The sequence below is a fragment of the Hemiscyllium ocellatum genome, chromosome 26, assembly GCF_020745735.1.
Source record: "Hemiscyllium ocellatum isolate sHemOce1 chromosome 26, sHemOce1.pat.X.cur, whole genome shotgun sequence".
NCBI lineage: Eukaryota > Metazoa > Chordata > Chondrichthyes > Orectolobiformes > Hemiscylliidae > Hemiscyllium > Hemiscyllium ocellatum.
Genome location: NC_083426.1, coordinates 10285139 through 10528650, shown reverse-complemented (window position 1 = coordinate 10528650; position 243512 = coordinate 10285139). Strand labels below are relative to the sequence as shown.

Sequence of the window (243512 nt, the reverse complement as noted above, 5' to 3'; positions counted from 1 at the left end):
TTTAATCTCATCTCTACAGTGAAATTATAGAATCTACAATAATACAGCCCACCACAGTCACAAAATGAAATACTGAATCGAGATGCTGCACACTAATATTTTATTTGAGAGATCAGCACTATTGGGTTATTCAGTGCTTCAGGCACATGTTTCGATTTACAATGACTTGCATAACAAACATTTCATGGGGGATTACAAATTACAAACTTTAAAACATTGATCCTAATTAGTAAATCTGATGTAAATTAATATAATTTTCTTTACACTGTTTACAAACCTGCAAAATTATACAAAAATACAATTAGTTCCTTGATAAATAAAAACATCTATAGAAGGAAAATGGTCCAAAATTAATTCCCAACAGTTGGACAACTAGCCTCAAGGTCATATAATCAATTACTGCACACAAAGTGGAAACTCAAGATTGAATTGAAGTGTGTGTGGGGAAAAAAAAAGACTAAAATGAATTTCAAACCAAATAATGTTTGCAATAATCTGACTTGTAATTCCCACTTCTGTTATGATTTACTATAGGCATTTACTTCCACCCTTTTCTTCCCGTGACCCAAAGGGGGAAGGCACCAAACAACTCCAGTGATAAATCAACACTGTACACATTACATACAAAGATCAGGGTCAGCTTCTGTCAATCTCCCAACTCTATGGTTGATTTGGAGCACTTACACGATAGCTGCTACCCAAGCATGTTTTCTCGTAAGAGGTGCACTGTTATAGGGTAGCATAGGACTGGCAAGACCATCGGCATTTGAGACAAAACTAGGCATTGTTCTTCCAAAATTCTTTTAAAGTTTAATTAGCTAAATTCAACCTGCAAGTGTCACCTAGTTCATCAGATATAACTAGATTAAAATTCAGCGTTATTAATAGGTAATCCAATATCATATTTAGGAGAACCTAGTGCTCCCTTTGTACAAATTTGCCCATGACACTTAGACAGGAGCTCAAAGATGAACCTCAGAAATTTCAAACAATTAACTGCTGAAAAAGGTAGCTCACAAAGAAATATTAAACACTATATTCAGCAACCTGGAATCAAGGACTGTTGATCAGCAACTGATTTACCTTCCAATTTGGGGATTGCATCAAGTTGCCCAAAGCCCAATGCAGAGGCTAAAGTGCAGTAAGATTTCAAACGAGATTAGTATCAAATGCTTTTGAAATAAGATAATTCTTAAAGCTTTGTACCTAAGCAAGAATACTAATCTCAAGTCAAACCACTGAAGTCTGATGCCTGAGCAATCTCTAAAGACCAAAACAGCCAAATGGAAAGAGAAATCCTATCGATAACCCTACCACAACCTTCTGCCAATTATATATTCAACCCTATTTCCAAGAAAATGGAACAACTTTGAGTGACATAGCTATGCACCACCTCAAAAACACAAATTCAGCTGAACTTTTCTCAGATAATCAGGAACTTAATTAAAGATCAAACTAAAATACAACAGAAAAACTGACAATATAAATCCAATCTCATAGGTTTAGAAATGATTCTTGATGGATTCTTGCTGTGACTTGCACCAAACTTTCAAAACAAATTTACTGCAAAAGATGTCAATTCCAAGAAGGTAAAATGTTATGATCTACATGTACAATAAAGTGTGCAGAATGGCAATCAAACACAATATTAATTTCATGGCATCTTCCAATATGATCACCAGGCCAACTAGATTAGGAAGACAAACTGTGGAAAGTCAATCTTTCTTTTTAATGATTGTTATAAATTTTGAACCAAGTTTAACATTATTGTTTGCCCATCTCATGCTGAGAAATAGTTCAGCTGATGAGCAGTTTCTGGCGGTCAAGTGAAAGGTCCGACTCAGTCCACAAACCATATATCCCCTGAACCCAGTGCTGGTTTGGCTAGAACTAACATTGCCTTTATACACCATTAAGGACAGGCTTCACTAAAACATCAAATCTATGTTTAAAAATTGGTCACTCTCATTTTTAATCTCAAAAGTCCTATTTGGAATGAACTGCCTGGCAGGCTGAAGCAGATTTGAGGGGAATTTGTCAACAGGGAAAAGCTTTCAAAGAGCAGAGAAGTGGGACTAATTGAATCGTTCTTACAAAGAGCTAATACAGGCATAACAGGCCAAATGGCCATCACCTGTTCTGTTTACATTTAACTTTGGAAAGTGGAAATTTCTGTTATCAAGTATGCAAAAATCCTACTGTAATGGATTAAAAATGTATTGAACAGGAACAGACTCCTGTGTTAAGAAAATCTAACCAAGGAACTGAGCTTCAAAGCAACAACTTCAAAGCACAAATATCCTCTTCACCAAAGAAGCTAAAGCTCCCCATTCTCCCAACATTTATAAATGCTAAACTTAAGATCAAAGAGCTAACCAATAGCCCCCATATAGAACATATGGTTTTAAAAAGTAACCCATTAGTGCAAGCAATGATTTCCTTCACACGGACAATTCTGAAATTAAGCTGCACCAACTCAAAATTAGTTAATTAAATACAGGAGTTTTGTTATCATCTGACTTGACAAAATATGGCATTTTACTGTATTTCAGGTTTGATTGTAAGAAAAACGTGCTGGAAACAGGGAGCGAAACTCAGCAGGAACCTAAATGTAAACTCCAGGTAATGAGCTACTCTGGGATAAACCCACTTACTGCATTCATAATACATGAACTTTATTTGGGAATACGTTTCATTTGCTAGCAGTTAGGTGTTGCATTACCCAAACGTCACTCAAGTGGGGTAAAACAGATATACCTTGGTAAAACACAAGTCCATCTCTAAGTAATTCACAGAATTTGGATTGAATAGTGCCTTGTGATAGAGAAACCACTGGTGTACATCATCAATGTCACAACAAAAGCAAAATTTTGTGATCGTCAGATCAAATGACACTTGCAGATATGTCAACCCAGCGAGCAGGTTTTTGCACTATTTTAATTCCCTGGATGTGTCATTGTAACAACAAATAGTGATTATTTTTTCACATGTTCCTTCATGTTGCAAACTGGCTGCGCAGTAGCTGCATTACAAATTTCCCACCATTTAACAGTAGGCAATAATGTGAGTGTGCACAAACGTTCAACAAAAATTAGGGTTAATTTGCAAATAAACTATTAAAAAGATGAATATTTTCAAAGCCTTTTGCTCTGAGTGATCATTAGCTGCTCAGCTGCAAATTTTTCAGCACAGTCCGCCGGTGTTTAAGGGTGAAACAATAGCCAATACACTCTTCTATTTCTTGAATTCGCTTCTGGAATCTGCAGCGATCCCGGGCAAACTCTTCCCAGGGTCCTTTACGGATTTCTTCACTACTGACATAATGGACAGTGACGTGCTCATCAAAGGCAACCTAAATTCAAGGAAAGAAAAGGGTGATTTTAACAATCATAAAACGTTGAATATCAAAATACTGGCTCTAGAAGAAACATTAGGAACTATCTTCAACATAACCATCTTCTGTAGTACATCAACTCACATCAAGAACAGTACCCATCGAAACAAATCAATTCATTAAAACAGAATGCAACTTGAACACCGATTAAGAATGCACCTCTCTCTATCAGAGTACCTGAAAAGTGGCGACCTAGAGGACTTCAAAGCATCAAGTAACCAAACAAAAAAAGGATTTAAACTGGTTAAACTTCAATAAATTTTTTGCATTGAGGAAGAGATGGTTAAAATAAAACAAGTTTTGGAAACTTGTTTCCAATTGTCAAGGATGAAGAGTCTTGAATAATCTCTAATTTAAAAAGTGAAAGCAAGAATAAAGGCAGTCCTGTATTGGGATCTGTCAACTTGTTAGGAATGTTTAATTGCAATCTCTCACTCGTGAGGTGGCCAACATTGAACAGTGTTGTCAGTGCCCTGCTGCTTATGAAATTCTTATCTTTGCACAACATCTTATTTGCTATGAAATTTCCTCCCTTTACACGAGTCAGTTCAAGAAAAAGCTCCATGATATTATAAACAGCCAGTAAAATAGTGCTTTCAGTATTGATTATAACAAATGAAATTACTTACTTCGGTATTACAGTTAGTTGATAAAACATTATTAATTGGATTTAATTCTACTTTGCTTTATCAGGCTTTAACATAACAGTATAATACACAAGGGGAACACAAAAATGTGGCTTGTATCTCAGATGAAATCTTAGTAACAGTTGCACATTTAACTTATATCAGTACTGATTGTAGACAGCAGATACCTCACAAATCAATAGATTTCTAAACATTAAGAGGAGGTAAAAGTATAAAGCTTTGTGGTTGCATACACCTGACTATTAATCCTTTCATTCTTGCTCAAATACAGAAATCACGCCAACACCTATCACAGGTAACTCAGTGCACGTTTTGTGATGGTCTGTGAAAATAACACCACAATGCTGAGTGCCTGTCATGTTCGGATGTGCAGATATATGGTACATGCAACAATGTCACCAAACTAAACAAAACTAATGGAATGAAATGCAAATCAACAGTCATACAAATATGAAAATAAGGAAGGGTAGTTCAATCCAACAGGTTAGATAAAACTTACATTAAGCAGGTGATCAATGACGGATGACGTTTTACATGCAAAATGCAAAAACCTAGATATGGAAAATGGTAAACATTCCACACATAGCAACCAAATCTGAAGAGATCTTTTGAATTTTAAGCAATTTCATTGAATTTGCTAATTTTATTTAGAAGTACAGTCAATGAAAGCATAGACCCCAAGCAAAAATCTGAAAACACTTGGAAAGACCCGCAAGACAATGAAACTCAATGCAGAGATGCAAAGTACTTCACAGTGGAAAAAAAACAAGCCAAGAAAAATAAGATTGTGAAAACTAAGGCTCAAACATGAATGAGAACCGTAACTGACACCAAATGAAGCTGTCACAACAATGCAGTGGCAGTGAGTGAAGCAAAACAGGTGTCTAAAACTTGAGCCAAAAGAGGAATTGCTACCTTTGGTGTGCTTAAATGTGGTATACTCCAGACAGTAGCATGGAGGCATTGGCTTAGTGGTATTACTGATAGACTATTAATCCAGAGATCCAGGTAATGTTCTGGGGACCTGGGTTTGAATCCCACCATGAGAAATGGTGAAGTTTGAATTCAAAACAAAAACAAAATGCTGGAAGTAAATGGTCGTGCTCCTATGCCCTAGACCAGGAGGCCTGGTTTCAAGACCCACGTGTTCCAGAGGTGTGTAATAATATCTCTAAACAGGTCATTTAGGAAACTAAGTGAATAAAAAAGACAGCTTCCACAAAGTCCTTGGTCTACGCACAGCCAGTTGATGTCAGTTTACTGGAGCAGCATGATACTATTATTTCTTACTAACTGGGGTAGGGAGGAAATTGTTTTCTGATTACTATTAAACCACTCTTCCCCAAGCTAAGAGAAGGCTTCACCGAGACAGACAATTGCATACAGTCTTAGAAAATTGCTCAGATAAACTAGTGAATAGGTTGCTCCCATCCACTGAACTAGATTCCAGTATGTGCTGTCAATGTCTAAACTGTCATACAAAGTGGGGGAACAACTCAAAACATTTTGCTGGCTGCCAACAGAAGCTAGGGAGCAAACAAAAGTAAAGATGGATGAACGGTTCCTTACACTGTCCCAAATTACTCACTGCATAGTAATCAAATGCATTACTGCAAATTCTATATACTCACATTCTCCTAAATAAGTCACACTATTTTAACAAATGACATCTTGCTATGGTCACATATCAAATATAATAATGCCAGTTTTGTATACAATTAGAAGAATACTTCAATGAAATAGAGTCGTGTCTTTTCACCCTCTATTAACTGTCTGGCCATGAAGACTTGGTCCTTTACAGCAAGTACTTGAACTCTCCAGCATCTCAGCACATAGCAAAACTAAATAAAGAATACGATTGTTTAAGTGTAGGTACAGTTATAATATACTCTTAAAACCGGGAAGTAGTTGAAAAGAAAAATCATTATTCTGGTGTAGCCAGAAGTCAACATCGTCCTTCAAACATGCAGTCAGCGGTGCCTTCAATCTCTAATCAATCTAGACTGTCCAGTTTTAGACACTTAAATTGTTACATTTGGGAGGTTCGCAGCTTTAAGAACAGTGTTAACCAAGCTAACGAGTAACATAGTACACAGAAAGGTACAGCACAGAACAGAACAGACCAGATCATTTGGCCCACAATGTTGTGCTGAGATTTAATCCTAATGTAAAACATAATAACCTACGCACCCCTTAACACACTGCTATCTTTGTGCATGTCCAGCAGTCACTTAAATGTCCCCAATGACTCTGCTTCCACCACCACAGCTGGCAACGCATTCCATGCATTCACTATTCTCTGCGTAAAGAACCTACCTCTGACGTATCCTTTATACCTTTCTTCTAATATCTTCAAACTATGACTTCTCGTACCAATCCATCCTGCCCTGGAGAAAAGTCTCTGGCTATTGACTATCTATTCCTTTCATTATTTTGTACACCTCGATCAAGTCTCCTCTCTTCCCTCTTCTCGCCAGAGAGAAAAGTCCGAGCTTATTCAACCTTTCTTCATAAGGCAAGCCCTCCAGTCCAGACAGCATCCTGGTAAACCTTCTTTGCACCCTCTCCAAAGCTTCTGCATCTTTCCTATAGCAGGGCGACCAGAACCGTGCACAATATTCCGATTGTGGTCTCACCAGGGACTTGTAGAGCTACAAATGTGTTGCTGGTCAAAGCACAGCAGGTTAGGCAGCATCTCAGGAATAGAGAATTCGACGTTTCGAGCATAAGCCCTTCATCAGGAATATTCCTGAGATACTGCCTAACCTGCTGTGCTTTGACCAGCAACACATTTGCAGCTGTGATCTCCAGCATCTGCAGACCTCATTTTTTACTTGTAGAGCTACAGCAAAACCTCACTGTTCTGAAACTCGATCCCCCTGTTAATGAAAGCCAAAACACCATATGCTCTCTTAATAACCTGATCCACTTAGGTGGCAACTTTGAGGGATCTACGTACTTGCACATCCAGATCCCTCTGTTCCTCCACGCTGCAACATGCTGCAATATCCAATGTAAGCCACAATCAACTGAATAGTATCATGGAAAACATAAGCCATCAATGTGCTCACCCAGGGCTATCAGTATTATGGGAAGTCATGCAAGAGAAAATAAATCCAAACTTGTAGATAAACATAAGTTTTGATGCTGTGTAAGCATTTTTTGGAAGGGTGTTATTTTGTAAAATGAACAAACCAATCATTAGAACTCGTTATTTTTGTCCAAATGAATACAAATGTAACAAACTGAGCCACAGGGTTTGGGGTCTGGGCAAACTGTTCTTTCAATTTCATTTAAGGGAATCAAAGTCCAGTCAGGACCAATAGAAAACAAAATCTCGCCATCTAATTAAGTCAGGATACACAATTTGGGTTTTAAAAATTGCATGGTTAGTGCCAAAACATGCATTTGAGGAGATCTTATTTTCAAGTTAGACTGAAATCTCCTGGTTAGTCATACTTCATTGCATTCCTATGAGTAACCATCTTGCTGCTAGGAATACTTAGAAAATGAAGGCACCCCACCCTTGAGAATACAAGAGCCAGGCACTTTTCAATGCAGTTGGTCTACTTTTGTCCTGCATTCTGTAATCATGACAAAATTAAATCAAGAATCTTTGAAATACACTGCCTATAATCTTAACATTCTTAGAATATGGCGTGCAGGAAGAATCACAACCAATTATGCTGAGTTTCCAAATTAGCAAGAGAATCATTAAAAAACAAGCTAACCAAGAAGCGAGACCCTTTCCCAGAATCATTGCTGTTCTTTCAGTTTCATTATGTAGTCACTATTCAACTGATTGCCAGATGTAGTTTCACAAGTCACTATATGAGAGGAAATTACTTAGGTGATACTGAGTTCTCTCATGATCATAGAATAAGTCAAGAAATTTCACAAATACATTATATTTGAAAACAATGTGAATCAAATTCTCAAATGAGATCAATTGCTCCCATTTTCTCGATTTGTTTGGGGTGGGAGCTAGAGGAACTAAAGACAAAATCCAACTTTATTTTTGCAATAACTGTGAAACTTGAGTCCATGTCATTTCCTTCTTAAAAATATTGTTATCGCAAGGAGATGCAGACACTTATGCCTTGAGACAACAGCCTGTTCAAAACCTCCAAATAAAAAAACTGCACCAACACCTTACAATGACTGATGTCTACAATACCTTCCAGCAACATTTTCCAACATTAGACAAAGCAGTGGTAACTAAACTTACACCCTAAATACTGAAAAATGAGCAAAGAGATATTTCAGAATCTGAACAAAATAAACCTATTAAGCTAAAAACGTGGTATGAAGTGGGTGCATTGAAATAAATCTTATGTACAGAAATAGTGACAGCCACGTTAAAGCCAACTTAATTCTGCCTATGCAAGTGACATGAACCAGAAAAATCAAACCCAGATTGGTCAAGAAGTTCAAGCACTGAAACCTGGAGGTCAAAGGCAACGCTTATACATGTATCTACTTAATGATTCAGTAAACCTATCTAAAGTTGAGGGCAATGATCGAATTTGAAGTGTCAAGCATTTTGCTGGGCAAGTGACTGAATTTACTACTTTATAACCTAGATATGCTTATTCTTGTCAACATTTTTTGAAATTTACAAAATAACGAATGAGTCTTTTGCTCATGACTAATTCCAACCAGAAAACACCAAACTGGATAAAAGCCTCAAACAGACTACTTCCAACAGCAAAGTTCACTTCTCAACATCAATGTACAAATAACCTAATAAGAATGCTTCCTTCTGTAATCACACCAAGATTCCACCACAGTTCAATCAGCATTTACTCACTCCATGTACATGCTTAACATCTGATTCATGGTATTGATGAAATAGTTCTGCAAGTGACTCCTGAACATGAGTCAAATTGCATAAGGTAACACATGCACATAAGAGTCACAGAGATGTACTCCATGGAAACGGACCCTTCTGTCCAACCTGCCCATGCCGACCTGATGTCCCAACCAGATTCAGGTGCAATACAACCAGAATAATGAAATGCCAACATTCTGAGAGCAAGTCAAAAAAAAGGGTGACTGACTAAACTCAAGGCAATTACCAGGATTTAGAGAAAAGTACTTGGTAATCCAGCATAGCAGGCAAAGTGCTTATCTACTTTATTATTTTGTAGTTGTTCAAGTACTATCTAGCTGTCTCTCATCTAATGAAGGGCAAAAAAAGCAAATTTTACTTTCTCTCACTCTCCAGAGATACCATAAAAGACAAGTTCAATCTGTGCAACTACCAGCCCAAAGACTGAATGTCTGTGATATTTGATGGCATTCCCATCACAGAATCTCCCACACCACAAGTATTTGAGCACCCCCTAATATGGATATTCTGTTGTACATAGCTCACTTCAACTCTCCGGAACAAGTCCACTTCTCTTGGAGAGTGGCTATAATGGTACCCAAGTAGCGAGACATAATCCAGGACAAAAAGCCAGCTTGATCAGTATCCTGAAGCTACCCTGAGCACCAGCAGTGGTGATAGAATTTGCTATCTACAGGATGTTGCTAAGCAAACAATGGTGAATTCTTCGAGTAAAAAATGAGGTCTGCAGATGCTGGAGATCACAGCTGCAAATGTGTTGCTGGTCAAAGCACAGCAGGTTAGGCAGCATCTCAGGAATAGAGAATTCGACGTTTCGAGCATAAGCCCTTCATCTCTTATTCCTGATGAAGGGCTTATGCTCGAAACGTCGAATTCTCTATTCCTGAGATGCTGCCTAACCTGCTGTGCTTTGACCAGCAACACATTTGCAGCAATGGTGAATTCTACACAGCTCCCGCTCTAAACCAGTGATCCCGAAGTTGGGAAATCCAGAATGACACACCAGATAAGGCAGCCATTTAGCCCATCAGGTCCACACTAGCTTTCAAAGAACAATTCAGTTAGTTCCAGGTCCCTGGCACTGTGGCAGCAGTGCTAACAACTGAGCCACTATGCTGTCTAATACTGGACACAAATTACTTTTAAAAGACCAAACGACTACTAAGAAGGGTATGCAAAAAAGGAAAAGGCAGTCTCAAGATATGTCGCACAATCACTTTTTTCAATGTTTTAAGAGGATTACTATCTCTGCAGAAGACAGTTTAGGTCCACCTAGCACTCTCAGATAAGTGCGCCAAACGAGCAGATAGCATGGTATCGTGGAACTGTACAAAAGCAGACTAACATTATCTACAAAACCAAGGTTATAACCCAACTGCTTCTATGTTTACCAGCAATAACCCTGGTAAATGTTTTGCTCTCACCAGTGATGGAGTTGCCAACTGTCATCTTTCACCAAACATCTGAAAGGGTTCAGAAAACATTTACAAGGATGCTGCCAGGATTGGAGGATTTGAGCTACGGGGAGAGGCTTGGGCTATTTTCCAGAGGGGTGACCTTAGAGAGATTTGACAACACGGTGGCACACTGGTTAGCACTGATGCCTCATGGCGCCAGGGACCCGGGTTCAATTCCCACCTCGGGCGACTGTCTGTGTGGAGTTTGCACATTCTTCCTGTGTCTTGCATGGGTTTCCACTAGGTACTCTGGTTTCCTCCCACAATCCAAAGATGTGCACTTCAAGTGAACTAGCCATGCTAAATTGCCCAGTGTTAAGGGATGTGTAGGTTAGGTGCATTAGTCAGGGATAAATGTAAAGTAATAAGGTAGGGGAATGGATCTAGGCTGGTTACTCTTTGGAGAGTCAGTGTGGACTTGTTGGGCCTAATGGCCTGTTTCCACACTATAGGGATTCCATTTATAAATGGGCACGGATAGGCTAAGTAGACAAGGCCCTTTTCCCTGGGGTGGGGGAGTGCAGAACCAGAGGGCATAGGTTTACAGCGAGAAGGGAAAGATTTAAAAGGAATCTAATGGGCAACCTTTTCATGCAAAGGGTGGTACGTGTATGGAATGAGCTACCAGAGAAAATGGTGGAGAACGGTACAGTTACATGATTTAAAAGGCACCTGGGTGTGTAGTTGAATAGGAAGGGTTTAGCAGGATAAGGCCCAAGTGCTGGCATTTGGGACTAGATTAATAAGGATATGTGGTCAACATGGATGAGTTGGAGTAAAGGGTCTGTTTCCGTGCTGCACATCTGACTCCAAACCCAATGTCAAGCTTGTGACTCAACTAATTGATACGTGTTTAGCTTGCTCATCAAACGCTGGGTATAGATTGGAGTGTCTTCCTTTCATATTTTAATTAAGATGCACATTACCACATGCAGCAATTCTGTGCAAAATATTTTCACAAGGCATTTCTGAAGAATATACTAACAACTTGAAGCATATTACTCTGAATTTTCCATAAATGATAACCAAGTCAACCTTGTACATTAAGGATTTTGGCATCCGTTATCTTGAAGCCAGTTTATCTGCTACTTTCAGACTAATGTGTTACAGATTCAGTGTAGTCAATACAAAAATTCCAGAAAACAAATACAGAACTGGATGCTATTACCCAAAATCTGTTAGTCCCCATAATATTCTCAATTCTCAAATTACATCATTGTCTGACACATATATATCAAAATTTAGTTACCTTTTTGGAGCACTTTTTTTCACAAGCCATCTGGGTAAATGTTTTCTGTACTTCACTCTGTATTTCATCAGTAAACCCACTGTCCACTCTGCCTGAATCATCTTCCAGCTCAATGGTACACATTTCAGATTGCTGAGTGCAACTAGATTGGAATACAGTTCTGGTGTCCACTTTGTGCCGTGTTTTAATGCAGGCTTGAAAATTCATAAGGTTGTAAGGATCAGAGGTACCAGCTAAAAAGTTCAACAGCTCTTCATCTGTATCTGAGAGTTCAGAGCTGCTACCATCGCTGTCAAATCCATCGTCATCTGAGTCGCTGTCCTCATCTTCCTCGCTGTCATCACTATCACTAATGGAGTCGCTTCCTAAAATATAAGCTATTGTTTTATTGGAACACTGAGGTCTGGATAAGGGATAGCAGTCATCCTCTTCCTCAGCATCATCGTCCAGTTCTTCACTGCTACTCTCATCGCTATCCCACTCATCGTCTCTCATGGACACGTTCCTATTCTCAATATCCAAATACTGAAGGTTGGGCACGGTTGAGTCAACTGAAAGTGGCAGCGGAACTGTCTTTCCATTATCCATGCAAGCTACCCTGTTAGCCTTCAGGTCACTACCTTTGGAGCAGCTGTCTACACTGGGGGCAGGTTCAGGAGGCACCCCCTTGCCTGAATACCTCAGGTCTTGGCACTGGGAGCCGGCGTGCTCTTCTTCCAAGCTGGAATAGCCGTAGTCCTGGTCGGATGGGGTGGCGATGCCCACCCCGCTGTGGCAGGGGAACAATTCCAGGGGTTTCTCCATCTGCTGGGTGCTGTGGAAGCCGGGCTCTGCTGGGGCCAGTACCTGCTGCATAGAAGCTGCGGGATAGCCAGAGCTCCACTGGGGCAGCCCCAAATTGGCGAGTTCCAGGGGCTGAGGCAGGCCTGGGCGGAGGGGGTGGCTGATGCTGGAGGTCTCCGGGGGGGAGATACGCCCCATCACTTTGGAGAAGAGGCCGGGGCAGCCCGGGGCTGGGGGCTCGGGGATCTTCAGCGGTGGCGGCGCCTCCACGATGACCTCCAGCCGCTCCTCCAGCGGCGGAGCAGGAGGGAGGGGCTCGGTGGCCCCGACCCAGTGCCAGGCGGCGGCCCAGAGACCCCCCAGCGGGGACACCGACTCCCTCTCCCCGCCGCCACCGAATCCCCGCATTTTGTCCAGGACCGGCCTCAGGAGGCCCGAGCCCCAGCTCAGGGGGGAATCCGCTTCCGGGCGGTGGAAGCGGGCAAAGCTGGGCCTGTAAAACACGGAGATCAGCTTCATCAACGGGCTCTGGTAGAGGCCAGGCCCGCCAGGGTGTCCCCCAAGGCCGCCGTCACTGCAGGAGGCGGCCGCGGGGGCTGGACCCGGCGGCTCCCAATTCATTTTTTTTTTCGTTTTTATGAGAAACAGGAAAAGATTCACGACGACAGCAACAAGAAAATCGAGTCTGGAAAGGCGAAGGAGAAAGAAATTCACGACCGACCGACCGAGTTTTCGCCGCCCGACCGTTTCCCCCCCTAACGGCTCAGGGCGCAGCCGCCATTTTGTGAGCCAACGAACTTCGGCGCCAAAACCTTGAAATTAGAAGCGGCCCAGCCGCAACAGCCCGTCCGGTGAGGCGCTGCGACCAGCAGGAGATGGTGGAGGTGAAGGTGGTGCCGTTGCTGCCGGCTCTCGCCCTCCATCCCGCAACACGCAACCGACCGTCCACACTCCGCCATCTCCTGAGGCGGACTGAAGGGCGCTGGGCCGGGTGCCCGCGATTTCATCAGAAACCGGGCAGCGTGGCGCCTTCCTCCCCCTCTGCTGCCACCTAGGCAGGAGGCCGGCCGCCGTGGGAACTGCAAAAGGCAAACACCTTGCCCAGTGTTGGAAATCACGCAACATCAGGTTATTGTCCAACAGGTTTATTAGGTACAAGCTATGGGAGCGCTGCTCCTACATTAGGCAGCTATTGGGGCAGGACCATAATATACAGAATTTATACTAAAAGATCAAGGTGTCATACAGCTGATGCAATGTATTGAACAAACCTAGATTGCTGTTAAGTCTTAATCACTTGGAACGGGCTACAGGTTCATTAATATGTAAATCCCAGAACTTCTTTCAAGTCACATTCCTCAGATAACTTAAGGTTTTATGAAATGCATTAAAGGTGTGAGGTTAGGGGCTGTCTTAATTCCAACTTGAGTCAGGTTGGTTCTATTTCCAAAGTAGGAATTTATAAAATGTCCCATGGACTGACTGTCTACAGATTGTGCATTTTGAACAAAATACAATGTATCTGCAAATGCAGATTCACACCATAGACTTATGGGTGTGTGTATGTGCATGTGCATGTGAGGGGTGATAGTGTGTGTTTGGGGGGGAAAAGAGGTGAAAAGTGAGAGAGTTTGAGAATGTGCATGTTACATCGTTGGAGTCATAGAGATGTTAAGGATGGAAACAGACCCTTCAGTCCAACTCATCCATGCTGGCCAGATATCCTAACCTAATCTAGTCCCATTTGCCAGCAATTGGTCCATGTCCCTCTAAACCAGACCTGTGCATTTTACAGCCCACGGGCCATATCTGGCCCTTTGGTCGTTCCTGCCCGGCCGCATGAGGTCAATCTTAAATTAGAACATAAATGAAAAAGTATTTACGCCATGCACACAATACAACTGTGCTGCTTTTCTTTTGAAATGGATGCTTTTTTAACTTGCGTATGGATGCACATGCGTGTGTATGTGCGTGAACAGCTAAAAGTGATGCTTGCTGACTAGCCCTCAAAATGTCAGCTCACGTCAATGTCATATCCCACAAAAGCACCAGAAACAGTAGACCGTTTTCTGATGGAGAGTTTATTAAGGGATGCTTGTTGGACTCTGCAGAACTAATATGCCCTGAGAAAAAGGAGGCATTTGAGAATGTGCCCCTCTCCCAATGCACTGTAACAAGGAGGATTAGGGACATTGCGAGAAATCTGGAACTTCAGGCTGCAGCACAGAGCGGTCAAATTTGACTTTTTTCCCTTGGCTTTGGATGAGAGCTGCGATGTACGTGGCACAGCCCAGCCACTCATCTTCGTACATGGGATAACTACAGACTTTAAATTCACGAAGAGTTGGCAGCCATGCAGTCAATGAAAGGAACAACAACTGGTAATGATTTGTTCACGGAGGTAAATGCATGTTTGGACACGTTGGCACTAAAATGGGACAAGCTGGCGGGTGTGACAACAGATGGTTGTCCAAGTCTAACGGGAAAAAATGTTGGATTCTTAAAGAGAATGCAGGATAAAGTAACAGAAATTGACCCTGAACAGAAATTGGTATTTTTGCATTGTATTATACATCAGGAAGTGTTGTGTAAGTCAGTGTTAAAAAATGTTTGATGTCGTAACTAAAATAGTTAACTTTATCAGGGCAAGAGCTTTGAATCACAGGCAGTTTGTTGCACTTTTGGAGGAAAATGAGACTGAACATCGTGACATAGGCTGTCAGGTGGCTCAGCCTGGGCAAAGTGCTGAAAAGTGTGTGGGACCTGAGAGAAGAGATTCAAGATTTCTGTGTGAAGATAGGGAATGGCATTCCACAGCTTTCAGATGCAGACTGGATTGCAGACCTTGGTTTAACTGTTGATGTGACTGCACTTATGAATGAACTAAATGAGAAACTGCAGTGTAAGGGCCTTTTTTTGCATGAAATGTACAACTTGGTGAAGGCTTTTATGAGAAATCAAGCCAAATGGAGGACAACATTCTCACCCACTTGCCAACACTGAAGGAAACCACACCTTCAGCTGATCACCTCCACAGGTACTCATCTATGTTAGAAGCACTGCAGGGTGAATTTTCAAGGTTATTTCAAGACTTTAAAACCTATGCCCTCTAGTTCTGGGCTCTCCCAATCCAGGGAAAAGACTTTGTCGATTTACCCTATCCATGCCCCTCGTGATTTTATAAACCTCTATAAGGTCACCCTTCAGCCTCCGATGCTTCAGGGAAAACAGCCCCAGCCTGTTCAGTCTCTCCCCCTATAGCTCAAATCCTCCAACACTGGTAACATTCTTGTACATCTTCTCTGAATCCTTTCAAGTTTCACAACATCTTTCTGATAGGAAGGAGACCAGAATTGCACGCAATATTCCAACAGTGGCCTAACCAACATCCTGTACAGCTGCAACATGACCTCCTAATTCCTATACTCAATACTCTGATCAATAAATGAAAGCATATCAAACACCTTCTCTCACTATCCCATCTACCTGCAATTCTACTTTGAAGGAACTGTGAACCTGCACGCCGAGTTCTCTTTGTTCAGCAACACTCCCTAGGACTTTACCATTAAGTGTATAGGTCTTGCTCTGATTTGCTTTTCCAAAATGCAGCAACTCGCATTTATGTAATTAAACTCCATCTACCACTCCTCAACCCATTGGCCCATTTGATCAAGATCACGTTGTAATCGGAGGTAACCCTCTTTGCTGTCCACTACAGCTCCAATTTTGGTATCAACTGCAAAATTACTAACTATACCTCTTATGTATATAAATGATTTGGATGTGAGCATAACAATAAGTAGTGGACCTCGCACCAATCCTTGTGGCACTCCACTGCTCACAGGCCTCCAATCTGAAAAACAACCCTCCACCACCACCCTCTGTCTTCTACCTTTGAGCCAGTTCTTAATCCAAATGGTTAGTTCTCCCTGTATTCCATGAGATCTAACCTTGCTAACCAGTCTCCCATGGGGAACCCGTTACTGAAGTCCATGTAGATCACATCTACCACTCTGCCCTCATCAATCCTCTTTGTTACTTCTTGATAGTGTGCCCAGTCTTCAGTGTATGTGTAGTCAAGGAAGGGGAATGTTAAATAGTCAAATCAATTTAGATTTGATCTTATTGTCACATACATCGTGGAGTGCTTTGTTGCAGCCATGAAACGACATTTAAGTTACAAAATAAAAGTTAAAAGAAATAACAGAATTCATCTTCTATGCAAGGCCTATTCCAAAATTCTGCAAATCTGAAATTAAAACAAATTGCTGGAGAAACTCAGCAGGGACTAAGTTGCAGCACGTTCTATCTTCATTCATGCAAAATAGTTCTTTGTATCGAACTTGAGAAATGCTGTAAAAAGACCCATTTTGTCAAAACTTTCTATTTTGCATTCATCAGATTGATTCACAAGAATATCAATTTAAGGGGGAAACCAACATGAATACTGTTCAAGAGAATGCTGATTGGTAGAAGTATTGACATGGGGATTGCAACAGCTAATGGTGGTTGACAGTTAACTGTCAGGGTTTGATTTTAATGTCGAGGTGCTGGGTCGGACAAAGTCAGAAGTCACACAACACTAGGTTATGGTCCAACAGGCTTAACAGAAATCACAAGCCACTTCACCTGAAGAAGAAGCAGTGCATCAAAAGCTGGTGATTTTGAATAAACCTGTTGGATTACAACCTGGTGTCGTGTGACATCGGGATTTGATTAAATTTTTTTGACTAAATTTTAAATCAGACAAATTTAAAATCTGATTGGCCAAGGCATTACCTTCAGAACCAAATCTGCAAATTGCTGCCACGTACTTTGCTGAGTTGTGGACTGGCTATGCTAAATTGCAGTAGAGGGTTTTTTCCACACGAATACCTAATGGCTCAATTACTTAGGAGGAAAGGTTTGATAGGCTAGATTTGTGGCTGCTGGAGTTTAGAAAAACAGGAGGTGACTTAATTGAAACACTTAAGATGCTGAGGGTCCTCCTAAGGATGTGGAAAAAGTCTTTTGTCTTATCGGAAATTCTAGAATTGGAGAGGTCATTGTTTAAACTTAAAGAGAATTCTTTTTCCCACAATTGATTATGAATCTTTGGAAGTCTTCCTCAAAAGTCAGTGGAAGTAGAGACTTGGAATATTTTCAAGATAGAGATAGATAGATAGATTCTTGATAATATGCTGGAATACGGAGCAATCAGATCAGTAATGATTATATTGAGTGGTGGAGCAGGCTCAAGGTGCCAAGTGACCTACTCCTCCTCTGAAATTATTCATATTTCATGCCATTTTGCAGTGGTTTCATGCTTGTGATTAACAAATACATGGAAGAATGGAGGAGGGATCAAAATGAGGACAGAGGGTGGGTGTCATGGGCTCAGTCAGTCAATTTAAGGCATTGAGTGACCTACAGGGTGGGATAATTACTGTCCACAAGTGCTCATCTCATGTTCCTGGCTTTTATAGTCTTTACAGGGATTGGAGCGGACTTGTAACAATATGATTACTGTTGATTGAGTAATCTTGGAGAATCTCCCTTACAATGCAAAGAACCGAGTCTGCTAAAAACTGTAAGTTCAGTTATGTCCCACAAAGCAGCAAGTACAGCATCAGACATGAACATTCTATAAAGAATGAAGAAACAAACATACCATAGAAGAAACAATGGTTGAAGAAATGGCCCTACAACTCCCTCTTAATCATCAACACTTGCCAAGCATATGGTGTGTCAGTATACCTAGCTCTCTTCAGAAGCTAGTCTCAACAGATCATGATGATGCATACATGAATAAAGCAAAACCAATGAAATGTGAAATGCTTACAAATGAAATTTGCATCTGAAGAGCTACTTTGTCACTTCTGTGAGAGCGAGGGTGGAGCTGGGCAGGAATGTTATAGCCTCTTTTTTTCCCACTCACAGAATAAGGGTGAGACTGACTTGATTAGCATTTGCTGCCCATGTTATGACATGGGGGAAGCAGTCCTGCTTCATTTAAAACAGCAACACAGAAAAGATTTATCCCGTGCTGTAATCTGTAAAATCAGAGGCCAAGCACACTTTAAAGTAAAAAACTTAACAACATTATTTCTTATAATATAACAGAGAATAATTAACTAATAGCTATTTATAACTCTTCTTGTGGTTAGCACTGCTGCCTCACAGCGCCAGAGACCTGGGTTCAATTCCTGCCTCAGGCGACAGACTGTGTGGAGTTTGCACATTCTCCCTGTGTCTGCGTGGGTTTCCTCCGGGTGCTCCAGTTTCCTCCCAGTCCAAAAATGTGCAGGTTAGGTGAATTGGCCATGCTAAATTGCTCGTAGTGTTAGGTGCAGGGATAAATGTAGGGGAATGGGTCTGGGCGGGTCGGTGTGGACTTGTTTCCAAAGGGCCTGTTTCCACGCTGTAAGTAATCTAATTCTCTAACCTATCTTTTACCTTCTCTTCTATAATTTTTGATTTATAAAACAAAACTTCTTATCTCAAAACCAGGCAGCTTTCAGTTCTCTCTGTATTCCGGTCGTCTTTTCTTCTTGAGGATTCTGCTTCTCAGCTTCCTGATCAATAAAGGTACCTTGTAAGAGAGCTATTTTTCAGACAGTCTTTACATGTGGTAGCTTGGCAGTTTTCCTCCCAACTGTTCACTTTTCCCCGATCTTATACCTCCCAAACCATCAGATTGTGTCATTGCATTTAGTATATTGACAATCTCAAAAGCCAAACTGGATTGGAGTTTGGGGTTTTTGGCATATAATTTAAACTGATTGGCCTAATTCAAATCTGTTTTGTCATTTCCAGTAGCTGGAGCATGTAACAGTATATCCTTTTTTTCAGAACACTTGGTGCTGTCAGGTAGTTTTTACGAGCATCTAACTCTCTTAAAAGGTATGGTACACCCACATCTTCATAACACCTCCATCCTTAAGAAAAAAATGAACCATCATAATGAAAAAAGTCTTTTTTTGGTCTTTTTAAAAAGACATTACCCTAACATTCAGATAACTTAAAATAAGTTCACCTTAACCATACACATAGTTATGGGAAGAAGTTGTGTATAACAGTTAAATCAGCAATAATGCATCTGCAATTATATTCTTACAACCTACAACATGTATGAATTTTAAATTCAAAGTCTGTAACATAAGACTCCAACAAAATAGTCTCACATTCTTGTCTTTACAATCCACTTACAATTTTAGAATGCTTTAATCTGTGTACAAAACTGTCTCTGACATGTTTTAATGTGTCTGTAGTTCCTTTTTGAATGTGGAGTATTTCCTCTGGTGGATGTTGATCTTGTTTGAAAAGTAACCAACTTGCAGTTCTGTCCCATCCTCATCTTCCTGTAGGAGTACAGCTCCAACTCCAATGTCACAAGCATTGATGGCAACTTTAAAAGGCTTTTAAAAGTTTGGTGTAGCTAAAACTGATTTGGTGGTTAATATTGATTTCAAATATCAAATGTCTCCAGGCATTGTTTTGACCGCCAAAACTTTGTTTTCCTCTTCAGCAAATCAGTTAACAGTGCCACTACACGGCTGAAGTTTGGAACATACTTCCAATAGAATCTGCTGAGTCCTAAGAATTGAAGCATCTCTTTCCTCGAGATTGATTGTGGAAATTCCTCAATGGCCTTCATTTTTGCGTTCCGTGGGGTCAACCTTTTATGACTGATGTTATGTCCCAAGAATGTCACCTCTGCTTTCGGGAATTCTGTTTTATTAAAGTTTATCATCCGTTTTGCTTCTCATAATTGTTCAAAGAGCCCTGTACCATGTGATCTTTCCAGGTCTTACTAAAGACCACTACACCATCCAAAAAGACTGCATAGTTTGTGAACCCAGCCACAACTCTGTTCCTGGGTCTTTGGAATGTGGCGGATGCGTTCTTCATTCCAAAGGGCATCACTTCAAACTGATATAGCCATTTGGGTTTACAAATACAGAAATGTCTTTCACCCTCTCTGATAAAGGTATATACCACACATTAAGTCCAACTTAGTGATGTAACTGGCCTGTCCAACTCTCTCAATACAGTCCTCCAATCTAGAAATTGGTATGTGTCTAATTTTGTAATGGCGTTGACCTTCTGATAATCCATGCAGAATTGTTGAGTCCCATCCAGTTTGGGAACTAAGACGATCAGTGAACTCCACTCTCTCTGGCTTGGTTTGATGATGTCTTTGTCCAGATGGAGGTGGAGGCCATGCTCAACCTGCCTAGCTTTAAAAAGATTGAGTCGATAGGGTTGTTGTTTTATCGGAGCAGTATTCCTACGTCTACTTCACATACAATGGCGTTAGTCCTCCACATCTGATTTTTAAATTTGTCCTTACACTGCAGTAACAAAACTTTTAACTGCATTCTATGCACCTGAGACAGACAGCTTACTAACCTATCCCACTCCTCAAGGACTTCTTCGTTGTTTAATCTATTTTGAGGCACATCAAAATCCATATTATCTGGATATGATTCCTCACTCTGCAGGGCAGTAGCTAACACCTGTATCTCTAGTTCTTTCTCTCTAGTGTGATTTCTCTCTAGTTTCAACATGTTCACATGACATACTTGATACCTTTCTTTTCCTATCTAGCAGCTTTACTAAGTAGCTCACCTGACTCAACTTTTTTTCAATTTGATAGGGACCACTAAACCTGGCTTTGAAGGGAACTCCAATCACTGGTCATCCCCTCGGGAAAACGTCCAAATCTCAGAGCTCTCATCTGCCAACTGCTTTACTCTACACTATGCCCTCTTTAGATGCTGTTTAGCTAACTCAACTATTCAATTTAATCTCTCCCTCACCTCCAATACATAATCTAAGTGTGAGATCTCAGACTTTGGTCCTGTCATTTTTTTCTTTAATTAATTTCAAAGGACCTTTCACTTCATGACCGAATATTAACTCTAAGGGAGTTAACTGTGTAGATTCATTTGGGGCATCTCTAATGGCAAACAATATGAATGGGATACCTTTGTACCAATCATTCAGGTAATCCTGACTGAATGCTCTCAACAAAGTCGGATGCCACCTTTCTAAAGCTCACTGGGATTCAGGATGATACGTACTGGATTTAAAGTGCAGTATACCCAAGTTATCCATAACCTTCTTAAACAGCCTAGCAGTCCCTTGGTCCAACTGAATCTCTCTGGGTAGCCCATACCGTGTCAAGAAAGCTACTAACTCCTCTATTATCCTTTTTGCCTGATACTTCGTAATGGAATTGCCTCTGGGAATCTGGTGTAGACATCAGTTATGGTCAACAAATACTGGTTCCTACTTTTAGTTCTCAGGAAGGGACCTACACAATCAATTATAACCCGTGTGAAAGGTTCTTCGAATGCGGGAATTAGCAACAAAGGTGCTGGTTTATTACAGCCTGCGGCTTACCTACCATTTGGCATTTATGACATGTACGGCAAAAGTTAACCACATCCATGTGTATTCCAGGCCAATAAAAACATTTTTGGACCTTAGCCTGAGTCTTTTATCCCCCTAGGTGACATCCTATAGGTAGTACATGGGCTACTCATAACCCCTCCTGTCTGTATGCTACTGGCAACACAATCTGGTGCACTTCAGCCCATTTCTCCTCTGCACTAACCTGCTGTGGTCTCCATTTGCATCTTAGGATTCTATCTTTCAGATAATAACTGTCCAGAATATTCACTGCTTCCTTTTCAGAGTACGCATCCACATATATACCTTTTATTGTCTCGTCTTGCAAGTCTCTTCGTCTTTCATGAGTAAACGCTTTTTTTTTTAAGATTAGATTCCCTACAGTGTGGAAACAGGCCTTTTGGCCCAACCAGTCCACACCAACCCTCCGAAGAGTAACCCACCCAGACCCATTTCCCTCTGACTAATGCACCTAAAACTATGGGCAATTTAGCATGACCAATTCACCTGACCTGCACATCTTTGGACTGGGGGAGGAAACGAGCACCCGGAGGAAACCCACACAGACATGTGAAGAGTATGCAAACTTCACACAGTGACCCAAGGCTGGAATTGAACCTAGGACCCTGGTGCTGTGAGGCAGCAGTGCTAACCACTGAGCCACCGTGCCACCCAGTCTGTCTAGCCCTCTGCCTGTTCAGGTTTTTCCTGCACCATTACGTCAAACATGGCATCCGCTAGCTGAACCGCAACTCCTTTACCGCTCTCTTTACTTTTCACTTCGTTATGTGACTTATAATAGTGGGATCTAGTTACGACAGAGTCTGGGAAAATACCAGAATATTTCTGTTTAAACTCCTCAGTTTTTTGTCTTCCTTGGGCATCTCCACAAGGGGTGTCACTCCCACTTGGATCCTGCCAAATCATTCCCAAGAACAAATCGAATTCCTGGAACTAACACACTGTCAATCAATCCCAGTGTAACTTCCCCAGTCGAGTTGGCACTCCAACCTGATCTTACATAAGGAAACGATAAATTTCTGTCCATCTATCCCACAAAATACCATACTCTCGGGTAACATCTCAAAGTGTGTACATTCGCTTATCCTTTACAATCAGTGACCAGTTAGATTCTATCTCTCTCAAAATTATAACTTCTTGTCCTTCTCCCCCGTTCTGAGTAAACTTTACCCATAGAGGCAAATTCTTTGTAGATATCAAGTACTAAGTCCATACTCCAGGAGACTAGGCAGCAGCGCACAGTGCATAAGCCACCCAACACCACCACCCCCCCACAACCCTGTCTAACCTTACCCCCCCCATCCACACCCCTACTCCCGACTGCCCCAAACCCTGTGCAACCCCGCCCCCTGTCCAACCTCACCCACATTCCACTCCCCAGACCGTATCCACCTGGGTCAGCAGACTGGGCACCAACAGCAAGACTTCTGCTGCCTTTAGTGGTGGTGGTGGTGGAGGGGGGGGGGGGGGGGGTGGGGGGGTGGTGGTGAGTCTCCAAATAGCACTTGCACGCACACACGACAGTTTACTGCGACTTTTAGAAAAGTTCCACCATTACCCTGTACAGGACAATGCTGGCAAGATTATCTGGGGAAGGGGGGTTTAGGGTACACCACTGTGTACAACTCCAGGGAAAGTGCGGGGAAAGAGAGAGGGCGGGCATTAAGTCATTTGGAGATGGTGACTGGAATCCAGTAAGCAGAGTTCATTTTTAATCATTGTAAACAAAAGACATGATCAGTGTTGGAAACACTTCTTTAATGTAAAGTTTCTATCGGGACCTCGAGATCTCCTTTGGATAATTTACATTCAGATAATCAAGGTTCCTCTGTATTTATATATACCGCTACCTTCACCACCTTTTAACTTGCCTTTGCTGACTAAGTCGCAACTTCTCAAGTTCAAATTCTCTTTTTCTCTCCCTTTCTTCTCTCTCTTTTTCTTCTCTGTCTCCCTTTGTTTATCTTCTAACTCCATTTTCCTCAATTGTAATTGAAGTTTTTCTACCTCTACTGCACTTGTCGGTTTTTCTGATACACCTAAGTTTTGAGTAATTCCTTTACAATTTCAGGTTTACTTTGGTCTTTGGTTAAAACCAAATCTAATTTATTTGCCAATTCCAAAAGTATGGCCTATTTCTTTACTTCTAAAATTCTCTCAGCAAATTTGAGAATCATCTTTAGCAATTTTAAGAGCCATTTCTCTCACTTTTAATTTACTCAACCACAAGTCACTAAAAGTAAACAAATTGCCTAGTTTTATTTAAAGATCTAGGACACTAATCTACCATTGTTTAAATCTGTTGGGAATTTTTTGTAACCCGTCTGTCTAAAACAGTTCAAATTCCAGACGAGCCCCCAAACTGTTAGTACACAGGGTAAACACTCCTGCTTAAGTTAAAACAGCAACACAGAAAAGATTTATCCCATGCAGTAATCTGTGAAAATTCGAGAGGCCAAGAACTATTTAAAGTAAAAAATTAACAACTTTATTTCTTTAACTACAACAGAGAATAATTAACTCACAACTATTTACAACACCTCTTTAACCTGTCTTTTACTTTCCTTTCTATAACACTGGTCCAGTAAAACTCCCGATTTTGATTTACAAAACAAAACGCATCTCAAAACCAGGCAGCTTTCAGTTTTCTCTGTATTCATGTCATCTTTTCATTTTCTTGGAGATTCTGCTTCTCTGGTTACTGATTGATAGATACCTTTTAAGAGAGCTATTTTTCAGACTGTCTTTACATGCTGGTAGCTTGACAGTTCTCCCAATTATTCAACTTTCCCCAGTCTCATAGCCCCAAAGCATCGGATTGTGTCATTGGCTTTTAAGATTGTCAATATACTAAATACAAACTGGAAATGCAAATTGGAGTTTGGTATTTTTCAGGGTATAATTTAAACTGATTGGCCTAATCCGAATCTATTTTGTCGTTTCCAGGCCACCTTAGCTACCCTAGTAGCTGGAGCACATGTTACATTGTACCTTTTTTCAGAACATTTGATGCTGTCAGGTAGTTTTTGCTAGCTTTTAACTCTCTTAAAGGTACAGTATACCCACATCTTCATAACACCCATGACAGTCAAGTCACCCACATTGCTGTGCATTTGGATCACATGTAGGCCAGACCAGGTAAGAATGGCAGTTTCCTTCCCTGAAGAACATGAGTGAACCAGATAGGTTTTTCTGACAATCGGTAATGGTTTCCTGGCCATTAGAGTCCCAATTCCAGATTTTTATTGTATTCAAATTCATGGTAGGAGTTGAACCTGATTCCTAGAACATTACCCGACTCTCTGGAGTTCAGTGACGAATTCAGTGATAATACTACAAGGTCATCACCTTCCCTGCTGAATTACCTTGATGAAAATCAGGGAGGATGGTCTAGAAGGATCTTTTGAAGCCCATCTATAATTGCTGCCTTGTCAGTGAACAGCTTCCCCCACGATGTGATCACACTTTAAATTTTAATGGTAAGTTAATAGTTCCTTGTACCCACTTCCACTGAAGATATGCAGTGCTGTGAGGGCAGAGAGGTGCTGGGGCAGCACTGGAGAACATGGTTGAGAGGGGATTCAAAAGCGAGGAATAGGAATGTGGCCAATAATCCTTGGGATAACTCACTCGGAGGATGGCTGTTACCCTGTCCTCCTTTCGCTCTTGTCAAAGTGCTCCAGAAAGTCTCCCAATGCTCTTTAGAAGAGTGGTTGATGGATCAGGCTGTTTTCCCTGCAGCATTGGAGGCAGAAGGGTGACCTTAGAGAAATTTGGCAGCACGGTGGCTCAGTGGTTAGCACTGTTACCTCACAGCGCCAGGGACCCAGGTTTGATTCCAGCCTCAGGCAACTGTCTGTGTGGAGTTTGCACATTCTCCCAGCGTCTGTGTGGGTTTCCTCTGGTTTCCTCCCTCAGTCCAAATATGTGCAGGTCAGGTGATTTGGCCATTCTAAATTGCCCGTAGTGTTAGGTGCAACAGTCAGAGGGAAATGAGTTTGGGTGGGTTAATCTTTGGAGGGTTGGTTTGGACTTGTTGGGCCAAAGGGCCTGTTTCCATACTGTAGGGAATCTAATCAACATGAAATGGTGTGAATCATTTTAAAAGTACTTAAAATCTACATCAGTACTGTGTTGACACCCAGTCAATTGGTTGTAGTTAGGAGAGTCAAGTAACAAAGCAGGCTCTTTATTAAGCACCATTGACAAGATGATTTATACCTGAAACGTCAACTTCTCCACCTCCTGATGCTGCCTAGCTTGCTGTGGTCTTCCAGCCTCTTGCTCGTCTACCTTGGCTTCCAGCATCTGCAGTTTTTTTTTGTTTCTTTAATAAGCACCAGCATGAATTTGAAGTGATGGTCTGTTCCTTAGTGAACTTCTAGCAGTTTCTAATGCAGGCTGCAACTCCTGGAACTAGGTGAAGTCTAACAGTAAAACATGGACTAACCATTTTTTGTAACTGAACATGCTGCAAAAAATGAGTGTACCCCCCCAATATGCTCACTGTCTTGCTTAGATCCTGAACTAGGCATAAACTCTTTGCTCTGTCCTCATACTGTCACCAATTCCTTCAATATCTCCTGTTTCTCAGTGACAAGTGACAGTCGCACACCATGGAAACAGTGCCTTCGGCCCAACTCGTCTGATCCTAAACTGATCAAATCCTATTGCCTCATTTGGCTCATATCCCTCTAAACTTTTCCTATCCATATATCTGTCCAAATATGAAATGTCACACAACACCAGGTTATAGTCCAACAGGTTGATTTAGAAGTACTAGCTTTCAGAGTGCCGCTCCTTCATCGGGTAGTTGTGGAGTATAAGATCGTAAGACACATAATTTATAGCAATTTGCACAACCACCTGATGAAGGCATAGCACTCCAAAAGCTAGTGCTTCCAAATAAACCTGTTGGACTATAACCTGGTGTTGTGTGATTTTTAACTTTGTGCACCCTAGTACAACACCAGCTCCTCCACATCATGTCCAAATGTTGTAAATGTTCCCTAAAGTGAACTTGACTGGAACACTGTATGGTGTTTCAAACTCATCTCTGACTTATAATCTACTGTTGGCTGTCATGTAGAATTAAATTCCTGTTTGTGGTCTTCTACACAACTGCAAAACCTCATTCATATTTAAAGAAACAGTATCTTATGCGGCACATTGCAACTCCGACTTTAACATTGATATTAATAACTTGACACCTTAAATATATCTTCCAGGACTGCAGAATCTCTGGGGATGGGAGTTAGAAGGATCAGGGCAGAGGGGAATCCATCAAAGAACATTGTATTGGTATCTTCCTGACTGGCATAAAGTTATCCATCTCTTTGCCCGAGTTTCTGAATCACCTTTTTGCATTTGAGACATCTGGAAAGCATGAAATGCTAAGTTCAGGAGGAAGAATAGAAGACTAGTATATTATATAACTAAAGACAGACTGCCATAAATTGCAGCACAAGGGGATTTGCATGAATTGCAAAAAACTAGCACACACATTCAGCAGGTAATAGGGAAGACAAACAGACTTTTGGCCTTTATTTCAAAGGGAATATAATGTGAAAATAGAAATGTCTCAGTACAAGTCAGACCACACCTGAAAATACTGTAAATGGTTTTGGTCCCTTTTTAAGGAAAGATGTTAATGGCATTGGAAGCAATCCCAAGATGGTCACGAGACTGATCCTGGATACAGAGGGATTTTGTAATGAGGTTGGGCTGGTAGGCATTGGAGTTGAGAAAAATGAGAGACCTTATTGAAACACATTGATTCTTAGGGGCTTGATGGATTTGATGTGAAGAGGTTGTTCTCCTTGTGCAAGAAACTAGAGTAGAAGACATAATCTTAAAGTAAGGAGTCACCCTTTATGACAGGGAAGTGCTAGCATTTTCTTCTCTCAGTGGTGATGAATCTGTTGAATTCTTTTTCACAGAGGGCTGTCGAGGCTGATTTGTTAAGTACACTCAAGGCTGCAACAGACAGACTTTTAACCAATAAGGGAACCAAGGGTTATGGAGAAAAGACAGGAAACTGGAGGTGAGGATTATCAAAGCAACTATGATCTTGATGAACAGCAGAGCAGACTTAATGGGTTGAATAGTCTACTTCTGATTGTACGTCTTATGATCTTATAATATCTTCTTTTTGATCACCTTTTCGCTGTTTTTAGACCTGAAGTGTGCAGTGTAGAGCAGGTCTGATCTTCATACATTTCATTGTATCATCAGGCTATCTTTTGGGAGAGATAAAATGCCCTCTTTGGATCTGGCCAGAGACAACTTTGATGTAGGCAAGATGCCTTCTGGATGTCCGAAGTAGGCATAAATCTACATTAAAAAGTGCACAAGCTTATTCATACTAAGCACAATCAAACAGTCAACAGACCTGATAAGATCAACAGTCAAAGTTTCAAATTCCTGTCACAGGGACCAAAGTGCCAAGGGGACCTGTCAAAAACACCTGTCAAGGCCTTCAAATGCTTCTGCTTTACATCTTGAGAAAAAAAAAGTGCTTCAAAATTGCTTGCTATTTCAGTATTTACTTAAGTCTCAGAATTTCCATTACTGGTTTCGTGCTGTATGATGGATTTCATAAGCACCCATTAACACAGCAGGGTGCTTTCCATTTCACAGGTTCATTGACAGCCAATGGTTATAGATTCTCTGCTACGGACTATAAACTTAATTCAAATGCACAATTCCTTGTAGAAACAGGCATTAAGTCTTTGTTGCTATAAGGCCTATTTAGTTAAATGAAATATAAATGGGATTTCATGGCATTTTTACAGGTTTTTTTATTGGCACGAGATGTGGGATCACTGGCTAGGCCAGCAAAGACCGTGATTTTTTACATTTAGAAATTTACTTTATAGAACTTTATTTTATCTCAGATCTGGGACCTGTGAACTGCTCATTGTGGATACGAGGTAATTTGGCACGGTAGATTTAAACTTGGAGTAAGTGAGGATTGCAGATGCAGGAGGGCATTCCTGATGATGGGTTTATGCCCAAAACATCGATTCTCCTGCCCCTCAGATGCTGCCTGACCTGCTGTGCTTTTCCAGTACCACACTTTCGATGGTAGATTTAAACACAAGCAATGCGTCAGGGGCAAGGATTGGCACTGACAACATAGGAGTTATAAAAGACCTTAGGCTGGGGAGCAGGGAATAGCAGGGGACCGTGGAGATTGTTTGGAAGACAGAAGAATTTCTGATGTGGGGAGGAATTAGGGGCTTTTGAGGGATGTACAGATGTTGCTTGGGTTTTAAAAGGGTAGTTTAGGAAGACGAGTGGCATCAATGGGATTTGGGGAGTGTATATATGGGGGCTAAAAGGATGTTCCATGCTTTAATGTATATTTTTAAACTTCTCCATAAAACTGGATATCTTTAGTGGGTCTTTCACTCAGCCTACCTTCATAACTGGCAGCCTCCTTTTGTTCTTCAAGGATCCCTAACCCTGACTTCTATCCAACCAGCTTATCCACCAGGACTAAAGATCTAATATCTAGGTATCAGTTGTTTAAATGAACAAAAGAGCCTTGGAAAAAGTTGATGGGCAGAGAGATCTGGGAGTGTAGGTCCATTGTAGCCTGAAGGTTGCCGCACAGGTGGATAGAGTGGTCAAGAAGGCATATGGTATGCTTGCCTTCATTGGACAGGGTATTAAATATAAGAGATGACAGGTCATGTTAAAATTATACAAGACATTGGTTTGTCTGCATTTAGAATACTGTGTACAGTTCTGGTCGCCACATTACTAAAAGGATGTGGACGCTTTGGAGATGGTGCAGACAAGGTTTACAAGGATGTTGCCTGGTATGGAAGGTGCTAACTATGAAGACAGCTGGAGTAGGTTATGTTTGTTTTCATTAGAAAAAAGGAGATTGAGGGGGGACCTGACTGAGGTTTACAAAATCACGAAGGGTATAGACAAGGTGGATAGAGACAAGCTTTTTCCCAGGGTGAAGGATTCAATAATGAGAGGTCACACTTTCAAGGTGAGAGGAGAACAGTTTAAGGGGGATACATGTGGCAAGTACTTCACACAGAGGGTGGTTGGTGTCTGTTGCCAGCAGAGGCAGGCACGGTAGATTCATTTAAGATGTGTCTGAACAGATGCATGAGTAGGTGGAGAGCAGAGGGATACAGATGCTTAGGAATTGGGCGATGGATTTAGACAGTAGATTTGGATCAGCTTAGGCTTGAGGGCCGAAGGGCCTGTTCCTGGGCTGTAAATTTTCTTTGTTCTTTGTAAACATCAGGTTCACAAAAAAAAGTATTCTCCTGTCTCTGCACATCCGTCCCTTGAGTGAAATCCTGACATCAGTCCTTGGTGTAGTTGGATCTCAAGTTACATTAACCTTGATCAAATTTGTACCTAGTGTTGGTCCTGAAATGTCTCAACTTTAAAATTGTCCTCCTTGTTTAAAGTTTTATCTCAATCTTTTCCCTTCTTCAGTATTGCACCCACTGGGAACTCTGTGTTTCTCCAACACTGGATCGCTCCATGAACATCTCCTATTCCATCAAAGGTGGAAGTCATTTGGACTATAAGCTCTGGAACTACCTTCTCAAATCTATCCCCACTTTGTCTCAGCCTGCAAAATATTCCTTAACATCTCTTTTGGACAGGTGATTAACCATCTTGTCTTAATATCTGCTCCTTCAGATCAGCATCAAATTTTATTTGACAATTGAACATTTTATGTTATAAAAGTGGTCTGTAAATACAACTTTGTCGCCATATAAATGCGAGCTTTTGTTGTTAAATATTTTCTTTTGCAAACTTGGTGGGTCCTGAGGGACATTGTTGTCTTTTAAGTACAGAATATTCCAGTGTGTAACTTTAGTGAAATGAAGATAAACATTTCTTAGGATAGTTGGGGGAGGAGAAAACAAGATTAGACATTCAAATGTTTCAACTTTTTAAAAATATTCAATAACAGTATTGTGTATCAATAAAAAAAAGTAAATTACTTACAGGCAAAGATTTGCAAACAAATCTTACAATATACCTTCCACCAGAATTAATTAAAAAGAACATTTCAGTTGGACACTGTGGTGCTTTTCCTTTATGTATAAAGGTAAACTGAAACAATGCATGGCAATTTCACAAAGCTTCTTTTGAAGCTGTGAAACAGAAAAAGCAGTGGGAGGTGAAGTGGAAGTGAGGAGAGCAGCTGTTTAACAGAAACAAAGCCAAACTCAACATCTCGGACCATCCTGTGTGCAATGAAAGGGTACATGAATAGTCTCAGTTGTGTTCAATTGGGAATTAAATCCTTTATGAAGAATCAGACCAAACAAGTGTTACTTTGTCTGTATATCAAAGATTCATGTATTGTGTCTAACAGTAGATCTAGCTCACTCAGTATATTCTACAATATAGGAAGGGGCCACGCCTACTCTAGTTATGGCACTGTCACAAATATAGCATTGTTCTAATCAAGGAAACAATTTACCTACCCTTTACCATCCAATGGGAGATGGTGTCAGAGACTGTTAGCTGCTCTGAAAGAGAAAGTTCATACGTTGATGGCACTTGTCCGATATACTTCTCCGTATTACGAAAGGTGAAGAAAAATTGTTAAGATGACCAGAGAAATGATAACATCATCTTAAATAAAACTAAACATAACAACTGCTGTCAAAACGTGAAAACCAGACCAGTTTGCCCTATACACAATATAGCATCGAGCTCAGCAGTTACTTTTGCACTGTTACATATTCGATATTAGGTACATTAAGGGTAATGAAAACAGTGCTATTGAGGCTGGCCATAGAAAGGAAGTTTCAAACAGAGCTAGATTTTTGTTTGATTAAAGCATGAAGGTTTACGGAACCAACAGAGGTACTGGATACAGATCAACCGTGAGACAAATGGCAAGATGGAACAGGCACAAAGGGCGAAATGTTTCCTTCCACACCTACTTTTCCAACCATTTCTCAGTTTATTTCACATGTACCACAACTTGTGTGTGCCTCCAATGAGGTGAAAACATCCCTTTAAGGTAGTGGCCCCTATACAGCACAGAGCTAGCGAAGGGAAGCTCAAGGCACGTGGAACAGTATCACTCCTGACAACATACTTTAGGAAGGAAGGCATTCCAGATCATTTTAAAACAGAGTGTCCTCGTGATACAGAATTCAATGCTCGGGTGGTGTAAATCACGATTACATGCTGCAATTGCGACTACACTCAGTCTCCCAGGATCTAATGAAGTGTGGTAGTCTAGATGTCAAAGCAATAATGTCAACATAAGTGTGTACTCATTCCACTGTGATAACAATAAAATCCATTTTAATTTTTCAATCGTGACAGTGACCTGATATAATCCAAAAAAAAATCTATTAGTGATCAGAGAGAAAGAGTGCATGGTTGCTCAGTTTTCAGTGCTTCACCTCTGCGAATTATACAAATCTGGACAATGAATGTGGGCACTCATATACAAGTAGTGAGCATTGGCAGGGTTTTGATCATGGGTGTAGCAGTAAAAACCAACCTTACTTTCTCCAGTGTTCACATGACTTTCCTTTGCCGAAAGATCATTGACTCAAGATCAGTTAGACTTTAAACCATGTTGAACGCCCATCCCTCCCCATGTCGAGCCCAGGGCTGCCCAAGTCATTATGCAGCCTCAGTTGTTGCCCCAGCTGAAACCAACAAACTCAACATTGAGCATAGATTGAACTTGGGACCTTTTCGATCTTTCTGGTGCCTCAGCTGTTTGACGATCTGACAAATCAGGTGACACAGCATCAACATTTTAATGCAAGAAACATACTGACTTCCTGAGCTGGATTATTTGCAGCACAAACTGTACAAGCTCTTGCAAATAATCTGATGGTTGTTAAGATAATGACAGTTTCAGCATTAACAAGATTAGTGCTGGACCCAACATGACCGTGCCCTGATGGAAGGTTGCTTCTTCCACTTCCAACCCTTACCCCAGTACAAAGATCAGAGAAACTGTGGTAAAAATGCATTTTGCATGACATCACCCAGGTTGCTCATTATACAGCCCACCTGATGGTCCATTCCATTGCCTTAAATGGAGCTTAATATCAGACAGTAGTCTACAAAACTATTTAACACTCAGCATCAAAGACCAATTGTTACCCTAATAAGCTGCGTGTGGCTGGAAATCATTTAGGTGGAACAAGATTTGAGAGGCTAAACGGTCTACTCTGCTCATATGTTCCTAAACAATTTGAGAAGTTTTGCTACACATCACTTCTCTAGCATCACATGGCTTCATTCACACCCAAAAGCCACCAAGGTATGAATGACATACTTCCCAGATGGGAACATGAGGCACACGTGGGGTACTGAGAATACTTGAATGAGAGCTCATTGTGGTCTGGATGCTGACACTCCTCACCGTTGTGCTACAGTCCTACTTGTGGACTTTGATAAATTCCTGGAGCATTCCTCGTTCCTCTTGTTGCTTGCGTTTAGTGCAAAAAAAAACTTGGGAGTCAGTCCTTCATTACGACATGGTCGCCCACACCACAGTTTAAAAAGCATATAAACAGTTCAAATATTTACCTTCATTTTCATCGTGTAATAATACACAACTTAGGAGCAAATTGTTTGCAGCTCATGACACATGCAACATCATGCCCAGTAATCCTCGAGTTTGAGGGTAATGTCTTTTCAACACATTCCAGAATGAAGAGGCTCAAAAACAATGTTTGAATAGCTTAACCTCCTCATCAAGTCAGTTCTCAAATAAACACAAAACAAAGGAAACACAATTGGTTATTCCTTGTTATTTGTTCTTGCCCTAACCCTCCCACACCCAAACCCGCACCTCACTTGAGGTCCAACAGAGCGCCTTTAGTGACATCACTAAATACTTAGAACAAAGTGCCTTGCGGAGTTGTTGATCCCAGGTGATACCAGCCAACTATTTTCTGGTTCAGGTTGAAGTCCTTGAGGTTAATGTACACCTCGCCGAGCATAATGTTTTCCCGGAACGCTTCCTCACTCAGCACACGCAAGTGAATAACACGCTGCTGAACATCTCCTTTGGGAATACCATCATACACCAACTGGAAGACAAATAGGAATTTTTTCAATGTTCAAACTGTAATTTACAAACTCAGCAACATTATCTTTCAGCAAGATATCTTCTTGTCACATCTCTCTGAGACACATGGATACAATGCCCTATATCCAATTCCCCAATCCCAAACCTCACTCCCACAATGGCAATCCTTGCTCTACTATGTTCCCACTGAACTTCCTCAGTTACAGTTTCTGTGAGGAAATGCTCTACTTTTAGAAACTTAACTAGACTCACTACATAAATGCAGTTGCTTCAAGAGTATGTCAGAAGCTAGGAATACTGTGGCAAGTAAATCATCTCCTAACTTCTCAAAGCTTGTCCACCATCTACACGGCAAAAGTGATGGAATACTCTCCACTTGCCTGTACTTCCAGCCTATATGAATGCCTATCATTAGAATGAGTGTAAGAGGGGGAGGCATGGTGGCTAGCACTGCTGCCTCACAGCGCCAGGCACCCAGGTTTGATTCCAGCCTTGGGTGACTGTCTATGTGGAGTTTGCACATTCGCCTAGTGTCTGCATAGGTTTCCTCCCATAACCCAAAGATGTGCATGTTAGGCGAACTGGCCATGCTAATTGGCCCCTGGTGTTCAGGGATGTCTAGGTTAGGCGCATTAATCAGGGGTAAATATAGGATAATAGGCTAGAGGAACACAGCTGGGTGGGTGACTTTTCGGAGGGTCAGTGTGGCCTTGTTGGGCCGAAGGGCCTGTTTCCACACTGTAGGGACTCTATGAGATAAAGTTTGAGTTGTCTAGTGACATTTATTTTTCATCTTTAAACTTTGGTTGTCAAGGGAGAATAAAATTACTTTTATGAAGCAACTGGGTTGCCAGTTTGGTCAATAGAGTGCAGTTATATGCAGTTAATCTGGATACATCTGGGAAAAGATGGTAACAAACCAAACGGTGGGAGACACAGATGCAACCTTGTGGTGTTCCATGTTACAGACATGCAATAACACATGTACTATCGGTATCTTGGTAAAAGTATTCACACCTTTTAGAAATAAAGGATTAATTACATTCCTTCAGTTCTAATTTCAATTCAATTGTTGGTCACAAAATTAATGCATAGATAAATCAACAAAACTGACATTTCACTCAGTTGATTGTACCATGGAATTTAAAACCTGGAAACTTGTCTCAACTTGGTGACAGCATTTTAATTGCATGAGTGTAAAGATCTGCAACAAACTAGCTGTTTAACATCTGCTTTTAGCTTCCTCACAGAAACACTAACTGATCGCCTCCACCCCATGTGCACTTGGAATGTCCAGCACACCTACCATTTCATTGTATGTTGGGTTACAAGTCTTTCGAGCGACTTTAGTCTTTCGCTTGCTTGTTTTCTGAGGATCAGGCAGTAAATAAATTTTGACATAAGGATCTGGATCAGTCCCATCCTGCAAAACCTGAGAGATTAAAGAAGATTCAGTTAGTTTCATTAAAGTCAGGTAAAACTTATTTAATTGAGATGCAGACATTGGGAAACACTAATCTGGACCAGTATGAGATCCATGTTAAATCCACAAAGATCCTTCAATTATAAGTAGTGAAGAGGCATTTGATTCCCAAAGAGCATCAACATGTTGCTCTAAGCAACAATGTGAAAAGCCTTAGAGAGAAGGATTAGCCTTGGGAAGAATTTTACAATGCTGATATGAGAGCCAGTTTGTTCCTGTTCACCTGGGGAGGCTGGAGTACACAAACACAAGTTCATTCACTTGGTGGTAAATCAGATCCAAGTCAGAATATGTCAGATCTTCAGCAACTTGGAATGACTGTAAATACTGATCAGTTCAGTACATTTTGGTAAAATGCCAAACTTCACAGTAATCAAAGAATTTTCATTCTACTTTTTTTTTACATTTTTAACTGTCCGTGTTTTTAATTCAGACAATGCCCTAGATTGTCCCTTTTCCTGACCAATAATTTATAGTCACTGAGTTGCTTACCAAGCCTCGAATGTGCATCACCATGATAAAAAGCTTATCATTCTTGTAAGAGATGGACAGCTTCACTTCACCACCAACCTTCCCCATTGGTGGTGTTGGAGGGACATCTTTGGAGAAAGAAAAATTAAGAATAGAAGGATGAGAGTATGCGTATGGAATGAATTGTGCCCAAACAGCTAGTTCTATGAACACTGCAATGACTGTCCAATCCCCAATGAACAAGGAGCAACTTAAATCTGATCAGAATCTATCTTTCCATGCATTTCTAACCTAAATATTATTTAGCAGGAACTCAGCAGGTCTGGCAGCATCTGTGGAGAGAAAGCAGAGTTAATGTTTCGAGTCCACTGATTCTGCTTCAGAACTTGGTTAGAGACAAAAAAAAAACCGCTGATGCTGGAATCCAAAGTAGACAGGCAGGAGGCTGGAAAAACAGCAAGCCAGGCAGCAGCAGGTGGTGGAGAGGTCGACTTTAACACTGCCTCTGCAATGACTTGTTAATGCACTACCCATGGTTATTACTCAATGCTATTCTTCTACTTTGTTCAATCTCACCAAATCAAAAACTGAAACTTTAGCCAGGTGTTCCTGTAATATCACATAAGAAAAAGACTGTTGCTTATTTCTCCAGTCCCGAAGAAGGGTTACACTCGAAATGTCAACTTCTCCACCTCCTGACGCTGCCTGGCTTGCTGTGCATCCCCATGCCTGTCTACATCATCTTCAGAACTGCCAGACTTGGTAAGTATCTCAGTAGCCATAAGCTCTGACGAAGGACCACTGGATTCAAAATGTTAATTTTGCTTTCTGGTCATAGATGCTGCCAGACTTGCTGAGTTTCTCCAGCAATTTCTGTTTCAGATTTCCACCATCCACAGTTCTTTGTTTTATATTATTTAGCAGGCTCAGGGACATCAGAACAAGACTGGCACTGAAGTGACCAAGGGGTTATTTATTAACTATAGGCATCAGTGCGCCAGAAATAGCATGAACTGAGGTCAGCAACTGTAAGGGACTACACCTCAAAATTAGCATATACAGAATTGCCAATGAATGAAAAAGCAAGCTCATGCCTTATGGCCTACTTTTGGCTCCTCTTTCTTTTAATTGTTATTGGGATTTTATATTGGGATCATTAGCAGAGGCACTGGACTGCAACCTGTGTTTGCAGATGAAAACAAAACCATTTCCTTGAAATCTTTAAGCACTTACCAACTGATCAATATTTCGTAAATAAGCAACTGTCTTTTTTAGTGAGGCAGTGCATTAGGAAATAACAGTGATTTAATGTGGCTAAGAATGGCTCTGTGCCTCTCATACCTCCTGCATAGCTCTGAGGATTTATCCATGGGTGGGGAACAACCTTTCCAGCTTTAACATCTCCTCATTCAATCTTCCTCCATTTCTTACTTCCCTATCTCTCCATCCTCCTATAGCCCACAATCCTGACAGATGTCTACATCTCTAATTCTAATCTCTCTCGCACTGGTGGTTGTTCCATCATCCTCCTATGTCCTAATCTATGTCATGTTCCAATTTCCACTGAAGAAATTTAGAAACAGGATACCAGCCAGGTCAAGATTCTACTTCATCCACCAGAAGACATTGTCAGTGTATTGACCCAATACACTCATAGTCCATGAGTAGGAAGCCTTCTGGGAAAAGCTGGAATTGCTGAGAATGTCACATTAAAGATAACAGGAATTCCTAGCCTTTGCTGTGATTGATGTTGCTAAAGAATCAAATGAATAGATCTGCACGAAGACTTAATATCATAATTGCACCATTTAAGAAGATGGCACTCTGATCCACACTTGAGTGCAACTGTAACGACCTTGCTATTCTCAGGATTGATACTTTAGCAGGCTAGAAATGGCATACACAGGTGTGACGGCGTTGCTCCTTTGACAAGGTATTCTGTCCTTGATTTTTTTTGTTTCTTGATGGGTTGTAAATGCAGAGGTTTCGCTGTGTCTGGTTTGTTTGGGTTTTAGGACCAATTTGATTATGGCTAACAGATACTGCCTCAGGAAAAAGGCTTTCATGCTTTTTTTTTTTAAGAAAAAGCTCTTGTACAATGCAAGGGGAGTGGTCAGTTCTACCAGCTCAACTTTTCTCTGGTTTGTTTTGGTTTTAGCAGTCTGACTGCTTTGCAGCTGCTGGTCAGTTTAAGGTGTACCCAAAGAACAGCTCCATTCTGATCCTCTCTCTCATGTAAGAATCGGTGTTTGAATTTACCTTTTTGCCAAGGGTTGTTTCTGGGATGTTGCAGACATTTGGAACATTGTTAAGTTACGTTTTCGTGTTGGTTGAGTTTTCAAATAGATATGTTACTCTAAATTCTGTTCTCTTTTGCTCCTGTATAAATAAATTCTGTTTTCTTTAAAACTGAGCAGTTGGGCCAGCTGCATCACTCCTGGAATATCCACTCTATACCTGCTTAAAACAACTAGAAACGTTATGATCCAGAAATGTTTTGACGAGGGCCTGGCCTGGTCCATAACAACAGGGATAAACTGCATAGTGCTGCTTTAGAATGCCAGCTTGCTATGTCACAACGCAACGGATATCCTGTGGCTTAGTTTCACTATTCACTAGAAAGGAAGATTAAAGCCTCCAAAAGTCATGTAATGAGTTTGTGGGGTATGGAAATGGTAACACACCTGTTGGTTTTGGAGCTGTATTTCCAGCCAAGGACTTGTCATCCTTCGGAAGTGGATGGAAGAAAGTGTAGACCAGGTCACACTGGGGAGAAAGAAAAAACTAATTATTTCCATTCAAATGATGTGTAACCAGTTGGTTCAAGAGTAGTTTGACCTACTGAAATAATGTGAGAAAAGTTGGGAATGCAGGGGGAGTTGATAACTAGCTTCAGAATCTGCCTCTCCTCTTCTATCACCATCTCTCTATCTTGATTTTTAAAATACTCTCATGTTCTACTGTTGGCTACTACTCCTTATATCTAACTGTATCTGCTCTGACAATCCCAGTGTTCTGGGGAGGTGATTTCCTCTACTTTTGTTTAAATGTTTTCCTGAATGGCCAGGTTTTAACGTTAAGATGATATCTTCCCTGCAACGTCCGGTGATGGGAACATGTGACAGTGCTGCACTCTAGTTAACTGATAACCCAGAAGTAATAGATGACATTATTTCACACTGCGATGGACAATGGAATGGATTGGAAGATTACTAAGATATCTGAACAATCATTTATTGCCATACAAACTGTACTTGGAATAAGAGACTAAGAATGGAATAACTTGACTGAAGCCATTGGCAAAAACGCAGATGCAATGTGACAAGTCTTCATTTCCCCAAATAACTAGTCGTGTAAAGCTTCAGATAAATTAGATTAGATTCCCTACACTGTGGAAGCAGGCCCATTGGCCCGACAAGTCCACACCAACCCTCCGAAGAGTAACCTACCCAGACCCAATTCTTTTCAGAAATATCTCTGCTACCCATCTCTGGTTTTGAGTATGATCTTCACAAATGAAAAATCTGACATGGTAATCTCTTTGCTGAAGCAAAAAAAATCACATAATCCTGCAGATTTAGTTCTAACAATAAAACAGAAGCTTATTCTGCAAGAACAAAAAAAAGGATCAAACCAAGCTATTGGCACATAACAATCTAAATGTATTCAAACATCTGACAAAACAATTCACAAGGGTTAATCAAAATCCAGAGAAATTTTCCTTACCAATCTGAAGTAATGATTTGGACGTTTTTTTTAAACCACTCCCCTCAACTCTGCGGGTGGCACGGGGGCTCAATGGTTAACGTTGTTACCTCATAGCACCAGGGACCTGGGTTTGATTCCCACCTTGGGCAACTGTGTGGAGTTTGCACATTCTTCCCAGGTCTGCATGGGCTTCCTCTGGGTGTTCCAGTTTCCTCCCACAATCCAAAGATGTGTGGGTCAGGTGAATTGGCCATGCTAAATAGCCCATAGTGTCAGGTATATTAGGCAGAGGTAAAGGTAGGGGAATGGGTCTGGGTGGATTACTCTTTGGAGGGTTGGTGTGGACTTGTTGGGCTGAAGAGCCTGTTTCCATATTGTAGGTAATCTAATCTAATCACTTTAAGTTCCTGTTCTATGAATTGTAAAGCCTTTTCCTTGGACTCACACAATTGAGTTCCTTAGGAGGTAACTTATTCACTCAACTGCTCTGTACAAATGCATTTTTCGAAGAGTTACTAAACAATCATTTTGTGTCAGTGTTTACTGTGGCAAAGGCCTTGGAAGTTGGGAAAATAAATAGTGATGTCTTGAAAAGAGTTCATATTACTGAAGAGGTGGTGCTGGAGATCTTAAATCACATAAAAAGTTGATACATCTCAAGGACCAGATCAGGTATGCCCAGAACGTTGTGGAAAACTAGGGAACAGATTGCTGGGCCCCTTGCTAAGATATTTGTATCATCGATAGCCACGGGTAATTTGCTGGAAGACTGGAGCTTGGCTGATGTGGTGCCATTATTTAAGAAAGAATGTAAGGAAAAGCCAGGGAACTATAGACATGTGAGCCTGATGTCAGTGTTGGTAGGTAGTTGGAAAGAATTCTGATGGGTAGGCTTTACATGCACTTGGAAAGACAAGGGCTGATTATAGATTGTCAACGTGGCTGTGAGAGTGGGAAATCGTGTCTTACTAACTTGATTGAGATGTTTGAAGAGGTGATAAAGAAAATTGAAGATGACAGTGTGGTAGACATTGTGTATTTGAACTTCAGCAAAGCATTTAACAATGCTCCGCATGGCAGACTGGTTAGTCAGGTTAGATCACATGGGATCCAGGGGGAGCTAGCAAATTGGTTGCAAAATTGGCTTTAGGAGACAGAGGATAGTGGGAGAGGGTTGTTGTTCAGACCGAAGGCCTGTGACCAGTGTGCCATGAGTATCAGTGTTGGGACCACTTTTCGTCAATTATATAAATGATTTGGATGTGAATACACGAGATATGGTTAGTGAGTTTGCAGATGATACCAAAGTTGTTGGTATAGTGGACAATGAAGAGGGTTATTACATAATAACCCCTGGAGCATCAGAGGATGAGGGGTGATCTCATAGAGGTTTATAAAGTCATGAAGGGTATGGATCATGTGAATAGAAAAGGTCTTTTTTCTAGGGTGGAGGAGTCCAAAACTAAAGGCTATAGGTTTAAGGTGAGAGGGGAAGGAGTTAAAAAAAAGGGACCCAAGAGATAACTTTTTCACACAGAGGGTGGTATATGTATGGAATGATCTGCCAGAGGAATTGGTGGAGGTGGGTACAATTACAAAATTTAAAAGATACTTGGAAGGGTATAGGAATATAAAGGGTTTAGAGGGATATGGGCCAAATGCTGCTAAATGGTACTAGCTCAAATTGGGCTGTTTGATGGGAGGGGGTGAGTTGGACTGAAGGATCTGTTTCTGAGCTGTAATGACTGTATGACTTCAGTCAGGTCTTTTTCTAAACAAAAGCCAGAAGCCTTTAACACATATTTTTTTTTAAAAAACTTGCTTACTCTGATTCCACTAATCTAATTGATATTTCTTTTTCTTCTCTTGTAAAACCCATGATATAAATACACTTGCATTAACTCTCCAGGAGACCTTCAACCACCTGACTCTGACAAATACTGGTTTAAAATCATGGCTTTGAAAACACTGACCTGTTTTCAGTGATTATTAAACTTTTTTTCTCAACATAGAATAGATCAATACCCATATGCCACTAGTCTGTAATTTCAAGTCACAAAAATTATATGAATAAATATAAATTACACACTTTTTAATCACAAAAGCAGGTTTCAAAATTATATCAGGAATAGACAATAGTGGGTAGGGAGAATCTACTCCCATGAGTGAAAGGATTAGCAAGGTGAGGACAAAGCTATAGTAATTGGTGAAATCATTCGGATTAGGGGAGGCGGGGTCAGATGAAGAAAATTGGTTTTATGCAGCAAGTCGGAAAGCACTGCCCAAAACAGTGGCTGAATATTCAATTATAGTTTTCAACACAAAACATTCACTACATACTTTCACTTTAATTCGTGTATGTGTTGGGGCATGGGACTAACTGGATAACTGATACAGAGTCAATAGAGGCTGAGCATCCTTCTCCCATGCCATATCATTTTATAATTCTATTATGAGAAAAGGTGGTCAGGGAGGTGGTTATGATGAGTGGTTATAGGATCCGATGGGAATATGTGGTTAGCCAGGAGTTATGTTAGGTTTTAATCTAACATTTCAGAGGTACATATTCTGCTAAACTTATTGAATTCATCCCATGTCTCCAAATCTAACTCACAGCCAGAGAAGTTGATGGAAAGTAGTGGGGAACAGAGGATTTGTCCTTTTGAAGCTGAAGTTTTCTGGGCAATACCCTGGTGTTCTGCATCTCGGGACTTCCACAGTATTTCAAGACTAGAAAGTTTGGTCCAATGTCTCTATGGTAGTGTTGTCACTACGTTGAGTTAGTGTACTTACTGGATATCTAGAGGTATTATTTGCATAAGTATAAATTGAAGGTGTTAAGAGGGAGCTGTCCTTTTAAAGCCATTGTTTGCGTACGATGTGTATAATAGCCCGAATAAGCCACATCCTTCAAATTAATCTTGGAGAAAAATGCTGCAGACAGCTTAGGTCATTAAACTAATTTTAACATCAAAAAATGCCTTTGTTTTGAACACATCTGACACCCTGACTGATGCCTCAACTTTGACTGAAGCATACCAGACATATTTGAGTAGACTCCCAATGGCATTACTTACAATAAACCTGTACTTCCAAGCAAACCTGTTGGACTATAACCTGGCGTTGTAAGATTTTTAACTTTGTCCGCTCCAGTCCAACACCAGCACCTCCACGTCACACAATAAACTGAACACTGTACAGTTCTGTAAGGTCAGCACTGCTAAAGCAGAGAGTGAACATCTAATTCTGCTCAAGTGGAATTGCTCCACTTAGGTGCCATTAATTAAACAGAAGCTTGGGTCAGCCAGAATACTAGTGTTTCCAGAGTTAAGGGAACTGTGTTCTGAAAAATAATAGTTAGTTTTAGCCTATAATTGAGCAATACTCAACATTTTTAGAATGTTTTAATTTATGTTATTATAATTTGGTCATGGGAGAGAACCGTTTGCTAGGTCAGAACTTATTGCCCATCCTAAACTGCACTGCAGAAGATGCTGGTGAGCTGCTTGTTGAACTGTTGCAGTCTAAATGGTGTGGGGTCATCAAGGGTGCTGTTAGGGAGGAAGCTCGAGGATTTTGACCCAGCAAAAATAAAGAAACAGTGACATAGTTCCAAATCAGTATGGTGAGTGTCTTGAATGGGATCTTGCAGATGCTGGTGTTCCCATGGATCTGCTGACTTTGTTTTTCTGGGCGGGAGAGGTTATGGCTTGGAAAGTGAACTTGGAGGAGCTTCTGAGAGTTACTGCCATGTATTGTGTAGCTAGTATGCACTGCTACCACTTATGATGCTTGGGATGTGGCATACCATTTCTAATATCATACTGAATAACAAAAGTAGAAATAAACCTATAATTATGTATATTTTACAGACTGGTCTTGCCTCTAGATGGCATACTGACAGTATTTCCCGTTAAGGTGAGCAGCTACTCACGTTCAGGTGCAGTTTGCCACAAGATGGAGTTATCAAAAGGTTCCAGTTGCACCGAATGAAGCAAACACAACCTCCAGGGCCTTTGCAATGCCTGGTAACAACAAACACTAGCGCATCACACCTCCCCATCGTTTTAACCACACCCCTCTCTGGGCCTTCACAGCATAACAAAGAACAATACAGCACAGGAACAGGTCTTTTTTTTTAAGATTAGATTACATACAGTGTGGAAACAGGCCCTTCGGCCCAACAAGTCCACACCGACCCGCCGAAGCGCAACCCACCCATACCCCAACATATACCCCTTACCCTCCAAGCTTGCGCCAACTCATTTTGCCCTTCCATACTAAAACTATCTTCACTGTCAGGATCTGTATGCCTCTATTCTCTGAGTAAAAAGTGAGGTCTGCAGATGCTGGAGATCAGAGCTGAAAATGTGTTGCTGGTTAAAGCACAGCAGGTCAGGCAGCATCCAAGGAACAGGAAATTCGATGTTTCGGGCAAAAGCCTCCTGATGAAGGGCTTTTGCCCAAAACGTCGAATTTCCTGTTCCTTGGATGCTGCCTGACCTGCTGTGCTTTAACCAGCAACACATTTTCAGCTCTGCCTCTATTCTCTTCCTATTTATGTATTTGTCCAGGTGTTTCTTGAATGCTGCAATTGTGTCTGCTTCCACAACGTCCTCTGGTAATGAGTTTCAGACACTCACCGCCCTGTGTGTGAAAGATTTGCCTCGCACATGACTAGGTGGCTTTCAGTTTTCATTATTATATTTCTTTGTACTTTCTTCAGTTATTCTTCCTTTCCATGATAAAATTCTTGCATTTCTTTTTCTGTCCATGCACTTTAAAAATTAATTGACACTAATGTCATCCAGATTGAGTACAGTCCTGTAAATGATTATCACTTCTTGCAAGTGATTTTAAACATAGGCCCAGTCTGCCCCTAACTAGGGTGCTAAGGATACTATGACACTATTCTAAAGGAGGGGGAGTGGAGTTCTCATTCATATCTTGGCCAATAGGTGATGACACCGCCATAGGCGGTTGAATCTCATGTGGTGACGAAACACCCTACGGACAGGAGGTGATGAGAACAACCTGACTTTCAATGCCAGCAAATCCAAGAAACTCATTATTGACTTTGGCGGAATGTTGCTCATGTCCCCCGGCATGTTAACAGCACAGAGGTGGAACGAATGGAGAGTGTCAAGCTCCTGGGAGTGGTCATCCACAACAAGCTTTCTTGGACCCTTCATGTGGACGCACTGGTTACAAAGGCCCAGCAACATCTCTTCTTCCTCAGGCTGCTGAGGAAATTTAACATGACAGCGAATACCCTTGCCAACCTTTTAGGTGCACCATCAAGAGCATTCTGTCTGGATGTATCACTACCCGGTATGGCAACTGTACCATTCAAGATCGGAGACAGTTATAGAGAGTGGTGAACTCGGCCTGGACAATCACAAATGCCAATCTCCCACCTATAGAATCCATCTACCAGGTCCACTGTCAAGGAAAGGCCACCATCCCACCCTGGCAATGCTTTTCTACAACCTCTACCATTGGGGAGAAGGTACGGAAGCCTGAACACACGCACCAGCCGGTTTCGAAACAGTTTCTTCCTTACTGTTGTTAGAATACTGAATGGACTCTCAAACTCTTAACATTCACCTATATCTGTGCTTTTGCTTTTGCTGCTGTTTACCTATTATTTACTGATCTATGCTACTTAATGATGTGATCTGCCTATATTGCTCGCAAGCCAAAGCTTTTCACTGTGCCTCGGGGCAGGTGACAATAAATTCAATTCAATGCAGTTCAATAATTATCCTGCAACCAATGTTATTAAAATAGATTATCTTGCTATTTGCACACTCCTGTTTTTGGGAGCTTGCCGTACACAAAATAACTGTTGCAATTCCTGCGATTACATTTTAACCATACTTCGGCTGCAACTGGCTTTGGAATGTGCTGAGGTTACAAAAGGCTCAAGATAAACAAGTCTTTCTTTGGTCATCTTATCTCTCAGAATCCAATATCAGGTATCTGTACATTAGGTATTACATGGAGTATTGAAAACAGACACATTTTGTCAATGCTTTTCATCTTGCAATCAAAATACCAACGTAGATCAGCACTTTCTTCTCATACATCATAAAGTGTTGTTTGCCTTCATACTGAAATTCTTGCAAGATGAAAATTTCTGCCAAAATGTATTTCTTATACAGCAATAATCAAGTTCTGTACTATCCAATGAGTATCTACCACATTGAATCATTTTTCAGTTTCTTTCTTCTAAGGGAGACGTTTTCTAATGTTTTCCCCCATCCCACCAGTCCTGTTATTGTGGGGAGAAATGGAGTGTAATCTGAAGCAAAAGGTCAAGGGAACCTCAAATTTATCATTTAGAAATGCAAACATTGAAACATGCTGACATAAGAGATAAATAAGCTAAGTCAGAAGATTTCTGAGAAGTGAACTGATGAATGTTATCTGATGCTGCTTTGGAGATGACACTGCAGAAACTACATCGCTAAATTTTTTTAGAGCAAACGTGACAAGTGAATAATAAGTATTCACAAGGCCTGAAAGCAATATAAAAGCTGAAACAACTAATGCCTCTCCTTGACTTAGAGTCATAGAGACGTACAGCATGGAAACAGATCCTTTGGTCCAAGTTCCACCTGCCAGCACCCTTCCATAACCCTTCCTATTTATATACGCATCCAAATGCCTTTTAAATGTTGCAATTGTAGTAGCCTCCAGCACTTCCTCTGGCAGCTCATTCCATACACGTACCACCCTCTGCGTGAAAGAGTTGCCCCTTATGTCTCTTTTATATCTTTCCCCTCTCATCCCAAATCTATGCCCTCTTGTTCTGGACTCCCCGACCCCAGGGAAAAGTCTATTCCTATTTAGCCTATCCATGTCCCTCATGATTTTGTAAACCTCTATAAAGTCACCCCTCAGCCTTCAACTCTCCAGGGAAAAACAGCTCCAGCCTATTCAGCCTCTCCCTATAGCTCAAATCCTCCAACTCTGGCAACATCCTTGTAAATCTTTGCTGCACACTTTCACATTTCACAACATCTTTCCGATAGGAAGGAGACCAGAATTGCACACAATATTCTAACAGTGGCCTAATCAAATGTCCTGTACATTGCAACATGACCTCCCAACTCATGTACTCAATACTCTGACCAATAAAGGAAAGCATACCAAAAGCCTTTTTCACTATCCTATCTACCTGCAACTCCGGACTTCTTTTATTTAAAGTTTTGATGAAAGGGCATAAATTTTACTATCTAGCAAATCTTTCCTTGATTATACCTAAATAACTTTACTAGCTCATTACTCTGTTGACTCAAGCTCCTATTGTTTATTAAATCCATAAACTATCTTTACTTAAAATGAACCATTATCAAATTATGCAGTGTGATTATTTTTATGATCGCCTTCCTAACCCCTGCATATACTTCCTCTTTCCTCCTTGCTTTCCACTGTTATATCACTCACATCCGTGTATTTAACAGTGTAACCCATTTCTTTGATTTTTCAGCCTTGCCCTAATGATCTCCTAAAACTTGAATCCTCTCTCCCACACACAGAATCATAGAATCCTCAGAGTGCGCAAAGAGGCCATTCAGTCTATCGGGTGCACACTGTCCCTCTGAAGAGCATCCCACCCAGATTCTCCCCCTATCCCACCCTGTAACCCTGCATTTTCCATGGCTAATCCATATAGTCCGCACATTCCTGGACACTATGGGCAACTCAGCATGGCCAACCCACCTAATGTGCAGATCTTTGCACTGTGGGAGGAAACCAGAGAATCTGGAGGAAATCCATGGGGGAATTTGCAAACTCCACACAGACAGTTGCCGAGACTGGAATCAAACCTGGGTCCCTGCCACTATGAAGCAGCAGTGCTCACCACAAAAGCTCCCTCAAATTATTTCCAATCTCTTAGATTAGATTAGATTACTTAGTGTGGAAACAGGCCCTTCGGCCCAACAAGTCCACACCGACCCACCGAAGCGTAACCCACCCAGACCCATTCCCCTACCATTTACCCCTTCACCTAACACTACGGGCAATTTAGCATGGCCAATTCACCTAACCTGCACCTTTTTGGATTGTGGGAGGAAACCGGAGCACCTGGAGGAAACCCTCTTACCAAAGTTCAACTTCCCAACCCCGCATCCAGTAATCTCCTAACCCTCTTGAACCTGCTCATTATCCATCCATCTGTTCCTTCTTTACCTTCCTCCTTGTCCTCTCCCCATCCAGGTTGATGCCCTATCTTCCCTACGTAGCCTGCTTGAACATCCTGTAGCTCAGTTCTCCTTTGGTTTTGTAACAATAACTGCTTCCCTCAATCCATCATCCACCACCTTCACTCTCCAACATATCAGATACCACTATGTACACATAAATATTTACAGTCGCAAACATAAGTTAATAGCCACGTTTGTTCCTGCCATTTGCTGATTGGAAGACACAATCTCACCTCAGCCACCTCAGGAGGGGAATGGATTAAGTGCCAGATATAGCTATCTAGCTCCTCTTTGCGCCTCTCAGCCATCGCCTCTCCTCGGCCAAGCACAAATCTGCTTGGGAAGCTACAGGCAGAAACAAATTTGGTGAGTCAATGTCCTGGTTTCACAAGGGTAAAGAGAAAAAATAACACTTATCCTTTCATAAGAAGCATACTAATTCCAAAATTGCATTTGTTAAAAAACAAAAAATTTGTTTTTTTTTGTAGGTGTTATATATTCCTCGTACTTCCTATCCATTAAACATTATTCTGTTCTGGATCTCAGGAGATAACAATTACTGCACTTCAAAACAAAACCTGCTTTTTCACAAACGTTTTCAGACCTTATTAAAGTGTGATACAACTGAAGATGTTGTGAGATTTTTAATTCCCGTGCATGCAAACAACAACATTTTTATCCAAACTAATGTAAGCTCTAATATTTAATTCTACCTTTTTCACTTCTCCGAGAAGGACTTTGAACAGCGAAATGTCCAGAAGTGAATGGCAGACATTTTTCACAACACCCCTAAGGATCCTTCGAATGTCCTACCTTGGCAATTTGGATGAGGGGAAAAGTAGCCGGAGCTTATTGTGCAGCTCATTAAATTCTTCAAAGGTCCTCAGTATGAACGCAGCATCATGCTGTCCCTCCCGTTCAACTTTCACAACATAAGCCTGTGGATTATGGAATATGGACAAAGTTATCAGCTTTTCCTCCAACACTTTGAAACCGTTGAGACATAAAAGCAGCATTCTAAAGGAGACTCAGCTCTCGTTATAAAGAAGGGTCAGTAGACCTGAAACATCAACTCTGATTTCTCTCTACAGATGCTGAGAGATTTGCTGAGATTTTCCAGGAATTTCTGTTTTTGTTGTCACAGCCTTATGCCTATGCTGAATTGATAGGGCAAACAATTAGTTTTTAGTCATAGCAAAATGCATTAAGAGAACATGTGGATGTGGAAGCTTTAGAACGAGTGCAGAGGAGGTTTACCAGGATGTTGCCTGGAATGGTAGGAAAATCTTATGAGGAAAGGCTGAGGCACTTGGGGCTGTTCTCATTGGAGAAGAGAAGGTTTAGGGGAGATCTGATAGAAGTGTATAAGATGATTAGGGGTTTAGATAGGGTAGATACTAAGAACCTTTTACCGCTAATGGAGTCAGGGGTTACTAGGGGACATAGCTTTAAATTAAGGGGTGGTAGGTATAGGACAGATGTTAGGGGTAGATTCTTCACACAGCGGGTTGTGAGTTCATGGAATGCCCTGCCCGTATCAGTGGTGAACTCTCCTTCTTTATGGTCATTTAAGCGGGCATTGGATAGGCATTTGGAAGTTATTGGGCTAGTATAGGTTAGGTAGGATTCGGTCGGCGCAACATCGAGGGCCGAAGGGCCTGTACTGCGCTGTATCCTTCTATGTTCTATGTTCTATGTGAAATATTCGCAACTTCTCCTGTCAGCACAATGTCAAATTTTTTTGCAAGTGAAGAAAAATGCTCAGGAGCAACGAAGAACAGATGGTATAAATACTTGCCAAACAAAAACATGTAAATCAATCCACATGGGAACTAAGAAATATCCTTACAGTCTGAAAATCAAAACTTTGGAAAGAAGAGTCATTCGTATACTTTCCGATGGAAAATTGCGATGAATGAGAATTAATTCCTAGATAGATGCCAAGTCCAAATTCCAAGTCTAGAGGTTAAAATATAGTTGAAAACTGAACAAGTGGTAGTAGCAACAAAAGAATAATTGTGTTAACAGAAGCCTTTTCTGTTGCAGTTATTAATTTTGATATTTTAAGTAGATTTTAAGGTATTCAGAATGGATTCAGTCATATCATTTCCCATGTTCAACGAGTTTGCAAAAATCAGCCCTTCAACAATTTATGTAGCCTTCATAACAAGAATGCTGACAATCTCACCAAGGCAAACTGATGCCAGTGATTCAGACTGTAGACAGAAAAAGGTTGTTTGCGAGTTCTGCTCACACATCTTATATAAGTGTAAAAGGATTCTCATTGACTGGACATAAGGCAGTGAGGTGGGATAGTACAATCTACTACAAGTGGTAGGTTTTCATTTGTGGTGTTCCCAGGGAAAAATACTTAGACATTTCATATTATTTCAAAATTAAGCAGAAGGAGGGAATGGAGTATAAACATAAGGAAATCTTTTTATATTTTTCAGTATATTGGTGAAACCTTGTTTTAGATTAGATTTACAGCGTGGAAACAGGCCCTTCGGCCCAACAAGTCCACACCGACCCACCGAAGCGAAACCCACCCGTACCCCTACATTTACCCCTTACCTAACACTATGGGCAATTTAGCATGGCCAATTCACCTGACCCGCACATCTTTGGACTGTGGGAGGAAACCGGAGCACCCGGAGGAAACCCACGCTGACACGGGGAGAACGTGCAAACTCCACACAGCCAGTCGCCTGAGTCGGGAATTGAACCCAGGTCTCAGGCGCTGTGAGGCAGCAGTGCTAACCACTGTGCCACCGTGCCGCCCACGTCTCAAGTACTGAGTGGAGTTTTGGTTATAGTGTAGTTTTGGTCACCTTACTAAAGAAGGTTGAAGTTCACAGAAGGTTCACTAAGTTGATAAATGAGATAAAGGGCTTACTCTATGAGGAAAATATGAATAGTTTGGACCTTTATCCACTAGAGTTTAGAAAAATAAGATGTGATCTTATCAAGAATTATGAGATTCTCAGGGGATTTGACAAGGTAGATGCAGAGGATGCAACCCACCAGATTAGGAAATCTGGAACAGGGGTCACAGTTTCAAGGGGTGTCCTACTTAACTTTCTCTTAGAAGGTTGTTAGTGTTTCAAATTCTGTCCCTTAGCAAGGGGAGGAGGCTGGGTTGTTGAATATATTGACAGATCGACAAGTGGGGGTCAAGGGTTCTGTTCATGGTATTGTGAGTTTCATCCAAACCAGGTCAGACACAAATTTGTTTGGTGAAGCATGTGTGAAGGATTGAATGGCCAACAGAAACTTCGTTCCATACATTTAGTTGTTAAGAAGCAGTCAAATACTAAACCTGTTGCTAACTGCAAGTTCGGTGCTAAATAACTAGTGTAAATGGGAGCAAAAGTTTCAAAAGGAATATGAGTGAACACATCATGGCAGATGGAGTTCAAAGAGAAGTCATTTACCATGGACTGAAGGAAGATAGTTCTGAGTATTTTCCAAACGGTGAGAAGGTGGAAAGCGTGGGTTTACAAAGATTTAGGGAACCAAGCATAGAAATCTCTGAAGAGCAAGGAACATTTAAAAGCAAGTATAACAGAATGTTGCTGTTGATCTCAAAAGGTTCCAAAGTACTAAATAAGGTCACGGTTAGAAAAAAGCTTGATAAGACATCATTTAGAGTACTACAGTCACTTCTGGGTTCTGCACATCAGTAACAATATTTTATATAGCACAGATTTACCAAAATGATACCAGGGCATAAAAGCATTAAAAACACAAACACAGGGTGTATACAGTGTTAAACCTTGTATTCCCTTGAATACTAAGTCTAAAGAATGATCTCAGAGTTATAGCGATGTACAGCATGGAAACAGACCCTTCGGTCCAACCCGTCCATGCCAACCAGATGTCCAAATCCAATCTAGTCTCACCTGCCAGCACCTGGCCCATATCCCTCCAAACCCTTCCTATTCATATACCCATCCAAATGCCTCTTAAATGTTGCAATTGTACCAACTGTACTAACCTCCACCACTTCCTTTAGCAGCTCATTCCATACACGTACCACCCTCTGTTTGAAAAAGTTGCCCCTCAAGGTCTCTTTTATATCTTTCTTCGCTCACCCTAAACCTATGGCCTCTAGTTCTGGATGTCCCCATTCTAGGGAAGAGACTTTGTTTATTTATCGTATCCATGCCACTCATAATTTTGCAAACCTCTATAAAGGTCACCCCTCAGCCTCTGATGCTCCAGGGAAAACAGCCCCAGCCTTTTCAACCTCTCCTAGCTCAAATCCTCCAACCCTGGCAAGATCCTAGTAAATCTTTTTTGAACCCTTTCAAGTTTCACAACATCCTTCCGATAGGAAGGAGACCAGAATTGCAAGCAATATTCCAACAGTGGCCTAACCAATGTCCTCTACAGCCGCTACATGACCTCCCAACTCCTGTACTCAATACACTGGCCAATACAGGAAAACATACCAAACGCCTTCTTCACTATCCTATCTACCTGCGACTCCAGTTTCAAGGAGCTATGAACCTGCACTCCAAGGTCTCTTTGTTCAGCAACAATCCCTAGGACCTACCATTAAGTGTACAAGTCCTGCTAAGATTTGCTTTCCCAAAATGCAGCACCTCGCATTTAGCGAAATTAAACTCCAACTGCCACCCCTCAGCCCATTGGCCCACCTGATCAAGATCCTGTTGCAATCGGAGGTAATCTTCTTCGCTGTCCACTACACGTCTAATTTTGGTGCCATCTACAAACTTACTAACTGTACCTCTTTTCTCACATCCAAATCATTTATATAAATGATGAAAAGTAGTGGACCCAGCACCGATCATTTTGGCACTCCACTGGTCACAGGCCTCCAGTCTGAAAAGACAACTCTCCACCACCCACCTTTGTCTTCTACCTTTCAGCCAGTTCTAGTTCTTCCTGTATTCTTTGAGATCTAACCTTGCTAACCAGTCTCCCATGGGGAACCTTTCCAAATGCCTTGCTGAAATCCATATAGATCACATCTACCACTCTGCCCTCATCAATCCTCTTTGTTACTTCTTCAAAAAACTCAAGTTTGAGAGACATGATTTCGCATGTACAAAGTCACGTTGGCTATCCTGAATCAGTCCTTACCTTTCCAAACACACGTACACCCTGTCCCTTAGGATTCGCTCCAACAACTTGCCTATCACCGACATCAGGCTCACTTTCACTGGTCTATAGTTCCCTGGCTTGTCCTTACCACCCTTCTTAAACAGTGGCACCATGTTAGCCAACTTCCAGTCTTCCTGCACTTCACCTGTGACTATCAATGATATAAATATCTCAGCAAGGGGCCCAGCAATCACTTCCCTAGCTTCCCACAGAGTTCTAGGGTACACCTGATCAGGTCTGGTCAAAGCACAGCAGGCCAGGCAGCATCTCAGGAATAGAGAATTCGACGTTTCGAGCATAAGCCCTTCATCAGGAATGAGAGAGAGTAGCCAAGCAGGCTAAGATAAAAGGTAGGGAGGAGGGACTTGGGGGAGGGGCGATGGAGGTGGGATAGGTGGAAGGAGGTCAAGGTGAGGGTGATAGGCCGGAGTGGGGTGGGAGCGGAGAGGTCAGGAAGAAGGTTGCGGGTTAGGAGGGCGGTGCTGAGTTGAGGGAACCGACTGAGACAAGGTGGGGGGAGGGGAAATGAGGAAACTGGAGAAATCTGAATTCATACCTTGTGGTTGGAGGGTTCCCAGGCGGAAGATGAGGCGCTCCTTCTCCAGCCGTCGTGTTGTTGTGTTCTGCCGGTGGAGGAGTCCAAGGACCTGCATGTCCTCGGTGGAGTGGGAGGGAGAGTTAAAGTGTTGAGCCACGGGGTGGTCCACCGAGGACATGCAGGTCCTTGGACTCCTCCACCGGCAGAACATAACAACACGACGGCTGGAGGAGGAGCGCCTCATCTTCCGCCTGGGAACCCTCCAACCACAAGGTTGGAATTCAGATTTCTCCAGTTTCCTCATTTCCCCTCCCCCCACCTTGTCTCAGTCGGTTCCCTCAACTCAGCACCGCCCTCCTAACCTGCAATCTTCTTCCTGACCTCTCCGCCCCCACCCCACTCCGGCCTATCACCCTCACCTTGACCTCCTTCCACCTATCCCACCTCCATCGCCCCTCCCCCAAGTCCCTCCTCCCTACCTTTTATCTTAGCCTGCTTGGCTACTCTCTCTCATTCCTGATGAAGGGCTTATGCTCGAAACGTCGAATTCTCTATTCCTGAGATGCTGCCTGGCCTGCTGTGCTTTGACCAGCAACACATTTTCAGCTGTGATCTCCAGCATCTGCAGACCTCATTTTTTACACCTGATCAGGTCCTGGGGATTTATCCACTTTTATGTGTTTAAAGACATCCAGCACTTCCTTCTCTGTAATATGAACATTTCTCTATTGTGCTGGTCAAGATGATTAAAGGATTTGATATGGTAGATGGCAAGGACTACTTTTTCTGCTGGGAGAACCCATAGCAAAACACAGGAACTTAAACATCAATGATGGCGGTGCTGGCATGGTTGATAGTCTTCAGGCTACTGAGCCTGCTCACTCCAAGGCAGCTACATCCTTTACACTCTCTCTCCTTGTTACTTCTCTTCATTTTCCTGACATTGCAGTACCTGCAACAGGACTCCTGGCTGCAGTAGGCCTGGAGCCTGCACACGTGACAGCGAGTGTCAGCTGCAGTGGTAGCAGTGCCTGGAGCAGGGACCCTTGGCTTCAGTAGGCCTGGAGTAGGGAATTTTGGAGGCATCGATTGCAGTGGTGACGATGTGGGGACATCTGACTTTGGTAGGCCTCGAGTGGGGACTCTCGGCAATGTCAGAGAGACAGCAGCAACATGAGGAGCCAGGATCTCCTGCAGTATTGGCGATGTCGTTGCTGTACCTGAAGCGGAGGCTCCTTGAGGCCAACCTTGTACAGACATTTCAGAAACTCAGAAACATTGTTTGGGACACTATGTGTGATGAACATGAACTCTTATTTCATTTTATTCTTTTGGCAACAAAACTCTGTTCATCGTATCTCCCTAGATATATGCGACAATAAAGTCATTCATTCAATTAGAACTGGAAATTCTAGAGTGATGTCACTCTTCACACCAAGAGTGCGGGAAATCTGCAGATCTCTCCCTCAATAAAGCTGTTGAATTTGGGGTGGGAAGTCAACAAAAAGTGGCAAAATTTAGATTAATATCCTTGCCTAACAAAAGGCTGTCAAAGAGTTAAGCTACAATTGGTCACAATCTACTTGAATGGTGGGACTGGCTTGAGGAACAGAGTAAATTACTCACGTTCTTACCACTTAACACATGTTGTAATGTTTAATTGAAGCAACAGTTTGGCCTTTCTCAATATGAGGTCTCCACATATTGTTCATAATATTTGCAATCACTGAGTGGCAGATCAAAGCTAATTCCATGTACATAATGTTGCATAAAAGAGTGGGTAAAACAGAAACAGGTACAGAAAATTCACTTACATATCCTTTATTAGGGTTGAATATTTTCTGATGACGACACACAAACACTTCCTTGATTTTCCCATCAGTCTTTATTGTGTATGTTTTAGGAGCATACGAGAGTGTTGGATGGTCATCGATACCAGAAAACTTCATTTGGGCCAAATTGTGAAGGAAGAAGTTGAGTTTGGTTGCCACACTGCCCAGACTGGATTCAATTAGCCTGTAAATGAGGCAAAATTTCAATTGAGTTGCATAAAATTCACAGCACGGAATCAAACCATTTGGTCTAACTTGTCGATGTTGGTGTCCATACTCCACATAAGCCTCATCTAATCAATACAACTTCATACTTTTTCCCACTCATGCGTTTATTTAGCTCTCCTCGAACACATCAGTTTTTGCCAAAAGCATCATGGACACTAGACAGCAATTTTAGCAATGGCCACATATGTGGTCTCTGCATCCATTATTGGTTCCATGTATCAATAACACTCTTAAAATAAATTGTCTTAATCCTTCCCCTTATCATTCTGGTAATCACGTTTACACCATATCTTTTATTTACTAAGTCATAATGACTGCAACAGTTTTATTCCTTCTATTTAGGTCATTTCTCAATTTTCTTTGCTCCAATGAAGAGTCATCCATTGTCTTTTCACACATGAAGCAACTCATCCTTGGTATTAGCTTAGAACCTCTGTTATCCATGGCTTTTATATATTCCCTAAAGTCAGTTGCTCAACATCGTTCAGGCCACATCCTACCAATACCAACAGCAGAGAAGTTGGCAGTGATGACAGAATATACTCCTCAGTAACATCATGACCACTACACCAAGAGTCTAAAATACCTTCCCTGTTATATGCAATGGCATTACCATCGTCAATCTCCCCACAGCCAATATCAATTTGGGGAGGGGGAGCACCATTGACTTTAAAACTTAACTGGGCCAGCCACATGAAAATTAACTACAAGAGCAGGATACAGGCTACATATTCTGTAATGAGTGATTCACCTATTGACTCCCCTAAGCTTTTCCATGATCTACAAGGACTAAGTAAGGGTATGATAGAATATTCCACAGTTGCCTGAATGAGTGCAACTCCTAGAAAACACAGGTGATGCCATGCAGACAAGAAAGCTTGCTTGAGTAGCTTCCCACCACGAGCAACACCTCTTCAGAACTGAAGCGATATGGTTGCTCTGTGCTTCAATAACAAAATGCAATGCCACAACTTGTCAACACAACTTCCCAAAATCTACAACCACTACCAACCATGCAAGATAGAGGCAGGCAGATGGGGAAGATCACCTCAAAGTTCTACTCCAAGTCTCACTATCCTGATTTGCAAATATACTGTCACTCTTTGCGGCGGCACGGTGGCACAGTGGTTAGCACTGCTGCCTCACAGCGCCAGAGACCCGGGTTCAATTCCAGACTCAGGCGACTGACTGTGTGGAGTTTGCACGTTCTCCCCGTGTCTGCGTGGGTTTCTTCCGGGTGCTCCGGTTTCCTCCCACAGTCCAAAGATGTGCGGGTCAGGTGAATTGGCCATGCTAAATTGCCCGTAGTATTAGGTAAATGTATGGGTGGGTTGCGCTTCGGCAGGTCGGTGTGGACTTGTTGGGCCGAAGGGCCTGTTTCCACACTGTAAGTAATCTAATCTAATCTTTCACTGTTGCTGGGTCAAAACCTGTGTTACCTTCAGCAAATGGAATGCTAGCAGTTCAAGACTGTGGTTCCCCACCACCATCTCAAGAGTAATTTGGAACAATAATGTTGGCCTTCCCAGAGATGTCCACACCTTCTTAAAACAAATACATTTTCAAAAACCACAACTGCCCGTCACAGTTTTGTTGTTTTAGAAATCAGACCTTGTGAAGTAAGTGGTAGCGTGGGTATCTGTCTCCTGAGGTCGAAGAGCATCATAAACATATCTCAAGTCTTGGACATCAGACAGCTCTGGAATTCCACAGGATAGCATCTGCAGGAAGAAGAGGGATCCAATGATTAGGCCAAAGGGGGCTAAGAGATATTAAAGCTATTGAGTTGACTTGAAGTTGAATGCAGTAGTTTCCCAAATAAAGTCAATGCATTAGTGATGCACATTAGCTTACCAGTCCCAGAAGATTGAGGAAAAGATCTGTGTGCTTGCGAATGAGATTGTAAGCTTGACAGCACAGGTCGACGAAGTCATGGAACCTGCTGGAGGGTTTGTCACCTCCGTTAATAACATATGCCATGTCAGAAGTAAAGACAAATGGAGCTCGATCTCTGCAGAAGTAAAAGACGAAAACATTAAAATGCAATTCCCAATTTCCTATCAAGCATTAAATGATGCATTCAGTCTTAAAGTTTGCACTGGAAATCTAAACTGTTAATGTCCATGACTATGGTTTGTATCAATGCAGGAAATTATTCATGTGCTCACCTCTTAAAATTGCCTAGCATTTGAGCATGACCAAGGAATTTTCCAAAATCAATATGGAACATATGGCCACTGGTCTTCAGCATAATATTGTCATTATGTCTGTCACATATGCCCAGGACATAGGTAGCAACACAGCAGCCTGCACAAGAATAAATGAAATTTTCCACAGCCTAGAATACAGAAGGAAAATGTAAGTGAGCTATCATTGAAAAATCTCTCAGGTAGAACTTTAAGTCTTTTTTGTTCCAATCCTTGCAGCTTACAATCTGTGACATGTCTAGAGCAAATGATGGTCCTGTACTTGCAACCAAAAGTCACATAGTGGGTCCTCCCACCCTCCTCTCCGACCTATCACCTTCACCTCCATCTACCAATTGCATTCCCAGCTATTGTCTCCGCAGGCCCACCCCTCTCCCATTTATCTCTCAGCCCCCTTCGATCACCCTTTCATTCCTGATGAGAAGCTTAGGCTCGAAACATTGACTGTCCTGCTCCTCAGATGCTGCCTGACTGGCTGTGCTTTTCCAGCACCACACTCTACAATTCTGATCTCCGGCAACTGCAGTCCTCACTTTCACCTATCACACCGAGTGGATGCCAATAATCGAACATCCTTTCAGCAGACTGATCAATTGTTTCCTCTATGAGAGCATCTGATGATCTCTTCAAGTTTCTCAATAGTTTTCTTTTAAATTTATTTGGGGCAGCTGTATTTGGGAGGTGGGCGGGGGAAGAGAACAGCCTGGAGAAAAATGAAGCTGTAGCAGTTTCACTATCAACAGGATGAAAGGACGAGAAGAAATACATCACCCAAGAAAATAAGAATGGACATGGGAGAACACTGACAAGCCAGCTCCAGAGTATGCCAGTTAACACTAACACAAATTCCACAATACCTTTTCCAGTACCTTTAACTTGGCATTGTCTAAAGCCAGAGACAGTTAACTGATATTGCTACAATGCATGCTATCATACAAGCTAGAAAGAGGACATTTGACTTATTATGCTGGTCGTAACTAACTGTATTATGGACAATATTAAGAGTTAAAAATGTACAGTCTGGTTCTCAGTTTAAGGTGAACGGAAAACAGTTTATTAAAAAACAGAAATTGCTGGAAAAGTTCAGCAGGTCTGACAGACCTGTGGAGAGAAATCAGAGTTAATGCTTTGGGTTGAGTGACCCTTCATCAGAAGGAATTTGTTTTTGTTGATTTACTGTATCCACAGTTCTTTCAGTTTTTATGTTGGAAAAAAAAATTGACTTGTTTATTATGCCTTTGTGTGCTTTCAAACTAAGCTTGGCCCATCCTTGAGACTTATAGAAGCAAGAAATCCCGGAGGTTGCTATGGAGAAAATTTGAGGTGGGCCTATGCTGTAAACAGTACTAGTGGTTTTTGATTTGAAAATCATAACTAGTTGATAAATGAAAGGAAAGCTGTCCTGGAAGCTGCCATCAGCTTGCTGTGTTTAATGAAACCCCTATATTTTTTGAGAAAGATAAAGGGCTTGCCAACAAGGACTACACTTTGACAAGCAAGTTGTTTTCCTAAGGGTTGCACACAATATTCCCTCTAATGTATTCTCCCCCACTGTGCGGACCTCCAAGGTCCATGTATGGCATCCACTTCTGCAGGCAGAAGTCAATGCATCAGCTCATCTATCGGTTGATTAGTTATACCGTAGACGAAAGCTGTGACCTATCTGGTCAATCTGGAATACAGAGGAACTACCTTGATTTTATGAGATGTGCGCATCTCTGGGTAGGCTAGCATTCACTGCCCATCTCTAATTTCCCAGAGGGCAGTTACAAGTCAACCACATTGTTGTGGGTATGAAGTCACATGTAGGTCAGACCAGATGAGGGTGGCAGATTTCCTTCAAGGGTCATAAATAAACTAGATGGCTTTTACAACAATCAACAGTGGTTACATGGCCACCAGTGGTTTAGCTTTTAATTCCAGTTTTTAATAAATTAATTCATTCACAGGATGAGGGGGGGTCACTGGCTTGGCCAACATTTATTACCCATTCCTAATTGCCCCCCAGAGGGCAGTTGAGAGTCAACCACATTGCTGTGCGTCTGGGAGTCACATGTAGGCCAGATGAGGTAAGGATGGCAGTTTGCTTCCTTAAAGGACATTAGTGAACCAGATGGGGTTTTCCAACAATCAACAATGGATTCATCAATTCCAGATTTCTTTAAAAATTGAATTCAAATTCCATCATTTGCCATTGCAGGATTCAAACCCAGATTCACAGAATATTATCTTGACGTCTGGATTAATAGCCCAGTGATAATAACATTAGGGCATTGCCTATCCCATTGCCATGGCAGGATTTGAACCCATGCCTCCAGAACATTAGCCTGAGGTTTTTCTCCTTTTGTTTTAAACCCTTGTTTTTATTTCCAAGCAATACAATCTTTAAATGACAATAGTCTATGAAACCAGCTCCTAATAAATTTCTGGCTTGTCTAGTATTCTCATAACTAGGACTGTGATGCTATACTAAAACAGAACCAAGACAGGACATCATATAATCTGGTTGCAGATGCATTGCTTCCACACCAAAAAAGCACCTAGTTTGCATAGTCCCACAGTTATGGGATGTCTGGATCTGTCCAGTTTAGGAACAACAGAGGTGGCCAATGGTATATTTGACATTGCCAGATTGGAAATGGAATTCTAGGGATACCGGCAATTCTTTATCTACTCTTAATGTAGCAGTGCGTAAAATGCTTTTCCACAGGAATGGAGTGAAAATTGGAGAGAGAGTTATAAGCTCTTTTCTTATGATCAATATGCAGCATTAAGGAGAATAGGACTTTGTTCATTTCACAACAGTGTCTTAATGATCAAGTACTGCAAAGCTAGTTATAGAATAGTTGGCTAGTTGCAGAGTAGAATTTCCTTTATGCTTCAATAATGTAGATGTATCCCAGAAGAGTTTCATCAATGTGGATTTTTCATTTCATTTCTGTGACAGAGTAGCAATGCTAAATAAGGACTGTTTTATGTTGAGGAACTGAGTTGAGAATCACTTGTTTCAAGTACTCTAGAGGCAGTAGAAAAAGGAGATTTCTATTCTATTTAAATTGGGTTGAATTTAGCTACTTAGAGCTCAAAGGTCTGTGTCTAACCCTTTGTATTACACAGTTCTCCCCCTTACAGTTGCTTATGAGGTCACACACAGCAGTTCACTTCTTCACCATATTCCAAAAGGGAATGGGGTAGGATCCAAAGGAAGAACATGAAACTGTCTGCTTTTCTTCACCTTTTCATATTCGTCCTCATTTGGGTTATGCTTCTGTAACCATTCTGCGAGTGGATGGTCTTTGAAAGACCCTGTTACCCCGTGCTCCACTTGGATTTTCCTCAAGGTCTCTGCATTCGGAATCATCTCTACCATTCCTGTAAAGTATCAAGCAGTGGTTGAGTGGATGAGGTACCACACACAAGTTACCATAAACCATTGAAACAACAGCTGAGACAATTAATCATTAACTAGCTAAAAACCAAAAATAATGGATTTAAGTCAGTATATTGCAACACTTTCATGGATCATGCTTCAGTTATATTTTTATTCCACGACAGCCTTCCTGCTTGGCCTGCGTCCATGTCTATATCCAGCTATTCCTCATCCCAAAAAAATATGGAGGATGGACCCATGCCCAATGAGTTATACAGACCAACTGTTTCCAGGTTTAATTATAGTTCTGTGCTGACTTAGATGCCCATTTGGAGGAACAGCAGAGTTAGAAAAACTGAAAGAAGAAAATAGATTTGCATTTAAATGGTTCCTTCCGCAAAAGCATGATGTATATATTGCTTTTCAGCACATGGAGAACTTTTAGTATAATCATTGCTGCAATGTGTCAAACTAAATCATATGCACAAGGACCCAGAAACAGCAAAGAGATAATAACGAGTGTATGTACATTATTTGTATTGATGTTGGTTGATGCATATTTCCCAGGTCACTAGGGAGATTGCACCTGCTTTTCCCCAAAGATCATAGATCATGGGATCATTTGTTTTGCTTCCAACTTAACCATCCTAAATTATTTGAAAGATGGCACCTCCAAAACTCCCTCAACACTCTGCTGAAGTGACAGTGCAAACTATGTGCTCAAAGCCCTGGAGTGGGGTTTGAACCAATACATTTCTGACTCACAGCAATATCAATTGATCCAAGCAACCTTAAACCAGAGGTGAGGGCTGCCCATGCGATTGAGGATCTGACTCTATATCACTATTCGATGGACACTCCAGGAATGGTATAGCGACAGAGGGAGAAATGACTGTGGTTGCCTCTGGTGTTGCCCACCTTCGGATCAAAATCAAACAATTGCTGACAAACCCTGTCCATGCGGAGCCTTATGTATGGTCACTTTGGCGCATGGGTGTGTGTGCATGGGCACATGAGTGAATGCAAGAGAGCGAGTGGGGAGGAGGGGGTGGAGAGAAGACTATTGCTTGCACCCCAAGCCTTGTTACAAACATCAGTAACAAAAAAACTGATTTTAATAAAATAAGCTGCAATAATAATACACTGCTATCAACATAAATGAGCAAACAGTGCAACCTATGCCACTCAATGGGAAGAATCAGAGTGCCCAGCAACTCCAGAAGTCTCAGCAACATCACAGCTGTAGCACTGCTGGGACTGCAAGGAGTCCCCTCGGTGAAGAGGATGTAGCAACAGGACTGAGGCTACATCACGGGCTTTAGATGGGAAGGGACCGGTAAAACGGGTTTTGAAGACCAGGTGGGAGATATAAAAACTTAATGGGAGGGGATGTTTGGTGGGGATGAGGAGGGTAATATTTAGTGTGAAGATGTTACCTATGTGCACAAAATATTTTAATTAAAGGAGAAAGAATCAGCCTTTTCCACTCCTACCTGCCTATCTACACCAACCACATGACAGTGTGTGCAGCTTTATAAAGGGGCAAGTAGTCTCTTGTGGTGTAGTGCTAGTGTCTCTACCTCTGAGCCTGGAGGCCTGGGATCAAGTACCAGCTGTTCCAGAGATATGGCATAACATCTCTGAACAAACTGATTTGGAAATATTTATAAATGGGTTAATTAACTTGTTAATAAACTCAGTTAATGAGTTTTGTCCTTAGTGAGCTGGTAATTTGGCAATTAGAAGAGCAGAAACGAGATGGGTTCACCACCATCTGCTGTGCTCCCCGCTGAAAAGAGTCTGGCTGGTGGTGACAAAATCTAGCTCTTTATTGAGGTAGTGGACTGCCGATGGTCCAACTTTAACGTGATTTCCTTCACCTGGGAAACATACTTCCAGGAGGAGCTTAACATGACACATGACTGAAATGGGGATCAGGACAACAAGTTCAGCCTAAGCTGCTGTGCTGGTGAAATACTGATTTTACACCCACACAATATTAACTTTCTCTGACTCACAGGTGGTCAAAATCAGAGTGGATGCAAAACCAGCATTGCACCGAAGTCCATCAGTTTCCACACAGGTCAGATTAAAATTCTCTCCAAAGAACTAATATTTTTCTATACTTTCTATTCAGTAAATTATGTATTTCAGTTTCGGTTCAGTTTCTTTTTAACGGTGCTAGTATCTATAAGAAGCAATAAACATCAAAATCCATTTGATGGAGGAAAGTCACAAGAAGTCCGGTAAACTTCCTCAACATTCACGATTATTTCAGAACACGAGTATATTCTCATACATATTGCTATTCAAGGAGTGACTCTAAATTTTACAGGTACCTCGCCCCCATCCTGTTGAGGTGCACTTGAAGAATATCATACGCATGTCCAGACCTTCCTGAATCCAAATCTTGTTCATGATGCGTATCATTTGAAGAGTTAACATGTCTTGACGCAAGTCATCGCCAGTCTAGTCAATAGCAATACACAAAGATTAATTCAGACTACTCAACACAACTTTCTCCCTCCTTTCCTGAAGGCACAGATTCATGTTGTAATACAATTTGATTCATGATATCAGGTTTATTTGCAATCTAGTTAAAAGATCATTTGTTGCTACCGAGTCCCAACAGGGGGTGTAGGAAATCTCACGGTGTAACGGGTGATGTCTCTGCCATTCTCTGGGTTTGAATCATAACCTAGGACTGCATGATGATAGAAAGTGTGGTCATCACATGGACTGCAGCAATTCAAAAAGGCAGCTCACCAATACCTTCTAAACTGCACCCAGTTGGCAGTAAATGTTGGCCCATCCAGATATGCCCATGTTTGATGACTAAATAAAAAGGCAAATAGGTTGATTAGCCATTCTGACATATTTATAACAGGAGGGAAGATTAGGCAAGTATCCTGATTAGCCAGAACCATGTGCCAGCTGCAGCACATCAGCCTCCCTACATTAAAAGACTTCATGCACTGGTTGGTGCTTAAGGTTGCAAGGTGCAGGGTTGGGGTGTGCGCTGGAATCAGGGTGTAACCACATGATGCTCAACACAAAGCCCAATCCACACACACCTTTATATTTTTCCTGATACTGGGAGAAGTCTACACAAGTTTTTGAAGTCAATATTAATTCATTATTTTAACAGATTTCTACCTCTAGAGGAAGAACGTTGGCCAAGCTGTCCATCTGCAGAGCCCTGAAAACTAAAAGCAATCCTATCTTCAGCATAGTATTGTGCACTGTAAAGCAATATCATAAAACCTTTGATTTTATTTCTGTCCAAGAAAGCAGGGCCATTTTCAACATTTCCAACAGAGAGCAGACATCCTACTTTGGGATCGTTTAGTATCATCTGAAACTACACTCAGTTCTGCTCCAACATGGCAGTTCTGTTCTCGGTCAACCACGTGTTATAAGAAAATCGTGTAATAGCAGCACCACTTAAAGTAATGGGGCCGGAATCACATTATAACTAATACATGTTTTAAAACTTTGCACTTGAGAAACAATGTCCCCAGTTCGTTAATCGTGTTGTAGCCAAATTGCATTAAAACAAAAACATGCGTTATAGCGGACGACCTGTGTATATCAAGAGAACTCTTCTACAGTCACAAGTAAAGAGAGACACATTTCTTACATGAACCATTATTATATAAGGTATATTAGTCAGGTGCCGACAGTCCTGATTACATTTGGGACCTTGCCAATTCTCTGTAAAAGACCATTACTGTATGGAGTACGGGACAATGGACAAATGAAAGCGGACCCACTGAAATTCCAATGCAGCAGTGATCAAATGTGAAGCAATCCAATCCCATTTATGCCCTATCCCTGCCTAAGTTACGGATTACACTCAGGTGGAGTAAGGTGGATCGTTCTGGGCATTACACTAAGGAAGATGACAAATACATTGGGAGGCTTACAAGAATGGTTGCAGAGATGACAAACTTCAAAGAGATTAGGAAGTTTCAAACTGTTCTCCTTGGACAGAAGGCTAAGAGGAGATTGATGTTTTCAAAATCATGACTGGGCTGGAGTGAGTAGATAGCAAACTCTTCATCCAAGGCACAACCAGGTTCGACAGACATCCCTGTGAGAAATTGACAGTACAAACTCATGCCATGTAACTACCTGTAAATGAAGGTATTCAGTGCCAAAGATATGATTGCCTCTAGAACAACGAACTGCTTTAAGTACAACTGGTGCACATTCTGTCTCAATATATTCTAAAGCAGACCAACATACTTTAACAATCACGTTGATGTTTTCCCCCAAGGGGTCTGCGTTGATGAAGGAGATCTTCAAAGGAACAGCATTGGAATTGAAGAAAGAGCAAGCCTGTGGGTCCAGATCAAAAGAAAATTAACATTTGCTTTATTTTTGCACCCACTTTTCTCCCCACTCTCAAAATTTTGCCAAACATCTCTGTGCTATTCTCCTGGGTTGGGAAGACAGATTTTCAAAGTCAAGGCTGTTTCAACTGATAAGGTTGAAAATCACACAACACCATGTTATAGTCCAACAGGTTTAACTGGAAGCACACTAGCTTTCGGAGCATCGCTCCTTCATCAGGTGACATCAGGTGTTGGACTATAACCTGGTGTTGTTTGATTTTCAACTTTGTACACCCCAGTCCAACACCGGCATCTCCAAATCAATTGACAAGGTCAATGAAATTTAATAATCAGTACCCTCTCAAAGTTAAGGCAAAGCATTGTACGTCCGGAATGCATAAAGGAAGACCCTTTCAATCAACTTCCTTTCCAATTCACATAACATCCTTTCCTGGGTACACATGGTATTCCTTCATTATCACTAAGCTAAAATTCTGAATCTCCCTTTCTTACAGCACTGTGGGTAGGCCTGCAGCCATTCATAAAGGTGGCTTTCCAGCACCTTAAAGGTATTTCAAGATGGGCAATGAATACTGGCCTTTCCATACAACCAAATAAAATAAAAAAATCTGCTTCCAAGCGAGCTTACGAAACAAGTAGAAGAAATAAAATTAAAGAGATCTTAAAATATGATGCAAACTTAAAATAAATTTACATAATGTAACATACTCTTGGATTGACTCCATTGGCTAAAAGACTTGGGTTCAAAGGCAAGCGACAGTGATCCTGAACACTGAAGAATTGTTGCACTTCCTCCATGTTTTCCCGAAGTACAGTCTGTAACAGAAGGGAAGATCAACCAATGGTCTTCAGAATTTGTGTGTGTCAAGTCTCAGTTAATGCACAGTACTTTACACCAGTCAGAACATAAACTAAATCATTATCCCCAAGGGGCTCCCGGCCTCTTGATTACTGATCATGTCAATGGAAACATTTCACAATATTCCAACAAACCAGCAGAAGCATGTTGCTCCACTGAGCCAAGGGAACTGTGAATGACACGAGTCTTAAATGGAGAACCTGAATACAATTCCCAGTGATTTGCGGTGTTGGCCCCCACATTTCTAGATAATTAAAACTTGTGTCAGCTGAGATTAAGCTCACTGAAGCACCACAGAAATGAGCACATTTGAGGACCTAATTCATACACTGCTAATAGCAACATCTCAGGATAATAACGAGGCAATACTGCAACATTGGCAAAATTTCACTAGAGGAAATCAGCACCTGATGATCTGGTGTGAAGACAGTACTACATAAATCCATCATGTATTCACCTGATAGGAAGTTGGCGTTAGACAAATCCTTTGCTTACTGACCTGTCGTGAAGATGGAGCAATGTCTCTGACTTTTTGTGCTATTTTAGCCAGGATATGAGTTAGCTTGGTCTGTTTGTCAAACTCCTCCCTCATGCCCTTTCCAACACAGCACAGCAAAGCCCCAAGAAGGTGCTGGTATCGGGCACTGAAGTGAGAGTCATTTAACGCATCCTTCAATAACCTGAGAATCAAGAAGAAATAAAGCTTAAAACTACTCAAGCAGACAGCCGGCAACACTGCAGTTTTTTGCTATTACTTGAAGACTGAGGACAACCCAAGAGAGAGGTTTCTTTAGGACGATGAAGGACATAACAGAGTAGAAGAGCAGATATTTCCACTTGCAGCAAAGAACAGCAACATAAAGAGCAAAAATAGAAGACAGTCACTATTGAATCCAGTTGCAAATTCAGAGGAACCTCTTTTACCAGAGAAATGGTAGAATGCGCAACTCCTCACCACTGATATTGATATATTAAGGGGAAGCTAGGGAGAAAGGAATGAGAGGGTTGATGAGTTAAAGTATAGTCAGGTATGAGGTGGCTCTGTGGAGTACAAACGTTTGCAAGAACCTGTCGAGCAGAGAGTACAGTAAATACTTTGTACCCGAGTAACAATTCTGAATTAATAAATATTCCTTCCAGGGTGTCATCAAGGAGATTTCTTAATTACATTGTATCCAATTCCCTCCTTGTTCCTACCCATTCTGATTCCAACCCACAAAGTTATCAGGCATTCACGCCTTGCTCCAGTAGTTGTGGATCTGACTGGACCTCAAAAGGGGGAAAATGTAAACAAATTTTACACCACCAACTTATTTCTTCCAGCCTCCACTGAGAAAGGAACAATTTACAGCAGCTATTCTGTCCCCAGTTTAACTGCTCCATTTATAGTCTTTATTTAAATAAGAAAGTAAACTGCTAAGTGGAGGGAATATGGCCATCTTCACTGGATACCCTATCTGGATGAGAGGCCAATACCTCACTGTTAGGAAATGGAGGTACATGAAGTCGTTCCATCTAATACTGGCACACCACCTAATTTTTCTTTTATTTTCCTGTACATTGCATGTCCTGTCTTGTTTGGAGTTTGTGCTGTGATTTACCAAGCATTAGTCACTATTGAGAATTGCAACTTGTGGGATGACAGAGGGTTGGGAAAGAGAAAACAAGTGTAATTTATGGCTTGACAGCTCTTGATCCTGATAGTAACTTACAGCATCTCCAACTTTTTAGTGTCATTAGTTCTTCAGACCACTCTACACCAACGTGACCTCTCTGTTTACTCTGAGGGTGTATACTCCATAATGTCACCACAGAGATTAACAGAAGGGTGGGAACTGCCTGATAATGCATTCAATAGACATGACGGCAAGCCTAGACTGTTAGTCACACGCTATTTGCAACAGTCAGCACTGGAAGTTCAGTTTTCCCAGGGTGGCTGTTGTATTTAAGCAAGCTACTGTTACTTTGCAACATCATCAATTTTACATCAGCAATCTACACTGACAGACCTAAGTATAGATTTACTAAAACATCCAAATGTGCTTCATAGTCGTGTTGGCAAACAAATTTGACACCAAAATACACAAGGAAAGATGACAGAAAGCTTGGTCAAAGAGGTAGCTTTTAAGAGCATCTTAAAGCTGGAAAGAGAAGTGAAGAGATTCTGGCACACCTAGAGCTGAGAGTCTCAGCAGCTGAAGGTACGGTGACCATTGGTGGAGCAATTAACATCAGGGCTAGAGATGGAGAAGTGCAGGTAATGAGCAGCGCTGAGGTTACAAAGATATGGAGCGGCAATGTCATAGAAGGATTTGAAAATATGCACACAGATCCTAAAGACTTAACTTGAAGCCAGTGTAGGACAGTGATGGGAAACCAGAACTTATTTAGGACACAGGCTGCAGATTTTGGATGATCTCAACTTTACCGGCAGACCACGGTGGCACAGTGGTTAGCACTGCTGCCTCACAGCGCCAGAGACCCGGGTTCAATTCCCGACTCAGGCGACTGACTGTGTGGAGTTTGCACGTTCTCCCCGTGTCTGCGTGGGTTTCCTCCGGGTGCTCCGGTTTCCTCCCACAGTCCAAAGATGTGCGGGTCAGGTGAATTGGCCATGCTAAATTGCCCGTAGTGTTAGGTAAGGGGTAAATGTAGGGGTATGGGTGGGTTTCGCTTCGGCGGGTCGGTGTGGACTTGTTGGGCCGAAGGGCCTGTTTCCACACTGTAAGTCTAATCTAATCTAAGAACCACTAAGGTTAGTTATGCTCTCTGTTAGGTAGCTTGTAGAAGTAACTCTAATTTATAAGCAATGGGCCACTGAAAGAGCATTTCCTTTCAAGACCTTTTCTGAATGTTCTGAATGTTCCAATGCTACGACTAACAACAGCAGAGAATTCTCTTCGGCAAATAGGAGTAAGAAATAAAGTAACTAGTTATCCGGCAGAATGGCTGCCTGTTTACATTCAAAGGGAGACATGGCACATCACACAGTAAATAATACATTTTGACATACCTCATTTATACTTCATTTATACAAGAACATAACAACCAGGAATAAGAGGCGGCAATTCAGCCTCTCGAGCCTGCTCCACTATTTGATACAATAATGGCTGTTCTCACCTCAACCTCAGCTGCACTTTGCTGTCTGGTCTCCATAATCTTCCAACCAATTATTAATTAGAAATCAGTCTACCTCCTTATTAAACAATGTCCCAACACCTCCTGAGACTGGTCGTAGATTCACAACCCTTTGAGATAAGTAATTTCTCATCTCTGCTTTGATTCTGCTACTCCTCATCCAGAAACTACAAACTCTCATTCTAGACCACACCATGAGAGAAAATATCCTTTCCACATTTGCTTTGTCAATCCCTTTCAACATCTTATTTTCGTCATTTTCATCACCTCACCTCTGTTTAGTGAGCCTCCTCTGAACTGCCTCCAATACAACTGTATCGTCCTCAAGTATGGGGACCAGAATAGTATGCAATGCTCCAGAGGCGATTTCACCATACATTGTGCCCTTAATGACCTCAGAAAAATCCTAAAACACTTAAAATCCAATGAAGTGTTTTAAAATTGTAGCTACTGTTTGAAGATAGAAATGTAACAACTAATTTCAACATAACAAGCTCCCAGAAGCAATGAGATAATGAGCAACCTACCTCACTCATGCCGTTTGAGGGACTAATATTGACTAGATTATTAAACAGAAAGCTTCTAGTCTCTTTCAAGCAGTGCTGCGGTATTGTATACATCCACTTAGTCATGGAGCATAGAGTCGCAGAGATGTGCAGCACAGAAACAGACCCTTCGGTTCAACTCGTCCATGCCAACCAGATATCCTAAAATTATCTAGTCCCATTTGCCAACACTTGGCCCAAATGCCTCTAAGCCATTCCTGTTCATATACCCATCCAGGTGCCTTTTAAATGTTGTAGTTGCACTAAACTGCACCACTTCCTCTGGTGGCTCATTCCATACATATTCCACCCTTTGCGTGAAAAAATGAGGATAGTTGGAGTGTTGGTTTCAGATGTGACACCATATAAATCTAATAGTTATTTTAAACTTCACAAGGACTCAGTATACCACATAAACATGAGGCAATCTGTCACTACAATCTGCATGCAGTGGAATAACATGAATAGCACTTTGCACTGAACTCTGCACACAGTAATACATTAGATTACACTGGAATTTGATTTTATTTAGGGTTCCTTCCGAGGTTCAAGACCTGCTTTAAATGCAGGAACTCAGCAATCTAATCATGATACTTAAAATAATAAAGAATCCCAACTGGCTTCATTTCTATGACTGTCAACGGACACATTGTCAATATTCCCAGTCTATCAATCTGGATGCAAAAGAAAACCCAGCAAAGGATGTTTAAACTCTGGAACACTGACAAAGCCCATTAATTCAGTGCTCTTAAAAATCTGTCATAAAAAAGCAATTGATCAACTCCTCTTGTTCTAACTTATGAAAAATAGATTATTTCTACTTTTGGTTTCCATTATTTGTAGAATATTCTTCATGCACGAGTTGAGTGTGTAGTGCTGGAAAAGCAGTGGGGGTCAGGCAGCATCTGAGGAGCAAGAGAATTGACGTTTCGGGCATAAGCCCTTCATCAGGATTCTCCAGCTCCTTGGATGCTGCCTGACCTGCTGTGTTTTTCCAGCACCACACTCCCGATTCTGTCCAGCATCTGCAGTTCTGACGCTTGAGTCAGGATGAAACCTGGTGAAACAAATATGTCAACCTGTAGTCTCTTAACAAGCTCTGAAATGAAGACTCAACACAAATCAAATGAGGGGGTCGTGCCTTTAAGGGAATGATGTTCAAGTATTTGTCTTTAGTGGCCACATAAACTAAAGGTTGGAAGCCTCAACAGCACTGCTCAAGTTTGAATCTTGATATTTTAAACAGTTGCTGCTAACAAATCTTGTATTTATCCTTTCAACGAAGCAACGGCATTAAGATTATTAGCCTTAATAAATTTGTGTTTTTTAAAGGAGTAAAGTAGCACATTAATTAAAGTACTGGAAAAATAGGTCAAAAGATGGATTAATGATCCAGAGACAGGAACTCAAATCCCATCTGGCCAGCTGGGGGAATTTAATTTAAGTTATTTAAATAAATCTTTAGTCTTTGTAATCATGAAATGGTTCGATGGCTGTGACAATCCATCTGGCTCAGAGACATGCCTGGCTGACATATGACTCCAGCCATATCGTTGACTCTTAACTGAAGTGGCCTAGCAAGCCACTCAGTTGCTGGGGTCAGCCAACAAACATGAGCATTTCCAGCAAATTCCTAATTTCCCATAAATGGGAGAAAAAACAAAATCACCAAGACCACAAAATTCCAATGGAACAAAACACCAAATAGATTAGATTAGATTCCCTACGGTATGGAAACAAGCCCTTCGGCCCAACAAGTTCACACTGACCCTCCGAAGAGCAATCCACCCAGACCCATTCCCCTGCATTCAACCCTGACTAATGCACCTAACACTATGGGCAATTTCCCATGGCCAATTCACCCAACCTGCACATCTTTGGACTGAGAGAGGAAAGCGGAGCACATGGAGGAAACCCACGCAGACACGGGGAGAATATGCAAACTCCACACAGACAGTCACCAAGGCTGGATTCGAGCCTGGGTCCCTGGCACCGTGAAGCAGCAGAGCTAACCACTGAACCACTTTGCCGCCCAAATAATATGAACACAGTTAGAATAGAGTTTGCTAAGTTTTCACATGCTAGGTTTTCAAGGTTTGGTGGTCAGGTGCAATCTACACATATCCTTCAGACATATCATCTTTAAAAAGCCTGATCCTGGAATATACTTATAACATTCAACACTTAACCACGTCTTAACTTTCCAAATTATGATTCAGATTGTGGCCAAAAGTGGTTTCATTCTTCCTAGAAAGCTCTTGGTATTCCAGTGTACTTCATTTCAGTGTTTCAGAAATGCTTCAATTATCTGCATTTCTTATTGTCAGACACGTGTTGTGTTGATGTTCTCTAAAGTACATAATTAATACACAGTTCCACTTTATGTGCAGTGTCTTGAACAAAAACTGAAAATACATAGCAAGAACAGGTAGCTCTAACAACCTTTTGCCTTACTGTGATACATTAAGACATTTCTTGCAAGAAGGGAACTGGACACAATACTCCAGCAAAACTGACGTGGCCTGGGTTTGGTCTTAATGTTTCCATCTCATTGTCCAAGCTTCCTGCTGACTTACGAGAGTCCAAACCATTCTGAATATTTACAAGCTGCTGATTTTCTTCTTGCTGACAGCTTGGCAATCGACAGCTCACAGCCGTGGGGTAATCATGGTCATTAACACCTGGCACACAGATGGTAGTGCCAGCTGCTCAAGGAATCCAAAGAGGAAGTACATAGCAAAGGGGGCAAAACGTTCCGGCTGCACCCCAGCCAAACAAATAACATAATGCCAATCAGGGACAAAAATAATGTGACATTCCATTTGGTTCATTCGGAGTGTGGTTACATGGTGATCACTGGAAATTCAAGGATAGGTTGCCTCATTAAACCTACAGCTACAATATTAACATTTAGCACATCAAAGGAATCCTACTTTGAACACAGCCAAACTCCAGACTGGCTCAGAATGCATTCACGTGTTCAATCCAATCTGACACACTGAGCAGAGCTGTAAGAGTTGTAATTTTTCAGTCTCACATGCTGAGCAACGTCTTCCTTGTCCTCTGGTGCAGATTTAAAGGAGTACTGGGAGGAATTTCTGGGGTTTATACCTCAGAAAACTGCCCTGATGTGTTTCCACCTCCAGCCAACCTGCTTAACTGAGTGCCTATTTTTAGGCTGATTGGGCTTGGCACTACCCGCTGAGATGAGGGGCCTGGAAGAGACTTGCTGGTACTGTTCTGAGGGGAACCTGCAAAGCCCTCCAACATTAACCGCACATGAGCTGCACTGCAGTGGGCCAAAGATGTTGGCCATACTGTAGAAACATTTCCCCTCCATAACGGTGATGCCACAGCTTTGGTCATTGTTCATCTTCTTAAAATTAGCATATCTTCAAAGGGCTTAAGCCTTCCTTTATTCCTCGTTCAGTGGGGCTGTCCATCTTCTAAGGCGTAGGATCACTGATTTTGCGTGCAATCTCAGGGAGCCAATCATCATCCATTAAGTGGACCCAGTGCACTTTCTTAATCAATCGACTCCAGAATGACCTTGTGAGTAGCCTCCACTGACAGGCAGACCAAGGTCAAGGCCAAGAAATAATTCAGACTTGCAATCATAAACATAATGCAGAAGGTTCCACCTACAGGGACCAAGACATGTGAAGCATATATTGTGGGCAGGCGGTGGCCCAATGGTATTATCGCTTTACTGTTAATACAGAGACCCCGATAACATTCTGGGTACTAGGTTCAAACCCTGCCACTGCAGATGGTGGAATTTGAATTCAACGAGTATCTGGAATTAAGAATCTAATATTCACCATAAATCCACTGTCAGGAAAAACCCATTTGGGTCAGTAACGTCCTTTAAGGAAGGAAACTGCATCCTTTTCTAGTCTGGGCATCATGCAACTCCAGACCCACGGAACTGTGGTTGACTCTTAACTGCCCTCTAAGCAGTTAGGGATGGGCAATAAATGCTGCCTAGCCAGTGGTGCCCTCATCCCATGAATAAATGAAGAAAGAAATGTAGCTCACATGGCAAATCAGTTATCACTATAATCAAGGAAGACCAGTTTCTGAAGCCACAGCTGCCTCACATCAATCATCCCGGGCATTTATGCTGGGCTTTGGCAAGATACCACATTCGATTCACAGTTGCTTGTGAGCACAGAGCAATGCTTTCAAGATTTACTGCATGTGAACAGAGACTGGTGCATTAATTCCAAAATCACCCCTTTCTCCATCTATCACATTACAAATGCTATATAAAGAAAATACGCCTTTTAATGTTTTAGTTTAAAATAGAACATGGAATAAAAGCATTCAATTTAATATTTTTACAATTTAATCACTGACTGGGACAATATCGTCCTCAAAATGGTATATTTGTAATTAGTGAATGAAGCAGCAAAAGAACTGGGCAGCGCGGTGGCACAGTGGTTAGCACTGCAGCCTTACAGCTCCAGAGACCCGGGTTCAATTCCCGCCTCATTCTCCCCATGTTTCCTCCGGGTGCTCTGGTTTCCTCCCACTGTCCAAAGATGTGCAGGTTAGGTGAATTGGCCATGCTAAATTGCCCATTGTGTTAGGTGAAGGGGTAAATGTACGGAAATGAGTCTGGGTGGGTTGTTCTTTGGAGGGTCGGTGTGGACTTGTTGGGACAAAGGGTCTGCTGCAGATGCTGTAAATCGGAGACAAAAGCAGAAATTGCTGGAAAGCTCACCAAGTCTGTGGAAAGAAATCAGAGTAAAGTTTTTGGATCGAGTTGTCACTCAACCCTAAAGGTTAACTCTGATCTCTCACCACAGATGCCGCCAGACCTGCTGCATCTTTAAATATTGAAGCAGTTCAAGTTAATATATACAGCAAGCTCCAGATAATATCCAGTATTGTGTTGAGAAGTAGTCAGTAACAGCCACACCATACAAATGCTAGGCAATGACAATCTTCAACAAGAGAGATCTGAACATCTCTTTGTGATATACAATAACATTAGTATCAATAAATCCTACATCAATAACATTCTGGCAATTAGCATCAATCAGATATTACTGAACCATCCATTTAAATACTGCGGCTTCAAGAGCAGATCAGCTGCCAGGAATTCTGAAGCAATTAACTCCCCAACGCATTCCCAGCATCCACAAAGCAGTGTCACTTTCCTGAACCAAGGAGCTCAAAATGTTCAGAATGAAACAGTCTCATCTAATCAGCATCCCGTCTACTAACTTAAACATTCAGTCCCTCCATCATCAATGCACAGTGGTAGCACGGTCTATCATCTGCAAGATGTAGTAAATCCAGTCACAAATGCTCCTTTGATACCGCCTTCTAAACCTACGATCTCTAGCACTTAGACTGACAAGGGCAGCAGATGCCTGGGAACATCAACACCTCAAGTTCCCTTCCCAAAAATAAAAAGACCCTGGCTTGGAGCTCTATGACTATTTTTTCATTGCCATTGGATCAAATTCCTCAAACTCTCTTATTAATAAAACTGGGTCTTCCACACAATGCAATGATTCAAGAAAGCAGGTCAAGGGCAATTATAGATGGACAACAAATGTTGGCCACGCTAATGATGTTCGGGAAGAGATTAGCAATATGCACCAGCTGTTTTCAGCAGACAGCATCAGGTTCTTTGCATCTTTTAGCTTTACAGACATTAGTGCCCCCTACAATGCCTCAAAACAGATTATCAACTCTTCAATTGCCAGCCCATGAGAATTAACTTTGCAATCTTCATCTGATGTCTATTCATTAAGACCTTTCTGCTGATTATATTGGAGAGGAGGTGGAACAATGTGAATAAGGCTCTTATTAATGGGATCAGTCCTTTTCACACCCTTTTACCTGTTGAGTTTCCTTCCCATGGTCAGGGCAACGCCAGTTGACTACAGTTGAAAACAGAATAATTACAATGCAGGCAGATAGCCTCCTTAAAAGGTTTCAATGCAAAATTTATCTCCTGCGAGTGGAATGGTTGACTGATTCCATTAAAACCAGAACTGGGCAGTTTAGTTCCTGTCTCAAATGTTTCGTCTTTAACCTCTAAACAAATCAAATCCAATCACTTTTGCAGGTTAAAATTACTACGGGGCTCGATATTTTCATTAATGCTCCAAAGTGGCATAGCTTGACAGAACAGTTTGCTTTATGTACCAGTAAAAATAATGGGCGATTTTCACATCGCAGATTGCTCTCCGCATCAGAAACCTCACCAGGGGGCTGTCCAAGTAACATTCAAACTTCAAGGCCTGCAAGATAAAAACAAAAGCATAGGTCACATCAATGTAAATCACTCAATCTAGGGCACTGCCTCTCTGAAGCTAGATCATCCTGACTGCAATGAAGGCCCATCTAGAGTCAGAGATGTACAGCACGGAAACAGACCCTTCGGCCCAACCCTTCCATGCCGACCAGATATCCTACATTAATCTAGTCCCATTTGCCAGCATTTATCCCATTTCCCTCTAAATACTTCCTAATCATATACCCATCCAGATGCTTTTTAAATGTTATAATTGTACCAGCCACCATCACTTCCTCTGGCAGCTCATTCTATACATGCACCACCTTCTACTTGAAAAGGTTGCCCCTTAGGTCCCTTTTTAATCTTTCCCCTCTCACTTTAAAGCTGTGCCTTCTAGTTCTGAACTCCCCCACACTGGGGAAAATACCTCATCTATTTAAACTACCCATGCTGCTCATGATTTTATAACCCTCTATAAGGTCACCCTTCAGCCTCTGACATTCTAGGGAAAATAGCCTCAGCCTGTTCAGCCTCTCCCTATGGCTCAAACCCTCCAACCCTGGCAACATTCTTATAAATCTTTTCTGAACACTTCCTCATTGTCTTAAATGTAGACTGAAGAAACATTCAGCTCTTATGTGGCCAGTTGTGGTTGGGCAGACAAGCCAAAGTCTGCTTACCATATGAAATTTATCTGTGTTCCTTTTTTTCAAAGAATGACTGATTTTCTTTGTTTGCTATAATTCTTGCAGTCAGGTCTGATTTTGGTGTCTCAATGTGACAAGGAAGTGTTTAAACTAAAGGTACAAACCTAACTGCAGCAAGCTATTATCCAGCTGGAAATTTCCATAATAGCATCTTTCAGGTAAACAGGAACATTAGGTGATGAAGATGAAGAATCACAAAATGAATTTGATTAGTGATTAATTAATATTAAAATGGTGCACTTTGGTAAGAGAGTGTAACTACAATGTGCCAGTTTACAAAGGCACCCCCATTTCCAATGTGAATACAGGAATTTATAATGGAAGTAAAATGAAAGATCAGAAGATGGCATTTTCTGCAAACACTGGGCCAACAGTGCTGCTTCACCTGAAGATTCCACTTGGTCTTAATTCATCATTTGCTATTCAAGCCCCTCAATCCTGCAGTGCCACAGAACATTGATCAAATAGACAAAAAGTTAATTTCAGGTTGTGAGGTCATACAATACTCACTTGTACTAATTGAGGTAGGAAGTCCACCAGTTCTGATGTGGACATTGTTTCCATCCAATGCACTGCAGTGCGGCGCAGCTCCTGATCAGGAAATCTGAATAAAAACAAAGAGCTAGTATTATGAGTAGGAAAAATCATCATCATGTACATATGACATTGGCTTAGCCATCAGTACTTGTTATACAAATGTGGCCTGAATCCTTTTGACATACATGATTAAAAGGGTGATCTCACTAGAGTGTTTCAAATGATTTAAAGTTTTCAAAGACAAACCGGGGGTGATAGCAAGAAATATACTTTCTCACACAAAGAGTTGTGTAAATCTGGAAGCCTACACCCCCCCCAACACCAGGAGAAGTGGAAAGGTTAATTGAAAGTAGGTAAGTAGAGATTCATAGATTTGTCTTTTGCCAATGGTAATAAGGAAATTGGAATCAAAACAGCGAGATAAATTTAAATTATAGATCAGCCATGACCTACTTAAAAAGCAGAACAGGCTCAGGGAGTAGAATGGCTTCACCCTATTTCTAACTCTTATTTCAAAGACTGCCAGTACCTGAACACCACCTGCTAATATTAAAAATCTCTCTCTCTCTTTATTACTACTGCTGAATGTGCAGAAGGATTGCTGCTTTATCCTTATGTTTATCTGCTCACCTATTATCTCCCGTATGTTTTTCATGGCATCCTTCATTGGGAGCTGAAAATGTGTTGCTGGAAAAGCGCAGCAGGTCAGGCAACATCCAAGGAACAGGAGATTCGACGTTTCGGGCATAAGCCCTTCTTCAGGAACGTCGAATGCCCGAAACGTCGAATCTCCTGTTCCTTGAATGCTGCCTGACCTGCTGTGCCTTTCCAGCAACACATTTTCAGCTCTGATCTCCAGCATCTGCAGACCTCACTTTATCCTTCATTGGGACAATTCCATAGGAATTTTCTTGTTCCTTGAACAAGGCCCTTTATTCTGTGTGGGAGTTGGCAAGCCTTTGACAATTGTACAGTTCTCAGTCTTGCTTGATGTGGTCATTATCCAAAAATCATACAAAAGTTCATTTTCACCGGAAGTGACTGGACACTGGAATCCCAGGTTCATTTTTCTCTTCCTTGTTATTGCCTCTTGTTTTGACAACCAGCTAACAGCACAAATGGAGTGTCAAATCTGACACTTTATGCAGTTGCACATTTCTGTCAGACAAAAATTGACAATGAACCACAGCAGGAGATGTTAGAGACCCAGATAGACACCTGGTGACTATGGCAAGGACTGAATGGCATCACAGGTTCTAAAAAGAGGCAAGATAGCAGATGGTGAGACATCCCTCCCAATGCCTTCTCTACTCATTTCGAGCAGAATTTTAGCGGAGAGGTAACACCAATTCAGAGAAGTCCTTACGAACCTATCCCACAGTCACTGCATTGGACTCATATGAATCCAAGAAAAGCGATAGGACTAGACAGAGTGCCAGGCCATGCACGCAGAGATGCGCAAATCAACTGGCAGAGGTTTTCTTGGACATCTTCAACCTCTCCCTGGAGTAGGCCACTGCCCCTGCCTGTTTTAAGAGGGCCAGCATCATCCTGTGCCTAAGGTGGCTATGCAGCATGTCTCAATGACGACTGCCCAGTGGCCCTAACTTCAGTGGTCATGAAGTGCTTTGGAAGGCTGGTCATAGAATTGATCAACTCCAGCATACCCACTACTCTCGACCCACCCTAATTTGCCTATCGGACCAACAGATCCACGTCAGATGCCTTATCGCTTGCCCTTCACTCCTCCCTAAAACATCTTGACACCAAGAACAGCTACGTAAGAATCCTACTCATTGACTACAGTTCAGCCTTCAACACTATTATCCCCACGAGACTGATTACTAAACTTAGTGACTTCGCACTAAGTCCCACTCTCTGCAACTGGATCCTCAGTTTCCTGATCCACAGGCCACTATCAGTGAAGATTGTGGACAATATTTTATCCTCACTAACACTCAACGCTGGACCCCCCCAGGGGTGCGTTCTCAGCCCTCTATTGTACTCACTGCGTCATCAAATACCAGGCTAATGCCATTTACAAGTTTACTGATGACACCACCATAGTCGGTCGAATCTCAGATGGCGATGAAACAGACTAAAGATGGGAGGTGGAAGACCTGGAAAAATGGTGCTCTGAAAAGAACCTAGCTCTCAATGCCAGCAAAACCAAGGACTTATTATTGACTTTCGGTGAGACGTTACTCATGTCCCCCTACACATTAATAGCACAGAGGTGGAACGAGTGGAGAGTGTCAAGTTCCTGGGAGTGGTCATCCACAACAAGCTTTCTTGGACTCTTCATGTGGACGCACTGGTTACAAAGGCCCAACAACGTCTCTTCTTCCTCAGGCAGCTGAGGAAATTTGGCATAACGGTGAATTTGGCCAACTTCTATAGGTGCGCCATCGAGAACATTCTGTCTGGATGTATCAGTCCCTGGTATGGCAACTGTACCATTCAAGATTGGAGACTGTTACAGAGAGTGGTGAATTCAGCCCGGACAATCACAAAGGCCAACCTCACATCTCTATGATTCATCTACCAGGCCCGCTGTCAAGGAAAGGCCTCCAGCATTCTCAAAGATCCATCCCACCCTGGCAATGTTTTTCTACAGCCTCTATCATTGGGAACAAGGTACAGAAGTCTGAACACGCACCAGCCGGTTTTGCAACAGTTTCTACCCTACTGCTGTTAGAATACTAAATGGACTCACCAACTCTTAACATTCACCTGTACCTGTTTTTTTGTTTTTGCCGCTGTTTATCTATGCTACTTAACTCTGATCTGCTTGTATTGCTCACAAGACAAAGTTTTTCACTATGCCTCAGTACACGTGACAATATATTAAATTCAACTCAATTCAGAACAGGTGACTTAAAGGCTTGCTCAAGGACATAGGTTTTAAGAATCATGAAGAGGTGGGGAGATTCAGGGAAGGAATTCCAGAGCTCAGGAACCTCTGTAGACACCATACTTTGAAGGAAATAGGACACAAACAAGGCCACAACTGGACAGGGGTTCTGAGGAAGGAGGTAAAAAACAATGACTGCAGATGCTGGAAACCAGATTCTGGATTAGTGGCATTGGAAGAGCACAGCAGTTCAGGCAGCATCCAAAGGGCAGCAAAATCAATGTTTTGGGCAAAAGCCCTTCATCAGGAATGAAGGGTTTTTGCCCGAAACGTCGATTTTGCTGCACTTTGGATGCTGCCTGAACTGCTGTGCTCTTCCAGCACCACTAATCCAGGGGTTCTGAGGAAGTCACTGAACCCAAATATCAACTCTGATTTCTCTCCACCTATCTGCCAGACCCACTGAGGCTTTCCAGCAATTTTGGTTTTTGGTTCAGAATTGGAGAAATGGAATGTACTCAAAGGATTTGAATACCAAAGGAGATTCCACAGATAGAAGGGCCGAAATTATGCGTCCCCCACTCATTAGACAACATGATAGTAGGTGTTCCTCTTCAAAAGATTAAAAATTGCTTATGTCCATTTATTGCTGGTTAGTTATTTCATTAGCATTCGTTGTTGTGGAGTTTATCAATGTACTCTGTTATTCACAACATCTGTGGTGAATGTTAAATGTGAAGTACACAAGCATGTACACATAAATGGTTGTTGAAATAAACCATTAAATGGGTCAGTTTAATGTATTACGTGTGGCTTAAATATCAGTAGACTTGCCTTTGAATTGCAAGATACTGAGTTCAAGATCCACTCCTGCATTTGAGCACCATCAATAATGAAACTAAGTGCAAAACTGAGGGAGGGCTGCACTGCCAAAGAGGCAGGCTTTCAGATGTGACATTAAATAGAGGCCCTAAATCCCCTCACAGGTGGATGCAACAACATTTAGAACTGTAGTGGTGTTATTTCAAGTGCTGTGGCCATAATTCATTCCTCAATCACATGGACAGATTATCTGGTTGTTATCACATGGCTGCATGTGGGAGCATGCTGCGCACAACCACCAGCCACAAGTGTTACATCACAAAAAGAATGACTCATCAGAAATGCTTCACTGGATATGAAGTAGCAGAAAGTGAGGACTGCAGATGCTGGAGATCAGAGTCAAAAAATGTCATTCTGGAAAAGCACAGCTGGTCAGGGAGCATCCGCAGAGCAGGAGAGTTGACGTTTCAAGTATAAGCTCTTCATCAGGATTCCTGATGCTTATGCTCAAAACGTCGACTCTCCTGCTCTGTGGATGCTGCCTGATCGGCTGTGTTTATCCAGCACCATACTTTTTGACTTGGATATGAAGTAGTCTGGGATATCTGACGATTCTGACTTTGCTTTACAAATGAAAGTCTTTTTCCTTCCCTCCACCTCCCCAGTTTCGGAATAACAGAGGTAGATGGTCCAAATGGTCACTGCCAGATTACTTTTTAAATACAGTTAACTGGCCATGAAGCTGTGGGGCACAAACTGTCATCTGTTCAAATTTATGCTGCTGTAACACTTACGTAGCATGAAGAAGACCCAAAGCATCCAGATGGCTGAGACAATTCCATTGCTTGAGGAGGGTGTAGATATCAGGCAGGCAGGCCCACTCCCAGCTGGGGGCGCTGGCAAGCACCAGAGGCAGGCAGCTGCATTCTGTGTGACAGTAATATCGCTTCTCCCACAGCAACTTTTTGTCTACTTCTGTCAGCCTGCAATGGGTGGAGGAGGATGGGGCCAAGAGAAATGGAGGGTGGTAATCTGTCAGCAGCAGACACCAAAGACATAACAATATCACTGCACATAACCATCTGGCTGCAGATGTCCTTAGAGTAACCAGAGAATGGAAGCAACACCGGAGACCTTTCAGCTGTATATCCTTAATGAAGGTCAGACTTGTTGCTGGAAAGTTCAAAAACAGGAAACTGTAGGGCACTAATCTGAATCCATGTGGAAGGTTACACCAAAGGACAGATTACCAGCAATCAAAGCAAGGGCTTACACCAGCACTGGGAATATTAATGGACCCAAATCTAATTATAGCAAATGGTTTCCTAGAAGTCAGCATGAAGTCCATTTGAATTGAACAAGTTCCATTCTATATAAAGGAAATGAACTCATCTTTCCTTCGTTATAAAGTTAAATGAATTTATTCTTGCAACCCACCTCTCTATTAATGTTAACTCCTCACCCGGAGATACAATACGCCAGGGGCCTACTTGTACCATACAACTGCAGTAACTCTTCCTGCCTCAGGTCTGCGTAGTAAGGCAGCACTATGACCAAAGCAATCTGCAAAGGACAGAGAGTCAAGGTATACAGCACAGAAACAGACCCTTCGGTCCAACATGTCCATGACGCCCAGATATTCTAACCTAATCTATTGCCATTTGCCAGCACCTAGCCCATATCCCTTCGAATCCTTCCTATTCATGTACCCAGCCAGATGCCTTTTAAATGCTGCAGTGGTACCAGCCTCCACCACTATCTCTGGCAGCTCATTCCATACACGCACCACCCTCTGCATGAAAACATTGACACTTAGGTCCCTTTTACATCTTTTCCCCTCACCCTAAACCTATTCCTCCTCATTCTGGAGGCCCCCCACCCCAGGAAAAGACCTTGTCTGTTTATCCTATCCCTGCCCTTCATGATTTTATAAATCTCTATAAGGTCACCCCTCAGCCTCCGATGTTCCAGGGAAAACAGCTCCAGCCTATTCAATCTCTCCCTATAGCTCAAATCCTCCAAACTTCTTGTTCAAGAGAATTGAAGAAACAGGTCTTTAACTCAGAATGTTACACCATGGTACATTACCCTTGGTATGATAAAATATATTTTTAATGGAAAAGACTTAAGTTGGCTCTACAAATCTTCACATAAATTTGGACCATGGTAATTTTGACAAAAGTAATTTTCAGTTGTCTATTGCAAGCCAGCTGTTCCATGTCTCTGGTTTCACTAGCCCTTCCAATTGCAACTGCAACTTTCAAGCTGTGCTAAATACTTTCCTTTCATAATCATCATAACTGTGGCATCATTGCAGCTTCTCATCATTGCTAGACAAGAGGCGCTGAACTACAGGAACTATTTGAGCATTGTCAACCCAATTGACAATTGGGCGGCACGGTGGCACAGTGGTTAGCACTGCTGCCTCACAGCGCCTGTAGACCCGGGTTCAATTCCCGACTCAGGCGACTGTGTGGAGTTTGCACGTTCTCCCCGTGTCTGCGTGGGTTTCCTCCGGGTGCTCCGGTTTCCTCCCACAGTCCAAAGATGTGCGGGTCAGGTGAATTGGCCAAGCTAAATTGCCCGTAGTGTTAGGTAAGGGGTAAATGTAGGGGTATGGGTGGGTTGCGCTTCGGCGGGTCGGTGTGGACTTGTTGGGCCGGAGGGCCTGTTTCCACACTGCAAGTCTAATCTAATCAAAAAAAGTGATCAATTACCACTACATTAATCCCAGTGTTGCAAAGGAATATGGAAAACAAAAGCACAATTTCTCCAGTCTTGGACATGCCCCTTCCTTTACCTCATGGCATTACCTTTCACCATATGCTGTCCACCAGCAGTTGATCATTGCCATTTGCAGAATTATGCCTGGGGAGGGGAACTTAGGGTGACTGCAATCAGAAGTCAGATTGGGGGAATCCAAACAACTTTCAACTGGTGTCAGAGACAATGATCAAAAGCACCTACCCTGACTGATTTAATCAAAATCTCCTCATCTTCACTCTGATCTGGGGGTGGATGCTGGGAGCAGTATTAAGGTCCTTGCTTTCACTCTGTCTGAGATAACCCAATTCTGAGGATCAAACCCCAAGGCGTCCCCATTATTTATAGATCAGCATGAGCATTTTTAAATTGGATTTATTAAGGCTCCTTAGTTGTTGCTTAAACTACAACATGTTCTTCTGTAATGTACTTTGGGAGTGCAAAATGCTTCATAATAGTATAGAAAAAACAGAAACAACAAGCAGCGAAAGGACACATTAAGGCAGGTGACCAAAAACCTGGTCAACGAAGTGGGTTTAAGGAGAATCTTAAAAACAGGAGAGGTAGAAAGACAGCGAGGTTTATGGGTGGAGTTCCAGAGTTTAGGGCCTTAGCAGATGAAAGCACAGGAAGGAACACTGGAAACAACAAAAATCAAAAATGCGGAGCAGATCTGAATGAGGAGCACATAGAGACGTATGGCTGTGCATGTTAAAAGTGATATAACAAGAACAAAGAGCAATTCGGCCCTTTGAGGCCCACTCCACCATTAAATATGATCATGGCCTCAACTCCACTTACCTGCCTGTTCTCTATAACCCTTCAACCATGAAAAATCTGCCTCCCCACTACTTAAATTTACTTAATGAGCGAGCATTCACTGTACTTTTGAATAACGAGAGGAGCACAGGGGAATAGCTTCAAATGATGGAAAACCAATAATTTACAGAAGACAGTATTCTTTCACCTCATGGCTTTTCCGTGGTTGAATTTCTCTGTCATTCTCGCTTTGATAATTCACATTCGTTTCCTTGAATTTAGCAATCACAAATCATACTATTTTGCTGAGTTTCCCTAAAGGCTTTTTCCACTAACCCTTAGGAGGATGTTTCAGTTAATACAGGATTAGCATTACATGAAACATGAACTTATATAGCTTACAGCACCTTGCAGCAGCTAACACATCAGAAGCACCACAACAAGAAACACCGTGCCCAGTGCCCACACTCTCAACCCGACTAGAAGAGAGAATTGAGGGACTGAAGTGGGGAATAGCCACCTGTGAAATCTAAGGAGGGAATTTTATTTTTGTTAAATTTTAAGGTAGTATTGTGTTTACAGATACTAAGTACCCAAAGGTTGAAAGTTCAAATCTCAGAATAGCAAGTTGCAAATTTGAATGAAATGAATTCTAGAGAGTAGAAAACAAAACAAAATTGCTATATTGCCATTAAAATCTACACCTCAAAAGGAAGAGTACTTGACAGTCCAGCTCTCTGATATGCCCATAGCTCCAATTGTAATTATTCGCATCTTAATGCCCTCAGATGTGGTCAGGACAACTTGAAATGGTTAACAAAATGCAGCTTAGCTAAAATCACGCACATCCCAAGGACACATTTAAACAAAAATTATTTTTATTTTCAACTTCAAAAAGATGAAATAAATCAAGTTGTTTGTGATGCTCTCAGGAGACGGAAGGACTTTTCTGTCCTTCAGGATGAAAGGAAAGAGAAATGTGGCCACTAGAGTTAAAGCAAAATTCACAGGCACTTGTCAATTAAGCTGTCTCTCCCCGAGTCCAGTTAAATGGCTGTATTGATGCTGGCCTGAGTGATTGCGAGGAGGTACGGGAGGGTGGGGGGGTGATGGGGTTGCAGCTGGCCTACCAGTGAAGCTGCATAAACAGGAGGGGTCAGGGATGATAGAGAAAGCAAAAAATATACAGGATTTTAATTAACCAATTACGTGCACATGCATCATAAACTAACGGCACAGATATAAACTAAAATGCCACATGTAGATGGTTATGACACTACGTCTCTTGCTCTAATCACTATCATCGTTGCGGTCAACTCTGCTTTTTTCCTTTTTAAAATCTCACATTCTTCTTTGTTGAAAGGAAGCTTCTCTGTCAGGTCCCTGCAATGCTGCAGCTGAGACCAAAATCACCCACACTAGGTGGCAGCCTATTCCACAAATAAGTCAACAACTCTTCAGTATCAAGACAATATATCTTCATTTACCCTGCATTTACGTCAGGTACAGTCCTCTGCTTTGTTACAGTTGTGTATTTTGAAATCCTGGTCTTCCTAATATCAGTTGCAAAGATACCTACAGTAAAATTGTTTGAAAGCACTGCAAAAAAGATTATTTCCAGCAATCCCCACCCCTTCTACTTTCTTCATACCAAGCATATGCATTGGCTAGAATGGAGCTCCAGTAAATACTGCTATTTTACGCAAAGTCACCATAAGGTATGTATTACCTGCCTGGGGCATTGTGAGAAAATTATACCAATTGGCACCTATGAACATTTGATATGACTCTAACGTTGCTAAGTGACCTATGCTTTTCCCCATTTTCCCGCATTACAACAGGGAATACCCTTCAAACGTACAGCTGTAAAGTGCTATATAATGTTATCGACGATGCTATCAAAATGCAAGTTTTTCAATCCTTCACAGGTTCACTTTACAATTTGGCGTTTAATGTATGAAGAGAACCAGGTGGGGACCATGGAGAGGAACCCAGCTGGTGAGCAGTGAGCTGGACAACTCAAAGGCTCACGTGTCTGTTTCTTCATTGTGAGCCCTTGGCCCTGTTTGTCAGCAGTTATTGGATTACACTCTTTTCCTGGCATATTATAGGCTGATCTAATTACAGCCCACAGGGTGAGTGCACAGACATCTGATCCCATCTCCTGTTTTAGTGACTTCCCTTAGCCATTTGATCTCTACAAAATGATGAAGGATTTAGTGCATAATTGCAGACTGTTGCCAACTAAGATTTTTACAGCTACCTAATGGTTAACAATTGCAGAAACCTATTCCACCAATTCACACACTAAAGCCATTTACCCCAGGTTTCGTGATTCTTAGGAAATCTGGACAACGCCAAAAGTAATTTACATCAGTAACCTAGTGTGTGCCGTCATCAGCCCCTCATTCATGCAGAATATTTAATAAGTAGAGATGCCAATGACTCTCCTATGACTGCTCAGTAATGTAATTCCCACACAAAAACAGAAGGGAGAAGGACATGAATTAGCTAACCATGCTATTAACAGAAATGTACGGAGGTTACAACATGGAAATAGGCCATCTGACCCAACTATCCCATATCAGCCTTTAAATTCTGTCTGTAAGTTAGCTCACTGAGCTGGAAGGTTTGTTTTCAGACATTTCATTTCCATGACTGGGAAATATCATCAGTGAGAGTCTCTGGTGAAGTGCTGGTAGTATGTCCCACCTCTCTATTTATAGGTCTTGGTTTCTTAAGGTAGGTGATGTCATTACCAGTTTTTTTTTTAAGAAAAAGGGACGATAGATAGGATCCAAGTCGATGGGTTTATTGATGGAGTTCTGGTTAGAATGCCATGACCCTAAGAATTCTCATGCATGTCTCTGTTTTGCCTGTCCTAGATGTGTGTGATGTCCCAATCAAAGTGGTGTCCTTCTTTGTACATATGGAAACTAGAGAGAGTGGGTCGTATCTTTTGGTGACCTGTTGGTGTTTATGTATCGTGGTGGAAAATTTCCTGCTAGTTTGTCCGATGTAGTTTTTTTTTTAAAAACAGTTCTTGCATGGTATCTTGTAAATGATGTTAGTTTTGCTGGTGGTATAATGGATCCTTTAGGTTCATTAGTCACTGTTTAAGTGTGTTGGTAGGTTTGTGGGCTACCATGATACAAAGTGGTCTGAGTTGTCTGGAAGTCATTTCTGATATGTCTTTGATGTAAGGTAATGTGGCTACAGTTTTTGGTTGTGTTTGGGTTTGTTTCTGAGGAATCGGGGGATTATGTCTATTGGGTACCCGTTTTTCTTGAAAATGTTGTATAGGTTTTTTTTCTGCTTTTTGTAGTTCTTGGGTGCTGCAGTGTGATGTAGCTCATTGAAATGCAGCTCTGTTTGTGTGTGTTGGGGTGATTGCAAAATAAATTCATGAACAATCAGTGTTCCCAAGGTTCCTCAGCAAGTATGGGTGCAGTCAGTAACTATAAAGATAAGGAATCTTTATTCCTTTGAATGAGAAGTTGAAAAAATTCAGAATCCAACTTAGTTGGGATAAGGCATGAAGGGATATCTAATGAAGCACTGAAATCAAGAATGGAATCTTCAGAACAATTTCAGATATTAGCTGACCTGTGCATTTATAAAATTTTCTATGTCCATCCAAAGTTTGGATGATATGAATAGATCACAAACGAACAAGGCAAGGGGAGGAACTGAAAACATCTGTACTACAGAGAGGAATTGGACACCAATATGAAGGAAGGGGAGAAGAGGGGATAACAATTTTCAGGAAAGGGAATATGTATTAAACATAAGGGTGGCACAGTGGCTCAGTGGTTAGCACTGCAGCCTCACAACACCAGGGTCCCAGGTTCAATTCTAGCCTCAGGTGATTGTGCAAACTCCACACAGACATTCGCCCAGTGTCTGCTTGGGTTTCCACCGGGTGCTCCGGTTTCCTCCCACAGTCCAAAGATGTGCAGACTAGGTGAATTAGCTAAGCTAAATTACCCCACGGTGTTAGGTGCATTAGTCAGAGGGAAATGGGTCTGGGTGGGTTACTCTTCAGAGGGCCGATGTGGACTGGTTGGGCCGAAGGGCCCGTTTCCATGCTGTAGGGAATCTAATATCCATAACGATTTTTCTGAACAGTCAGGAAGTGAAACAAAGAAGAAAAATAAAAAAGACCAAATTTCAGTGTCAGCAAAGAGTTAAAACTTGACCTCAACTGTTTAAACCTGACAATTCCTGCTTTTCTGGAAGGCATACATTAGGCTCTGTGCAGAAGTCCTTTCATGTCATTTTTAATAGATTCATTCATCCATAGAATGACTGAGTGGGTCTGTTCTCATTCAGATGAAGCAAATTTGAAAACAATTTTTTGTATGGTTCTTCAGGCTGGGTCATGCCATGTCTGCAAGAGAGAAGTGACCAGCTTTTGACTAGGGCAGAGAATTTCTTCTAGACTTTGATCTTAGGATGTGAACACTTCACATATGGATAGCATTTATTGCCTATCCCAAATTGTCCTCAAGAAGGTGGTGGTGAGCTATCTTGTTGAACCATTGCAGTCCATGGGGTGTGTAGTTACATGCATAATGACTCCTATTGCTGTTTATACAACTGAGTAGATTGCTGTGTTATTTCAGACAGCAATCGAGTTCAATATTATTGTGGGTCTGGAGTCACACATAGATGAGGATGGCTAATTTCGCCCGTCACATTAGGGAACCAGATTTTTTTTTTGCAGAAATCTGGTAATGTCATTCAATTATTATAGAGATTAGAAATTTATTCCAGATTAATTAATTAAACGTATATGTCCCCATCTGTGATGGTAGGATTTGAACTCATGCCTTCAGAGATTAATGCAGGCTGTGGGACCAGAAATGTTACCTCAATGCTACAGTTGTTTATTGCTGTAAAGAAGGCAAGTGTCTTTATGGACATGCCTTTGTCCATGTGATCTCACAGACAGGTTTTGACCTTCTGAGACAAGGGGAGCTGTGAGCAATTTGTTTTGTGCCCCTAGATCTTATATTGCTGTAGGAAGGTTGAGTGTCAGAAAGTGTTTAATGATCAATAGCTAGATTGACTAACTAGCTTTTCCTTGCCTAATAGCTGCCTACTTCAGCCTTTACAGTTCCTCAGAGAAGTCACCAAACTGATGCAACACAAGGAAGAGCCATGTGGCTCACTGTATTCATGCTGGCTCTAGGAACTACTCAGTTAGCCCTACACCCTTTTATCCATAGCCAGTTGATATTGTCCCTTTTTTCAGGGCAGAGGCATTATTACTTTTTTTTCAGGTTTGTATTGGAATCCTTCAGGAAGTTGCTGCAGAATCTTGTCTCTGCTACCTTTCAAACAGTGTGCTCCAGAACATCGCAACTTGCTGAACAAAATCGTATTCTTCTGTTGACAATCTTAAATCTGTGCCCTCTGTTTTTGACTTTCTTGCTAATGAAATTGATTCCCTTTATTTACCCCATTAAAAATCCCTCAGTTCCTGTTTTGCACTAATTTACCCATAGCGCAATGCATCTATTCACTGTAAATCGTACCACACTTACCAATAACAACAATCTGCATGTGTAAGACTCGTTTAAAGTAGCAAAATGTCCTAAAGCACTTTACAGCAACATTAGCAAACAAAACCTAAAATTTAAAGACACTGGTGATCAAAAGCTTGGTCTAAAAGTTGATTTTGAAGGAACATCTTAAAGGATGAGTATGAGAATGAGGATGGGAGGGTGGGGTGGGGGAGTTGGGAAGAATAGGACAGCTAAGGCGCACCCAGGGGTAGTACAGTGACAGGCTGCACTATGCTCAACACACTGCATCCACTGCAAGAGGATTCGCAGTAGGGTTAAAATCAACAAGGTAAAAATAATGACTGCAGATGCTGGAGACCAGATTCTGGATTAGTGGTGCTGGAAGAGCACAGCAGTTCAGGCAGCATCCAAATTGTACCGAAATCGACGTTTCAGGCAAAAGGCTTTTGCCTGAAACGTTGATTTCGCTGCACTTTGGATGCTGCCTGAACTGCTGTGCTCTTCCAGCACCACTAATCCAGACACTGCATCTACTAACTATTGCAATTCATCAGATCAATACCTGTGCAAATTAGGTTGCAATACACCAAATGACTAATTGAGAGAGAATGTCATTGAGGAATTAATGTCATTTAGGATTGCTTTCTTTAAAGAAAGAAAAACTGACTAAATATTTGCATGATAAGCCTGGTTTATTTAGGACATGTATACTTAACAACTAATACAGCTCTGTGCAAAAAGGAATTTAAACGTACAACTGTAGATCAAACAAGAAATACCACAGGTGGCACTTTGGGTATGGTGGACAATGCTTCTATGGGTTATGGAGCCTGTAACTATGGTATCATGGTTAACGAAGCCTGTGATTATGGAGACTCCAATAAATGAAGCTGCCCACAATTTAAGTCAAGTTGGATGATGTGGACAATGTACCTTTAATTAATTAGAAATTACACCCAGATGTTTAGAATTGAAGTGCGGAATGTATTGTGTTGGAAACTAATCATATTGCAAAAATCTGATTAATTATGCATGGTAAAGGTATTTTCCAATGCATGCCCCATTTGTGGATGGGGTTTGAATTTGGTTGATATGGAGCAGAGGCAGTGAGTTAAAGGAGGCAGGGCGGTGGAAAAGGAAGGTGGCTGGAGCATGAAATTGACTTGGTCTATACTCGAGTACTTCAGTCAGCTATAGTTATAGTCATTGTTACGATATTCCACTAACAAGAGCTTGGGTATAAATACAACATTGTACATCACTGAAACATCAGACCATATAAAACTTAGGAGGACGGTCAGATCGTTCAACGCTTCGAAAGTGCTCCATCATTTAATAGGATTACTGACGATTTTGTTGTGGTCTCAACCCCACTTTCATAATTGCCCCCATTATCCTTGACTTTTATCAATCAAAGATGCAGTTAACTCTGTCTTGTATAAATTCAATGACATGACCTTCATTACATAGAACATAGAAAAGTACAGCACAGAACAGGTCCTTTGGCCTATGATGCTGTGCCAAGAGGTACTCCTAATGTAAAACAAAATAACAACCTACGCACCCCTCAACACACTGCTATCCATGTGTACGTCCAGCAGTCTCTTAAATGTCCCTAATGACTCTGCTTCCACCACCACCATTGGCAACACACTCCATGCATTCACAACTCTCTGCGTAAAGAACCTTCCTCTGACGTCCCCTCTATACCTTTGTCCTAATATCTTAAAACTATGACCCCTCGTACCAGTCAATCCTGTCCTGGGGAAAAGTCTCTGGCTATTGATTCTATCCATTCCTCTCATTATCTTGTTTACCTCGATCAGGTCACCTCTCTTCCTCCTTCTCTCCAGAGAGAAAAGTCCAAGCTTAGTCAACCTTTCTTCATAAGACAAGCTCTCCAGTCCAGGCAGCATCCTGGTAAACCTTCTTTGCACCCTCTCCAAAGCCTCTGTATCTTTCCTATAGTAGGGTGACCAGAACTGGATACAATATTCCAAGTGTGGTCTCACCAGGGACAGGTAGGCTCTGAAACTCGATCCCCGTTAATGAAAGCCGAAACAACATATTTTTTTCTAAATAACCCTATCCACTTGGGTGGCAACTTTGAGGGATCAATGTACTTGCACACCAAGATCCCTCTGTTCCTCCACACTGCCAAGAATCCTGTCTTTAATCCTATATTCAGCATTTGAGTTCATTGAGGAAGATAATTACTTTGAGGAAGTTAATTTCACAGATGAACAGCCCTCAGACAAGAAAAAACATTTCCATCTTAAACTGCATCTCATACTTCTGATCTCCCCCACAAGAAAAGTCATCCTCCAATATCCATCCTGTCAAGTCTCCTCAGAATTTTGTATGTGTTTCAGTAACAAATAGCAGTAGGTCCAGGTTCAGCCTATCCAACGTCTCCTTATTGAATAATCACTTCACCCCATGGATGAATGGAGTCATCTACTAGCTGTTTGCAATGAACCAATCCAATCCAGGACCAGAAAATGATACAGACATTGAAATGGTTATGAGCAAGGAAATGAAACTGAACTCATAAGCTAAACTAATGCTCTGGAAACACCAACTCAAATCCCACAATGGCAGCTGGCAGAATTTTTCTTTTCTTAAAAAAAAAAGGAGCTGTAAAGGTGCAGTGGTACTGTTCCTACCTCTGACCAAGGGGTCTGGGTTCAAGTCTCACCTGTCCTGGAGGCGTAGTATAACATGTCCAAAGAGGTTGATTAAAAATAATTAAAAGCGTTTTAAGGACAGTTTACACAGGCATATTTAATTTCTCCCAAAATATAGAGGTTTAATACTGATCTAATAGAGAATGTTAGGGTGACTAAAAGGATTGATAGAAGAACAGATGGACACGATGTTAAAATGAGAGTTGGGCCATTCAGCAGTAATACCAGGAAGCACTTCTTCAAAGAAAGGGTTTTGGAAGTTTAGAACCGGCTCTCCCAAAACTTGTTGACGTTGGGGTTTATGTGCAACCACCAAAACTGAGCATGAAAGATCGTTTTTGAGGAAGGGTCACTCAATCCGAAATGTTAACTCTAATTTCTCTCCATAGATGTTGCCAGACCTGCTGAGCTTTTCCAGCAATCTCTTTTTGTTTCTGATTTACAGCGTTCACAGTTCTTTCGATTTTTATGAAAGAGTGTTATTAGGCAAGAGTTTGAGGGTTACTGATACACTCATCAGCCACAATCTTACTGAAATAGCAGAAGAGGTTCAAGGGGCTGACTGGATCAAATCACCTTCCTTTTTCCGCAGTAGAAACCATCAAGAATAAAAGGACTGAGCGGGAGAAGGAACAAAGCAAATCAGCCAGGATTCTGACTCCTAATCAGTAACCAGTATTCTCTAATGTAGGAGACACTTATTAAAATACACTGGAGAGCTTGGCTGATGAAGTGACCGAAAATGATTTGATGTTGGACACTGCACACACAAGATGGTTAAAGGTGGGCTTTCCGCGTGCCCATGACATATGCACAGACAAAACAAGAACTGCACGACCTCTTTACGGGATGCCTTCCGTTGTGAGCATGTGACGGAATGAGCAAAATAAGATATCCCGAGGAAAAAGGTCATTTTCCTGTCATTTCCTTTGCTGCTCACAGCTGTGATTGTTTTCTATTCAAAAACCTTTTTAGTGAGTGGGGAGGGATAGATGGTGTAGCTGTGGCTGGCGTATCAGATAAAAGTAGTGTGGTGGACTTTAAATATCTCATGGGGCTATTTGATGAAAAACAGTGTTTTTCCACTGTTTCATCAATACTCAACTCTCAAACCAAAACAACCATTACAGATTATTTAGTCATTTATCTCACTTGCTGCTCACAAACTGGTTGTTCTGTGCCTACGAAATAATAGTGACTACATTTAAAAAGGTATTTATTGACAGTGAAACAGTTTGGGATCCTCTCAGTACTTGAAAGATGTTGTCATATAATAGCAAGATGGCTGTCTTTCAAATTGTTAGTTCCGAGTTTTAATACTTCCAATGTCCTTCTTTTGAGCTATATTGATGAGAGTAGTAGCTATGATCCGCTTAACTATGCTAGTTTCAGACTCAGTGGAGTTTAACATGAGTTGTTCTACTTATCAATTTTCTCCTCTTGTCCCTTCTCGTGAAAATGGTGACCCCATTTTGGGGCATGTATCCTGTTCTTGTGCCTCATCTACGTAGCTATAATTCATATTCAAGCTGTCTGCTGTTCAATATTGCTGCCTTGCACATTCACATTCTCACCCAAAGCAATGCAGAAACTGACGAACACACAAACAAGATTTTGCTGTTTAATCCTATAACCTTGAGCTTTCAGTTGTTTGTGGTGTTAATTCTTATCCCACTCCCAAGACAACCTGTTCTTAGTCTTCTACACTGTGCTAAAGCAGCCTATGACAAACTGTGAGAATAGTATAGATTGGGCCCTTTATATCCTCCAGCTTCAACATGGAGTTCTAGTTTATATTGTTAGCACTGCTTCCACGTTCTCAGATTGATAATGTGATAATGGTTCTACTGTAAACACTTAAACCATTGCTAACCCTCATCTTTTGTTTCATTATTTTCCCCCTCTGCCTTGCACAACAATCCTTTTCGCTTTTTTTAATGTAGGTGTCCTCCACATTATCCCAGAATTCTCCCTTTAATCTTTCTACTAGTCCTTTTCAAACCCAACCTCTGTCCCCAGCTCTGAAATTGTTCAAAAATCCATATTAAATCTCTCATGTTTTCCAACTCTGATGAATGATTATCTGCCTGAAATTTTGTTTTATTTGCTCCACAGCTGTTGCCTGACCTGTTGAATGATTCCAAAAGTTTGAGCTAAAATGAGGGAGTCATGGTGAAATAAAACACTTATGCGCATTAGCCGGTTTCAGATCACCCCAAAAAATAAAAGGATGAATCTGATTTGAACAAAACTAAATTGCTAGATTGCTCTCTCACAACAGCATGATAATGACTGAAAGCAAGTGGAAGTATTAGAAGAGGATTATAGTTATTAACTGGAAACATTTTGAGACCAAGGGATGTATAATTGGGAATGTCCTAACATTTGAAATGTGTTGGATCTTATACTCTTGGAAGTTCCAAGTATGACTTTGGCGTGGGCCAACCACCGACATCTGCTCTTCCATTTCCTCACACTATACCAATAGTCAGCAGTATTATCATAACAAAGCTCTTACCAGAAGAGAGACTTCTTCTGCATCACTTCCTTCAGTCGCTTCCGTGATGTATCATCCAGGCTACTGAAGTCGTACTTGGGACTGAATTCCGCTGGGGGAGGAGTTATAAACTTGACATCAAATGCAGAAGAAGGAAAGTCAATCTGAAGATAAAGAGAGGAAACGTCATACCCGGTTTAGAAGATTACAAAACATTTCTTTTCCTTATATTAAACAAGTGGTGAAGCAATGAATCTACCTCATTAGTTCAGTTCGACTCAGAGTCAAATTCCTGTGAAATACAGAAATTTATGAGCTGGAAACAACCAAATAAATACCTCCATTCTTATACAGCACTCATGATAGGAATGGAGCCTTAATATAAAAGCATCTGTTCAGAGGCCTTATGTGAGGTGGATAATGGTCCAACATGATTTGACATACAGCTGGCGGCAAAACAAGGCTTCAATTATCACTCTCCTCACCATACTGACTGCTGTATTTGCCTGCACAACAACAATGACTGCACTTTAAAAGTCACTCATTAGCTGCGAGGTGTGTTGGGATGCCTCGAGAAAAAATAACAAAATGCTCCTTAAATACAAGCTTGTAAAAATATTACTCAGTATCCATTATTCCAAGATTTTGAACAGAAAATACAAAAAAAATTTATGAAACACCTTACTAAATTTTTTGTAAATATCTAGAATTCAAAATGATCAAGGATTTTGATCACACTTCTCCCATCCATTCTTTCAACATTAGCAGGTGGGGCGGTAACTAGAGGGCATGGATTTGAGATAATTAGTTATAGAACCAGATGGGATATGAGGAAATAATTCATTATGTAGCAAGCAGTTAAGACCTAAAATGCACAGCCTGAAAGAGTAGCAAAGTGCATTTAATAGTAACTTTGTAAAGGGAACTAAACGTGTATTTGAAAAGAAAAAAAAATTGAAGAAAGGGTGCAGGGGTATGGCACTCAATAAAAGGCTCCTTAACAGATACAATGAGCCAAATGTCCAGCATACACTCCACAACCTTTTTACATGCAAGGTGCTACACTTAATCACATTACTTTATGTGGATAATTATTGTGAAATTGGAAAGGGTCATCAAATCTGATGCTCACTGGACCATAATTACAGGGAATAAATCAGTGTCAGTGTGCAATAGCCAAAAGTGTTCTCAAACTCTTGTCCATCAATACTGGCATTTCCTCCCAGGCTAATCAATTTGATGATTTCCAGGCTTGCACATCTGGGCTTGAATATTTCCAATATTTTTTCATTCAATGTCCATTTTGGCCAAAATTACATTGTCCCATATTTCCTTAAAGGACTTAATATAAAACACAACACTGGCCTCGGATTTGTTAGTTGGGATAATGCATGGAATACTCGTTTTCCTTCAGCAGATGCCAATCATTACATAATTTAGGCTGGAATTTTTTTTTGTTTTCACTTCAAATCTGAAAATGGGAAAATTTTGCGGAGACGAACCTGCTGCCTACCTTTTCAGAAAACCCAGCAGATTGTACGTTGATTCAACATCCGACTGACTGCGAGCAGGTTCTCTGCCAGAATTATGAAACGAGAGCAGGAATTCCCGATTGACACCAGAGACTAAGATCTCTAGAACTTAGCAGCACTAGATCAGAGGCCATACCTGCAGCCGGGACACTACCCATTGACCACATGAATGAGGATCAGAAATTAAAAAAGAACGTAGGAATGGCTTGTAGGAATAAGACAAGCTTGTAGGGAAGGCCTCTGGAGGTCTGGAGTCATGGGGAGGGAGGGAGCGGGGGAAAGAGGTCAGAAGTTAGGGTAAGTAGTGACTCTTGGAGGCAACTCCACTTAGGTCGAGTCCTTCACTTTTGCACAAGTTAATGTGTACTATATGGGATACCTAGGCACACATATCCTAAAGGCAATCCTACTGTATATCTTTGCGATGGCATTTCAAGAGTGTGCAAATCACCACGCACGTAAGATTAATTTTAATAATAAGTTGCATTTATACAGCACCTTTAACATAAAAAGAAACAAGGTGTTTCCATTAGAGTTTTAAAAAGCAAAATTTAATACCAAACCATAAGGAGCAGATGTCTAAAATCTTGGTTGAAGTAGTAGGTTTTAAGGAAGAAAATATATTGGATGGGTGGCGAAGTTTTAAAGTTTAAGGAGGAAACATAAAGCTAAGGATCTAGGCAGCTGAAGATAAATCATGAACATTCCCAATTCATGTTTGTAAGAGTAAACACAGCTATCGTAAAGGAGGTTAATTGCTAGATGCAAGAAAACTATTACTGATCTCCAGTGCTAGGAACTCTACTGGTTTAAATTGTTCTCTGCTCAGTTTGCCAGAATGCCACATAACAGGTCTCTGTAATTTGCCCAAGATTGTGTATCAGGTTCCTGATTGTAATCTAACGAATAAAGCATGTGTGTCTGTAGACTGAGGTTGAAAACAGGGTTTGGCTCAGCCCTGGTTATCTCCCAAAGCCTGCCAATGCATATGCACATTTAGGTGGAATGGCTTCCAGAGTGAATCCTGAAAATACAGTATCACATCTCCCATGGGGCTACATACTGTACAATCTCACTTGTTAATTTGAGAGAGAGAGAGAGAGAGAGAGAGAGAGAGAGAGAGAGAGAGAGAGAGAGAGAGAGAGAGAGAGAAGAGAAAAAAAAGAGAGAGAAGGGCAGAAATTGAACAATAAAACGATGAACCCGCTGAGCTATATATCCTAACAATTAGTAATCACTAACTAAATATATCACAGCATACTGGACAAATTATTTAGATAATTTCACTATCGATTAGATTCCCTACAGTGTGGAAATAGGCCATTCGGTCCACCAAATCCACACCAACCCTCCGAAGTGTAATTCACCCAGACTCATTTCCCTGTATTTACCCTGACTAATGCACCTAACATTATAGGCAATTTAGCCTGGCCAATTCATCTGACCTACACATCTTTTGCAATGTGGGAGGAAGCCCATGCAGACACGGGGAGAATGTGCAAACTCCACACAGACAAAGGCTGGAGTTGAACAAGGGTCCCAGGTGCAGTGAGGCAGCAGTGCTAACCACTGAGCCACCGTGCCACCCTAATTTTAATGGCTTGGGCATGCCCAAACAAAACTGTATTTTTCATTATTTCTTCAACATGCATGAAATGCACACACTAAACAGAAATATGTGGAAAGTGGGATTAGCTTTGCATGCCGGTCTTTGTCACATTCCAGGCCATCTGCAGGAAATGTACTGCATAGAACAGGCAAAGCTCCATCACTGCACACACTGAACTTCACTTGCAGGAATTTCAATCATTGTCTCTTTATAGATTCCAGACTGAGTCTTCTTGGGTGTTGGGCAGCTGCACTGCTCTCTTCAAGCCAATCTTGCTAGACTACTACTGCTCAGGTTCCCTTTTGTCATTATCTTATCCTTAACGCAGAGTAATTGCCCCTCACTCCCAGTAATATCGTAAACTCTTTATTTACACTGCATTATATTGAATACAGCTCTCTGGGACAGCTTCTTCAGTCCGTGCCTCTTCAACTGCTCACCACATGTTTCATTCCGCTCTGCTAATATCAGAGGACCAGCATTTATATCATTATCATTAACATATTCATATCCCACAGGGTGGATCTCTTTCTGCATTTTGCTCACAGTGAGAACTCTTTCAATACAGCTGCTTCAGGTTATTACACTACAGGTTCTTGAGTTGCCAACCAAGTTCCTTTTGTTCCAGCCCTTAATTTGATCAAGTTTAGCACGAGGCATTCAATCTCATAATTAAACATACATAAAAATAACATGGACAGAGGAGATGCAGCACTGCTTGCAAGAATTCTTTTAAAAAAATCAGATCATTTAATCACACCATTTGCAGCAGCTCAGCCTGACAGATTAAAGAGAGTAAATAAGTGAAAGGACTTCAGTTCCAATGCAATCAGAGTCAGAATGCAGAGTGTCACAAGAACTGACGGGAATTGCCAAAGAAATAAAGGCCTTTCTTCAAATAAAGTTATCACCCTTCTATTTGACCCTTCCTCATGTTAGCTCTGTCCACTCCCTTCACACTGCATTGAATTGCCAGGCTGGATTATATGTATGTGCTTTATATGCTGCAGTGGGATGTAAACCCATAATTTTCTGACTGAGAGACAGCATTGCAAAACCTGAGCCGTCACTATACTATTGCAAAGATAATAAGGAAGAAGCCAACCCGCGACACTCTTTCACAAGCAAAGCCCAACCAACCACTTGGCTGGGAAATTCTGGCAAAGTAAAAAATGTAAAACTTGCGCCCACACCTCCACACTCACTTCCCTCCAAGGCCCCAAGGGATCCTTCCATATCCGCCACAAGTTCACCTGTACCTCCACACACATCATCTATTGCATCCGCTGCACCCGATGTGGCCTCCTCTATATTGGTGAGACAGGCCGCTTACTTGCGGAACGCTTCAGAGAACACCTCTGGGCCGCCCGAACCAACCAACCCAATCACCCCGTGGCTCAACACTTTAACTCCCCCTCCCACTCCACCGAGGACATGCAGGTCCTTGGACTCCTCCACCGGCAGAACACAACTACACGACGGCTGGAGGAGGAGCGCCTCATCTTCCGCCTGGGAACCCTCCAACCACAAGGTATGAATTCAGATTTCTCCAGCTTCCTCATTTCCCCTCCCCCCACCTTGTCTCAGTCGGTTCCCTCAACTCAGCACCGCCCTCCTAACTTGCAATCCTCTTCCTGACCTCTCCGCCCCCACCCCACTCCGGCCTATCACCCTCACCTTGACCTCCTTCCACCTATCCCACCTCCATCGCCCCTCCCCCTAGTCCCTCCTCCCTACCTTTTATCTCAGCCGGCTTGGCTCTCTCTCTCTTATTCCTGATGAAGGGCTTATGCTCGAAACGTCGAATTCTCTATTCCTGAGATGCTGCCTAACCTGCTGTGCTTTGACCAGCAACACATTTGCAGCTGGGAAATTCTGGCACTGCAGAGTGTGCCATTGCTGTTTTTAAAAAGGTGGAAAGTGTGCATTTTCAAAAAAATTAAATGTTCACATCAGTATATTTAAGGCTGCAAGAAACTGTAGATTGATTTGGAATTATCTTACTGCTTTTAAACAAAAAAGTAAATGAAGAGTTAAAAGGAAAGGTCCCCTGAAGGGAGGAATTGTTGCTGACCCTACTCACTGACTGACTGCCACATCAGCACACAAGGCAGGGAAAGCCAGCAGAAGCAACACAGAACTCTTACTGCAAGCAGACTACTTTATCAGACCCATATGGAAATGTTACACAGTACTTTCAGATTTCAAATATTTTCTCAACAAATCCAACCAAAACTTGCATTATTCTTTGAAGCTTAGCGAGAGCTCGAAAAGATTCAGCTGGCACCCTCACACCTCACTGCTGCTTTCTACTTTTATTCCCCTTCACAGGTTGGCACACATTATACCTTGGAGTAAAGTGTATGCGTGGGGTCTGGCCAGAACCTAGTTAAATGTTGGTTTAAAATCGACAGATGGAAACTGAGTGCTTATAAGAGCTGCTCACCCTCTGATTTCACTTATCTCTATCATATCTGAACCCGCGTGCTCAATTACGAGAAGGAAATTAAAGGACTGACTTCAAGATGTCACAAAGCATTTTACGAGCAATGAGGCACTTTTGGAATATAGTCACTGTGGTTATGCTGGAAACACAGTCGCCAATTTACCCAGCAAGCTCCGACGAACAGTAATGGGATAATGACCAGATCATCTGTTACAGTGATGTTGACTTACAAGTGAAATAGCATTATTCCAAAAACTGCTCTGTGCTGGACTTTTTTTTTAAACATCTGCAAAAGTTGTGGATTCAAATGCCACTTCAGGATTCGAGCAAGATTATCAAAGCCTGAGACTGCAGCTTACCACTGAGTCGACAAGATGTTAATCCAAAGAACACCTTCGCTCTCCTGAACGTACTTTAAGACGAAAACCTGTCTACTATCCTGGTCAATATTTCTATCTCAAAAGAAAAGTTTAAAACATCACAAGCTTGACCATTATGAAATTAAAATACAGTGACTATAATTCTAAAAGTGACTACATTTCCAATTCATCACCTGTACAGCACTTTGGCACAAGCAAGTGGTCACGAAAGGCACTATATAAATGCACAGCTGTCTCAATATTTGATAACAATGGAGAATAAACAACAAGAATGGATGAAAAGCTGCATAAACCATTAACACCTGCATTAAAACAGCACAGGCAGTGCTTTATTCTGATTGTGATCTAATGGTAATTAACAGTTCAAAGTTTGTGAGAAGATTTGTAGCTCAGGTGCTCGTTGTTGTGGTTCTGTTTGCCGAGCTGGGAATTTGTGTTGCAGACGTTTCGTCCCCTGTCTAGGTGACATCCTCAATGCTTGGGAGCCTCCTGTGAAGCGCTTCTGTGATCTTTCCTCCGGCATTTATAGTGGTTTGAATCGCTGCTTCCGGTTGTCAGTTCCAGCTGTCCGCTGCAGTGGCCGGTATATTGGGTCCAGGTCGATGTGCTTATTGATTGAATCTGCAGATGAGTGTCATGCCTCTAGGAATTCCCTAGAGAACAGACAGGGAATTCCTAGAGGCTTGGCACTCATCCACAGATTCAATCAATAAGCATATTGACCTGGATCCAATATACCGGCCACTGCAGCGGACAGCTGGAACTGGCAACCGGAAGCGGCAGAGACAAACCACTATAAATGCCGGAAGAAACATCACAGAAGCGCTTCACAGGAGGCTCCCAAGCACTGAGGATGTCACCTAGACAGGGAACGAAACGTCTGCAACACAAATTCCCAGCTCGGTGAACTGAACCATGGTAATTAATACTGCTTGCCTCAGAGTCAAAAGAGAGAGAATTCAAGTTCCACTCCAGATTCATGAGCACACAATCCTGGCTGATACTTGCACCTTCAACAGCACAGTGCAGCACCTTTTGGGTGAGATACTAAATCAAAGTCATTTCCGTCCTCTCAGGTAAAAATAAGAGTTAGGCGAAAGTGAGGACTACAGATACTGGAGATTAGAGTCGAGAGGGTGGTGCTGAAAAAGCACAGCCAGTCAGGCAGCATCCGAGGAGCAGGAGAATCAATGTTTCGGGCAAAAGCCCTTCATCAGGAATGAGGCTGTGAGCCGAGGGGGTGGTGAGATAAATGGGAGGGGGTGAGGCTGGGGGGGGAATGTAGCTGACAGTGCGGTAAGTAGATGGAGGAAGGGGTAATGGTGATAGGTCGGAGAGGAGGGTGGAGCGGATAGGTGGGATGGAAGATGGGTAGGTAGGACAAGTTGCCATGAGGGTGGTGTATAGTTGGAAAGTTGGAACTGGGATAAAGTGGAGGGAGGGGAAATGAGAAAACTGGTGAAATCCACATTGGTGACGGCATTTATCTTGATCCTCTTGCTCCTCGGATGCTGCCTGACCTGCTGTGCTTTTCCAGTGCCATACTCTCGACTGAAAATAAGAGTTCCATGGCATTTATCCAAGATGATTCTGGTAAATCTCCATTTAACAATGCTGCTGAATCATTATCTCACTACACTTTATATATTGACAAATGCATTTTGCTTCATCCCAAAACCTGCAAAATATATTGCACTGTCCCAACATCGTGAAAAGTTTCTCCTTATTAATGCAGGAGTTAAATGCAAACAGACAAACTTCAGTCAGACCAATAAAACCGGTCTTAATATTAAATTAATATTTAAATCAATTTCTATAATTTTAGTAAATAGCTACATTACTTCACAACACAATTTCAAATATTCAGGAACAGTAATCTGATCATTGTGTGCAGTCTAAGATCAAAAAGGCACAGAGATAAGGTAACAATATGCAGCTGAATGAAGAACACAGCAAAGAAAGTCTATGGGCAGGGGTGATGGAGAGAAGACTCTCCCCTTGTGAAACCTAGATTTTGAGACCTTCAATGATCAAAATTTCAAGCAAGCTGGATTATTCTGGAGGAGACAGCAAAGAAATATAGGTTATCTGATCGTAACACAGCACTCAAGAATATCAGGACACACCATACAGTGGAGATACGATGAAGGTATTCAAAATCATGAGTTGTCTGGACATAGCAGAGAGGAGGAATCTGTTCCCATTGCTGGAAGGTTCAAGAACCAGAGGGCACAGTTTTAAGGTAATTGGCAAAAGAAGCAACAGCAGCACAAGGAAAAATGTGTTCGTGCAGCAAGAATCTGCAATGATCACGATGGAGGCAAATTCAGTTGGAGGTATTCAAAAGGATATTGGGTCATTATCCAACAGGAAAAAGTTTGGGGCTACAGGGTAAAGGTGGGAAAATGGCATTAGGTGGATCGCTTTCGCAGACAGCAAACGTAAATAAGACTGGCTGAACAGCTTCCCCCTGCTGTAACTATTCTATATTTCGTTGTTATGGTTCTGTTCGCCGAGCTGGAAGTTTTTGCTGCAAATGTTTCGTTCCCTGGCTAGGGAACATCACCAGTGCTGTTGGAGCCTCGTGTGAAGCGCTGCTTTGATGTTTCTTCCGGTATTTATATTGGTTTGTTCTTGCCGCTTCCGGGTGTCAGTTTCAGCTGTAGTGGTTTGAATATGGTGTCCAGGTCAATGTGTCTGTTAATGGAGTTTGTGGATGAATGCCATGCTTCTAGGAATTCTCTGGCTGTTCTCTGTCTGGCTTGTCCTATGATAGTGGTGTTTTCCCAGTCAAATTCATGTTGCTGGTTGTCTGAGTGTATGGCTACTAGAGATAGCTGGTCGTGTCGTTTTGTGGCTAGCTGATGTTCATGGATGCGGATTGTTAGCTGTCTTCCTGTTTGTCCTGTATAGTGTTTTGTAAACTACAAAATACCATGCAAGGACTGCACAAAACACTATATAGGACAAACAGGAAGACAGCTAACAATCCGCATCCATGAACATCAGCTAGCCACAAAACGACACGACCAGCTATCTCTAGTAGCCATACACTCAGACAACCAGCAACATGAATTTGACTGGGAAAACACCACTATCATAGGACAAGCCAGACAGAGAACAGCCAGAGAATTCCTAGAAGCATGGCATTCATCCCCAAACTCCATCAACAGACACATTGACCTGGACCCCACATACAAATCACTGCAGCTGAAACTGACACCCGGAAGCGGCAAGAACAAACCAATATAAATACCGGAAGAAACATCAAAGCAGCGCTTCACACGAGGCTCCAACAGCACTGGTGATGTTCCCTAGCCAGGGAACGAAACGTTTGCAGCAAAAACTTCCAGCTCGGCGAACAGAACCACAACAACGGATACCCGAGCTACAAATCTTCAATCAGATTTTATTCTATATTTCCAAATCTAGTTTTTAGGTAACAGTTCCAAAGTTGCAACTCATTTCAAGATGTTAAAAAAAAATCTTGCTGTTAAATGGCATCAACCTGCAATTGTTTTATGACACAGAGATTTTAGTTTGGGGCATTTAGATTACAGGAGAAAGTGAGGACTGGAGATCAGAGCTGAAAAATGTGTTGCTGGAAAAGCGCAGCAGGTCAGGTGCCTGAAACGCCGATTCTCCTGCTCTTTGGATGCTGCCTGACCTGCTGCGCTTTTCCAGCAACACATTTTTCAGCATTTAGATTACACTATAGTAACCAAAAGGTTCCTATACTAATCTGAGCCACCTAGACTGCGAGAGAAGCAGACATCAAAACTTCCCTGTCGAGAAATTAAAAAAAAGGAGGGAAGTTCATTCAGGTTTTTTCTGGAGGATACATCTGCAGTCAGGTCTAAACTATTTTCAGGAAATATCTAAGTGGATCAGTTACCTACTTTCTTGCTCCAGCAATGCAACATGTGCTGGGACAAACAATCCATTTTTGGATATATTAAAATAATGCTTCTGTGTAAATTTCTGGTCTACTCAGCCATACCTTCTGCTACCATGTCTAACGTCATACTTTGATATGAACATTTTTCATGATAAAATTTCTCTGTCAACATTTCGAATGAGCAGTGCCTATGCAAACCCATCACACTGTAATTACATCTCCTACCAGTAGTGGCATATTATTGCCTTTTCTGTATCTACCAGCTCTAAACCTGTATTGCAAGGTTTGACTAGGTTTACTCCTTTGCTTCACTTCATCAAATTTGAACTACCTCAAAGAAACAAGGCTGGAAGGCAAGGCGGGGGTGGGGGTGGGGATTGAATTCCAACTGCATACTCGGTCTTTGGATTTTACTTTATCAGGAGACTACGTTTTATTTTAAATCTCAGGGTGCAAGGCATCAGGAAATCAAATCAATCCTTTATTAAAATAAGAACAAGTTTGGATAAGTAGTATGCGGTTAACACTTCTGCCCCTTACAAAAAATCTGACATTGTTCGAAACAGAAAACAGTTGTTTGGTAAAAAGCCAACAAAGATTTCAGTATCTTCAAGCACAGGCCAGAAAATTTCTAAGGCCTTGCTCCCACTAGAAATTCTCAGCGTTTTTATGACAAATCATTATATCATACACTTCATTTTACTTCACAATTGAAATCTTTTCAACTAAATGTTTTCATTATTTTTTTGGAGGGGGAGGGAGGGAAAGAGAATGTTGGAAGAATGCACTGATCATTGGCCTGCGCACTGACTGGATGTATGAAACAAAGCCTTTGTGTGGCATGCATCCTCTAGCTGTGCAACACCCTGTTAATTTTCCAAAGAATTACACCCATAAATAAAAAGTACTTTTTTTGGGTGCCAGAATTTTGCTGTAAAAAGGTTTTATGAGCACAGTGGAAGAACGCTAGCTTGGGACAGCAATGTAACTCTAAACATGATATTAATGGAAGCAATAATGCTCTCCCAGTAGAAATAAAATTATATGCAGCCAGGTGAAGTTTTTCTGCACAGCTATCGGTTGCAGTATAACACAATCCCATAGAGCACGACTTCCATTCCATCAGTTTAACTATCCTACTTCCAACAGCACAAAGTTCTGTTTAATGGGTGGTAGGTAATTTTTTTTCAAGAGAATAAAATGTCATAAATAGCAGAAAAGTTGCTGATTCAGAAGACTGCGTCTTCAAGTTCCATTCCACTTAACCACACAACAAACACTATCAATTATCTTTCCTTTAATGCCTCGCCATTTCCTTGCTGACCTTTCGACCTCAGACCATCTTCATTATAAAAATCACCTCTAACATTTCCATGGCTTAGCACACTATATTATCAAATGATTCTTCAAACACCGCACCCTGTTCTCTACCCTCATTTGTAATAAAAATGCTCATCTTGATATCCATAAACTTCATAATTCTGTCAGAATGTACTATCATACTCCAAATCATGATACTCCATTATCCTCATGTTTAGATACCTCCATGCCCTTGTCTCTCCTTATCTTTGAAGTGCACCCCAGTTCTACAACATCTCTGCTCTATTCTGCTGACCTCTGCCTCGTCAGCATTAACCATTTGTTCCACAACTGGTGGCCAGGCCTTCATTGACTTAAGATCCCACTCTTTGGAATTTTCTTCCTAAAATAGATTACATTGTGTATACAGCACAGAAACATGCCTCACAGTCCAACTATTCCATGATAGTGTTGGTATACTAAAATATTTGAATTGTTTGAAGTAAAGGTGAAGTCACCAAAATCCATTGGTTTGCTCTTGCAAAGAGCACAAGCGTGAGAGAGACCATGCGAGAGAGGGATATGACCAGTGATGGTTTAATCTGAGCGCCATCATACTTCAGACGTGGGCCATCAGGTTAACTTCAGCTGGAGTGGGCATGTATTCCTGCACTAAAATGAAATCATTGTCACGCATGAACAATAAATGCATATATTTGTAAAAACATAAAATGTTGAACAAGGAGGAATGTTAAGACACTTAGCAAGCATGGTCACTCAGTTCTTGACTGAGTTTGATGTGGTTTGCCCTACCTGTAAGATGACACTGTCTGGCTGGATGAAATTGCAGGCAGTCAGTGTGGTGAGGATAGTTCGTTGGCAGGATGGCCATAGACCAAGCAGCTTTCTACCACATGACAACACACTGGGGAACAAAGCAAGAAAGCATAATTACTATTGTGAAAACCATGCAGTCTTCTGTTTAGCAATAAAAGTTTGCTTTTATATCAGGTCTCGCACAACCCCTCTGGGGCAGCATGGTAGCTCAATGGCTAGCACTGCTGCCTCATAGCACCAGGCACCTGGGTTCCATTCCACACTTGAGCGACTGTCTGTGTGGAGCTTGCACATTCTCCCAGTGTCTAGCAGGTTTCCTCCAGGTACTCTGGTTTCCTCCCACAGTCCAAAGATGTGCAGGTTAAGTGGATTGGTCATGCTAAATTACCCGTGGTGTACAGGGATGTGCAGGCTAGGTGGATTAGCCACGGGAATTACAGGTTGCAGAGACTGGGTGGGAAGCTTTTCAGAGGGTTGTTGTGGACCTGATGGGCTGAATGCTCTGCTTCCACACACTGTAAGGATTCTATGAAAGCCAATTAAATGCTCTTCTAAAAACAAAATGTGGTCTCTGTTATAATGAGGCACCAGTCAAGGCTTAGTGGCTTTCACTCTTTGTCCTGTCATATTTAAAGCACATTTCAGGTACTAGAGCACAAAATCTAGATTGATACGGTTACTGCAACATCCAGGGAACGATCAACTTTAATGGGAGGCTCATGTGCTCTCAAAGGCAAACGTAAAAGGTCAAGGAATCATTTGACAAGGACAGGTGAGTTCTTAGATTAGGTTAGATTCCCTGAAGTGTGGAAACAGGCCCTTCGGCCCAACTAGTCTACACCGACTTTCCAAAGAGTTACCCACCCCCCTCTAATGCTCCTAACAACTATGGAAAATTTAGCATGGCCAATTCACCTGACCAGCACATCTTTGGAGTACCTGGAAGAAAACCACACAGACACGGGGAGAATGGGCAAACTCCACACAAACAGTCGCCCAAGGCTGGAATCGAACCTGGTGTCTTGGTGTTGAGGTCAATCATTCACCCCTGGCCTACTAAAACAAATTATCTCATCATTCTCATCTTGTTGGTTGTGGTATCTTGCGATGTGCAAACTGGCTACTGAATTTTCAACAGTACAGGCTTCATAAGAAGTCACTGGCTGAAAATCAGCTTGTTCTAAGGTTGTGTAGGTGCTCTATAAATGCAAGCTTGTATTTCTAGCAAAAGCTAGATTTTTCTTTCCTCTATCCTATCATGGTCCTACCTCCATTCCCATCATAATCTCTTCAAAATCCCCATGCTCTAACAAGAGGGGGATGATAAGCTTTCTCTGGAGTACGCACACCCTGCTCTTCAACTGCCTCAACTCAGGAGTTAGGGGAGGAGGAAACTGAAAGAAGGCAACACCTTCAAATTATTCTTTGTGAACAGAATGAAATTTTGCAATTCAGGTGCCCAACATTCTTTTTTGAATATTAAAAATCTTTATTTCTGAACAATGCTTTTATATTCCATACCTTATCTATACTGCATTAAAAAATCAATTCTCTCTATTGAGGTGCTCAAGGGTGTAAAGAACTGTGTGGATACTTAACAGACCAGAACACTGATGGCACATCAATAAAATGTGGAGAATTAATTAAAAACGAACCAGAACCAAAACAAAGTCAGGAGTTAATTTGAAGGAACTTAAACAACTGAGCCCCTGATTAAATGATGTAGGTTCAGCACAGCAAGCAGCAGCATCAGTGTAGTCATTATAAACTGAGCTGCAAAAATAAAGGTGGTGCACTGAAAACAAACAGCCAGTCAGTCCACGTTTAAAAGAACGATTGGTCCCATCTTTCAAATCAAAGTCTGTCCTTTAAAATCAAAGTCAGTGAAGGTTGCCAATGGAAATATTGTCCTTTTTGTTCTTTCATACGTAGGGTAGTATCCTGCAAGAATCTGATTGTGTTTCATATTTTTAGCATTTCTTCTCAACTCTCAGTGCTGCCCAATAGCCAGACCACATCATTATGCAGTAAAGGAACGAGCAAAGGACAGGCTGCTGTAACATGCCCTCAATCAAACCTATTTGTGGTCAGTTTCTCTGTCGAGTCAGACTGTCAAGTTGCAATCACAGGTGTGTTGATTTCCAGAAAACTACTGCGTGGGTTGTTCAGGTGTTACTGGCTTGGAAACGACCTGAGAACCCAGCTGTGTTCCTCCAACTACCCACCCAACACAGGTCAAAAAGCTTAAAAATCAAGAACGTAGCTCACTCCATAACGATCAAATGAACAGAGTCTCAAGAGTACTGGCTTCATTCCAACAGAAGAGGGCACCTTTACACAAATCAAGTGCGAGAACAGAGACAGAGTGTGGAGTAAACATTTTGAAGGTACGATTCAGTCCTAACAGGTCGGATTAAATTCCCCTTTTGCCCACTCTTGTATTCTATTACCAACAGCTGTTAGTTCAATGCACGAAAAAGGAAACAGCCCAAAGTTTCAAGCAAAAGAAGCATGTGTTTCAAAGAACAGATTGAGATACAGTGATGGGACAAAGCAGCGACCTTTGCTCTATATTTAATCTTTGTTATCAATAAGTGTTCCGGTTGGGTGCAAAGCTGGAAAACATTTCACCTGCAGTTCCACCTCAACATTAATGCTGGCATGCAAATAAATATTTTTCTCAAAACATTGCATTGATTGCAATTCCAGACATCTCCCAGAGACAATAAGAATTCCTTTCATCTCTCTCAGAGTCACACAGCATGGCAACAGACCCTTTGGTCTAACTCGTCCATATCAACCATATTCCCAAACTAAACTAGCTCTACTTTCCTGCATTTGGCCCATATCCCTCCAAACCTTTGCTATTTATGTACTTATCCAAATGTCTTTTAAATGTTGGAACTGGACCTGCATCCACCACTTTCTCTGGAAGTTCATTCTACACACTAATCACTGTGTAAAAAGATCGCCCCGGAGGACTTTTTAAAAATCTTTCTTCCCTCACCTTAAATATATGCCAGCTAGTTTGGAACTTCCCCACCTTGGGGAGAAGACCTTTACTATTAATCTTATCTCATAATTTAAAAACCTCTAAGGTTACCCCTCAACCTCCTCTGCTCCAGTGAAAGAAATCTCAGCCTATCTTTATACCTCAAACTCTCCATTCCCAGCAACATCCTAGTAAATTCATTCTGAACCCTCTCCAATTTAATAATATCCTTCCTAAAACAGGGCAACCAGAATAGTGTACAGTACTCCAGAAGTAGCCTTACCAACATCCTGTACAACCTCAATATGACAACCCAACTCCTATACACAAAAGGTCTGAGCAATGAAGGCAAGTGTGCTAAACACCTTCTTAATCACCCTGTCTGAATGTGATGTAAATTTCAAAGAATTATGTACCCAAACCCCTAGGTCTCTTGGTTTTCCGACAAAACCCAGGGCCGTAGCATTAACTGTACAAGCCCTGCCCTTGTTTGTTTTACCAAAATGCAACACCTCAATTTATCCAAATTAAACTCCACGTACCACTCAGCCCACTGACCCAGTTAATCAGGATTCTTTGTCATCTTTGATACCCACCTTCACTGTCCACTATAGCATCAATTTTGGCGTCATCAGCAAACCTACTGACCATGTTTCCTTTATTCTCATTCAAATCATTTATACAAAATGACAAACAAAAGTGGATTCAGTACTGATCCCTGTGGAACACCACTGGTGACACTTATAGTTCTATAGTTCCCAGACTTCTCTTAAATAAAGTCACAACATTAGCCCATCCTCTGGCACCTGACCAGTGGTTAACGATGAAACAATATTTCTCCTAGGACCCAGCAATCTCCTTGCTAACTTCTCAGAATGACCTGGGATATATTTGATCAGGTCCCAGAGATTTATCCATCTTTATGTTTTCGAAGGCATCCAGAACTTCCTCTTCTGTATTGTGAACGGTTTTCAAAGCACCAATATTTATTTCCCTGAGGTCTGTATCTTCTATTTCTTTCTCCACAGTAAAAACCAACATGAAGTATTCATTTAAAATCGAGTTTCAACACAAAGACAACCTTGCTGATCTTTAAGGGACCATTTTCTCTCTGATTGCTCTGAATGTACCTGTTGAATCTCTTTGGATTATCTTTAGCTTTATCTATCAAGGCTACTCCATATTCCCTCTTTACCTTCCTAATTTCCCTCTTAAGAATACCCCTACACTCTTTATACTCGAGAGATTAATTTGATCTCACTTGTCTATCTCTAATAGATTATTCTTTTTTATTCTTGACAAGAACCTCAATATCTTTATTCATCTTTTGTTCTCTATTCTTACCAGTTTTACCTTTAACTCTCATGTTTACTAAGGCTTTGTCCAATATTTGTGTAACCCTCCAGCAACCACTCAACTCACATTTCTTTCTCAGCAGCTTAATGTAACAGCTGCTTTATTGGTCTCGGACTATGAACTGAGGTGTGGCTTGTCTGTGTAGTAAACAGTTATAGAGTCACAGAGATGTACAGCACAGAAACAGACCCTTCGATCCAACCTGTCTACTGGCAGGGAGATTTGCTAGACTGTTCGGGAGGATTTAAAATAGTGAGTTTGGGGGGGGGGGGGAGGTGGCAGTAGGATCCAGGGAGATAGTGAGGAAAGAGATCAATCTGAGACTGATACAGTTGAGAACAGAAGCGAGTCAAACAGTCAGGGCAGACAGGACTAATAAATTAAACTGCATTTATTTCAATGCAAGGGGCCTAACAGGGAAAGCAGATGAACTCAGGGCATGGTTGGGAACATGGGATTGGGACATGATAGCAAGTAGGGGAAACATGGCCCAGGGATGGGCAGGACTGGCAGCTTAATGTTCCAAGATACAGATGCTACAGGAAGGATAGAAAGGAATGCAAGAGAGGAGGGGGAGCAGCGTTTTTTGATAAGGGATAGCATTACAGCTGTGCTGAGGGAGGATATTCCCAGAAATACATCTAGGGAAGTTATCTGGGTGGAACTGAGAAATAAGAAAGGGATGATCACCTTATAGGGATTGTATTATAGACTCCCTAATAGTCAGAGGGAAATTGAGAAACAAACTTGTATGGAGAGCTCAGCTATCTGTAATAATAATATGGTGGTTATGGTAGGGGATTTTAACTTTCAAATATAGACTAGGAGTGCCATAGTTTTAAGGGTTTAGATGGAGAGGAATTTGTTAAGTGCATACAAGACAATTTTCTGATTCAGTATGTGGATGTACCTACTAGAGAAGATGCAAAACTTGACTACTCTTGGGAAATAAGGCAGGGCAGGTGACTGAGGTGTCAGTGAGCGAGCACTTTGGGGCCAGCGACTATAATTCTATTAGTTTTGGAACGGTGATAGAAAAGAATAGACCAAATCTAAAAGTTGGAGTTCTAAACTGGAGAAAGGCCAATTTTGACGGTATTAGGCAAGAACTTTCAAAGGCTGATTGGAGGGGCAGATTTTTGCAGGTAAAGGGATGGCTGGAAAATGGGAAGCCTTCAGTAATGAGATAACGAGAATCCGGAGAAAGTATATTCCTGTCAGGGTGAAAGGAAAGGCTGGTAGATATAGGGAATGCTGGAGAAATTGAAGGTTTGGTTAAGAAAAAGAAGGAAACATATGTAAGGTATAGACAGGATAGATCAACTGAATCCTTAGAAGAGTACAAAGGCAGTAGGAGTATACTTAAGTTGGAAATCAGGAGGGCAAAAAGGGGACATGAGATAGCTTTGGTAAATAGAATTAAGGAGAATTGAAAGGGTTTTTACAAATAGATTAAGGACAAAAGGAGAGAATAGGGCCCCTCAAAGATCAACAAGGCGGCCTTTGTGTGGAGCTGCAGAAAATGGGGGAGATACTAAACGAGAATATTGCATCAGTATTTACTGTGGAAAAGGACATAAAAGATATAGAATGTAGGGAAATAGATGGCGACATCTTGAAAAATGTCCGTATTACAGAGGAGGAAGTGCTGGATGCCTCGAAACGCATAAGGCAGATAAATCCCCTGGACCTGATCAGGTGTACCCGAGAACTCTGTGGGAAGCTAGGGAAGTGATTGCTGGGCCTCTTGCTGAGATACTTGTATCATCGATAGTCACAAGTGAGGTGCCGGAAGACTGGAGGTTGGCTAACGTGGTGCCACTGTTTAGGAAGGGTGGTAAGGACAAACCAGGGAACTATAGACCAATGAGCCTGACGCCGGTGGGCAAGTTGTTGGAGGGAATCCTGAAGGACAGGATATACAAAGACAAGGACTGATTCAGGATAGTCAACATGGCTTTGTGCGTGGGAAGTCATGTCTCACAAACTTGATTGAGTTTTTTGAAGAAGTAACAAAGAGGATTGATGAGGGCAGAGCGGTAGATGTGATCTATATGGATTTCAGCAAGGCGTTTGACAAGGATCCCCATGGGAGACTGGTAGGCAAGGTTAGACCTCACAGAATACAGGAAGAACTAGCCATTTGGATACAGAACTGGCTCAGAGGTAGAAGACAGAGGATGGTGGTGGAGGGTTGTTTTTCAGAGTGGAGGCCTGTGACCAGTGGAGTGCCACAAGGGTTCAGTACTTTTTGTCATTTATATAAATGATTTGGATGTGAGCATAAGTATAGTTAGTAAGTTTTGCAGATGACACCAAAATTGGAGGCGTAGTGGATAGCAAAGAAGGTTACCTCAGATTACAACGTGATCTTGATCAGATGGGCCAATGGGCTGAGAAGTGGCAGATGGAGTTTAATTAAGATAAATGTGAGGTGCTGTATTTTGGGAAAACAAATCTTAGCAGGACTTATACACTTAATGGTAAGGTCCTAGGGAGCATTGCTGAACAAATAGACCTTGGAGTGGAGGTTCATAGCTCTTTGAAAGTGGAGTCACAGGTAGATAGGATAGTGAAGAAAGCATTTGGTATGCTTTCCTTTATTGGTCAGAGTATTGATTACAGGAGTTGGGAGCTCATGTTGCGGGTGTACAGGGCATTAGTTCGGCCACGGTTGGAATATTGCGTGCAATTCTGATCTCCTTCCTATCAGAAAGATGTTGCGAAACTTGAAAGGGTTCAGAAAGTATTTACAAGGATGTTGCCAGAGTTGGAGGATTTGAGCTATGGGGTGAGGTTGAATAGGCTGGGGCTGTTTTCCCTGGAACATTGGAGGCTGAGGGATCACCTTATAGTGGTTTATAAAATTATGAGGGGCATGGATAGGATAAATAGACAAAGTATTTTTGCTGGGGTGGGGGAGTCCAAAACTACAGGACAGAGGTTTAGGGTGAGAGGGGAAAGATAAAAAAGGGATCTAAAAGGGCATTTTTTTCATGCAGAGGGTGGGGGTAGGTGTATGGAATGAGGTGCCAGAGGAAGTGGTGGAGGCTGGTACAATTGCAACATTTAAAAGGCATTCGGATGGGTATACGAATAGGAAGGGTTTGGAGGGATATGGGTCAGGAGATGGCAGGTGGGACTAGATTGGGATGGGATATTTGGTTAGCACAAGAAATACTCCTGGAATGAGTGACTGAGTGTCTGTGTGTAGGATTTAATATGCCCTGTTCTACAGCATCCAAGATACCAGTCTAAGGTCAATCCAACCAGAGACTGAAACATCTGGTTTCAGTGACTTGGTTACCAGAAATACTTCCAAATTACAAGTTCAGCCATATCAGCTTCTATTGAAAAATGTTAAATTGGAATATTTCCAATAAAAGATGGAGATATGAACTCAAGTATAGATTACATTTAGTCTTACTGTCCTCCTGAAGTAAACAATCAACTCATTTCCTGCTCCTGATTACAAATCAGATTCTTACTGCAAAATTATTTGTTCAGGCAGCAGTGAATATTGTCTGGGGTTCACTAGTTCAAACTTGAAACTCTATTAATTACACTTTCCAGGATTTAAAAAGCTCTTGTTTCCTGACTGTACATGCAGAAAATTCTTCAAACACCATTCTTCAAGTTCCTGGGATCTTTCAATGTGTGAAGAGCAATAAATCAAAGCATAGGATCTGCCTCAGCCATGGTGTCCTCTACAGCTAAACAGTTGGACACTCATCCACTCATGACTGCTCATAGATAAAACTACTTGGAGAGCTGTCAGTTCCTACAGCAGGAGAGAATTGGGAAAACTAGCAGGGGTAGAAACTGATGATCGTTACCTTAGCATCACCATAATGGCCCAGTGTATTTTTTAAATTCATTCATGGGATGTGAGCATCACTGGCTAGGCCAGCATTTATTGCCTATCCCTCATTGCCCAGTGGACAGTTAAGGCTCAGCCACATTGCTGTGGGTCTAGAGACACACATCGTCCAAACCAGGCATGAATGGCACTTTCCTTCCCTATAGGGCATTGTGAACCAGATGACTTATTATGACAATTAGCATTGGTTAATGTGGTTAGCCTTTCCTTGCAGATTTTTAAAATGGAGTTCAAATTTCACCATCTGCCACAATAGGATTCAAACCCATATCCTGAGTATGTTAGCCTGGGTTTTTGATTACTAATCCAGTGACAGGACCACTACACACTGCCTAATTTGTGAGATGCAGAGCAGTGATACATTACCAAAACATAAATGCCAAAAGTTAGAAAATCCCCTTTAATGAAAAATCTTATGCTATCATGTCCGTTCAATTACCAAGACTATTTTTGTTGCTGTCATCTTATATAATGTTTTAAATCTACAGCTACAATGGACACAGAAAGAAGCTACAAACTGTGGCTTCTGGTGGCATTTATTGTCCCAGTTCTGTATTTACCAGCTCTTCAAGCCCATTAAAAGCCTCTTTACAGTGCTCTGGCACTATTATCTCTTATCTTCTAAATTTGTTTCACCAATGGCTCCAACTGACCTGGACACCCATATACAATGCCACAATAAATCAAACAATGAACTACTCATCATTTTGCTTTTTGCCAAGAGTCACTTCCAAACCTGTGCATGTAAAAACAGCTGGAGCATACCCTCAAAACAATATCTTCAATAAAGGAAGTGGTTCTTTTTCAAAAAAAGTGTATTTCCTTTGTTGTATCTGATCATACACTACTGTGTAAAATAGCAGCATTAAATGCAGTCCTTGAGGATTATAAATCCAACACCATTGGACACGATATAAGTCATCTTATATTGAAGCAGTCAGTGTTTCAGTGCAACCTCTGCCCAGCACAAGATACATCTGGACAATCTGTCATTTGTCAATAGTCTGCACTCTCTTGGAGGTAAACCAATCACAGGGCGACTCGTCAATGCACTGCTAAGGTTGAGAAGTTGCTCAATTTAATGAGTATAATCTCAAGTCTCCTGACACATCGTGAGAGATAACAGATCTCTTATGCTAAGCCGCATGTAGTGCAGCCAACGACACACCTGTTGCCACACAGGTTACAAACAATATAAAAGACCTGTGATCCTTCCACAATAACCAATATGCTCCACCACTGGCAAGTTCTGCAGGACTGGTCATAGGCCAGAACTTCTGCAAGGTCTGTTGCACAAGCACAAGACAGCAGAGTGTCATAATCAGTCCAGCAATATTGCAGCCTTGGTAAATCAGTCAACAATGCCACATACCAGCACTTTAGCAGGTTATTTGCTGGATTTTTTTCATAAATGCGCAAGGGAAGTGGTTGAATGCTGTCAGTGAAAATATAAATTATGGCCACAATTATGGCCTCAAAATAAAAATTCATCTCAAGCCCTGAATCCCAACATCAAATTGCCACTTATTTATCCATGCTAACTGGACTGTGCTGAAGCCTTTAGGTAGAGCATTGTCTGTTATTTGACACCGAAAACTTACTGTCTGAAGTTAAAAAGTGGCATAGTGACCCATCCCATTGTTTCTGCTGTCCGTCGCTGTTTGTTGCCTTCAGATGAGGTCCCAGGAGGGGGAACGGGAAATGCATACAGCGTCAGTGTCAAGAGGGTCTCTTGTGGCAGCTGATTAATATTAATTGGAAAACAGATGCTGAAAGAGGCAAAGGAATACAGGATTAAAACACAGCTCAACTCATCATTTTGAAATCTTTTGGATTGTTTGGCTGGAGAACAGAGAGTTGTGTAGAGTAACAATGCTGAGGGAACAGCTAAGAGCAGAGTAACCTTTTGAAGTTGAGGGAGGCGGGGAAAATAGGATGAACAGTGACTACATACTAATTATGAACGGTTTTTATTTGGTTTAAATGCCACTGGATTCTTGCTACACAGCTGTCAGTAGTTCCAAAGTGAGCACTGCCAGATTTACTAAAGGGTCACACATGAAAGGACATTCACTTTGGAATGAGGTGCTTTTCATGTTGCTGGGCCACAACATGCATCAGGAAAGGATGACATAATAAAACTAAAGCTAGAAATCTGAATTGGCCAAAATAAGCGAACGACACAAGAATGTACAACACAGAAACATGCCATTTAGCCCAACTGCTTCTGGGAGGTGTTTACTCTCGGCAGAAAGCATATTAGGAAAAAAAACTTACTTCTATATGTGCAGAACAAAGTCTCTTTTACTCACTTTTGGTCCCATATAAGAAGATGGAACAGGTACTTGTAGACATGAGCTTTCTTGGTCTGCAGCTGACCACACAACTCTTTCCCACCATGACTGAGGCCACATGACAAATAAAAATCTTCATAACTAATGAGGCCGGGAAGGAAACAAGAATAAAGTTAATGTTAAACCCACTGTTAATGTCACTCTTGATCGCTATTCAGTTCCAAACTTCTTGCGTACTCAATTTTGATCGAACACACTGGTTATCTTCTGTCTCAGTGGCCTGCATCCCAATCTACTCAAAAACTAGAAGATGGTTTCAAGATGCACTTGGCTGTGAGAAATTCTCATTATTCAGTAACCTTTGCTTTGCACCTCTTTTAGTTTTGGAATACAATAAAAAAAATTAAAGAGAAGGTTTACAATAATGTTGCCAGTGCTTGAAAATTGCATGATGAAAAATTGGATAGGCAAAGGTGGTTTTCCTTGGAAGAGACAAGGCTGAAAGATAACTTAATTGAAATGTCCAAAATAACAAGAAGGTTGGATAGAGTGGACGGAAAAGAGCTGCTTCCCCAAGTAGAAAGGCAAATTAACAAGGGCACAGAATTAAAGTGATTGGTAGAAGAATTAAAGGGAAATGAGAAGTATCTTTTTCATTCAGAAAATGGTGGGCGTCTGGAATTCGATGCTTAGTTTGATGTTGATATTGAAACTTTCAACTCATTTAAAAGGAACCTGGATTTGCACCTGAGGTTCTGTAAATTGCAAGGTGCTGAAAAATGGGATTTATTCAGGGGAGGTGGTAGCAATAGTGGAGTTATATAATTGGACCAGAACTAACAAAACTCAGGCCCCTGTTTTGGGACATGGGCTCAAATCCCATTACAGCTGACAGTGAATTTTTATTTTTATTAATGCATGCAATAGGAGTGTCACTGGTTGGACGACCATTTATTGCCCATTTCTAGTTGCTCTTGAAAAGGTGGTGGTGAGCTGCCTTCTTGAACTGTAGTCCATGTGCTGTAGGTAGACCCACAATGCTGTTAGGCAGCAAATTCTAGGATTTTGACCAAGCAACACTGAAAAAACAGCATTATATTTCCAAGTCAAAATGGCGTGTGACTTGGAGGGGAACTTACAGGTGGCAGTGTTATCATGTATCTGCTGTCTTTTTCCTTCAAGATGGTAATAGTTATGAGTTTTGAAGGTGCTTTTTCAGGAGGCTTGGTGAATTTCTGCAGTGCATCTGGTCGATAGCGCATGCTACTCTATTGAGCATCAATGGTGGAGGGAGTGGAGGTTTGTAGATGTGGTGCAACCAAACAGGTTATTTTGTCCTGGATGCTGTCAAGCTTCTTGTGTGTTGTTAGGGCTGCACTCATTCAGGCAAATGGGGATTGTTCCATCACACTCCCGAATTATGCCTTGCAGAAAGTGGACAGGCTTTGAATTCAATGAAAAGCTAGCCTAGTAGTGATCATATAACCATTGAGTCTTAGAAATATATAGCACAGAAACAAACCCTTCGTTCCAACTCATCCATGATATCTTAATTAACCTAGTCCCATTTGCCAGCACCTCGCCCATATCCCTCTAAACCATTCCTATTCACGTACCCATCCAGATGCCTTTTAAATGTTGTAATTGTACCAGCCTCTACCACTTCCTCTGGCAGCTCACTCCTTACACACACTACCCTTTGCATGAAAAACGTTGCCCTTACGTCTCTAGTTTTGGACTTCACCATTCTGGGGAAAAGACCTTATCTATTTACCCTATCCATGCTGCTCATGATCTTATAAACCTCTAAAAAGATCATCCCGTGGCTTTTGATGCTCCAGGGAAAATAGCTCTTAGCCTATTCAATCTCTCCCTATAGCTCAAGCCCTACAACCCTGGCAAAATCCTTTTAAAACTTTTCTGAACCCTTTCAAGTTTCACAACATTCTTCTTTTAGCAGGGAAATTGAAATTGCATGCATTATTCCAAAAGTGGCCGAAACAATTTCCTGCATGGTTACATGATATCCCAACTCCTGTTCTCAATCATTGACCAATAAAGGCAAGCATACCGAATGTTTTCTTCACTACTCTAGCTACATGCGACTCTACTTTCGAGGAACTATGAACCTGCACTCCAAGGTTTCTTTGTTCAGCAACACTCCTGAGGACCTTACCATTAAGTGTCTAAGTCCTTCAATAGGTTAACTTGCTACTGAAAGTTTTAATTCACAAAAATTTCTAGTGTTAATTTGAATTCATGTTTCTTCCACAGGGGTGAAAGCGTAAATTATTTAATTATACATAGTTGCTGGATATACAGGAAAGTTTTGCTCACTGTGTTTACTTACTCTGCAAACACTACAGTTATTTATTCAGCAAAGAACAGGCTACTTATTGCATAAGTGTAAGGTTATGCATGTAAGTGTCATACAGCATGGACATAGACCCTTCGGACCAACTCATCCATATTGTGCCTAAACTCTACTTCTGTGAAAACACTCAGGAAAAATTTGTGCCATCTAGCAGCAATGTTAACCAAAAAGTACAACAGTTTTAATTATGTACCATCCAATTTGAACCAAGCAATGTGGTAGAGCGGATGAAAATATATTTTATATTGGTCTTCATAGTAGAAGACGCTAATATCTTTCCAAACCAAAACAAAATAATCAAGGGAAAAAAGAAATAAACACAATAACTATCACTATAGAAAAAGTTACTAGAGAAACTAATGGGGCTAAAAGCTGATAAGTCTCCTGGACTTGATGGGTTTCATCCAAAGATATGAAAGAAAGTAACAATGATAGATGCCTTGGTAGTAATCTTCCAAGAATTCTTGGATACAGGAAGAGTCTCACATGACTTCAAAACTGTCGAAGTATGACCTTTACCAAAGAGGGAAGGAAACAAACAAAAAAAATTATCGGTTAGTTCGCTTAACACCTACCATTCGGAAAAGACAAGAATCTATTAAAAAGGGTGTAATAGCAACGAATTTAGGAATGCATAATATAATAAAACAGAGTCAGCGTGGCTTCACAAAGGGAAAGTCACACCTGACAAATTTATTAAAATTCTTTGAGGACAAGCATGAGATATAAAGGGGAATGAATAGATGTAATATATTTGGATTTCCGAAAGGCTTTTGATAAAATGCTGCACATTAAACAATTTAGTAAGAGCCCATGGTATTGTGAGTAGCACTGATAGATGATTGGCTAATAGATGACAGAGTTGGGACAAGAGGGCTATTTTCAGGGCGACAGCCTATAACTACTGGTGTCACATGGATCAGTGCTGTGGCCAAATTTATTTGCAAAGTATATTAATGTCTTGGATGGCGTGAAGTGAATGTTCCATCGATACTTTAGTGAATGACACAAAAACCAGTGGAAAGGAACGTCGTGAGAATGAGAAAAAAGGGAGAGAGACAGAGACAGACAGAGACAGACAGACAGACAGAGAGACAGACAGACAGAGAGACAGACAGACAGAGAGACAGACAGACAGAGAGACAGACAGACAGAGAGACAGACAGACAGAGAGACAGACAGACAGAGAGACAGACAGACAGAGAGACAGAGACATTAACTGAGTGGGCAAAAACCGAGATGGAAGGTAAAATATTAGGTTATGCACTGTGGCTGAAAGTGTAGAAAAGCTGAATATATTTAAGGAAAAGCTGCAGCACAGCAGCGTCTGGGAGTCCTTGGGCATGAATCACAAAAGTGCTTGCACCCAAGTTCAGCAAATAGTTGGGAAAACAAATGTAATGTTGGCCTTTGTTACAAAGGGAATGGAATATAAAAGTAGGGAGATCTCGTTAAAACTATGTAAGGCACTAGTGAGATCACACCTTACTGAAGGAAAGCTATACTGGCATTGGAGGAAGTTCAGAGAAGTTTCAGTAGGCTGACACTGGTTGTGGTAGGGTTTCCTTATGAGGAGAGATACATTAGATTAGGCCTGCACTCATTAAAGTTTAAAAGAATGAGAGATGGCCTTACTGAAATTGGCAAGATTCCTAGGGGCTTGACCTGGTAGGTGTGGAGAGGAATATTTCCCCTTATGGGAGTGTCTAGGACGAGAAAATATAATCTCAGAATAAGCATTTACACATTTAAAGCCAAGATGAGGAGGAATTTCTTCTCTTAAAAGGTCTTGGAATCTTTGAATTGTTTAATACAGTGAGCTGTTGAGAGTGGGTCATCAAGAATATTCAAGACAGAATTAATCAGATTTTTAATCAATAAACAAATCAAGGATTATGGGGGAAAAAGGAGGAAAGTGAAATGAAGATTATCGATCAGCCATGTTCCTATTAAAAGGAGACTCAAAGGGCTGAATGGCCTAATCCTCCTCCAAATCAGATGGTCTTATAATTTTGAATCAGGGAAGAGACTGTAGGGGGGGAGAGGGAGAGAGAGCAGGAATTCATGTTGCAGAATTGCTTACAGTGTAACTCTACATTGCAGCTAATTATTTTGCATATATGGATTAATCTTAAATGAAGAAGAATTCCTGTCTTTGTCATGTCAAGGTTATTCACTGGGTAAATGAATGAAAACCGACCAATTCAGACAGAGGTGGAGGATGAACAAAGATAATTGGCAATCATTTTCTGGTGCAGAACAGAAAAGTTCCTCGATTAGTTTAATGTTTGGGTTGGAAAAGGGGCTTTCATTCCAAGTCAGTACATTCTTTCCTACAAGGACTTCATTTAAACAGTGCCATTAGCCCAGTAAAACATCACAAGGTGCTTCACAGGAGCGTTACCAAACAATCAAAATTTGACAGCTCGAAAGCAGTTTCCAAAACATTTAACGTGCAGCAAGTGTGAGTTGCAAAGATTCTTGAAACAGTTTCAGTTTAAAACTTGGAATGCTAATCCAAGAGGGAGTTGGTAAAACGCCTTAAATAAAGATATGTAATTTTGCTTTGGAAGCAATCAAACTGTGATCATACCTCTGCTCTCAGTGAGTTAAAACACTTCAGAGTGACAAAGAACAGTCTCTGCCCTTCCCCCTCCCTTGAATCTATACCTTGAGGTTAGTGTGGGAGCCAGCGAGGGGCAGAAGGACATCTGTCCATTGAAGATGCCTGCACAGAAAATGCTTCTCAGCACAGACCAAGCATGTGACAGGTGCCTGGCGACAAGTAGGGGGCGGATTACATCTGGGGACAAAGGCCAAAGGGCAAACAGAGTTTCCCAGGGTACATCATTTATCAGAGCCAATCGTCAATCAGCATACATTAGAGGAACACAATAGCAGAGGTCCCAAGGGGCACCACAGTTTCTATCAGCCTTTTCTATGACACGGGGCCTTGGGAAGAGAGAGAGAAAAAAAGACACTGTGGGAAGTTTCCCAAGATTCGAATAAACCCCCTCGGCTACTCCAAAGCAAAAAGCAGGTCAACAGGCATTGGCTGATACCTTTACCCTTCATACTGAGGCATGCTGTCTGCTGTTTGTTAAGAGGCAAGAAAGAAACAGCAGAAAGGCTATTGTCCCTGTCACAGCTCCAGCCACAGGCCAGTGCAAAGGATTAACCCTTTCACTGGCCAATTGTGATTACACAGATGCTCTAGGGATCACACAGACTTCTATTTCGGACACTTAATTCACCTTGTGTCTATGATCCAAACTCTTTTCTTTTTTTAAAAAAAGCACATCTATTTGATGGTGTCGCTAAGCACCTACTGGGCACCATCTGTTCTCTCAGCATTTCATTCCCAGGATATTGTGTGGATAGCACTAACTGCATTTATGTCATTATAAACTTCTTCCTTCCTCACCATAAGATGCTGAATTTGCAATAGCCTGGAGTCAACTAACATCACGTCCATGTTACAATGTGCAAGTCCCATCGGCGTTAACTTGATGAAGAATAAAAGCTGCCACAAACAACTTTGCAGAAGCACTTGCGAGAAACTTTGTTGAATAAGGCAGCAAAGACCTGGCTAATTCCCCCACTCTACTCCAAGGTTGCAATGACCAACTTAAGCACGCAAACCACCACTTTGTTGCAAATTTCAAGCCAGTGTCTTTAGCTTCCCGCTATGTGCTGTTTACTGTACAGAAGATAGTACATTCAATTCTCACACTGATCACTAGTTCCAAGTTAGAGATTTAAGCACAGAACCCAGGGCATTCCTTTCTTTTCAAATAGTTTTGTATACTGGCAAGTCCCGTCTTTCTGATGCTTTAAAATCTAGGTACTACCAGATACCTCAGAGCAAGGTGATGTATTTCACTCACCTATCTTGAAGTAGTAGATGTGGCATCCACTCGATGTTTATCCCTCAACTAATGCTTAAAATAAATTAGCTAATTCTGTGTCACATTGTAAGCAAATTGGGTGCTGCAATTTCTACATTACTACATGCACTATACTTCAAAGGTATTTCATGGCTGTAATATGCTTTGGTACATTCCGACTTGAAAAGCACTACTGAAATGCAAGACCACTCTTCCCTTAGTTTGGTCATAATCATCCTCACCTTTCCAAAGTATCAGGCTCAAGGGCTCAAGCTTTACTGCAGATGTTTGAATATAAATCTAAGCTGACTCCTAGTGTGATCCAGAGGGGATTCTACACAGTTGAAAATGTCATTTCGAACAGCAGAGAAGAAAACATTACTCCCCTCAGCCTAGTCTGAACAGAAATCCAGCTCTGAGGTGAACGGACAACAATGTATTCAGATTGCATCAGTCAACTGGAACACAATCTCTGCACGGAACTTCACCTCTTTGCCCCTAACTAGCAATTAATGCTTTCATATTTAAACAGGAAAAATATCCATTGTTTATGCATAATTCTTTGTCAGGAAAACTACATTCATTGATGTAGGCTTTTTCTGATAACAAAACCACAGAATGTTAATTTATGGCTAATTACTGAACATTGAGAAATAGTAAGGAGATTTTAAAAATAAATTTACATTTCTTGAATATTCAGTGTGATTATGCGACAGTATTTCACTGCTGTACTTTTTATCTCATCTCCCAGTCTCCTTTCACTTCTAACAAATGAAAAAGCAATTGGAAGACTCAGGTTCTGCTGATAGAGTCCCAGATTTGTACAGCATTGAAGATGTCTCTTCAGTCTATCGTGCCTATGCTGGGCATCCAAACCAGCTATCCACCTGACTCATTGTTTTGCTCTATCTCAATGGCCTTTTCAATATTGCTTTTTCAAAATGTAACTTTCAAAACCTTACACAGATTCTGGTAGGCACATCAACAATCAGTCATGTGTTAAGATTCTTCCCATGAAACAAACTTGGTCCAAATATCTTGAAAGAACCTTTTATTTATATCCTTTGCTCCCCAACTGATCTGTCATGATTAGACTAGACTAGACTAGACTTACAGTGTGGAAACAGGCCCTTCGGCCCAACAAGTCCACACCGACCCGCCGAAGCGAAACCCACCCATACCCCTACATTACCCCTTACCTAACACTACGGGCAATTTAGCATGGCCAATTCACCTGACCCGCACATCTTTGGACTGTGGGAGGAAACTGGAGCACCCGGAGGAAACCCACGCAGACACGGGGAGAACGTGCAAACTCCACACAGTCAGTCGCCTGAGTCGGGAATTGAACCCGGGTCTCTGGCGCTGTGAGGCAGCAGTGCTAACCACTGTGCCACCGTGCCGCCCACCGTGCCGTCAGTGGAATTTCTTTTTCCTGTATATTTCCAATAAATCTCCTCTCAAACTTCTTTTATCTAATGAGTAGAATCCCAGTTTCTCTAACTACAGCTGCAGCCAAGATCCATCTATTCTGCACCAACTCAGACAATTTCTTCTGTTCCTCTCCATGCTCTTGACATTCTCTTTAATTGGTCACAAACATCTTGATTACCTAAATCAATGGTCTGCAGGAGTTCAGCATTATTTATTCAGTACTGTATTCAGTCCTCCGACTAATGAAGAAATCTATGCCAGAATAGCACTTTGGTGAGCTTCTGGATAAGGCACTGTACTAAATGTAAGTACTGTTCTTTGCTTCTTCACTTTCATTTAATTTCATTGAGGACTAGCCCAAACTTCCATGTTTTAAAAAAAACTTTTTTTTAAAAAATAAAATCGGCCCTTATCAACTGCTACTCTTAATAAACCTGGCAAAAAATTATACACCTCAAATATCATGATCTACCACAATGTCAGAGCATTTATGCTGTAAATAAAGCATAACAGTGATGTGTATACCGCATGTATTACATTTCTATTAATTACTGCGAGTTTCTACATTGATTTTAGGAAGTGTGTTGATGTGTTTACATAGACATTTTTGAGGGATGTTGATTTCTCAAAGCTTTACTTGGTCAGAGTTTACTGTGATTTTGAGGACCTCTTGGTTAGCCAGAATAGTTAATCAACTGGCACACCCCTTGTCCCATAAGTGTTGGCTAATAAAAGGTTTGCTGTATTAGAGTCATAGAGATGTACAGCACGGAAACAGACCCTTCAATCCAACTTGTCTGTGCCGACCAGATATCCCAACCCAATCTTGTCCTACTTGCCAGCACCCACTCCATATCCCTCCAAACCCTTCCGATTCACATACCCATCCAGATGCCTTTTAAATGTTGCAGTTATACTAGCCTCCACCATTCCTCTAGCAGCTCTTTCCATACATGTGCGGCCCTCTGTGTGAAAACGTTGCCCCTTAGGTCTCATTTATATCTTTCTCCTCTCACTCTAAACTTATGCCCTCTAGTCCTGGACAACTCCACCCCAGGGGAAAGACTTTGTAGATTTACCCTATCCATGCCCCTCATGATTTTATAAACTTCTATAAGGTGACCCCTCAGCCTCCGACACTGCAGGGAAAACAGCCCCAGCCTATTCAAACTCTTCCTATAGCTCAAATCCTCCAACCCTGGCAACATCCTTATAAATCTTTTCTGAACTCTTTCAAGTTTTACAATATCTTTCCGATAAGAAGGAGACCAGAATTGCAAGCAATATTCCAACAGTGGCCTAACCAATGTCCTCTACAGCCGCTACATGACCTCCCAACTCCTGTACTCAATACACTGGCCAATATAGGAAAACATACCAAACGCCTTCTTCACTATCCTATCTACCTGCGGCTCCACTTTCAAGGAGCTATGAACCTGCACTCCAAGGTCTCTTTGTTCAGCAACAATCCCTAGGACCTTACCATAAGTGTATAAGTCATGCTAAGATTTGCTTTTCCAAAATGCAGCACCTCACATTTACCTAAATTAAACTCCATCTGCCATTTCTCAGCCCAATGGCCCATCTGATCAAGATCACATGGTAATCTGAGGTAACCTTCTTTGCTGTCTACTACACCTCCAATTTTGGTGTCATCTGTAAACTTACTAACTATACTTCCTATGCTCACATCCAAATCATTTATAGAAGTGATGAAAAGTAGTGAACCCAGCACCGATCCTTGTGGCACTCCACTGGTTACAGACTCCAATCTGAAAAACAACCCTCCACCACCACCCTCTGTCTTCGACCTTTAAGTAAAATATTCCACTTATCATCTTGCAAAAGCTAAAGCACCAGTTTCCACCACAAACTGAGAGACCGACCCTTTCCAGGCTCCTTCAGACTTGTACAAATATTCAAACAAAAGTGTGATCCAGAGGGGATTTTACACAATTTGGAAATGTCGATTTCAACAAGAGATTTTTATTTGACAGGCTAAACATAATTCCCTTACCTTGTTGCCCATGAGATGGGAATCCGGTGAGCTGCATAGATGGTAAAACAGAGGGGACTATCAACAAGGGAGGCACTTTGTGTTTGAGCATCCCTCCGGCATGGAACCACCGTGTGGAAATCTGCATTGAAACTGTTGCAGTAGAGTTCCACCAGATCCAGGATGGCAGCTGTTAAAGCTTCCCCTATTTTGGCTGTCATACAAAGATAATAAAAAATAATAAATAATCCAGCCCCCTTTTCAATGCATTGCTTTCTCTTTTGGCATTGAGCATCAAGATCATCTAGTGATGAGACTAAGGAACTTCTGTTAATGTCTCAGCTGATGGAGGTACCTGAACCAAAGAGGTTTTAGCTTGGACCCCGGTCTGTGGTTTGAGTTGTTCTCAGTCAGTAACAACTTCCTGCTATGGAAGGGGAAAAGTCAGTCAAGAGTTAATTTTACTGATTAGTCATCAATGATTCTTGCCAGAAACATTTATATAACACTGCCAGATATGGAAAATATAGCTTGCAGCCACTCAGCATCTAGTCTCAAGCACACATAGAATTGTAATTTGATGAAGTACTTCATGGCAGTCATAGAAATTCAAATAATAGCATTTACAGTTTTTAGGAAAAGCAAGTAAAGGATCTGATAAAACCTCAAAATGAGTTCATTTCATTGGAAAACAAAAAGGATCTCAAGGTTGTGTACTGTAGAAAGTGACCATCTACACTCCATCTTTTCTCTACGCTTAAAGGATTTTTTCCCTGAAGGCTATTTTTTAAAGACTCTGGTGAAATAGCTGAAGAAATCATCCCATGCGTTTTCCATTATGGAAAATTTCTAGGAACAAAATGCAATCAAATTTTGAACTGCAAATAGAAAACTCCTCATGAAGGCAGAGAAAAGGTTATCTTTCATAGGATATGTTAATCAGAGGATGGCAGAAAACAACATGAATGCAAGTCAAACCTAAAAAGCACTCTGTTTGATATAAAATGGAATGCTCACCACAGACTAAGGTTTTTACAAGGGGAGTTGTTCTCAAATCAAAATAATTACAATAATGCATATGGATTAAACAATCTACACTTTTCAGCTACCTGCTCCCTGCAATCATCTCCCACTGCTTTCAAAATAATAAAAAGAAGAACTGTGGATGCTGGAGATCTGAAACAAACAAAAACAAATTACTGGAGAAACTTAGCAGATCTGGCAGCATCTTTCTCTCCACAGAGTATTTCCAGCAATTTCTGTTTTTGTGTTCTCCAGTGGCATCAATAGAAGCCTGGTTCCACAGATGAGGAATTGAGTTACAAAGACAGATTGGAGAAGCTAAGACAGAGTTCCTTGGAGAAAAGAAGGCTGAGAGGAGATTTTCTGGAATGTAACACACTTTCTGAGTGTGTAGTGTAGGCAGCTTTAATCAAAGCATGCAAGAAAGATCTAGGCTCTTATCTGAAAAGTAAGAATGTGCACAGCCAAAGGGAGAGAGCCATCAGAATGACACTAAGTGACATGCTCATATGGAAAGCTGGTTCATATTGAATGGGCTGAATGGTCTCCTTCAGTACAATACCAATTTTGTGAATCTGAACAGACATCTGGTGCCTCATAATAGCACCCATTCTTAATCTGAAGGCAGCATCCAGGAGGGTCACTGCAACAAAGGTTGGTCTGTTCATCGCCTGTCATTTACTGTGAGCCAGGGTGGGAAAAGATAACATTCAGTGACAATTCAGCGTCAGTAACTCTGGTTGATGCTCCTCACATAAAATCACTAAGATACCACAACTGAAATCAGGTAGCCCAGCAAGGGTCAACAACTGAATGTGATACCTTGGTGTACGTTCATCAGTATTTTCACTGACTGCTGCCTTTAACTCAGGAAGAAATGTTGTATTTTTAAAAATCCAACATTGTAGTCAGTAAAACGAATGAATAGGAAAGCAGCATCGCAACATCCAGTGGTGGATGACCATATTTTTGTACACTGTGTAGAACAGGCACTTATCCAAATGACAAAGAGCTGATCTAGAAAATGCATAGGACAACTTTCAGGGCAAACAAGTAAGTATTTGAAAGAGAAGGGAAGGGAAGGGGAGAGTTATACTGATTGGAGTTAGACAAGAAAGGATGGATGAAGGATCAAGTGGAGCATAAATATGACTTGAGCTAGTTTCAAAGCTCCATCATTGGTAGCCCTGCTTTCAGTTACCTGGATCCAAGATAAGAAATTTATTCTCTAACTCTCTCGACCTCTCTTTTCTTCAAGGTGCTCCTTAAACCTACCTCTTTGACCAAGCGCTTGGCCATCTACCTTCTGTAATTCCGTGACTAGTTTTCTGGTAATAATACGCCTATGAAGTACCCTGTGTGTCATAATACACTAAAGGCACTATACAAGTTATTGTGGTCGTTGGATCAACATCATGTTGCCTAACTTTTCTGGTATGAATTTCAAAAAATAAAGCAGTTAATTATTTAATCCTTTCCTGATTTCAATCATTTCCTTCCAGCAATTATAACAGGAAGCTTTGTACACAAAAGGCATTTACTCAGCTCAGTTTCTATTGTTAAACATATAGGGATCTTTAATACACTGGCCTTGTTAATGGCATTCACCTATCACACAAACCAGATCATCCCATCTTTAATTCTCACTCTATGTTGGTCATGTCATTGATGTGGAAACTACAATAGAGTTCAGCATCCCTAGGTAACAGCAAGGGCTGGAGGAAGAATGCAATCACATTACCACCGATTGCTATCGAGTGATTTCCTGATGTACTTTCATCTATGTGCCCACTTCACATGGAGACCAAAACTGGACCCCACCTCCATCTCCTTCCCCAATCCCCACTTTATCCCTCCCCATTGTTTTCATTCAGTCATATAGAGATAAACAGCATAAAACAGGCCCTTCGACCCAACTCATTCATGCTGACAAGGTTTCCTAAACTGAACTAGTCCCACTTCCTAGCGTTTGGTCCATATCCCTCTAAACCTTTCCAATCCATCTACCTGTCCAAATGTCTTTTAAAAACTGTTATTGCATCTGCCATCACCACTTTCTCTAGTGACTCGTTCCATATATTCATCACTCTGTAAAAACGTTAGCACTCAGAACTCCCTCAAATCTTCAAGTGGCACAATATTTGTTGGATGGAATACTTGGATGCTCTATGTTGTAACACACAAAGTAATTTTTGCATTTCAGATCACTTAAGTGTTCCTTTGGGAAATAGCGGAGGCCATTATAGAGTTAGGTGCTGTATGACCTATTCAGTGACTCTGTTGCTCCTTTTACCCAAAGGGCGACATTCAGACTCAATTAGTAACAAAGAAATATGGAAAAATATCAATTCCATACCTCGATTCTCTCTCACTGTCAGCAAGCAGGGATCCTGGAAAGATATATAAGAGGACAAATTAGCCAGCCTGTTATTCACTGGGAAGATTACAGTTTGTGCTTAAAACGCTCTTTGTCCAATCTATTCTCTCAACTTCAACATCAATGTTGTTACTTTGATGCAAAACACAGCTGGTATTTAATCATTAAATGTAAATAACTAATATATTATGTGCGTGTATCCTGCTCTGATTTGCTTTCCCAAAATGCAGCACCTTGCAAGATAGAAGCAGTCAAAGTTTCAGGCCAAGGACTTTTCTCCAAAACATCATTGATCTAAAACATTGAAGTTTGTTTCACTCTTCACAGATGCTGCCAAATCTGTTGAGAATTTTGCAGCATCCACAGTCACAGTACTTACTTTCCTACAATTGTCTTCTACATGAATAGATTTGTTTCACCAGCTTACGGAAGCCAGGAATACCATGCTTCTTAGGAGCAGAGGTTCAAACAGAAGTCACAAGGCTGACGTAAGGTGTCAGATTCTGAATTCTAAAGGAGGCAGCAGAACAAAGTAGACAAATGGGCCGAGGAGTGGCAGATGGAGTTTAATTTAGATAAAGGTGAGATGCTGCATTTTGGAAAAGCAGATCTTAGCAGGACTTATACACTTAATGGTAACACCTAGGGAGTGTTGCTGAACAAAGAGACCTTGGAGTACAGGTTCAAAGCTCTTTGAAAGTAGAGTCACAGGTAGTTAGGATAGTGAGGATGACGTTTGGCATGCTTTCCTTTATTGGTCAGAGAATTGAGTACAGGAATTTGGAGGTCACATTGCAGCTGTACAGGATATTGGTTTGGCCACTTTTAGAATATGTCACGCAATTCTGGTCTCCTTCCTATCTGAAGGATGTTGTGAAATTTGAAAGGGTTCAGAAAAGATTTATAAGGATGTTGCCAGGGTTGAAGGATGTGAGCTATAGGGAGAGGCTGAATAAGCTAGAGCTGTTTTCCCTAGCGCATCGGAGGCTGAGGGGTGACCTTATAGAGATTTATAAAATCATGATGGGCATAGATAGGGTAAATAGACAAAATCCTTTTGCTGGGGTGGGGGAGTCTAGAACTAGAGGGCATAGGTTTAGGGTGAGAGGGGAAAGATATGAGAGAGACCTAAGGGGCGACCTTTCACACAAGGGTTGTGCTTGCATGGAATGGGCTGCCAGAGGAAGTGGTGGAGGCTGGTATAATTACAACATTTATAAGGCATCTAGATGGATATATGGATAGAAAGGGTTTAGAGGATGTGTGTCAAATGCTGGTAATTGGGTCTAGATTAGGTTGGGATACCTAGTCGACATAGACGAGTTGGATCGAAGGATCTGTTTCCATGCTGTACATCTCAATGACTCTAGAAATGAAAACCCTGGGCAGGCAAGGTTGGAGTGAATGTTTTGTTTTGAATTAATATACTAATTATGAGTCAGATAAATTCTTCATTGGTATTTTTCACACAATTACATGACCTTTTTTGAAAATGAGAGCATATAGCAAAAGTTCCAAGGTGCGTACAGACCACAGAGACAGGCAAGGGCCACAGATGAAGGGGAATTGGGCTATGAAAGGCCTCTACGCCATAGTGCAAGTACCACTGTTGGACAAAACACTATTTTTAAACAGGAGATTCTTGATGGGGCAGGGGCAGACAACAGCTATTTCTATAAATGTCAAAAAGCATACTCATCATCAACTGTACAGCAGGTAGGCCTTTGACAGGAGCCCAACTTCTTTTTAAGTCTTGTAAGTCTTGAAAATGCAATGGATGAGTGGAAATGGATTTCACACCAATTCCTTCCCTCCACTAATAGCACTGACCATGAACTTGGTAATTATTTGAAATATGAACAGACTTCAAAATACAGCAGCTAAAAGCAACAGCTTCTTTCAGTCTGAATCTTGCAATGTAAAGAGAGAAGAGTTCTTAAGTTATTCACAAACACCTGCCTTAATGTTGCTTATTCTGAGTGCAAAACATCCACTCTGTTTTTAAAATTAGCAGTTGGGTGGCACAGCGAGTTAAGCAGCTTCACTTTTCACCACAGAGTTCAACTTTGACTCAAAGGATGAAAGTCCAAGCTGCTCGCTAGCTGTAAAGATCCTAGGTAAAATGTGTGTTATGTTGTTGTTCAGAGAGATTACAGAGGCTCACACTTCTCAACTTCTGAGGGATAGTCACTAATAAGATACGAGAATGATTTGTGAACTCTTATCCAAATATAAGCCTTCATCTTTGAAGATTACAAAATTATTAGAATACCAATTAAATGACTGGACAAATCTAACCCACTGCAGCACAGGCCAGTGTGTGGCTCATGAGCAATGTGTTTGCCATTGTATCAAAAGTCACGGATTCAAGGTCCACAGCAGACATGAGAACTTAATGAATCCAGGCGGACCCTTCAACGCAGGACAGAGGGAGTACAGCAACATCAGAGATGACACATTCAGATGAGACACTAAGTCTTCATAGTACCATTCCAAAATAAAACAAAAGGAAGCTCTCCTTGTTTTTCTTTTGGCTAATATTTAACCATCACTATAATAAATTGTAATATCTGGCGCTTTCTCCTATTGCCAGAGTAAAATGACAATTGTGTTTTCTATAGTTCAACACTGACTACACTTCACAAAGTACTTCACTAACTCTGGAGCATTTTGGATGTGCTGAGGTTTTGTAAGATGCTATGTCAATGCAATTTTATTCTTTATTTCTTGCACTATGTAGAAAACGTTTCAAATGTTTTCCTACCAACAGCCAGGAAGGACATGACAGAGACTACGATGTGAGCCAGTGACAGGGCAAAAATAAAAGTCATCCTAAGGTAGCATATTGACACAGAACTTAACACTAAGAAACAGCATCATGTACAAAAATAGCCAACAGGAAAATAAAAAGTTTACAATCAGAAACATTTGGATTTCGTTAAATAATGCTATGCAAAACACAATGAGAACATTTGATAAAAGCATCAGCTGCACTCAGGAGATGAAAAGTAGCTAGAAGTGGGTTTCTGCACCTTCTGTATCCTGGGATGTAGCCGTGAGGGACAGGGTGGCAACTGATTCAAGGCATTGGTTATCTCCTGTGTCTCGACCAAGGCAAGTGCATTGCAAATGGCCATCACAGACTGAACCACCCTCTCGGCCTTTTGTGAATGATCGACCTGCAAGCAACAAAATGTATCTAATAAACAAGAAAGAAACATGAGCGCACCACAAGACCTCCCTTGCTCAGTAAATGTATACAGTGAACACAATGGTTTCTTCACTTGATGAATTGAATTTGCTATGGGGAGACCTAATATCCTAGTGATAATAATCGTTGCACTCTTTAATGCCAAATGGCAAGGTCAGAGATTATGAGCGCATTAACCCCAAAACAGGAACTGAACAAATATTTGTGGTAGAGTGCTACATTGTTAGGAGTACTTTTTTTCATACAAGATTTCAAACAGAGGTCACAGTCATTCACTACATACATAAGGAAACTATGCTTCTTCTGATTCTTTTAACAGAATCAAATGCATGGTGATTTACAGAAGTAGTATCAATACAACTTGAATTTAAATAAAAGTAAGAAAACTTTTTACAGTCATGTATTTTGAAATGTTTAAGCTAGTCTAAAAGACATTCAGGTAAGTACATGAACAAGAACTGTCTGGATGGATAGGAGATGAGCACAGGCAAGTGGGACTAGTTTAGTTTGGGATTATGGTTGGCATGTACTGGTTGGACCAAAGGGTCTGTTTTTGTGCTGTATGACTCATTTAGTTGGGTTCAATTTAGTTGGGTTCACCTGAAGCACAAAACTGACCACCCCAATATCATGTTGCTCTCACTCCTCTGGATGGAATTGCAAGAATCCTCCAGAATGCACTTATTTGGGAAGGATTTTCAAATTGCACTTTTCCAGATGCAAAGGCATTAGTCAGTACATTTTAAAAGATCTTTCATGTCAAAAATTATTTGCATTAATAAGAATCTGACTGGTGTCCTTCAGTAAGACTAAATAACACTCCATCTTTTCATAAAAAACCTTCAGCGATTTTAGGCCAGATTACTGTCAGATTATGGAGAGGTATTTATCAAAAAGGTGCAGTTCTGGTGATAAACTCATTTAGTCCATTACGAGATTCATAAAACTGCACAGGTTAATATTCTTGAGTACAGCAAGAAATATTTTTCAATGAAAAGAAAAGAAAGGTTCTATTTTACTTCCTGATTTAAAACAGTTCATTGAAGAATTCATATTTTAATTGTGGAAATTAAATTTTATTGGAAATCTGAACTGTAACCTAAGATTCACAATTGGCAACTACCTGATGCAGGAGCAGCACTCCGAAAGCTAGTGCTTCCAATTCAACCTGTTGGACTATCACCTGGTGTTGTGAGATTTTTAAACTTTGTACACCCCCAGTCCAAACACCAACATCTGCAAATCTTCACAATTTTGGCTACTGCTCTACTGCATCCAAAATGAAAAAGTCTGCTCTCAGAAAACTGGGTATAGCTTAGCGAGCCCAATGATCGCTGTAAAAGATGCTGGTTACATAGGTCTTGGGCACGAGGAAGAGCAAGTTAAGACTTACAATCGCTGATCCCTGTTCCTTACAACACTCACTGTCAAAGCCAAAAACATACAAAAGGGGTATTGAAGCTTTGAATACCTAGAAAAGAAGTCAGCTGCCTCAGGAGAAAATAAGTAAAATAAAGGAAAATTTCAGGGAACAAAGATAATTCTGTTAGCTGAGATGAAAGTGAACCATTTTACTGACTTAATAGAGATGCTCAAGTTGTTCTGCATGTAATGCTGAATAAACATAGGTTTGCCCAGGTTACTGAACAAAAGATTCTCAACACATTGTCTTGTTGCTATGCAACCTACCTCAGCCAACAGAAAGTTATCCACTTCATTTTGATAGGTGTCAAAGAGGAGGGTCAGAGCTTGCCTGCAATGAAATTACAAACACAGCTATCAGTAAAATAATTTCTTGCTGCTAAACCGAGGCAGGCAGAACAGATGTCATTTGTTACATCCGTTATACAGCCCCTGTCACGTACACATACCATAGGCAGAGATAAGATATTCTGGAAATGACAACATCCAATTTTAAATAACCCAACGGAAGGTAAATCATACTTAGGATGAGACACATACACACTAAGACTTGTACAGGAGTTATACATAAATGTAAGTGAAGTTTCAAGCCTTATCGCTGTTAGCAACAGAATATGAAATGCACACAGACTGACCACTGTTGACTGCACAACTCTCTCACCTCGTTATGGTCTGTTTTAAGGGTCTTTCTTGCAGATGTATGAAATGGTTAAGAGTTGATTGACTCTGATCATCACTGACCTGTGAAAACAGTGTCAATTGCAATAAATGAGTCAGTCTATCCATTCCTATCATTTAGCAGTCAGGAGTTAAAAAGAGAGAAGTGTAGCTGCACCAAAACAAATGGACAAGATGCAATTCACAAAAATGAAACCATATCATAAACAATGAGAGTAGTTAACTCCTTTATGATGATCATGATGCACCTCATTCACAGATTAGGAGTCATCAGCACCTTGCCCCTATCCTTAGGTATAAGCCAGTCACATCCCAGCCAAATGTAGTACCATAGCAAGAAAATCAGCTTGCCTCCAGAGTATTTGCTGTCCTGATTAAATTTCACCTCACATGGCAGGCCCCTTGCTTTCACAATTACATGAATTTGATGATGCAAATAAATTATGCACTCCTGGAGTTCAGTTCCCTCCTCCTCTCAAAAGCACTTCTTACACAATGTGACACTGGACCCAAATTGTTAACTCTGCTTTGTATCTGCAGATGCTATCTAACCTGCTGAGATTTCCCAGCAAATTCTATTTCTGCTTCTAGTTTCCAGCATCTGCAGTCCTTTGGTTACTTGTATAAACCCACTTTCGGGCAGCCAATTTCTAAATTCCATAGGCAGGCATACCATGTTCAATTGACTAACACTTTTCCAATTGAGACAGTTTGAACTGTTCACCTTTAACAAAAGGTAAATTTGAAAGCTTTCACTTGCTTTGCAAATATTTAACTTGAGATCATTATTGGGAGATGGGTGGTTCAGTTAAACTTCTGTCTCCTCAATCTAACCAATAACTTGGTGCTAAAGGTAAACAAAATTGAATTCTCCAACACTTTAAACTTAGATCTTAATAAAACTTCCAGACTGAATCAGTATTCGGAACTTTAGAATTGCTTACCGTACGCATCAAGTCCTTGCGAACTGCCTTGAGTTCCATCAAGTAGAGTTTAATATCCACATCAAACTTACGGCAAAACTGAACATATTTGTGACTCCCAATTGTGTGTTTACTGGAAAAGAATGGATTCAGTCACAATCATAAGTAAATTGATTTCCTTTCACCACAGAAATTTCTAAAGCTAGTTCAGTAAAGAGCCACAAAATTGTCATTCATAACTATTTCAACCATTCATAACTGTTGACTGGTAAAAGAAAACAGTCAAAAGAAAGGCAGTTTTGGTAAATTGCATGCTTTCCCTTCAACATATAAAGTCTCGCCAATTGATAAATGTCTCATTAGCAGCATGCTTAGAAAGCATAGTTTCTCAGTAGTATTATACAGTGAAAAAAAAGAACATTTGGCCAACCATGCCGGTGCTAACACTATAAAGATATACCAATTAGTCCCACTCTTCTGTTCTTTCCCAGAGGCCCGGTGTCATTTCATTTCTCAATATACATCCAATTCCCTTTAGGAAGCTAATACTGAATGTGCTTTTGGGCAATGCAGTAAAAGTAACTTGTACCTATATCAGAAGATCTGTATATATTTGATGGAATAAAATATTCCAAAGTATTTCAGGGGACATGTGTGAAACAATATATTTTTCAATCACATAAGTAGATATGGTTAGCACTGTTGCCTCACAGCACCAGGGACCCAGGTTTAAGTCCAACCTCAGGCAACTGTCTGTGTAAGTTTGCACATTCTCCCAGTGTCTCTGTGGGCTTCCTCCGGGTGCTCCAGTTTCCTCCCACAGTCCAAAGATATGCACATTAGGTGAATTGGCCATGGCTAAATTGCCCATAGTGTTCAGGAATATGTAGGTTAAATGCATTAGTCAGGGATAAATATACAATGGGAGTGGTTCTGGGTGAATTGCTCCTCAGAGGGTCAGTGTGGACTTGTTGGGCCAAAGGGCCTGTTTCCATACTGTAGGGTTTCTATAATTCTATATTAGGTTAGTTGATCAAAAACTTGATCATAGAGGTAGGTTTTAAGAAGCATCTTAAAGAAGCCGAGAGAGCTGGTGAGGTGTAAAAGCAGAGGAGAGATGGTGAAATTCCAGAGCTCAGAGTCCAGGCAGCTGAAGGCATGGCTGCCAATTGTCGAGAGATTAGGCCAGATTTATAGGAGGAATAATATTTTAGAATTGTAAGGATGGAAGAGATTAGAGAGATAGGGAAGAACACAGTCATGTCAGGTTCATAACAATTTCATGGAGTAAATGGAGACAGACTGCTCTTGGACAATTAGTACCCAAACAACTTTGTGGGTCTACCAAAGCACTGTAGTGGCTCAAGAAGCCAGCTCAACACTACCTTCTCAAGGGCAACTAGAGATGGACAATAAATGTTGACATAGCAAATGCTGTTCAAAACTCATGAATGAATTTTGAAAAACTTGGCATTACGCAAGGTTTTTAATTGTGATTATGAAAGTGGTTATAACACTTTTTGCATATAAAGCCATCAATGTCCAGTGCCATAACTGGAGTGGAAATTATTTTGCAGAGGGTCAGCTGCATTTTGGATAGCCCAATGATGCAAAAGGGGGGCTAAAACAGGTGTTACGTGCTTGCATATCATAAAGCATGACATCTAGCACAAACTTAAACCCTGGTTGTCTCTACTGTGACTGTAGATGGCACACATCTGGCATTATTTTACACTTGGATCATTCTAGTTGAAATTTAGAGCTGAAAATGCTCATCAACTGTTTGGATATACAGAAGGTTGAGGTAATAGATTTTTTTGGGGTTCTAAAGACATGAAGGGATATGGGTACTGGGGTTGGAAACTGAAGTTTAGGTCAAAGATCGTAAGATCTCGTTCAATGGTAAGGTAGGTTTGGTGGAGCTTATGACCTACTCCAGCTCTGTTTCTTATGCTGTCACATCCTTTACTGTGTAAAACTGACAGTACCATCAGATTTCTTGGTTACTGTTTCTCCCAATCCACACGAGCTGGTTATTTTTGTCATTTTATTTTGACAGAATAAAACATCCCTTAAACAAAGGGGCAATTTGTAAGTTAGTTATCCTATAAAAATCACCTTATCACCCACTTCTAAGTCCACTCTCACCATCCTGTACACTGAAAGACAACATCAACAATAATTCTTCGAAATTTGCATCACATGTAGACAGGGTGGTTAAGGCGGCATTTAGAATGCTTGCCTTCTTTGCTCAGACCTTTTGAGTACAGGAGTTGGAACATTATGAAGTAGTTTTTAGGACATGGTGAAGCTTCTTCTGGACTACTGTGCACAGTCCTGGTCATCCTGTTATAGAAAGGATACTATTAAACTGGAGAGGGTTCAGAAAAGATTACAATGACATTGCCGAGATTAGAAAATTTGAGCTATTGGGAGAGGCTGAATTGACTGGAGCTATTTCCCCTGGAGCATCAGAGGTTGAGGGGTGACCTTACAGGGGTTTATAAAATCGTGAGGGGCAGGAATAGGGTAAACAGCCAAGGTCTTTTTCCCAGAGTGGGGGAGTCCAAAACTAGAGGGCATAGGTTTAAGGTGAGAGGAGAAAGATTTAAAAGGTAGCTTAGGGGCAACATTTTCACAGAGAGGGTGGTGCTCGAACAGAATGAGCTGCCAGAGGAAGTGGAGGAGGCTGGTACAATTATAATATTTAAAAGGTATCTGGGTGGGTGTGCGAATGAGAAGCATTGAGAGAGATGCTGGAAATGCTGGAAAATGGAACTAGACTTATTTAGGATATCTGGTGGGCATGGTTGAGTTGGACTGAAGAGTCTATTTCCATGTTCTACGTCTCTATGACTCTATAACTCTATAACAACCACAACCACCTCTTAATAACTTGCTTAATGATATAGATGGTGGGCAGCTACTTTCAAGGTTGTCAGCTAGCCAGGAGCCCGAGTGGAGCCACACGCTGTGTAGCAACATCTAGAGATTTATTGACTAAAGCATCATCCTATCAACTAGTTAACTCTTCAAAAAAAAAATAAATGAAAGGAACTAACACGCTCACACCACAACCAAATTTCCTCTTACAATTAAATGTAATGGGAAGATCTACAGCTATGAGTCATAAGCATATTAAAACAGTACAGCAAGATGGAGGGACTGGGTAAGTGTCACAAAGCAGGTGCACTCTTCCAATTATCAGATATTTTAATGGCTTCACGTCAGTGTGCCAGCTGAGCCTGGGCAAGGCAAATCTGAGAAGCCCTTGAATACAGGGTCAAAGGCTGAGCCAAAACGGTAGTTATCAAACTCAGAACAATGGCTTACTGCCTGAGTACTGCGTAGGCTGAGATATTGCGTCACAATACCTACTTTACAGGAAATTGAAAGCAAAAGAACATCATCAGCCCCACCCATAGCTGAATAGATTTACTTTTAACAAGTACACACTCTTTCACGCAACAGTTTTTTTAAAAAAAGTAAGTTGGAAATCCAGAATTTTAATTAGAATTAACTTAAAGCCAAAGGAACAAAATAATAATCCCTGTGAATTTTGAAATATGCAGACTACAGATATCCTAATAAACAACTCTTTCACTCGTAGCTCCTCAATCAACTTACACAATTTCCTGAACATTAGACAAATGGGGAGGCATGTTAAAAAGCTTACACCTGAGTTCACATATAAATTGAAGTCTGTTCAATTAAGAAACACAGTAGTCTCTGGTTCTAATGCATCTATAAAAAGTACAATATGTCAAGAATCAAGTGTTATTTAACAAGAGCAAGATCAGTATTGTGAAATTTGTTTCTGACATAAAACAATCTCTCAATTACAATAATTTGTATTTACAAGGTGCCCATGATGTGGAAATGGCAAGCAAGTGGATTGAGAAGACAGAAGTGGAAAGGTGTTTCAGATATTCAGACTACAATTCTTGGTACCACATTGAAGTATATTACTTCAATTACATATTCTTGCACCAGTTTTGATGCATTCTGAATCTGTATAGATTATTGTGTCAATTCCAAGCAGAATAATAAGTGTGATCCAAGATATTTTATAGAATATGGCACTAAATTTCAAAATTATATCTGGAAATGGAGGCAGATTACAGAGCTTTAGTGAATTTTACTGCAATTTAGCACTTGTTCACTATTCAGGAAGTGTTCAGAACAGAAGAGGGAAGAGATGTGAATGCATCAACTAGTAATTTTCCAAAAGGTCTTTTGCAGATTGGCAGATACAGCAAGCTTTTAGAAATGGACAAGGGATAATAGTGCTGAGTCTTACTCTGATTGCCAGTCACCCTCAGATCATTAGGGATGATATTAGTCACCTTTAGAAACAGAAGATAGTCAAGAACAGAGGAGACTGACATGTATAAAATGATGAGGGGCATAGGTTGGGGAGACAGAGAGAGACTTTTCTCCTTGGTGAAGTGATCAATGACCAATGGGCATAGATTTAAGGTCAGGGGCAGATGGCTTATAGGAGATGTGAGGTAAAAAACCTTTCCCCCAAGACAATAGTGGGAATCTGGAACTCTCAGTTCTGCACTCGTGATGACACATCCCACAAAATTAAGGCGAAGTGTTACAAAGTGGGATTAGAGTAGTTAAGTAGTTGTTTTTGACCAGCATGAATGTAATTGTAGGGGGGCCGCGATGGGCCATTTTCTGTAATGTAGATCTCTACAACTCCATAGCAACTAGCATGGATGCTTTAACGGTACATCATGCTTTTAATTGAATTTTACAAGGAAATTACAGGGTGCATTATCAAATTGTGGCAGATATTATAAATATGGATTGTTAGATAGTGGTTTGATAAGATGCCACATGAAAGGCTTGTGGCAAAAATGAAACCATACAGTACTATAGGGAACAAAGCTTTCTTGAGGATGCTAAGGGATGCAAATGGTGAGAAATGCAATTTTTGTTAGGTTGGCAGCTCCAGCAATATGCGCAGAGATCTCCTTTCTTACAAATCATATATGGCACATGGGTGCCACTGGCTTTGCCTGCGTGTATTGCCCTTCCCTAGTTTTCCTCAAGATGATTGTGGTGAGCTGCCATCTTGAATAGCTGCAGCTCTGTAGTTTGTAAAGGTGCACATTCAGGTAGAAAGCAATACAAAAATCATTAAATATGATTCTGTCTCTATACACAGAATACAAAAGCACAGTGGAAATCTTGAAGATGTTACATTCACAGGATAATCCTGGAGTTCAGCCAGACTATTAGGGCCACAAAATGGGAGCCATGACTACTCTTTACAAAAATAAAAGGTCTGATAGACGAAAAAGAACTTAAAAAGTTCAGTCTTTCCTGCTTGAACAGAGAATATAATAAGATCTGAGATAATTAATAGCTTTGACCAGATAGCTTCCATTAGCTAATAAAGCAGTAATAATTAGCTCAGGACCTTTTCTTCATACAGGAGTTTATTGGAACTTGGACTGCTTCACCACAAATAATTATCGAGGCATAATTAACACAAAGGGACAAGAGTTTGAAAAGGAAAAATGATACCATGGAAAGGCAGAAAAAAGCAATTGGAGTACTTAACTCTGGTTGACTAATTAGCATCAACACCAGGGGATACTCTCCCTTCATAGTGTAAATCGTATAACAATGCTGTTGGATCCGAATACAACACGTTACTTAGAGAAACAGAGACACATCTGAATTACAGTATTGTGCTATGTGCCAATCAAAGAACAGAAAGCAATTGATTGGCGCATGAAGTAAGAGGTGGCAGCATTCCAACACGGAGGTTGAATCAGGCTGATGAACACACCCACTGTACTTCTGAGCTCTCTTACTCTGAGGTGCAAGGGCTTTATCCATGAGCTACAGGTGACAAAATCCTTTAAAAAGATGAAGAATCCGGTTGTCAATCTATTTGTGATTCCTGGAGTGGTCAGACCACATTATTTTCATTACAAAGTTTGCCCAGGGCACAACAAGGGTGTTCTTGGCAATGTGAGCAATGCAGAAAAATACTTCCTTTTGTAATGCTGAGCATTTGCAACAAACCAGCCACCAACTGAAAAGGGAACCAGTGGCATTGTTACCATCAGTTTCCAGCTTCTCCCCAAAATACCATGCAAAATCAGATCACAATGCTGTGCTCCTCCTCCCATCTTACAAACAGAAATTGAACTTGAGGACTCAGTACAGAAAGTAGTGCAGTGTTGGTCTGTGACAATGGAAGATATTCTATGGAACTACTTAGAATCGATGGAATAGTCCACATTCAGAACTTAGCTGCCAACCTAAACAAGTATGCCACTAACATCACAGAATTCAATAGCAACTGATTAGAAGACTAGGTGCTGGAGAAATTAATCTGAATGCTCCCCAAACAGAAACTATTGATGAAGCAGGAGATCCACTCCCTAATGAAGTCTAGGTCTGAGGCATATAAGTCAGGCAATCCAGACCTATACAAGAAATCCAGACCTGACCTTCGCAAGGTTATCAGGGATGTCAGAAGACAACACCAAACTCAACTCAAGAGCGAGATTAACCACACGGACACCTGTCATTTGTGACGAGGCTTACACTACATTATGGGTTTCAAAGAGAAGTCGAACAGAATTGCAGGCAACAATTGGGGCAGCACGGTGGCTCAGTGGTTAGCACTGCTGCCTCACAGCACCAGGGACCCAGGATCGATTCCAGCCTCGGGTGACTATCTGTGTGGAGTTTGCACATTCTCCCCGTGTCTGCGTGGGTTTCCTCCGGGTGCTCCAGTTTCCTCCCACAATCCAAAGATGTGCAGGTTAGGTGAATTGGCCATGCTAAATTGCCCATAGTGATAGGTGCATTAGTCAGGGATTAATGTAGGGGAATGGGTTACTCTTCGAAGTGTCAGTATGGACTTGTTAGGCCAAAGGGCCTTTTTCCATACTGTAGGGAATGTAATCTAGTCTATTTAAATACAGCCCTACCCGATGAGCTCCATGCATTCTATGCTCACATTGAACAGAAGGTCAGTGAAATGATACCTACTTGTCCACATAGCCTCTGATCCACCTGTACCCTGGTCACTGCCACAGATGTTAAATTAGCCTTCTTGAGTGTGAACCCACAGAAAGCAAATGGCCTGAGTGGAATGCCCGACTGTGCACTCCGATCCTGTGCAGACCAAATGATGGAAGTTTTCGCTGACATCTTTAAGCTCTCCTTATTTCGATCTGAAGTCCCTAACTGCTTCAAGACGACCACCATCATCTCAGTGCCAAAGAAAAATCATGCAGTGTGCCTCCATGACTGTCGCCTGGTGGCTCTAACCTCTAGAATTATGAAGCACTTCAAGGAGGTTAGTCATGGCTCACATCAACTCAAACCTACCAGATTGCCTTGATCCTTTGCAATTTGCCTACTGATGCCTCGGGTTCAAGGCAGATGCCATCTCTCTGGCCCTACATTCATTCTGGAACATCTGGATAACCAGGATACCCACAACAGGCTCCTACTTAGTGACTACAGTTCCACCTTCAAACACCACAATTCCAAAGGAAAGCTCATCTCCAATCTCTGAGATCTATATCCCCGCTTCCCCCATCTGTAACTGGATCCTTGACTTCCTAACCCACAGACTGCAGACAGTAAGAATATGTGACAACACTTCCTCCGTGATAATCCCAACACAGTGCCTCACAAGGCTATGTACTCAGCCCTCTATCATACATCTTACACACTCAACTGCATGGCCAAACTTTGCCCCAAATCCATTTACAAGTATGCTGATGACACCACCGCTGTAGGTCAGATTTCAACAACGACAAGGCAGAGCACAGGTAAGAGACTGAGTCCTTAGCAGAGTGGTGTAAAGACAACAGTCACTCCATCAATGTCAGCAAAACAAAGGAACTGGTCACGGACTTCAGGAAGTGGAGTGAAGGGCATGACCCTGTCTGCAACAACAGTGCTGAAGTGGAGATGGTTAAGAACATCAGGGAGTGATGATCACCAACAATCTGTCCTGGTCCACCCACGTGAACATGATGGTCAAGAATGCACAGCAACACCTCCAATTCCTCAGAGGGCCAGTGAAATTTGGCATGGCCACAAAGACTCTTACCAATTTGTTATAAATGCACCGTAGAATCATCCTATTTGGGTGCACCACAGTGTGGTACAGTAAGTGCTCTTTCCAAGACTGCAAGAAACTGTCAACACAGGCCAGCTCATCACACAATCTAGCCTTCCATCCACTCACATGATCTATACTTGCCACTGCCTCAGGAAAGCAACCAACATAATCACGATGCATCTCACCCCCCCCCCCCCCCCCCCCGCACCCTACACACACACCAGTTATATTCTTTTTCACCATCTTCCATCGGATAGAAGATATAAAATACTGAATACACATTCGAACAAATTCAAGAACAACTTCTTCTCTGCTCTTATCAGACTTTTGAATGACCTCTCAAGTATTAACAGGCAAAAGTGAGGACTGCAGATGCTGGAAATCAGAGTCAAGATTAGAGTGGTGCTGGATAAGCACAGCAGGTCAGGCAGCATCCAAGGAGCAGGAAAATCGATGTTTCAGGCATGAATGGCTTTTATCCAAAACGTCGATTTTCCTGTTCCTCAGATGCTCCTGACCTGCTGTGCTTATCCAGCACCACTCCAATCTAGACTCTCAAATGTTAATGTTGATCTCTTTTTCTGCAATTGTACTCTGTATTCTGTTTTGCTACTTGATCCACTTTGTAAGGTACAATTTGCCTGTACAGCATGCAAAACACCACTTTTCGCAATCTCAATACGTGTGACAACAATAAATCAAATCAAACAGAATAGAATCAGTTATTACCCTCATTGAAACTAACTCTAAAGGCCTATGTGTTAATTAAAAGATTATAGATTTCAATGATTTAAGGCATGGATTAGCTGGTATTCATTAAACTTTCTGAAATCAACCACAATCACTGCCTAATCTGCAACTTCCTAGCCAAGTGCAATGTTATTCAGAAAGTGTTTCCCATAATCATTCCAAGTGCCCTACAACCCTTTCCATCCTCTTTTCTCCCATCGGTATGCTAAAGTAAGAGTAGACAGTAACTGCAAAATCAATGTTGGATTCAGCTTGATAACACACACACACACACACACAATTGAAGGATAATGAACAACTAACCCTTATATTCAAGACAAACATTCATTCATGGATTACTCAAAAGCTACAAACCATGGCAATCTTAGCAGCAGATATTTTCTGAGATTGGTTTCCTTCTCTTTTGTTTGATTCTCTTTCCCTATGACCAGTTTCTCCCTCCTTCAACATCTTCACTTCTGAATGATGATGCCAAGTATATTCGTGGGAGGATGGAAAGGAGGACAGAAGGGAGGACGAGAGAAAGGGAAAAAGTGAGAACAAGACAAAACTGATAGAAAAAGAGGAAAGAATGAGTGAAAATGCAGGACAGAGATGGGAGGAGAGAGAAGAGACAGAAAAGTAGTTAAGAGAGTGAGAAAAGAGAAGGGATAAGAAGGAGGAAAAAAGAGAAGGGAGAAGTGAAAGGGTAAAGAAAATGGAAGAGAGAGGAGAGATGAAGAGAGTGAGAAAATGCAGAGAAGGGAGATGAGTACTGCTGAAGAAGGGGCAAATGTCAGACATCTGCACTCCTCTCAGAGCCAGTGCTTCTCTGTTTGCTTGTTTGTTTTATTCTCCAATGGTTCATCAGCAGTTTCCGCTTCAGGGGTTTTCCAGAAGTAACTTTGATACATGAATAACTTTAATTAGTGATTGTAACTTGAAGCAGTAAAGGTGCCAGATTGAATCTGGGTGGACTTGTGGCTTTTACATCCCCATCCGTCCAGGTAACCTTACACAAAAGTGACCAATTCTGGTTCTTAGGCTGAAGGCTTGGCGCACAAAATGGTGGCAGGTGTAGGTAACCTTCAGGGCAGGTGCTTCAGTACTTCAGTGTGACCTTCTCAGAAAATGTTTGTTTGAATCTGTGCTTCTTTGTTAGAAAAAAAAGGGAAAAAACACAAAATCACGGTTTGAAATTGGAAATTTGAAGTTTGAAATCATCTATTTTTGCAGCTGCTACACAGTCAGAATTCAGGCTTAATTAGTCACAGGATTTTGAGGAAGGATCACTGAACCCGAAACGTTAACTTCGATTCTGTTTACAGATGCTGCCGGATCTGCTGAGCTTTTTCAAAACTTCTGTTATTGCTTTTAAATTAGTCACAGAATGGCCTCCTGAATATCTGCTACTTAACACATCATTTACCACCCTACAGTTTACCTACCATCATGTGACTACAGAATCAATAATGGCCAATTTTGATACAGCTTGGAAATTTAAGGAAGTAGCTTTATATCCAATAGGAAAAGCAGAGTGCCAGGACAAGGAAAGGAACGTAAGAAATCTAGTGAAAATAGTTATTGGCCTGAATTTGTAGGAAGTGGTGTCTTTGTAAATAGCAAGCATGTCTGTTAATGGACATAGGAGAAAGTGAGGTCTGCAGATGCTGGAGTATCAGAGCTGAAAATGTGTTGCTGGAAAAGCGCAGCAGGTCAGGCAGCATCCAAGGAACAGGAAATTCGACGTTTCGGGCATAAGCTCTTCATCCTGATGAAGGGCTTATGCCCGAAACGTCGAATTTCCTGTTCCTTGGATGTTGCCTGACCTGCTGCGCTTTTCCAGCAACACATTTTCAGCTCTGTTAATGGACATAGTAAATTATTATCTCAATTTGCGAGTAGGCAGTTGCCTTTGAAAGCAGTGGCACTGCTTCTCATCTGTATGCAATCTCTCATCCTGTGAAAGCACGCATTAATTTTCATATGTTGACAATTCTCAACTCGACCTGAACACCACCTCTCTCAATGCCCCAACTGTTGATTAATTATTTGACATCCAACACTGGACGAGAAGTTTCCTCTAAGTATTGGGAAGACTGAAGTCACCATAAACCGATTCCTAGCTACCAATTCCATCTTTAAGAATGGATGAAAACACTTCGGTAGCAGTTTGGAGAAGATTTACTTGTCGAATACCTGGTATGGGTGCCATGTGTTATGAGGAAAAGTCAGATAGGCTCAGCCGAAGTGTAGATAAGCAAGAGACAACTTGATTGAAACATATAGGCTCTTAAGTGTTTTGACAATGGGCATGTGGAAAGGATAGTTCTTCATGTGGGAGAATCCAGAACTAAGTGTGACTCTCAAAATAGGAGGCTGCCCATTTAAGACTGAGATGAGAATTTTCTTTTTCCCCTCATAGTACGTACAAAGTTTTTTGAACTCTCTTCCTCATAAGGCATTGGAAGCAGAATATTTTTAAGGTAAAGACTGATAGGTTCTTGACAAGCAAGGGGTTGAAAAGTTATCAGGATAGGCCAGATGTGGTGTAATCAGTCAGCCATATTACTGAATGGCATAGCAAGCTCAAAGGGCTGAGTAGCCAATTCTTTCTCCTAATTTGCATGTTCGTATCCCTCCCTGGCAGACATTGGAGACAAAAATCAGAGCGCCGGCAACCTTGGTTGAGGAGTTCAATCACTAAGACACTTATTCCACCTCCATTACCCAACATTAGTCCTGCACCATTCGTCTGCTGCCGAAATCCTCATTGATGTCTGTCCTACCTGCTGTGCTTTTCCAGTGCTACACTTCTCAACTCTGACTCTGCGGATCTGCAGTCCTCACTTTCTCCTACTTCTATACTTGCCTATGCCAATATGTACCTGGTTGCAACTTCCCACAATATTCTAAACTCTGAAAACCTGGAATCATCCAAAATACTGCTACCTGTGTTGTCACTAAAACCAAGTCTCATTCATCTGTCAGCTCTGTGCTCACTGATCAATATTGGTTATGTCAAGCACCAACTCAAACTTAACATTTTCATCCTGATTTTCAATGGTGCCTCCATCCTTCATCTCCTCCTACCTTACCTGCACCCTGCGCGCACGCACACACACACACACACACACACACACACACACACACAGACCCTGCACACCTCTCCCTTCCCACTGAGATGTTTGCACTTATCTAATTCTAGCCCTTTGTGCCTCTCCAATTTCATCTGCTCCACCATTTTTGGCTGTGCCTTCAGCAGTCTGAGCTCCAAGCACTGAAATCCATCTCCAAACCTTCATTACTGATGCAAGTGACTCTGTGACAGAGAAATTGCTCTTGAAGTTGGCCACAAGTTGATCTTAAAAAAATATTTATTGAAGGGAGGTCTGAAGGGTTGAGATCTACCACCTTTCCCTGCGGGAATGCTGACTAAACACAGGATGTTGCAGCCCCTGTCCTTGTATGATTTACAGTCCAATTCACACTTATCTTTCAGTTGCACATATCCTGTCCTGAGGTGGCAGCTTACTCTCACTGCTGGAACTGACTGCACACTTTGCTCAAAGTGCCAGTATTTTGGGTCACGTGTCACCTGATCTCTCGACACAGCAGCATAAGGCCTCAGTTACACATTTCACGCTCCTCCAGTGGGTGTCCAGAATACCACCAGTTGAATCAAACAGGGTGGGAATAACAATGTACAGCTAGAGAATGCCAGAAAATCTTCATGCACTTCACAGAGGCATCAGCCTAGATTACGATTATATTGACAAACATTTTTCGTGCAAATGGCTAAATGTGTAGAATGTATATAAAGTATCAAGATACAAGCTCAATTAATAATTTTGAGATTTATGGGTGGAATCCTAGAAGTCTGAGCAATTTTGGCTTTGGCTGAGTATATGTCAGAATCAAGCAACAGGTGTGGCAAGGCCCAACTCAATATTGGGAGTAATTCACCGTAACTTTTCACAAGCATTCAAACGTCAATGACAAGGATTAGTACTTATTAAGGGGCTTGTTAATGGCATAACATGCCACATTAACGTAATACCTCCCATTTTACCAAACTCGCCAAACACATTCAACAACATGGTGGATACAGCTCATGACTTGTTCCAAACTACCTCCATGTTGGACACCAAACTCAAACATCCTAGGATACACTGCATGTGTACAGCCACATTCGTGGACATTGGCATCTGACATGTCCCACTCCTAAGAACCCACTTGCTGAATGCTTCTGCACTTCAAATATGGACCTAAGGTTCTATCAGTAATATTACTGCAAGGACACACATCCAACTCTCAGAATGAAACAAACTACATCTTTGGACTCTCTGCTAACTATCACTGTATTTATTCAATTTGACCATACCTGGGCGCTCACAGCATCCATGCCTTGCATTGTTTTGTTTTCAGTTATCCACCTCAGCCAAACATAGCAGGCTCAAAACACTGCTGTGTCACTGTATCATTTAGGACAGACACAAAGCCTGAAAACTTGCCATTTAAAGCTTGCCAATCATTTCCAGCAGGCCTCAGTTAAGAAAAGGGGACAGCTTTCACTCAAATTTTTGGCACAGTAACTCAAGGGAAGTCTGCAATACCCCGTCTGGCTCTGTTTGGGCAGCTGGAGACACTACTCTCTCCTCAAAAGGGCTGAGGAACTGAATGATGGGCAATATGCCACTCAGCTTGAGTCTTTCTGTCTGAGTGTGGGCAGTTTTCCTCATGGAATCAGAAAGGGAGGTATTAAAGAAGGGAAAGGTCAGTACAGCAGCAGAGAACAAGCACGAATGTGAGGCAGTGGAGAGAGGATGATGGAACTTGCAATAGCAGAGGGAAAAATGACATTAACCTTGCTTCTCCAAATGGCTGAGACCACTATAACCTGGGTGACAATGTTAATGCACTGCGCCGGAGAGAAATATCAGAAATGGTGCAGGGCAGCTCTGGACTGGAGGTGCTTATGGGGTGTGCAATGGATGTTAGTGAATTCCAGAAAACCTGGTGAGTTCTTCCAGGAACAGCAAGAGGGAAGGTGGGATGGAAACCAGACGTATAATATACCATAGGGGTGGGTTAGATAACTAATGAGATCAGTTTGGAAAGATAGAGCAAGAAAACCTGCTAGAGCTCACAGTGAGAAACCCTCCAAAAAGCTACACAGTTTTGATACAGACATTAAAAAAAGGTAAGCTTCAGATTGTTCCAAGACAATGATACATAACGATGTTGAGCCAAGGCAGATAGACGGAGTCCAAGAGTAGGTCTCGCTGAATATGCCCAAGTTGAAATACTTACTTCAATTTACAGAATCATAGAAACCTGAAACATAGGAGGTGGTCTTTCTACCTCGACCTCTCTCTTAATTCTTAGAAAGAGGAGTTCTCTGCTTAATCCCTTGCATTTACTGTTCCTCTATAAAAATTCCTCATTAGCAAACATCTGTCCAACTGCCTTTTAAAACTATGATTATCTTCCATCTGGGTTGTGAAGTGAGGGAATTGAACTGACAATCGTAACCCATTTAATAATTTTTTAAAAACATGACAATTAACCAGCATCTCCCGAGCTAGACACTTTGATGCATGAATCATTCATGCTAGGAGCTGGCTGAAAAAATGCAAACAAGGCCAATTCAGGGACCTTTGCTGGAGTCAGAGTTGGATCAGCTGAGTGGGTGGAAATCTCCTTCTGGTCTCATGTATGACAGCAGCTCCTGCATAAGATCGATCATCACATCCATGTATGAACAAACTTTGAGGGAGGGCCACACCGTGATTATGAAAAAAGCTGAGTTCTTTTGTGTTCTCTTCCTTTAGTCTTAGAACAGGGAGAGCAGAGGCTGTTTGAATCATATTACCTTGACAATACTTTGGGGAGAGGTTGAAGAGAATGGCCTGGTATTTTCTGGAGTTTAGATGAGTGAAAGGAGATCTCAGAACCAAAAATTCATAAAAGGGATCAACAGAATAGACACAAACTCATTAAAAAGAGCAAGCCATTTAAGACTGAGATGAGAAAGAAATTCTTCAGTTCAGTGGGCAGTGAACCTTTTGAATTCTGAAACCGAGAGGATTGAGGAAGCTCAGTCATTGAGTAAATTCAAGACAATGATGGACACATTTCTAGACACTAATGACATCAAGGGATGTGGAAGTAGTGTGCAAAAATGGCACTGAAGCAGATGATGATCAGCCACGATCTAGAATGGAGGAGCAGACTTGTGGGACTGAACGGTCTACTACAGCTTGTACTTTTCTATAACACAAATAGCTGAATTGGCCCAAGGTCGCTATGCAGGTGTATACGCCCTAATTGAGCTTCATATCATCCTATTTCATCTCATTCCACCCTTTACTTCACTTCTCCTCCAAATATTTATCTAATTTCCTCATACAGGTCTACGCTAGTCACCTCAACAAGTAACTATACTAGCCATCTGGAGATTAGCTCACTCAGCAAAAGCTACTGCTTATGCCTGGAATATAAGCTGGCTCGTTTAGCTCAGTGCTTCTCTGGATTCCAGCAAATAACAGGAAAGAGAGACACAAAACTCACGCTTCCATTGAATGTTGTACTTTCAGAGATCTGCTTGATTGGGTAAGAGGCTAGTGTTTGTAGGAAAGTTTCTGCAGAGTTTTCCAATGCCCAGGACACACAAGTAGATTTAAATAAAACTTCCTGCTCTCCTTCTGCGGTGCGTGACACACATGCATAGACACATATAGGATCTTCCTATTTCATACTCTACAAGTAGGAGAACACACCATCTACTAAGGTAAGAAAAACTACTGAATCTTCCAGGGATCAAACAACATTCCAATTAATTAAGTTCACTTCCAATCAGTAGGCCCGGAAAATTGTGGCCCACAGGTGCAAACACATACAGTCACAAAAGCCAACTGCACGAATATTTATACACACACACCCACACCAGCAAAGAGCACATACACCCACACACACAGTGGTGTGGATACAATTGTACATACAGGTGCAACACAGACAAGCAGCCTGTTTAAAAATACAAGATTGCAGCTGCATTTGAGAGACAGTCACACTGAATAAACTGGGGAAAATTAAAAACTGAAAATAGAATCTAACATTTAAATATTTTACATGTTTAAAAAAGTAAAAAAGAGAAGTTGTTAACCAAGCTTCATTCAATGATCCTGTTTACACTGAACACACTCAGACTGAAAGTAACACACGCGATGTATAAGTCTGCAAATCTCTGCAAGCCTTCTGCATATTGCGGTTGGTACCTGTGCCCTTTGGAACAAAAGTTTTTTTTTCCCCTCACTAAGGAGCCTAGATGTTCTTAAAGTGAAGACCAAATAGATAGTTTCTAATATAATGATCAATTTGGAGGAAAACTGAAATTGCTAGAGAAACATAGCAGGTTTGGCAGCAACACCTGGTAGCAGATTTGGACAGAAAGTAAAGTTAACATTTTAAGTCTAGTGACCCTTTTTCAGAACTCAGAGTTTAGAGTGTTTACTTTAAAGTAATTCTACCACTACAAGCCCCACACTATTCCCAACTTAATTCTGCGACAAATTGAACATGAATGACTTTCAGTCATCTGTGAGGAAAACGTTGGAAATCATTTCACATCTATAGCCTTCTGAACTGTGTTCCGCTGAAACATGTTGAGATGTTTTATTTTGATAAAGCTGCTGGGTAACTATAAGTTCTTGTTGTACTAGATCAATTCCCAATGGACTGAAATTGAATTGGGGAATTTAAAAAAAGGTAGCCACATGTGCAATAGGCTGGACAAGTCATTGTGTCATCTAATCTGCAAATCATATCCATGTAGTAGAAGAACTGGTGTTCTGAAACTCCACTGTGTACCTTTATCAAGATCTTTAAAAGGTGCTTTCATCATAGGAAGCTTGACATTCTTGTTACCAATGAAGTCAGCCTCCAAGGATCCTGCAACAGCCAACCTTATTGAGTTTTATCTGGCAAAAATCAGGAGTGAAAAATTTTATCAGTCTATGGTCGACATTGCACCTGTCACTTGATGCTACCGATATCACCAGGGTCTTCTCCCTCTACACTTGCCTGGGCAGGTGTAGCTGCAAGAATAGCCAAAAAACTTGAGGCTATCCAAGACAAATCTATTTTCTTAATCGGTGTTTTTGTGGCTGAACTCAACCTATCTTCCCGATGCCACTGTCACAAACTGACTGCAGAAATGTACCAAACACACTTCAACCGTGCATGTGAATCACATGGCTTCTACTTCCAACATTGTAGAAGCATTCCAACAGCTGCAAAAATCTGTTAGAGTCATAGAGCATCCTGAGTAATGTTTTTCCAAGGCTGCTGAGGTACCATCATCATAAGAATAAAGGAAGTTCAAAGAAAAACCCCAATAATACCTTCCAGAGGGAGGACAGGGAGAGATAGGTAATGAATGTGACCTTGTCATCCACAGCCAAATAACACATTTGAAAAAAAAATTCTCCTCCTCAAAATAGGCCCAGTTATTATTTGTCATCTAAATAACTACAGCCACTGTCCACAAGGCAAAAATCAAATGTGTGATGGAAACTTTGCAAATGCCTGGACGAGTGCAGCTCCTAACACACAAGAACCTTGGCACCCGAAAAAAAAAGCAGTCCACCCGACTGACACCACATCCACAAACATTCATTCCCTCCACTACGGATGCTCAGTGGCAGTGTACTATTGACAAGATAAACTTTAGAAATTCACCAAAACTCCTGAGACAGCTCCTTCCAAAGCCATGACCACTTTCATCTAGAAGGAAATGGCAATACCACCATTTGCAAGTTAGCCACCAAGCCACTCACCATCTTGGTGACTTGGAAATATATTGCCATTCCTTCAATATCATGGAGTCAAAATCCTCGAATTCCCTCCCAATCTGAAAAACATGGACTGCAGCGATTCAAGGCAGCAACTCATCATGACGTTCTCAAAGGGCAAATAGGGACAAGTCACAAATGCTGGCCCTGTCAGCAATGCCTACACCCCAGTGAATTCTTAAAAAGCCACAGTTCAAATGGTGTCCAAAAAACATTGTCAAAAGGAAAGAAATGACAGGCATGATTCTTTGAGACTGTTCTCTGGGTCAGGGCATAAGGGTAAATAGAGAACAGGCAAACAGTGTGCAATACTCCATTAAAAGTCTCAGGCTTCCTTTTGCTCATCAGTCCCTCTTACTACTTGAACAAACATGATGGCTCCCAACATAATCTTCACCTGACAGATCACTTTATTCCCACTTTAATGCATCATAAAGGTGATCAAGTTTTCCCTTTATTCAAGAGACTGTGATCTCTGTGAACCTCTAGTTGGCTAGTTTCCCAGCAACAGCAGTATGAAAAATGGGTAGGGAGTGATACAGTGGTAATGTCACTGGACTAGTAACCCAGAACTTCAGGTGAACATTTTGCAGTGATGGGTTCAAATCCCACCATGGCAGATGGTGAAATTTGAACTCAATTTAAAATAAATCTGGAAAATCCATGCAACCAGTATCAATGGGCATCCTTTGGGGAAGGCAATCTGTCATCTTTGTCTGGCCTACGTGTCAAATTTTTAACTCCCCTCTCGGCAAATGCTGGCACATTCTACATATCATGAATGAATCAATAACAAAATACACCAAGTCAACTACCAGGACCTGACAACTTTTGAAGTTAGAGTCACCCATTCATACACTGAAATGGGTAGATGGTTAAACAGTGGCCAGTTTGAACATTTAGCCACGTTCATAACTTTGTGATAACAATGTGGTACTGACAGAGTTAACCAAGTGTCGGAGTTACTGTACCAGTGTATGACTTCAAAAGGCAGCTGATCAAAACCCAAGATTCTGTCCACTACCATAGAACAGGAAAGTCTGCAGTTGGAACTGCGGTGTGTGGTAAGTGACAGATCTCAGCAACTGCAGCTTTCATGGGACTGGAACGTTCTGTAAGCAGGGAGGTACAATGTGCCATGTTCCATCTCCTGATTTCAATCTGGTTACTAGCATGAGCGTGAAATGATGCATTTTGGAAGTGTAAATAAAATGGCACAATTTTGATAATGTATAATTGTGCAAGAAACAGAAATCTCACAGTGGTTACATATATAAACCATCGAAGGTCACAAGAAAAAGTTATAAAGCTGATAAAAAGCATGGCTTTATAACAGAAGCACAATGCAGAACTGCAAGAAAGTAATGTTAAACCTTCATCTATCATTGTTTAAACCTGCCCTGGAAAACACTGATCAATGCTGGGCATCAGAGTTTGGGAAGGGGGGGAAGGAATTGGGTGCTGTCAAGACCTTGTAGAGAATCAGATTTAGTAGAATGGTACCTTAGGGAGAAAAGGTTCAAAATGCACAATATTAGCCAGTCACTTTAATCATTTTCCAGTATGTTCTCTTTTTAAGTACTACCGTACATTTACTATTTTTTAAAAATGCTTTTGTTAAATGCCGATTTCCACAGCAAGCTATTTGTACATGCATTAAAATTTCAGCAAGTAACTTACTTCTGTAGAAATTCTTCCAGACCACATATCTTCAAGACAAAGTTGTCAACGTTTATGCCACGGAGGTTGTCATAGATGTAACAGAGAGTCTGATAAATAACTAGATCTACTGTGGAGCCCCCTGGAAAACAATGCAATGCCACAACCAGTGAACAATTTGGATTCATATTTAACCATTAACTCAGTTTAAGATGTCTCAAATTAATATTTTCAAATAAAACTTGACATTGAGCCAAAAAGAATATGATAGGACAAGTTTTAAAAAAAGCTTCTTCATGGAAATAGATTTTATTGAGGACTTTAAAATGTGAGGAAATGGAGAAATAAAGAATTTTAGGGAGTAAAATCCTGAACTTAGAATTTGATCAGTTGAAATAGCAAAGTTGAAGGCACGACTGCCCATGGAAGAACAATAAAAATAGAGCCAGGGCACAAGGTCAGATTTGGAGGAGCACAGAATTCTAAGATGATTGTAGGTCAAGATGAGGTTACAAAATTAAGAAGGGGCAAAGCCACAGAGGAATATGAAAGTGAAAGACAGAATTTCAAATACAAGGATGACATGTGATGTGACAGCAGACTTTTGTGAAGTTTTACAGATGGTACAACATAGAAGCTCACCAGCAGAGTTTAGACATAAATAAAGGTCAGAGTTGTAGCAGCAACAGATGATAGGAGGCCAGGGCAGAGACAGGTGATGCTACAGAAACAGAGCTAGGAGGCTTTTGAACACCAGCAGCTTTACAAATGCTACAACAGTAAACTGAGGAAAATCTTGAGATAAGGGCCCTGGAACCTACATCACGTGTGCCATTGCTCGGGCAGACACACCCATCTGCCCTAAGATCTCTAAAGAGCAGGTTTGTTTTTAATCTAAGATGCAATGAAAAAAATAATTAGTCCCTTCAGCATTCGATATTATCTTTCATTCATTTATCAGCTCTGAGTGCATAGTTTGCTCCACATGATATGAGCAGAAACTGGGATTAAAGACATAAATAGCAGTATACCAGATATCAGTGATTTGCGAGGCTTTAAGTAACATGTACTCTCCATTTGTTAATGCACATTAGAATGCACAGGCAGGGAAAACCCACAATTTGGTCACACTGATAGATTAGCCGGGCAGCATATTATGTCACTGCTGATGAATCAATTTAGGTAAGTGGAGATAATAAAATTCTAAAAATGCATACAAATCTCCCCTCTAATAGGGCAATTCTCCTGAATATCATTAAGCAGACAATAGATACATGTAGAATAAAATGACTGGTCTACTGAAGTATTGCAGTTTTTTTGTTTATTTTTTGGTGTTAATTTATTTCAGTTACACTAAACTGCTTCAGTAACCACCTGATGAAGGAGTGGCGCTCCAAAGGCTAGTGTGCTTCCAATTAAACCTGTTGGACTATAACCTGGTGTTGTGTGATTTTTTAACTTTGTACACCCCAGTCCAACACCGGCATCTCCAAGTCCCTTTTTCATGCCAATTGCCTGAGGCGGTCATCACCTTTTCCTATTTGAAACAAATGAAAATGCTAATTTCTTGTAACAGATTGATTGAAAGGGAACATTTATTGTATAAGAAATTCCCTCTCCAGTATTCGAGTCATGGAGTCATACAGTACAGAAAGACTCTTCAGTCCAACCAGTCCATGTTGAACATAATTCCAAACTAAACTAGTCTCATCTGCCTGCCTTGGCCGTACACTTTCAAACCTTTTCTATTCAAGAGTAGCTTTATTTCTCAATTCTACCATATACAACTGATACAGTAAAAACGAGACGGCATTCTTCCAGGACCAAGGTGCTACACGGACAACATGAATTACACGAAGAGTACAGTCATACAAGGGCAGCATAAAGTGCATAAGAAAAGTGCAAAACATGCACAGCACACTAATTCCTGACAAGACAAGACAATAGGCATATTGGTGAACAAGTTACAGTGTAATAATGAATGATCATTAATAAAGCATTATTTTAGCAACAATTCAAAAAGTCATGCAAAGAATTGCAGATGGAATGGAGTGTGATCATCCGTGTTAAGGAGCCTGATGGTTTAGGGGAAGAAACCATTGCACAGTCTGGCACGAGAGACCGAATGCTCTGGTATCTTCTGCCAGATGGCAGTAGGGAGAAGAATTTGAATGAAGGATATGTGGGGTTACCCACAATGCTGCTAGCCTTGCGGATGCAGTATGTGGTGTAAATGTCTGTAATGAAGGCAAGAGAGACCCCGACGATCTTCTCAGCTGTCCTCACTATCCATGGTAGGGTCTAATGATCTGAGATGATGCAATTCCTGAATAGGCAGTGATGCATCTGCTCAGCGTACTCTCCATGAACCCTCTGTAGAATGTGGTGAGGATGGGGGGGGGGGGGGGGGGTGGGAGGTGGGCTTTCCCCAGCCTGTGCAGAAAGTAGAAACACTGCTGAGCTTTCTTGGCTATGGAGCTGGTGTTGAGGAACCAGATGGACGCCAAGATATCTGGTGCTCTTCACGATCTCCACGGGGGAGCAGTTTACATCTAGTGGAGAGTGGTCGCTCTGTGCCCTCCTGAAGTCAACAACCATCTCTTTTGTTTTGTCCACATTCAGAGGCAGGTTATTGGCTCTGCACCAGTCCATTCGCCGCTGCACCTCCTCTCTGCATGCTGACTCATTGTTCCTTTCAAAGGGATGCAAAACAGTTGTGTTATCAGTAAACTTAATAATATGATTCAAGCTGTGCATCACTGCATGGACATAAGTCAGCAGGTGAATAGCAGTGGACTGAGCATACATGCTCAGTGTGATGGTGTTGGAGATGCTGTTCCCAATCCAGATTGACTGAGGTCTCCCAGCCAGGAAGTCCAGGATCCAGTTACAGAGGGAGGTATTCAGGCCCAGCAGACTCAACTTTCCAACCAGGTGCTGAGGAATGATGGTGTTGAATGCAGAACTGAAGTCTATGAACAGTAATCTGACATAGGTATTCTTCCTGTCCAGGTGGGTGAGAGCCAGATGGAGGGTGGTGGAAATGGCATTACCTGTTGAGAGGTTGGGATGATATGCAAACTGCAGGGTGCCCAGTGAGGGGGGGCAGCAGGGTCTTAATATGCCTCATCACAAGCCTCTCAAAACACTTTAATGATAAAGAGTATTAGTGCAACGGGGTGGTGGTAATTGAGGCAGGATACTGAAGACCTCTTTGGCTTGGGGACGATGGTAGCGGTCTTGCAGTGCGTTGGAACTATGGCGCAGCTCAGGGAAATGTTAAAGATGTCCATGAGAACATCTGCCATTACATCAGAACATCCTCTGTGTACTCTGGTAGGGACGTTACCTGGTCCAGCAGCCCTACATGGGTTGACTCTGCATAGGGCTTTCATGTACTTTACATACCTATCCAAATGTTTTTTCAATGTTGTACCCACATCCTCAGGATTTTCATTCCACATGCAAACCACCCCTGTGTAAAATATTTGCCTCCATGTCTTTTTTAAATCTCTCACCTCTCATCTTAAAATTGCACCCCCTAGTCTTGAAATCCTCCATACTTAGGAAAAGACAACTACTATTCATTCTATACATACCCCTCATTATTTAATAAACTTCTTTAAGGTCACCTCTCAACCTCCTACCTCCAGTATAAAATTCCCAGCCTTTCCAGTCTTTCATTATAACTCAATATATATATGAGTGTCAGGGTATCAGGAACAGGTAACATTCTGTCCCAATCTGATAGACATCCTTAGTCACTTCTGATCAGTAATCAAGACAGGAAACCCTTGCAGATGAGCCCAGATATAAGATTTGTCTGTCTATTAGCCACGTCCCTGGCTCAGATTCAAACCTCGGAACTTTTCAATAATATAACACTGTCATTGAATGGGTTTATTTACTGTGGCACTGAAATCAGCGCCTGGAAGAGGATTGGGCCATTCTTTAAGGTCGCCGCTGTGGCTAGATTATGGGGTAATGTTTGTAAAGATGCAATAATAGAGAAATCATGTTGTAATTGGCAGTTAGTCCATGCCAGCAGTGGTTTGGGATCATTGCCAATCTAAACAGATAAACAGCAAAATGCTGTTTTGTTCTGGCCTTGGAGCTGTCTGCATCAAATTCATCTGGGGTACGATTTTAACTGCTCAGCGGGAAATGTTAAGCAAAAACCAGACACCTCCAAAAGTGCGAATGATAGATTTATGTGCATCATTGGCTTATACCCAATTATAGATACTGATGCCTGGGTCATGAACAGAAATGACAGTAATCCAAAAGTCAAGTCAGTAAGAGAGGTCAGATGAAAATCCCAGTAATATTTGAATGCTGGGACTCAAAAAAACTTCATATATATGCACATACAAACTAGCAGAATAGGTCATTCAGACCCTGCTCTGCCAATCAATCAGATCACAGCTGATCGGTTTGTTTTTCAAATTCCACATTCCCATCTATCCTGATAACCTTTCATTCCTTTGCTAAACAAGAATCTATCCATTTGTTGCCTTAAAAATATTCAATAATTCCTATTCCATCATCTTCTGCAGCAGAGTTCCAAAATTGCCTCACCCTCAAAAGGAAAAATAAAGCCTCCTTATCTCTGGCCTAAAAGGGATAATAAATGAGCAACGTAATTAAATAAATAACATATTTCACAGAAGGAAAAAAGAAAGTCAAACTCATAACTATAAGTTGGAGACAAATTAATTTCAGGAAACCTGTTGATGCCATTGATTTACAGTCTTATGTGAATCACAGGCTAAATACAAGCATTATGAGTCCAAATACAGTTGTAACTACAGAAAACACAATGTTGAAATAATCCAAGGTGCTTCCTGTTAATAAGCTCAGTGATTCAAAGAACAAATAGATTTTCAAGATGTACATATTTAACTGGACAAAAATCATTCAACATTGAGCTCCTTTAATTTGGTTTCTCATTACTATAACAGAGAAAGCTTCTGTTAAAAACATACACACACACAAACCACCACACTCTGTTGAAATAAATAACCCTTGTTATCCTGGCTACAATTAGATGTTTCGATTGAACAACAGGAATAGCTCTGGATCAAATTCAAAACTCACCATCACACGTGAATGTAAGCGGCTCGGACAGACTGCTGGCAGACACAGTAACTTTCACACTGATGCCATCTCCATGTTGGTCATTTCGGATGACCACTGGACTCCAGATTAATCCCATGTTTTCTGCACCATCACAGGTGTAGCGGCTTCGAAGCCTAAAGATAGAAAGAATAATTATCACAGGTGATTTGGTGGTGGGAAAAGCCATTCAGTTGTATATGATAACATTTCTGTATATAGAAAGAGCAAAATTGTTGTGCAGATTGTCCTTCTTTCTCTGAGCTAGGAGGCCTGGATTCAAGTCCCGCCTGTTCTCGTGACATGTCAGAATATACCTGCACAGGTTGATTATAAAATACCTAGAAAGAACAATTAGAGATTTTGAATCTTTCTCCATTACCTTTCACAACAGGACTTCACTTAGAATTCCTGACAGAACTCCTAACTATAATCTACATGGACTCAGTCAGGGGTACAATCGACATGGAACACTTTCCACTTGCTTGAATGCGTGCAGCTCCAACACCACCAAAAGCTTGACACCATTCAGGACAAAGCAGTGCCTTTGACTGGCACCACAACAAACACCTTCAACATTCACTCCCTCTATCACCAATGCACAGTGACATTGACAAGACACAATGCAAAACTCACGAGGTTCTTTAGGCAGCACCTTCCAAACCTCTAGATTCTACCATCTAGAAGGTCAAAGGTAGCAGAATTAAAAATCACAGAACACCACGATATAGTCCGACAGGTTTATTTGGAAACACTAGCTTTCAGACCGTTGTTCCTTCATCAGGTGGTTGTGGAATATAAGATTGTAAGACAGAATTTATAGCAAAGGTTTACAGTGCGATGCAACTGACATCATACCAACTGTAAACTTTTGTTATAAATTCTGTGTCTTACAATCTTCTATTCCACAACCACCTGATGAAGGAGCAGCACTCTGAAAGCTAGTACTTCCAAATATGCCTGTCAGATTATAACCTGGTGATGTGTGATTTTTAATTTTGTATACCCCAGTCCAACACTGGCACCTCCAAATCAAAGATAGCAGGGACATGGGAACACTACCAACTGCAAGTTCCCCTCGAAGTCTCACACCATTCTGACTTGGAATTATATCACCACTTCTTAATGTTGGGTCAAAATCCTGGAACTCCCCTGCCAACAGCTTCATGTATGTACCTACACCTCAAGGAGGGGCATTCCACCACCTTCTCAGGGGCAGTTAGGATGGACAATAAATGCTAGCCTAACAAGTATTATCTACATCTCATAAACAGATTTTAAAATACTGGATTAGTTAAATCGTGAATGTCACAGAATGTACAGATTATGTTATAAAACAATTTTAGTCTTTTAGACTCCGTTTTTAAATTAAGGCATGAGCAATGTGGTTCTCTCAGATTGAGGAATTCCTTGGCACTGTTTTCAGGGTACTCAGTTCCTCTTCAATACTTTACAGTAAAGATCATTCTTCATGTGTGGCCCAAGACAATTGAGTGTCACCTGGCATGATGCATCACAACTAAGTATGATTATGGCCCTTATTACATATCCTTACAGAAGAGTCAGGAAACAGTGACTGTGACACAGATTCTCTCATATTCTCCACCCAGAGTAATAAGGAACTGAGGTTAAATGCCATATCCTCATTCTTAACCAGCTGAGATCAGATAATTCAATACAGACCAGAAATCAAACCTGAAACCCAGAGTATGACGCTAGTTTGACGTTGCTTTAGCAAGCTCATTTAATAAGGAAACTTTCCTTAAATTCTTGACAGAAATAAAATGGGACCACCAGCATGGGCCAGATAATAATAGAAACTATCCAATATTTGCTCATCTGTTGTTGATTTAATAAAATTAATTTATAAAAAGTAATATAGTTAAATCAAATCTACTTTGCTATCAAATTTCCAAATATATCTGATAAGATTAAATAAAACAGTGTTGAAGAAACCTTCTATGGAGTATAAACACCAACATAAACTGGATTGAATAGTCCATCTATATGAAACTCAACATAGAGATTGCAAATTTGACTTTGTTGAGAACAGTTATTCCAGTTTCCATTTGAACTCCCTTCCAGCTCCAAAAATATGATTTCTCTTCAGCTAAACAATGAAGGCATGCAATGTAAACAGATGTTTTCTAGAGTTGGATAATGGTAAAAATGCATGTACTATTGATATACAACATCTGTAGTTGTGGTTCTGTTCGCCGAGCTGGAAGTTTTTGCTGCAAACGTTTCGTTCCCTGGCTAGGGAACATCATCAGTGCTATTGGAGCCTCCTGTGAAGCGCTGCTTTGATGTTTCTTCCGGTATTTATAGTGGTTTGTTCTTGCCGCTTCCGGGTGTCAGTTTCAGCTGTAGTAGTTTGTATGTGGGGTCCAGGTCGATGTGTCTGTTGATGGATGTTCTTGCCGCTTCCGGGTGTCAGTTTCAGCTGTAGTGGTTTGTATATGGGGTCCAGGTCCATGTGTCTGTTAATGGAGTTTGTGGATGAATGCCATGCCTCTAGGAATTCCCTGGCTGTTCTCTGTCTGGCTTGTCCTATGATGGTAATGTTTTCCCAGTCAAATTCATGTTCCTGGTTGTCTGAGTGTATGGCTACTAGAGATAGCTGGTCGTGTCGTTTTGTGGCTAGCTGATGTTCATGGATGCAGATTGTTAGCTGTCTTCCTGTTTGTCCTATATAGTGTTTTGTGCAGTCCTTGCATGGTATTTTGTAAACTACGTTAGTTTGGCTCGTGCTCACCACAAGGGTACACAGGAAACCAACACACACAGACCAAGTCCTAAACTATGAAAGTAACCACCCCAACACACACAAACGAAGCTGCATCAGGACACTATTCAAAAGAGCCACAACACACTGCAGTACACCAGAACTGCGAAAAGAGGAAGAGGAACACCTATACAAGGTATTCGCCAAAAACGGATACCCACGCAACTTTATCACCAGATGCCTAAGAGATAGACCACGGAACGAGGACATGCCACAACCAAAAGGACTAGCCACACTACCATACGTCAGGAGCGTCTCAGAACTGACAGCCAGACTACTGCGACCCTTAGGACTCATAACAGCACACAAGCCAACTTCCACACTCAGACAACAACTCACTAGAACAAAGGACCCAATAGCCAGCACGAGCCAAACTAACGTAGTTTACAAAATACCATGCAAGGACTGCACAAAACACTATATAGGACAAACAGGAAGACAGGTAACAGTCCGCATCCATGAACATCAGCTAGCCACAAAAGGACACGACCAGCTATCCCTAGTAGCCATACACTCAGACAACCAGGAACATGAATTTGACTGGGAAAACACTACCATCATAGGACAAGCCAGACAGAGAACAGCCAGGGAATTCCTAGAGGCATGGCATTCATCCACAAACTCCATTAACAGACACATCGACCTGGACCCCACATACAAACTACTACAGCTGAAGCTGACACCCGGAAGTGGCAAGAACAAACCACTATAAATACCGGAAGAAACATCAAAGCAGCGCTTCACAGGAGGCTCCAATAGCACTGATGATGTTCCCTAGCCAGGGAACGAAATGTTTGCAGCAAAAGCTTCCAGCTCGGCGAACAGAACCACAACAACGGACACCCGAGCTACAAATCTTCAACCAGACTTTAAACAACATCCGTAACCTAAGTTTAATACTCAAGATCTTCAAGGGAAAAAAGTGTGACTTTTTAAAAGAGAATAAATACTAAATTAAAATGGCTGCTGTGATCACCTGACTACAGATTCAGGCAAGTCATAGAGTCATAAAGAAGTACAGCATGGAAACAGACCCTTCGGTCCAACTCGTCCATGCCGATCAGATATCCCAACTCAATCTAGTCCCACCTGCCAGCACCCAGCCCATATTCTTCCAAACCGTTCTTATTCATATACCCATCCAGATGCTTTTTAAATGTTGCAATTGTACTGGCCTCCACCACTTCCACACATGCACCATCCTCTGCATGAAAAAGGTAGTGGGCGTTTGGAACGTGTTGCCAGCAGAGGTGGTACAGGCAGGCACGGTAGAATCATTTAAGAGGAGTCTGGATAAATGCATGAGTAGGTGGGGAGTAGAGGGATACAGATGCTTAGGAATTGACCGACAGGTTTAGACAGTACATTTGGATCGGCTCAGGCTTGGAGGGCCGAAGGGCCTATTCCTGGGCTGTAAATTTTCTTTGTTCTTTTATACATTTCCTTTCTCACCCTAAAACTATGCCCTCTAGTTCTGGACTCTCCCACCCCAGGGAAAAGACCTTGTCTATTTACCCTATCCATGCTCATGATTTAATAAACCTCTATAAAGTCACCCCTCAGCCTCTGACGGTCCAGGGAAAACAGCCCGAGCCTATTCAACCTCTTCCTATAGCTCAAATCCTCCAATAATATACTAAAGTGGCTGCACTAAAATTGTTATCTCTGTGTATTTTCCACAAGGAATCGCTGGTCAGGAAAGAATCAGTACTCATGACGGTCGGTGAAGGGACTGGGGAATCTTCTATTCTCAGCACTGCTGCCTAATGGCTTGAGCTCAACCATTGAAAATAAATCAGGGAACAACATGGAGGGGGAATGTGGAACAAACACATGTAAGCAGAGCTGGAATTCCACTGAGCTTGTTTTCTTCCCATGTACAACCAGGGCGATTGATCTCCCCTCTTCAAAACACCTTGGGTTGGTTGCGGTGAATATTTTTATTTCTTTTCTTAGCAAGCATTGAAACCAGATAACTAAGTTAATATCAAGAAATTTACTTCTCTTGTTTAGTTCCCACGTGGAAAATGATTTCAAATATTTGGAGATGAAAAGCTCACCTGCGAGTCAGCCAGTGGAAAAACTCCAGAGTGAGACTCCGGAATACACAATGAACTATATTTCAACAGCTGCTTTTGAGAAGCAAAGCAGAAAACAGGAAAAATGCATTAGTAACAATGGAGTTTGGAATGTTTTCTCTTTTTCGCCTGATGCTTCATCGTCTTTCAAAAGAAGTGTCGAGTGAAAACACAACTTTGAAAACAACCATTCACCGAGCTCACCAGTATTCTACAAATTTCAATATCGCTGAGGTAACAGGTAAAATCCCATCGACTCAGGTTTCACAACAACAGCTCCTGGAATTTAAAGCTGTATCTGCTTTTATTGCCTCTTTATAGTGGACACCTCTCCTGTAGTTTTAAGCATATTAACTGTTTAAGCCTATGTTTGATGTGGTTTACTTTCAGCGTTAGTGAGTAATAAAATTCCTTATCACTTTAAAAAAACCTTGAAATTGGCTGTTTCATTTCGATCTAGTTGACGAGGTTTTATAACTGCTTGCTAAGAAGAGAAATAAAAATATTCATCACAACCAACCCAAGGGGTTTTGAAGAGGGGAGATCATGTAACAGAGTTTACATGGGAAGAAAACAAGCTCAGTGGAATTCCAGCTCTGCTTATATGTGTTTGTTCCACATTCCCCCTCCACGTTGCTCCCCGATTTATTTTCAACAACATCTTGAGCTCAAACCCTTAGGCAGCAGTGCTGAGAATAGAAGATTCCCCTGTCCCTTCACCGACCGTCATGAGCACTGATACTTTCCTGACCAGTGATCCTTATGGAAAATACACAGATAACAAATTGCTCTGATGGTGGATAAATTTCTCTGGGTCAGGACAACTTAGCTGCTAGGAATTTCTCACATTTCATAAAATATTATCTTAACTGCCAGAAAAAAAAAGACTCCAACCCAAGAAATCAAGGCTAGATTCCAATTTGGACCTTATTGAAAAAGCTTACTGTGCTTACCCATGAGCTCCAGCAGCTCATAGCTAAATGTCTTATCATAGAATATCAACAACAGCTGCATCAACGGATTTGGAATAAGGTAATTCCACACAAACTTTCAGAATCAAACAAGGCACACTATTAGATTAGATTACTTACAGTGTGGAAACAGGCCCTTCGGCCCAACAAGTCCACACCGACCTGCCGAAGCGCAACCCACCCATACCCCTACATTTACCCCTTACCTAACACTATGGGCAATTTAGCATGGCCAATTCACCTGATCCGCACATCTTTGGACTGTGGGAGGAAACCGGAGCACCCGGAGGAAACCCACGCAGACACGGGGAGAACGTGCAAACTCCACACAGTCAGTCGCCTGAGTCGGGAATTGAACCCGGGTCTCAGGCGCTGTGAGGTAGCAGTGCTAACCATTGTGCCACCGTGCCACCCACAAATTCTCATGCATAACACCATTACATTGAAATCCAAATCCAATTTATTGGCCTCTGGTATTTCGGAATTATGAAACTTGATACCTTTCTCAATTTTTTTCTTTCTTTATCCAGCAAGCTACATGCTTCTGAAAGCAAATTATGATTTCATTTCACAATTAGTTATGTTGCCCTTCTTTACTTGGCTTCCCAATAAATGAGAACAAATCCTCACATGGAGTTAAATTCAGTCTTCTCTAATCATTGTTTATGCTTGATTTCCCAATTTGGTGTCTCATTTCTCAGCATGATCTGAATTGTGCACCAATTCAACTTTTTGTTTTAAAAAGTGCAAGCGAGTTATTACAATATTGGTACACCAGTAAGACAATTTTACTTAAAAAAGGACAAATATACACACGAGGACAAATACTGCCCTGCTATCTAAGGTCAATAAAGCAAGAGTCTCATAAAAGATAATTACACATCCAGCATGTGACAGAACGCTGCAACTTCTTCATTCCTCTCTTCGGAAACCTCCAGTAGCTCATAGTTCCAGGACTCATAATTCTGCTGCAAGGTGCTCTGTTGGTAGGAAAGAAAACAACAGAACTGCAACTGACAGAGATATGAAACCAATTGTAATGAGCATTAACTTTGAACTTAATTTATAAATTCAATTGCAAAGTATAACTAGATTAATGTTAATGAACTCAATTAAAAAAAAAGCTGCCTTTAATTGTACGTGGGCCAAACTGCAGCTAGCTGCCCCAGTGAGGGGTCTAATATAAATGAAAAAACTTCATGTGCACCACTATCAATTAAAGCAAATTTCAGAAAGAATCAAATGGCTAAAGAAAGGCTTAACAATAAAATTACAATGTTGCCCTGTTTCCACTTTTGTATCATAATAAAAGCCATTTTGCTCAGGCCAATGTCCAAGAAATGTTATTTCTTTTCTTATTTTGCACAAAGATGCCATTTTGTATTAAGCCACAAGACACTTTGGTAGTAGTCTACCATTAAGTATACTCAACTATTCCTTCAGCAAGCTATACCACAGTTAGAACTTGAATTTTTGAGAGCTGTTTGATCAATTAAAGGCTAAAAGCTAGATGTAAGCCTTGGCACATTGTTTTAACATGTTTAATATAATTGACGTCTCCTTGTTTTAGAGCAGTTTCAGAAGCGTTTTATCCCATACTTCTTAATTGTACCACACAGGATGGTAAAGAGCAAGGTCCATAGAATTATGGTGAAAGAAATGGTTATAGGAGATGGGAAAACAAACGCATGATACATTAAGTACATTCAAGACATGCCACATCAAAATGTGTTCACACGCAGATCAGAAGCAATGGGGTGCACAAAACATTATAGTCACAGTCGATAAAATGCTCCATTGAATCAGCGATCTAATGTGTTTTGTCACACTAGCCAAATACGATTCATTGGAATCTACGAGCATCGAGGCTTCACACAGTTTTCCATTAAATAGTGAAGTGGAGTTAATACTCCCATTATATACCAGATGATTAGATTCCCTACAGTGTGGAAACAGGCCCTTCGGCCCAACAAGTCCACACCAACCGTCCAAAGAGCAACCCATCCAGAGCCATTTTCCAATAGGCTTATTTGAAGTAGCTTTCAAAGCACTGCTTCTTCATCAGGTGGTTGATGAAGAAGTGGCACTTCGGAAGCTAGTACCTCCAAATAAACCTGCTGGATTGTAACCTGGTGTTATGTGATTTTTAAACTTAGAATTAAAATGTGTAACTAAAGAAAAAGCTAGATTATAAGTCATATGGAGATGTATTTATTTTCAAGTGATATAATCAGCAGCCATCCTATTTCTCCATTGAATTGAGGAAGTTGATAGGCTGTTCAACAGTAGAGACATCACAACCAAGCAAGAGTTTGTTATCCAGTGACTTCAACAAAAGGGTGAATTGGTGGCTGAATTGCCTTCTCCCCACCCAAACATCATTAAATTGCATTTCCTAATAGATTTGCAACTTGTGTCTGACTAATCAAATCTGGGACAATGAAGGTCTATATTTATTGTTAATAAATAAGTATTTTTTAACACTTTGCTGAACAGATCTTTCTGCTTAAGGTTAAAACTCAAACAAGTTGATAGAGTGCATCATAATTTTAAATTTTCTGCAATTGCCTAAATGTAAGTAGCAATTCTGAATTTAGGGGATTACCATAACATTGCTTCTACAAATATGCGAATAGAGAGAAATGAATTTCATGTGTATACATTTAAACCCGGAGGGTCGGTGTGGACTAGTTGGGTCGAAAGGCCCGTTTCCACACTGTAGGGAATCTAATCATCTGGTATATAATGGAAGTATTAACGCCACTTCACTATTTCATGGAAAACTGTGAGAGGTATTTTAATAAGAGATAAGGCTGAGTGCAAATGTCAAGCATATGATAAAGATAAGGTAGACATAAAGAATAGATCATCACTTCTGTACGGAGAAATCTAGGGGCCAAAACAGTCACTATGAAAATTCAGGATAAGCTTCTTCAGCTAAAAAATGATTACAATGTGAAGGTCACCAATGGGTAGGGTGGTTATGCTGAAATTGTAAGTACTGTGTACAGTTCTAGGCACAGCCCTCTAGATGTGAGCAAGTTTGAGAGTGAAGACATTTACAAAAATTGTTTCAGGGGTTAAAAACCTTCAATGGAGGATGGGACTGCTTACCTTGGACAAAGGGCAGAGGAGAAATTTGATAGAAGTTTCAAAATGATAAGGAGTCTGAACAGGGTAGGGAGAAACTGTTCCTGCTCATAAAAGAATCAAGAACCAGAGGGCAGTTTTAAAGTGCTTTACAAAATAAACTCTTTCACATAGTGAGTGGTTCTGGGCACATTCAACTGAGGCATTCGAGAAGACATTGGAATGATCATTTAAAAATAGAAATAATGTTCAGGGCTGTGTGGTGGGGATAAAAAAGCAGAAGCATAGCACCAAGCTAAAATGTTCAGAGCTGGTGCAAACCGTGATGGATATAACAACCTCCTTCTACACCATATCAATTCTGTTGTTACGGCAAGTAGCAGTTGAGATAACAAATGATACGTAGGTGCATTAAGGGGAATCTGAATACATACAAAGGAAGAATATTATTAAATTGGAAACGGTAGAGAAAAGACTTTAAAAAGGATATTACAGGAACCAGAGGGTTTCAGTTATAAGGAGCTGTTGGATAGACAGGGACTTTTTTTCCCTGAAGCATAAGAGTTACGGTGTGACCTTATAGAGGTTAATAAAGTTACGAAGCATTGAGGTGGTAAATAGCAAAGGTATTTTCCCTAGGTTAGGGGAGTTCTAAACTAGAGAGCATACAGTCAGAGTCATATAGGACAGAATCAGACCTTTTGGTCCAACCGTAATGCCAAACATAATCCCAAACTAAACTAATCCCACTTACCTGCGCTTGGCCCATATTCCTCCGAACATTTATTAGGTACTTACCTAAATGTCTTTCAAAATGTTGTAACTGTACCCACACCCACCACTTCCTCTGGAAGTTCATTCCACATACGAACCAGTGTAAAAACAAAATTGCTCACGTCTTTTTTAAAATCTTTCTCTTCTCACCTTAAAAATATATTCCCAAATCTTGAAATCCCCACCCGATGGAAGAGGCACCTGTTCACGTTGCCTATCCCCGTGATTTTATAAACCTCTACGGTCACTCTCAACCTCCTACACTCCAGTGAAAAGATTTACAGTCTATCTAGCCTTTCCTTATAACTCAAACCCTCTATTTCTGGTAATATCCTGGGTCAATCTCTTCTGAACCCTCTCCAGTTTAATAATATTCCTCCTATAACAGGGCAACCAGAACTGGATATGTTGAGGGGGGAAAAGATTTAAAAGGAACCTAACAGGCAACTTTTTCACACAGATGGTGGTTTTTAGAATGAACTACCAGAGGAACTGGTGGGGGCAGGTAGTTACATTTAAAAGACTTTTGGAATGGTACAGTAAAAGGAAAGTCTTAGAAGAATATATGGGCCAAACATAGGCAAATGGGACTATTTAGTTTGGAAAACTAGTGTCGACGTGAACAAGCTGAACTGAATGTTCTTTTTCCGTGTTGTATGAATCTATAAAAGGAGATGGTACATAAAGTAAAATGAGACTGGTGCGGAATAAAAACACCAGCATGGACCAGATGAATGAAATGACATTGAAATTTTGTGCATTGACATATAAAATCTTGTATGACATTTGCATTGAAATCAAATTACCAATTAAGGTAACACCATTACAGTAAAACACTACATTTTTTTTCTGTAGTTATCATCTCGTAATTAGCAAATCTGCATTAAGATGAGCTGCAAACAGCTTAAAGTTGTTTGCAAATGCAAAGGGAAACCTATTTCAGACATCAATGATTAAATTTCTGTTAATTACAAGTGCAGAGATGAACTAATCTGAGTGCCTGGCTGGCTCAGGCGGAGCAAGTTTCTTCAGGACAGTTTGTATTATTGATTTGGTTTTAGTCCCAGGCCCCTCCCCCCGGGGGGAAAGGAAGGGGGGAGGGGGGGAAAGGAAGGGGGGGAAGGAAGGGGGAGGGGGGAAAAGGAAGGGGGGGAGGGGAAAGGAAGGGGGGAGGGGGAGGGGAAGGAAGAGGGAGGGAGGGGAAAGGAAGGGGGGAGGAGGGGAAAGGAAGGGGGGGGGAGGGGGGGGAAAGGGGGGGGGGAGGGGGGGGAAAGGGGGGGGGGGGGGGGGGAAAGGGGGGGGGAAGGAAGGGGGGGAAGGAAGGGGGGAGGGGGGGAAGGAAGGGGGGAGGGGGGGGGAAGGAAGGGGGGAGGGGGGGGAAAGGAAGGGGGGAGGGGGGGAAAGGAAGGGGGGAGGGGGGGAAAGGAAGGGGGGAGGGGGGGGAAAGGAAGGGGGGGAGGGGGGAAAGGAAGGGGGGAGGGGGGGGAAAGGAAGGGGGGAGGGGGGGGAAAAGGAAGGGGGGGAAAGGAAGGGGGGGAAAGGAAGGGGGGAGGGGGGAAAGGAAGGGGGGAAGGGGGGAGGGGGGGAAAGGAAGGGGGGGAAGGGAGGGGGGAAAGGAAGGGGGGAGGGGGGGGAAAGGAAGGGGGGAGGGGGGGGAAAGGAAGGGGGGGAAAGGAAGGGGGGGAAGGGAGGGGGAAAGGAAGGGGGGGAAGGGAGGGGGGAAAGGAAGGGGGGAGGGGGGGAAGGAAGGGGGGAGGGGGGGAAGGAAGGGGGGAGGGGGGGAAAGGAAGGGGGAGGGGGGGAAAGGAAGGGGGGAGGGGGGGAAGGAAGGGGGGAGGGGGAGAGAAGTAAGGGGGGAGGGGGAGAGAAGGAAGGGGGGAGGGGGGAAGGAAGGGGAGAGGGGGGAAGGAAGGGGGGAGGGGGGGAGGGGGGGGAAAGGAAGGGGGGAGGGGGGGAAGGGAGGGGGGAAGGAAGGGGGGGAAAGGAAGGGGGGGGAAGGAAGGGGGGAGGGGGGGAGGAAGGGGGGGAGGGGGGGGGGGGGGGAAGGAAGGGGGGAGGGGGGGAAGGAAGGGGGGAGGGGGGAAAAGGAAGGGGGGAGGGGGGGAAGGAAGGGGGAGGGGGGAAGGAAGGGGGAGGGGGGAAGGAAGGGGGAGGGGGGAAGGAAGGGGGGAGGGGGGGAGGGGGGGGAAGGAGGGGGGGAGGGGGGGGAAGGAAGGGGGGAGGGGGAAAGGGAGGGGGGGGAAAGGGAGGGGGGGGAAGGGAGGGGGGGGAAGGGAGGGGGGGAAGGGAGGGGGGGGAAGGGAGGGGGGGAAGGAAGGGGGGGAAAGGAAGGGGGGAAAGGAAGGGGGGGAAAGGAAGGGGGGGGAAGGAAGGGGGGGAAGGAAGGGGGGGGAAAGGAAGGGGGGGAGGGGGGGGGGGGGGAGGGGAGGGGGGGGAAGGAAGGGGGGGGAGGGGAGGGGGGGGAAGGAAGGGGGGGGAGGGGAGGGGGGGAAGGAAGGGGGGAGGGGAGGGGGGGAAGGAAGGGGGGAGGGGGGGGAAGGAAGGGGGGAGGGGGGGGAAAGGAAGGGGGAGGGGGGGAAGGAAGGGGGGGAAAGGAAGGGGGGAGGGGGGGAAAGGAAGGGGGGGAAGGAAGGGGGAGGGGGGAAAAGGAAGGGGGGGAGGGGAAAGGAAGGGGGGAGGGGGAGGGGAAGGAAGAGGGAGGGAGGGGAAAGGAAGGGGGGAGGAGGGGAAAGGAAGGGGGAGGGAGGGGAAAGGAAGGGGGAGGGAGGGGAAAGGAAGGGGGAGGGGGGGAAGGGAAGGGGGAGGGGGGAAGGGCAGGGGGGAGGGGGGGAAAGGAAGGGGGGAGGGGGGAAAGGAAGGGGGGGAGGGGGGGGAAAGGAAGGGGGGGAAGGAAGGGGAAAGGAAGGGGGGGAAGGAAGGGGGGGAGGGGGAAGGAAGGGGGGGAGGGGGGAAAGGAAGGGGGGGAGGGGGAAGGAAGGGGGGGAGGGGGGAAAGGAAGGGGGGGAGGGGGGAAAGGAAGGGGGGAGGGGGGGAAAGGAAGGGGGGAGGGGGAAGGAAGGGGGGGGAGGGGAAAGGAAGGGGGGAGGGGGAAGGAAGGGGGGAGGGGGAAGGAAGGGGGAGGGGGAAAGGGAGGGGGGAAGAGAGAGGGAGGGGGGAAGAGAGAGGGAGGGGGGGAAGAGAGAGGGAGGGGGGGGGAAGAGAGTAGGTGGGGAGAGGATGGGGGAAGAGGGGAGGGGGGAAAGGAAGGGGGGAGGGGGAAAGGAGGGGGGAGGGGGAAAGGAGGGGGGAGGGGGAAAGGGAGGGGGGAGGGGGAAAGGGAGGGGGGGAAGAGAGAGGGAGGGGGGGAAGAGAGAGGGGAGGGGGGGAAGAGAGAGGGAGGGGGGGAAGAGAGTAGGTGGGGAGAGGATGGGGGGAAGAGGGGAGGGGGGAAAGGAAGGGGGGGGGGGGGAGGGGGAAAGGGAGGGGGGGAAGAGAGAGGGAGGGGGGGAAGAGAGTGGGAGGGGGGGAAGAGAGTGGGAGGGGGGGAAGAGAGTGGGAGGGGGGGGAAGAGAGAGGGAGGGGGGAAGAGAGTAGGTGGGGAGAGGATGGGGGGGAAGAGGGGAGGGGAGGATGGGAAGGGGGAGGGGGAGAGCGAGGGAGGGAGGTGGGGGAGAGGGAGGGGGAGAGAGGGAGAGGATGGGGGGAGGGAGAGGAGGGGGGAAGGGGGGAGGGGGGAGAGGAGGGGGGAAGAGGGGAAAGGGGAGGGGAAGGGGGAGAGAGAGGGAGGGGGGAAGGAGGGAAAGGAAGGGGAGGAAAGGAAGGGGGTGGAGGGGGGAAGGGATGGGGTGGAGGGGGGAAGGGGGGTGGAGGGGGGAAGGGGTAGAGGGAAAGGAAGGGGGGAGGGGGAAAGGAAGGGGGTAGAGGGAAAGGGGAAGGGGGAGGGGGGAGGGAAGGGGGAGAGGGAAAGGAAGGGGGGAGGGAAGGGGGTGGAGGGGGGAAAGGAAAGGGGTGGAGGGGGGAAGGAAGGGGGTGGAGGGGGGAAAGGAAGGGGGTGGAGGGGGGAAGGAAGGGTGTAGAGGGAAAGGAAGGGGGAGGGAAGGGGAGAGGGAAAGGAAGGGGGAGGGAAGGGGAGAGGGAAAGGAAGGGGGAGGGAAGGGGGTGGAGGGGGGAAAGGAAGGGGGTGGAGGGGGGAAAGGAAGGGGGGAGAGAGGAAGGGGGGAGAGAGGAAGGGGGGAGAGGGAGGGAGGCGGGGAGGAAGGGAGGGGGAGAGGAGGAGAGGAAGAGTGGGGGGAATGGGGGAGGAGGAGGGAGGAAGAGTGGGGGAGGGAGGGAGGAAGAGTGGAGGGGGAGGGAGGGAGGAAGAGTGGGGGGAGAGGGAGGGAGGAAGAGTGGGGGGAGGTAGGGGGCGATAGTAGAAGGGGATGGAGTAGGCAGGGATGGGATAGAGTCAGGGGCAGAGGCTGGTTGGTGGTGAGGGGGCAGGTACGGGTTGGGGTGAGAGGCCAGGTTGGGGCCTGGGGACAGGAACAGGGACGTGTTGGGGCAAGGGGCAGGGACAGGATGGAGAGAAATCGGATAGAGTGGGGGCGGTTGGGTTGGGGGGAGGGGAGATGACAGGGATATTGGGAGGTGGACATGGGTGATTTGGAGGAGGGAGTAGATGTGGAGGAAGTTAGGTGGGAAGTGAGGTGGTGGAAAGCAAGGGAACGGGTGTTGGGGTGGTGATAAGGTATGGGGAAGTTGGAGTGGAAAGCGAGGGGTTGGGAGTGAGGTGGAAATGAGTGGGTGGATGGGAGGGGGGTCGAAGGAATGGGGGGGAAAGAGGAGTGGGGGAGAGGGATGGGCGGGAGAGAGGAAGGTGTGGAGTGAAGGGGAGTGGAGAGGAGAGGAGTGGAGAGTGGAGCGGGAGGGATTGGTATAGGGAAGTAGGGAGTTAAGGAAGGGAGATGGGTGGTGTATGAGATGGGAAGTGTGTATAGTGAGCAACAGGACTGGGGAGATGCTTAATGAGATTGTGGGGATAACAGAAGGCAGGTGAATGAATTGGGGGAGAATGAAAGTGAGGAGGATAGATTGAGAATACAGCTGCAAATGTGTTGCTGGTCAAAGCACAGCAGGTTAGGCAGCATCTCAGGAATAGAGAATTCGACGTTTCGAGCATAAGCCCTTCATCAGGAATAAGAGAGAGAGCCAAGCAGGCTGAGATAAAAGGTAGGGAGGAGGGACTAGGGGGAGGGGCGATGGAGGTGGGATAGGTGGAAGGAGGTCAAGGTGAGGGTGATAGGCCGGAGTGGGGTGGGGGCGGAGAGGTCAGGAAGAGGATTGCAGGTTAGGAGGGCGGTGCTGAGTTGAGGGAACCGACTGAGACAAGGTGGGGGGAGGGGAAATGAGGAAGCTGGAGAAATCTGAATTCATACCTTGTGGTTGGAGGGTTCCCAATACAGCAATGATAGTCAGTGATGGGTAATCAAAGTGGTGAAGAGGAGCAAGGAAGGGAGAGGGAATAGGGCAAAAAAAGGAATACAATAGGAGAGGAGGGGCAAGAAAGGGAGTTGTAATGGTAGGGAGGAGATGAAAAGATTAAAGGGAGTGCGGAACAGGTGACTTGGGGGAAGAGAGTTAGGTAAGGGGGGTTAATGAAGTGGGGGTAACTAGTGGTTACAGATAAAAGGGTGGGTTGTGGGGGGATGAGGATGTGGAAGGGAGGGAATTTAAGGAATCAATGAATTGCAGGTGTATTCTAATCATGAGTAGAGTTGTGGCAAATGGGAGCTGGCAAAAGTTATGTGCAAGTAGTGGGATAGTATAATGTGGTATGCTTGGGTTGGTGAGAAGCAATTAATTATGAGTAGTGATACGGCCCAGCCCTGCAATTTCGTGAAGGTGGGAAGCAATCACGGACCTGATCAAATATGAAAGTTTGAGCAATAGTAGTATATAACAATAAACAGGATTAATAATTGTGGAATGAGACATAGCACACTGGTACAACTCTGGGCATTTGGCATGGTGTAACACTCAAAATGTGCATCTCTGATGTACTGAACAAAGTGCTTCACACAGGAACATAAACACAAGCAGGTTGAAAGCACAGCTGACTGAGCCCACAGTTGTGCATTACAGTCACGGTCTATAAAATGCTACACTGGACTACAGATCTAATACGGTTTGTCACGCTGGCCAAATATGATTCATTGGAGTCAACAAGCATACAGAGGCTTCCCATGGTTTTCCATTAAACAGCAAAGAGGCACTAACACTCCTGCTGCAGCCCAAGAATGCACTGGATGAAGTGACCTGTTCAATTATCAAAATCTAAGTGAGAAGCAAGATCTATCAACAAAAGGGATACAAATTTTAAAAATGAGATGCACAATTTAAATAGCTGCCCATCATTATTCCTGGCAGAATTTGGTGGAGGCAGTCCTGTTGTGACAATTCAAAATCAAATTGTGTTTCTTTTGTGCATTGCAACAGAATTAATTTTTGTCTCCAAGGGATTAATTGCACTGTTATTACCAGTCTAAAATTTGGGGATTTTTACTATTCCCTCAATCTCCATTGCTGTGAATGTGTGATATTGGCACTGTACATCAGACAGACTAAACTAAACTAAATCTTTAAACAGAAAGGACTCGTTCTTGGCAAGTCTGGCTGGGTATTCATTTTTTGCCAGTGGAAGGAATTCAGTAGCACAAAGCTCTTTATAAGCTTGATGAATAGGCCGTTCTCCCCTCACAAAGTTGGAGATCACAATGCCATACATACTGATGATTGTGATGATGATTGTGGTTTCCTGGTCTGGGTGACTTTTTCCTGCACACAAATGGCATGAACATAAGAACAACATTTAAAGAATAGTCTGCAATATGTGCAGGAAAGCATCCAATTCAAGATTGTAATTTTTACAACTACAATCATTTCCAGAACTTGGACTATTTTTTTGATGATTTAGTTTCTCCTCCTCCTGTAATCTGCTATCTCGAACTCCAAACCTTTTATTATGCAGTGTGTGGGTAAGACAGAACCAAGACTATAAGAAGCAACTAAGGATGGATAAGAATGGGCAACTAGGGATGGGCAATAAATGTTGGCACAGACACTGATGTGCAGATCCCGAGAGAGAACTTTTTAAAAATCATGCTCTTAGTCCTTTCGACAAAAATCTCTCTTTCCACAGATGCTGTCTGACCCATTGAGTATTTTCTGCTTTTATTTCAAAGTTGTACTATTTACCATATTTTTTTGCTCCACAATGTTCAACTTATGCTGCTTGTGTCAAGCTGAATTGTGATATTTCAATAGCTGCAAAGGCCTCCATGTAGATTTGGAGGAGACTTTGACTACAAATTCACAGACTTGTTATGCCACAGGAGGCGGCCCATCAGTTCTACTACCAAGTGTCGATCATTTTGCTTTCTCTCCCCTATTCCTGCACACTATTTTTATTCAATACCTTCTTGAATGAAAATTGTAATTACCAGAGAAATTCAGCAGGTTTAGCAACATCTGTGGAGAGAAAGCAAAGTTAATGTTGAGTCCAGTGACACTTCTTCAATATTCTTGAATGTTGAACCTGCCCCAATCACGTTTCCAGGTGGTGCATTCCATAACCTAATTGCTGTGTGTAAAAGTTTTTTCTCTCCTTGCTTCATTTACACATCACTTTAAATCTATGCCCTCACGTTTCTTTTTATCTTACAAGCATGAGCAGCTACTCCTTGTCTACTGTGTCCAGCTAATATAATAACTCAAACTATAAACTATTTCAGAACCTCTCTCTCTGTTGAGAGCCGAGAGGTGCTGAAGATGTTGTTATGAGTGCATTTAACTTGTGCATTCCCTACTTTACAAATGCCCATGTGTCAGCTGTGACTCGGTTGCCCTGGAGTCAGAAGGTAGCAGGACTCCATAGACTGATCTAAGCTGACACGCTGGTGCATTATTGAAACAGTGCTGCTTTTTGGAGGAGATACTGAAACCAACATCTTATCTGCTTGCTCAAGCAAGTGATCTCAAGGCACTTTAGTTCTTTGCAGTGTCCTGGTTAATAGCTACACCTCAATCCATGTGACTGAAACCGTTTTCCTGTTTATTATGTCTTGGTGAGAGTTTTCCGTACGATAAATTAGTTACTACATTTCCTTTAATTCCTTCGTAAGGGGTGGGCATCACTGGCTGGTCCAGCATTTATTGGACACCTTAGTTGCACTTGAATGGAGTGGCTTGCTAGGTGATTTCAGAGAGCTGTTAAAGTGAAAAACACATTACTGTGGTTCCAGGGTCACATGTAGACCAGACTGGGTAAAAACAGTAGCTATCCTGAATTAGTGAGCCAGATATCATTTGGAAAAAAACTAATCAACAGTTGTTTAACAATCATTTGACGTTTAGCAAATGCACATTCCACTGTACGCTGTGGAGGAATTCAAACCAGTCTCTCTGGGACATTTCCTGGATTTCTGGATTACAGATACATCAACAATACCACCATGTCCTTCCTATATTTAAACAGTATCTAAACTTGCAACAAAGGGCTATGAGGGTTATAAACGTCAGTCTGGGAACACAGGAATAGGAGGAGGCCATTCAGTCAATCAAGCCTGATTCACCATATAACAAAATCATGGTAATGTGTGACCCAATTTCTTCCCATGCCTCAGGCAACTATCTGTGTGGACTTTGCATGTTCTCTCATTGTCTGCGTGGGTTTCCTCCTGGTGCTCCGGTTTCCTCCCACAGTCCAAAAAAATTGTGTAGGTTAGGTGAATTGACCATGCTAAAATGTGCATAGTTTAAGTGAAGGGGTAAATGTAGGGGAATGGGTCTGGGTGGGTTGCTCTTCGGAGGGTCGGTGCGGACCTGTTGGGCTGAAGGGCCTGTTTCCACACTAAGTAATCTAATCTAAAAAGAAACATTTATCTATAAAATATACTAATGTCATTAGGAGGCATTGATAAACCATTATATAACATTGTTTTGACTTCAACTGCACAGTAGTGTGTCCGAATCCTGAGTGCCACAGTTTAGGAAGAATGAGAAGGTACAGAAAAGATCTGCAAGAATGGGGTAAGGAATAAAGGACTTTGGTTAGGTAGATAGATCAGAGATGCTGAGATTGTTTCACTCAGAGAAGGTTGAGAGGAGATTTGACAAAGGTGCTCAAAATCTGAGGGATCCAGATAAACAAATGTCCCCATAGGTGGAAGGCTCCTGAACAAGGGGTCAAGATCTTTTATCTCATGCATAGAAGAATACTGCCTAATGGGGTAGTGGACGAAGATGCAATTAGGTCATCCAAAAGGGAATTGGTTAAGCACCTAAAAGAAAAAAATCCTGAGGGCTGCGCAGCGAGGGCAGGGCATTGGGACTTCGCAATTGCACTTGCAATAGCTGACACATATACAACATGGTAAATGGCCTACTCATTCTACGATTAGTTCAAGAATATGTTGGCCAATACACCAATTTCATTAAATCAATAAGTTATCACTACAACTATTTACAGTGCATCATATATGTTGGCTGCACATAAAACAATGCCCATTTTGTACTGATTCACAGTTGGTTAAGAGTATTTTCCGTTCCGTCAAACAATGCACTTCCAAGGCAGTGTGGTCAGACAGAATGGGAAGAAATTTGTGTAGCTTGGCCCAACTCCAAAAGAGTTGAGCAGGCACAGGAGAACAATCATCCTGGGTCTGTTCAACAATATACTAAAGCACTAACAAAACCCTGGCTTGGTCAAATCTAATTAGAAGCTAGCCTCACGTCAGATAATCCCTGGTCCCTTCCACTAGCACAGTGATGTGTTAGCATCTGTTGCACTGAATAAATTCTGCATCACATGCAATAACACATTAGCATCACGTCAAAGAAAATAATATCTATGAGAGAGGGAGTATGCGAGCTAGTACAGTGCTGTCTTTTCTGTCTTTATGAAATGGGTTGCCGAGGCAATAGCAGCAAGCAGAAGGGGCATGGAGACTTGTAGCTTGGCTCTGTTCCAAAATGGCAAGTCTAGCACAGGAACAGCCAGCAATCTTGGACCATTCAAAAGTTTACTTTAGAAAAAATATGTTTCGAGGCAACCCCCATTCTCTCTCTCTCTCTCTCTCCACCCCCCCCCCCCCCCCCACCCCCTGCTACCTACCCACCTCCTCCCCCCCACCACTTCCAATGCCTCAGATGTAAACATACTGGCGAGTGAGGAAATAAAATTGTGTAGACCATATAAGATTCTACTTTTGGCTTCCAGTCTGCATTGTAAATTGTGCTGCCCAATAGCTTTCTTTACATGCTATACAGAATACCTGGATCCCAGGACCTAAAAGAATCAGTGGGATGTTGTGGCAGGATAAGTGGGACAGAGGAATATTGATGTTAAGTAATAATTAATTGGTACAGGCGATAGGGTAGAAAGTGAAAGAAGAATCAGAATGAATTCGCAGGAAGGCAAAGCAGCTAAGAGTATGAACTACAGTAGTAAAGAAGTGAGAATGTCACTTTAGGGTGAAGGGGGAGGAAGAAAAGATGATCTCCAATTGAAAAAAAAATGTCACTATCACTTTGGCAACAGCATATTTGAAAAAAAATTAAATTGTACTACTGCACACTTACTTACCATCTGTAATCACTCTTATAGAAACGAATGAATCATTCTGAAAACCCTCCTCTAGATAGGTCATGACATTCTGGGTGTACCCACAGCCTCAGTTCTGATGGCTTGCTGCCCTTTCAGTATTAACTCCACATTGTAGGCTTCTTTAAATCAAGGAGATAGAATTTGCAGCATAGAAACAGGCTATTCAGCCTGATCTCTGGTGGTGTTAAACCTCTTCACACCCAAACTTCATTTATTCCTCAGTTTATCCTTCTATTTTGTTCACCCACAATTTAGCTTCCATTTAAAAAAGGTGTCTTAACATTATTTGTCACAATTATTTCTTGTGGTAGTGATTTGCATATTCTAACTACTCACTTGTTAAATAAACTAAAAAAATCATCATAATCCTCAGAAGGTTTTTCTTTTCTGAAGCTTTTGCAAAAAAGCCCTGTATTGGACCATTAAATGTATCAATGTTTACAAGAAATCCAAAATACTCTCTCCAGGCAACCCACTTTTGAGAGGACAGACTCAGAATTACTGAGTGTCAAACTCAACTAGAGACAGGACATAGAAAAGTTTCACTTGCTTTTTACTGACAGAATGTGAAGGGAGAAAAGTCTCCTCTGGGACACACTTAAAACTGAGAAACAAAACAAATTTATTCTCTCAGAGGGTAGTGAATGTTTGGAATTCTTTAATCCAGAGAGTTTGAGAGGTTAAATCACTGAAAGAGGTGGTGGTGGTTAGATTTTTGAAATATCGAGGGGTTAAGGGTTATGTTGAGTGGGCATGAAAGAGGATTTAAGGCTTGGGGTAAATTAGTCATGATCTTATAGAGTGGCAGGTAGACTCGACAGATTGAATGCCCTACTCCTGCTCCTATTTCTTATGATGTTCCAATTACTGTGATTCTAAATCCCATTTCATTCTTGATACAAACTTTTGATTAAAGCTTATCTCAAGGGATTTTAACAAGGATGTACTGGGGCTTATTAGGCATGTTTCCCTGCTTTACAATCACAGAGGATTCTGAGAACCAATATTAGGAAGGGATAGGGAAAAAAGAAATATAGTTTGGTCTGATAATGATCATCCCAAATTTACAGAATTATACAATATAGGAGGACCCCATTCTGACCATCTTGCTGGCTGTGTGACAGAGCTATCTAATTATTACAGCATTTTCCCTGAATGCCCATCAAAGTTTCCCTGCAAAATATTTTGTTGGTCAGCTGCTGTTGACTCAGCTTCCATTGCCCTTTCAATCAATGCATGTGACAGTACACCAAATCAAAACACATATACAGGTGTCGCAAAGCATTTTCCCTAATCACAACTACTGTGACAATTTTCTGGATCTCACCGGATCAATGGAGACCATTTGATTCTTGTCCTGATAGACAGCATTGTTCTGGTTTCCATATTTAGACATATAGGTCCGTGGAGGCACCTGAGGTGGAAGAGTCTTACTTCGACTGACGGGTTTCCCAGAGGTTTCTTCCTTTTTATCTTTTCTTTTACAGATGGAGTTGGGGCCAATGCTGCCAACTCTTATCAGCTTTGTATTTTCTCCATAGGTTGACATTAAATTCAGCTTTGTTATGGCATCATTCAAATCATCATAGTCAATCAACTCAAACTCTTCATCAGAGATCCTTTGGTTGGAGTAAAAACTTGGTGGTTCTACTATTTTACCATTCGAGTCATCACTGTTGGGAGAGAATATATTGATGTCATTGGGTATGGTCAATTTCTCAATGCTCTCACCAGGCTGCCCCTTGGACCAATGATCTGTTAACGTGGCATTTCGACTGGGACCTAGAGGAACTCGTGGTGGAATTGGTGGAGCATAGTCAATGATGGAATAATCTCCACGTTGGCAAGATGTCCCCTCAGTGGTGAAGAGTCCTGTACGGATTGGTTGCTGTATGCAGCCACTGATGGTCGAATTGGTGGTGGTGGCAGTTGTGGCTGTGGTAACATCCTTCCATAATGAATGGTATTCTGAGTCTTCTTGGCACTGGGGGTTTGGTGGCCTGGGAACTGAGGTAGTTGAGGAACACGCGATGCCTCGATTTGACAAAGAAGGGCCTTTGCTATAACTGAGACCGGGGTCTGACCCTGACAGACCATGGGTTCCTTTAAAGGTATTGCAGTCATTCCTCAATTGGCTGTACTCCAACAAAGGGTCCTCAAATGAAATCAGTTGCAGGCTGTTAATATGTTTGGACTTGCTGTCGTCTCTTGTTGTACTACTCTGCCGAAGCCTCGATAGGGCATCATACTCCATCTGAAGAGCTTCTGCCAGTGCCAGTTCCTGACGGCTGATCCCAGAGAACTCCCAGGGTTTCCAGTGTTCCTTGCTGCCTGTGGGTTGAGACATCCTAATGGCTGGTACGGGTGAATCTTACTTCTTCTGGAATAGGTGACTGAGGGACAAAGTCATAATGGATTGCAGCTAAATAGAAAACACAAAACAAAAAAGGTTTAAATTCAATTTGTTCCTCAGCTAAGAGATTGATTTTTATTTTAGGCAGATCTGCTGACAGACTGGGGAGGAGGGGAAGGAGAGAAGATGGTTGCATTGAAAATAAATTTCAAAAATAAAATCTTTGCAATAGGGCTAAAGAAATCTTATTGGAGTAGTTACATTTACCCATATATTTTCATTAAGTATTCAGTTAAGTATTATGAAGACTGGACCCATTGTTTATGGATACCACTGTAAATTCAATTCCTAGTTACTGACTCCATCCTTCCTCCAAGAGAAGGTCTGAGATTAAGCCATTCATTTGCAAAGTTGGTGTCGCATTTGACCTAGAGTTGAACTTCCGACTTACCATATTATCAAGACCACCGATTACTAGCACTGTAACATCTCCCAACTTCATCCTGTCTCAGCTTATCTGCTGCTGGGAGGTTCATTCATGCTATTGCTACTTTAGAATTAGATATCCTAATGCATTCCTGGTCTCTATCTAAATTTGAAATTATCCAAAACTCTGTTTCCCAAAACTGAACCCTTCTGCTTGTATTTGCTCTCCCAAAGAGCTACTGCCTTGATTATTAAACTCAATGTTTTTTAAAATCCTTCCATCATCCCCCATCTCATGTTCTCTCACACTGGGATTTGTAAAGGGACAAAGTCATGTAGCGATTTACAGCATGGGTTCTGTTTATTTGAAGATCTTTTACAGGATTGCTGAACAGGTAGAAAAGCATAGCTACATTGCTACATGCTGTTAGTCAGATGGAGAATGGTTGCGAGACACATGATGGAAGTGGGTACTGCAGATGCTGGAGATTAGAGTGGTGCTGGAAAAGCACAGGTCAGGCAGCATCCAAGGAGCAGGAAAATTGATGTTTCAGGCAAAAGCCCTTCATCAGGAATGTTAGTCACATGTTCTACATCACGAATTAACTTGCTCATTAGCCTGTTCCCTCTCAAAGTGATATAACAATAATCTCTAATCGCATAAACTTTACTTCTTTAATTCTGGCCTTGAGAACCACTAAAGGCTCCCCCATTGTCTAGGTACAAACTCTGAATATGCTCTCTAGATCTCTTCTCCTGATTTTCCCCCTTTAAGATACTCCTTGAAACCTAATTCTTTGACCAATATTTTCAGATCTAATAGTTAATTTAGTTTAGTGGTCTAGTTTGTTTTGTAATGCTCCTGTGAAGCACCTTTAACATAATAAAAGCTTGTCAGCATTCCAATAGTAAAGGAGTTGGCTTGCAGCAAAAAATTAACTAAATGCCAACCTGGTGAACGCGGTCCAGCCCTGTGTGAAATAGGTATACAGACACAAGTGATAGGACACAAAACCCAGTACAGCAATTACAAAGTGCAGTCATCTGTCAATGTCAAAAGGGTTCTATTTAAGAAGGGGTGATAACAGTGAATCAGACAGTAATTGGGGTTCAAATGCCATCAAGACCTGAGGAAACTACCTGCCAGCTCAGATGTCCTACGGCCATCTCAATCAAATTCAGTTCCTGGTAGGGATGGGTGCACAGCACCAAACCGATCATATTTCTAACAGACCTCCGAAAGCTCCTTCCTTTACCTAGCCACATTTCCAGCAGTCTGCGTTCTTAGCTATTCTCAGCAATTTGTTATCACCTGCAAACAACAATTTCATTTGAAAAAAGGAGCAGGAGTAGGCCATTGGGCTCCTCTGCCACTCAAAAGGATTGTGCCTGATTTGATTGTAACCCAACTCCACATTCCTACTTATCCCTGATAACCCTAGGACCCCTTCAACAATCTGTCCACTTCCCTCTTAAAGATATTTGATGGCTTAGTTATCACCACCTTCTCAGGAAGAGAGTTTCAAAGGCTCATTATGCTCAAGGAAAGAAAAATGCTTCACCTGTTTTAAACGGACAACCCCTCAATAAAGTGACCCCTCATTCTTGTTTTTCCAAAACAGGAACCATCCTCTCCACATCTATCCTGTCATGACCTCTCACAATCTTCTAATGTTTCTATCAAACCCACCTGGTTCACTAATGCCCTTTTGGGAAGGAAATATGCCATCCTTACCAGATCTGGCCTACACATGACACCAGTTCAACAGCAAAGTTGCTGACTCTCAGCTGCCTTTTTGTGCAATTAGTGATGGGCAATAAATGATGGCCTAGAATTCTGTGAACGAATCAAAAAAGTTATATCACCTCTCCCCATTCTAAACTCTAATATCTGCAACTACCACGTTCTAATCATTTGCATCGCAATGGGGTCCCCAGATCATCATTGCTCATTATCTGCCAAGCTAAGAAACCTGCCATAGCTCATAACCCACGTTTTCTATTTTATAAGCTATATATTCTGTTACTTGACAGGAGTCCACACGTACGATCTTTATCATGATCCACTGATTAAAGTCATTCTGAAAGAACAAAGTCTAAATGAAAACTATTACTTTCATCAACACAGTCGTCAAGCCAGTGTTTTGCTTCCATTTAGACTCACCTAGTACCGTCCTCAAAAAGTTAGATTTCTTCTTCCCTTGCTCAACTCACATACACTCAAGTGTCAATTTTCCTTCCATCTAACTCATTCTAGCGTCCTTCGTCCATGCAACCTCATCTCTAGAATTGAGGGAACTTAGGATATGATAGGGGTGTTTAAGGGACTTTTAGATAAGCACATGAAAATTTAAGAAATGGAGGGATATGGACCAAGGGCAGTCAGAAGGAATTAGTTTAGTTTGGCGTCATGTTCAACACAACATCATTCTATATTCTACGTGCTATAGTTAGAAGTCACATGACACCAGGTTGTGGACCAACTGGTTTATTTTAAATCACAAACTATCAGAGCACTCCTGATGAAGGAGCAATGCTCCGAAAGCTTGTGCTTTTAAATAAAGCAGTAGGATTATAACCTGGTGTCATGTGACTTCTGACTTTGTCCACCCCATCCCAACACCGGCACCTCCACATATTGTATAGGAGTTAGAAACATGGAACTTGGGAGTAAGAGTAGGCCACTCATCCCTTTGAGAATTGCTTTGCCATTCAATACGATCATGGCTGTTCACAACTCCACATTTCTGCCTCCATTCTCTCTCATTTTTCTTCATCAACTTCAAAGTTCCTTGTGTGGCAACGGCAACAGGAAGTAAGGATCATACAGCGACATGATAATATTCCCAGGACTTCCCAGCAGCTCTGCAGCTTTGAGGGAGTGTTGATTCTTACCTACCCTTGATAACCTTTCAACTATAGAATTTCTGTACATAGGAGAAGCAAAAGGCCATTTGGCCTGTCATGCCTGTGCTTCATATCCATTCTTTCCCCTATCCCAATCATCTTTCTCTTTCTCACTCCCCACATGACACCTCAGTGCAGTTCATCATCTTTTCCAGCACAATTTCTGTTTAATCAACTCAGTCTTACCGGAAACATTGACCTCCCAGTACTGCACAGCTGAGGGACTGATTGTCACCGAATGCTGTGGGTAAGCATTCCTAATCTCAAGATTTCCTGCCCACAATGCAGCAATGTTTAATTACTTACAGGAGCAGGGTATCTCAAGAAGCAGAAATACTGCTAAAGGGAGGAATCCACAGTGCTGTTATCTTTCATCAACAACACATGCACACTTTTGGAAACATTGACGAAATGAAAGTGAGCTAAAATATTTGCCAATGCTCGCCTTGCTTGCATTTAACAAATTATGCTTTACGTGGTTTTCCTTCAGAAAGGAAAACACTAACAGGTTTGACACCCAAGAAGAAAATCCATAAAAATAGCACATACACAAATTTGATGCATTTGACAGATTCACACAAGGAAGTACAGCACTAAATCCTAATCTCAGGGTAAACCAAGCAACAGAAATCTGGCAGGAGAAAAGATTGAGAGATGCCGGTGTTGGACTGGGGTGTACAAAAGTTAAAAATCACACAACACCAGGTTACCTGATGAAGGAGCAGTGCTCTGAAAGCTAGTGCTTCCAAATAAACCTGTTGGGACCACAACCTGGTGTGTGATCTTTAACTTTGACACTAGAAAAGTTGGGATTTAGAGTTTGTACCTGGAAGAAGTCCACAGAGGACATGGGGAGAGAGAAGCAAAATTGAAATCAGACAGATCCTGAAAATTTGAAACAAAAACAGAAAATGCTGTAAACATAAATCAGGTCTGGCAGCCTCTGCGGGGAGAAAAATGGTGCTAATGTTTCAAGGTTGGGATCTTTCATTAGGCTGCGTAACACTGAGCATTTCCAGCATTCTCCACTGTTTGTTTCTGAATTACATAGGAAGTGATTAGTCTCAATCTCAACAGAGATCTAAAGATGTAGAACCGGTTAAGCACAACATGAGGCTCCACCCTCCTTAGGACGAGCTTGAGCAACCATCCAGGAAGGGAAAGGTGATTGAGGGCTAGGGTGTGGAGTTGCTGGCTGGCAGGTAAACAGAACAGCCTTAGGAGGGAAAGTTCAAGACTAGCTAAACCAATACTTGTATTTGTAAACAAAATAAAATCCCAAGAGGTTTCACAGAAGTACTATCGAACAAGACTTTACTCTGAGTCACAGGAGGTGGTACTGGAAAACAACAAATCCTGGAGATCACAGTGGGTCAGACAATATCCATGAACAGAGAGAGCGAGCAAGCTAACATTGAGTCTAAATTTTTCTCTTTCTCCCTCCCACGCGACACCTCAGTGCAGTTCGTCTTCTTTTCCAGCACAGTTCCTGAGCTGACGTCAGGCATCGAGGGGGCAGTATTTATGCTATAGTTGAGGGGATGGGGGAAGAGGTTTGGTGGTGGTAGGGTGTAGAGTACTGGTGGAGAAAGAATGTTGTTAGTTCAGATTAAGTGATTGGAATGTGAAAATGGTAGAACAATAGTGTATCTAACTGCCAAACTGAGGTGGGGGGGGGGGGGGGGAAAGGAAAGAGGGAGAAGAGATGACATGGTTACAGAGAATATAGTAAGGAAAGCTGAAAGAAAGAGAAGAATTAGGAGTTGGTTCACAATTTGAGGTGTTGAGCTCAACATTAGGTCCAGAAGCCTGTAAAGTGCCTAGTCTGAAGATGAGATGTTCTTCCAGTGTGCACTGTGATTCACTAGAACACTGTAAAATGCAGAGGACAGACAAGTGGGTATGTGAGTAGCACGCGGTGTTAAAATGACCAGTTATGGGAAGGTTGGGGTTATGTTTGCATACAGACCAGAGGGGTTGCACAAAGTGGTCACCCAGCCTGCATTTGATTTCTCCAATGTAGACTAGGCCATGTTGGGTGCAGCAAATACAATACACATGGTTGGAGGATGTACAGATGAAATGTTGCTTCACCTGGAAAGTCTGTTTAGGCCCTTGGATGGTGAGCAAGGTGGTGGTGAAGGAGCAAGTGTTGCATCTTCTGTAGTAACATGGGAAGGTGCCGAGGGAAGGGTGGGTGGTGCTGGTGATTGAGGAATGGATTAGGATGTCCCAGAGGGAACAATCCCTGTAAAAAGGGAGGTATTAGAACAGAGTGGAGGCAATGGGTTATTATCGCTAGATTATTAATCAGAAACTCAACTAGTGTTTTGGGGACCAGAGTTTGACTCCCACTATGGCAGATGGTGGAATCTCAATTCAATAACAATAAAACAAATCTTGAAATAAGAATCTAATGACAACCATGAAAACACTGTAGGTTGCCAGAAAAACCCATCTGGTTCACTAATGTCCTTCACGGAAGAAGGACATCTGCCTTCCTTTCCTGAGTCTGGCCAACATATGACTCCAGAGCCACAGTGACGTAGTTGACTCTCACAGGTCCAACACATCAGTGCAAAACAAAAGGCTAAAGCATTCGTAGCAATCTTCAGTCAGGAGTGCCATATGGAAGATCCATTTCAGCCTTCTTCAGTGGTCCCTTGCATTATAGAGGCCAGTCTTCAGCCAACTCTATTCATCAGATAAGATATCAAGAAATGGCTGATACTGCAAAGGTTACAGGCCCTTTCAACATTCCAGCAATAATACAGAAGACAGATCTTGCTGCAGCCCTACTGTTACAATACAGCTGCAACACTGGCATTTACCCAATAACGTGGAAAAACCCCAGGTATGCCCTGTACACAAAAAGCAGGGCAAATCCAAACAGGCCAATTACCGCCCCAATCATCAGTAAACTGATTGTAGGAGTCATCAACAGTACAGTATCTGCTTAGCAATAACCTGCACACCGACACTTAGTTTGGGTTCCACTCGGGTCATCAGCTTCTAACCTTATTACAGCTTTGGTTCAAACATAGACAACAGAGCTGAATTCCAAAAGTGAGGGGAGAGCGACAGCCCTTGAAGTCAAGGCCATGTTTGACCAAGTGTGGCATCAAGGAGCCCTAGCAAAACTGGAATCAATAGAAATCAAGAGGCAAACTCTCCAGTGGTTGGAGACATACCTGGCCCACAAGATGATTGTGGTTAGTGGAGGTCAGTCATCTTGGCTCCAGGATATCTCTGTAGGAGTTCCTCAGGGTAGTGTCCTGTACCCAGTCATCTTCAGTTGTTCCAATGACTCTCCCTCCATCCTAAGTGGTGATGTTTGCACATTATACAACGCTATTCATCACTCCTAAATTAAAAAATCACACAACACCAGGTTATAGTCCAACAGGTTTAATTGGAAGCACATTAGCTTTCGGAGCGACGCTCCTTCATCAGGTGATTGTGGAGGACTTGATCGTAACACAGAATTTATAGCAAAAATTTGCAGTGTGATGTAACTGAAATTATACATTGAAAAATTGATTGTCCAGTAAGCCTTTCATCTGTGAGAATAGAGTGATAGTTTCACTTCTTTCATGTGTAAATCACAAAACCGGGCGGCACGGTGGCACAGTGGTTAGCACTGCTGCCTCACAGCGCTTGAGACCCGGGTTCAATTCCCGACTCAGGCGACTGACTGTGTGTGGAGTTTGCACGTTCTCCCCGTGTCTGCGTGGGTTTCCTCCGGGTGCTCCGGTTTCCTCCCACAGTCCAAAGATGTGCGGGTTAGGTGAATTGGCCATGCTAAATTGCCCGTAGTGTTAGGTGAGGGGTAGATGTAAGGGTTTGGGTGGGTTGCGCTTCGGCGGGTCGGTGTGGACTTGTTGGGCCGAAGGGCCTGTTTCCACACTGTAAGTAATCTAATCTAATCTCTAAAACCCTTTTTTTAAAAGTTGCATTCTCAGGTTAGCGGTTAACAATGGTGATAGTTAGACAATATGTTGAAGGTGTTAGCCCCCTGTATTCTCTGTCTGTGACAGAATGTTTAGATTGATTCTAATCTAAAAAGTGAGATAACAGTTTTATATAAATTCATGCAGTTTTTGAGCTCAGAGTTCTACATGAATGTATGCAGTTTTTAAGCAAAGTGCAATGTAACTCTGCAAGTACAAATTCACTACACAAAATAAAAGTGCGCATGCGGGTCTTTGTCTGTCTGTGTGTCTGTCTGGAGTGGGCATTGTGAATGTGAGAAAGAGTGTGTGTGCGAGTGTGTGGTGAGTCTATGAGGGGGTGCATATGTATGCCTATAAGGGTGTGTGTGGGTGTCTGTGTGTAGCTGTGTCCGTGTTTATGTGAGAGAGTGTGTGTGTGTGTGTGTGTGTGTGTGTGTGTGTGTGTGTGTGTGTGTGTGTGTGTGTGTGTGTGTGTAGTGCAATGGTGATCACCTGTAATGTGACATGAACCCAAGGTCCCGATTGAGGCCCTCCCTATGGGTACTGAACTTAGCTATCAGCCTCTGCTCAGCCACTTTCCTCTGCTGCCTGTCTCGAAGTCCACCTTGGAGGATGGTCACCCGAAGGTCTGAGGCTGAATGTCCTGGACCACTGAAGTGTTCCACAACTGGGAGGGAACCCTCCCGTCTGTTGATTGTTGTGCAGTATACAACCCTGTCACGGTGGACGCTGTAAGATGTATCTATGTCCACAATCTGACACCACTATTACGCGTGGGAACACCTCCCACCTTGTACATGGCAGGTACTCATGTGACTCAGCCAACATTGTCTATCTTATACGTTGCAGGGAAAGGATGCCTGGAGGCATGGTATATTGGGGAAACCGCGCAAAGGCTACGACAACGGATGAATGGGCACCGCACAACAATCAACAGACAGGAGGGTTCCCTCCCAGTTGGGGAACACTTCAGTGGTCCAGGACATTCAGCCTCAGACCTTCGGGTGACCATCCTCCAAGGCGGACTTCGGATCAGGCAGCAGAGGAAAGTGGCCGAGCAGAGGCTGATAGCTAAGTTCAGTACCCATAGGGAGGGCCTCAACGGGGACCTTGGGTTCATGTCACATTACAGGTGATCACCATTGCATTGCGCACACACACACAGACGCGCACACAGACCCTTATAGACACACACACTCCCACACTCTCACATGCACCCCCTCAGAGGCTTAAGATACTCTGCACTCACTACACACACACACACAGACAAAGACCCACATGCACACATATATTGTGTGGGTGAATTTGTACTTGCAGAGTTACATTGCACTTTGCTCAAAAACTGCATACATTCATGTAGAACTCTGAGCTCAAAAACTGCATGAATTTATGTAAAACTCTGATCTTACTTTTTAGATTAGAACATAGAACGTAGAACACTACAGCTCAGAACAGGCCCTTCAGCCCACGATGTTGTGCCGACCACTGATCCTCATGTATGCACACTCAAATTTCTGTGACCATGTGCATGTCCAGGAGTCTCTTAAATGTCCCCAATGACCTTGCTCCCACAACTGCTGCTGGCAACGCATTCCATGGTCTTACAACTCCGTGTAAAGAATCCGCCTTGGACATCCCCTCTATACTTTCCTCCAACCAGCTTAAACTATGACCCCTCGTGTTAGTCATTTCTGTCCTGGGAAATAGTCTCTGGGTATCGACTCCATCTATGCCTCTCATTATCTTGTATATCTCAATTAGGCCCCCTCTTCTCCTCCTTTTCTCCAATGGAAAAAGTCTGAGCTCAGTCAACTTCTCCTCATAAGATAAGCCCTCCAGTCCAGGCAGCATCCTGGTAAACCTCCTCTGAACCCAATCCAAAGCATCCTCATCTTTCTTAGAATAGGGCAACCAGAACTAGACGCAGTATTCCAAGTGTGGTCTAACCAAAGTTGTATAGAGCTGCAACAAGATCTCACGACTCTTAAACTCAATCCCCCTGTTAATGAAAGCCAAAACACCATATGCTTTCTTAACAACCCTGTCCACTTGGGTGGCCATTTTAAGGGATCTATGTACCTGCACCCCAAAATCCCTCTGTTCCTCCACACTGCCAAGAATCCTATCCTTAATCCTGTACTCAGCTTTCAAATTCGACCTTCCAAAATGCATCACCTCGCATTTATCCAGGTCGAACTCCATCTGCCACCTCTCAGCCCATCTCTGCATCCTGTCAATGTCCCGCTGCAGCCTACAACAGCTCTCTATACAGTCATAGACACCTCCAACCTTTGTGTCATCCGCAAACATGCTGACCCATCCTTCAATCCCCTCATCCAAGCCATTAATAAAAATTACAAACAATAGAGGCCCAAGGACAGAGCCCTGTGGAACACCACTCACCAGACTTCCAGGGTGAATGTTTTCCTTCTACTACCACTTGTCTTCTGTTGGCCAGCCAATTCTGTATCCAAACAGCTATGTTCCTCTGAATCCCATTCCTCCTGCCCTTCTGAATGAGCCTACCATGGGGAACCTTATCAAATGCCTTGCTGAAGTCCATATACATCACATCCACAGCTCGACCCTCATCAACGTTTCTAGTCACATCCTCAAAGAACTCGATAAGGTTTGTGAGGCATGACCTGCCTCTCACAAAGCCGTGTTGACTGCATTTAATCAAGCCATGCTCTTCCAGATGGTCATAAATCCTATCCCTCAGAATCCTTTCTAACACCTTGCAGATGACAGACGTGAGACTTACTGGTCTGTAATTGCCGGGGATTTACCTATTTCCTTTCTGGAAGAGAAGAATTACATTTGCCTCTCTCCAGTCCTCAGGTACGACTTCAGTGGAGAGCGAGGATGAAAAGATCTTCGCAAGTGGCAAAGCAATTGCATTTCTCGTTTCCCAAAGCAGCCAAGGACAAATCTGGTCCGGGCCTGGCGACTTATCAATCTTAATGTTTGACAAAATTTTCAGCACATCAGCTTCCTCTATCTCTATCCATTCCAGCATGCACACCTGCTCTTCAAAAGTTTTCATTCATTACAAAGTTCATTTCTTTCGTAAAGACAGAAGCAAAAAACTCATTTAGGGCTTACCCTACCTCCTCAGACTCCACACTCAAATTCCCTATGCTATCCCTAATCGGCCCTCTTCTTTCTTTGACTATTCTCTTATTCCTCACATAAGTGTTAAATGCCTTTGTGTTCTCCCTACTCCATTCTGCCAAGCCTTTCTCGTGCCCCCTCCTTGCTCTCCTCAGACCATTTTTAAGCTCCTTCCTCGCCTGCCTGTAATCCTGTAGAGCTGAGCTTGACCCTAGCTTCCTCCACCTTATGTAAGCTACTTTTTTTCTTTTGACGAGAAGCTCCACCGCTCTCGTCATGCAAAGTTCCTTTATCTTACCACTTCTTGCCTGTCTCAAAGGGACATATTTATTTATCACTTGCAACCTCCACATGTCTATAGTGCCTTTACCATGGAAAAATTGCTCCCAATCCATGCTTCCTAGCTCATGTCTAATCGCATCATAGTTTCCTCTTCCCCAATTAAATATCCTCCCATTTTGCCTAATCCTCTCCTTCTCCATAGCTATGTAGAATGTGAGGCAGTTGTGGTCACTATCACCAAAGTGCTCTCCCACCACAAGATCTGATACCTGCCCCGGCTTGTTAGATTAGAATCAATCTAAACATCAGGTCATAGAGAACACAGGGGGCTAACACCTTCAACATATTGTCTAGCTATCACCATTGTTAACAGTTAACCCGAGAATGCAGCTTTTAAAAAAAGGGTTTTGTGATTTACACATGAAAGAAGTGAAACTATCACTGTATTCTAACAGATGAAAGGCTTAACGGACAATCAATATTTCAATGTATAATTTCAGTTACATCACACTGCAAATTTTTGCTATAAATTCTGTGTTACGATCCAGCCCTCCACAATCACCTGATGAAGGAGCGTTGCTCCGAAAGCTAGTGTGCTTCCAATTAAATCTGTTGGACTATAACCTGGAGTTGTGTGATTTTTAACTTTGTACACCCCAGTCCAACACCGACATCTCCAAATCATCACTCCTAAGATACTGAAGCAGTCCACATAGAAAGGCAATAAGACCTGGACAATATTCAGGCTTGGGCTGACAAGAGGCAAGTAACATTCATGCCACAAAAAAGCCAGGCAACGATCTAACCACCACCCTTTGATATGCAATGGAGTTCCTAAAATAAATCCACAGAGGCTGGTATCCTACCAAGTCACCCTTTATTTACATGCAGAGAGTCCTTGACTCTGATCCAGCTCTCAGAGTGAACCAAACCCCTGACAATCCATGATGAGACTAGATTAACAGCCCCAATCAGGGAACTCTTTCTCCAAATCCCCCACTGACAATATTCTGGGCTTTACCATTGACCAGAAATTCAGCTGGACTTACCATATAAATACAATGGCTACAAGTGCAGGTCAGAGACTCGGAATACTGCAGCATGTGATTCACCTCTTGACTCCCCAAAGCCTGTCCATCAGCTATATAGAGATGTACAGCATGGAAACAGACCCTTCGGTCCAACTCGTTCTATGATTAAAATGGCACAAGTCAGATGTGTAATGGAATGCTCTCCACTTGTCTGAAAAGTGTAGTTCCAACAGCATTCAGGAAGCTTGACACAATCCAGAACAAAGCAGCCACCTGATCAGCACCACATTCACAAATATCCACTCTCTCCATCACCAATGCTTATTAGCAGCAGTCTGTACTGAAGAAATTTGCCAAACAGCCTTAGACATTATCTTCCAAACCCACAACCACTTCCACCTTGAAGAACAAGAGCAGCAGGTAATTTGGAACACTACCATCTGCAATAAACCATCCAAACCATACAACATCCTGAGTCTGAAATATATCACCATTCCTTCACTTGAATCCCCTAACAACATTATGGATCAGTGGTGCTGGAAGAGCACAGCAGTTCAGGCAGCATCCAATGAGCAGCGAAATCGACGTTTCAGGCAAAAGCCCTTCATCAGGAATAAAGGCAGAGAGCCTGAAGCATGGAGAGATAAGCTAGGGGAGAGTGGGGGTGGGAAGAGAGTAGCATAGAGTACAATGGGTGAGTGGGGGAGGAGATGAAGGTGATAGGTCAGGGAGGAGAGGGTGGAGTGGATAGGTGGAAAAGGAGCTAGACAGGTCAGACAAGTCCGGACAAGTCATGGGGACAGTGCTGAGCTGGAAGTTTGAAACTAGGATAAGGTGGGGGAAGGGGAAATGGGGAAGCTGTTGAAGTCCACATTGATGCCCTGGGGTTGAAGTGTTCCGAGGCGGAAGATGAGGCGTTCACCTCGTTGATTTTAACAGCATTATGGGTCTACAGCAATTCAAAGAGGCAGCTCACAACTACCTTCTGAAGGGCAACTAGGGACAGGGAATAAAAATGCTGACCAGCCAGCAACACCCACATCCCTGGAGTTAATAAAGTGGGTTTATAGGAACGACTGAAAAAAGAAGAAAAAAGTGAGTAGCAAATTCTGAGGGAAAGCATCTGGCTTTGAGAGTTGAAGGTATGGTGACAGTAGTGGAGTGGTGATATTGGGAGATGAGCAAAGACCTTAGAAGTGGGAGACCTCAACGGGTTTATAGGGTTAGAAAGAATTACAGAGATATAGAAGGATGAGGCTATGAAGGGATCTGAAAATGAAGATCAGAATTTTAAAACTAAGGTGTTGTCAGATCAGTAGCTAACATACGACAACAAGTATAGTGGCAATGGGCAGCACAGTAGCTCAATGGTTAGCACTGCTGCCTCACACACAAAGGACCTGGGTTCAATTCCAATCTTGGGTGAGTGTCTGTGTGGAGTTTGCATGTTCTCCCCATATCTCCGTGAGTTTCCTTCAGGTGCTCCGGTTTCCCCACACAGTTCAAAGATGTGCAGGCTAGGTGGATTGGCCATGGGAAATGCAGGGATTACAGGGATAGGATGTGATGCTCTTCAGAGGGTCAGTGCAGACTCGATCGGCTGAATGGCCCCTTTCCACACTGAAAGGATTCTAATGACATGACTTAAGATGGGATTGAACTGCAGAGGTATGGATGAATTCATGTTTATGGATGGTAGAAAATGGGAGGTGAGGGTCATCCAGTTTTGTGTGGGAACAATTAAAACCACATGTAACAAAGGCATTCAGGTTTCAGGAACAGATAAAGGTCAGTTGGGCTAAGGTGGTAGGACGTGACAGTCTGGGCAATGGCATAAATGTGTGCTTTGGAAGCACATCTTTGCGGGGGGGGGGGGGTGGCAAATCCAGGACAAAACCAACACACCAATTCAGCCTCACAGTTAATTATTTGTCACCATGAATACAGATATTAAAATATATTGTTACTTATACACGATCATTTTTTAAAAAGTACTCTTTGTTTGCTTCTCCCCGTCTGCCCAGATGAAGTAGTTCTTGCTAGGTTCCAGTTCTACCTCCTCTGGCTCCAACTAACTGGCCAAACTTGGACAGTGGACTATTGGTACCCTCTTCATTCAGAAAAGCAGAAAAAACTAAGCTCAACATGTTTTGAACCAATACACACAGCTTCCAGACAGTGATCAGGAGTGGAAATCTTGTTGTGTGATTTCATTCTTTCTTTGGCCAGAGGTTAAAGGGACTCCCACGTGCACATCTCAGCTGCCTCAACAGTGGACAGGACACAACTGAAGATTCAAACCCAGGATCTTCCTTGGCAAATCAGCTAATCACTGGGTTACCCAGCTAAACCATTATAGAATTACACTAACAATGAGGATCACCTTTTTTCAGGACTGAGTATTCCTGAGCATTACATGGACCATTTTTCCTTATCTTGCATTATCTACAAGATTACCTGCAGCACATATGCTCACTGTTAAGTGTGTAACATGTACAGATAAATAGTACAATTCCATTATTTCTGAGACATTTGCCAGAATGCTTTTGGGGCTAAAGAACTTTACTTATAAATAAAACATTAGACAGGTTCGGATTATCTCCTTTAGTGCATAGGAGGCTAATGGGTTCTTTGTTTTAATTCATTCACAGGGTAAGGACATCACTGGCTAAGCCAGCATTTATTACCCATCTCTAATTGCCCAGAGGGCAGTTAAGAGTCAACCTCATTGATTTGGGTCTGGAGTCACATGTAGGCCAGACCACATAAAGATAGATTTCCTTCCCTGAAGGACATTAATGAATCAGATGGGTCTTTCCAACAATGTTGTATGGTTACCATTAGATTCTTAATTCCAGATATTTATTGAATTCAAATTCCACCATCTTCCATGGCAGGTTTGGAACCCAGGTTTCCACAGCATTACCTGTGTGTCTGGATTAACAATCTAGTGATAATACCACTTGGCCATTGCCTCCTGATATATCTAATTTATGGAGAAGCATAGATATAACAGAGAGTAAGGACCTATTATGTTAAGTGGAGGGGTCAATAGCCAAGTGCAAATTAGTTGGCATAAAGAATAGAGGGGACTTGAAAGTTTTGCTTTACCTCTCGGGGGTCATAGGGGTTTGGAACTCTCTATCCGAAAGGGCAGTAGAGACAGCAATCCTCATCACATTCAGAAACAGCTTTGATATGCACTTAAGGTGCCAAGAATTGTTGCTTTTAAACCAAGCGCTAGAATGTGGGGATTAGGTAGAACTCTCTTAACAGCCAGTACAGACATGTTGGGCAGAAAGGCCTCCTTCAGTGCCATGAATTTTCCATGTTCCTAGGCAGCACAATACATTATGTCTTAGGGGGATATATTATCAAACTCGATCAGAATGTCCAACTTCACATCATTCACAAACAGGCTGTGACTCCACCACAAATTGAACAATGAACAACAATTCAGAAAACCGAATATAAACATGACCTCAACTGAGAATATGAATATTTTCTCTAGCCAGGATGTTCCACACAATTACATGACCTTTTGTACTGTATGAAACCATTAGCAGAAACTATTTTCTTTCTAAATATTGATTTATCAAGCTGAGCAACTGAAGAGAACAGAGAAGTTGGTTTGCTTTCTCAAATGCTGTCTGAAGACTGCTGATACTCATCTCAATCTACCCCTGAAGAATTAGCTTCAGAGAGTATGCAAAGGTTAATGAATATGGCTTTAAGGGGAGAGGTTTCAGTCATGTGAAAGGATTTTCTTCTATTCATTCATGGGATGTGGACATTGATGGCTGGGCCAGCATTTTTCACCCCTCCAAAGATGGTGATGAACTGCTTTCTTGAACCACTGCAGTCCATCTTTGGGCTTTAGATAGACTCACATGTATTGTTTGGGAGTGAGTTCCAGGATTTTGACCCAGTGACACTGAAGAAAAGCGGATGTGCCTTGAAAGGGAACTTGCAGGTGGTGGTGTTTACATGTATCTGCTGCCCTTGTCTTTCTAAATGAAAACTGGTTATGGTTTTGGAAGGTTTCCTACTATCTTGTTAATTCCTACAGGGCATCTTATAGATGGCACACGATGCTGTTATCGGATGTCAGTGGTGGCCAGAGTCAATATTTGTGGATGTGGTGCCAATTAAGCAGACTGCTTTGTCTTGGATAGTGTCAAACTTCTTCAGTGTTGTTGGAGCTGCGCTCATCCAGGCAAATGGGGAGTATTCCATCACACTTCTGACGTACCTTGTAGATGGTGAACAGGCTTTGGGGTCTCAGGAAGTGAGTTACTCACTGCAGAATACCTAGCTTATGACCTGCTCTTGTAGCCATTGCATTTATGTAGCTAGTCCAATTGAGTTTCTGGTCAATGGTAAATTCCAAGATGTTGATTGTGGGGGATTCAGTGATGTAATGTCATTGAATGTCAAGGGACAACGGTTAGATTCTGTCATGTTGGAGATGATCATTGTCTGGTATTTGTGTGTTACAAACGTTACTTTAACTGGAAAAACTAGGACTTTTCTCTTCGAGAAGGTAAAAGAAAGGTTTGAGGTGATCAAAACCAAGTGGGGTCTTCACAGAATAGAGAGAACTGTTTCCATTGGTTCTTGACCCGTTCACCAGGTTGCACAGATGTAACTTGATTAGAAGACTGAGACATGACCTGATTGAAACACACAAGATTCCAGGGGACTTGACAGGGCAAATGCCAAAACATCATTTCCCTTTTTGGGACCAGGAGGGCAAAAATCACAGAATAATGGGTTGCATATCTCAGACAGAGATGAGGAGCAATTCCTTCTCTCAGTGGATAGTGAATCTATAGAATTCTTTACCACAGAATCCTGCAAAAACTAATCAACACTGAGACATACATGTTTAATCTGGTAAGAAAATCCAAAAGGTTGTGGAGAAAGAAAAGAGAGTCGAGTCGAGAATCAGTTCAGCCATGATCTTATTGAATGGTGACACAGACTTGATGGGCTGAACAGTACACTTCTGCTCCTACGTAAACAAAGACACATGAAATTCCTACAGCAGGCCATTCGACCCATCGAGTCCACACTGACCCTCTGAAAAGCATCCCACCCTGACACCCGATCCCAGTAACCACACATTTCCCATGGCTAATCCACATAGCCCGCACATCCCTGGACACCATGGCCAATTCCGCATGGCCAATCCACCTAATCTGCACATTTTTGATCTCTGGGAGGAAACCAGAGCACCCGGAGGGAACCTACATAGACACAGGGAGAATGTGCAAACCCCACATCAACAGTTACCCAAGGGTGGAATTAAACCTAGGTCTCTGGCACTATGAGGCAGCAGTGCTAACCACTGAGCCACCGTGCCATCCTAATGGCCTTGTGTTTTATGGACTGGCAAAACAACTGAAGTTGGCATGTGGGAAAGTGTTGTGATGTAATGAGCAGTCAAGGCACCTGAAGAGAAAATATTAATGAGGACATGGGTAAAGCGTGGAAGAGTGGAAGTACCTAAATTGCGCTGATGTGAACTCAATGGGCCAGAATGTCTCCCCTTCTATAACCATTCCATTCCATGTGGTGATGGAGCATTACCAACAGAAAGACATTGATGCATTTGCCGACCAGAAACTTTTCTGCAAATGGTCTCTATGTATAAACTATGGCTCTGTGCAAAACAGGCGTTAACAAATCAGCAGCACCTCTCCTATTCCTCCCAATATTCTTTCTTGCTTGAAGCTCAATTACAATAACATTTGCAAGTCATAGTTCACTTGCACCAACTACATACCATCGCAGGAAATCACATCAGCTTCACAGCATCAGGTATTTTGAAATAGTTTGATTCTGTGATAATGAGGTTAATCAAAAATAATATACACTTCTTTGTCAAACTGCACATCCTGGTAAGTATGGTTACAGATATGGCCTGTCATATTAAAGTCGAGACATTCCTATCTAATTCATTGTCCCTCAGGATCTCAAAACTGTGCAGCTCCTTAACCTACTGGGGTCTTCTTCACATCTTTTTCTCCACAAATCTGCTTCTCGTCATCACCAGACTTTGGTTTCTACCATTAAATCACTCATTACAACCTTTTCCTGGACAAACTTCCTTGGGAGAGGGTGACTTGCTCCCACTCTGGTTCAAAAGGTTCTGAGCTGACAGATAAATACAATTTATATGGAAGGTGGTGCTTGAAGTGGTTGTGTAGGGTGGGAGGCTGCTTGCAGGTTGTACGGTCCCTCTGGTATCTCAACGTAGCCTCCATGTGTTGACAAAGTGTTTCCTGCTTTTCTGAATGAGTCTGATGTCAGGCTTAGCTGTTTTTGAACAGCAGAGTCAACTAAATTGCTATGGGTCTGGAGTCCCATGTAGGCCAGACCAAGGGCAGCAGATTTCACTCCCTGAAGAACATTAGGGAACCAGGTGAGTTTCATAACAATTGATAGTTTCAGAGATGATCAGTAAACTCATTCAATTTCAGATTTATTTATTCAATTTAAATGCCACCAATTACCTAAATGACATTTGAATCCATGTCCCCAGATTATTATTCTGAGCCTGTGGATTACTAGTTGGAGTTGGTTAGCTTAATTAGCTAAATGGCTGATCCGCAAAGCGGAGCAGAGAGCAAAGCATGGGTTTCCCCTCAGTCCAAAAATGTGCAGGTTAGGTGAATTGGCCACGCTAAATTGCCCATAGTGTTAGGCGAAGGGGTAAGTGTAGGGAAATGGGTCTGGGTGGATTGTTCTTTGGAGGGTCGGTGTAGACTTGTTGGGCCGAAGGGCCTGTTTCCACACTAAGTAATCGAATCTAATCTAATCTAATCTAAATCTATCTAAACAAAAACACTTGGTTCCATTCCCATCTCAACCTCACCGGAGGTGCAGTGACCCACATGTTAAAAGGTTATCCAGTTATCTCTCTCTAGTGAGAGAATGGACTATAGCAACGGTACCTTTTCCTGTGGTGACATTACCACTGCACCACCAGATTTTTGAAGACTTTGCAAAGCTGGTCCTCGGAGGCGGTTGCTTGAATCTTCAAAGCAGTGGGAGCTGCTGCGGAAATGACCCTATTTCTGGACTAGGAGACCTGGATTCATGTCCCACCCATTCCAGAGGTGTGTAATAACATCTCTAAACAGGTTAATTTGGAAACTATATACAGGAGCACAGGTACCCCTGCAATCCAATAAACCTTGACCTTAGTCTCCAGTGCAGTTCATCAGTACTTTGACCGAGCAACTTATTAACTCACTTCTGCCTTCCCCATTTTTCCACAGCCCTGCAACACCCCCTCGTAACCAGACCCTTCCGACTGTGAAATTGACGATCAAATCTGTTTCCACTACTACAAGCGTACAATCCAGGTCACAGCTCACTGCTTAAAACCTCTCATGTTCCCTACCCTTTGCCAATAATCTAAAATTACTTTTTTTCCCCCTCTTTTATTTCAAAAAGAGATGTTGCCATACTCCATGAATAAACAGTCCCTTCCTGCCCACTTCAGTTAAACACAGCGTCCAGTCCCTGAAATTGTCATTGAAACTGACGATTGATAGGGACAGGCTCTCGGTTTTAAGAAAGCAACCCTTTCATGTTCTGTCTCACACGCATATCTCCATCAAAATAAGACTGCAACCTAAATCAGTACACCTTGGGCAAAAAAAGCCTCACCTAATTCAATTACAACCCACCACCCCCACACACAAATACTAAATGCAGTCCCCCCCCCCCCCCGAAAACCGACAATGAGCTAAACTCGCCAACCGAGAGACAGAAAAATCTGCATTATCTCCCTGCCCCCTCGCACTACACAATTAAACAAATGTGTATCAAATCCAGGCAAGCGCCAGTCCACCTGCAGCTCACTGAGATTCCCAGAATGGAAAAGGGAATTCCTCGCAGCTTTCCCCAGTCTTCACCACCCCCACCTTCTCATTCCCACACCTACCCAAGACAGCTCACAAGCCCCGGCAATAACTGCAGGAAAACCGCCCAGAATAATGCAGGAATAATTCACCTCGTTTGCTCTGTCTCGACAGAACGCAGGGACACTGCACACAGTCCCTTCCCGTGCTCCCTGTTCAGGTCCCGATGGGATGAAACAGCCTAAGCATCTCTGGGGTCGTTTGCCCTCTCCATTCCTGCTCCACAATTAACATACAGAGAGAGAAAGAAGCCCTTTTCCGGTCTGAAGAGGGGAGAGATGAATGTCAAATGCGAAGATGGTTGAGGAAAAGCTGTCCCCTGCTGGACATTATCAAGAGCTGCACTAATGACAATGTGTCCCTGTGTGAGATGGTTTCTCTTTAGCTCGTCTGGGAGTGAGAGGCTCCCTCTTAATTGCACAGCCACTGCCTTCAGGACAGCAGACCAGGCCATTAAATGTGCTCCTTCTCGTTAGAGCAGAAAAAGAAGAAAATATTTCCACTTGCGATGGCGCCTGCCAAAGCGATTGACAAAAATATTGTGAAGTTAACTTTTTGCAGTCACATTTGCGGTGTAGGATAGGCTGAAGCCCATTGGCACAGGAAGCTCCCATAAACAACATGAGCGGTGGCTCAGTGGTTAGTACTGCTGCCTCACAGCACTAAGGTCCCAGGTTTGTTTCCAGTCTTGGGTGACTGTCTGTGTGGAGTTTGCACATTCTCCCTGTGTTTGCGCAGGTTTCCTCCGGGTGCTCCAGTTTCCTCCCACAGTCCAAAGATGTGCAGGTCAGGTGAATTGGCCAGGCTAAATTGCCCATAGTGCTAGGTGTGTTAGTCAGAGAGAAATGGGTCTGGGTGGGTTACTCTTTGGATGGTCGGTGTGAACTGGTTGGGCCGAAGGGCCTGTTTCCACACTGTAGGGAATCTAATCTATTGGGACCAAGGGATGGGGGAAGCTCAACTCCACCCATCACAAAGCAGCCCACTCAATTTTCACCATTTTAAAACATTCACTATTGTTCATGCACAGGGACAACAGTATTTGCATTCCCCTCTCACACAAAAGGTGTCACAGATCACCTCCCCCTGCCCCCCCCCCAAAGACATGCAACCACTATCACTTTGTTGAATAAAGGAAGCAGAGACATGACCAGGCCACCACCTGATTTGATTTAATTTGACCTGTGATTGTAACATGTACCTAGGTACATTGAAAAGTTTTAGATTAGGTTTATATTAGATTAGATGAGATTTCCTACAGTGTGGAAGCAGGCCCTTCGGCCCAACAAGTCCACACCGACCCTCCAAAGAGTAACCCATGTCGTAACATGTACCTAGTTACAGTGAAAAGTTTTATCTGTGTTTTATTTACAAGCAGATGGTACCACACAAAGTGCATTAGGGTGATGGAACAAAGCAAAGAATACAAAGTTACAGCTGCAGAGAAAGTGCGCAAAGAGTGAGCTCAACATTTAAAATTCGAGAGATCCATTCATAGGTCTAATAACAGTTGGGAAGAAGCAATTCTTGAATCTTTACGTAAAAGTATTCAAACTGAAGAGTACAATCATGGTGGCAAGGGGTCTTTGATTATGTTGGTTGCTTCCCTGAAGGAGCAGGAAGTATGGCTGGAGTCAATGGATGGAAGGCTGGTTTGTCTGATGGACTGGGCTGTGTTCACAACTGTCTGTAGTTTCATACGCTCTTTGGTAGGAAGATCTGCAAATTTTCCTTCAAGCCACAAGCTGTCAGGACTTGGAAGAGACCCAGAGAATGCTGGAGAAACTTAGCAGGTCTGGCAGCATCTGTGGACAGAGGAGTAGCATTAACATTCTCAGTTTGGTATCACTCTTTTTCAGAAAAGTCCTGAAGAAGGGTTACATCAAATGCGAAACATTAACTCTGTTTCTCTCTTCAAAGATGATGCCAGACCTGCTGGGCTTCTCCAGTGTTACTTGTGTTTGCTCTAGATTTCCAGCATCTGCTGTATTTTGCCTTTATCTGACTTGGTACAGTGTGACCATGCCTTCGCTGTTGCTTGTTAGAATCCTGGAACATCCTTCTCAGTCACAGCACATGGACTGCAGCAACTCAAGAAGACAGCACACCAACACCTTCTTGTAAGCAGTTAGGATTGAGCAGTATATACTGGTGATGCCCACATCCCAAAAACAATTGGCAATAGAAAAATCTAATCAGATTTTTGTGGTAAATATTAGCCAGGACACCATGGGGTGGGCAGTGAGTGTAGGGAGTTCTCCTCAGGGCCTTCGGGGCCTGGAGGGCAGTTGGGTGGTTAGTGGGACAAAATCGAGGTTGGTTTCGTGGGCATGAGTGTGGAGAGAGAGAGAGAGTGAAAGAGGGAGAGAGGGGAGATAGGAGAGAAACTGGGCAATTTCTGAGTCCTGGCCTCAAGGGAGCGGGAAATGTTACAGAAGGGCAACAGGAGAGAAACAGCACCTACAGCTAAACGGATGGTCTCAAACTCAGAGTAGATGCTCCGGTGACATGTTGGCGGTGAAGGAAGTCTATGATTAAAGGTGGAGCAGGAGTAGGCCACTCAGTCTCTCAAGCCTGTCCTGCTATTTTTTCTGATCTGATTCGGTTGTTGATTTAACTTTACTACCATGCCTGCCTGCCCCATAATGCATAAGTCCCTTGGTGATCAAAAATATTTTCCTTCTGAAGAAAGAGGATTTTCTCAGAGCAGGTGGCCTGACCTGCTGAATAGCTTCAGTGATTTCTATTTCTGTTTCAAATTTCCAGCAGTATTTTCTCTTCTCCTCTCCGTGAAACCTCAGTTTAACCACCATTCCTGATTCACCATCTCACTTAGGATTCACAGAATGGTTCCAGCATAGAAGGAGGCCATTCAACCCATCCTGTCTGTGATGGTTCTCTGAAGGACAGGTTTACAGAATATCACTTGCTGCCTTCTCCTTGTAACTTTGCACATTCTCCTTTTCCTTGCACAGAGTCATAGAGATGTACAGCACAGAACAGACCTTTCGGTCCAACCTGTCCATGCTGACCAGGTATCCCATGCCAACCCAATCTAGTCCTACCTGCCATCACCTTGCCCATATCCCTCCAAATCCTTCTGTTCATATAGCCATCCAGATGCCTTTTTAAATGTTGCAGTTGTACCGGCCTCCACCACTTCCTCTGGCAGTTCATTCCAAACACGTACCACTCTCTGTGTGAAAAAAATGCCCCTTAGATCTCTTTTATATCTTTCCCCTCTCGCCCTAAACCTATTCCCTCTGGATTTCCCCACCCCAGGAAAGAGACTTTATCTATTTATCCTATCCATGCCCCTCATGATTTTATAAACCTCGAAAGGACACCCTGAACCTTTGATGCTCCAGAGAAAACAGCCCCAGCCTATTTAACCTCTCCGTATAACTCAAATCCTCCAACCTTGGCAACGTCCTTGGAAATCTTTTCTGAACCTTTCAAGTTTCTCTATATCCTTCTGATAGGAAGGAGATCAGAATTGCATGCAATATTCCAACAGTGGCCTAACCAATTTCCTGTACAGCCGCAACATAACCTTCCAACTCCTGTACTCAATGCTCTGACCAGTAAGGGAAAGCATACCAAACGTCTTCTTCACTATCCTATCTACCTGTGACTCCACTTTCAAGGAACTATGAACCTGCACTCCAAGGTCTCTTTGTTCAGCTCGCTTCCAGGACCTTACCATTAAGTGTTTAAGTTCTGCTAAGATTTGCTTTCCCAAATTGCAGCACCTTGCATTTATCTAACTTAAACTCCATCTGTCATTTCCCAGCCCATTGGCCCATCTAATCGATCCCATTGTAATCTGAGATAATCTTCTTTGCTGTCCACTACATCTCCAATTTTGGTGTTATCTGCAAACTTACTATCTAAATCTCTTATGCACACATCCAAATCATTTATATAAAAGGTAGTGGACTCAGCACCGATCCTTGTGGCACTGCACTGGTCGCAGGCCTCCAGTCTGAAAAACAACCCTCCACCGCCACCCTCTGTCTTCTACCTTTGAGTCAGTTCTGTATCCAAATGGCTAGTTCTCCTTGTATTCCAAGAGATCTAACCTTGCTAACCAGTCTCCCATGGGGAACCTTGGCGAATGCCTTATTGAAATCCATATAGTTCACATCCACCAGTCTGACCTCATCAATCCTCTTTGTTACTTGTTCAAAAAACTTAATCAAATTTGTGAGACATGATCTCCCACGCACAAAGCCATGCTGACTATCCCTAATCAGTCCTTGCCTTTCCAAATACATAGGAGAAAGTGAGGACTGCAGATGCTGGAGGTCAGAGCTGAAAATGTGTTGCTGGAAAAGCGCAGCAGGTCAGGCAGCATCCAAGGAGCAGGAGAGTCGATGTTTCGGGCATGAGTTCTTCTTTGGATTCTCCTTAACTTTATTTGCCAAAGCTATCTCATGTCTCCTTTTTGCCCTCCTGATGTCCCTTTTAAATATATTTCTATGGCCTTTATACTCTTCTAAGGATTCATTCAGGCTATCTTATGTATACCTGACATATGCTTCCTTCTTTTTCTTAACCAAACCTTCAATTTCTTTCGTCATCCAGCATTCCCTATACCTACCAGCCTTTCCTTTCACCCTAACAGGAACATACTGTCTCTGGACTCTTATTATATTATTTCTGAAAACTTTCTATTTTCCAGCTGACCCTTCACCTGCAAACATCTGCCCCAATCAGCTTTTGGAAGTTTTTTTTAGATTAGACTTACAGTGTGGAAACAGGCCCTTCGGCCCAACAAGTCCACACCGACCCGCCGAAGCGCAACCCACCCATACCCCTACATTTACCCCTTACCTAACACTACGGGCAATTTAGCTTGGCCAATTCACCTGACCCGCACATCTTTGTGACTGTGGAAGGAAACCGGAGCACCCGGAGGAAACCCACGCAGACACGGGGAGAACGTGCAAACTCCACACAGTCAGTCGCCTGAGTCGGGAATTGAACCCGGGTCTACAGGCGCTGTGAGGCAGCAGTGCTAACCACTGTGCCACCGTGCCGCCCACTAAGTTCTTGCCTAAAACCATTAAAATTGGCATTCTTCCAATTTAAAACTTCAACTTTTAGATCTGGTCTATCCTTTTCCATCACTATTTTAAAGCTAATAGAATTATGGTCACTGTCCCGCCCCAAAGTGCTCCCCCACTGACACCTCAGTCACCTACCCTGCCTTATTTCCCTCGAGTAGGTCAAGTTTTGCACCTTCTCTAGTAGGTCCATCTACATACTGAATCAGAAAATTTTCTTGTACACACTTAACAAATTCCATCTAAACCCTTAATAAGCAAATGCGAGGTCTTGCTCTTTGGAAAAAAGAATAAAAGCATAGACTACTTTCTAAACGGTGAGAAAATTCGTAAAGCCAAAGTACAAAGGGATCTGGGAGTGCTAGTCGAGGATTCTCTAAAGGTAAACATGCAGGTTGAGTCCATGATTAAGAAAATGAATGCAATGTTGTCATTTATCTCAAGAGGGTTGGAATATAAAAGCACCGTTGTGCTACTGAGACTTTATAAAGCTCTGATTAGGCCTCATTTGGAGTACTGTGTCCAGTTTTGGTCCCCACACCTCAAGAAGGACATACTGGCACCGGAACGTGTCCAGCAGAGATTCACACGGATGATCCCTGGAATGGTTGGTCTAACATATGAGGAACGGCTGAGGATCCTGGGATTGTATTCATTGGAGTTTAGAAGATTAAGGGGAGACTTAATAGAAACTTAAGATAATACATGGCTTGGAAAGGGTGGATGCTAGGAAATTATTTCCATTAGGCGAGGAGACTAGGACCCGTGGACACAGCCTTAGAATTAGAGGGGGTCAATTCAGGACAGAAATGCGGAGACATTTCTTCAGCCAGAGAGTGGTGGGCCTGTGGAATTCATTGCAGCAGAGTGCAGTGGAGACCGGGACGCCAAATGTCTTCAAGGCAGAGATTGATAGATTCTTGATGTCACGAGGAATCAAGGGCTACGGGGAGAATGCTGGTAAGTGGAGTTGAAATGCCCATCAGCCATGATTGAATGGCGGAGTGGACTCGATGGGCTGAATGGCCTTACTTCCACTCCTATGTCTTATGGTCTTACAATGGCAGTCTCGGTCAATGTTTGGAAAGTTAAAATTCCCTACCATAGCCACCCTATTATTCTTGCAGATAACTGAGATTTCCTTACAAATTTGTTTCTCAATTTCCCTCTGTCTATTAAGGCGTCTATAATACAATCCCAATAAGGTGATCATTCCGTTCTTATTTCTCAGTTCAACCCAAAGAACTTCCCTGGACGTATTTCCAGGGATATCCTCCCTCAGTACAGCTGTAAAAAATGCCACTCCTCCACCTCTCTTGCCTCCCTTTCTGTCCTTCCTTTAGCATTTGTATCCAGGAATATTAAGCTGCCAGTCCTGTCCATCCCTGAGCCATGTTTCTGTAATTGCTATGATGTCCCAATCCCATGTTCCTAACCATGCCCTGAGTTCATCTGCTTTCCCTGTTAGGCCCCTTGCATTGAAATAAATGCAGTTTAATTTATTAGTCCTATCTTGTCCCTGCCTGCCCTGACTGTTTGACTTGCTTCTTTTCTTAACTGTACCAGCCTCAGATTGGTCTCTTTCCTCACTGTCTCCCTGGGTCACACCCTCCACCCCCCACCCCCATCTTAATAGTTTAAATCCTCCTGAGCAGCTCTAGCAAATCTCCCTGCCAGTATATTTGTCCCCTTCCAGTTCAGGTGCAATCCGTCCTTCTTGTACAAGTCACATCTCGGAGGGTCAGTTTGGACTTGTTGGGCTGAAGGGCCTGTTTCCACACTGTAGGTAATCTAATCTAATCTAATCTAATCTAATCTACCCCAGAAGAGATTTCAATGATCCAAAAATGTGAATCCTTCTCCCATACATTAGCTCCTCAGCCATGTATTCATCTGCTCTATCCTCCTATTCCTACCCTCACTAGCTCGTAGCACCAGGAGTAATCCAAATATTACTACTCTCGAGGACCTTTTTAAATTCCTGCCTCTCTATATTCTCATTTCAGAATCTCATCCTTTTCTTTTTCTATATCGTTCGTTCCAATGTATAGAATGACTTCCTGCTGATCTCTCTCACCCTTGAGAACATTCTGCGCCCTCTCTGAGACATCCATGATTCTGGCACCAGCGAGGCAACACACCATTCTGATTTTTCTCTGCTGGCCACAGAAATGTCTGTCTGTGCCATGGACTAGAGAGTCCCCTAACACAATTGATCTCTTGGAACCCAATATACCCCTCATTGCATTAGACCCAGTCTCGATACCAGAAATCTGGCTGTTCTTGCTACATTCCCCTGGGAATCGATCACAGCATACTTGTTTGAAATGGGGATAGCCACAGCAGACTCCTACACTACCTACCTACCTCACTTACCTTTCCTGGAGTTAACCCATCTATATGACTGTTTCTGTGATTTTCTCCCTATAACTGCCATCCATCACACCTCCTTACTCTTGTAAATTCCTCATTGCCTCTCACTGTCTCTTCAATCGATCCATTCGATCTGATAGGATTCGCAACCAATGGCATTTATTGCAGATATAATCCTCAGTCACACGTAAACTCTCCCTAAACTCCCACATTCGATAAAAAGAGCGTGTCACTCTACTAAAGGCCGTTTTTGCTTCTTCCAACCTAAAATTCCTTAAAAAAGGAGCAGCCTGTTACAGTCAGAAATTTTTCCTGTCGTCCATCTTGGATTACCCAGAATCCACTTATGCCATGATTGAACTGCCTTTGCCATGTCAGGCCATATATTCTAGATCCCAATCTGTCACTGCATAAGAGCTTTTCTTCCCATGTGGCCATTGTTTCTTTTACCTTACATTCATGCTCTCTTGACCTTGAGCCTCCATTACTGGGAGCAACTTTTCCTTGTCTCCTCCATTCAGATATACAGAATTTTGAATACTTCTGTCAAAACTCCCCATAACCTTCTTTTCTTCAAGGTAAAAAGTCTCCACATCTTTCAAGTAACTGATAGTTATTATCCCTAGAATAATTTTTCAGAGGGTCTTTCCATAGCCTCCCTGAATGTCTCCACATTTTTCATGAAGTGTGATGCCCAGAACTGGATGCAATAGTCCAGCTGAAGCCAAACTATTGTTTTGTACAAGTTTAACTTAATTTCCTTGTGTTTGAACTCTAAGCCCCTTCTAACGCAGCCTAAGATACTGTTTGGTTTATTAGTTATTCTCTCAACATGCCCTGTCATCTTCAATAATTTATGTACCTAGACACAGAAGTATTTTCCAATTTCAGTTCTTAAGCAGAGTTATAATTCTACTTCTCTTCACAGATGTAGTCAGACCAGCTGAGTTTCTCCAATATTTTCTGTATTCATTTCAGATTTCCAACATTCATGGTATTTTGCTTTTATTCACACAAATCTGCTGAATCAACCACTTGAATCTGTCCAGACCTCTCATAGTTTTGAATACCTCTATCAAATCTCGGCAAACAGATCCAACTTGTTCAATCAATTCATAAAACTCAAGTTTCTCATCACTGGAAGTATTGCGAATCTTGACTGCCATCTCTCAAATGACATTGTATCCTTCCTAAAATGTGGCGTAAAGACGTTTTGTGAGGCATTCGGTTTTTAAAAAGTGATTTTGTGAGCGCTTTTCATAAGGCACTTTATTCCTCCTGCTCATTTTGAATCTCCCCCAGTGTCTAACATGAAACTCCACATATGAGATTTGGGTGGACAGCAGTATGCAGCTCCCAATCTGGCCGCTGAGAATGCAGTATTCTAGATGAAGATTTGATAGTGTCAGACGTAATGAGCAGTCAATGGGCCCAATTTCTACTTTGAGATGTACCAAATTAAATGAGGCACTTTTCCACCTCTCTAAGACTTGAGGGACTGGAGTTGTGGACCCAATGCTGCATCAATGGTCAGTGCTGGATCTGCACACTCTGCCGCAAATGGGGCAATTGTGTTTGAAGAGGTGGGTGAATGGGATGCAGGTTTTCTTATGCTCCTTCTATTGGTGATACTTAAAATGGTTGAGCTCCTTTGCGGATGCTTCTTTTCCAGTATGGGTGACCTTGGGCTATACATTGTCATGAATTGCTGGAAGTGTTACATTTTTTTCAGAGAGGTTTAGGGAACATCCTTGAAACACTTCCCTTTGTCCTCCTGACAACTGCTGGCTGCGAAAAACCTAGTATTAGGTAGTGCTTGGTTTGGAAGACTTGTTTAGATTAGATTACTTACTTACAGTATGGAAACAGGCCCTTCGGCCCAACAAGTCCACACCGACCCGCCGAAGCGCAACCCACCCATACTTCCACATTTACCCCTTACCTAACACTACGGGCAATTTAGCATGGCCAATTCACCTGACCCGCACATCTTTGGACTGTGGGAGGAAATCGGAGCACCCGGAGGAAACCCACGCAGACACGGGGAGAACGTGCAAACTCAACACAGTCAGTCGCCTGAGTCGGGAATTGAACCCAGGTCTCAGGCGCTGTGAGGCAGCAGTGCTAACCACTGTGCCACCGTGCCGCCTCACTTGTGTTAAGCAAGTGAGGCAGTCTACCTAGCAACGCAGGGACATGATATGTTTCACCATCTGAGTTGTTAATTTTAATTGTTAGGATATATTCATGACAGCCAAACCAAACACAAAAGATTTCATTTGTAAAGAGCCTTGTCACTTCATTGAAATATCTTAAAATGCGTCACCCATGAATTTTTGAGAGAGTACATGGTCTGTCATTATTTGAGCAAAATGTAGCAATAATATTCCAATATGTTTTGATATGGAAGGGTAAATGGGATAAATGGCCTACTTTGGCTCCAATGTTCCAAGTCCTGAACTCAGAGAAAGATTTTCGGTTATAAAATATGAGTTTATATTGGGAAGACAAAGTTAAAATAACATTAAATCACAGGGATAAAATGCCTCGCTTCTTTCCATTCATTAGAAGCCTGGCATATATCTTGAGTTGGATGTTGGGACTGTTATTATCTTTCATTGTGTGAAATCACTCCAGCAGAGAATGGCTGCCTGCCATTATCCAGCTTGACTTGTTGGACTGATCCGAAGGGTTTCCATTAACAGCAGCACAACGCTTTTTGGAAGAGTTGAGATTTGTTAGCTTTGCCATATGTCACATTAAGGAATTCATTGCTGCAGCTTGATATTGCCAATGTATTTTATTCCTGCACTGTCTCTCCCTGTCTCTCAATAGTCGACAGAAAGTGGATAATACTTGGAGAGATTTGGAGGTAATCATGTCCCTAGGCATATATTATCCCTGTCCATCTATATTATTTTTGGATTTTACATGCAAAGCAAGTTCATACAGTGCAAGTTCTAAACTGTAAGTGTGGCTGCAACGTGCTCAATCTGCAGGATCTACTTCAGCAATTCACCAAGTCTTCTTTGCCAGGACCTCCCTCTATCCAGCCTCAACCACTTGTAAAGTCAAGAACAGCAACAGAATCAGCAGGAAATTAGCACTCCTAGAATTCCCTTCCAATTTACTAATTTGGACATATAGTACCATTCCTTCATGGTTCACTGGATCAGAATCCTGGAACTGCCCATCCAGCTGTATTTCAGAAGCACCTTTGGTACGTAAACTGTCGCACATTATGAAAGCAGTGTCAAGAGCAACTAAGTATGGACAGTAATTTCTGGCCTTACTCGAGGTGCCCATATTTCAAGAATAAGATTTTTGTAATGAATGAATGGTTTTATTGTCACGTCTATTTTACAGTGAAAATACAGTCCTACGTTAAAATCACTACAGAGTGGAAGCAAGCCATTTGGCCCATTGAGTCCACACTGACCCTTGGAGAGCAACCCATCCAAACGCAACGCCACATTTCCCAAAGCTAACCCAGCCATCTCTGGTCACAATTTCCCATAGTTAATCCACCTAACCTGCACCTCTTTGGACTGTGGAAGGAAACCCATGTAGACACGAGGAGAATGTGTGTACTCCATGCAGTCACCCCAGGGTGGAATCAAACCTGGGTTCCAGGTACTGTAAAGCAGTAGTGCTAACTACTGAACCGTTGTGCTACCTGTAGATTAGATTAGATTAGATTACTTACAGTGTGGAAACAGGCCCTTTCGCCCAACAAGTCCACACCAACCTGCCGAAGCGCACCCACCCAGACCCATTCCCCAAATTTACCCCTGCACCTAACACTACGGGCAATTTAGCATGGCCAATTCACCTAACCTGCACATCTTTGGACTGATATGAAGTTCATCAGGAATTCTCACTGAAGTAGACTCCAAAATCAAAATTTTGAATCGCAATTCAAAACAACTAATCACATTTTCAAATAAGCTGACTAATGAAACACCCAAACAGGAGTTGTGTTGACTCTGGAAGGGGAAGAGAATTCAGGATCTTTGGTTGCCCTCTGCTGGTATGTAAAAGGATAAATGACTGCATTTCAAGGTTTTAACTGCACTGAGCAACCAGGATATACCTACTGTCCATTACTTAGGAGGCCTCAGCGACATTAAAAAAATTTAATCAGTAAGATTCACAAGCCCAGTGATATTAACGCATGACATTCTCTTGTAATGCCTTTGCAAAAGGGGGCGCATGTGGCTCAGTTGCTGATGTCTAGTTTTAAGTCCCATTCCAGAGATAAAACTCAGGCCAACACTCCAGTGCAGGACCGACAGAATGCTACAGGGTTGGAAGGGCTGCCTTTTGGAATAGAAGCTTATTGTCTGCTCGCTCGGTGGTTGTGGAAGATTCCACTGCATAATTACAACAAAAAATAGCAGGGGAGTTCTCCCTTAGGGAGGAGAATCATTCTGGGCTCAAAATATTAATACTGTTTCTTTCTCCACAGATGTGTCCAGACCAGCTGAGTTTCTCCAACATTTGTTTGTGTTTGTTTCAGATTTCCAGCATCCACAGTATTTTACTCCTCTTTGAGTTCTCCCTCGGGACTGCACCAATATTTATCCCTCCAGCAACATCACTAAAGCAGGCCGTTTGGTTATTCTCACATTGTTGTTTGTGGGACCTTGCTTTGCACAAAATGGTCATCATACTTCCTACATTATAATAGCGACTAAACTACAAAAATTGTGAAACTTGGCTTTCTTGCTTTTGTCCTTATGAAGTCGAAATCATTCTGCCCTTATTCTGCAATATGCACGTTCTGAATGACCAAAATACTTTTAAAATTCTGAATCAGTGTCAAGTCAAAGGAACATATACTTAGAAAGGAAAGTATTGCAGCTCGATGAGGACGGACAATTGGGAAGTGGAGCTAACCTGATGGCATGGTGGCTCAGTGGTTGGCATGGCTGCCTCACAGTGCCAGGGACCTGGGTTCAATTCCACCCTTGGATGACTGAGTGGAGATGTACATTCTCCTTGTGTCTGTGAGGGTTTCCTTCTACAGTCCAAAGATGTTCAAGTTAGGTGGATTTGCCATGCCATAGTGCCCTTAGCTTCTGGATAGAGGCTAGGTGGATTAGCCGTGGGAAATATAGGGATGGGGGCGTTGGGTCTTGGAGGAGGGGTGGAGATTAGTGTGGATTTGATGAACCCCCTCACGGTAGGGATTCTAAATGAGCCACTTCTATAATGGAATGAATGGCCTCCAGCAGGTGGGGTCTTTACGTAAATGAGATTCATTTGGCTGTGGGAGGTGGGGATAGCCAGTCATTGCATGCTTCATTTTATGGGGGGTTAATTGGAATGAGGTGTGGGGCTTGTCCAAGAGTAACCCTGAACATCGTAGAAACCAGGGAGCAATCTTCACTTTCTTCTTCCCGAGTTCCAGTCTCTCACTAAACGCTCTACACTGACAGTCTCCCACTTGCCAGTCTGCTTCTACAACAGTGAAATCCCCAGAAAAAAAGCGTACAACACTGGGGACTTTAAACTCACCCTCTGCATTGTAAAATTCTGAATCACAGGGATACGTTCCCATGTGGGAATGTCTGGCTCCCTTTGCAATGAAGTGCTCAGATACATCACACCATGACCCCTCACACTTACCAAGCTACAGGTTCATTGGCAATAATTGACTTACATAAGTATGCGGTCTTTGTTCTGAAATATCCCCATAAATAAGAAAACACTCAGATTGGCTCCTGATGAGCAGTTCTCAGTTAATTATTTACCTGTGCTTCATGTCTGCCAGGCCGGGAGTGGCAGAGACTCCTGGAAAAGGGCAAGGCTATGTGAAAATACCTGTAAATCAGGTGTTGGAATATCATAGGTGGATCTTGGCTATCTGTAACATTGTGTGGGACTGCAGCAGATCTTCCCAAGGTTCCAGTCAGTGCAGGCGGTTTCTGAGAATCACAGCAGCGAGGGGAAGCTGGAAATTTGACTCTTGTTATTGAGTGAATGCCATAGATTTTAAAATCATACAACTCTGGACTGGACTGACCAGGTAAAAAGAGATATTTGTTTTCTTGATGAGTATCAAGCTAAACTCGATTTCTTTCATATTGTATCTTAAACACTTTTATGAGTTTACTCGATGGAAAATGGCACCGTGCCTAGTGTACTACTAAGGCAGTTGTTTTGGGAAATAATTGCCAGTATATATTGAGTTAATTGCTTTTTTATGCGTGACATGTCCTGTCAGGAATTAGCCCACTCTTAGTCATGATCCAGGGTCATTCTTTGCAGTATAGGGAGTCCCCCCGATTTACAAATGTCCGATGATTCCGATCTCACACAGTGGTGTCAATTTTTAAAATCTGGCATACTGGAGCATCGGAGGTTGTGGAGCGACCTTGTAGAAGTTTATAAAATAATGAGGGGTATAGATAGAGTTAATGGGAGTTGTCTTTTCCTTACGATGTCTTTTCCTTTCAAGACCAGGGGGTCTTTCTTAAGGTGAGAGGAGAGAGATTTAAAAGACATGAGGGGCAATTTTTTTTACACAGAGAACGGTTCGCATGTGAATTTTAGAATTAGAATTCCTACATTGTGGAAACAGGCCCTTTGGTCCCCACCGACCCTCTGAAGAGTATCCCACCCTGACCCATTACCCTACATTTTTCCCCTGACTAACGCACCTTACCCACACACCCCTGAACAACTTAGCATGACCTAGTCATCCTAATCTGCACATCTTTGGATTGTGGGAGGAAACCCACACAGACACAGGGAGAATGTGCAAACTCCACACAGACAGTCACCTGCGGCTGGAATAGAACCCCACCCTGGCACTGTGAGGCTGCAGTCCCACCCTACACATTTTTTTTTTGTAGCTGCTTATGAAACCCTGAGTGGAATGAAAATCCTGAGGAAGTAGTGGATGTGGATACAATCAAAATGTTTAAAAGACACTCAGATAAGTTCATAAACAGGAAAGATTTGGAAGGGTATGGGCCAGGAGCAGGCAGGTGGGACTACTTTAATTTGGGGTTATGTTTGGCATGGACTGGTTGGACCGAAGTTTCTGCTTCTGTGATATATGACTCTGATTCTATAAGGCTATTTTACATTGTTCTGTATTTTGCTCTGGCTTATGGATGAATTAATTCAAAAATGGAAGTTGTTCACTGCTTCTGGATGTGTATTTTATTTTTTCCAAATTAAGCATCTCTGCTGTAAGTGGGCCTGGGTCTCTAAGGCCAGTGGGAGGGGCACTGCTACTGCAGCACAAGAGCCCTTACATTGCACAAGTCCTTTCTTTAACGTATGTAGGAGCTGCAGTAGGCCACACAGTCCTTTGAGGCCATATAGTCCTTCAAGATCATTGCTGATTTTGCACCTCAGTCACAACACCTCACACTTTTCCCCTACCCCTTTGGTGGCCAAGAATTCAGAATTATTATGTTACAGAAGGAGGCCATTCAGCCCATCGTGTCTGCACCTGCTCTATCTATTATCTAGTGTTAATCCCCTGCCTTTCCCCCACATCATTAGCATCCATAAGAAAATCCAATGCCCACTTGCATGCCTCAATTGAACATGCTTCTACCACATTTCCAGGCAGTGCATTCCAGAAGCTAACTACTCGCTCACTGACCATAATCCTGATGTACTCAATGACTGATCATCCACACTAAAGTAGCGAATTCTAAAAATTCCCTCCAGTCAGACTGAAGAAATTTCTGTTCACCTCAGTCCTAAGTGGCTGTCCCTTATCCTGAAACATTGTCTGCAAGATCAGTGCTTAGAATTATAGAATCCCTACAGTGTAGAAACAGGCCATTTAGCCCATCAGGTAAGCACTGACCTTCTGAAAAGCATCGCACATTGACCGACACTCCCACCCCCATCCTCATAACCCCACATTTACCATGGCTAACCCACCTAGTCTGCACATTCCTGAACACTATGAACAATGTAGCACGGCCAATCGACCTAACCTTCACATCCTTGGACTGTGGGAGGAAACCAGAGCACCTGGAAGAAACCCACATATTTCAAGACTTGAAAACTGTCATGGACACTCAGCGGGAGCTGGGAAAATTGGCCGAGAATGGGAGAATTGAGGTTGGAGAAATCTGAGATTGCTGGGTGGAGATCTGTGAGGGTTGGGAGAGTGGATTGCTGTGAGAGCAGGAGCAAATCAGTCATAACAAAACTGAAGACACATTGTGACCATTGCTGCCTTTGGAAAGCTGTGCCCCAGAGAAACACCCTCCCGGCATCTACACTGTCAAGCAGCTTTAAAAAAATGACCACATTGTGAATGACCTTTTGTAGCTGTATAGTGCTTCATGACAGAACGATAGAAACATGTTGCTGTGAAAGAAATTGTTCAGCCCAAGTGTGCATTTGCCAACATTTTGAAAAAAACTTCCCAATCATTCCATTCCTGGACTATAGGATCATGAAATTGTAAGATGTAGGACCTGAAGTAGGCCATCCAACCCATTGGGTTTGCTCAATGAGATCATGGTTGATCTGATAAACTTTCACTCTCTCTTCAAATGTCTGCAAATATATATGAAATCCAATTTTGAACATCGATATTGAATCTGCTTCCACCACCTTAACAGGCAGGACATGCTCATGGAGATTCTGTGGGAGATTGACAGGGTGGATGTTTCTGGGAGGGACTAGAACTACAGGACACAGTTTAAAAACGAGAGCTGGTCTCATTTAAGACAGAGATGAGGATAACTTGTTTTTTTCTCAGGGATCATTAATTTATGAAGCTCTCTTCCCTGAGGAATGGTAGAGGATAGGTCATTGAACATGTTTAAGGTTGCATTTGATCAATTCTTGATTGACAAGGGATTCAAAGGGAGGGGGGGGAGGGTGGTAGTTGGTAGACTGGAACATGAAGCTGAGGCCACAACCAGATTAACCCTTCAAATGCAGGGCAATCTCAACATGCAGACATGCATGATAATATTCAAGTTAGATAGGCAAGTGAGGGGCTGGAAGAACACAGCGAGCCAGGCAGCATCGGGAGGTGGAGAAGTCAATGTTTCGGGTGTAACCCTTCTTCAGAACTCCTTCTTCAAGAAAGGTTACACCTGAAGCATTGACTTCTCCACCTCCCAATGCTGCCTGGCTCACTGTCTTCTTCCTGCTTGCCTACCTTGAATTCCAGCATCTGCAGTACTTTTGGCTCTAACCAATATTCCAGTTACAAGCAGGAATAGGAGCAAATTATTACAGATACAGGAATCTATTCTGAAAGCAAAAAATGTTGGAGATCACAGCGGGTCAGGCAGCATCCAAGGAGAAAGAGCAAGCTAACATTCCAAATTTATCAGAAAATGTCCTCATGGATGCTGCCTGACCCTCTGTGATCTCCAGAATTTGTTGCTAGTAACAGGTATAAGGCTACTAAACCCCTTGAACCTGCTCAGCCAATCAATAAGATCATGGATGATCTGATCACTCTACATCCCATTTACCCTCAATAAGCTTTCATCCTCCTTTTTGTCAAGAATTTATCTACCTCTGCCTTAAGAATATTCAAAGACTCTGGCTCCACTGTTTTTTAAGAGGTGGGGAATTCCAAAGATTGATAATCTCTGTGAGCAATACATCCTCCGCACCTCTGTCTTAAATGGACAATGATGTGGAGTAGCCGGTGTTGGACTGGGGTGGACAAAGTTAAAAATCACACAACACAGAATTCTGTGTCTAATGGTCCTGCTCCACAGTGGCCTGATGAAGGAGCAGCGCTCTGAAAGCTAGTGCTTCCAAACAAACCTGTTGGACTATAACCTGGTGTTGTGCCTTGTTTTGAAAAGGAAAACCCTAGTTCTAGATTGACCCACAAGAGGAGACATCCTTTCCACATCCACCCGGTCAAGTCCCTGCAGGATCTTATATACAATCATAGAGTCATAAAGATGTGCAGCACGGAAACAGACTCTTCGTTCCAACTTATCCATGCCAACCAGATATGCCAACCCAATCTAGTCCCACCTGCCAGCACCAGACCCATATCCCTCCAAACCCTTCCTATTCATATACACATCCAGATGCCTTTTAAATGTTGCAATTGTACTGGCCTCCAACACTTCCTCGGGCAGCTCATAATGTTTCAATTCAATTGCCTATTACTCTTCCAAATGTCAGCTGGTACAAGCCTAGACTGTCCAACCTTTCTTCATGAGATCATCTGCCCTTTCCAGGTATTAGTCTGGTAATAAAAACAGCAAGTGTTGGAGAAACCCAGCAGGTCTGGCAGCTACTGTGGAGAAGAAAACAGAGTTAACATTTCTGGTATGGTATGACTCTTCTTCTGATTCTGAACGTCAAGCTAAATCAGCTGCATTCAGACTTTTGGCATCTACATACCTAGCTTTTATATTAGCTTGGTAAGCCTTCTACAGACTGCTCCCAAAGTATTTCCACCTTTCTTTAAGTAAAGAGACCAATTCTGTCAGGTTTACTTTCGTGATGGAAAGGGATAGGTGTACTCCACCGGGCAAGAGTTACAGCTGGGGGAAGGGAAATTACAATGCAATTACGAAAGATTTAGGAAGGGTAGAATGGGGAAGGAAACTGCAGGGGATGAGCACGTTAAAAATGTGGAGCTTATTCAAGGAAAAGCTCCTGTGTGTTCTAGATAAATATGTACCTGTCAGGCAGGGAGGAAGATATAAAATTCTTGAGCCGTGGTTTACTAAGAAAGTGGAATCCCTGGTCAAGAAGAAGAAGAAGGCTTATGTTAGGACAAAATGTGAAAACTCGGTTAGGGCGCTTGAGGGTTACAAGGATGTCAGGAAAGATCTAGAAAGAGAGCTCAGAAGAGCCGGGAGGAGACATGAGAAGTTGTTGGCGGATAGGATCAGGGTTAATCCTAAGACTTTCCATAGGTATGTCAGGAATAAAAGAATGATGAGAGTTAAATTAGGGCCAATCAAGGATAATAGTTGGAAGTTGTGTGTGGAGTCAAAGGAGATGGGGAAGCACTAAATAAATATTTTTCGATAGTGTTCACTATAGAAAGTGAAAATGTTGGCGAGGTAGATACAGAGATACTTGCATCCAGACTTAGAAGAGGCTCACAAGGAAGAGGTATTAGAAATACTGCAGAGTGTGAAAATAGACAAGTCCCCTGGGCCAGATGGGATCTATCCTAGGATCCTCTGGGAAGCAAGGGAAGAGATTGCCGAGCCTTTGGCATTGATCTTCAAATCATCATTATCTATAGGAATAGTGCCTGAGGACTGGAGGATAGCAAATGTGGTTCCCTTGTTCAAGACAACCCTGTTAATTACAGACCAGTGAGTCTCACTTCAGTTCTTGGGAAAGTATTGGAAAAGGTTATAAGAGATAGGATTTATAACCATCTGGAAAAGAATAATCTGATCAGGGACAGTTAGCACGGTTTTGTGAATGGTAGGTCGTGCCTAACGAGTCTTATTGACTTTTTTGACATAGTGACCAAACAGGTAGATGAGAGTAAACCAGTTGTTGTGTATATGGATTTCAGCAAGGCGTTCGATAAGGTTCCCCACAGTAGTCTATTATACAAAATGCAGAGGAATGGGATTGTGGGAGACATAGCAGTTTGGATCAGTAATTGGCTTGCTGAAAGAAAACAGAAAGTTGTAGTTGATGGAACATGTTCACCTTGGTGTCCAGTTACTAGCCGCGTACTGCAAGGGTCGGTGTTGGGTCCACTGCTGTTCGTCATTTTTATAAATGACCTGAATGAGGGCTTAGAAGGATGAGTTAGTAAATTTGCGGACGACACTAAGTTTGATGGAGTTATGGATAGTGATGAAGGATGTAGTAGGTTGCACAGAGACATAGATAGGATGCAGAGCTGAGCTGAGAGGTGGCAAATGGAGTTTAATGTGGACAAGTGTTTGGTGATGCACTTTGGACGATGTAATCGGAATGCAAAGTACTGGGCTAATGGTAAGATTCTTGGGTGTGCAGATGAGCAGAGAGATCTCGGTGTCCACGTACACAGATCCCTGAAAGTTGCCACCCAGGTTGACAGGGTTGTTAAGAAGGCATACAGTGTTTTGGCCTTTATTAATAGAGGGATTGAGTTCCGGAACCAGGAGGTTATGCTGCAGCTGTACAAAGCTCTGGTACGGCCACACTTAGAGTATTGTGTACAGTTCTGGTCACCGTATTATAAGAAAGATGTGGAAGCTTTGGAAAGGGTGCAGAGGTGATTTACTAGGATGTTGCCTGGTATGGAAGGAATGTCTTACGAGGAAAGGCTGAGGGCCTTGAGGGCCCTGTTCTCGTTAGAGAGAAGAAGGTTGAGAGGTAACTTATTAGAGACATACAAGATAATCAGAGGGTTATAGTGTAGGTGGGATGGGCTTCAGATTAGTATGACAGGGTGGCGCAACATCGAAGGCCAAAGGGCTGTAATGTTCTATGTTCTATGTTCTAATACTGTACACAGTACTTAGATGTAGTCTCAGGGGACTAAATAGTCAACTTCATATGTTTGCTCATAAGATGCTATATAAATGTAAGTTCTTTTCTTTCTATCTTTGTATGTTTCAACATTGACAACATTTCAGAGGTAAAAACAATGACTGCAGATGCTGGAAACCAGATTCTGGATTAGTGGTGCTGACACAGCAGTTCAGGCAGCATCCAAAGTGCAGTGAAATCGATGTTTCGGGCAAAAGCCCTTCATCAGAAATAAAGGCAGTGAGCCTGAAGCGTGGAGAGACACCCTCCTCTAGCTTATCTCTACACGCTTCAGACGCACTGCCTTTATTCCTGATGAAGGGCTTTTGCCCGAAACGTTGATTTCGCTGCACTTTGGATGCCGCCTGAACTGCTGTGCTCTTCCAGCACCACTAATCCAGAATGCATTTTAGAAGTACCTCATTGACTGCAGACCACATTGTGACATCTTGAAGTTGTGAATATATAAATGCAGGTGTTTCCCTTCTTTATGTCATCCACTCCTCTGCATTATTGGTAACCACAAAGTTCACATTCCCAGAAATAATGGTTCATACCTCCACCATGGCTCTGTTACTAAGCTGGATGTTGTCAGAAGAGAAACAGCCTCACTGATTGTGGCCTTTTCTGTATCAAAAACAAAGCAGAAGCCTCAGCAATTCTGTTTTGAAATGTTGCCACCTGTGCTGAAACACAGCAGCACTATAATTACAGTTGAACATAGAAAGAAAGTAATTCTAATTGAAGTGTTTTGGAGCTGGCCAATAATTAGACCCAAGTAATGCATTAAGTACATAGGTCACCTACCTGGCAGAAATGATAAGTGACGTACTCTGTCATGCGGAAAGGCTGAAGCTCTGTTAACTCTTAGTTGTTCACACACAGATTTTACAGTGTTTCTGACAGGCTTAGAGATTTCAACAGCAAAATGTTAACAGTCCCCTCACTCTCCCTCACTCAAGAGTCTGACTGAGAGCTACTTTGAATATATTAAAAATAGAAAAGAGGAAACTAGGCTGGATCTTGTGATTTCATGGAACGACCATTCAGCCCATCGAGCCTTCTCTGCCATTCAATGTGACCATGGTAGACAGGCAGGAGGCTGGAAGAACACAGCAAGCCAGGCAGCACCAGGAGGTGCAGATGTCAACGTTTTGGATGTAACCCTTTTCTAATTCAATGTGACCATGGCTGATGGAATTCATCAGTGCCCTTTCTTTGTCCCAACTGCATAATCTCAGTCATCAGAAATCTTTCAATCTCCTAAACATTTTCAAAGACTGACGTTGCACTGCCCGCTGTTGCAGACAATTCCAAAGGTTCACAACCCTTTGAATAAAATAGTTTCTCCTCATCTTGGACCTAAGTGGCATCCTCTTTTGTGTGTCCCCTGGTTTTAGGTTCCCCAACCAGGAGGAATATCTTACCTTCAGCTCTAAATAAGTTTATCAAGCCTTGTTTCCCCGTCTGTCCCACTCTCCCTGAAATTATACAGAAGGCCAATTTTAATTTATTAATTATTTTCATGCTGTCTTTTCTTGATGCCTTGATGCTTGCTGGAGTAAAGGTTGCACATAGAGTGACAGCTCTTCAGGATATCTCATCCAAGGACCCATTCCAATGTGTTGACAGTTAACATAATTTGATGCATTATTGTCATGTGTATCTAGGTACAGTGAAAGGCTTTGTTTTGCATCCATGGCAGACCATACCATACAAAGACCATAGGGAGATGGAACAGAGCATGGAACACAAAGTTACAGCTACAAAGAAGGTGCACAAACAGCAAGATCAACATTAGATTTAAACTTAAGAGGTCCATTCATAAGCCTAATAATAGCAGGGAAGAAATTGTTCTTGAACTTGTCAGCACATGTGTTTATGCTTCTGTATCTTCTGCCTGATAGAATAGATTGGAAGAGTTTATAACTGGGGTGCATTAGGTTTTTGTTTATATTAGTTGTCCTTCCAAAGCAGCGAGGATTATGGATTGAATCAATGGATGGAAGGTTGGCTTGCATGATGGACTGGGCTGTGTTCTCTGTAGTTTCTTATAGTCCTGGACAGAGCAGTTGCTGATTTGGAGATAGTGAGAACTACAGATGCTGGAGAGTCAGAGAGGATAAAGAGTGGAGCTGTAAAAAGTACAGCAGGTCAAGCAGCAAGCCATGATAGAATCCATCAAGATATGGATTTCTATGGTGCATTTATAAAAGTTGGAGACAGTCATTATGGACATTCTGAATTTTCTTGCCTCCTGAAGAAGAAGAGGTGTTATTGAGCCTTCTTGACTGTCTTATTAATGTGGTTGGTCCATGTTGTTGGTGATTATCACTCCCAGGAACTTGATGCTCTCGACCATCTCCACCTCAGCTCCAATGATATAGATAGGGGATTCAGATAGTTTGACTACAGGGTATTAGAAACCAGCTGTGGTTGGTAGTGCTACTGCCTTTGAGCTTGGAATCATGGAGACATATACCATTTCAAAGAGTTGAATATATGGTCTGACTAATTGACTATTTGGTATGATACCAAAGGAGTGCTGTAAAATCCATGGGCCTATCCACACTCCCAGATGGGTATCAAAGATTTCACAGAGCTATTCAAAGAGGAAGAGGAGGTCTTTATAGTGGTCTGACAATATTTATTCCACCGCTACAAAACGATTTGTATCAGGAACCTCTTAATCCGGCAGTTAAATGCCCCACCACTGAGTTATACCCCCTCCAGATGGATTTGGTTAAAATACATGATTGTCATGTGAAGGAACAATTGTGTGAGCAAGTAAAATGTAACAAAAGCAAACAACACCAAATGCTGGAAACCTGAAATGAAAACAGAAAGCGCTGGAGAAACCCAGCAGGTCTGGCAGCATGTGTAAAGAGAGAAACCGAGTTAACATTTCAATTTGAGTAAGGCTTCTTCGGAGCTAAAGTTTTATGCACTTGGTGCATGTGCACATTGGTGTAATCAGAAAAAAGACAGGTAGAACTTGCATTTATAGCACCTTTCTCTGTGACTCATTTCCTCACTATCCCCATCAATGCAAGGCCCAAACAGGGGATACCTCCAGAGTCTAGATTAGAGTGATTCTGGAAAAGCACAGCAGGTCAGGCAGCATCCGAGGATCAGGAAAATCGACGTTTCGGGCAAAAGCCCTTCATCAGGAATGAGATGCCCCTAGGCTCTATCAATGGTTCAGGGCAGAAAACACTGGAGATTGTAAGCTGAGCCATTAGACAGCACCTCCCAAACCCGTAATCACTATTGCCTAGGTCAGCAGATACTTAAGACCACCAGCTGCAGATTCTCCTCCCAGCCACTCACCATTCTGAGTTGAAAATGTGTCATCATTCCTTCCCTATCTCTAAGCCAAAATATTTGAAACTCCCTCCCTAACAATACAATGGGTCTAGCTACTCCACATGGTTCAAGAAGACAGCTGACCATCACCTTCTCCAGGGTAATTAGGGATGGGCAATGAATGCTGACTTATTCCAGTGGAATATTTATTCCACAAACGGATAAAAAAATATTAAATCCCTTGATTGGGTAAGCAGAAAAATATTGTATACCTTGAGCAAGACCTTTCATGTGGTAATAGTGGCGGAAATGAGTCTTCTTATCAGACTGAACATTATGTACTAGGTGTGCCCTGTGTTATCAGAGCAATATAAATCTAATCACATTGTGGGAGGCACAGTCTTGTTTACACCTGGAAAAGCATGCAACAGGAGCTACAGACTGCCCTGGTGATGCAGTGGTAGTGTCTCTTCATCTGGGTCAGAAGGTCAGTTTTCAAACCCTACCTGCTGTAGAGATGTGTAATAAACCAGGTTGATCAGAATAAATTTACGATAAAAGCTGTTGCAGCCCTGATGGTCATTGAATAGTCATAGATTGCCCATGGAATTCTGGGAAAAGAGGAAATTGTTCTTTAGAGTACGTAATTCAGGTTTGTATAGGCCCAACGTTGACAGTTTTTTCAGATCAGTTTGTATTAGGTCTTTAGAATTGTATACAGGCCTCTTGAAAGGTCAACTTTATAATATTTTTGTTGGCACCTTTTGCGGACTTGTTCATGCTTGTACATAGTATAACAATGTGTTGCTGGAAAAGTGCAGCAGGTCAGGCAGCATCAAAGGAGAAGGAAAATCGACATTTCGGGCATAAGCCCTTCTTCAGGAATGAGGAGGGTGTGCCAAGCAGGCTAAGATAAAAGGTAGGGAAGAGGGACTTGGGGGAGGGGTGTTGGGAATGCGATAGGTGGAAGGAGGTTAAGGTGAGGGTGATAGGCCGGAGAGGGGGTGGGGGCGGAGAGGTTGGGAAGAAGATTGCAGGTCAAGAAGGCGGTGCTGAGTCTGAGGGTTGAGACTGAGAAAAGGTGGGGGGAGGGGAAATGAGGAAGCTGGAGAAATCTACATTCATCCCTTGTGGTTGGAGGGTTCCTAGGCGGAAGATGAGTCAGTCTTCCTCCAGGCGTCATGTTGCCACGGTCTGATGATGGAGGAGGCCGAGGACCTGCATGTCCTTGGTGGAGTGGGAGGGGGAATTAAAGTGTTTAGCCATGGGGTGGTTGGGTTGGTTGGTGCGGGTGTCCCAGAGGTGTTCTCTGAAACGTTCCACACCCGTTTCAGAGAACACCTCTGGGACACCCGCACCAACCAACCCAACCGCCCCGTGGCTAAACACTTTAATTCCCCCTCCCGCTCCGCCAAGGACATGCAGGTCCTCGGCCTCCTCCATCGCCAGACCATGGCAACATGACGTCTGGAGGAAGAGCGACTCATCTTCTGTATAGGAACCCTCCAACTACAAGGGATGAATACAGATTTCTCCAGCTTCCTCATTTCCCCTCCCCCCACCTTTTCTCAGTCTCAACCCTCAGACTCAGCACCGCCTTCTTGACCTGCAATCTTCTTCCCGACCTCTCCGCCCCCACCCCCTCTCCGGCCTATCACCCTCACCTTAACCTCCTTCCACCTATCGCATTCCCAACGCCCCTCCCCCAAGTCCTTAATCCCTACCTTTTATCTTAGCCTGCTTGGCACACCCTCCTCATTCCTGAAGAAGGGCTTATGCCCGAAATGTCGATTCTCCTTCTCCTTTGATGCTGCCTGACCTGCTGCGCTTTTCCAGCAACACATTTTTAAGGTCTGATCCCCAGCATTTGCAGTCCTCACTTTCTCCTCCTTGTATATAGTATAGACGGCTTTAGCTGCCCCTACAACACTTTCTCTACATTACTGGACTCAATGGCTTACTCAGTAGGGAGTTTATTTCAATACAGAGTGTCTTCCAAGCTTCAGATAATCCAACGTAAACACAAAAGCCCTAGTTGGAGCTGTTTGACAACTGGATTGATATTTAACCTGAGGTGGCTGAATGTTAGCTTCGCTAAATTAAAATTAATCATTAACCTCATGGAGTTATGGAAACTGGGCAAGTTGCCTCAGTGTTGTGTCTAAACATACAGAGCTCAGCAGTGCATACTGCATATGACATTGCTTTAGAAATAGCTCTGATGAAGGCACTACTTTCTACTTGTGTCAACTACAATTTATTTATCTTGACTGACTTTAGGTTGGATTTAAAATTTGGCTTTAGAAATCTAACTCCATAAAAAAAAAATCTCAGACCGGAGCCTCTGCTTGATCTACATGGTTCCAAGATGGAACAAAGGATGGATCAAGTACACCAGCATTGCTTAAGTGATCCTGGTGCTAGAAGAGTGGCTGAGTTTAAGGTGTAAGTTGACAACAGGCAAATGTCCTGTGCATCGCTCATCCCACTTGCCCGCCCATTTGTCTGCCCACCAGCCATCATTCCTCTCACCTCTATTCTTCCAATATTCACAGTCCACTGAGAATCTTTGTCTCTTTTGTCTCCATGTTGGATGGCATGGTGGCTCAGTGGTTAGCACTGCTGCCTCACAGCGCCAGGGACTCAGGTTCAGTTCCATTCTCAGGCGACTGTCTGTGTGGAGTTTGCACATTCTCCCCGTGTCTGTGTGGGGTTCTGCCTGGGCCTCTGGATTCCAAAATTGTGCAGGTTAATTGGATTGGCCATGCTAAATTGCCCATAGAGTCCAGGAGGTGCAGGCTAAGTAGATTAGCCATGGGAAAGCAGAGTTAGGGTAAGGGAGTGGGTATGGGTGGGATGCTTTTCGGAGGGTCAGTGTGAACCCGATGGGCTGAATGGTCTGCTTCCACACTGCAGGGAATTCTATGATTCTGTTTTGGCGAATATGTGAAATTGCTGATCCATCCATGCTTCCAATGGCTCACCTTCTTAGTCCATACAGTTCCACCAGTCCCAACAATAAACTGCATCTTCAAAGTAGTAGTATGGCACTTCACAGGGGGATTGAACATGATTTGACACAGAACCACATGAAGGATTACTAGGCCTGGAGCCTATTGTCTAGTTTGAAGGAACAATTTAGAGAAGAGAGAATCAGATGGTTTAGGGGAGAGAACCCCAAAACTCAGTGACAAGGTATCTGATGGCTCAGCAGCCCTCGGTAGAGAAATTGAAATGGAGGATGTGCAACTGGTCAGAATTGGATGCACACAGTTAAGGCAGTGTCAGTAAATTAATCGAACTTGAAATTTCTTTTGGGATTTCTCTCTCATGCCATTGGAAGAAGGCAGAAAGCCAGTGTGAAAATGCTAGAAATTGTGTATAATTTCAGGCTACTATTTATAAACCTGACGCAGCAGGGGATATAGAGTCATTGAGTCATAGAGATGTACAGCATGGAACAGACCCTTCGGTCCAACTCGTCCATGCCAACCAGATATCCCATGCCAACCTAATTTAATCCCACCTGCCAGCACCTGGCCCATATCCCTCCTATTCATATACCCATCCAGATGCCTTTTAAATATTGCAATTGTACCAGCCTCCACCACTTCCTCTGGCAGCTCATTCGATACACGTACCACTCCCTGCATGAAAAAGTTGCCCCTTGGGTCTCTTTTGTATCTTTCCCCTCTCACCCCAAACCTATGCCCTCTAGTTCTAGCCTCCACTACTTCCTCTGGCAGCTCATTCTGAGTGATGCTAAAATCAACATTAATTTCTGGAAAATAAAAGTCTCCAGTCAATACATCAGGACTTAATCAGATGTTCAAATATAGTTCAGGATGCATATGAAATTCAACACTCAGGTAGATAACCATATCTCACACCACTTTCACTACGGAACATTAATGAAACTTGTTTTCATCCATTCATTTTTGACCTTTTCAGACTTTATATTATTTAACTCCTTACAGACTCTTTCTAATTTTATTAGTTTCCAAAGATTTGGGCATCATCTCTGTAATTGTCTGCGTTCTAAATATATCTAACTAGTGGTTCAGACCAACTAAATGATCTGGCAATGCATCACCTTTCAGAGTAGGCAGGAAAATGTGGTATGCTATTCATTGATTTTTAGGGATAATTGTTACGAACATAAGAGCAGGAGTAGGCCATTCAGTCCATTGAGTCTGCTTCACTGTTCAGTATAATCAAGGCTGATTATCCACTTCCATGTCTTATTCTCACAATATCATTATATCATTGGTACTTAGAAATCAGTTACTCATGGAATCATGGAATTCCTACAGCGTGGAAGCAGACCATTCAGCCCATCGAGTCCACACCAACCCTCCGAAGTGCATTTCATCTACATGGACCCCCCTTATCCTATTCCTGTAACACGGCCAATCCACCCAAACTGCACATCCTTACAAGCACAACTGATTGCCCTCTGGGGTAGAGAATTTCAAAGCCTCATAACTCTTTATGAAAAAGAAACTCCTCATCCTGCTCCTAAGTGGCCTCCTCCTTTCTGTGAAATTGTGTCCCTGATTTTAGACTCCCCAAGGAACCCCCAAGATGTCAGGTGGACAGAGTTCCCCATTTTTTCTCCTCTTCTTAAAAGAGTGAGACGACACTGGCTACCTTTTAATCTGCAGGAACCATTCTGAAAAGTATAGGATTTTGGAAGACGATGACCAATTTATTCACTATGTCCAAAGATATCTCTTTCAAAACTGGAGATGTAGAATATCAGGTTCTGGGGATTTTTAATCCCATTAATTTCTGCAACATAGACTTTTTCCTTCACTTTCTCATTCTCCCTTGTTTCTTGGTATTCTGTTTCTTGAAGTTGCATTGCACCTTCCTCAGTGAACACAGATACAATGTTCCCATTTAGCCTCTGTCATTTTATTTTTGTTCCTCATTGTACATTCTCGTGGCTTTATTTGTGGTGATCCTATTTTTGATTTGGCCAAACGTTTCATTTTCACTTAACTGTAGAAACACCTGCGTTCCATTTTTATCATAGATCAGAAGTGGGGAACCTTTCCATGTTGGAAGGCTGCATTATGTTCGTTGTAATCTAATAAGGCCGCATCCAAGAAACTTCAATTATATATTCTTCAAAATTCACATTTTCTTAACTGTGGCGGTCAGTCTGTGAGGATTATTTCGTCGAATTTTCTTTTACTCTCTGGTATTTTAAATATATTCATTTTAAGATTAAAATAAAAATAATAAAGAATGAAAAAACATATTAATAAAAAATAAAAAATTTGTTCTGCAAAATTTGGATTCATTCAAAAGGCCACACACAATGGCCGAGAAGGTCGCATGTGGCCTTAAGTCCGTAGGTTCCCCACCCCTGTAGATCATAGATTTCCTACAGTGTGGAAACAGGCCACTCAGCCCAACAGGTCCACACCGACCCTCCGAAGAGTAACCAACCCAGACCCCAGCCCTATTCTATAGATTTGCCCCTTACTAATGCACCTAACCTACACATCCCTGAACACTATGGAAAATTTAGCCATTGCCAATTCACCTTATCTGCACATCTTTGGTCTGTGAGAAGAAATCAGAGCACCTGAGGAACCCACGCAGACACAGGGAGAATGTGCAAACTCCACACAGATTGTCGCCCGAGGCAGGAATCAAACCTGGGGTCCCTGGCCCTGTGAGGCAGCAGTGCTAACCACTGAGTCACTATGCCATTTAATGTTCATTCACACTGTTACTCTCTCTTTCTTCATCATTGTCTTGGTCCTTCTTTGTCATATTCTAAAATCATCCCAATCCACATTTATTACTATTTCATACAATGTTCTTCGTCTTTTATTTTAACCTTGTACTATGCTTAACTCACTTAGTTAGCCAGGTTTAAATATTTTTTAGGAGGTTTTGCACTTTGAAAGAAAATATAGTTGCTGTAAACTATGTAATAACCCAGTGTCTATGTATCTCTGTTCTTCTTAATCCACTTCAACCAATTTGCTTTTATAATTTCCTTTGTTCAAATTTAATACCTTGGCTTCTGATTGAACTACCTAACTCCACACATAATGTAAAATCTTGGTTAAATTCATGGCATCTCTTTTAAGAATCATAGGATAGTAAAGCACAGAAGGAAGCCTTTTGGTCCATTGATTTCTGCTGGCTCTATTGCAGATCAATCCAGTTAATCCCACTCTCTCCCTCTATTCTTTCATTTTTTTTTATTTTTCAAGTATTTATACCATTCCCTTTTGAAGGCTAGTGTTGAATTCTTTTACACTAAGTTATTAAGCAGTGCATTCCAAATCCCCAAACAAATATTTCACGAAAAAGGTCTCTCTCATGTTCCGCCTGGATCCTTTACTGATCAGTTACAGAATGTATGAAGATGCGGGTGTCAGCTCATGAGGAACTTTCTTCTGAATCAAACTACTTTCTGCAGTTTAAAGATTTTGGAGAAAGTCTGTGTTGGAAAATGATTGACAGAAGTTAAAGTCGCAGTTGACCGTTTTCACCTGCAGTGTCTGGCTGGATGGCATTGTAGGTTTAAGAACATCCATACAGCATTGCCTAAGGCAGCAGGAGTAGGATGGGAGCATGACTTGTAGGTATGGGAAACATGATGGGGTCAGTGCACCAGGTGAATTCTGGAAAGGAGGCTCTTATTAATAGTGTTATATTTTCCCGTAATACCATGGAAAATAATTTATCTGTGCAATGGCGTCTTTCATCCATATCACAGTTCAATCCTGCCCTGCAAATGTGCGCAGAAAGCTGTCCGTGTGCTGCACAGCGTTTGTACACAGGACAAAGGCGAAAGTGAGAATGGCAGATGCTGGAGATTAGAGTCAAGATTAGAGTGGTGCTGGAAATGCACAGCAGGTCAGGCAGCATCCGAGGAGCAGGAGAATCGACGTTTCAGACAGGTGCCCTTCCTGAGTGGGGTGTGTGCATGTGCACTTCATGAGGACAGTGAAAGAAAAATGAAGAGCAACTAAGCTGTCAGTGTTGGGATTAAACACTCCTCTTTCCGATTTTAGCACAAGGTGATTTTTCTCACCTACCTTTTAGGGTGGCAGGAGGAGGGTGATCTTTTGTAACTAACTCGCCCCAAACAGATGAATAAATTCAGCCTCTCTCTTTATGCCATTGGACACAATAATTGTTTCTAATCATTTGTAGGATGTGGGTGTCACTGGTTTAGTCCAGGATTTCTTCACTATCCCTAACTGACCTTGGGAAGGTCAACGCACAGTGTTAGCACTGCTACCTCACAGCACGAGGGAACTGGATTCAATTTCACCCTTGGGTGATCATGCAGAGTTTGCACATTCTTCCTGTGTCTGCGTGGGTTTCCTCTGCATTATCCGGTTTCCTCCCACAGATCAAAGGTTTGCAGATTGGGTGGATTGGCCATGTTAAATTGCCCATAGTGTCCAGGAATGTACAGGCTAGATGGATTAGCCATGGGAAATGCAAGTTTACAGGCTCTTTGGAGGAGCAGCATAGACAAAATGGGCTGAATGGCCTGTTTCCACAATGTAAGAATTCTATGACAGCGATGGAAATTAGAGTGTTCCAAGATTACAGTTCTCTTTCTGTAACACACTTGAGAAATTTGCCAACGAATATCTTCTTTATTGATTGCAAAGAATGTTGGGTCACCCTGAGGTAATAAGATTTGTTGTCTTAAAAGCAAGTCCTTTCGGTGTTCTTATGGAGAGAATTTAGGCCAGGCAATACTGTCCCTAAGTTCACACCAATCACAACATCACTGAAATGGAGAAATGGAAGTCCGCTTAATGTACCACAAGAGCCAACATTTCCATAGTTAAATAAATTGATTAGATATCATATCACACTTTGCTCCCTGTAAAAAATGCATTCCACTCTCCCAGTTTCTCTGAGTCCATCAGATCTGTTCTGATGATACTACCATCTGCAGGGGGTGGGGGTTCCGAAATGTCTACTTTTTCTCCACAACTGAGGATTCCCTGCCTCTGTAGCTGACAGGGCTCTCAGCCATATCCCAACTCTTTTCTTTCTGCTCTCACTCTTTTTCTTCCCTCATATCACACTGATAGGGTCACCTTGGCCCTCCCATTCCACTTCCCCACTCCCCGCAGCATCCACAGCCAAAGGATCACTAGCCACCTTTTCTGCCAGCCTCAGTGAGATGTCATCACCAGATAAATATTCCCCTCCCCTCCCTTTTCAGTGTTGCACAGGCACTGTTCCCTCTGGACACTCTGGTCCACTTCTCCTCCACTCTCATCATCTCCCTACATCCTCATGGCACCTTCCCCTGCAATCGCAGAAGGTTTAACACCTCCCCGTTTATTCCTCCATCCTCAGAATCCAAGGTCCCAACCACACTGTCCGGGTGAAGCACCAGTTTACTTGCACTTCACACAATCTAGTCTACTGCATTCACTGCTCACAATGTGGCCTCCTCTCCACTGGGGTGACAAAACACATACTGGGTGACCCCTTCACAGAATATGTATGTTCTTTGTGCAAAAGTGACCCTGACTGCTGCTTTGACACATCACAGTGCTCCCTGGTCAACATTTGTGTCTTGGGCTTGCTGCATTGCTCTAGCAAAGCTCTGGAATAACAGCATCTCATTTTCTGCTTGGAATCCTGCAGCCTTCTGTTCAGGACTCAACATTGAGTTCAATAATTTTAGAGCCTGGAATATCTTCTTCCATTTCCATTACCCAATCCACACCCCAGGCTTTTTAGCCAAGTGGGCTGTTGTTACTACAGTCAACCCATTTTCATCTAATTATTGTACTTATTAACAGCTTTTCTCCTTATCATTATGCATCCTTATTAATGCCTAACTGGCTCCATCTCCACTTATCCTCTCACCCCTCTACACCACTCCAAACCAGTCCCTCTTACCCATTGTCTTCAGCTTATATACCATCTCTTCTTAGCTACTACTAGTTCTGAGGAAGGGTCACTGGATCTGAAATGTTGACTCTGCTTTCTCTCCACAGATCCTGCCAGGCCTGCTGAGTTTCTCCAGCAATTCCTGTTTAGTTTGAAATAAATACATTGTCTGATTTCCTACATTACAACAACAACAAAAGTACATAATTGGCTCTAAAATGTTTTGAGACTTCCTAAGGTCACGATTGGTGCTTTATAAAGGCAATTTCCTTCTTTCTTTTGCCTGAATGGGCAACAGACTCCCTTTTTAATATCTTGATGTGGTAGAAAGAGTAGAACTGAGCAGTACACAATGGCTCTACAATGGGGCCCTGTCAATTTTACAATGAGATACAAACCACAGAATATTATTAATCATTGCAGAATTGCTGTATGCATCACAATAAAAGCTTACTGGGTTTTATTTTTCTGTCGTGATTCCAGTGATTAAATATTTAACTTGCTCTTGGAGAATAGAGGCATTGGTTTAAGAGTGTGTATGTTGCTAACTATGCATGGGGAAGATTGCTGTTTGTCTCCAAATTCATTCAGTGATAACATCATAGAACATTATGGCACAGAGCCTTCTGGCTCATTATGATTGCATTAGTTCTCAAAGAACTCTCTTTTAAAAATAAAATTTTCGGGGGATGCGAGCATCCCTGGTGAGGTCACTATTTGTTGACCTTAAGAAGATCCAGTTATATCGATTGTTTGCCCTTTTCAAACTCTTTTTCAAATGTTTCCTTTTTTTTCAAATCATTATCCCTTTTCTTTTAAGGACCATGAATTCTTCTTCCATCCCTATTTCCTGTGAAGTATTCCAGGTCCTAACAATATAATTTAAAAATCTCCTTCCCTTGAAATACAAAACAATTGTTAAGAGATTTGCCAGTATTTTCTTTTATAATTAAAAATATTGGCTTGCCCAAAGTCTGTACAATAAATCACACGATTCTGCTACTCTCTAAGGTACCAGGAACCCACTGAAAAATGTCTTTCACCACCAATAGTGCAGTCAGTTCTGCATTGAAATATTAGTCTGGATCTAATACTCACTCCAGCCCCCACTATTGCATTTATGCTGCCCTCTCCGCACTTCATGTCAGCTGTGATGAAGAGTCATCTAGACTTAAAATGTTAGCTTGCTCTCTCTCCATGGAGCTGCCTGACACCCCCCCCCCCCTCTGCCCTCCCCCCCTCCAAAGATTTCCAACACTTACTGTTTTCAATACTGATTCCAGCATCTGCAGTATTTGGCTCTCACTTTTCTGGGTTCTGTACATTTTAGATTCAGGAGTCAGAGTTTAACCAAATAGATGACTGGGAATTCATAACGGAGTTTATGATAGTTTATTAAGTCCACGAAGAAACTTCTTACCATCCAGGGCAAAGCAACCCACTTACTTGGCACCACATCCACAAATATTAGTTTCCTCCGCCACCCACACTCAGTAGCAGCAGTATATACAATCTACAAGATACATTGTGGAAATTCACCGAGGCTCCTTAGATAGCACCTTCCAAACTCATAATCACATCCATCTGGAAAGATAAGGGCAACAAATACATGGGAACACCACCACCTGCAAGTTTCCCTCCAAGCTACGCACCAACCGGACTTGTAAATATATTGCCATTCTTTCAGTGACACTGAGTTAATATCATGGAATTAACCATAACCCTTTCTCCCTCCCTAAGACAATATGGGTCTGTCTATTGAACAGGGACTGCTATGTTCGACCTATTGAACATGGGGTGCTCACCACCACCTTTTCAGGGGCAACTAAAGAATTTTTTGTGGGAATTTTTTGCGTTTGCTGCCCATTTCTAGTTGCCCCTTGAGAAGATGTTGATGAGTTGTCATCTTTAAATGCTGCTGTCTGTGTGCTGTTACAGTGGGAGTTCCAGGATTTTGACTCAGCGACAGTGAAATATCGCCAATATATTTCCAGGTCAGGACGGTGAGTAGCTTGGCGGGGAGTGGTATTCTCTCCATGGACAATAAATGCAGGCTCATGGTCCATAAGGTACAAAGACCAGAAAAACATATGACCTGTGACACATGTGAAAGTGGGCGTTTATCCCTGAAGAACATATGGACGGTTGGCTTAGTGTTGATCTCTGTAGCTTGTAGTATCTCCTGTCTGCTCAGTGAGCAAAATGTTAGAAAACGCTTGGCCTGGTCTTCCTCCAGCTGAAGATCAAACAACTGCAGAAGTAGGATTGTCTCCTACTCTGAGCACACATTAGTGTATATTATTTCTGGATGCTTTTTTGCACATCCTATGTTGAACATTTGTTCAAATACCTCTGACCAATGATCCCAGGACAGACATCCAAAGTGACACCTTTTGTGTTCATCACTTTAAACATGAGGTTTCCTTTTCATTACCTCACGCTGGGAGGTATTGTGGGCCTTTACTTTAAAATATATTAGGAGAAAGTGAGGACTGCAGATGCTGGAGATCAGAGCTGAAAATGTGCTGCTGGAAAAGCGCAGCAGGTCAGGCAGCATCCAAGGAGCAGGAAGAAGAAGGGCTCAGGCCCGAAATGTCAACTCTCCTGCTCCTTGGATGCTGCCTGACCTGCTGCACTTTTCCAGCAACACATTTTCAGCTCTTTAAAATATATTGCCATTTTACTTTGTGTTACTGGGTAAGAATCCTGGGACTAAACCTGGGGTAAGAGAGCACAAACCTTGTCAACTGGGAATGTCATTATGGAAGTCCTCAGCTAGGAATCCTTAGAAGTTCTAGGCATTGTTTTCTTGTTTTTCCAGAGAGAAGAGAACCCACCTTTCTGCCAGGTGGCTTCATGTTGTGTTCCTGGTTCCATAAGGATTATCTTTTATCTGACAGGATCTGAATCCAAAACACCTAACGCAATTCTCGGAATTCTACCCACGGAGCCAAGTCTTCTCCTGAAGGAGGAGTCAGTTTCTTCGAAACTCTTCTCCACTCCTCTGAAGGTAATTAACATCAGGGGACATAATAACCTTGGTAGGCCAGCTTGCAAAGAATGTGTTCAAAGTGCAAGATAGCGTGCAGGGTGTGGTTAACTCCGACCGGTAACCAAAACAAACTTTCTCACCAAGGAGCTGTTTGAGGTCAGAGTCTAATGAAGATTCCATCCATTGGCGATCCCAGTTCAAGGAGCAATGTAATCCAAAAGCAGATTAATGTTCATTTTGCTGTTGTGCATACATCCCCACAGGTTATTGTATCGGTCCCTCAGACAGTAGGAACAAACAGAGCTCTGTAACACCAACTTACTACTGACAGCACCAGTGCCCTCCCACATACTGTTCCCCAAAAGAATGGTAAAAACAGTCCTGTTCCTGGAAGGAGCTAAGGGATCAATGATAGGGTTTGTGTTGGTGGGTGCGGACGATAGATGCATTTAGGTTAGGGGGTAAGTGGCAAGTTTCTTCGCAGGATCTGAACATCACTGGCCAGGACAATATTTGTTACACATCCTCAAAAGCCCAGAGCTATAAAGTCAACACCAAAATTGCTAACAGTAACTTCAAAAGTATCTGTTTTTATGTTGCCCTGAGTCCCAGTTGGATGGCCACTTGAAGGAAATAGTTATTTTCTAACCAATTTGTTTAATGATGCTAGCATACACCTCTGGGAACTTGAATCTAGAACACCTGACTCAGAGGTAGTGACACTACCACTGTGCCACAAGAACCCCACACGAAGGAAAGAAACTTGCACAGCTACAGGATGGAGTGGGGAAATCGGTCTCCACCCATTGCAAGGTAGAGTGCTACTTCAGAATCCTTTCTGGGGAGAACCCACCCAACATTGGCTCAATAATCTATCATTCACCTGTACCTTAAGGCTCCTGAGGTAATTTCGTAAAATAATCTACTACAGTAGCACCGTGGCAGCTGGTGGAATCTCACTCCGACTCAGACTTACTCAGGATGCAGAATGGCATAGAGCCAGAATTGACCTGAACGTCTAATCTGGAAATGGAATGGGAGGATGACTTTGTCCCCATAGAGAAAGACAAAGCAATGGGGATTTGTCAGGGATGGGAACAAAGTACATGCTTCAGAGAGAAGATAGGGTAGCACTTGGAAAGATAGGGAGTAACAGGCACCCTGCCATTTTCAGAATGTTTGATGAACAAGGGTCTCATCTGAGATGGTTGTGTCTGTACCTTTGGGCCAATAGGTTTAGATTAGATTAGATTAGATTACTTACAGTGTGGAAACAGGCCCTTCGGCCCAACAAGTCCACACCGACCCGCCGAAACGCAACCCACCCGTACCCCTATATTTACCCCTTACCTAACACTACGGGCAATTTAGCATGGCCAATTCACCTGACCCGCACATCTTTGGACTGTGGGAGGAAATCGGAGCACCCGGAGGAAACCCACGCAGACATGGGGAGAATGTGCAAACTCCACACAGTCAGTCGCCTGAGTCGGGAATTGAACCCGGGTCTCAGGCACTGTGAGGCAGCAATGCTAACCACTGTGCCACCCTGCTGCCCACTAAGCCACCGTGCCGTCTGTGTTCAAGTGAGACTTGCCATGGAGAATGGGCACTAACATGTCTTAAGCACTGATATTAAAAAGGTACAGGTAATTTAGTATAAGCTAAGTTGGGTATTTCTCTCTTGAGAGAATTTTTTTTTAAAGAAAAGAACAACCTTTTCAAATAGATCTCACCTATTACAGAGAACCACTATGTGCCTGATTGTCCCTGTGGCTTCCTCCTGTGACCTAATGACTTTATGACTCTTTAGAAATAGTTCTTTAGTAAGTACAATATAAAATTTATTAGCCAATGCATTTGCCTATCCTCCAAAACTTGGCAACATTTACTGCAATATCACATTTACCAACTATCACCCATGATTAGTCTGAATCTGATATAGAAACTAATTTGCTTTTGATCTTAACTCTTTCATCTTGCCCTACCAAATCTTCTGTTGCTTTTTTCAATTCTCTTCATGTATCCAGACACCTGTACCATTCCCATAATTCCTGTCAGCCAGGAAATGTCATTGTTTATTCTGATTAGTATTAATGCTTACTCATCTCCTTTACAGGATCCTGATCAGTGATAGCAATGTACAGAGATTATGGCAATCAACGTATTCCAGATTATGATGAAAACAATTCCCAGACCAAGTATGTCTCTGAACTTACATTTAATATGCATTGCTCATAATTATAGCTTCTCCCAGGTGCCGTGTTCCAGTGGTACTGCCATTTGTTATTTGAGGTTGATGCTGGGGATGTGAGTTCAAATCCCACTAGTACAGAAAATCTTGGTATGATATGAGTTAGCATATGTTGATTGCATTTTCATTTCAATTTGGGGTTAGAAAGCTTTTGTTTAACTTCATAAGTAACAATCTTTTCAATCATTTAAGATTCATTATTCATTTATTCTTATTGAAAAGAAAGTAGTCAGGTTAAGAAAAACTAATCTCAAACAAACCCACTCAGGATGCAGGGTGGCATAAAGCTAGAACTGACCCAGAAGCCTTATCTGGAAATGGACTGGCAGGATGACTCTGTACTACACAGAGAAAGACAAAGCAATGGGACTCGTCAGAGATGGGAACAAATACAGGCTTCACAGAGGAGATAGGGTGGCAGTTGAGAAGATAGGGAGTAGCAGGAACTCTGCCACTTTTGGAATGTGTGATAAACAAAGGTCTTGCTTAAAACAGACCGTTTCAAAATTTGAGTAATGTACTGTCCAATGTATAAATATCTGATCAATCCTTTCTGAGGTGTACTTGCCCAATGTTTGCTCTACAAACTATCACTGAGCTGTACCTTGAGGTGCCTGAGATTATTTCATAAAATAATCTACCACAACAATGCCACAATAGCTGGTGGAATTTAAAAGGATCTTGTCGCATGACGGTATGGTCCTTACCTCTGGGCCAACAGGTCTGTGATTAAGTATCACCCACCATGGAGAATGTGCTCTAACATGTCTTAAATGCTGATATTAAAAAGACGCAAGTGATTTGCTGTAAGGTGAGAAGGCATCTTTCCCAAAGAGACTTCTTTTTTTAAAGAAAAGGCTGTTCAATTGTGTGTTATGACACAGCTGTGAGAACTTAAACTCAGCCATTCTGGGTCAGAGGTCAGAGGACATTGCCATAGCAACACAAGTCCCTGCCACCAGAGAGACAATTAGTTACAGAGCTTGAGGGGCATTACATATGGCTCAATGAAGTCAGAGAGGCAATTATCCAGGTGGTATGTGCATCTGCTACGGTGTCACTAAAAGGATAGTTACTGATCCGCAATTAACATTTCTACAATTGAAGTATGGTAAGAAGACCAGAGTCCCATCGGGCTGCTGTCTCATTAGAGAGAGATGACTGGTGGTGCATTTAACCTGCCTCATGCGAGATGTGAGGTTGAATAAACAAGACCTTCATGGTAACGTTATAGTGTGATAATTGAACTCATTTTTTGAGTGTTTGTAGTATGTTCAATGCAGAGTGCAGGAGAGTATGCCAGGAGCAGCATCAGGAATACATGAAAATAAGGTGAAGCTACCAAACAGGACTTCTTGCATACCAAACAGTATAAGCAGCAAGTGACAGTCAGACCTAACCAATGTCACTACCAACGGATGAGATCTAATCTCCGCCGTCCAGCCATGAATGGTGGAGGATGATTAAGCAACTCATTGCAGGAGGAGCCTCCACAAATATCCCAAACTCAACAATGGAAGAGCCTAGCACATCAGTGCAAAAGGTAAAGCTGAAGCATTTGCAGCAATCTTCAGCTAGAAGTGCCAAGTGCATGATCCGTCTTGGCCTCCTCCAGTGGCAGGAGAAAGTGAGGACTGCAGGTGCTGGAGACCAGAGTTGAAAACTGTGGTGCTGGAAAAATGCAGCAGGCCAGGCAGCATCCGAGGAGCAGGAGAATCGATGTTTTGGGCATAAGCCCTTCTTCAGGAATGAGGCTGGTGTGCCAAGCGGGCTGAGATAAAGGGCAGGGGGGAGGGAATTTGGTGGAGGGCCACTGGGAATATGATAGGTGGAAGGAGGTGAGGGTGATAGGCCGGAGAGGGGGTGGGGGCGGAGAGGTCGGGAAGAAGATTGCAGGTCAAGAGGGCGGTGCTGAATCCGGGGGTTGGGACTGAGATAAGATGGGGGGAGGGGAAATGAGGAAGCTGGAGAAATCTACATTCATCCCGTGTGGTTGGAGGGTTCCTAGGAGGAAGATGAGGCACTCTTCCTCCAGTGACGTGTGGTCAGGGTCTGGCGATGGAGGAGGCCAAGGACCTGCATGTCCTTGGTGGAGTGGGAGAGGGAGTTAAACTGTTCAGCCATGGGGTGGTTGGGTTGGTTGGTGCGGGTGTCCCGGAGGTGT

The 243512-nt window shown here is 42.3% G+C and overlaps 2 protein-coding genes across 3 annotated transcripts; both read right to left on the bottom strand.

Moving 5' to 3' along the window:
* Positions 1-83: 83 nt before the first annotated feature.
* LOC132828326 (protein phosphatase 1 regulatory subunit 15B-like) lies at positions 84-13379 on the bottom strand. Its single transcript, XM_060845332.1, has 2 exons — positions 11600-13379; positions 84-3352 (listed from the first exon to the last, which is right to left on the bottom strand). The coding sequence occupies exons 1-2, from the start codon at positions 13001-13003 to the stop codon at positions 3161-3163; spliced, it is 1596 nt and encodes a 531-aa protein (XP_060701315.1). The 5' UTR covers positions 13004-13379; the 3' UTR covers positions 84-3160.
* An 18709-nt stretch (positions 13380-32088) lies between these two features.
* On the bottom strand, positions 32089-204243 carry pik3c2b (phosphatidylinositol-4-phosphate 3-kinase, catalytic subunit type 2 beta). 2 transcript variants are annotated; one of them, XM_060845331.1, is made up of 34 exons: positions 204087-204243; positions 190872-191044; positions 183322-184416; positions 168386-168486; positions 161655-161809; positions 156579-156699; positions 137226-137337; positions 136265-136344; positions 135871-135934; positions 134003-134149; positions 130950-130983; positions 127592-127784; positions 117898-118020; positions 117187-117354; positions 107334-107445; positions 95378-95520; positions 81914-82102; positions 77417-77510; positions 76109-76203; positions 66760-66940; positions 66110-66217; positions 65292-65384; positions 63383-63512; positions 60909-61045; positions 57635-57804; positions 57321-57477; positions 57078-57187; positions 55221-55422; positions 48552-48676; positions 47972-48083; positions 38502-38583; positions 35839-35945; positions 35170-35295; positions 32089-33864 (listed from the first exon to the last, which is right to left on the bottom strand). In XM_060845331.1, the coding sequence occupies exons 3-34, from the start codon at positions 184339-184341 to the stop codon at positions 33670-33672; spliced, it is 4986 nt and encodes a 1661-aa protein (XP_060701314.1). In that variant the 5' UTR covers positions 184342-184416; positions 190872-191044; positions 204087-204243; the 3' UTR covers positions 32089-33669. The 2 variants fall into 2 exon arrangements, with proteins under 2 accessions (XP_060701314.1, XP_060701313.1); XM_060845330.1 differs by lacking the exon at positions 190872-191044.
* Positions 204244-243512: the final 39269 nt, after the last annotated feature.

Coding starts and splice junctions, on each gene's coding strand:
- pik3c2b (XM_060845331.1), bottom strand. CDS start 184,341: ATGTCTCAACCCACAGGCAGCAAGGAACACTGGAAACCCTGGGAGTTC. Junction 35,296..35,838: donor TGATGCACATTCGAGGCTTG/GTAAGCAACTCA, acceptor TTAATCTCTCAG/GTTTTGCAGGATGGGACTGA. Junction 33,865..35,169: donor ACCCAACATACAATGAAATG/GTAGGTGTGCTG, acceptor TTTGTCTTCCAG/TTGGTGTATGATGGTATTCC.
- LOC132828326 (XM_060845332.1), bottom strand. CDS start 13,003: ATGAATTGGGAGCCGCCGGGTCCAGCCCCCGCGGCCGCCTCCTGCAGT. Junction 3,353..11,599: donor AAAAAAAGTGCTCCAAAAAG/GTAACTAAATTT, acceptor CCTTGAATTTAG/GTTGCCTTTGATGAGCACGT.